The sequence below is a fragment of the Python bivittatus genome, unplaced genomic scaffold (assembly GCF_059951505.1).
Source record: "Python bivittatus isolate LINGU-HERP-01145 unplaced genomic scaffold, Pbiv_v1 ctg000840_np1212, whole genome shotgun sequence".
NCBI classification, from domain to species: domain Eukaryota; kingdom Metazoa; phylum Chordata; class Lepidosauria; order Squamata; family Pythonidae; genus Python; species Python bivittatus.
The window spans coordinates 14,017,259-14,305,616 of record NW_028277113.1 but is presented as its reverse complement, the minus strand read 5'-3'; the positions used below and the strand labels follow the sequence as shown (position 1 = coordinate 14,305,616).

At 38.1% G+C, this 288,358-nt stretch overlaps 5 protein-coding genes and 2 long non-coding RNA genes across 12 annotated transcripts; 4 read left to right on the top strand and 3 right to left on the bottom strand.

The window, feature by feature from the left end:
* Window positions 1–13,202: 13,202 nt before the first annotated feature.
* Window positions 13,203–18,918, top strand: EEF1E1 (eukaryotic translation elongation factor 1 epsilon 1). Its single transcript, XM_007428042.4, has 4 exons — window positions 13,203–13,360; window positions 14,813–15,013; window positions 17,133–17,228; window positions 18,239–18,918. The coding sequence occupies exons 1-4, from the start codon at window positions 13,253–13,255 to the stop codon at window positions 18,374–18,376; spliced, it is 543 nt and encodes a 180-aa protein (XP_007428104.1). The 5' UTR covers window positions 13,203–13,252; the 3' UTR covers window positions 18,377–18,918.
* An 11,034-nt stretch (window positions 18,919–29,952) lies between these two features.
* On the top strand, window positions 29,953–40,615 carry BLOC1S5 (biogenesis of lysosomal organelles complex 1 subunit 5). Its single transcript, XM_007428041.4, has 5 exons — window positions 29,953–30,150; window positions 31,826–31,908; window positions 32,656–32,785; window positions 35,290–35,348; window positions 39,104–40,615. The coding sequence occupies exons 1-5, from the start codon at window positions 30,030–30,032 to the stop codon at window positions 39,278–39,280; spliced, it is 570 nt and encodes a 189-aa protein (XP_007428103.1). The 5' UTR covers window positions 29,953–30,029; the 3' UTR covers window positions 39,281–40,615.
* Window positions 40,616–72,160: 31,545 nt separating this feature from the next.
* Window positions 72,161–98,407, top strand: TXNDC5 (thioredoxin domain containing 5). The gene is made up of 10 exons (XM_007422142.4): window positions 72,161–72,506; window positions 81,464–81,613; window positions 83,026–83,131; window positions 84,063–84,159; window positions 86,901–87,016; window positions 90,992–91,078; window positions 91,662–91,805; window positions 92,574–92,656; window positions 96,198–96,327; window positions 97,039–98,407. The coding sequence occupies exons 1-10, from the start codon at window positions 72,292–72,294 to the stop codon at window positions 97,159–97,161; spliced, it is 1,251 nt and encodes a 416-aa protein (XP_007422204.2). The 5' UTR covers window positions 72,161–72,291; the 3' UTR covers window positions 97,162–98,407.
* A 531-nt stretch (window positions 98,408–98,938) lies between these two features.
* On the bottom strand, window positions 98,939–185,898 carry BMP6 (bone morphogenetic protein 6). Its single transcript, XM_025176419.2, has 7 exons — window positions 184,330–185,898; window positions 119,769–119,961; window positions 108,207–108,355; window positions 106,949–107,146; window positions 102,608–102,684; window positions 100,408–100,518; window positions 98,939–99,950 (listed from the first exon to the last, which is right to left on the bottom strand). Exons 1-7 carry the CDS (start codon window positions 184,946–184,948, stop codon window positions 99,801–99,803), a joined length of 1,497 nt encoding a protein of 498 aa, XP_025032187.1. The 5' UTR covers window positions 184,949–185,898; the 3' UTR covers window positions 98,939–99,800.
* Window positions 185,899–209,612: 23,714 nt separating this feature from the next.
* LOC112542775 (uncharacterized) lies at window positions 209,613–216,714 on the bottom strand. Its single transcript, XR_015794058.1, has 4 exons — window positions 216,651–216,714; window positions 216,137–216,410; window positions 211,759–211,901; window positions 209,613–210,141 (listed from the first exon to the last, which is right to left on the bottom strand). It is a non-coding gene; the product is annotated as an uncharacterized LOC112542775 (long non-coding RNA).
* An 8,947-nt stretch (window positions 216,715–225,661) lies between these two features.
* On the bottom strand, window positions 225,662–277,553 carry DSP (desmoplakin). 5 transcript variants are annotated; one of them, XM_088130607.1, is made up of 25 exons: window positions 277,418–277,553; window positions 276,563–276,787; window positions 263,079–263,181; window positions 259,718–259,866; window positions 258,834–259,005; window positions 254,266–254,394; window positions 253,751–253,801; window positions 252,392–252,553; window positions 251,417–251,521; window positions 250,710–250,805; window positions 249,941–250,066; window positions 248,354–248,506; window positions 247,390–247,544; window positions 245,302–245,428; window positions 242,973–243,171; window positions 242,038–242,231; window positions 241,436–241,602; window positions 240,319–240,457; window positions 238,828–239,021; window positions 237,944–238,106; window positions 237,516–237,599; window positions 236,127–236,234; window positions 235,691–235,789; window positions 231,520–233,814; window positions 225,662–229,481 (listed from the first exon to the last, which is right to left on the bottom strand). In XM_088130607.1, exons 2-25 carry the CDS (start codon window positions 276,757–276,759, stop codon window positions 226,281–226,283), a joined length of 8,568 nt encoding a protein of 2,855 aa, XP_087986733.1. In that variant the 5' UTR covers window positions 276,760–276,787; window positions 277,418–277,553; the 3' UTR covers window positions 225,662–226,280. The 5 variants fall into 5 exon arrangements, with proteins under 5 accessions (XP_087986733.1, XP_087986734.1, XP_087986735.1 ...); XM_088130608.1 differs by having other exon boundaries at window positions 276,563–276,781; window positions 277,418–277,540; XM_088130609.1 differs by lacking the exon at window positions 277,418–277,553 and adding an exon at window positions 277,270–277,382 and having other exon boundaries at window positions 276,563–276,781.
* Window positions 277,554–277,596: 43 nt separating this feature from the next.
* On the top strand, window positions 277,597–287,103 carry LOC112542771 (uncharacterized). Of its 2 annotated transcripts, XR_015793917.1 has the most exons (5): window positions 277,597–277,723; window positions 281,319–281,360; window positions 281,439–281,497; window positions 283,054–283,110; window positions 287,049–287,103. It is a non-coding gene; the product is annotated as an uncharacterized LOC112542771 (long non-coding RNA). The 2 variants fall into 2 exon arrangements; XR_003086368.2 differs by lacking the exon at window positions 281,439–281,497.
* Window positions 287,104–288,358: the final 1,255 nt, after the last annotated feature.

The window sequence follows — 288,358 nt, the reverse complement described above, 5'->3', positions numbered from 1 at the left end:
CTTCGAATAAGCAATTAGCTGAGTACAAGCTGTTTGTTGTACCAAGTTTGCAACAGTTGTAGGGCCCTACATTCTAGAGAGAGATAAGAAAAATCTTGTATGCCATTCCCTTGGTAACCAACCAGAAGAAAAAGTTACATTTAAGTTTACCTTCCTAAGAACCACCTTTCACTTGCTCAGACCGTCCCAAAAATCCCTTGTATGGGTATGAGGGGATGTACTATCTGATTACAGATTTAAATGTCTATAAAGCCTCTGATGTTTGTTTTGTGAGGTGTGGTTCCATCAACATCTCTTGTTAATGTGTTGATTGGGGTCACCCAGCTGTGTCTTGATCAAAATACATCTGCTATTCATCAGAAGTCTCATCTCAAGTCTTCTTATTGGCATTTTATTGAAACTTGGGAAATAAAAGTGCCATACAGTTCTGTGACCAACCCTTCATCTTTCAAGTATAAAAGCAAAATGCTCATGAAATGGGGCACCTCTAGATGATGTTACGGACAAATCCATACAAGGAAGTCTTATCACCAATAAGCCCAATTCATGCACTACCAGAGCAGGATAGTTGTTGCTTCCTTTAGTTTGGTTTTCATGCTATGCAGATAGCTCATTCACAAAGATAGCCATCACCCCAGGCTGCTGACACTTTTTATATGGCCTCAATCTGGTTTCTTTTAATTTTAATGGAATGTTAGTTGTTTACCTTGTTTGCTCCCCCAGAGTTTCTTTGGATAGATGGGTGGTCATATAAATTGGATTAATAATTAAATAAATAAATCCTTATTTTGCTGTCTTTGCAAACCATCATTGCTTCAACTGCATCCTTATATTGCTTCATACATTGCCTTTAGTTCTTTAAACTTCTAATCTCTCACCTCTCTCTTCTCAAAGATTTCATCAACTCCATCCAACAACCACGTTCTTATTTGTCTGTTTTATTTGCAAGTGCTTTTATACTGCTTCAATCAAAACAAACCTAAGCAGCTTACAAAGCAATACACTGCAGGTAACCCTTCAAAAATACATTTAAATATGAACAATTCCATTTCAGCAGCAGAAGCGATAACAGAATCCACACACATCCAGGTAAATACATAATCCTCCCTTTCATCTCCTGTATTGGCACACCTTAGGTGGGCAGACTTTTTGTTACAAATCTGGTAACTGGAAAAACACTGAGCATTTCCAGCAGCTGGATTACTACAAAGGCAATGCAAACTTTATGTGAAGCCAATGGCCAGCCTTCTTAGGAAGGAGCCTGCAAATTGCTTAGTGTATGACAAGTTTTTCTACTCCAACCTAGCAGCAAAGCCTGCTGTCCCCAAAAGCATCTGAATGCTGTTCTTCACTGCTTCAGTACTCATCTGAGCACAGTCCTGTTACACCCATACACCCATTCAGAATAACCAGGTTGGACTTTTTGTACATTAGCATAAAAGCATCAGTGTTTCCATGCATACTTCTGAGAGCTGAAAGAGTGGGAGGATGAAGTATTTTATTTACTGAAATATATAAACCTTGCTTTTCAGTTGGAAGCTCCTTGAGCAGAGAACTGATTGGTAAAAACCATCCTTAAGTTCTGCTATGAAGTCATGGGCAGAGTTGTAGATTTAGAGAAGACAGAAGAATGTTTAAATCTCTGCCTAACCATGATGCTCACTGGGGAATTTTAGGCCAATCCTTTCTTCTTAACCTGACCTCCCTCTCAGGGTTATTGTTGTAATAAAATAAGAAGACCCATTTGTACATCATGCTGAACTCCTTAAAGGAAGGGTAAGGAGGTAAGTGTGTTGTAAATTAATTCTTTCTTATAAACTGGAAAAAAAACCCTGTCAGTCTCACCTGGCTAAATTCACATGAGTGAATTCCAGCAAGACCTATTCTATATTCTTGTGTGCAGTTTTCTAGGAACAGCTGAACTCAAAAGGGCTTGTTCTTCAGGGGACACTACATTACACTCTTATTTGTAATTAAATCAATTGACATCAGTGGAAGAACTAGATACATTCCATTTGCAACCAATGGGATTCAAAGGTGGCTAATTTTTGTTTGGATTTTTCTCCCTCCCACTTAATACTGACATGACTGATATTTAAAGGAACAAGGGATATTTGTTTCTGAGATGAGTAGCTATTAGCACCAAGCTATTCAAACGAACAGATCATTGTGATCACTGTCTTTGATAATTCTTTCTGTTTCTGCTTCACTGTAATGCCAGTGTCATATTGTAGGCATTCTACTTTCTAGGGAAGGCTAGAATAAGGAGGCCTCCCACAAATGAGATAATCTATTTAGAGACAGCTGACCTAAGACAGAGATAACAGAGATGAAAATTTCTTGACATTTTTATGAACTCATCATTTCTGCCATTTAATATATATACAGAGAAAATCCTATTTTGTAATGATTGATTACTTTAATGAATAAATGTAATGTACTCTCAGTGATTTGGTGGGTCAAGTGGATTAAAGCCCTTTGCCGGCAGAAAATGGACTTGTGTGAAAAGGATTTGAAGACAGATTCATTTTCTAGACACAATCCGTCCAAACCCGAAATTACTTGGATTTGGATTCTAAACGATTAATTAATGCCTCCTGAATTTGGTGCATCAGATAACATACTTATGATCATACTTATTATTGCAACAGCCTTTTCTTTCTACAGATGTTAAATAAAGCAACCTTACACGTAACCGTTCAGAAGTTAGGCCCATGAGTCTAAAGTAGGATTAATCTCAGCTAAAGCTCTATGTGATTAGAGGCTCATTCCAGATTAGGCATAGAATTGCAAATCATTATGCTATCATTCAAAGCACACTCACTTCACAATAAAAGTAAGTTCTCCAGCAAGTCAACCTTGCCCACATAGCCATGTCTATATTGTTTTCCTTGTAGCAATATGGAAGTTGCCTTATTCTAAGAATTTTTTTTTTTTTTTCAATTTCCCAGTCTGGTCCCAGCCCTGAGGTTTCCTAGGGGTCTCCTACCCCTGTATTAACCAATTCCAACTCTACTTAGCTTTTCTGAGCTCAAGTTAGTTAGTGAGCTAGTGAGTACTTGGGAATTAGCACCTTTATATTCCCCCGAAGGTGGGATTTAATTATAAATAAGCCCACATAGGATCAAGCTGAAAGTTATACCGGTTCCAGTCTGTTGCTATATTTCCTTTCATATAATGCATAGTAAAGATAAAAGATGGATGCTTGAAAACTTCATCTTGTTTCTTGAAGGGCTTGCTTTTGAATACAGCTCTTTAGGAATTACAGTTTTTACCTCTGAATTCCTAATCACCATGGACAGTTTCCTCCCTTGTTCCTAAGACATTATTTTTATGAGTTGCTAAGCCATTATTTTATGGTAAGGAAACCATGTTATAATGGGGAAAAAAATACAGAAGATTCTTTAGCTAATCTTTCTTCCCAACTGCTGTACCTACTGAATGTCAAACCATGCTATGTAGGTTTAGGGCCATGTTTCCAACCCTGTGCACTCTCCTCCCCCCCCACCCCCCGCAGCCCTTTACAGTGACTATGATGCCCAGAAATGTGGAACTAGTAGCTTCAAGATATCTGGGCGTGCTGGTTTGGAGTAGGCTTGTATATGATTTATGCAATAATGGATTTTTCTTAGCCTCAGTACTGTAGACTACCATATTCTGTCCCAGAAATCTCTCATACGGCATACATATGTTGATGTCAGTAGAAATGTTTTCCTTGAATGGCATTAATGTCACCTCAGCAGAGGAATCCTGACAAATGAGCATACATTTCACTTCATCTAGAGCACTTGTTTCTCAACCTTGACAACTTTAAGATGTGTGGACCAACTCCCAGAATTCCCCAGCCAGCAGCTTAAAGTTGCCAAGCAGCTTAAAGTTGCCAAGATTAAGAAACACTGCTCTGGAGAGATACAAATAAGGATGTCCTAATGCAAACTGAAAAATTAAGAGCTTTTGTAGGCATAAAACCTCATCTAAAAATGAAAATGTTGATGGCATCTTTCACACCATAGTGCTTAAGGTATTGGACTGGGGCCAGGGAGACTAACCTGAAGCTCAGTGAATGACTCTTGGCCAATTGGTATATCTCAGCTCCAACCCACCTCACATTTTATAGGAGAAAATTAGGAGCCGTCCCTAAATGAGCTGCTACAGGAAAGGTAGGAAAGCAATATCATAGTAAATATATAATGATATAAAAATGATTGGTCTCACATAATATTATCCCTGCTAAAACTATAATATCTATGAATGATGTCATAGGGGAGATAAGCTTTAAATGGGGGGTGGATCATATACAATGCTGTATCACAAGGTGTAGTTCATGGTGCAATTTTATACATATCCATCAGTGGAACTTGTTCCCAGGTAAGCATGTATCAGAAAGAAGTCTCCTTGTGCAAAGTCCAAAATACTCTCTCTGCTCCAGATGATCATACTTATTTTTTAAGATCATGACAAGATGCTTTTCTTAATCCATCAGTATGGAAACTAAGGCTGGAATTCAGAACAAGGCACCTATTTTGTTAATTAAGAAAGGGAAAGAAAAAAATAATAAAAGCATTTCCTTTTAATAAGCCAATACTAGATAACTTGCAGATCAGTTCTAATTTAAATGGTTCTTACTGTAGCCTGAACATTACTTTAGTGTCACCACCGAGAAAACTCTCCCAAGTCACTGCCTGCCTCACTTCTGGTGACAGGGAAACCAGCATTCTGACAAATTCATGTTGGGGTAAGCCAAGAGTGGGCAATATGTCACCCTTCTTCACACGTTGCTGGATTAAAAATAACACTATCCATGTCCATTGCCAGACTGGCTGTAGCTAATGGGAGTTGGAATATGACATCTGGAGACTTACAGACTGGTTTCCCAAATCTGGTGTCCCCAGTTTCCAAGCTGAGCCCAAAGTCCCAACCAGTATAAAATAAGGGACAGCACATTGAATTGGGCTTAGAAATTGAGGTAATCTTGTTGTAATGCTTCCTGGTAATTATGACATGAACAAGAGGAAAACCAATGCAAGTTGAAAGCTTGATCACATGCACTAAAACTGCCTGCTTATATTTCAAAACCCAATGAATCACAAACAGTACTGAATCATAACACTAAATTATAATGTGATTTGCTTTGGGTTTAGTATAATCCATTCCTTGTGACTCAGCATTGTGTGTAAACCAAGCCTACTTACACAGATAGATTAGTGGGTAGGTAGGTAGATAGACTGAATGACAGAATGAAAAATGGAGTCTGGCATTGCCTCTTCCAGCAATCTAACTAAAGCCCTGAGTTTAAGGGCAGTCTTGAAGTCATCTCTCTTTCTGGGGTAAATTCAAAGTATCAGGAAGATGGCTGGTGTGGGTCTTCCGGGCTGTGTGGCCATGTTCTTGAAGTTTTGTTTCCTAACGTTTCGCCAGCACCTGTGACCGGCATCTTCAGAGTGCAGGAGCACAGACAGGAGCAGTTCTCTCTGTGCCCAGGGTGATGAGACCCTTTTGTGGGTATTTATAGAGATCTGGAGGGGGGATTGGGGGGGGGTGTGGGGGATCGAGTTACTGAGTGGCTGCTTGTTTTGGTGTCAGCATCTGTGTGTATCTTCCTGGGGATTAGGCAGGGTATTTCTTCTATTGAATTGTTAATGAGGGGCTGCTGGGGGTGATTAGCAAGTTCATTGTGTGAACTGTTCACATGTCCTGGTGGTTGAGCTGAGTTCGTTGACCTTTTGCAGGCTGTATTTTTCAGGATTGGTAGCCAGGTTTTGTTGATTTTTAGACTCTCCTCTTTTTTATTGAAACTGTGCTGGTGTTTGTGAATCTCAATGGCTTCCCGGTATAGCCTGGTATAGTGGCTGTTGGTGTTGTCCAGTATCTCTGTGTTTTCAAATAGGATTTTGTGTCCAGTGTGCTTGAGAGCATGTTCAGCTACTCCAGATTTTTCTGGTTGCTGTAGTCTGCAGTGCCTTTCATGTTCTTTTATCCTGGTATGGATGCTGCGTTTTGTGGTCCCGATGTATACTTGCCCGCAACTGCATGGTATGCGGTATACTCCTGCGGCGGTGAGGGTATCCCTTTTGTCTTTTGCTGATTTTAGCACTTGTACTTTTCTGGTGGGTCTGAAGATTGTTTGGAAATTGTGTTTTTCCATCATCTGCAGTAGCTGAACATGCTCTCAAGCACACTGGACACAAAATCCTATTTGAAAACACAGAGATACTGGACAACACCAACAGCCACTATACCAGGCTATACCAGGAAGCCATTGAGATTCACAAACACCAGCACAATTTCAATAAAAAAGAGGAGAGTCTAAAAATCAACAAAACCTGGCTACCAATCCTGAAAAATACAGCCTGCAAAAGGTCAACGAACTCAGCTCAACCACCAGGACATGTGAACAGTTCACACAATGAACTTGCTAATCACCCCCAGCAGCCCCTCGTTAACAATTCAATAGAAGAAAAAACCCTGCCTAATCCCCAGGAAGATACACACAGATGCTGACACCAAAACAAGCAGCCACTCAGTAACTCAACCCCCCACACACACACACCCAATCCCCCCTTCCCCCCCCCAGATCTCCATAAATACTCACAAAAGGGTCACATCACCCTGGGCACAGAGAGAACTGCTCCTGTCTGTGCTCCTGCACTCTGAAGATGCCGGTCACAGGTGCTGGCGAAACATTAGGAAACAAAACTTCAAGAACACGGCCACACAGCCCGGAAGACCCACACCAGCCATTGTATGCCGGCCGTGAAAGCCTTCGACAATATATCAGGAAGATGTTACAAAAATTTCATGACAAGCTGCCGTCACCTCACATGGGGCAAATCCAAGAGCCTACTGCTGAAAATGTGCCAGTGGAACCCAGCCTCAGGTACCGACAACACTTCCTTAACCCATTCACTTCTCTAACACAAGTCTTATTCACAACAGCTGTTACCAATCAAGCTGCTACTGATCATATAGATACCTTTCTCTCTCTCTCTCTCAACACACACACACACACAAACACAAACACACTTACAACAATACTTTCTCCTCACTAAAAGACAAAAATGAAGTGTTGGGAAGCAATACAGCCCCTGGTTTACTCTGTGACTTGCTATGCAATCCAAAAAGACTAAAGTGAAACTTGCGAAGAAAATACAAAGGTTCCATTCTAATCTGACAAAACTTTTCTTTTAAGCTTTTTAGGTTAGATCAGACTTTATCAGAGACTGACTTTCGAGAGTGGAAATCAGGTTCAAGGCAATTCACACTCTATATTATAAATAATCAGTCTTAACAACCAGACATTAAGAATAGTCCATACATGTTTTAATAGCATCAACAGTATGTTTCAAAATACACTGTCACATTTTAGTAACATTAACAACAAGGTGGCATAAATTCCTAAATAAAATGTCAAGTAATACATTTGTGTTCTAGAGTAGGCTACCCAGGGCTGTGTGATGGAATGGAATTATGAAGGCCAGGCTCAGGGAGATAAGCGTTTTCTTAGTTCACCGAAAGAGCGTGGGAACTACAAGAGGATGAGGCTGGCACCTCCCTGAGGAATTTACGGTGTTGTGGCTGGCTGGCTTGGGAGCTGGGGTTTCAGTCTGGAAAGATTCTTGCTAGAGGTTGTAGCTAATAAACATAGCTGAACTGATTTTGCATTGTCTCTTGGAGTTCCTTGGGCTAAACCTGACAGGCTGGCTTCAAATTTTGAGCAACCCTTCACCAAAATGCTTTCAGTAACTAATTGTAACTACAGCCATCCAGCTGTCTTCCTTCTGCATTTGAGTGCAGTCCCCATAACTGAGAAAGGGCAGACACATGTGCTCTCCTCAAGACCTTTTTGCTGGCTAAGATGTAAGAAGGTAGCATCCCCTTCCTATTCCATGTATAAAAACTGCCCTGCAGCTGGACCTTTCTTCAGTGCTATCTATGGGATAGCCACCTGTAGGCCAATTAGTTTAGGCAAGGGATACCTGTAGGCAAGGTAGCTTTGTAACAGATAGCTCTCCTGTAATCTCTCTGCCTCAGCTTTGTCTAACATTAGGGCTGGCCCTAGTGAACAAAATCACAGCAGCTTTTTTTCCCATCTTTTTCCCAGGGCATGCTGGATATCTCCCTCTTGACCACAAAGATGGTCTGATGAAAATACGTCAAAGACAAAGAGAACAGCAAGAGGGTGTGATGTTCATTAGCAAACATCTTTTTGAGGTATTGGCCTCAACAGGTACCCAGGGATGCTGAACCATAATACTGGTCCTCAGACTACATGGAGCTGTTTCGCATGTAACCTATTATATTGTTAAAAGAAAAGATGGAACAGAACTTATGTGGCCACTTATGCATTACCAAAAAAGAGGATGAAATGGGTAGAAATTTACATAAAATACTTACGTTATTATTTGCATATTTAAATAATTTAAATAGTACAGTGTTGACAATACTCTTGACTGTCACCTGCATGCCAGACAGACTATAGATAATTCTGAGCACCCATTCGTTGCAGACATGGAGCCTACACAAGGGAGAGTTGCATGCTCTGGGTCATGTACACAGTCAGATTACCTGAACTCTGTCCCCTTTTGCTAAATAGGAGATTGGAGCTTCTTTTGAAACAAAGCAGCAACTACTGGACCAAGGCAGGAAACCATGGGATTTAACACCCTCAGAATTAACTGACTGGAATGTATTATTATTCATTTATTACTGCAATTAATATGTTGCTCAATTCTAAAAGGATCTGAGCTGTTTACCAATGATATAAAATTAAACAGAAAGAAAAGTGACGGTCAAATTCCTAGCCATTGATACATCAAAGAAAACAGTTTTTGATGCAACAATTGTGTATTATAGGGAGAAGATCTACTATATCATATCACATCCTATCCAAAGGCTTTCTGGAAGAGTCAGGTCTTGGCGACTTTCCTCAATGCAACAGGTTGGTGGTTACCTGACCTCAGGTAGAGCAACTTCCAGGAAAAAGAGGAATTTGAGTAAAGGGAAAGCAGAGAGAACCCCATTTATAACAATCTTGTTTATTTCTTAAGAAATAGGGAAATGTTTAGCATAGAATCTGTAATTAGACCTTTTATTTTGTTGTGGTATGCTTTATTATCACTTGTGTATATGTATCTGTATAAACTGGGAACAGGGTATAATTCCCACAGTTATATTTTGGATCATGTTCATGAATCTAGTTTTACAGACTTTAAATTATTTTTCTTTGATAAGCTGAAGTTCTGTAAAATCTGGAGTTGAACAGTGAAACAAACAATTTGTACTGAATCATCACCATCTTGCGATATGAATAAAACATTACACTCTATTTTATATTTTCCATTTGTTTCTTTAACCAAGTTTATTAGGTGTCATTTCCCTGTCAGGTGGACAACCCTGGATGTCTTTTTTAACCTTGAGTATTTGCATTTTGTTCTTTAAAATTAAATAAAGGTTTTACATTTGATTTGTTTCTGTTTATTTTCATAAAGTTTCTCGTGTGAGATTGGTCTATTTTCCAAAGGAGGGAGAGGAATGCTAAAAGGGCAGAAAGTGGTGTTATAGAATTTATTTCATTTTTTCTTCACATTTTTTCTTTTCATTTGCCAGAAAGGCAATACAGTTTATGGGAGCTCTATCTCTCACATGCCAGGGTTATATAGAGTCAGCCCCCAGGAATATAGATGATGGCAGGATGGACTACCAAGCTGCCACACCAAGGCAAGTGGCAGAACTTGTGTACATCGGCTTTTGAGAAAGGAGGTTTCAGACCTCCCATCTTTCATTCAACGGGCACAACCATGCCACTACAATACTTCTAAGTACAGTTGCTTTACCACATTATATTGAACAGCTTTTCTTATATTTGCCATGTACTAAAATCACAGAATTATTATTCAGATGTTTTTTAGGAATTTCTAATTGGGAAGGTAGATGGCACTGTTCATGCACATCTCTCTAAGGATATTGCAGTGTTGAGAGGAGTATAAAATCTTAAAAGTTAAATAACCGTAACAGAAAGAGAAGAGGGCTTCAGCTTCTTCAAAAACTAAAGTTCAAGCATCTTATTAATAGAAAAGATTTATCCTAACATATTTGTCCTTCAAGACTTTCTTTTTGCATACAGTCCAACTTGGTGTCCTCTATTTATAATTAAAACTCCATTCCAAACAGAAAGGGCATGCAGATCCTTTTTCATTATATTATTTAGCTTTGGCCTTAACTAACTAAGGCTTCTGCCATTTTAAAACTCTGTGTTTCCACATAGAGAGCCTTAGGGCTGCAAACTGAAAGGCATTATTGGCTATTTGATGATTGCTTCCTTTTCTGGAAAGAAAAAAAAAGTTGGAGTAAGGAGTGGGGAAACATGGGAAGTTACAGATGGAAGATGTCACTCCCATCACATCCTCCCAAGAAATCCCATCAGTAAGACATAGTAACTGTACAATAAGAACCTTCTCTGGAAGTACCCGAAGCAGCAAAGAGAAAACGTTATGGTGCTCCTAAGAGGAATATGACACACTCAAATTCTTTGGCATGCAAAGCTCATTTTAAGTGATCCCAAAATGACATCCATAAAGCTGTCAGGCTTCCTCCAAAGGACAGTTGTCTGCTTCATATTTCAAGCACCAAATTAATTGTTTCTGACATTTAACTTATAACCTAAGGAATTTTCTAGTTAAAACTTGACTATGATAACAGTAGATTAGAATTGGGTGTCTTTTGACAGAATAGATTTTTCAACTTCTTTTCACTGACAGTTCTTGACAAGGACTTTGTATATGTGTCTGTGTCTCAAGCATGCTTATGGATTACATACCTCTCAGCAAAGTACAGCCACACCATCAGCCTCCTTATCCGTGCCTTCTTGACTTTGAACAGTTTCATACTGTATTTGAAAGGTGAACAACTAGACCAAGCATGAAGCTCCACCTACTGGAATAATGGGGAAAATGGACTCTGGAAAAAAGCCAAACAAAACAATAAATGAAAGAGAACTACTATTTTACAATGAATTCATTATGATGAATTCACAGATTCAGGAAATTGGAAAGATGGGAGTTATAGTCCAGGACAACTGGTATACACCAGGCGAAGGACAAAAACTCTTAGTGTTGTTCTGTATTCTTTATTCTATAGAAACCAATTTCGTTTCAGCCTAAGACTGAAACCTTTTTATCTCTTCACAAATATCCTTATTTTCCTGTTTGCATCTTTTTTCTCCTTACCACTTTCTGGCATTTATATGGAAATGTCTCCTTCAAACCCCAGCTCAGTTCCAGCAATGATGGAATCTCCTAATGTGAAGCAACGTTGGTCTAAGTCCTGCTGGGTCCTGAGAACTATCCACAGTGGTTATTGGGAGTCCCAACTTCTTTAAAATAATGTAATTTTTCAGGAACCATGATCCTCCTGGGAAATCTTTGTGCCATACAGTGCTACAGAATCTGGTGAAAACTGCTTCAAATTAAACAGACCATTGGAGAGAGGTGTCCACAGGAAGGGGCGGAGCTTGGGTTGTGATGACACAGTGCTGCTGTCATGCTGATGAAAGCCTTTGACCCTGTAGATACCTATGCAGTCTTGCCAATCCAAAGCCTTTGAGCATGTTGGAATGCCCACAGATCTTGGGAACACCAAGGAGGCAGCAGGACAGATAAGGGAGGATACAGGGCTGTTACAGAAGAAATTCTTGAGGTGTAAGTTGTGCAGTATTACTTTGGTAGGCTCTGAAGATTCTGTTACATTACGCTACTAGTAATAAAATCTTTCCTTGCCAGCCTCACAAGAATTGATGCTGAGTGCCAAAGGTCAGCACCAACAAGAAAGTAACTGTATTGATGCCCATTTATCAGCTTTTGAGTGGCACAAGGCTGCCTGCCCTCAGTTAGAAACAGGATGCTGGAAATGGATCTTCATTAAGGCCCAACACCACATTCACCACAACACCAATCTCTCTTTGTGAAATAACAAAGATCAGCTGGCGATGCATGGCTTTTTGAATGGAAGCATTTCTGTATGGGTGTGTAAAGTACAAACGTATTTTCACAACACATCCCTGTTTATAATATGCTAAACACTTGGAACAGAAATATCATACTATGGAGAGATTAAAATACTTAGATAAAGCATTTTTATCTGGATAAAAGCATTTCTCAAATATATCATCTTTTGCAGTCAGATCTCTTAGCTATTTAACCAGGAAAAACATCTTAGTTCTGAATACAAACATACATGCATGCACTGTTCAAAGGACTGGTGGGCATATTTCTCTTTTCCATCCTTATTAAACAATTAGAATTGGAAAAACTGAAAATGTGCTCAAGAAAATTGGCCAGATTGCCGGTTCTTTGGGGAGTTTGAAAGGACATTTGATACAGAATGTAATGGTATGTGGGAATGACCTTGGGAGACAGGAGGGAGAGCTGCAGACTGGAGAACCTGCATGTAAAAGATGTCTCAGCACAGAGAAGGGGGGAGGGCGTGGGAAACATTTCAGGAGGGACCCTCCCTAGTTTTCCGGAGAGTAACAGGAAAGGAGAGGAGAAATACTTTCAGTCTTACAAGATTCTATTAACATAACCTTACAATAAAGGTAGAACTAGTACTCCTGGTTGTCCTTCTTCTCTAGACTACCTCACAGGGCTAACGGGGGGGGGGGATCCAGAGATTCTCTGCCCCAATTCGTTTTCGCAGCAGCTTCAGAGGCACATTTATTGAGAATCCAAACCTATTAAGCATCCTAGTCAATTCTCTTATTAAGATACAATTTTTACAAGATTAATCCTGCTAATTTCCACTCTGATGGCCCCCAGCCAGGCGGGCCAGCCTAGCCCACTAGCGACCCCTTCGGGACGATCCCAAGTTGGAGAAAGCTGATGGTTGTGCACCTGTGCATCTTCCTCCTCGGCACGCAGCCCAAGAGGGAAGCGCATTCAGTATTGCAGCCAGACAGCCCTTAACGTCCGCACGCGGTTCAAACAAAACAAGCACAAATCAGGTAACTCTTCGAAGAATCTCACTTCCAAAAGCCCGCGCTCGTCCCTCGGCGCGCACCAAGGCGAACGTGGGAAAAACGCCTCCGATTGGCGGTCTCACTCGTCCCGCCCCTTTTTCCAAGACAGCCCCGCCTACCAACGGCGGGAGGGGAGGATTGCGGAGGGCGGGACTTTTGGGTGTCGTCATCCTCCAATCACCGCGGGATTTGTTGAGAGTTTTAAAACCGTTTTCCGGGGCTCCTTCGTTGCCGCCGAAAATGGCGGGTGTAATAGGCCCTGGGCTGGGCGTGGAGGAGTTGAGCTTGTTGGAGAAGTCTCTGGGCTTGAAGAAGGGGAACAAGTACAGCAGTCAAGGCGAGCGGAAGGTGAAGGCACTGGGGAAGCGCGGGAGGCGGGGACCGGAGTCGACGCGGTGCTGGCAAAGGGTGGCTCGCGCCTGGACCTTGTTGCTGACGGTTTTGAGGGGTGTTAGTCGAAGTCTTATGAGCTCTGAGGCGCGCTTTTTTTTTATGATGAATGGGACTAGCCATCCGTAATCCTCTCTCCGCCAGCAGCCGCAGTGACGCACAGTATTCATTCATAAAATCTTCAAGCTTTTCCACAACGTAATACGAAGAGTGGCGCTTACAAATATGCATATTGCTGGTTAAGAACCACTCAGATATTTCCGTTGCAGCAGGGAGGTAAGGCTGTGCAATGCATTTAAAAGAGGTGCTTCACCAAGTGTGTTGAAGGACCGCTTTAAAGCAGCCTTGTCCTTTGCAAGGCTCAGCATGCTTTGAGAGCTGTCCCTGACAGCGATGACAGCTCCAGCAGAAGTACTGCCCTTTCAGATGCTTTCTGTGGCCCTAATATTTTGTTGGCATCTAAGGAAAATACGTGTCTTCTCTCAGGGGTGCTAATTTATGTTTTTCTAGTGGGACATTTCAAACGTGCAGATAGTGTGAGATGGTATCAGTCGGACAACCTGCTAAAGACATGTACACAAAAAGTAACTTGTTACTTTAAAAAAAGCAGCTCACTTAAGCAGCAGAGAAGAACTGTCTTCTTGGGAAGAAGAGATTTCTTGTAGTAGCCACCTGCTCAAATTCTTACTTTGCATGCAGAGGATGGGGTGCCATCCCTCTTCTACCAGACTACTCATTTACCTTTGTCTAAGCTCTGGTCACCTATGGAAAGCAAAGCTAGTACTTAAATACAGAACTGTAGTCAGAAGCTTAACTTGTGAGAACCAGCACAATATACTGGTTAAGGTGCTGGACTAAGAGCAGGAAGGTTCAGGTTCTAGTCCTTCCTTAGGCACAAAACCCAGTTTGGTGACCTGGGATAGTCAACTCCCTCTTAACCCTAATCAATGCCAGGCTCTATAACAAGCTGACTGAAAAACAAAACCCTTTGCCACATCATGCATTTACTATAAGAATTAGGTGAGCACAGTGCAGAACAAGCAGACCCTGCAACTAAGTGGAACAAATGCTAAGAACAACAACTCTAGAAGCATAACTTGATTCTGCTAAATGGATGCATAAACAGTAAATTGAACCTGTTCTTGTTGAGACCTATCATAGAGTTGTGATTCACTTTGTAGGAATCAAAGCTGAAAGTTGAAATCCCTTGGTGGGGCAACTTGGATTTAATATATTGAGAAGCAAGGTTGCCATGCTACGTTTGTGAGCGATTTGAATTCTATCATTTGTTTTTCAAATAGTATTAGTTTTTTTAAAAATAACTTTTAATAAAATCAAATTTGCTAAATTGTTTTATACTTTAAATAACTTTAAATCTTGTTTTATTAAATCACTTTGAATTCTCTCCAGACTCCTGTACTTCAGGCAAATGATGGCCCTAGTCTGACAGGCCTCACCAGTATAGCCATCCATCTAGTCAAACAAGCAAAGAAGGAACAGCTGCTTGGGAACACAGCTGAAGAAAAAGCAATAGTACAGCAGTGGTTAGAATACAGAGTGACGCAAGTAGATAAACTGTCCACTAAAGAAGATATCAGAACAATTCTGAAGGTAAGGGTAATTAACACAATTTATTTTGGAATATTATCGCACTATAATTATCAGTCATTGCTGACTCAGCAGTATGATTTCAGCTTCTTCCCCTGATGATTTGCATGAAATCTGTTTATCACCACATTAGGATTTATAGGAAGTAAACAGATTTCTGGCCTGATCAAACAAATCAGTTATTCTGTTCTTAATGAGTTGTCTTGCTTAGAAAAGTGTGTGTCTGTTTTCTATTTTAGGGGGGAAAACATCCTTTTTCTATTTTTAAGATCTGTTTTACCTTTAACTTGCTGTCATTAATGGATAAAACAATGTCTTGTTTGAAAGAGAAATAAACTTTCCACGTGCATATATTCTTGAATGAATTTAACAAATGACTTTTTATAGGCTTAATGCCATTTTAGGCACACTTTGTCTGTGTTTGGGCATCAAAATAAACCAGGATTAATTTGCTTACTTGTAACAGAGTAGCTGAGTTGCTTCCACTTGGCTGCTCCTACCAGGAAACAAATGCAATAACTTTTGACTCTGGTTTGTTAGAGAGCCCAGTTAGGGCTGACCTTGGCTGCTGTCAAAAAAGCTAAGTAGTGTCAGATCTGGTTACTACTTGGATGGGAAGCCATCAGAAAATCATGAGGCTGTGGACCAGATCAGGAAGTTTGAAAAAAAATCCTGAAGAAAGCAATGGCAAATCACTTCTATATTATTACCAAGAAAACTACATGGGCATGCCCATGGACTGAGCCCTACTTAAGAAGTTTTAACCGTTCAACTGCTAGGACGCATAATGCAGAGCAAACAGCACACTTGTCAATAGGGGGAATGAACCAGGAACAACTTTGGCCTATGCACAAATTAGGCCCAGATTATTTTACAAGCTAGTTTACTTCAGTGTCCTAACATAATCATTGAGCTTTGGAATTAATATCAGGTTTTTATTTAGGCAAGAGTCTTCTGAGGTGGGAAAGAGGACAATGGACACTTTGTGTCATTCTAAGCATTTGAATTTAGATGTGCTTATTTCTGACTATCTCGTGTCATGAATACTTGGTAAAGCTTTCAGTGTAAAGCCTCTGACATATTGAAGGGTTTTGTATCTATATGAAAATGAAATGTATATTTTACATTTAATTAAATAAAATTGAGTTCAGTGATTATTGTATACAAGCAGACAAGTATTGGGTTGCACATCTCAGTCGTTTTGCCTTCTATATTTTGGTACAGTTATACTTTTAATAGAATAATTTACATTAAATGTGTAATGTAACATTTTCAATACTGTTTTATTTTAAAGAAGACATATATAGTCTAAATCAGGGGGTAGAAATGCAGCCGGGGAAACATCTGGCATGTTAGTACCCATTTTTGGGGCCAGAGTTGTATGGGACTAAACTTGCATTTTTCAGGGAGGAAATAGAATGCCTTCATCCTTGCAGATGTTTAAGGCACCCATTTTATCCCTGACAGTTTCTGAACTCACATCCCAAAATGGGCCCTAAGGTTCAGAAAAGTAAGTTTAAGAAAAAAGTAATAGCAATGTCTTTTTGAGCTTGCCTCTTTATGAATTCAGATGAAGAGTGCCACTCTTCTACTTAATTAAGTTGTATAGATTTTTTTTAATGTAGCTTTGAAAAATCTGTTTCTAGAGTGTAATTTGAAGTATAAAAGTATACACTTTAAATCATTTATACATCTCCAGAAATTAGGAAAAATTTTGTACACAAATTGAAATTTTTATTTTAATCACTATTACAAGAGATAAGTGTTTTAAAAAGTTGTAAAGATTATGTGTCTTGTAGTAAAATGTAATTTCTCCCTTGACAAAGAATGCCTGGATACTTAAAAGAGCTGCTGCTGGTATATGGAACAAGCATGGAAGACTTGTTACTGCACAGACTGTGCAGGAAGCTATTATGGGAAACAAAAGGCTCATCTCTGCCTCTCAAATAGTCATCTGCCAAGCCACTTTCTCCTGTGTAAACTCTGGTACTCTCATACCTTGAATAAATAGGCTTGGGAGATACATACTGAACTCTTCTGGTGGGTTGCCTGCAAGCATTTTGATTTGACAGAAAGAAGTCTATAAATTGAAAGTATATTTAATTTCTTCTGTTTCTTCTAGGACCTCAATTCATACCTCGAAGATAAAGTTTACATTACAGGAAACAATTTTACTTTAGCTGATATTTTATTATACTATGGACTGCACCACATCATAGTGAGTAAAAACCTATCACACTTATAAAATATATACCTTTTAAGATCTCCTTTCCATGTACATGACAACTGTAATTTGAAAAAAGAAAGGTCATAATACAGGTAGTCCTTGCTTAACGATGGTAATTGGGATTGGCAACTCCATTGCTAAGTGGCATGGTTGTAAAGCGCAACATCATGTGACCATGCCAACATATGATGGCAGCTGCAGTGGTCACAGCATCCCGCAGTCACGTGATCACCATTTGCAACCTCCTGCCAGCTTCCCCATTGACTTCGCTTGTCAGAAGCCAGCAGTGAAGGTCGCAAATGGCAATCACATGACTGCAGGATGCTGCAACTGTTGTAAGTGCAAGCCAGTTGCCAAGCGCTCTAATCACAATCACATGACTGTGGGGATACTGAGTTGGCTGCAACTATGAGGAACAGTTGTAAGTCCCCCTTGTTCAGCACTGACATAACTTCAAACGGTAGCTGAGCGAATGAATGGCTGTTCAGTGAGGACTACCTGTAAATGCTTTGTTATAACTAGTACAGAGTGGGAAAATTGTCATATTCCTACTAATTTTTCATAAAAAGAATGACATTTTGTATTTCATACATTTAGTTTAGGACAGAAAAGTAAAGCATAGAAACAAGGAATTGGAGGCAGGTAATTGTTAGCTATCTGGTAATGGTTTTATTAAGCTTTGAAAATGTTACTGTTTTCATAGTCTGCAGCGATCACATCAGAATATGCAAGAAACAAAGCAAGAAATATGGCATAGATCACTGTGTTTGAATCTATTGCATGAATTTAATGTAGGAGAAAAATATTGGCTTACTTTAAATAGCAAAAAGAGAGCAGAGCAATGAATCCTGATTTTATGAATATTGTATGGGGAGAGAAATGGATCATGTGGAAAAATAGCATATAATTTTCTTATTTAGGAAGAAATTAATATTTTTAGATTTGAGAACTAATTTATTAAATTAAAATGTTTACAGACAGCTTTTTCTTTCATTCTTTAGGCTGACCTTACAGTGCAGGAGAAGGAGAAATACCTTAACGTGTCTCGTTGGTTTAATCATATACAGCACTATCCAGATATCCGGCAGCATCTGTCTAGCATAGTCTTCATCAAAAACAGGCTCTACAATACACATTAAACACTATATTAGGAATTCATGAGAAATGAGAATAATTTTTGAACCCTTTAATGTGCAAGCATGGAGTTTTGTCATTTCCGTATGTGAAGCTGAACAGTTGGTGCCTAAAGTAATAAACTTGCATTAAGTAGCTATTTAGAAATGTAGGTGTAATTAAAACAATTGTTTGGTCTATTTCAACCAAACAAAATGTGAATCAAGCTTCTTTAATTAGAACATTAAATCATACAGATACATAGCTTAACCTATATGGTATGAAAGACATAGACCTTAACTGCCATGATGTCACCTATGCTCTTTGCCTGAACTGTATCATGCATAGTATGCTGTTGTATTTTTCTCTTATGAGTGTTCACGCTAGTTTTGTAAAAGTTACTCTGAAGATTTTATTGTGCCAAGTATTTTGAAAGAGAACAGTCAAATATATGAGAAGCAAATCCTATTTAGTGTATAAATTATGTTAAATCTCATACTTAGATTATGGCTTACTTCCTCTGTGGAAAGTACAAATTGTTAAAAAACAGCAAAAAAAAAAACCAGAGTATTTATTGAAAATGGGATGAAGAATATTATGTTGTTTTATTTTAAAAAAATAAAATTGTCTGCATCTCAAATGACCAAATAGTCTGTCTTTTTTACTACTCTGAGTCCTATTTTAAAAAGTGGTTCTTTTTTTTCTCTTACTTTATGCCTGGTATCATTTGCAAGCCATGCAGATATGTAAATGAGTGCCATCAGCAATTTAGGAAAATTCCTGGATGATGTGCTTAATAATTTGCATTTATTTTTGCACACATTTCATTAGTTTATGTATTAATTAATACATGTGTGGAGTTTCTGGGTACCTTCTGTCCAGGTCAGTCTGAACTTCCTGAGGAAGTCCAACTTTCAAACCTTTCTAAAAATGTACTCTTAATGCTTGGTTAGGGGATATCAATTTTATTATTTTACATGAATAAAATTGCTTCTCCAGTAGCATGATAGTGGGAAGTTTTTAAAGCTATCACTAAGGTACTGCTTTAAATAACTTTTGCAGTTGCCAAATGGCAAAATTCATTCATAAGCTTCAATTTCTAATTTAGTTATTCATTATACTGATATTCTACCTTTTGATCAGCATCTGAAGACAATGTCCATTGTATCTATCACTACCACCACCACCAATTTATCCTCACAGCAACAACCCTTTGGGGGATGCTAAGGCTGAGAGAGAACAACTGGCCCAAAGTCATCCAGTGAGCTCCTTGATACCAGTAGGGACTTGAACCTTCCCTAGTCTTAGTACAAAATTGTAACCACTGCATTATATTGCTTCTCAGTGTTCACTCTTACACTGTATCCCATTTTAATTCTGACTTAATACAAAATACTAAAATGGAAATAACTTGCTGGATATCCCTTAGCAAAAGATTTTAAATTGGTTCTAAAATGAAGTCTTTCAGGACTCAACTTAGTAAAGTTAACATGACCCTTAAAACCAGTTGATTTTTTATTTATTTGTTTATTGCTTTGTTTATTTATTGGTTTATGATCCAACAGCTGACTCATCTGTTTTTCCAGGCTTGCACAGAAGCCTGGGGAAAAAAAAGATGGGCTGCTCAGTGATTAACAGATGCTGAGTTCATGTGGGGTTCAAAGCCCTGATTTTTAATCAGTTCTGAACCATGCACAGTCCTAGTGTTTAAGTTGTTAAAAACAAATGTACATACATCCATAATTAAATATTTTAATTGAGTAATTTATATTCCATCCATCATAAGTATTTCTTTCAGGATGTCTCACAGTGTAAAAATAATATTCACTTTCACTTGCTTGAGAACTGGTAATACAAGTGGAAAGAACTACAACAGACTGTTTTTTAATACCTTCAAAAATGATCTGTTAGTGGAAAAAAAATCTTTGTTATCTGTTAATGCTCTGTGTCCTTTCCCACTATTTTAAGATTTACATTTCGATAAATATTTTGGATATCTTGCTTTCATGGTTCACTTTTATGGATGCATATCTCAGAGGTATAATTGTTTTTTTACCTGTGCTTTGTTTCTTCACAAATATATATCGGTGTTGATAAGGGAGCAAGAGATCCAGCCCGCAGCCCCTACTTTGTGGGGTGCTCTCACCTCTTCTATTTAACATCCACACGAAACCGCTGGGTGAGATCATCCAGCACCATGGGCTGAGGTATCATCAGTATGCTGATAATACTCAACTATGTATCTCCATCCCAGGTGACCTAAGTGATGCTGTGGCTACCCTTTTGCAGTGCCTGAAGGCTGTAGGGACCTGGATGGGGGACAACGGGCTTCAACTGAACCCTGGTAAGATGGAGTGGCTGTGGATACGAGGAGCCTCAAGATCTAGGAGCTTATTATCTCTGGTTCTAGGTGGGGTTGCACTACCTCAGACCTGGTACGTAATCTGGGGGTCCTCCTAGACTCACGACTCCTGTTCAAAGAGCAGGTGGCAGTTGTGGCTAGGAGGGCCTTTGCGCAGCTTCATGTTGTGTGTTAGTTACACCCCTTCTTGGATCAGGAGGCCCTCTGCATGGTGACTCATGCCCTGGTCACCTCCCGTTTGGATTACTGCAATGCACTCTACATGGGGCTATCCTTGAAGAGTATTTGAAAGCTACAGCTGGCACAAAATGCAGCGGTGCAGACAGTTTTGAATGCCCCCAAGGGGCACATATAACTCCTCTGTTACATGAGCTGCATTGGTCGCCAGTTTGCTTCCAGGTCCAATTCAAGATGTTGGTTATCACCTTTAAAGCCCTTCATGGCACAGGACCAGGTTATCTGAGGAGCCGTCTCACCCCCGTTATATCTGCCCACCCCACTCGGTCCGGCAGAAGGGGCATATTACGGACCCCGCCAGTCAAGGAATCTCAGCTGGCGGGGTCTAGGAAGACATCCTTTTCTGCCGTGGCCCCCACCCTGTGGAAGAGCTTGCCAGTAGAGGTGCGGGCTGCCCCCACTCTCCTGGCCTTCCACAAAGGTGTAAAAACACGGCTATGCTGGATGGCCTGGGGGCCTGAGGGGGGCTCGCATTGCTGGAACTGACTCGTGGGATGTTTGATACTGCTTCCCCCATCCTCTTGATTTGTATATTGCTTTTATAGATTTGTTATTTGTGTTTTAATTGGGGGGTATTTATATTTTTATTGTTTCCATTGTCTTGGTTTTTAATTCTGAGTCACCCTCTGGGGGAGATGGGTAGCATATAAATTTAATAATAAATAAAATATAGACATTGTTATGAACACGGGAAATTATATTGTCCTAGTACTGAAAATGAACATTGGTGCTCATTTAATATTCTGCATAACTGCTGCATTGAAATTCACTGAAGAGTCTCATGTTCTTAAGTATGTGCCTCTGGAAGTGACACTCTGCCATATGGGGTGATTAAGACTGCACAAAAAAAAATATTCAAGAGTAGGATAAAATATATCAGTGTGCAAATAAACAGCCAGTTGTCATTCCTGCTGATCTTAGCTCTTTTAGTGATTTAACAGAGCCTTCCTGACCATTATCAGGACAGCAAGATGATGCTGCAAAAAGGTACACAGCTCCGCTGAAATTTGTTTCCTTGGCTTCATGTTTATTTTAATATGCATAACCATCTGAACCCGGCTCATCTGAAAACAATATGGCCATAAATAGACTAGTTTCACACTTGAGAGAGACTGTACAGAAAGGAAACAATTTTCCAATATGATGAGTGCGCACACCTTGTACCATTGCGGTGCCAACATATATATGAAAATAATTATGCCCATGCCATTTTCATTTGCTCTTTTATTTATAAGAATGTGTTAAGTCATACAACAGAAACAAAGTGTCTGCTCTATGAACTAGGGCAGTGTTTCTCAACCTTGGCAGCTTGGAGATGTGTGGACTGCAACTCCCAGAATTCCCCAGCCAGCCAAAGGTTGGCTCCAAGCTGCCAAGGTTGAGAAACATTGAATTATGGAATAAATAATTATGGATGCCATTTCCTTGTGTCAGTTTCAACTTACTTCACAGCCAATTAGGATTCTTTGGGGAAAAGTGGAGGGGTACCCATAATTTTGGCCGCATCCGTATACCCTTCTTTGAGATTGCGTTTCCATTTCCCGTGAGTATTGGGTAGAATAAAGGAGTCTTTAAAATTCCCGGCTCATCTTTTAATATCTGATGAGGGAAATATTTCAATTCTTAATTTCTTTCAAGTACAGAATGAATGTTTTTTTTTTAAATCTGTCATCAACTGACACTTTCCAGTTTTTATGATTGGAAGATGTCATTTACCTGGGGCACCTTTGGTTATTATTTTGTTAGGTTTTAATCTTTGTACACTGCCCAGAGTCATTGTTGTGAGATGGGCATCCATATAAATCATTTAAATAAATAAATGACTTAAATTTTTGCAATTTGCATAGGTATCTTACTTCTTGACAAAGAAGCAGGAGGTCTGTGGATCAACAAATGTCTGAATTATCTGATAAACTTTTACCGTGTTTGAATATTTGTTCTCTTTCTGGAGAACAATCTTTTCTGCATTTTGAGCAGAATATAGATCCTGGTCCATTGCCAGAGCTTTGGACAATTTGCAGTAGAACTGCAAGGATTTTTGATTCCCAAGATCAAAAGGGCTTTTTCTCTCTCTGTATTAGAGCAGGTAATTATAGTAAAGAGAACTGAGAACTATATCATTATGTCTTTCTCATTGAGATAATGGATTTGTACACGGAAGGACTAGAACCAACTTTGGGAGCTCAAGACTAGAACCAAGTCCTACATTGTGGACTAGCATGGGCTTAGGAGACATCCTGTTTATTTCTAAGCCTGTATCTCTTTCCCAGAATTTCACACCAGCACTGCTTTGCCTTAGCGAATAATAATAATAATAATAATTTTTTTTTTTTTAAATCATGCAATGCTGAAAGTCCACTCACTGTGTTATATGATTGTGTGAAATGCAAGTATGTTGGTTCTCCTCTCCTGCAGTTACAAAGCCTTGATTTTCCATTTCTGCATCCATTGTGATGAATTTATAATGCTATAGCCCCATGGATTTAGAGTAATGTAGATGGATCTCAAACTTGGAGAGTAAGTTTGATTTTGCAGTAGCGATTACTTGTTACATTCCTGCAGATATACACTTTTATTTCCTGTAATGGTAATAGCTGCCATAATTTCAGCTGCTATTTGGATCATAATCTTCACTGCCGAGAGAAGAGGAAAGATGATATTTTAATAAGCATTACATCTTAAAGAGCCCCCTTTTTCCCTTCTGATGTTACCTTGGCCCCCTTTAAGAAGATTTGGAGCCATTAAACTTTTCCTTTTATTGGAAGAACTAAATCACTCTCCGCTTTTTCCAGCCTCGTGATCTAATGTGACAGCTCACGGGCTACATCTATTCTACTTCAAAGAGGCAGGTAGCCTAGGGCCAGAGCTGCATTGCAGATTCCCCAGATTTGGCTTACTGTTCCTGCTGGGTGTCATTTGTCTTCTTAGTCTTGCAGTGGGTAGTTTCTGTCCTCGCCTAACATCATCTGTCTGAGCGGTTCTTGCCTGGCAGGCCTGTCTGTCCAGGTTGAGCATCAAATACCATAACCATATGATTAATCTGATAAGGCAACTATTCCGAAACCATTCAGCCCCAGGCTTGCTTTAACCAGGATCAGCATCACGGCCTGCAAACTTCTAACAATCATGACCATGGTCTTAGTCTTCCACAGATGCTGCCCACGGATGTATTATGCTCATGCAAAGTATCTCCTCTCCTCCACAACTCCCCTCTTAAAGAATGTCATTCTGATTGTTGCTGTTTCCTGAAAAGTCTGCCTCAACAGGTTTGGATTTCCCTGCCTGTTGTCAGCATTCAACTCACGCACCGCCATTTGGATGAAACAATCCTTTAGTGGAATATCATTGCTAGACAGCCCGTGGGAAAAACGGCAGGACTCTGCATGTTAATCTGAAACTTCTGCAATACCAAATGCCCCTAACACTAATTGCAAATGGCAAGATAATCCCTAAAACAGAACACAGCGTCTATTGCAAGGCAAAAGTGACACAATTTATTTAGTAAATCTTCCCCAAGATTCTATATGATGATTACATATGTTGATTTTCAGACTCAGAGCTAACCCATTCCCAAATTTTATGACTTGATTGTTTTATCTTACAAAACAAAATAGTTTTTACTTTTAATATTTTCTTAGCCCGTTTTTATTTTTTATTTTGGAGGGCATTTATTTATTCTTACCAACTAGGTATTACAATTTTCAAGAAAGTAAAGGAGTATAATATTAATACAAATACAAGTTTAAAGAATATAGAAAAACAGACAACTGAGATAATGATAGGGATTATAGTAGTTGAAAAAAAGTAAGTTTAAACAGTAAAATAAGGGTGGATAGCTAATAATTCTCAGATAAACCATTATGGACTTAGAATACTATGAAACATTTCATGGCCAATTTGTAGTTACAACATGTCTATTAAACTTTTAAAATATTTTGTTAACCCCATTCGAATTAGTAAAAGGAAGAAAAAGAAATTATAAATGGTGAACAATACATTAAGAAAATAAAGTAATAGACCAAATGTCAAATTTAAATATAAACTGTAAAGCCCAAATTTTAGCTATGGCACAATTCTATGTGTAAAACTGTAATCTAAAAATACTTCTTTGCATGACTTTCTATTTGATGCTAGAGAAACAGTCCTCTCAGAATTGCTTTACTAGCTTCTCATATTGTAGTTAAGGACATTTCAAGAGATAGGTTGTTATCTGGAAGACATTTTTCTGTTAATACTTCATTTTCTCCACCTGTTCAATCTAGGATGCTCTACTCCTTTTTTTTTTTGTTTCTCCAAGACTAGAATTTTTATTTTTATTTTTGCCTTGAAAACCAGTTCTTAGAATATCTGGGGGAGCATCTGGTAGAACCTCAATTATATTATCTCCCACTTTTAAAGGGGTTTCATTTCTTTTTAGTTCCAAAATTGCCTCTTTAATTTTGAAATATGCAAATTTTATAAGCAGGAGCTGTCTTTCTCATGCCTTCCATAAACTCCCCAAATTTCCAAAGATTCATCCACATGAAGATCAAAGTAGACTTTATGTAAAACTTCTATATCTCTTTCTTCCTTAACTAATTCTTCTAGTATGCCTCTAAATTTCAGATTGTTTTTATACAGCTCTGTTTCTAACAGTTCTGGCTTAGCTTTGAATTTGTTTAGTTCCACCTCATGAGATTTTTGAACTAGAGGTATTTCTGGATATTCAGTCTTTACTTCCTTAATCTCTGTATTCTGAGACTCAACTTGGGTCACCAGTCTGTCATATCTGTCATCTATTTTTGCCTGGAGAGTACTGAATATTGCTTGCATTTCATGGTGTGATTGCTGATTATTTCCAATAGACACATCTTCCATAAAAAGAACTTTAGGGATTGTGGAGAAGAAGCCAAGGGGTCTTGCTGGGATTCTTCCATTTTTGGTCTTTACTTTGTTGTTGTTGTCGTTTATTCATTTTTGAAAAATAATATGTAAAGCAAATCAAACCAATAAGAGTAAATGGTCAAAAAAGGATAATTAAGATTTGATATGTAACACAAAAATAGTAAACAATTACTACAGTATGAGAAACATACGCAAGGAAAGCTCTAATTGAATTGGCTAAATGATTTTGATAATAAGGTATTAAATTTGTAGGCTGCCCAACTCTTTAACAATTAAAAAAATAACATTTTTATTTTTTATATTTCTCAAGTACTAAAATATTTTATTTATTGTTGCCTGACAAATAGGCAATCTGCTGCTTTTCTATAACCATTTGTTTCCACCCCTTCCATTAAAAAAAACTTTATAACAAAATTTAATTGAATTATGACTAATTTCTACGAGCATGCAAAAAAGAAAAAATGCTCAGTGCAACGCACTTTATTAAAAGAGAAGGGGATTTTGGCTATGAATCCTACATCCTAAAATACATTTTCATGCAGTTCTGATTAATGTTTCAATTTTTTCTTATATGAAAGTAATCTTTTTAGAGGAAAATATTTTTTTGACATGTATGGAACACATATTTTTGTACTTGCACAAAACATTGTTGCATATCTGTATAGACACATGAAGTCTTCTGCATCTAACTGCTGAAAGTTAGAAATCCTATTTTCAGAAACATCATTACTTGTTGTAATTGGTGATTGAAATAGTTAGAAAACAAATTATCAAATTGTCAAGCATTAATTTAAAAATTGTCAATGATCCTAGCAATTGTGACTTGTTGGCAGATAATGAGTGGCAATTGTACTCGCCAACCTTCGCCATCTACCCATTTTTGCTGCTGCAACTGTACTTTTATCTTGCTTGTTTATTTATAGATTTATATGTGGCAATTCTCTGAGAAGATCAAGACAGCATACTTTTCCCCACAACAAACCTGTGAGGTAGGCTGTTCTGAGAAATAGTGACTGACCCAGAAGACTCACCCAACGGACTTCCATGGATAAGGATGCACTTCCTAGGAAATCCCAAGGCCTAGTCCAACAGGCTCTAGCCTTGTGTGGCCCTTTAAAGTGGACCCACCATTGTTTTTGATTTTACTATTTCTACATAAAATGTATGCACCCATTTAGAAAATATCTATAGCAACAGAAATGGAATGGAATGGGGGAATCAGAATTCTCTGGCAGAGTTGGAAAACCCAAAAGGAACATCTGATATTGTGAAAATGTATGTGAAATGGACAGCTATATAAACTGAATGAATGAATGAATGAATGAATGAATGAATGAATGAATGAATGAATGATCCCTGCATTAGAAGCAGCGGAGGAAAGACAATGAGGCTGTGCAGTACCTTCACACATAGGAATGCAATGGACATGGTGTACATTGACTTCAGCAAGGTCTCCATGAGATCCTAGTAAAGAATATGGAAAAATATGGGCTGGACCATTAGATGGATTCAGAGCTGGTTGAAGAATAAATACCCAATGAGTGCACGTCAAGCTAGTGCCAAGCTGAAAGGAAGTGTCAACTGGCACACCCCAGGCCTCCATTCTCAGAAACTACCAACATTCTCAGAAACTACCAACAGACGATTACAACCACATGGCATCTCTGTAGCACACAAACCAACTAAAGCCCTCCAAAACATCTTAAGTAAACCAAAAGAAAAGACCCAGTACCTCAAGAAGAAAAAACAGGAGTCATCTACAACATACAGTGTAAGGACTGTAACAACCACTATGTACAGCCAGCCAGAAGGCTTGCAGAGCGCATCCATGAACACCAACTAGCAGTCAGAAGACATGATGAAAACTCCTTATTCTCACAACATGTGGACAGACTTAACCATACTTTTAACTGGGAAACTGTCAGCATCTTAGACCAAGATAAATCCAAAAATGCAAGAGAATTTCTGGAAGCTTGGTATTCAGACAAGGCAACCATCAACAGGCACATAGAGATAAACAACATCTACGCACTATTCAAAAGAGACAATAAAAAGGAAACAAAAGACCAAAACAGCTCCTCACCAGCAATCATCACCCAGATAAGCAGAGATTAACACCAAGATCATCACCAGACATACAATCAAGCAGTAGACAATTCCCTAATCAAGGAACTACCGGGGGAGGGGGGGAGGGAAACAAAACAAAACCCCCACCCCCACCAACACTTGCAGGGCATGCCACTGTATATAAACAGAGAGCAAACCCCATTCCATTCTAGCACTGAAGATGTTACCTAGCTAGGTAACGAAACGTTTGCAAGAAAACAACCAAGCTCAGAGAACCCCAAGGACTCCACAACATACTTCTACATGACTTCAATACAGAGTTGGAAAATATGGTTATCAAATTTGCAGGCAACAAAAAGATAGGAGGAGTAGGAAACACCTTAAAGGACAGCATCAAGCTTCAGAAGGATCTTGATAAAGTAGAACAGTGGGCAGAAACCACTAGATAGACAAATTTCAGCAATAGATGCAAGTGAGAAAGCAAAAATCCGAGTAAAAGGAGAAACCATACTAGGCACCAATACTTGTGACAAACATCTGGACCTCTTGGTGGATTACAACCTGAATATACACCAAAAGTGTGATGCTGCTGCAGAATAACAACAACAACAACTTGGAACAGCTTACATCCTGCAACGATACCTTTAACACCATCAAACAACATCTGCCTATCCCAGGTCCTTTGGAAGGATGTGATAGATGGATAAAAATGCCAAATCCAGTCTAAACACCTGGCTGACTGTGCAACCAACAATAATAATTATCTACATCAACAGAAGCATAGTTCAAAATTATTATTCCTCTCTGTTCTACATTATGTTGGGCAGACCACACCTAGAATATTGCATCCAGGTTTTGACACTGCATTTTAGCAAGTCTCCAGATGTTAACAATCAAGATAATAAGGGCCTGGAAGGAAAAACTTACGAGGAATGGTTAGAGGTGTTGGGTATATTTAGCCTGGAGAAAGTTGCAGGGAGACATGGTAGCTATCTCAAAGTAGCTGTAGTACTGCCACGTGGACAGTTCCTGAAGATCAAAGAAACAATGGATTTAAATGAGAAAGAAGCAGATTTTGGTTGACATCAGGAAAAACTTCCTAATGGGAAAAGCTGTTTAACAATAGAACAGATTGCCTCAAGAGAGGGCGATCTCACCTTCACTCCAGTGTTTAAGCAAAGGCCAAATGGGCATCTGTTGGGGATGCTACGATAATGCATTCCTGCACTTCACAGGGGGTTGGATTAAATCAGTGTTTCTCAACCTTGGCACCTTTCAGATGGGTGGACTTCAACTCCCAGAATTCCTCAGCCAGCCTTGCTGGCTGGGGAATTCTGGGAGTTGAAGTCCACCCATCTGAAAGCTGCCAAGGTTGAGAAACACCGGACTAGATGATCTCGAAGATCGTTTGACCCTTACATGCTATGATTCTGTGAGTATCTTCTGAGATCTCTCAACCGGGAAAGAGTTAGCAAGCTTCAGGAAGGTTTCTCACAAACATCGGTAAGATTTCACAAATACTCAGATTTGCTTGTAGGTTAAACCAGGTAACAGGCGAGCTTCTCTGCCCTTAATCCTGCAGGACTGAGCATGACATCAACGTCGTAAAAAGCATGAAATACTATCTTGCTGGAGTGCAGCTGATTTGCTTCGTTTAAAGCGTGTTGCTCCTGGTGCAATATTTGTTGCGCGCTATACTGAAACTGCAGTTAGAAAGCCAGCTCTTTTTAAATAGATGGAAATAGTCTCCACCATCGACCTGTAGATCTAGATCTCTCTAGAGTTCTTCAAAAAGATGGAGACGGAGCTTGCTGGCCACTTCGTACTCCCAATGCATGCTGAGCAAATGCCTTTCCTCTTGGCTGCCGGTCTCTACCCTTTGACGTTGACTCTAAGTAAACGAGCTCCAAGAATCCTTCAATGAGACTTCAATTGTTGACGTCATAGAGAACGGTCTCTCCCCGTCGGTTGTTTCGGGAACTGCTTCACAAAGTGAAAGCCTCCCTGCTCATGCGCAGTACTCACATCTTGCCCCGTTCAGATAGTCTTATGACAGTTGCGCATGCGCCTTCGCAGGGAGGCACTCCAAAGCACCCCCAGCTGCAGTCCTGCTGGGGAGTCTGAGTGAAATGAGTAGTGGGGCTCCCGGGACCGTAAGCGGCAGTAAAATTGCGGAGTCGCCTGCTTCTGGAAGCGGTAATAAAAGGAGCGATTCACTGGGGTCCGCATCCTCCTGCCCTATTTTTAAAGGTAGGAAGCGCCAGTCCTTCCTTGGGCTTTCCTCCGTTAAGTTTTCATTCTCTTGCTCGCTGATACGGTAACTGTAAATACGTTACAGAGTGTCCAGAGAGTAGCGAGGGAGTAGTTTTCGCTGGAAGCTGAGCGTGCAAGGTAGTGCTGTGTGGTGTTCTCCGCCTTCCTTGCGACTTATTGCCCAATAAGTGAGTCATATTGGAAGGAAGGAGAAGCGAAGGTCCATAGGCAACAATCAGCAATGGCATTTGGAGGAAATTAATGCAAGCTATTTCCATCCCTTTATGAATAAAGCACCAATGGATTCTGAAAGGAAGTAGAACGGATGTCGATGATGATGATGGTGTCACCTGTGTCCTAGCTAAGAGACTGGAGTGGCCACTGGAATCTGACATGGGCTAGGCTGACTCAGTTGAACTTGGTTAGAGTTGGCTTGGGCAGATTATGGAAGAATGGTTCAAGAAGGCTTTTATTGTCTGAATGCATGCTTCTTTCTTGCTGTTTCTGTCTATTCTTGTTAGAACTTTTATTTCTGATGTTATTTTGTGATTTGGACCCTGCCAAGCTCAGTTACAGTGGTGATGAGTACACCATTGGGAGACTTGAAAGAGCAGGTTAGGGATAGGTCATCATGAAGAAAATCTATCTGTGTGGTCGCTACAAGCCAAAAATCACGATGGCACATAATCAGTCAATCAATGAATCAAACCTGCCAAGAATGAACAGCTCTTGCACGGTCCAAGGCATCTTTTTGCCTTTAAATCCAAAGCATTGCACACCTCTAAGGCATTCTGTTATCTAAAATGGGAACCTTCCAGAAGACCATTAAGATCAGTCTAAAAACTGCTATCTCTGAGGATGGAATAGTTCTGTCTCTGTGGAGTCCTTGGGTTCTCTGAGCTTGCTTCTTTTCTTGCAAACGTTTCATTACCTGGCTAGGTAACATCTTCTGTCTCTGCTTTATCCTTCCCACTTGGGCTCAGGCACGCAGAAAGCAAAAGAGGATGTAGTTCCAGTGGCTAGTTCAGAGAGCAAAAGATGGCATCTTGATCAGCTGGTTGAACACCTCACAGTATTAAACCCACCTCCCCACCCCCATTTTGGAGGCATCAAAACAACTGACTAATAACAGTAGAATTAGCATTATTTCTTTTATTTTTAAAATGTTCTATTTACTTGTTTTATCCTTCAACCCAAGTAGTACAATGAAATGTGTGGGTTTCATATATAGAACCAGTATCTGCTCTCAATATACTAGCAAGAAAAGCTCTTTGACAAAGTTATTCTTTAAAATGTTCAATCTATAGATCTAATTCTGTGTATTTCCTTTAACAATTGTATTTGTATGTCATTGTATTGCATGCAACGTTGGTAGGCAGAAGGAGCTTAACTTTACATTTCCTAAACTTTATGAAATTAGAATGGCTTTGTAATGGCAGCACAGACTTGGATACTGATTCTTCTATAAAGCAACAGAGAAAACTTTCTGCTACTATTTGGAAGGAATTTCCCTCCCTGTAGCTGCTGAGGACTGGAAGGGAGAAAGAGGTAAAAGAGAAAAGTGGAAGTGGATTACAAAAGGAAGAAAAAAAGAAAACCTGTTGACCTACCCAGATTTTTATGTATCCCTAGTAATATATAAATAGGTTATAATTCATTATTTTTCTTATAGATGTTGGCGAAATATATTCCCGACTTTTGGATCACAGACCAGTTATTCAAGGAGAAGTTCGTTATTTCATCAAAGAATTTGAAGTAGGTTCGATATTAGTTATTTCAAAATGAAGTATGATGGCAATGTGGAAGAAGGTGGTTTTGAACTATAAAGCATGGTTGCACAAACAATTTATATAAATGATATTATGGGAGAGACTGGCTTTTCATTTTTTAAAGAAAGGATGTGAAATAAATATGCAGAAAAGTACTTTTAAATGTTAAATAAATGTCCTTTTATGCAAGCATAATATTGAATATAATTGCCACAAGATGGCAGCAAAACTTTAATAAGAATAAAAAGACATGTACTGTATGTTATTTTAGTCGTTTTATGTCTCAGGCTGATTTTCTTTCAAGACTGGATGATAAAATGAACAAAATCAAAACTAATTGTAAAAACGCTTACTATTTAAACATGGGATGTTTAAATGAAGAAAAGCAGGGATGTATTAACATACAATGTTTGGAAACATTAATTGTGCAGTTACTGTACAAGCATATTTAATCAGTAATAAGTCCCACTGAGTAGAGCTGAGTTATTCCCAAGTAGTTATGTCATCAACTGGAGTCTAAGGATTAAAAATCTAGATATTATAGTCATTTAACAGTGAAAATGTATGCATGTCTGATTAGTTGTACGTCTCACTGAGTTCAATGAATTTTACTTCCTGATAAGGGCAACTAGTTAATCGAGTTCTTTTTAAGTGAAATTGGATTGGGTATTAATTAAATGTCAGCTTTTTAAATAAAATATTTAGAATTATCCTTTTTTATTTTTTCCAACAGGAAAAAAGGGGTCTCCGAGAAATGCGGGTTCTTGAAAAATTAAAGAACACGACCTTTGAGGCAAATGACAAGATTTTGCCAAAGTGTGAAGAAGTAATGCATGGAAATCTGAATGAAGTATTAAGGAGGTGTAAGCTGGAGTTTATTTTCTTCAATGACTTTTGCATTTAAAGAATACTGTCAAAATGTGTAGGTTCTCAAAACACCAATGAGCTCACTCGCCCTTTTAAAATTGGAAAAATGTACTTCCATAGCCAGCTTTGTTGACTTGTTGTGTAATGACTGACCTGAGTTTAGGAGCCATGAAGTGGGGCAAGGCCTGCGGTGGGAACGCAGACCATCTCTGTGCAGAATTGCAGCAAGAGCTTGCTGGTAGCATTCCAATTAAAAGAAAAATAAATGGACTTTCTTTCCATTTGGAAAAATGATGGGAGAGGGAGGCATATAAACTGCATCTGGTATACAACCACTTTGGCATCATGAGAACTGCCCGCAGGCAACACAGCTTCCTGATGGATTTTGGAACTCCCTTAAGTTGGGCCTGAGTGCTAACAGTATAATTTGGCCGCTATAAAACTATCACAAAATTGGCATATTTCTGTCCTATGTACTGAGATCAGATCTGTCCAATAATAGGCCTCATGTTTCAGTGAACTGTTTGACATTTATTCAGTTGTCACATTTATAATCCACCAAATCAAGCAGAGACTCCTGTTTACACTAATAAAAGCCTTATAATGCATAACAAAATAGCAGAAATTAAAGCATCATTAAAAACTCAGCTAAAGTAATAGCAAATCCAATTCTGATGGAGCTATAATCTAATATAAATCATAGTAAAGATAAAAGAAATTCATCCTAGATACAATAGCTACGATTTAAACATAAAATGTTTGTCCAAGATCTGCAAGAAAAAGAATGAAAAAGTTCTCTTTTTAGAATCTTCTGAAATGCCATTAAGGAGGAAGCAGATCTAATTTCTGGGGGACGCCCATTCCATAAGGCAAGGGCTTCAACTGAAAAATAATGCCTCCCAGCCTTAGTTTCCCTCACTTCACAAAACTGGGAAACAATTAATAGCCTTTTCCAGGAAGAACATACTATACAGGTCAACATAGTAGGGAGAGGTAGTCTTGTAAATACCTAGCAAAGCCATACAGGGCTTTATAATCAAAAACAGCACTTTGCAGGGCCCAAAATAGAGATGTTACATGTTTTTTAGAGCTAGTGCCATTGCATTCTGCATTAGTTGCAATTTCTGAGTAGTCTTCAGAGGCAGTCCCGTGTATTGTATTGATTACATCATGTGTTACTGTAGCAAGATCCTCATGTTCTCAATAAGGCCACAACTGTTTCAAAAGACAAAGACCCTCCAAGTCATGACCTCCGCCTGGAAGACCCCAGGTTGGGGACCTGCTCCCTCCTTAGTGGATGCAGAACTGCTGTAGAACAATTACCTTTCTTTTGTCTGTACATGTATGCAGTAGTATTACAGGCACAAGGGAAAACATCAGTGTAGTAACTACTGAAAAGTTCAATCAGAAGATGTTGGCTAATCTCTTCCCTGCTTGTTATGTTCTTCCTTCTGTTACTGTGATTGTTGTCTTTAAATAAGTTAAATTTGCCTAGAAAACAGAGAATCTGATCTCATGACATCTGTTTGTTATATATCTGTCCCAAGTCTGCCATCTAAGATTAGCTGCTATTTGTTTTCCCATGATGATAAATTTTATTTGGCAAATGGTGGGCTGTGACTTTTTTCCACCAGGTGTTGAAACCAATCAGTAGCTATCAATTAAGGACAGCTGTAAAAAGCATGGTCTCCTTTGGGTCAAGCTTGACTCTCTTTATCTTTATGACATATCCATGTAATTTTCTTGGCCATAAGTTATATGTGGCTTGTCCTTTTTTTTTTTTTTTTTTTTTTTATGTTTTTCAACTTCCTGGTCTAGCCTGCAGCCCTGGAATTCCTTGGTGGCCTCCTATCTAAGGACTAATAAGGCCTTGCCAGCTTAGTTACCAAGTTCAGATCAGGTTAGCCAGGTACCTTTGTTTTGTTTCAAACACAAAGGCAAATTGCCTGTCAATGGCAGTTTCTGGAGTACACGATTGAGAGAGTGCAGTTTCTGACTGACATCCGACTGGCTCTCTTGAATGAGGATGTTTGATTAAGGTAGGATTTTGCTCTGATTCATGGTGGTACTTCTGCTTTTAAAGGTGTTGTGCTACCTTCACTCTATTATTTCTCAATTTAAAAATAAGATCATAGATGTGTGCTGCTTCCAGATAATGCGTATTCATATTTTCCTGTTTTTCCTTTCATAGAGTGAAAATATCTAATCAGGTTCAATTAATGTTAGGGATTATTTTTAACATAAAGTAGCTACCACCTTCTACTTGGGCTGTATTATTATACACCACTTTCTGAAGAGTTTAGAAATGTCATTGTGGGACAGTTAAACCATGCTTAAGACATCACAGAGATCTGTTTTTCTTATATTAGAAAGACCTAATGAGTATATGGCACATTTTGATTTAGTGTTGTGTGAGCAAAGCCAGTGTAGTTTGTCACATGAAAAAGAGGTCCATTAAAAATAAGAATGATGAGTTTTACAACTGTAAACTTTATTTCAGTGCAGGTAGCCAACCAGACGTTCAACGCATTCCAGCAGAGAGAACAGGAAGAAAGACAGGTAAATACTAATATTTTACATTCATAAACTAGCAAAGTCTAGCTTATAAGGTAGGCAACTTGGTGGCAGGAGGCACTAAGAGCTTTAAATGGATTATTTCAGCCACAAGGGATTTGTCCAATGTTGTGAGGGGAGACTAGTTGACAGCCCTTCAAGGTAGACCAGACTAGGAAACCAAAGTCATGAATGCTAATACTATTTTTATTATAAGGTCACAGTAACAGAATCTTGCAAATCTGAATGTGCTTCCCCCACTCCCACCCCCTTTATCTTTGTGAGAACCAGGAAGGGTCCTATCCGAGACACTTTCTCAAACTACATTTCTGCTCCAGATTCAGATTTCTTTTATCTCACTGTTGTCTTGGTTGTAGTTCTTCCTCCTGTTCCTCAAGGTTATTCCTTCTTCCCATTACACTAGTTCAGCATTTATAAATGGGTATATTAAGTTTACCATTGTGAGTATAGGTAGTCCTCGCTTAATAATGCTAATTGGGACCAGAAACTCTGTTGTTAAGCGACACAGTTGTAAATAAAAAAACCACGTGACTGCACTGCTTAGTGACAGCAGTTCCAGCAGTACTAGTTGCCATCATTAAGCAAGGACCTCACATGACCGCAACTTGCGACTTCCTGCTGGCTTCCTCATTGACTTTGCTTGTCAGAAGCTGGCAGGAATGGTCACAAATCACGATCACATGTCCAAGGGGACACTGCACTGGCCATAAGTAAAAGGAACAGTTGTAACTACCACTCGTTCAGCACTGTTGTAAGTTCGAAGAGTCACTGAATGAGTGGTCATTAAGTGAGTACCACCTGTAATATTCCACTAATAATTGTGCGAATGACAATTCTCCATTTTATCTTAAAATTTCAGCAGTGCTAATTGAATGAGCACTGAGTTGTTTTATGCTCACAACTAGTTGCCCAATCCAGATTACCATTTTAATATATTTTTACTTCACACCAAAGACTCTCTGGATTTATCTTGTGCCTGTTGCTCTTTCTTCTTGGTTGATATTTTCTTGTAAATGTGACTGAGTGTTTTTGTTTCTTAAATATCTGCTGTTATATCTTTAGATTGCCCACCATGTCATTTAAACACTAAACCAGTCAAAGATGCTTCAGGCTATGCTGAATGTGCAAAGGCTTTGTGCCTTTCAGCTGATGTCCAGCTTCTGTCCAGATGCACACTGTTAAGCTTTACACTGAAGCAATCTGTGATCTGGTAACTTCTTAACCTGCTTTGGCTTTCGACAGAGCTACTTAGGAAGATATCAGTCGAAAGATTTACATGTTTCACTGGCAAAATGAAGATTTAATTCCCATCAGATTAAAACTGCGTGTAAGAATGTGAATTAAATAATCCTGAGATTCACCAATTGCTCTGAAACAAATCTATATGTTATTAAAAAGTCTTCAGGAAGGTGAAAAGCATACCTTCTTCTGGAAAAACTACACCAAATGTAAGACAGACTTAGGTAAACCTGCCGTTTTAATTAGTCTTTCAGAGTTGCTATAAAAACAACAAAGTTACTAGATCTTCTCAGCTTCTGTATGGGTGGAAAGTTTTTCTAAGAATTTCGTTCACAGCCAGAGAAAAGGGAAATCCCTGTTTTGCATGGAACAAAAAATACCCAACAGAATGGAAATGTAAATCTTTCCCGGTCAGTCGAAAACACTGAACATATTATGAGTACAGCTTTCTGAAATGGAAGCATTTCATACCTGTGGATCTTATTTCGTGAAAGGCCATATTATAAGAACATGCGACTTGCTGGAATCTCTTACATGGCTGCACACTGCTAGTTTGTAATACATATATTCTAAAACCTCAGCATTAGGAAAAACTGTGCAAGAAGTTAATTCTATATTTTTCTTCTATACTTCACTTATTATGAGCAGGCAGCCCATTTAACTTTTTCAGCCCTAATAGAGGAGCACTGTAAGCAGACTGAAGCAACATTTCATATTTGTTTTATTTCTATAAGGCTGTAATTGGTAAGGGCAAAATGCTGTCAGATGGAGTGTGAATATCACATTCCTAATTGCTAAGAGAGAGGGCGTACTGCAGGTTCGCACATCCCTCCTCCCCCAGTCCATATATTTTCCCTCTTCTGATTTTGAAGCTAAATATGACACAGCCTTGTTCAGCCTGATACCTTCCAGCTCTCTTGTACATCAACAGGTGAACATTAAAATAAATTATCTCCATATATTTGAGAAAAGAGCAGATGTCCTGGGAAAGGCTGGTTTGCTTTTTTAACCAATGCTGAAAACTAGAATGCATTGGGAGACCTTGGTCTTCTCTGTGATACTCACTCAGAAAGCCGTGGGGCATGGTCCCCAGCCTCCTTTGCTGCAGGACACATTCTGTAGATTAAAAGAGTGTCAGACAGTCCTATGGCGAGTATCCATCCAGAGTAGTCTTCTAATGCTTTGAGAACTACCTTGAGAAAGATAGTATTCCATGCAACCTGTCCATTGATTGCTCTCAGCTGTTTTCCTTTATGTAAAGAGTCTAAGACAATTTTATCTCCTTTTAGCCTACTGTTAGACTATCAGACAGTTTTACTCATGCCTTGGTCACCTCACGCTTGGATTTCTGTAATGTGCTCTACGTGGGGCTGCCCTTGAAGACCACCTGGAAGCTGCAGCTGGCCTAGAATGCGGCGGCATGGATAGTGATGAGTGTATCATAGTATGTTCACATGTCTCCACTGCTTCCTGAGCTGCACTGGTTACCAGTTGGCTTCCAGGTGCAATCAAGGTCCTGGTTATCACCTATAAAGCCCTTCTTGACATAAGGCCTGGCTACTTTAGGGACTGCTTGTCTCCATGTTTCCACCTGTCTGCTGAGGTCAGGCTGACAAGCACGCTATGGATCCCATCAAACTCTCATGAATAGGTACTTGAAAATATAATTTCAAACAGTAAAAGATAGGACAGCCATCTATCCAAACAAGTATAATGAGTGAACATGTAGATAAGGAAACATTTCACAGACCGCTGTTTTGTTTCTTCTCAAATGGGCGTGTGCCATCATCATCATCTCTCTCCTCAATTCTAATTCTGAAATTTTGTCGGACCTTTGCTTTGGCCAGGTTGGATGCACTACCCTCTGCAGTTCTCTGGGAACAGTATAAAAACATCCCTTTTCAGCAGTGCTTATGTCCATGTGGAGATGGCTCTGTGGAATCCCTAAGCCATGTGCTCCTTTGTTGCTCTCTCTATAGGGAATCAAGGAAGATATATATTTATCCCATTTTAAAGAACTACCCTGATAGAGAGCACAATGTGAATCTCTCACTGCTTCTACCTGACTAGGAACCTGACATCATTTTTCCAGGTTGCCCCATTGTGTGCTAACATTTGTTGTATCCACCCTACCTATTGTTGAAGTTTAGCACAAATTTTGGTGATTGCCATTGCTATTTGTACTACGGTTACTATAATAATGTATTTTATGTAATTTTATTGCATTTTTTAAAAGTTTTACAGTAATACAGTTATGTGTGTTTTATTGTTGTGCTTTCTGGCCCAAAGGCCATAATAAGAGTTTGACTGATTGATCTCTTTTTCCTTTCTTTTTGTGAGTTTATTTATTTGTTTGTTTTTATGAGCTACATATTCTCAAAGAATAAAGGGGAAAAAAAACTTTTTTTAAACTCCCCTCCCACGGACACCCTTGCTGCAAGGTACAGTAAACTCTCTTCATTGTCTAGATTCAAGATTTATAACCTGCTTTTTCTTCTCAGCTTCAGACTGAGAAACTAACTGCTGGCGAAGCCCAACGTATGGCTCTCTGGGACGAATTCGCAAAGGAGCAGTGCCATCTAAAAGCAATGGTGAATGAAGAGCACACAAAAGCTATGGAGCGTCTTAAAGAACAATATGCTGCAATGGAGAAGGACCTCACAAAACCGGCTCTCTAAGAAACTCTCTTCTGTCATTTTCACGCAGTTTTCAAATTTCCAGATTTCCAATGCAGTATTAGAATTTAGCAAGTCTCTAAACAAAAAGAGCTAAGTTGCAGCTGAAATTGGTTCCTTGCACTGAATAATTGTTTCGTTTTCATTTAAACGTGCACACACACACACACACACACGCACAAGGTTTGTGCAGCAGCAGTAACAGTATTATACCTCAACAAACCAGATTAGTGCCCAATTAAAATCTATTTCCAAAATGAATAATTACATACTTTTTGTTTGGGTCCTTTCAATGAACTTTCCTGTTACTTTCCCAAAGAACTAGCTTCTGTTGAAGGCAAGGAGGGGCTGTAATTACGTGCAGACACGTAGAGCAATATTAACTGCAAAAGGCCACATAACTTGGGAGTATAATAGTCTGAAGTTTATGAATGAATTCTTTATGTTAGTGAGGTTATCAGGATAACTTCAAAAAAACTTGAGAAAGAAGTGCTTATTGTACTGAATTTGTTCTGACTAGAGAGAATGGGAGGGTATTAGGTTGGCTGTCTTTGTAGTATGTGTTTGTCCTGTTGGTTTTTCTGTGTGTCATAGAAAAAATACTCTCATATGCTGAATGGCCTAAAGTCTCTGGAATAGGGCTGTGCAGCAGTGTGGATTCAAAGGCAAAATGCATGGATGCGCCCGTAATACGTTCAGGATCATCTCAAACTAGATTCATCTTTCTCAGGATCATTCCACAGTTGCAGAGGACAGTCACATGAGCCTAGGAAAGATCACTGCTGCTTTAAGATGTTCCTCACAGATGCTACTTGTGGGTCCAAATGCACTCTGAGGCCTGGGTTGGCTTTGAATCCTACAGAGCCCTACTCTGGAAATGTTTAACATTATAGGGGGATGAGATCTTTTTGTGAGTACTGCAAATGAACAGGTCTTACAGATTAAATTCTGTTTTACAAATAAATGGTATTCTGGAGCATAATTAACTCTTGTGAGTGAACTCCATGATTTAATCTGTATCAAATATTTGCACACTGTAGGCAAAGTTCATGATTTAGTTCTTTGTCATTTAACTTGTAAAAAAAAAAAAAGCAATAAGAGGATGAAAGTTGAAGCACGTTAGGCAATGGGCAGGGAAATCAAGTGTTATTTTAACAAGCAGTGTGTAAAATAGAAATATGTAAAACAAAATTGCCCATTATCTGTGTTGCGGTTGCAATAAACCAACAATAGGTTGCCTGTATGAATGTATGGCTTAGTGTCAAGACTCCATCCTGACAGTCTGTTGACAATGTGATTAAAGTGCACAGAGGAGATGGAATAAGTATTTGTGATTTCTTTCAATAACACGGAACCTCTGCCAAGCTGTTCTATCCACTACTGTATGGCTGACGGCTTCATCAATCATCATCAGGTAGCTAGACTAAAACTCCACTTGCCAACATTGAGGTATGCTGGAATGTTGTTAACTCTCTTGTGAATTGTGGGGGAAGGGGGCAATAAATGACTTTAAAATATTTCTCCACTAGGGAAAGAAGAACTTCTAATGAAATTCCTGTTCAGGGGAAAACAGTTTTTCATATCTGTGTGGCTCTGTCTTGCTCAGTAGAAGAGTAAATTAACAGAGTACATGGTTTATTACAAAAATGTCTTTAAGACCTTTTTCTTGGTTTTAATAGTTCAGCATGCATTAATCCTCAAAGGACGCATCAGTGTTCTTGCTACAATAGCATTTTGCCTCAGATATTGAATTTGATTTTTACATTGCAACAGAATAAATTAAAGACGTGGGGCCCCTAGGGCAGCTCTTCCATAAGTTTAGAGCCCTGAAAAAAGGATGCCTGGTTTATATCATGCCTATTGGACCTAGTAAGGGTATCTTCGTTTGTCAGAAGACAGGAATGCCAGTTCTCGCTTGGCATGGCAGAGTTAAGTCTTCTTGCCTTTCCACTTCATGAGTCTTTTTTTTTCCCCCATCCATTCCCTGTTTAGCAGTAGCTCACAGCTTCATCTGTATCTGTCCTATGAGTTTCTCTGCTTGCATTTTCTTGTTGACCTCTTCAATCTTCAGCTTCACTCCTTACCCACTTACTCAGTTCCATAGCCCATTTCATATTCTGACTTCCCTGCTAGCTAGGAACATACTTTTCTATTTGTTGTTCCTGTTAAGATTTTTTACCCACCTCCTTCCTGATCTTCATTTTCTTCTCTTTTCCTTATTTCTCTCTGCCTTCATTGTAGGGTTTCAATTTCTTTTACCTACTTGTCTCTTTGGTTTTTGATATTAGGGGCATACAAAAATAAACATTATTTCATCCATCATTATTATCTAATAGCCTATTTTGATTTCTTTTATTTACAGTTCTGTTTGTTCTTAATTTACTCTTTCTTTTCATCCATCTTGTTTCCCATTGTTCTTAACAAGAGACAAAGCTCCCTTGTTTGCTATTGTAATTTCTGTTATCCATCCAGTTGGCATAGCATTTTTCAGACATTCTGCTCCCCCTTGAAGGTACAGATCTGTCAATTTTTCAGACAATAGAGGGGAAAAACCCTGCTTTTTATGGGGAATTTCAAAAGCCACACATATAACCTAACTATTAAACAGCATTTACATTTATCAAAATCCTGGATTTGCATAGTTGTTCACACAGAGCAAACAAAAACTTCAACATAATATTTAAAAGATTAGGAATGAATGGACTAGAGTAGATCAGTTTCATTTAGCTGCCTACTTCCAGTGATCTAATATGTTTTACTTCCAATTTTTTTCATTACTAATCTGTAGGAAAAATTACCAGATTTTGTTTCATTTTTAAAATGCCAGTCTCCTGTTCAGTCCAATCCTTCCATTTCCATTATGTGTGCCTTTCTAATCATATTAAAGAAGTTAACGGGTCTATACTTAGCAGGGTCTACATTGCAATGGAATAACCACACTCCCATCAGGATTTATCATAGAAATCTTTTTAATCTCTACCGAAGACCAGTGGCTCTGTAAACTTTGATGGGCAGAAGCTACCCAGGCATAGAATTTGAGATTGTGACAAAATCCTTCCTAACAACTTGAGTAAACAACTTCTACTTTTTTAAAAAAATCTCAAAATAATTCCTTATTGCTCAGACAATTTCTGGAATTTTTCCTCCTAGAGTTTGGGATCATCTACTAGACTTATTGATTGGTTCCTAGAATCCTCAAAGAATCACTTGGGCTTTTAATATAGTCCATTTGAACACCAATAAATGCCCAACCCTTGGTCTTAAAAGTGTATTTAACAAATACATTTGTTCACTCTTTCCTCCACCACCCTCATTACTTACTTAGTTACATAATCATTCATTCAATTTGTATAGCCGCCCATCTCACATATATGACTCTGGGCAGCTTACAACAATTAAAAAACAATAAACAAATGCAAATAAAAAACATACAAACCGCACTAAAACCATTATTAAAAACTGTTGTTGTTGTTGTTTAGTCGTTAAGTCGTGTCCGACTCTTCGTGACCCCATGAACCATATTGCGCCAGGCCTTCCTGTCCTTCACTGCCTCCCTGAGTTTGCTCAGTTTCATGCTCATTGCTTCAGTGATGCTATCTAACCATCTCATCCTCTGCCGTCCTCTTCTCCTTTTGCCTTCAATCTTTCCCAGCATCAGGGTCTTCTCCAAAGAGATCTCTCTTCGCATTAGGTGGCCAAAATATCTGAGCTTGAGCTTCATTATCGATCCTTCCAATGAGCAATCAGGGTTGATTTCCTTTAAGATTGACTGGTTTGACCTCCTAGCAGTCCAGGGGACTCTCAAGAGTCTTCTCCAGCACCACAGTTCAAAGGCATCAATTCTTCGGCGCTCGGCCTTTTTTATGGTCCAGCTCTCACAGCCATACATTACTACTGGAAAAACCATAGCTTTGACTATGCGGATCTTTGTCGGCAAGGTGACGTCTCTGCTTTTTAATATGCTATCTAGGCTTGCCATAGCTTTCCTCCCAAGGAGCAAGCGTCTTTTAATTTCATGGCTGCAGTCTCCGTCTGCGGTGATCTTGGAGCCCAAATAAATGAAGTCTGTTACTGCTTCCATTTCTACCCCTTCTATTTGCCAGGAATTGATGGGTCCAGATGCCATGATCTTAGTTTTTTTAATGTTGAGTTTCAAGCCAGCTTTTGCACTCTCCTCTTTCACCCTCATCAAGAGGCTCTTTAGTTCTTCTTCACTTTCTGCCATTAGGGTGGTATCGTCCGCATATCTGAGGTTGTTGATGATTCTCCCTGCAATCTTAATTCCGGCTTGTGATTCTTCCAGCCTGGCATTTCTCATGATGTACTCTGCATATAGGTTAAATAAGCAGGGTGACAGTATACAGCCTTGTCGTACACCTTTCCCTATTTTGAACCAATCGGTTGTTCCATGACCGGTTCTAACTGTTGCTTCTTGGCCCGCATACAGATTTCTCAGGAGACAGGTAAGGTGGTCTGGTATTCCCATCTTTTTAAGAATTTGCCACAGTTTGTTGTGATCCACACAATCAAAGGCTTTTGCATAGTCAATGAAGCAGAAGTAGATATTTTTCTGGAACTCTCGTGCTTTCTCCATGATCCAGCGAATGTTGGCGATTTGATCTCTAGTTCCTCTGCCTCTTCGAAACCCAGCTTGTACATCCGGTAGTTCTCGGTTCATGTATTGCTGAAGCCTAGCTTGTAGGATTTTGAGCATAACCTTGCTAGCATGTGAAATGAGTGCAATTGTGCGATAGTTTGAGCATTCTTTGGCGTTGCCCTTCTTTGGAACTGGAACGTAAACTGACCTTTTCCAATCCCGTGGCCACTGTTGTGTTTTCCAAACTTGCTGGCATATTGAGTGCAGCACTTTAACACCATCATCTTTTAGTATTTTAAATAACTCAGCTGGAATACTGTCATCTCCACTAGCTTTGTTGTTAGCAATGCTTCCTAAGGCCCACTTGACTTCACTCTCTAGGATGTCTGGCTCAAGGTCAGTGATCACACCAGCGTGGACATCAGGGACATTAAGATCTTTCTTGTAGAGTTCTTCTGTGTATTCTTGCCACCTCTTCTTAATCTCTTCTGCTTCTGTTAGGTCCCTGCCTTTTTTGTCCTTTATCATGCCCATCTTTGCACTAAACGTTCCTTTCATATCTCCAATTTTCTTGTAGAGATCTCTAGTCTTCCCCATTCTATTGTTTTCCTCAATTTCTTTGCATTGTTCATTTAAGAAGGCCTTCTTATCTCTCCTGGCTATTCTCTGGAAATCTGCATTCAGTTGCTTATATCTTTCCCTTTCACCCTTGCTTTTCGCATTCCTTCTTTCCACAGCTATTTGTAAAGCCTCATCAGACAGCCATTTTGCTTTCTTGCATTTCTTTTTCTTTGGGATGGTTTTAGTTGCTGCCTCCTGTACAATGTTACGGACCTCCGTCCATAGTTCTTCAGGCACTCTGTCTACCAAATCTAATCCTCTAAATCTATTCATCACCTTCACTGTGTACTCACAAGGAATATGATCTAAGTCATACCTGAGTGGTCTAGTGGTTTTCCCTACATTCTTCAATTTAAGCCTAAATTTTGCAGTAAGCAGCTCATGATCTGAGCCACAGTCAGCTCCTGGTCTTGTTTTTGCTGCCTGTATAGAGCTTCTCCATCTTTGGCTGCAAAGTATATAATCAATCTGGTTTCGGTATTGACCATCTGGTGATGTCCATGTGTAGAGTCGTCTCTTGTGTTGTTGGAAAAGAGTGTTTGCTATGACTAGCTTGTTCTCTTGACAGAACTCTATTAGCCTTTGCCCTGCTTCATTTTGTACTCCAAGGCCAAATTTGCCTGTTATTCCGATTACTCCTTGACTTCCTACTTTAGCATTCCAATCCCCTATGATGAAAAGGACATCTTTTTTTGGTGCTAGTTCTAGAAGGTGTTGTAGGTCTTCATAGAAGCGGTCAACTTCAGCTTCTTCAGCATCAGTGGTTGGGGCATAGACTTGGATGACTGTGATTTTGAATGGTTTGCCTTGGATACGCACTGAGATCATTCTGTCGTTTTTGAGGTTGTACCCCATTACTGCCTTTCCCACTCTCTTATTCACTATGAGTGCAACTCCATTTCTTCTAAGGGTTTCTTGCCCACAGTAGTAGATATAATGGTCACCCGAATTAAATTCACCCATTCCCGTCCATTTCAGTTCGCTGATTCCCAAGATGTCGACGTTCAATCTTGTCATCTCATGTTTGACCACATCCAGCTTGCCTTGGTTCATAGATCTTACATTCCAGGTACCTATACAATATTGTTCTTTACAGCATTGGACCTTCTTTTCGCTTCCAGATACATCCACAGCTGAACGTCCTTTCGGCTTTGGCCCAGCCGCTTCACTCTTTCTGGAGCTACTTGGAAATGCCCTCCGCTCTTCCCCAGTAGCATATTGGACACCTTCCGACCTGAGGGGCTCATCTTCCGGCATCATATCTTTTAGCCTTTTAACATTGTCCATGGGGTTTTCTTGGCAAGGATACCGGAGTGGGTTGCCATTTCCTTCTCCAGTGGACCACATTTTGTCAGAACTCTCTGTCATGACCTGTCCGTCTTGGGTGGCCCTGCACGGTATAGCTCATGGCTTCACTGAGTTACGCAAGCCCCTTCGCCACGACAAGGCAGTGATCCATGAAGGGGTTAAAAACTGTATTAAGACATAAATATAGTTGTCGTCAATGGCAGAGTAAAATCCATGGTAGTTTCTATTTGACTTACTCCAATTACTGAGGAAAATGGGGGTGGGTGATAATAACTATACAGCCGTTTAAAACTTGTTACTCTAGTTCAGTGTTTCTCAACCTTGGCAACTTCAAACTGTGTGGACTTCAACTCCCAGAATTCCCCAGCCAGCATGGCTGGCTGGGGAACTCTGGGAGTTGAAGTCCACACAGCTTGAAGTTGCCAAGGTTGAGAAACACTGCTCTAGTTTGTAAGAAATGTTAATGTAAGAAATGTTAACAAGCAACCCCCACAACGCATACGTGGGGAAGGGAGAACAAGTAGCTTTTAGTTGCTTGTTGCCTGCCCATCGAGCATGTTTCAACCTTAATTGATTTGGTGTTTTATTTTACCCCCACTTGAGCCAGGAGGCAGGCGAGCTCTGCTGGAGGTGTGGTTTTTTATCTGATAAGTTGTTGTTTTAACTAGAGCGTCATGGGTATTGTGGTGGTTTTAATCTTTGTACACTGCCCAGTGTCTACGCTGCTGTGAGATGGGCAGCTCTACAAATCATACATACATAAACAAATAAAGCTCTTTTTTATCACCCTAAAACATTGGAGGTTCTCTGAGGGTTCCAGCTTTCTTTCCTCTCATCTCTCAAAAGAACTGATCAGATTACCAACTTGCTGGTACTCACCAGCTGAGTTAATTATTGGACGGAAATTAATGCTTGTACAGAGATTTCAAAATGGTATTCATTGATTATGTAAAATAAATTCCTGGCCCATTACTGTTTATTCAACACTTTACAAGAAAGAAGTATGAGATGACTTGGCTGATCTCAGAAAGCTAAGCTGGGTCAGCCCTGATTAATTCTTGGAAAACTATCAGGAAATACCAGGGCTGTAGGCTAGACTGGAACATTTTTTAAAAGATCCTGCAATAAGGCAGTGGAAAACCACTTCCATGTTGTAAGCAAAAAAACCCTACATGGGCACATCCAAGAAATCTCCAGGAAGTGTGTTTGATTCAAGGCTTGACTTTTTTGAGGAAGCAAATATGGATGGAACTGCTGCAGTGTGTTTCTCACCAGCAGGTGGCAGTAGAAGAATTTAACTTACCTTCAAAATTAGAGTGATTTTCATTGCCACCAGATTTTAACATCCTATCTTCAAATACTATTTATATGTTAATCGGATTGCCTACACCATCTTTTCAAAAATATTCTCACACCAACACATTTTTTGGTTGCAACAATCCAGTGCAGTGCCAAGGTTGTTTATAATGCTCAAAAAACTGAAGAGAATGGTAGAGGCCCAGAGGAAGAGATCATAAGGCAAACAGAAGATTTGTCCATCAATTCTGAGCAATAAAATCAGTATAAAGATTAATGTTCTTTGAATGCATGGACTGCAGTGAAGAGAATGACCATTCTGAAGTGCTAAGACTTCTAATTTTCATATTTTTAAGCTATAGCTGTGATGGTAGCAGAATAGTATTTCCCAAACAGAACTCACTTTCTATGTAGTAAATGAAAGGAGAGCTATAGTCAATCCTTCTCCCTTATGTGCTCATTTTTTACATCCAGGGAAACATTTCACATGCATAGCAGTCCATTATGAGCAGCCTGAAGTGGCCCAACTCACTTTCCAAGGAATTATCTGTCTGGTTTCTGTCTATTTGGGAGGAAAGGAGGCCAGAAGAATATCTGTTGGTCCACAGTGAAGAGCTTGAGTGCATCTGGAGGACAAAATTGCTCTGATATCAGATCTGCTACCTGGGCAGATCCAGTTGAGGTGAGCCAGACTTTATCTGGCATGGTTACCTAGGGTGAGTTTAAGTCTCTTGCTCCTGAGGAATCGAGAGTCCTTTGATATCAACTTTACTTCCTGTAGGTTAGATCACTCCCCCCATTATGGAGGTGACAGAGGCTGGGTGACAGCAGTAGTAAATGTATTCTGGGGGGAGGCCACCAGCCTTGAAAGAGGTGGTGATGCACCCCTGCTCAAGAAGTCATTGCTCAACCCAGGTAGTTTGGAGAATTATCAACCAGTCTCTAAGCTTTCCTTTTTAATTAAGCTTGTTGAGAAAGTGGTTATGGAGTACACCAGAATAAATAGATTATCTGGAACTTTCTCAGTCAAGCTAATATGTTATACCATGACCACACTGATCACTCTCGACTACTTGTGGTGAGACCACAATAGGGGATGTGTGACCTCCTTGATCTATCAGATGTCTTCAATACCATTGATTGTAGTATCCTTCTGGACTGTCTCCAGGGATTGGGAGTAGAAGATATGGTGTTACAGAGGTTCTACACCTTCCTCTGGGGCTGGTTGTGGGAGTCACTGATGGTGGGAGGGGAGAGGTCAAGTCAGAAAGCCTTCCATTATGAAGTTCCTAAGGGCTCAACCCTCTTTCCTCTAATATCTACATATAGCCACTGGGAGAATTCATCCTTTGCTATGGGTTCAGATCTCAATAATATGTTCAAAAGTTGAACATCTCAGCCCTGGGTTGAACTGGATGCCTGGAGACTGTTAGGATCTGGATGGGAAGAAAGTTACTCAATTCCCAAAAGATGGAGTAGCTGTGGGTTCAGCTACAGCTTCTGATGCATGGTCACAATGTCCAGGAATATTCCATCATTGGTTCTGGACAGGGTTGTGCTCCATCATTTAAAACAGATTTGCAATCCTAGGGTCCTTCTGGACTCAACGTTCCCACTCAATGGACAGATGGCAGCTATGGCCCAAAATGGCCTTTGTACAACTCCATTGTCAAGACCCTCACAACTGGGAAGGATCAAGGAAGAAAGAACTACACAGATTCCAATAAGGTGTCTTTATTGTTAGTCAGGGTTATTACAGAACCTCAGAAACTATAAGAGACATTTCCACCTCTCATTCATAATTAATTAAGAAGGAATCTCTTTGACTGATTTGAAACATCAGTTTCTTGCCAGCTGGACTATTTGTTATTTATGAATGTGTTGTCAACTGACTTTCCTGCTATCTCTTATGTCTATCTTCCACTCCTTTCCCAGCCTCCCCACAATGTCTCCCACCCATTTTGTGCACTGGTTGCACCTTTCATGGACCAGTAAGCCCTGTGCACAATCACATACGCTCTGGTGACTTCTGGGCTGAAAAAGTGCAATGTGCTCTCCATGTGTCTGCCCTGGAAGATCACTTGGAAGCTAAGCTGGTCCAGAACACAGCAGAACAAGTAGTTATTCTGTCCACATAATGCCACTACTTTCAGAGCTGTGCTGCTTAATAGGTACAATTCAAAGTGTTGGTTATCATTTGTAAAGCCCTGCCTGGTTATCTGTAAGATTGCCTGCTCCCAGGGGTATCTGCCCTCACAGAGATTGGGGGAAGAGGTCCCTATTATAGAAGAATGTCATTGTCAGGGCTCCCAAACTTTCTGGTTGATCCCCTTCCTCCCCCACCCCCCAACAGAGAGGCCCTTACCATTATGGAATGCAGGTAAGCTATGAAAACCTGGCTGATCAAGGAAGGAAACTTTGGGGAGTGAAATGTAAATGTCCCCACCCCACAGGGTTTTGCAGGTACATCAATATCCAGATTAATAATTTTGAATTTTTATACTATTTTAATCTGTGTTACAAAGGTGGAGTGTTCACCACTTAAAACTAAGATTAGAATGGCCTACAAAAGGAAGGAGGGAGGGAGGGAGGGAGGGAGGGAAGCAGAAGCACAGTAAAATTCTAGTGTGGCTGTGCATGTCATTTTCTATCACTAGACAGTTCAACTCATCCAGCATTCTCCATTTTTTTTTAACTGTTTGCTCATATTACATTATACTGAACTGAATAATGTTTTTGTTTTAACTGAGCAGCCCAGGAACCAGCTCTCTCTCAAAAAATAATGTTTTTAAATGGGTAGAGGTGCTGGGTGGAATCTATTCTAGAATCTTCTGTGCTTCTGAGATAACTATGGGTCTCCCCCCCCCCCCCCCAAACACTCTGGCTGCTCTTTGGGGCATGTTAATGACTGTATTATCTGTCATGCTCTAATGGCACACTAGTAATTCATATTCTCCTCATTGTAGAAGTGGGTAATGCTGGAAAAGTGTATTTATGATTTGCATTTTTAGCATGACAGTATGCCATGAAGTCACCTATATATAGCAGCAGAATTGCAGAAGTGAGGACACACTACCATTCATCAGCAGAAGAACAGGTTTGGAAATGCAGTATGTACTACTTGAGATAACAGATAATACAGAACCATAATAAAAAGTATTGTTGTTAGTTCCATTTATTCAGCATAAATGGTTGGCATCCTAAGCAAAGTTATCTAACAAAAATTGGGTAGTTGAAGTGTAGTGTTACTATTGCTACTAAACTCCAACTCCAACAACTCGAGTGTTATTATTGCTACTAAACAGAGTTTCCTTTGAACTACCAATGTTAACAAAAATACTATAAATTTGCATTCTTATAATTGTCATTCAAATATTCTTAATTATCCAAATTGTTATTCTTAAATTTCAGAATCTTTGGTGGGGATCACAAAGAAATAATCTATTATGTCCCAGCAGCATTTTCTGATTGTAGATAATCTTGCCTTATATAAATAACTTTTTCAATTGGATATCATAATAGGTTTTGTTCGGGAGTCCTTTTTTCCCCTTTTTCTCTTCCTGAAAACAGTGTTGCTTACATCCCGTTAAAGAATGCTTTTAGTCACGTGAACTATTTGTCTGAGCCAAAGTCTTATCTACACAAAGTCTGATTTAGCTTCAGGGACTTAGACTAAATGTCCTCGTGGTTCTTGTTTCTTTTGAAATCACATATATATGTGCTTGTTTAAAAACCTTGCTGACCCCATCTAGGAACAATCCAACACTCACATCATTTCCTGAAAAAAAATATAGTGCTGGAAAGCAATTATCTATTCACCAAGTAAGTTAAAACAACAGTTCCTGATGTTCTTCAGAAATATTTTAACTTCCCCAAGAATCCGGAAAAAATAGTTTCATGAGAAGGTGCTATGAGTGAAAGTATGACATTTTGGTTTGTTCATCAAGGGCTAATAAATTACTACAGATTTGGCACCAGTGAAGAAATGTTGAGTTGGATGTGGATAAGAAACAGCTAAATGCACATTTCTTTTAGTATATGGACAATAACTTTGGCATATGCTAGTCCCTTAAGGGGAGAAAAGTGGATTGGCCAGGAACAATATAAACTATCTTCCATTTTATCTTAATAATATAAAATTATCCATTAAAGTAACATTATAATTCAAAGGAAAATTACTAAAGAAAACTCCAAATCAGAAGACAAATGCTTTTGTTGTTCTTTTCTAACAGTACAATAGTACAACTGTGTTATTGTTTTTAAGTAGTTTATTCCAAAAACAACTTTTTCAAACATCCCACACTAAGCTCAGATATGGTTAGATTTTGGCTTAGCACGCTGTTTCAGTCTTGCCACTGTGGTTTGTAATCTGTATTTTAGGATTTAGGCTAATGGGTGAACTATGTCACTAGAGCCTATTCAACAAACCATGGTTTTATGTGGTGGGAACCCAGGTAAAATTGCATGTTGGTTATGAGTTTTTAGAATTCATCTTTTATTTATAATCTAAGCAAACATTGTCTTGAGCGGAATTCAACATTGCAATTGTGCTGATAGCATGGACATTTACAGATAGAGATAAGTTGCAATAAGTGTAGTTCTGAATGAGCTGCTCTGTTTCCCTATTATCAGTTCTGTATATTCTATTTATATTTATAGGGCATTGTATATATTGACCTGTATTGTTCTTTGATCATTTGTTAGCACTAGTCTTCTGCTGAGTTTGAATAAAGAAGTACTTTTTATTGCATTATCCAATGATCATTCCCCCAGCCAGAAGCAATTACATTTTAAATCTATTGCTGTAACCAGAATATTAAAACAAATTATTAAAGCATTTTGCTACTCATCACTTTGATCGTGATTGTGTTGTTTTCCAAATACTTTCAATGTCTTCCAGTCCTCAAATGTCTTCTTCCAAACTAATGAAATATTTTTGTTGTTGCTTACCCAAATAGTTATGCACTTCACCATTCTAATCTCATGCAAAATCTATTAGTAAACACTGGAAACACTGTAAACTTTACTTTAGACTAGTGGTTTCAGACTATCTAATGCAGTGTTTCTCAACCTTGGCAACTTTAAGATGGGTGGACTTCAGCTCCCAGAATTCCATGCTGGCTTAAAGTTGCTAAGGTTGAGAAACACTGATCTACCCTGTTCTACAAGAATATTTTGCACAGCTGTCATAATTTCTTACTCCATGATCATACTATAAAGGAATAATTGTAGAGGGAAGAGGGAGTAGCCTTGAAGAACAGGAGGAAGAGCTGCTACCAAGGCAACAGTCAGATAAGAAGGGCCTGAGTCTGAGCCAAGAAAATAACATGAGAAAATGTCTCAGACAAGCCTCTCCCTAGTTCACACAAAGTTAAAGTGAGGGAGGGGTAAAACACATTCTGATTGACAAGATTCTGTTCCTATAGCTGTTACAATAAAAGTAGACCTGACTTATATGGCGTTGGTTTCTTAGTCTGGTCTACCTTGTTGGGCTGATAATTATATTGTGGCAGAGGATTCTAGGAAGCATTTAGAGGCATTAGAACCCTTGTGAGATTTGGGAGAGTGTAACTTTCAAGTGCACCCTATTTTCAGTGGGATTACAATCCCTATCCTCCCTCACCATTAACTATGCCATCTGGGCAGGATGGAAGCTATAGTCCACACTGGACTCCTGAAGTTGAGAAAGTATGGTTGGCTGGAGAATTCTGGGAGTTAGTCCACCCCTCTTAAAGTTGCTGAGGTTGAGGAACCCTGTTTTAGAGCATTACTTATACCACTGGGCAAGGGAAGTTGGTCCACCATTGCTCATCTTCTCGCTGATGTTAGTCCATGTATTCTAGAATCTCAAAAGGCAGTTTAAAAACCGTACTATAGTGTACGGTTAGCACAGACGGGAACGCTTCTCAGTTCCCTGTGCTGAAATTTAATCTTTTTCATTTCTTTTTAAAGAATCCAGCCTCATGATTTAGGACATGTTGAAAGAAACTACAGTTTGAGGTCGTCAAGGTAAATAAGGAATGTCAAAACTCAGAAGGCTATGTTGTTTAACCTGAAGGCAGTCGAGAACAGAAATGAATGGAGCAAGGTAAAGGCCTAGATCAGTAAGTGCTTACAGGGAGATGTCTCAAGGGTGAAGACACAAAGACAGCTGTAATCCTCCCTGCCATTTTCTCCATCATACTACAATCACACTTTCTGGTGAAAGAGGAGCCCAACCACAGTCATGAACCAATAGAGTCCCTAAAGGAGGTTTCATATTCTCAGGGCAAAGGCTGCAGCTTGTAACCACTGTCAACAGTTCGTGTTCAAACTAAGTCATACAGAAAAAGAGGGGGGGGGGAGAAAGAAGCTCAAGAACACCCCAACCTACCCAAGCATAATTAAGCATAGTAACTGAAAAAAGCTGGCTCCTGGCATTTTTGGTGCCCCGAGGAGTTTTCTGTTTTTGAGACTCCTTTGCAGGAATGCGTAGGACACACAAGACAGTGAACCAAGCCAACCGAATGGGTTTGCTGTCCGCTAATTGGACTAGGCCTGCTCTCATATCCGGCCACCGGATGACAGATATTACAGCTGCTGCCTTTTCAAAACTGCCACCTCCAAATGAACCCCTGGCTTGAACTGAAGAGCCATATATATCTTCAAAAACCCTTAAAAAAAAGTGTAGTTATCTTTCTTGTTTTTCTCCATCATTCCAGAATATATAATTCTATCCCACCTATTAGCAGCGTTGGTCTTATGCATTTTAGCAGCTTCTATTACTAGCCACCCACCCATCCCTACAAAAAAAGTTACATATAGCCCAGCTGCCTATTTCTAAAGTAGCCATTCTCTTTCACCTGCAAAAATTCCTAAAAACCGAGCTAATTAAACATAGAAGTGAAGCTGAAAAAATATAAACCCAGAGCCCACAGACACTCCAAACATTCTGCCAGATTGGTGAGAAGCAGAGTCCCATGGTTAAGGAAAGGTGTATTATGTACAGGTGCTGTGAGAAGAGACTCAGAAGTTTAACAGAGTAGAGAAGTAAGGATAGAAAATATATTAATATTCATGGTCCATCTTCTTATTTCTTGCTGCTCTCCTTAAGTAAAGTTCCACTTAGAACTTAAGTGGAAATTTGCCTGAAAAAGAATTCCATTCTATATTTACACAGTCTGGGAAAGCATAATCCTAATGATCTAGACCAGTGTTTTTCAACCTTGGCAGCTTGGAGATGTGTGAACTTCAACCCCCAGAATTCCCCAGCCAGCAAGAATTCTGGGAGTTGAAGTCCACACATCTCCAAGCTGCCAAGGTTGAGAAACACTGATCTAGACATATGAAGGAGTGCACCAAAGTACATGTACATGAAATAGACTAATTGACAACAAACTCTTTCATCAGCTAAACAGATATAACTATTGAGAAGATTCTGAAAAAATAAGGCAAAAACACAGAACACTTGAAAGGGTACATTATTTTAGAGAGGTAAATACCTCTTCTCTCATACTTGAGAAATGCTGTTCAATCACTTCATAGTGATTGAATTAGTACATCATCTAAAATCAAAGGGCTCTCTTGTTTCAGGAATATTAGCTTATTTAACTAGATGTAACTGAGTAATACATTAATCAACAAATTTGCATGTCCATTATTAAGTATTAGTTAGCTTAGTGGCAGCCTTACCTCTTGGGGGAAATGCTTAAAAATTATATGAGAAAATAAAGTATGGAGGACATTTACAACCCAATAAATCCAAAGAATGGCCAGCAACCAGAGAACCATAAACTTCTGAGAGCTCAAGGAGATTTAAAACTTGTTTTTTCTTGAAAAGCAGCCCATTCACCTCTGCAGGATGGCAAATGTCACCCAGACATGCCATGCAGTTTTTAGTTTTCTTATTTCTAAAATATCTATACTTATTTACCTGAAAATCCATAGATGTTTTAAAAGAAAAAAAAAAAAGCCTATTACCTAAACAGCCAAATCTATGACTGTCATCATCTCTCAAGAAGTGAGCATGTTGAGTTAATGTAAGAAAAAAACATTTTTCTCTTCCATATCAGATTTACACAAATCAGAAGTTTTTGTATTTCCTTAAATTTATTTTATTGGATGTATCTATTTCCCGCCATTTATGCAGGGGGAAAGTGGCTTCCCTGCAATTTTATCGTCACAACAATCCTGTCAGAAGATGGCTATGGGTGCAATTTCATTCTGAATCTCCCTAAATCCTAGGGTAACACTAATACATTCACCACAAAAAAAAAAAAAAAAGACTCTCTGGTCCTTCTTAGCTCAACGTGTCATTGACACGTTGTTAGTGACAGATACCTGTCATTCCTGTACTGTATAACCATATTCCTTAAAGCAGTGTTGTCAAAACTTGGCCACTTTAAGATGAGTGGACTTCATGGCTGGCTGGGGAATTCTGGGAGTTGAAGTCCACTCATCTTAAAGTGGCCATGTCTGGACAACACTGCCTTAAAGCAACTGAAATACTGGCACCATGAGGAAGAATCATGCACACCTCCTCAAAATCCTCCAAATGCTGAAAAAGATATAACATCCCTCTAAAGACAGTGTTACCTTGACAGAAAATGTCAACAAATTATTAACAACAAATATTTCTTACATGGGGCAGAATTTGTTTTAAGACTTTGAGATAATCCAGGTGTCTGCTTTTCCTAATTGTAAAAAGAATCTTTCACAAGTGCATGTAGAAATAATCCAGAATTTTACACGTATGAAATATTCTTGCAGGAATAAAGTTACAGTACTTTCTCCTTAAGCCTGATGTTACTTTCTCTTTAAGCCAGGTGTAAGGAGTCACCAATCGAAGTTAGGGTTTGCAGGAAATGTTGCAAAGAGAGGGTGTTTATATATTGAAGCAGCTTGATTTTTGACAGCAGGCTGCCTATCTGAGGTTTTAAAGTGTTGGACTTTAGAAATCAGCACTATTTGCCTCATTTTTTTTTGAACACTCTATGTAGCATATATTTAGAAACAAATCTGTCAAAACAGCTGTTTTCTTGTGTAGTGCTTGGGAAAAGAATCCTGATGGTATGCAGAAAGGGAGAAAGTTTCCAAGTCAGATTGATGTACGTCAACCGAACATACTGCAGACATTCTAGACAGTATTCAGTAGATCTTTCAAAATTTTACATATTGATAATGTAGATGATACAACTAGAGGTTAAATTCGTATGAAGAATTGGAAATATTATCTAATTTTATTGGTTGTCAGTTCAGCCTAAAATCTCTAATGATAGTCAACACAAGAGTCCAATCAAGGACAAAAATGGCTTCTTGTCAATTCACTTTGGAATAGGGTCAAGTACATTCCAAACTGCGGTTGGAAAACATCAAGGTATCACCATGCACAGCAAAGAATTCTTGAACTTGAAAAGGAACCTAGAGTAATGTTTCTCTCTCTTACCTTTCTTACCTTTGTAAGACTGAAGGATTCAGTTTGCAGCTTTCCAATCCTTCAGGGAATGGAGAAGATAAAGAAAAATCTCACATTATCAAATAAGAAAGTATTTTTCCAATTGACAGTTGTTTAAGAGTCACTGTTCTGAATTTTGTATCTGTGTAGTCCTCAGGAATCAACCTTGACTCAAGGGAAGTCTTGCCTTGCCTTATATTCACTCTCATAGGAATAGGTCTCCTTGAACTCAGCAGAATACAGAATAGAAATGTGTGTTATTGTACAATTCTTTACAGCAACTATCTAACTAAAGAGTAAATCCCAATGACTTTAATGGGACTTGTTTCCATTTTTCTCCACTTTGGAAGGAACAAAATTAATATATGACACACATATGAACAACGTGATTCTCCCCATCTCCAAGAAATTGCTACTTATATATAAATATTTAATATGTAAATGTAGCAACCAAGTGTTTAAAGACTCATGTTTCATGTAGGTACATTGCCAGAGAGCTGATATGACCTTTGTCCCCCTATTAAGATTCTATTCATGAGGCAGATACATTACTGTATTTTAGGTGTTTTGAAACAGTACTTCATTTATTAACATTACATTTTTAACATTATACTTTTACTGGCAGGTAAGGGGGGAGGCATTTATGGTTGTTGTTTTTTGTTTACCTCATGATGTAAAATAACAGCAGGACTTGAATACCATCTGCTTGCAAAATATTTGGAGCATAAATATACTACCCAATAAAAGATATTTTCAGTTTTGTGCTTTCCAGGGGTTAATTCTGCATGCTATTGCTATATTAAGTCCCATGGAAATATAATACTGTTTCATGTGTGTAAATGTTTTTAAGTTCAGAAACAGACTACTATAATTTCCAAGCTATAGTAGGGGATTGGGAGGAAACAAAAAGACCAGAACACCTCCTTGCCAGCAATCAACACCCAGATTAGCAGGGATTAACACCAGGAACAACACCAGACAAACAATCAAGCAGTAAACAACAGCCTAATCTAGGAACTACCAAGGAGAAAACAACACTCCTTCCAACACTGACAGGGCAAGTTGCTATATGTAAACACAGAGCAAACCCCACTCCCTTCTACCACTGAAGATGTAACCTAGCCAGATAATGAAATGTCTGCAAGGAAACAACCAAGCTCAGAGAACCCCAAGGACTCCACAGAAACTAGCCTCTTTCACAAGTTGTTGGGCTCTTTGAAGAAGATGCCATTATAAGTATTAAGATCCTTGCACAGAGAGGGGGTGGTGGGAGAGAATGAATACACCAAAAGAGAGATGTAACATTAAAGATGGCTTTTCATTATGAGAAAACTGCTGATAAATGTTACAATAGTCCTTGATTAAATTTAATAAAGCTATCATCTTAAGAGGTTTCAGTCTGATACCCAGGTATATCCAATAGTTGTTACCTCTCTTTACTCATATATTCAGGACATTTTTCAAAAAGAATAATATGGTTCATGTAAACTCCAAAATAAAATAAGCTAGTTGCTACAAAAAAGAAAAGATAAATGGCACGCAGTGATAGGATTAAAATTGTATTAGAAGCTTCAAAAGAAAGGTAATTGCCTGGGGCCAAGTGCACAATGAGAGCTACATCAATGAAGGATATATGTTTGAGAGAAAGAGACAATAAAATGTGGGACAATGTATATTTTGTCATTGAAAAATCTTCCAAAAAAAGAAAAAGAAAAAGTCAGCACCAACAATGCTTCTTACAGGAAGCACATTTATTATTTGTGTCTCCCTACATGTGATAACCTATCATCATGATCAAGGGTCCATCCTTATGATGGCTTTATTGGTAGTGATATAAACTTTATTATAAAGCATAAAGTGTGAGTGGGTTAGGCAGTCTTCAGTACCCTCAATATCATATTGAACTTTAACTCCCATAATCCCTACCCAGCACAGTCAATGCAAGGTCAACATACATAGATAGCACTAGACTGGATGAGGCTGGTCTAGCTTGTTAACTAGAATAGGGTTAGGGTTAGACCAATGACTGGGATTAGGCAACAGTAAAGGATAGAAAATGGTAATTTCTAAGACCAGCACATCTGTCAGTGAAAATGCTTAAAATATTTTCTGTGCTATGTAATACATCAAAACTGAACCTGATTACATTTTGATAACCATTGACCTCCCCATTCCTTTATTAGGAAGACTGTGGAGCAAGATAAAAACCATGTCATAATGCTGAGGACAAACATCACAACATCTCTGCTATGTGCATATTTTGTTAAGACTGGTTCCTATTTCCTTGTTTGTTAATGAGTTGACTTATCCAGATATTCAAGTCAGGTTTCCAACACCGGCAAGCTAGATCTGAATTTCTGCCAAGTAGGGTTGGAGGCAGAGATAACAGTCAACTATGACAATAGCTTTCCTTAGCCCATTTGCCAAAAGCAACTGGCAAAAAGCACTTGGAGTAAAACTTATCACTTGGTATGGGGAGAATTCTGAAGTTCTGGAAGAACACAGCCAACAGTTGCTTGTTACAGATAAACTGCAGGATGCGAGAAAGAGCCATGCTTCTGCAAGAGACTTTTACCTGACTTACCACGTTTCCGTATTTCAAAAGTTATAACAACACTTCATAGAATCACTGCAACTATCTTTGTCCATAGTAGGTAATGTGTAAGTGCATGGATGGCATCTGGACTGCTAAAGATCTTCTCATAGACAGGATCTTCCCTTTGACTTAGCACCCTAGGAGTGAACAGCTGCATGGTGGAACCTCAGCCAGACAAAACCCCGAGTGAGCAGGATGAGGCCCTACTGACTGGCTGCCCCACTTCTTAGTAAACAGTAACAATAATAAAACACTTTAAAGAATAAAGCAAAAGTCTCCCTATTTTTATTGTCTAGGAGCTTATTTCAGTCTGGGCTGTCTGTTTGATGTTTCTACCTGTTTTTTATGGTTTTTCTAGTTCTGTACATCACCCAGAGTCCATTGCAGTTGAGCGGCTAATAAATTCAAATAAATAAATAATATAGAGGGGAAAAATTAACTCCTTTCTACACATATGTTGTTTTAGCTCTGTCTCCCCCATCCCTATCTTATTGTCCTTGTCTACCACTTCTTGTCCTTTGAAGGTGCTTTTCTCAGTCGGAGCAATCCAGTAGTAGAGAGACTATCCCTGGCACTCAAAAGGGGTTTTCCAATGTCATAGCAAGTTTATATGAATAAAGGGGAAGATGAAAGAGTGGTAATTTTCCTACTGCTCACCTTGAGTTTTGTTTCCTTTACCTTTTCCTTTAGTTTTTTTTCTTTACAAAGGTTTTGGTCCCAGCTCAAGCTTCCCTAATATTTCTCCAAAATACCTCTGAAGAACCAATACAGTGGACCTTCAGTAGCACAGGAGATTTCTGCTTCTCTTAGCAATCACAGGACTTTGACCTTACTGTGACATTTGCTTCCATTGAGAGTGAGGATTATCTGGCCCTGGTCCAGATGTGGCCTGCACAACTTTTGCATCCAGCCTACAGGCTCCCTTCCTCAGCATGAAGGTAAGACTTAAACATCTGGTGCATGAAAAAATTAGTAACAATCTTTTTACTTTCAGAAAACAGATTAAAATGTACAAGAGAAGCCTATAGGGTGGGCAGAACCTGTTTCCCAAAATGCTGGCATTTAGCTATAGGGTTTGTTTTCCAAGTTTGAAAAAAAAAAAGGTATTTTTGAAGTAATGTTCCTTTTGCAAACTATTTTGATTTGACCTTTTAAGGCAAAAACGATGGGTTATAAATGGAAAAGAATAAATTTAGCACTGGCAGTTAGAAATGTTGGTGGAATGATGGGCCATCTGATTTTAAAAAAATAACTTCTTATTATGTTCTTGTCAGGGTCCTGCTATACAGCCCTACGAGTTTTGAAAGTTTTTATTTTAATTTAATACTGAAAAAGTTGTTGACTTCAGAATGAGTATGATGTTTTTAAATGTTAATCCCTGGGGCTTCAGGCACTATTATTGTCACTTATTTTTGTCTGCATAGTAACTTTAAATTACAGATTGAAAACATGTTGTCTCTGTCCATGAACACTTACACTGTAATTCTAAAAGAAGCATTATGGGTAGAAGAAAAAACAGCAGATAAGGATGGTAGACATAGCAAACACAAAGTTAACTAAATGGATTATCCATAATTTGATAACATTTGACAAATTTTACTAAAAAAAAAAGTATTAACTGTTCAACCATGCATTGACAACTCAAAAAATACAACAGCCAATAATCTTATTTTGATATGCAATCTTTAAATATCAAAAGATCTATAGACAACTGGAGTATTATTCATTTGTTCATTCATTTTCCAGTTGTTAATTTGCAGTGTGCCATACAGTGCAACCTGGAATGCCTAATTTAAAACTTAACTTACAATCCAAACAAATGTTAAAGGCTATGTCGTGAGCATGCAGGCTGCAGGCCATTATTCACAGATGGCCAACCTGCTGACCTAGACAGGCCTAATCCACATCTTCACAAGAGAGCATCTCACTGTCATGTACACAAAGGAATTACCCCAGCCTCTCCCTTTTGGTTACAAAAAGGCTTGGTCATTTTAGGACAGAGGTCAAAATAACCACTGAGGCTGGAAGAGTAGGGTTTACCATTTCCTCAAATATTCTCTGATAAATTCTTGGGATCTCCAGGAATCTAAGGGGTAAATCCAGGCAATTTGAAGCAGAAGCAAATATCTGCTTCAGAAAACTTCAATTTTTGAAGTAATGGGTAACAGTCTAGCCAGGAACCTGCACTAGAATTAATTTCTGTTTTATTGCACTTATGATTGAGTCTGTTGTCTTCTGTTTCTCTGTACCATTTAGGAATCTGTGTGTATATTCAGCCTTTTAATTCTTCAGACTTTGCATGGGGATATTATTTTTTTGCACAGAATCTTTTCTGATCTCGAATATTCTCCAGTACCTGGGTAGATTCTAGCTCTATATTTATATTAGACCAGAATTATCTTGTGGTCTGCCAGAGCACTACATTTTCCTTTTTAATTTTTAAATCAAGCTTCCATTTTTCCATAATCTGAACAGTTTTGTAATTGATTCCTTCACTCTTGCATGTTTTTTTGGTATTTCAAGTCATAAACAGGCTTTTACCGTTAGTCTTTGCTTAAAAAAAGTTTGTTACTCTTTTGTAAGATTGGTCTATCTCCCAAATGAGGAAGTGAGAAGGGCTGAATAACCACACACCCTGAAGCTATATGGTCAGATGTCACTATATAGAACTCTTCACTTTTTTACCTTTTTATCACCAGAAAGACAGCACAGGGTGTGAATGCCTTATCTCTGTCTCAAACTGTGGTTAGGGGAGGACATCAGGTGAGATGCACCCAGCCTGGCAGCAGGAACTATCAACTTGGTATCCAAATCAGAAGGTGGGGCTGGGATGTGAAAACACAGAGAGCTTTTGGGAGAGAAAGTTTGAGACCCCCAACCATTTAGCCTAAAAGCCCAGCTGGGGTCTGCTCCAGTAACCTGCACTGAATTCCATGGGAATTACTTCTGATTGGACAAATATCCAACTGCACATTTGCATATGTACACATATACCATGCCCACTCTATATTCAGGGTTATAGCTTGGCAACCTGATGGAAGTGCTGTAAAGGAGGTTGGGTATGGGGAGGTAGGGGGAGAATGAAGTAAGAATACTATAAATCCTTATAACAATATTTTTGGATATTCCTTTTTTGTTCCCTATGAAAAGAGTAAAAACGATAATTAGCCTCCTCAAAATCCATTTTTTGTGTGTTTTAAATTTATGAGTCAAAATGCAGAGAATCTGCTTCTTTCCAAATATTTGCCAAACGACAGTTCTCATTTGTCCCAGTCAGTATGGCCAATCATCAGGGATACTGGGAGTTTAGCTAAGCAGTATCTCCAAGCCTGCTGTGGGATACACAGTATATTTCTCTAAAACTTTCTTAGTTGCAGTTAATCAAAAGTCAGTCTGAAAAGGTTTTATTTTAACTACAGCCTGATTGAGGTATCTTGCAAAATGGAGACTCCCCATTCCCAGAAGTTATTCATCATCTCTCTCTGTCCCATTTATTTCTCACTGACTTCAGCCTATTTCCCTTCCCCTATCTTCCAGTTACTCATCCTATGCTAGAATGCTTTCTAACAGGGGCATCTGCAAAAAATCAAGGAGATGGCTAAGACAGCACATTTAAGTCCCACCTGTTTTTTACATGTAAAGAACATGTGATGGATGTAAAAAAGGGACCTGGTTTTGACTGTGTGGTCATAGCCATCTTGACTACTGTGTTTAGAACTGTGTCCAACTTTTCAGAAAAAAAAAATACAAAAAGCAGTTAAAATAATGGAGACCACCAAGAGATTGTTGAGAACAACTTTCCAATTTGCCCTCTAGTAAATGAGTATTTTTTATCTGACCATATCATGGTGACCATTTTGTGGGATTGCCCATAAGCATGCTCTTGAAATTCCAGATGTGGCCATCAATCAAAGGTGGAGATTCTTGCTTTAACGTTATTGCTCTCATCTCTTCCTCCCCTTTCAATTTTATTGACTATTTTATTATCCTTTTACATGAGCCCATAGTTCATGCTATTTTTAGTCCAATAAGTTATTTTCAGAAAACTAAGGTAGATGTTAGTCTTTATCTTATCACTTCATTAAATTATTTTGTTAGTCCATTTAGTTGATTTATAAAGAGCATTTTTGCCTGTTACAGACATTACATTCCAGTTACTTCATCATTTAAGGGAGCTGATCCTGAAACTCATCTCTCACTGCTTATAACAGATTTGTGGCTCATTGTTCAGACTCGACTCCCATTAAATCAAAATACTCAGATTTAAAATGATAGTAATTCATGAATGGGCTAAATGTCACAAATATGCATTTCACATAATGGCTGAAGTAACACTGCATACCCAAGCTTCTTTATTTATAGACCAAAGTCTTTTGTTATTCAAAAGATAAATCTTATCAAATGTCAATGAAGTTTATTTAGTGTTTGGAAGAGAACATTTGTTCCAGTATAGCTCCCATTAATTTCAATAAGAATTGTGCAAGAAAATGTGACATTTCTCAGCAAGTGTTATTGGTTTCAAACATCATGGTAAGCCATCTAGAGAAACAATCACTTCCAAGGATTTGTGGTGCTCAGCTGCCCTTCTGATGGGGAAAAAAATGTTTTACTGTATTTACTCCCACAGAGAGTATACTAGGTGACCTCCTGAAGGATTTTACTATCTTTACCATTTAATTTCCTAATTTTAAATCAGGGGGTTGTCCCAGAAAACTAAAGTACAAGCAGGATGTATTTGATAAATTATCTGGATAAGCCTTAAATTCTACTAAACACTGTTAAAATGTGTTGGCTTCCCTTCAGCACTTTGTAGAAGTACATCAAGTGCCTAGAAAATGCTATTGTCTGTCATTTTCCACCATTACTTATATTTGAAGGAAAGTGAATAGGTTGATATGAAAGGGTACATTTGTGTCTCATTTTAAGCCAAAACTGTAAGATTTTGACTTAATCACGAATGAGCCACATATTAGTGTGCATAGTTCTTCTACGTGGCTGCTTTTACAAACAGGAACAAATGAATGTGCATACAGTATGTGGTGTCCAAATCCAGACCTCTGTTCTTTGACTTGGAAGGAGAATAAGCCTGATGAACTGAGTAGCACTTTCTTCTGCATTAATATAGTCGTCGACTGACAACCATTCGTTTAGCAACCATTCAAAGTTACGATGGCACTGAAAAAAGTGACTCATGTCTGGTCCTCACATTTACCACCATCACAGCATCCCCACAGTGACATGATCATGATTTATGTGCTTGGCAACCATTGCACATTTACGACAGTTGCAGTGTCCTGCAGTCATGTGATCACCATTTGCAACCTTCCCAGCCAGCTTCCAACAAGCAAAGTCAATGGGGAAGCCAGCAGGGAAAGTCGCAAGTCGTGGTCATGTGATGTATAACTTAACTACTGTGGTGATTCACTTAACGACCGCAGCAAAAAGGGTCATAAAATTGGGTGTGATCATGTGATGCCTCAATTAACAACCATACCACTTAACAACAAATTTTCCAGTCCCTATGGTGGTCGTATGTCAAGGATTACCTGTATGGGCTGCCCAACAGTAACCTATAAATGATTCTCTTATCAGATTTGAGACTCTTAATTTTGAAATGAAATGGTTGGTATTAACTAAGGATGTCCAAGACATTCAATGTGTGAACCGTTACATACACAGAAAAGCTCTTTTTGAGCTGCTTTACATATTTTAGTCCTGATACAGAACAAAACAAAGCTCACTTCTGTACACAGGCCAAAATACATTGTTCTGGGAAGAGTGAGGAGCAGGGAGTAACAGAAAAAAGCTGAGAGGTATTCTTGGCAGCAGGGTGTGGGGGAGAAGATTTTTGTTTGTTTGTTTGTTTGAGCCAAACCCTGGAAACCAAAATGTTTCAGATTTCGTTTCTGCCGAGCCACAGTCAATTCAAAATAGTTCAGCAGGTTTCTTCCAGATTCAAAAGGAAACGTATTTTCTACTTCATGCACCCCCTGGTCTTAAAAAATATGGCTTGTTATGACCAGAACAAGCCAGATTCCTGGCTCAGGTATCATGATAAAGAAGTCATGGAAAGGTCTTGCAGAATGCACATGCTCTCTCCTTATCTATATACTAAAAATCTCAACTCTGTAACCTTTAACTGGGCAAAATGGTGTTTCATAGGGCAACAATTTTTGAATCAAGGTACTTCAAATGAGCTAACTTACAGAAGGTGTCCAAAATCCAGGACCCATGACTCCCATGGGATTGAAATTTGGGAAATTTGTGGCCAGTTCAGCACTATGCTACAATGCCACCACAGTCAGCCCAAGTCACATAATCATCATGGGCATATCCCCAACCTCTTTCCCACCTCCCTCTGGCCCCTGCACCCCATTGGCAAGGCCTGATGGGTGAGCAGCAATTGGCTGCTTTGGAACTGAGGCCAAAATTTTAAATCTCTTAATGGCAGTTGGCATTGAGGGAAGGATGAGGGGGTGACTTGGATGCCTGCTGGTGAGGTAGGACTGGCGGGGGGGGGGACTGGTGGTTGACGGGTGAGCCCTCTTCCTCGAGGGAAGGGGCCCTTGGGGACACACCAGAATGAGTGGGGGTGCAGTTTTCCTTGCGGTCTGTGGCTCCCTATGTTCCACCTCCACCCAGCAAAGTGGCAGGCAGTTCCATGGGTCAACAGAGGAGGAGGAAGACTCACCAGGGCTCTCCTGAGGGTTGTGAGGGGAGGGCAAATGACGTAAGCCTATATGATATGTAGGAAGGGAGGGATTCTGAGGCTCCTTGCCTGCTTCCCATAAGCAAAGTCAATGGGGAAGCCAGCAGCAAGTCGGAAGTCACTCCTGCTCCCACTGCCTTTTTGCCTGCCCAGGTCATTGTTTTTCTGTTTAGGTAAGGAAATATCTCTGAAACTATGACCCAAAGGGTCACAGGTTATCTAGTTCCTCACTAAATCTGAATTCCTAGAATCCTGGCTGAATGTGTAATGCGAATTCAACTTTGAAGGACCATCCCTTCTTAAATCCTGAAAGCAATCTTATGGCACTTTAGGTTGCCCTAAAAATGTGCACTAGAGTGTGATCTTCCCTTATCCCAAGGTCTCAAGCTATGAAACGAACAGAGCAAAACCCTAAACTGATTCCTTCCAAGAACCAATGGAAGGAAACTCTGAATCTGGTTTCTAAAACAGCACTTAAGAGCTGTTAATCACCTGGGTACCTGGGGGTCTATTACTGCGATGGTATGTGGGAAAGACCTTGGGAGACTTGGCCAAGAGACATCTCCAAGAAAACAGTCAGATAAGAGACAGCAGAGCCCACAACTGGATAGCAGGTGGGGCAAGAGGATCAGAAGAGACCCTCGCTCATTTCTCAGGCTGTAAAGGATGGGGTTGGAGGGAGGATTGTACTTTTAGACTTGCAAGATTTTGTCAGTGTAGCTTTACAATAAAGTAAAATTAGCTCATCTGGTTGTGATTCCTATCTGGTTTACCCCATGAGGCCGACAATTACTGAGAGTAGTATTGTGAAAGCTGCAGGTGCAGGGCAAGATATATTTTGTCCGCAATACTTTGTTTGCTTACCTGAAAGTAATGCTTATTAGAAAGTGAATAGGCCAAGCCTTGTGACATGACTCATCAGACTGTTTCAATATATCTGATGTCCATGGCAAACACACACCAGATCTCTTAGTGCTCCTTCACTTATCATCCACTGTTTGTCAGGAACAAAATGCCAGGGAATGTTCTGGATCTTCCTGAAAACCTCTATGGTACATTTGGTTGTTGAAGACCAAGAACCAGCATGGTATATTGCTTAAGACCTCAGTACAAATACCATTCAACTGCAAAGTTCACTGGGTGATTTGGGGCCAGTCACTCTCAGCCTAACCTACCTTACAGGACTGTTATTGCAGGGAGATAATTAGGGGAGATTCTTTGTACAATATATTACCTTGAGCTCTCAGGGAATAGGTAGGATATAAATATAGTAGGGAAACAAATATTAGCACTATACTGACACTTTTGAAATGTGGTGTTGGAGAAAAAGCCTGAGAATACCATGGACAGCCAAGATTACAAGCAAATGGATCACTGAACAAATCAACCCAGAGTTCTCACTCGAGGCACAAATAAGCAGGCTGAAATGATCATACTTCAGACATATTATGAGAAAACATAGCTCTCTGGAAAAGGCTCTAACGCTGGGAAAGATGGAAGGAAAGAGAAGAAGAGGATGTCAGCAACAAGGTGCATGGCCGCAGTTAAAGTAGCAATGGGTGCATAATTGGAAGACCTGAAGGACCAGATTAGGGACAGGCTGTCATGAAGAAAATCTATCTATGCATAGCTTAATATGATATAGGAACCACATATTTGCTACATCACAAGAAAACAGTATTATAGTTTAGAGCAATGTGTGAATTCAATTTATCCCTGTAATTGTTCTGGGAGAAACATCCAGCATAGAAAGCAACGAAGAATATGCTGCAAAGAGGAAGCTACTTTTGGGGTATGTGAGGTGGTATTCTTGAAGAACCACCACACTGAGGTGGTATTCCTGAAGAATTAAAACTTATGGCAAAGAACAAGCAGGAAAGAAGCCAGGAAGGCAGGAGGAGTGGGGTGGGGTGGGGAAGGCTACATTTCCATCCATCTACATAGCTGGTGAAAAAAGTTATATCCCCGCACCCAACAATGAGCTAAAGTACTATGCTTGGAGCATGAAATGATGTGTCTTCATTGACATATCCTGGAAAGGGCAAATGTATCATTTAATTCTGAAATTGTACTTTCTGACCTATAACTGCTTCTTAACTGTCAATGATCTATTCTGTAGGTGGTAACATTAGGTCATTTCATTCAATAATTTTTAGTAGTTTCCACTCCCATCCCTACATGAGAGATCTGAAATGCAAATTATTGAAGTAATTGAGAGAGAAGCTTATAGATGATAGAAAATCCCTTTCACACACACATTCTAAAATTACAATATTCTTCCCAACTAATGACAATTAGGTTGTCATGAAAATTATATCATCTCTCTGGAGAGACTAGGTTTTCAATTAAAGGACAGTTGTCAAAATAAAACATACTCAGTATGATATCTGAAAGGCTCATAACAGCATACAATGAATGTGTGTTCTTTCAAAAGCCTGAGTTTGGAGACAAATGAAGAGCAAAGTGTAAATTTCAACTGGCAGTTCCTATCACAGTTATCACATTAAATCAATCTTTCTTTCTTTCTTTGCGTCTTTCCTTCCTCAAAGCATTTATACTCAACTCTCCAGCTTCCATTTTTCCATAGTGGTTTACAGAATAATAAAAAAGATAGTTCCAGCCTAAAAAGATGTAACAAGTAAGGAAAATGGGACAGTGCTTTTAAAAAAGCCTGAAAATTCAGAAAGCAGTTCTCAAATGTATGGTTTGTGTAATGGCAACAGTGATGGATGTGTTTTGTTTAGGAGGCCCTGATGATACTATCATCTCCCAGAGCCAATGCTCTTCCTCACAGGAGAATTAGTCCAAAGGAGCTTCAGAAAGGGCCCTCAGCTTAAATTTGCAGGGGCTTATGAAAAACAGAACAATGAATGCATAAAACAAGAGGGGAAACATGATTAGGACAGAAATACAATGTGCAAAAACTAGATAGCAGTCACTAAATATGCAAAGCATAGCTTGACAGCAGCAGAGAACAATTTGCTAAAAGACCCAAAGGATCAAATGTAGGCTTCTGAGAATTAGCACCATTTTATGATTTAACAGAGCTGCAAAAAATATATACATATTTTTTCCCTAATTCAGAATCTGTTTTGGTTACAGGTTTTCTCTAGTTCAGTTTTCCCCAACCATCCAACCATCCAGTGTGTGTATATGTGTGTGTGTGTGAACTTCAACTTGTAGAAATTCTCAACTAGTATAGCCATTGCAAAAGATCTTGGGGCTTTAAAGCCTCACATATGGAGGATGCTCATGTTGACAAAGCATGGTCTAGGTACTTAAAAATGAAGTTTAGTACAGAATAAATGAAACTATCATATGTCTTCTTCAGCTTTGGGAAGTGGAACAGAGCAACACAAAATCCCCTTTTGGCAACTATTACATCTGACGTGAACTGATTCTATAATCTATACTTCCCAGATTTATATTCTTTTGGATCAGCTACTGAAGATCTTTGTGACGTCTTTTAAGCCTCTTGCACCATTCAGCTAACATCATCTGAAGAATAACCTAATAACAAAATTCATTTGGGTTTTACTTAAAAAAAAAAAAAGTTTTTAAATATGGTCAAAAGGTTAGACTGCTGTTTTTTTAGCAGTGTCAGATACTGATCCAAACTCAGGGGTATCACCTTTTTTAGTCATATGGTTCAGATGTAAGTCCTAGCATTCAAAGGTTTCCAGACTGAGTTCTTGTTCAGGTAAGACATGCTTGGTGGCTTTTAATCCCCATATTAATGTGCACTTAAGGCACCCCTCTCCCAAGAGAAATAATTATGGAAAATCTCTCTTGAAATCTGCAGATGGCTTTATTCCCAAGTGACTCCTTATACATTTGATCAACACTTCACCTGGGAAAAAATCTTCTACAACTGGAAAAGGTGTTGAAAAGAACAAACACAATGATTGAGGGACTAGGAGGAGCTCCCCAAGGGGGAAGGACCGCAATAATTGGGGCTTCTGAACTTAATCAAAAGTAAACGAAGATATAATACAAGTATTTAAACTCACAAATGATGTGAACAATGTGGACAGAGAGAAATTCTTCTTTCTCACAGACATAATGTTCACATTTTTAAAATCCCACTGAAACTAAATGTAAGGAGATTTAGGATAGATAATATTTTTACACAATAGTTAACCTATGGAATTTGCTCCCATCAGATGTAAGGATGGGCATCAATTTATATAGTTATAAAAGTGAATGGATAAGTTCACACAGGTCATCAGTTATTGTTTTGGCGGCTTATATTTTCTTTACTACTGTAAAAATGGGCTCAGCTGCATGAGCAAACTCTTGTCTTACCCTGTTTCCACCAATAATCCATAGCTCCTCCAAGAAAAGTTAAATAAACTCTTTGATCTCATCCCTCAGCTTTGCCAAGCATAATTATTTTTCTAGTTGAACATTTGTTCATATCACATGTCCAAAGTATGTGAGGTATTGCCTGCTGCTATTGCTTCAAGGGAACAGTAAATCTTTACTTGGTCCAGGACTGTTTAATCCATCTGTGGTCTCTGGTACTCTAAGTAACCACCACAGTTTATAAATCAAAGGTTTCTATTTTCTTTCCCTCTTTCTCAATATCCAGCTTTCATAATCATACTGGAAAGATCAATGCTTTATCTATTCTAATCTTTATTATTACTGAAGTAGTCTTACTAACCAGATGTGGTGGGAGGGTTCAGCAGTTTTAATAATCCTACCAGGTAGGAGTGTGAACTGCTGGCAGGGAGGCCAATCTTGTTGGTAAAGCTAAAAGGAGAACCTTCTATAATCTATAGCAGGGGTGAGAACAAGTAGGGCTTTCCAAACTTGAAGGAAGCCCATCTAAGAAAAGAAATTCCAGAGTCAAACTTAGAAGAAAGCAATGGCAAATTATTTCTGTACTGTTGTCTAGAAAACTGTATGGATATGGTGCAGTGCTCAGTCCACATGTTGCACTAGTCATGTGTTGCACTAGTCCAACACATACTTTCCAAGTAAAAGGTCTCTAGTGAGGTCTGGCAAAACCTCTTCCTTGCAACTCTACAGCACAACTGTAGAAACATGAGATTTAGCTAGATGGATCAATGGTGGTATTAATTAAATGTGAATGAATACCATCTTTTCAATCATAGGGAGCATATCTGAATAAATTAAATGCTGGGCAGCAGGAAAAAAGGGCTACTCCCCTGAACTTCCTAATTATACCTGGTTGACCACTCTTTAGGCTTTACAGTTATAAATTTTAAATAAGGGCCGTGTTCAGAGCAATGAATCATTCTGATAATAATTTACTGAAAGCAATTAATGAAACTTCAGTATATGTAGTACAATCCTATGTAAATTTACTCAAAAGTGAATCTGATTATCTTGAATGGGGCTTAAGCCTAGGTCAGCATGCAGTCTTACACTCAGGCTCCAGGGATTTGTTAATTTATTTATAAGATTCATATCTCAAGAGTTCCAGGCACACAAGATAACCATTCTCCCCATTCTATCTTCCAAACCCTTTTGAGATACACTTGGCTGAAGAGCGGAACCAATGGCCCAAGTTCACCCAAATGAATTTCATAGATGAGTGGGATTTTGAACTCTGTCTCCTTGATTCTACAACCTGTTAGGTTTTCCAGAGGAAGCTGGAAGAATGGATTCCTCTGTTCAGTTGGGATACTAATACATAAATTCATTCCTGTAAGCTCTTTTCCAGCACACACAGTTCAGCGTTTTCTAATGGCCATTTAGCGTGATTTGCAAAAAAATAAATAAATCCCACCTTGTGGGTATGTTATCTCCATTGTTCTCTCTCTGCGTTAGCACCATACAAATAAATTATTATACTTATATTACTATACTATACTATACTATACTATACTATACTATACTATACTATACTATACTATACTATACTATACTATACTATACTATACTATACTATACTAATTTCTCTTTCCCATAGCAGGTAGCCCAACTCCTTAATAGCAAGCTGCAGATAGTGGAATTAGACTGACGCCGCTTCGCTCGCAGTGGGAAAAGGTGCCTACCGGCTTCCTGGCACTGAATTAAAGCTGTTCAAAGCCTCGGCTCGTCTCAGAAAGAAGCCGGGGGGTGACCCCCGGTGGAGGCTGCGATCCTCCACAGCGTACTCGGGGAGGCTTGCTCAAGGCCAACCTATGGGTAATTTCCTATCCGACCTGAACTCCGGAGCCCTTGGTCCTTCAAACAAAACAATGGGCGCTTCCTCCTTCCGAGCCCTTCTCGGCCCGGGCCGATCCGCGGGAAGAGAGCGAGATAAGACGCGCCTCGTCGTCGCCGGCCCTTTCCTTCCAGCCCCTCCCCTGATCGCCCTTTGACTCTCTGCCGAGGCGGGCTAAGGGCGGAGGCTGGTGCTGGAGGGAGGACGGGGCGGGCGGAAGAAGGGGCGTCGTTGCCCGGGCCGGTGTCTTTCTCCTCCTGCCTCCGCAGCGCCGTCATGGCTACAGCTCTCCGTCCCGGCGCCTCCTCTCCCGCCGCCTGCCTAGCTCTGCTGCTCGGCTGCCTCGTCTTGCGCGGGGCGCCCACGCGGGCTGAGGAGACGGGGGCGGCCAGCGACGAGACGGACCCCCACGCGCGGCACCTCTACAGCGCCGAGATGCTGCGCCATGGCGCCCAGAGCGCACCGCACTTCGTCATGTTCTTCGCCCCGTGGTGAGCGGCGGCGGCGGCCTGGACAGGGAGAAAGGGCGCGCTGCCGTCCTCTCTCCGGCTCTCGCTGACGTGGCAGCGCGGGGGGAGATTCGGTGAGGGCGGGGTGGGAAAGGAGCCGCCGGGAAAGCCAAGGGCGGGAGGGGGCTCCCTTTTCCTCCGCGCCCCGCCTCCATTAGCTCTCCCCCGTATCCTGTGCCCGCCTACTCCCCCGCTTCCAACAACTCCAGACCGTGCCAGGAAGCGGCTGGGGCTTGCTGAGACTTGGAGAAATCACGTCCTCGCCAGCAAATCCCTTCATCTTTTATTGGCAGAAGCTGGTGAGCTAGCTAAAGTTACTGCTATCTCCCAAAAGGCATAAAGTGAACTTCTTCCTGGGTCGCTGGCGTGAATGGATGAGAGCAAAAGCAGAGAAACTTGCAAAAAGTGCCCCTGTTGTGTACATAAACATTGGGGGGGGGCGCGCACTGTGATGTTCCTAATAGAAGCAGACTGCCGCAGTCCATCTTTTCAGACCTTGTCTTGTTTGCAAGCTTCCCCTTGGAAATGTTGGTGGAACTGCTGTACAGGTGGGACAGGGCCAGGAGAAACGATACAACAAAGGAAACCCATCCTAATGATTTTCTGAAGCTAAGCTGGCAGTAATGACTGCAGTAGCTCAACGGTTCTCTGCACACATATAGTATTAGTCCCTGTAGAATTAAAGTGTGTGCCAACCATCCTACATCAATGCCATATGCAAAGGGACATAGAAAGCTCAGTAGCTTTAACAGGTGAAGCAGAGACAGGCAAGGTCACAAACGCAAGATCACATACGCTACTTCAAATAGCAACATCAGTTCCAAAGGCAAATAGATATTGAAATGACAAAGGAAGTTAAGTGACTGGCACTGTAGATTGATATTCATGGAGCAAAAAACCCCAGGGCAAGATGATGATGATGATTTTTTGCAGGGAGGGGGGCCCTTCAAGTCAGTTTTTGATTCCTGGTGACTGCCTGGACTTGTCCCTGCAGTTTTCTGGGCAAGGTTTTTGCCATTGCCTCCTTCTTAGGGTTGAGAGAAAGTGATTGGCCCAAGGTCACCCAGCTGGTTTCATGCCTAAGGCAGAACTAGAACTCAGAGTCTCCCTTACTGAAGTTAAAATGGTGGAATTCAACAGGTTTAAAAAGATACATGTTGAGTCCCATCCTAGACTGCAGTAAGGAGAGCACTTACTTCAACTCCAGTAACTTGGGCTTCACAATGGAGAAAGCTGAGTTACACTGATGTCAGGCATCCTTGGAGGGACCACAAAAGGTGTCCTACTGATGATCTAAGTGTGGGACACACTATATGGGAGCAGTTAGTCCTGTAGCTTAGGCCTAAACCATGTAAAGCTTCATATGCCAGCATGAACATGTTTAACTGAATTCAGGAGGTTAAAACTGGGATGGTGCTGAATGGCATGACAAAAGCTTTGACTCACTATGTGGCTGTTGTGAAATAGGCAGGTTCATATTGATAAACATTATTTGGAAAGTGATCCAAAGTAAAACTGGCAGAACTTTATACAGTCCTGCTCACACTCAGAAAATGATGCAGAGCTGCAAAAATGCAGAAAACACTAGACAAAATTATCAGTGACAGCTCCTCTATGAGCAAAGGTTACAACATTTGGTATACTTTCTGTAGAAATAAAATAAATACACAAGAGGTTGCTAATTGTGTGGAGCACGTGGTATGGTGTTCTTCCTTCTTGATATTAGAACCTGTTTTCATATATACTAAAACTTAGCAGAGAGAGATTCAGAATTGAATAAAAAGCATGTTTTTGGAACAATATATAGAAACTAGAATTTCTTACATAAGATACAGTGATTGCAACAAAACTCTTAAAGATGATTAGACCAAAATCTACTAGTCATGATTACTACATGTTATCCTGAGTATTAAATTCCTGTCAGTACAGTTTGTGGGAAGCATGAGGATGTAATTGCATTTGCATTTTGCTTGTAGACACCCAGTTGGCCATTTTGGGAACAGAATACTAGGATGATTAAGCTTTTGGTTTATCCAGCAGGCTGTTATATCATTAGGCTTCAACAGTGTGAGTGACATACGTCCTTGCTTAATGATGGTAATTGGGACCAGCAGCTCCATTGCTAAGAGATGCGGTCATAAAGCTCCATGTCACATGACAACACCAACTTATGACAGCAGTTGTGGCAGTCCCAGTTGCTGTCATTAGGTGAATCCCATGCAGTCACAGCATCCTGCAGTCATATGATCACCATTTGTGACCTCCTCCCAGCTTCCCCATTGACTTTGCTTGTTGGAAGCCGACAGTGAAGGTTGCAAATGGTGATCATGTGACTGCAGGACGCTGCAACCATAGTAATTGCAAGCTGGTTGCCAAGTACCCAAATTGCAATCACATCAGTGCGGAGACACTGCAACAGCTACAACTAGGAACAGTTGCAAGTCCCCCTTGTTCAGCGCCATTGTAACTTTGAATGGTCACTGAACGAGTAGTTGTTCAACTAAGACTACCTGTATAGGGATTAAGATGCTTTCCCATCATTTTGAAGAGGTGATAATGCCATTGTTGCAAAAAAATCTTCAATGGATGTATTCCCTGAAAGCAGAAACATTAATCTCTCCCTCCCCTGCCCCCAAAATCTGGAATCTGTTTTCAAGAGTAATGTGTAGGTTGAAGCATATGTGACCATATGTCTCTCTCCCCACCTCCCTGCCTTAAATTTGAGTTGGTGTTTGATAGAACTTCATTTCCCGATCAATACGTGGAATTACTTGTTTAGGAATATAACCAAAATTATTTTTAGTTTCTTGAGAATGCCATAACCAGGAGATTACCATGTAAAAGTCATTTGCATGCTATTTTCTCTGAAGACAGCTGTAACTTTTTCAAGTATGTGCAGACAACTAATTATGTGTTCATATATTTTCCTAGATTTGTCTTAGAGCAAAATAGACAGTACAGTATATACAAAGTGATTTGCTGACTTTGAGTTGCAATTGTAATTTAAATATTGATCTAAGAAACTTCTAGGAACCAATTTTTAGTAGCCAGCATTGATTTTGTAACCTGTTTAATGAGAACTGTTTGTAAGTTGCAATTCTTTTATTAGTTTAAATAGATTTTATATGATACCTTTATGTTTCCACTTCAAAGTTAATTTAAAGATGGAAAAACAGATGGAAAATCTTACTAAATAAAACATCCAGCCAGTCCTATGTTCCCCATCAGTTTGTTCTTGGCTTCTTTTTCTGACTTTTTCCAAGGGGAACAAGCCAGACTCTATGGCTCAGACAACACACTAAATGAACTATGGACAGAACCAACCATATTTTTCAGCTGTGCCTGTTTGTAGGAGGAGTCAACAGATGTGACTCAGAGCACACTGCTCATTTGCTTGTTTTTATTTCCAAGGACTGCTGGGGAAATAGGAGGTGACATGGAGATGCAATTTGTTGAGGCACATGGTAAATATTTGCAAATGGGGCTTTGGGGACAGTACTTGTTCTAATGGGGTGACCATAATGTGAGCTCTGCCCTATCCAAAATTACTTTGAGGTGAACAAAAGAAACTTGGGAAAGGAAAGAGTCAATAGTATATAAATACTACTTAGCTTGGATAGTACAGTGTTTCTTGGTTTGGAAGTGAGTCAGGCTGCCCTAAAATTTAAAAAAAGTATATTGAAATATATCAGTTTGTCAACTAAAAGGGGGAAAATAGAAAAAGTCTGACAAATATATTTTCTTGGTGACTTCCTGGGACCTACAAATTGAAGGGGTCAGTTGCAAAAATGAAAATGGAATAGGTTGAATTGATTGGCTTGCACTTCTAACAGTTGATAGGAATGCAAGTGTTATATAGGTTCTCCTTTATATAAGCCTGGATAGGAGATTGAGGTCTGAAATACAGATGCTTGTGAGGTTGGGGGTGGGGGCAATCCTCACAATCCTTCCCCCATAATATTGGGAAGATTTCAGAAGTGAGAAACAGGAAGAACATAGGGGTTTCAGGATGGAGGAGAAAGAAGTGAAACTTTTTGCCTGTGGGATTATCCAGTTTGCAAATTTCTGTTCTATCAGCTCTGGTTCTTGCAAAGTTGCTATAAGTTAATACAAGTTTTATGAATTGCATGGCTAGCATTTTATTTTGAAAGTGTAAAATCCATCCACAGGAATCCCTAGAAACAGAATCTTCATATTTCCTAATCTTCTAAACTTACATCAGCACAGTATTCTGTTTGTGGTTTTTGTTAGATTTTCATAGGTCAGTTAGGAAAGTGGATAGAAATAGCTAGAGAAACATTTATTTGTAATGTCATTGATACAGACACAAGTATGAATTCAAAGAGCTGGCCCAAAGTATTTTGGCATATGAGACATAACATTTCAATGACAGCCTTTCCCATAACTATCTAATTGCTACTCTTAAAGAGTGTCCTAGATTTTCTTCTTGATACAACTAAGTCATTCTAATGGCAAGAACAGCTCTCTGAGATCTACACTTTGCAAGAGTTCCAGGATTCTACCATTTATAAGGCTATTGTATTTGCATAGAATAAAACAGAGCGGTAGAGAGGTGGTATGTATAAATTTAGTTTGACAATATTTCCACCCAGTTCCCAGCACTGATGACCTTGCCTATAAAGTAGTCTAAAGTATCAATGTTGCCTTTCAGGAATTGAGAACGGTGAATGAAATAATTCAAGACTTAGGTGGATAAAATGTGCAGATGAAAACAATTTTTAGATCCTATCAAAGAAATAACCTATTCAAGACTTGGTCAAATTTCCACATCAATAAAATGGAAACTTGAGTTAGGCTAGGATGAGTGTGTATGTGTGCACTTTACTTAACATGTTGTAATTGTATGATGCATATTCCTACAAAGGAGAAATTTCTGCCATATAGGCTGAATTCCATTCTGTGCAAACAGAAATCAGCTAGGCTTTCTTCTGCTTTTGTGCCCCCCTGCAACCCCTCTGCATGACTTCAAAAGCTGCTGTGGAAATTGGGAGGACCCTCTAGAGCAGATTTTGGAATTCATGGCAGATCACAGTGGAAGACGAAATCATTGTCTCCCCTGCAATTCTACTAGCAGAAATTGCTTCCACTGAATGAAGCATAGCATATTATTCCAATTAGACCTTGCTCTGCTAAGTTTCACTTTTCCCATGTGAAATCACAGTCTTTTTGTATCAACCCTGAAGTTTTGATTTGATTCCATTCCTTAACTCGGTTACTATTAAAACTGCTTTTTAAACAAATATCATATATTAGTGATGGGAGGATTTAATCTTCCCAACATCTGTTGTAAGATCAAGTTTGCAAACTTCCAGTGAATTCTGACCTGTCCTGTGGACAACTTTCTCTTTCATGCTTGTGAGGAAGGTGCAATAAGAGCAGTTCTTTGTGTCTTGATCATAATCAGTAGAGAAGACTTGGCTAATGATGTGGGGATAGAATTTTTGGCAAAAATAAATAAGTCATGCTGGAATTCTTGATTTCAACTAAACCTGGATAGTTAAACATGCATCTTAGACTTCAAGAAAGTAGATTTTAATAAACTTCAATTAATAAGTAGAATTCCATAGTAAGAGATCACTGATAGAAAAGAAGCTCAACATTGATCAGTGTTTCAAAAAAAAAAAGAGAGAGAAAGAGTACAAGTGCAATTACAGATAGCTCCAGTGAGGGGAAAAAATGAAAAGCAAAAGCTGACAATGTTCTGAGATCAATAGGGAAGTTAAAATAAAGTCTCTCTCCAATTGAGTTGGACTTTTTATGTCTTATATAGACAGACCCATGCAAAATATTGTTTAGAGAAATGTGAAGAAAATAATCAAATTAAATTTAGCAGAGACAAGTGGAGAATTCTCTTTGGAAACAAAAAGCAAATGCTCAGGTACAAGACAGATACCTATCTTGGCAATATTACTTGTGGAAAAGGGTGTTCAACAGTAATTGATTACAAACTCAGTATGAGTCAACCGCCCAGAGTCCCTCCTTGTGGGGAAGTTGGGTGGTGATATAAATTTGACATATAAATAATTAAATAAAAACAGTATGATGTGGTTGAAATAATAAATAAATGCAATTTTGGGTTCCAACAGATATATTGTTGCCAAATCATGGAAAGTAATAATTTCACTATTCTGCGTTTGTATCAGGCCTAGCCCAAAGAACTCCTGGAGACCATGCAGGTTCAATCAGCAAGGTTTATTTGCCAGCACCTGTTTACAGAAATCTTCTCAGACTGACCAGCAGTTCCCATGCACAAGTCTCTACTATCTTCTGGAATGTTTAGGGATGCACCAGCTTTCTCCGCTTATCTCCAGAGCGTTGCTCTGGAGACGAGAGCACCGTTTTCACCCCCCTTCCTCCATTCCAGTCCATCACAGTTTGTCAGATTACACCTTGAATATTGTGTCTGGTTCTGGGGACATTTTAAGAAGGATTCAAAGCAACTACAACAGGTTCAGAGAAGGACGGCAAGGGTGAACAGAGGATTAAAAATTAAGTCCTGTGAAGGAACTGGGAATGCTTATCCTAGAGAAGAGTCTGTGATACGATAGCAGTCCTCAAGTACTTGAAAAGGAGGGAGGATGTATGTATGTGCATTCATGAGTTTGTATGCCACTCTTCAAAACAAGAGTTCTGTACACAGAAGAAAGTCAGCACTTGATTTCTGTTGTTCCAAAGGGCAGGAAATAGAATTGTGGATTTAAGTTTCCAGGAAAGCCGATTCCTCTTGAGTTTTAGGGAACATTTTCCAACACTAAGGGCAGTTCAACAGTGGAATCAGTTTCCCAGAGGTAGGTTCCTCATACAAGCTAGATAGCTATCAGTTACAGATGCTTTACTCTGGATCCATTCATGGAACAGAGGATTGGGTTTGATGGCCTAACTAGGTCTTTCCAGTTTTGTAATTCTATGAAATACTAAGGCTATATTCTTTACAGAGTTGTATGGGAGCACATCCCCCTGAATTCAGTGAAACTTGCTGTGTGTAACTTGGAAATGTGCCTAGCCTTGAAAAAGTTCTAGAAATTGTACTTCACGGTTTCCATTGTGAACATAGCTATTTCTCCATTTCTTAAAATGTTGATTTTTAAATTATGTTTTAAGAATTTTATAGCAAACACTGTGATACAGCATTTATTTTCAAATAGTACCATGTTCACCAACCAAAATACCCAGATTCTATTTCCTTTGTAGGATTTTCTTTGTTTTCATTGTTACTATCATCCTTCAGTTCTGTTCCAGAATAATTAATCTAATGAAGTCTTTTTTTCTCATTTGATATCTGTGCCCCCCCCAACTTATAAGGTTTATTTCTTCATGTTAGTTTGCTAAGAAAGGCATAGACTGAACTAGAATAAAAAGGGCAAGCCTATTTCATGTATCTTATAAAGAGTACAGAAAGTTCAAAATAACATACTAAAGTGCTTATTTAGCTATTAAATTGAAATGTGAGGTTCTAGGAATTTCAAAGAATGGGGATGGACCTGTGACTTTTCATAAGATCTGCTGCTGAGTTGTACTTAAAGTTCTACCAGACTTGTAGAATTCCAGAACTGTTCCTGGATTTTCATTGGTTTAACAGGAATGCCATATTGAACCAGAATAGCTATTGTCCGGTTGCCATTGCCCAAAGTCATTGACTTTAGACAGTCAACATGGAGGTTTTTGTAAATGGGAAGAGAGCTGCTGATTCCTTCATATGTGTCCCATATTCAAGTCACTCTTTTAAACATTTCTCTGGGATTCTGAAAGGCCTTGCCCCATGTAAAGGAGGTTGGGACTCCTGTTGGTCAGTCAACACAATAACTCTCTGAAAATTAAATAGAATAGAACCAAACTTGATGTGAGGGGATAAGCCAGCAAAATAAAGATTGAGCTTGGAAATGGGATGGATCAAACTGGGGACTGTGGAGAAAAAAAAATAACAATGATCCCAAGCTTCTCTATGGGAGAGGCAATTTGGAAGTGGCTCAGAATCTTGCTGACTTCTCCATTCTAACGGAGCTTTCAACTCACAATAAATATACCTTGTGATGAAATGGTTTGTTGCTCTGGTAGAACCCAAAGAGTTAACGGCTATTTCTTTATAAGTCAAAATGTTCAGAGAACTGTTGGGGGGAAGCGGGAGACAAAATAAAAAGAGGAAAAGAAACAGAGTAACTGATACATAGACAACACAAGATACCAGTAACTCCTTAGGACAAACGAAACACATGTTTTGTAATTAAAGATGGAGGACTTTTACTAAAGTGTTTGATTAAAGGGAAACAACTTATCATATGCTTTCTGTTCAGGCAACGTTATTGTTAAGTGAAATGCTAACTGTTCAAAACCAAATGATCCTGGGACTAAATGAGAGGCAGAATATAGTATGCTCCTCCCCAGTGTCTAAGATATGTACTACCAAGAAAAGAGCTGAAGAGAAGAGAGAATCCTAAAGAAGTTTATCATTTTTTTTTTATGATGGCAATGAGATTTTAAAGTACAGACATTCGATCGATGATCAGTACAGTAAGACTTTACACTATATTTACCCCAGAAATAGATATGAAAGAAACTATGTCACTTTTATCCTAATAAACTGGTTAGTCACATCTAGTTTATCAACTAATGTAACATTAGCAATAAAAGAAAAGCTGTAATCTAGAGAATCTTCTGTGCCTTTATTGTCATATTAAAAAACTCCTGCTAAACTTCAGAGGAACCAAAGGATTTTAAAAAACACTGTTTTAAAAATACAGGCTGAAAATGAACTTGGGCAAAGACCTGCCTTCCAGCTGTATATAAAATACAAGGTATGGGAGAGAAAATATAACTCAAATATATATAGAATTCCTCACGTTGCTAATTTCAATGATATAGAATAGTAGGTTAAGAATCATTAATAACTTTTTCACCAGAATATTTTTTTTTAATTCCAGGTGTGGGCATTGCCAGCGTCTCCAGCCAACTTGGAATGATCTTGCAGACAAGTACAACAACATGGATAATCCACAGGTCTATGTTGTAAAGGTGGATTGCACTACAGATACTCCATTGTGTTCTGAATTTGGTGTCAGGGGATACCCAACGTATGTGTAAAGGAATAATAATGACTTTATGTGTTTTCCCTCAACTCTTATCAGTTTGAAGAGAGTTTTTGAATATTTGTTTTGTAAATACATTACATTCTATATTTGTATTAATTCCTTCCCCTTCTGTGAATATGCCATTTGAGTAGCAATAGCTTATGCAACAGTGAAACAAGAGTAGCTTTTAAAAGTCCATAATATCTGTTGCTTTAATTATTTGCTCATGGGAGTAAAAGCAGTATGGCAATATAAGATGAGTGTGCAATATTTTCATTACTGGCCCTAGATTATATTGCAGAGTATTGTAAACAAATGTGTTTCTATCTGGGTAGGCACAGCTGTGCAAATATACCACAACAGTTTTATGGCTAACAGAAAGTAGATGAATTGCTCTAATAGACTAGGATAAAAAAGTTTTAACCATTTTCTTACATTAAGATATTGTTTACTGCTAAATTAAGAACAAAATAGTGGGAAGCCAGGAAGTTTAGGGTGTAATTCCAAAGATCAGTCTAAGGGTCTTAGCAGGGACTGACTGTTAGAATCAGCAGAGGATAGTTCCTCTCTGAAGAGCCCCCCTCTTTCGTGGGACTTTCATAAGCTCATCCTGGCCAGACTGCATTTAGTGACCTCAGATGTTTTCCATTCTGCATTTATAGTTAATTATCCACTATTTTATTAGCAAACCACAGGTACAAGGATTTAACTTGACATGTAGTTGCAGAGCACACTTAGTTCTTGAGATCTGTTTTTTAATCTATTATTTTTATAATCGTTAATATAAGAATGATGGCATATAATTTCCTAATTGTGGTAGTAGTTTTTCACCTAGGGAGTTAACAGCTTAACTTCCAGTTTGGCTACCTTGCAAGCCAAATACCAGAGCAGATCTGGTTTGTCTCTGCCATGTTTCTTGGGGCACTTTATTCCCAATTTTTTACATTTTCTGAGAAAGAAAGAAACACTTTAAAGGGAGCTGCAAAACTGATCCAAAGTCTGGGAAGAAAGGGGAAAGCAGGTACTTTAATAACATCATAGGCACCCATCATTTTCCCTACAAACTAGAAGCCTGAATAATTGGGTCATTTAATAGCTTTGTTAAGAACAGAAGAATATATACTGTATGTTTTAGGGGCAAAGAAAGTTTACTGATAGTGCCTCCATGAGAATTAACTTGGCCTTTGTCTTCACTTTAAAAGAGCTTTTGAAAATCTACAGAACAATGGCAGAAGTTTAAATTTGGAAACTCAAAGACTATGCTATTAAAATCAATGGAAATTTTAAAATTAATATTAAGAAACCATTGTGAGCAATGTTTTTTGAGATCTGATATAATGTGATGATTGTTTTAAAAATGTTTCAAGTTTAAATGACTGTGAACCTATTTCCTTATTGTCGTCTTGCATTTGCAGTCTAAAACTACTTAGACCAGGCCAAGAAGCTGCAAAATTTCAGGGACCCAGAGACTTTCAGTCACTAGAGAACTGGATGTTGCAGACATTAAAAGAGGCATCTGCTGTAAGTAATCAGAAACAGTCCTTATTCAGGAGACAATATACATTTGAATTGTTAAGCCAGCAGAGCAGTGTTTAGGTTTCTGTAGCAGAATTTTATGAGCCCAGGAATCTTGTCTTTTTGGAGGTGTGAGAAGAATATTGAAGGAGAAATTAGTTTGGCTAAAATTCAGGGGAAACGAAACACAGGGTTTGTTGTCTTTATGACAACCCTGTAAATATTGATAATATTTATTATATCTGGAATTTTAAAAAGAAAAATACAATGCTGCTAAAACTGAAGGAAAACAATTAGGGGACCACAAATAGCATTTTGTTTTGAGCCACTGGTGGCAGGAGGGGCTTAGAAATTGAAATAAATAAAATTTGACCCATTGTTTTCTTTATTGGACCAACGAGAAATTACTTTTATGTATGCATGAAGAAACTACTCCTCAGAGGAGCTTCTTCTACTTTCAGCCTTTCTTCATTTTTCTTGAAATATGGCTGTTTCTGAATTTTAACTTAGGAAGATTTCCCCAACCTCACTGCCTGTAGCTGTGCTTGTCCAAGCTGGTCAGGGAATTCTGGGTGATGTGGTCCCAGGACATCCATTTGTGGATTGATGCTGTAGGGGAGGGGATTTCTTCACTTACAATCATGCCAAAATGTTTGTGTTTTTGTTGGGGGAGATACATACACACAAACACATATATATATACTACATACACATAAAGAAGTTAAATTTGGTTAGCTAGTATGAATTAATATGTTTATAGTAAGATAATTTACTAAAATAAGACTTAACCAAAAAATTGAATAATTGTCATGTTTGTAGTTAACACGGATAGCTGTTACAATTTTACTACGTAGATATAAATATAATTAACTCTTTTTGAGGCTTAATCGTGCTTTTCTGTGTGTTTGTTCTTTTGCTTGGTGTTGCTATATATAAGGAGCAAGAACCTGAATTGGAGCCACCGAAAGCATCTGATGCAAAGCAAGGCCTTTATGAGCTCTCAGCAGCTAATTTCAAGCAGCATGTAGCGGAAGGTAATGTGATCACTGATACTGAACATTCTTTTCAACGTTTCATGTTAAAGAAGTTTTGATTTATAGCATCTCATAATGAAAAAATTTGGACCAGCCAGCAGTTCAACGTAGGCTTTCCACAATCTGATTAACACCCTGATTGTAGCAGCTGTTCCATTATTTTCTGCCAAAGACTATTACATTCCATGAGTTGTGCTGACCTTTGGTTTAGTTTAAGCTCAACACGGTAGTGATGAGGAATCCTACTCATTTCTCAGCTTTAGGCTGGAGTGGAAAATTCTGCAGTGAGAGTGGCAGAGGTATTCTGGAGGGGTTTTCTACTTTATTAAATGCATGCTGCTCAACTCCCAGCAATTCTGGGCAGCTCACAACAATCAAAACGAAGAAACTGCAATAAAACCAAGAAAAGGAGGATAAAAGATGGCAAGAATGATGGACCGGATGGAATGAACAGGGGGTCTCACTCTCCCTGCCTCAAACTCAGAAAGCACCCAGAACAGCAGGAGGGCAAGGGATGTATTGCAGTGCAAGTTCCATCCCTTTCTGTGTGCATCTCAATGTAAAACACCCCCCAAAAGAGCTGGACTTTCAGCAGGAGAGCCTGCAGACATCACTGACCCAGTCTTTGCTCTCCAAGAACAAGGGTGGAAGTTCTCTGGGCACGGGAAGTGAAGACAGTTCAACAGCACCAAGAATGAGCTTCTGATTGATCTTCTGGTATTATAAACACATGTCTCTAATGATACCCATGGCGTATGATGGGGATGAGCTCAGGCTGCTAATGATTGTGAGGAAGAGATCAGAAGTGTCCAAATTCAATTAACATGTTTTGCCACAAGCTTAGCCTACCCTGGCACGAGAGTTTACATAATCCCAGTTCGCTTAAGAGAGCCAGTGTAGTGCAGTGGTTAAGGTGTTAGGCTAGGCCTGAGGAGACCGAGGTTCTAGTCCACCCACAGTCATGGGAACTCACTGGGTTATTTGGGGCAGTCTCTCTCTCTCAGCCCAGTCTACCTCATAGGATGGTACTCTGGGAAAAAATAGGAGGAGGGAACATTCTGTATGCCATTTTGAGCTTCCAAATAAAAGGTGAGATAAAAATCTGATAAATGAATAACTCCTAAACAGCACGGCCAATGGAGGGCATCAGGTTGGAGAAAGCTGCTTTAACAAGTTGCCTGAGCCATAAAAGGCTAATGTTAATTGTGGCTGTTTAAACAAGGGAGCCTCAAGGCCCCTCAGGGAACTGGCTTTACTTTTGGTAAGATAAAATGCACTTTTTCTAAGCTGGCAATGAGAATTTGAGAACTAAGTTTTTTTCACGAGGAGGAGGAGAATGGCAAGATATGAAAGCTCCAGGCACACTACAATTTAATTTTTGTTCAGTCTGATACATTCCTAATATCATATATTATCTGAAGCCAGGTATTCAGTATACCGTATTTTTCTGTCTATAAGACGATACTTTTTTCTAAAATCGTTACACTAAAAATTGAAGGGCATCTTATGCAAGGAAGTAAGCTGAAGAGAGAACCATGCGGCTGTGAAACTGCCCATACTTTGTTTCTGCAAACAGGCTTCCTCCGATCACTAGCCTCCAATCACGAGTGAAATAGCTTGTCTCCCAAACAGACTTCCTCCAATCACGAGCCTTATGTAACTCATGTCAGCTGATGCTGAACAAACCAATTGGAGGAAGTCTATTTGCAGAGACAAGCTATTGGCAGTTTCACTCATGATTGAATGTAATCAGTTATGCAAAAGAGCATGGAAATATTGCTACAGAGAGACAGTTTGGACCTCCTCCCACTGAGTGTATCATGTAAATGTTACCTAATTACTAAATAAAAATGTGTTCTGCTTTATCTTTAAAATATTGATTTCTTAATTTGGGGTTGAAAAGTGGGGGTCGCCTTATACATGGGGGCATCTTATAGATGGAAAAATACAGTAGATAGTCCTAATTTAGTGACTGCCTCATTTAATGACTGTTCACAATTACAACAATGATGAAAAAGTAACTTTGCAACCAATCTTCACATTTACAACCTTCACAGGTCTGTAAAGCAAAGGAAAGTTAAAGTGAGATGGTAAGCACAGTTGTGGTTTCACTTAGCAACCACTTCACTTAATAACCAAGTTGCTGGTCCCAATTGTGGTCACTAACTAATGAACATTGAAGGCAGAGAGTACTATCCTATGGTCCAATGAAAGCCTGATGAGATAATAGTTGCAACAAGGTTGGAAAAGATTTTACCTCCAGAATCTTCCTCCATTGAGAATTCACCAGCAATTAGTGCTGTCATCTACCCAAGCAGATCTATAAGATTTCAAGAAGAATGTAATTGGAAGTCTGATGAAAAGTTTTAGAATTAAGCTACATTAGGAAGTGTTAATTCCTGCTATTTGAGGAAACGTGACTGAGAACTTTGAAAAGATATAGAACATTATATGCTGCTGATCTGGCAAGGTTACTTTCAAACAAATAATCTGCTTTTAGTGAATTATTAGGATGGAGAAATCCAGAGTAAACGGTTAGGAGTATTAAGTATAAAGCTACAAGAATGCTGTGTAATACAGGAAATAAAAGTGCCATTCTTTGGGAATGGAAATCTAAATATGGTATAAGGCAAAGATTTGCCTCCTTCTGAAGCTTTGCTGCCTAAAGATAGATACCTAATAACTAAATTGATGAGTAAACTGTTGTGTGTGTTTACTGCAGCACTTGTTTTCTTTTAAAGGCAATCACTTCATCAAATTCTATGCCCCTTGGTGTGGCCACTGCAAGGCATTGGCACCTACTTGGGAACAGTTGGCTCTGTTCCTTGAACATTCAGAGCCCATCAAGATTGGGAAGGTAAGTTTGATTGGCATGGTAGTTCAGTTTTCATAAGTTGAAAATGACTTACTTTGGCAATAGCACTCACAAAAAAGAACACTGTTTGCTTCATAAACCACAATTGATGTTATCAATTCCTGTTTTGGAATCTTTCTTGCAAGCTATACACCTACTGTAATTCCTGAATTTACTGGAGCCTTGTGTGTTAGTGAAAGCCCTGTCACTTGTCCAGAGGACACATTGAGATTGATTCCTGGGTGTCCTGAGAAGTAGCTTTAGCAAGTAGCTTATCTTGGAAGAATTCTTACCCTTTGTGAGCAAGCTCATGAGTAGTCAATAGGCATACCATAGGCTCTGTTGTTTTAAAGGGGGAAAAGGCCAGCCCCTGCAGCTTACTTTTATGATGCAGCTCTCGTTTTCATCTTAGGCATGTGCATGTAGGTATTGGGACAGCTTCATCTAACTGTAAAAACAGGAGGGTAGTCATATTGTTGGCTTTCTGATGAGAGAAAAAAACTGTTCTGCCGGTCTGAGTCTTCAATTGGATGCACTGTTAAAGTTGAGAAAAAAATCCTCAAGCATATGTAAGGAAGCCCCTTTAAAAAAATGATGTTTACCTTTTTAAAAAAAATAATAAAACGCAATTTGGGGCTGGTGTTTGCTTAAACTTTTCTCTGCTGGCCATTTTTTCTTATTTCATATTGCTCCCCACCTATTTTCCTTCTCACTGAGTCACTCTTTAGGCCATGCTGCTTGGGAGTTATAGTCCCAAAACACTAGTCTGGGGAAAGCTGCTTTAAAATTATTGAAATCAATGGAATTTAAATTAGACTTGTTCCACTGAGTTCAGTGGGATTAAAAGTATTAACTTGCTTGATCTGACTATCCCATTTGCCCTTTTCATCAGTAGCATTAGGAGTAGAGAAGTAATTGCCTTTAAAAGAAATGAATTAATTTCTTTCTCCTCCCTGTTTTGCTTAGACAGAAACCATAATTCCTATGGTTAATAATTTTAGCTGCCCAGAGTTAGCTGGAGTTGGGCAGCATCCCAATTTAAATAAACAAACAAACAAACAAATACTGCAGCTGGCAATTCAACAATTCTGTTTCTGCTTTCTGAAATGGGGTGGATCATTTCATTTCACTTTTATGAAAGTTATTGGTTATTTATCCTCTTTTCCCATTTTTCTCTAATTTTAGGATTCTTTTTATTTTAATACATAAATTGCTACCATTTCTTTTTCCTACTCATTTTTCTGACTTTGTATCCTGATTTATCTTTTTCTGTTTTTCTAGCTCTTATTCTTAATTATTTCCCTACATATGATTCTTTGCTTAACCTTTTCCTTGTCTTCAAGATTTGCTCTCATCATCCCTTTTCTTAATCTGATTAATTCTACTATTCACATTTTAAATCCTATTGTTTTGTTGTTCATATCTTAACCTTGATAGTTGTTCTACTAACTTTTCTGTTCCATTCTTATCACTAAGATGCCATTGTTAGATGCCATTAATGCCGTAGGAGGCTGACAAAATATACAATAAGCTGGCCAGTCACCTGTCTGCTCAGCCCTTGTCCCTCATCACTCATTACAGTGGGCTCCAAGCAGTTAGACATTCTCCTTATAAGGAGTGTTGATTCTCCTGGACCTCTTCAGCAGTTTTTTTTATACCCTCTGCAGAAGAATTACATGGTTGATACCTCAGTTGGGCAATGCTCTTGAAGACTGTCTGAAAACCTTAGGCAGTATAGAATATGGCAGCTACAGAAATAACTAAAACTGGGCATTATGAACATATCATTCCCAATATTTCACTCTCTCTCAGTTCATTTCTGGACCCATTTCAGGTAGAAACCTGTTAAGCCTTTAATGGTTTGAGATCACATTATCTCATTTTGTATATTTCTACTGAGCCCTGCAATCATCTTTGGAGATTCTTCTCTGCATACTCCCCAGGTTGAGGTGTGGTGGGTAGCTGCGAAGATGCATGCATTCTCAGAGCTGTCTTGCTCAGAAAGGCATACTTGGTACCTTTTTTTTTTTACTTTCTAGCCCCAAGCAAAGATGTTTTTTTTTATAGCTTTAAATTAAAATTTTAACATTGAACTACTCTTCTAGCTAATCTTAGTTTTTATGTTTCAATTTCTGCTATTAGTTTTGTTTCCTCTAATAGTTTAAGTTGTTGTTCTTAGTTTAAGCATTTAGACACCAGTTTTTATCATGATTTTTATGTATTGATTGTAACTTGTCTTGAGAAAGTTTTTGCACTGTGTAATGTCTCTGATGATCTTAATTGTGTCACATCAGAAGAACTATTGCCAGCTCTTATCCTCCTTGATGGTTCCTTAGCATTTGACATAGTTTTCCGTTTTTTATTCTTTTTCTTCATTTTCTGGAGTTTATTAGCATTGGGCTTTCTTGGTTACCCTCCTTTCATGAGTTTTTTAAACAAATACTGTATTTCCTTTAATGGGATTTCAGCTTCCTCTCAGTGTCCTTGGATGTTGTTCTTAGCTCTTTATAATTACTGTATGTTTGCTTTTGGTAATCTCATTTCCTTACCTGCTGTCGTTAGACAATGCTTTCCAGGTGTATATCCCAGCTTCTGTATTACAGAAAACCACTATAAATGTCTGCTGAATTCCGCTAAATGCCCATTAGAATCCAGAATTCTGTTTCCAACTGTGGCTAGCTAGATTTTCTGAAAAATTAAACTTTTGCATGAAGGCAAGATCCCCAAGCATGATTTTTAGTGATATGCTACCTCTGAACACAAAAGTTGTCTAATGTTTTCCATTAAATTAGGTCTATTTCTGCTTTGAAGATGGCTCATTCATTATCTCAAACTCAGTGTACAAAAGACAGGACTTATTTTGTTTCCCCTTAAATTGTCACTTTCATCTTCTTTTTCTCTTTCAGTCCCAACTTCATTCTTCAGTCTTCTCTGCAAGTTGAGTTTTGGGCATATTCTCTCTGATTCTTCTTTGCCTTGCTTGGTTCACATTACTGCTCTAGCTGAGGTCTGTCTATTCTCTCTTTATAATGCTTTAAAAATGTGTGCTTCCTTTTCAAAAACCATTCTTCATGCCGTGCTGATTACACTGTTTGTTTTCCAGACTGCTTGATTCTCAGCTTAAACTTATGTCTTTCTTAACTCTTCGCTCATTTAATTTTTCTACTGGCACGTTTAACTGTTACACTTCCTTGTTTCTCTTTAGTAGCTTCCTGTTTGACCATGTTCAGGTTTTAAAAAGATCTAGTTGATATGTTTGAAAAAGGTAAAGAACGTAGGTAAAGAGGTAGATGGCTCCATTTAATATATAGCCTCGTGCTCATAGTTTTGTTTCTTTACTCTGTTTGGACATAATATCTGAAAGAAGCAGTTTCTTTTCACAATCTTTTACCTTCTTTTGATTGTTTTTTTCCCTATTTCATTCCATTCGTCAAATATTAAATTGCTTAGTAAATTTCTACTCGTTTGCTATTTTCATTTCCCCTTTCTCTCTTTCTTTCCTGGCCTTCTATGCATGAAACTCTTTTTTGTTAGGTATCTGGCAAGTCTTTTTATGACCCTTACAGAAATTATTAAAAAGTTATCCATGCCTTTATGCTTTCTTCAGCATCGAGTCTCATGTTTATTCTTTGATTCTGTTTTCAGTTTAATTATTGTATTGGTTTTACATATATCCTTTTACTTCATTTTAGTCTTAGCCAGCAATTTCTCTTTCTCCCCTTATGTAGTTTAAAGATGTGAGCCTATAGGTATAGAAATATGTATTTTATTTAAACGCCATTCCTAATAGGTTTAGGTCCATACATAATCAATTAGCCTGATACACTTCCGTTTACATCAGTTCAACAGCTGTTCCTTTTGTGCAGTTGAGTGTTTGGGCTTAAACATTTTAAAATATCAATTAAGAATATACTTACTGTGTATATTTACACTATGATCTTGGACTTTGTGGATTTAAAAAAAAATCTTGGATCCTAGGTGGACTGCACACAGCATTATGAAATCTGCTCAGAAAATCAAGTGCGAGGTTATCCAACTTTGCTTTGGTTCAGAGGTGGAAAAAAGGTAAGAATATTATGAATTGGACTTGTTTGTGAAATTAGAGATTTACCTTCACATGATTGCTTGGACTAGAATATCTTCAGGCCTATCTCTTTAGGCCACTTGCTTTATTTTCTGGCATTGTTTCTCCTTCTGCCACTTCAAATTCCTTTTCCTTCTTTCCTTTTCTTAGAAGTACAAGACTCTTCCTTTTGCCCATGTATTACTGCAGTCAAAATACTGTTCTTTTAAAACTCTGCCCTTGAGTTGCCTAATGTCTGTACAGGCCTAATTAAACCAAATTCTGATTTCAGTATGACTCCCTCAAGTGTTATTCAGCAGGGAATCATAGTCTAAACATATTCAGTTTTTTAAGGTTTTTTTTTTAAAATAATTAAACTGGGGGCTTCAGCTAAATCAAAGCTGTTGGTAAAATAATATATTTATTATATTATTATATAATAATACAATTATTTATATAATTAAATATATAAATAATATATTTATTGGCTATTTGTATCCTGCAGTAACTATTTAACATAATCATATTCAAATGGGAGATTAGGAAATGTTTGCTAAACTAGTAATAATTGTGGTTTGATTTTAGGTTGACCAATACAAAGGAAAGAGAGATTTAGATTCTTTGAAAGAGTATATCGAATCTCAGTTAAAAGACTCCAAGGAAGCCATAAATGATATTAAACCCACTGAAGCACCTTTACCACCTAGAGAAATAACTCCTGAGGAAGAGGTAGGTCTTTAGAAGTTCTTTTATTAAAGGGATTTTTCTCTCTCGCTAAACATTATTTTCTAAACCAGGGTTGTGGCCAGATTCCAATTATGTGCCTGTATTTACAAAACTAAATTGGTTCCTTATTGTTCACACTTTCTTTGGCTATTCATATATTGTATTTAGATATTTGTATAGTTAAATGTAGGATGTTTACATCCTGTTAGTTGGCAGCAAATTAAATTTCCTGCTTTTTTTTTACTCAGTCATTATCCTTGTGACATCATATTTTGTTGCCAGGTTGAGATACTGAGAAGTATTTTCTGTCTTACCATGTGACCCAGCAAGGTGACAGGGTACAAATGGACAGGGCAGACGGGATTACAATAAACAAGAAGGTGCTAAAAGAAGAACCATGAGTTAGATGAATTAGTATTATATTAAACTGGATTTTCAAGGGATAATAACACAGAGATTGCTGCAGAAAAGACAGTAAAAAGTTCATTAGCATTTCCATAACTTTAAACTCAGTTCATTTCAACATCTGTTTACCTGTCACATAGTTTAACGGCAGTGGGTATGAAGCAGGAAAGAATTTGCATCTCTTTGACAAGCAATAAAGAGTTTGTCATTCTGGGATCAGAAGGTTCCAGAGAACTCCAGAACATTCCATTTCTCTTTGGATTATGCTGTTCCTGGAGCTACCAATTTTGCATATCCACAATAAAGAGCTTATAGTTAAGATACTGTGTAAGGTGATTTGACTCTGACCTTTATTTCTTTTGACAGGGCAAAGTTCTTTCCCTCTCTGAAAAAGATTTTGATAAAGAAATTGCAAATGGGATCACTTTCATCAAGTTCTATGCTCCATGGTACGCTTTCAGAGAAAATGTATATTACAAGTATTTAACTTATTTATCTTTTTGTTGTGGAGTGTATTCTACCAACCATTCTACCTACTTCATATCCTGGAGTTGGAAAATGTATCGTTTATCCAGAATAAATGACCAGTTTTATATGCGGGTAATTGTTCCTTGTTCTTGTGACATCAGTAGAATCTTTGAGATGAACTGAAGTTACCCATAGTCAGCTTTTAATTTGATAGCTATGAATAATTTGTGGCTACAGTTCAATGTTAGATATCAGGCAGACCTGTTTAATTTTCATTAAAAGTGTAATGTAGCCTTCTCCGAACTGATGTCACTGCATTGTTTGTAGGTGGTCCTCAGCCAGCACTCCTTTTCTCATTTATTATTCTTAGTATTTAAGATGCTTTATATCTACTCAAATAGTGCTGTGCTACTCCTTCCATCTCCATTCATAAACCTCACTGTTGAAATGTTTACTTCCTGAGTGTTGAAGTAGCATTAAGAATGTTTTCTTATGTTATCCAGCTACCTGGAACCCAAAGAATTGTTTGTTGCAAGTATCAGATTTGATTTAGTCTATCTCAGTGTTAGAGAGTGTAGAGTTATGTAGTCTGTACTATGAGCATTTAGAAGGCTAATTTGCATGTACATTTGTACATTTTGATTGCTTGATAATGGGTACAGATAGATGTTTAATTAACTCTGCTAAAAAATGATTGAATCGAATCCAGACTTAGTCTTACCTAGAGTAACAGTAGGAGTTAAATTAATCATAATCGCCTCTGATTATGTCTGGATTCAGCATATTACTTTGATAGACTTGAACTTTATTGGTAGTTCTATAATAATCACATATACTTGAATCCTCAAGTGATTAAATTTGAATCTGTAAACTGGTCTGAGATTTGTTCAAGGTTCAGTGACTTCATGGCTAATTATAATGGGATCTGAGTTCTTAACCTGTTAAAATTGCTTGAATCTTACTCTAATGCAGAGTTGACCATTGTGCACATTTGTAATATTTGTGCTCATATTCATCTTGTCTGAAACTTCCCATCTGACCCTTCATAGTAGCATGACTCACAGTAGGTGGAGAAATAAATACTGGACTTTGGGGAGTAGGCGGGGATATCTTTCACCTATAAAGCTACAATGGCATGAAATTGGACCAGATTTTTTTATTTCTAGATGATGGTCACGCTTGAGAGGAAAATAAGATGTAATTCGTTAAATGCTTATGGCAGTTTAGGAGAAAGATATATTCTAAATATAGCTCCATTCCCTCCTAACTGGTATAAAAACAGAATGCCACAAAAAATAATAAGCTCCCAGTATAAGAGGTGTGTTAAAGATACTCTAAATATCAGTCAACTGATGCACTTTCTTTGAAAGCAGTTTTCCATGAAAAGCTGCAATTTACACTAATGTGTTCTACACAAAAACTGGTATCCTATTCCTGGCCATGTAAATTGTGTATATAAATATACTTGATTGTATATAGATTGACTTTTTTTTCTCTTCCATATGAACTGTTACATGTTTGCTTAAGTTGCCAAGAGTGTATGGAGGTCTACTTTTGCCATTTATTTTAAGTAAATATTAACACTAAGCTGAATAACAAGAAGTTCATCTTATCTTAGTAGCTTTCAGTATGTACAATCCATGCCTTCTAATGCACACTCTGTATATATAGTAAGCATATTTAAAAGGACAATTTTATTATCTGAAATAGGGATAGAGAACAGATGTCAGTATACACATGTACATTATGGAACAGCAGAATAAACACTTTTCAAGTTAGATATCATGAGAGTTTAATAATGTACATGTTAAATTCAGCTTCAAAACTGCCAGTTTGTGGACATCTGTTTTTTAAGAATTATATTAATTTTATATGCTTATTCCAGTGCTGTTCATTGTAGACGTGATCGATTCAGAATTTATACAGCTTAGATTTTGTTGTAATTCAGCTCAAGGTACATAAAAGTGTTTAACATTTACTGGATTGTGTTTATGATGTAACAGTTCAAATGGGAAAATGTATAGAAAATAAATCAGACTTACAGTACCATTCTCAATAAACTATTTGCAAAATAAGATTAGAAGGTATATAGCATAGATTGAAGTATTTCTAATAAAGTTTAGTCCTAACAGTAGACAGTTCCTCTTAAAGGAAATTCTGTTGCTTACACCTATAACTTAGGGGAATACTGGAAAGAAATGAAGAAATCCATGTTACAAACATGACTTCACAAAAAAATGACCTTAGTTTATGGATGCAATCTTTTATTTATCAAGCTAGTAAAGGCAAGCCAGCAGCTTAAAAGAAAATCTCCCTAGAAGTTTCTGTATTTATGCTTTGATTTTGAAATAAAACTAAATGTACAAAAGATCAAATATACACAGAGTACAGTGGTGCTTAAAAATTTGTGAACCCTTTTGAATTTTCAATATTTTTGCATAAATATGACCTAAAATATGACCTGTTCTCCACACAAGTTCTAAAATTAGATAAAGAGAACCCAATTGAACAAATGAGTCAAAAACATTATACTTGGCCATTTATTTATTGAGGAAAATGATCCAAAGCTACATATTTAGCTTTCTTCACCAACTTTTAAGCACCACTGTATACTCTTTTCATTTTTAATTGCTTTTTGAGCTGCTGAGAGGGTATGTATAGTATTACATTATAACTTTTAGTTATGCAGTTGTATATATAGCATTTTACATATAGAATGATAGCTTTATTTCTGCATTTTAAAATTTAGAGTTATGTAAGAGTCATTGGTGAGAGTAATGCCTTTTTCATCCCATTTAGCAACACTTCTTTTAAAGTGGCTTAGAAATGTTTATGTTTAAATGGTACATTCCTTTCATATTTAGTGATTTGACAATCCTTAACTCAGATATTTTATGACAGTATCTGAAAGAACACAAGCATTATTAAAGAAGCTTACTTTTTACATTGCAACAGAATGCAACAGAAAATGATGAAATACAGGTTTCCAAATAGTTTGGCTCGTTATTGATTTTCCCCCTCCCCAAACATGAAGAGGGGATAGGATCTTGTCTTAGACCTTGAGTTTCAGAAGCATTTTGAAACTCTCCAAACTTCTCCTTTCCAAGACACATTGCAAAATTAAGGTGATTGTGCCATATTCTCCTAAGTCTGGAGAAAGGCAGTACTTCTCCTTAATCCTTCATAATGAACTTATCAGATTCAAAATGAGTGTTTGAATGTATTTATGAACCTCTGGTGGGCTGATACATATTTCTACTCAAGAAAAATGGGTGGAGATTCTTGCAAGAACTAATAATGAAGTAGATGTGATTTAAGTTGATTTTCTATCATCAGATATGAATTGGATTTTCTGAAAGGCTTCATATTTATACCTGTGATTAACGTTCCTGTGTGACTACTAACAGAGGCCATATTGTGATATCCCCAAGTTGGTTTTATTTTGGTTTTCTTTCCGTTTTTTTTAAAAGTATTACTTACATTAGCCATCAAAACAGAAATAAAATTTACTCATTATTTCAGGTGTGGTCACTGTAAAAACCTGGCTCCCACATGGGAGAACCTCTCAAAAAAGAACTTTCCAGGACCATTGGATGTGAAGATAGCAGAAGTAGACTGCACTACTGAACGCGATGTCTGCAACAGATTTTCTGTAAGCACAAGGCTAGATATTATTCCAGAGTTTGCACTAAATGTCGAAATTGCTAGTGGCTGCTGGTTTATTCCTACTGGTTTACTGTTAAGGCCATAAGCTGGAATTTAAAGGACTTTCACACACTTGTTATATAAGGTCAACATACTGGAGAGCTTGAAAAACCTAAACAAGGGCAGACCTAGTTAGTACTTGGATGGGAGATTCCTAGGAAATCTCTAGGACTATAGAGAACACTAGGAAATTAAAAAAAAAAAAAAAAGTCGGCCACGACAAACAACTTCCATATTGTTGCCAAAGAAAACAACAGAGGTTGAGCTTGACTTAAATGTACTTTAGATATGTATAGGATCACACTTAATGCAACTGAGGTGGGGGGTTTCTCTGCTAATGAACAGGTCGTTATATAGTATATGCTGATATACAGGTAGTCCCTGGGTTAAGAACGCCCAGTTTAAGGACGACCCATAGTTAAGAACGGAGCTTACTATAGCAAAATTCAAGTTAAATACATAACAATTCAAGTTAATTACAATACTACTAATATGGTATTATACAATAATACTGTTCTGGCTTACATATAAATTTGACTTAAGGACAGACCTTGGGAACGGAACTTGTTTTTCAACTGGGGACTACCTGTAATAGCTATAGGGATTAGATTAAAATGATGGTGTTACTTTCTGATTCCCCCCCCCCCTCTTTCTGAAGGTCCGTGGCTACCCAACACTCATGCTTTTCCGTGGTGGTGAGAAAGTAAGCGAACACACAGGAGCCAGAGATCTCGAAACACTGCATAACTTTGTTCTGGGACAAGCAAAGGATGAACTGTAAAAATGTGGCTGCTTGGTTACTGCTTCTTTAGCTGGGTCCAGTAAACATGGAAGTTGAATCATGGTAATGTTATTGGATTTCCAATAGTGGTCATGCGGGAAACTGGATGTTCTAAAGTGTGGTATCGTTTGTGCATATGTTTGTGTTTCCTATTACCTACTCTGCTAACCTTGAGAGAAGATTACAACAAACAGTCACTGTTCAAACTGGGAACCAATATTTATGGTACTGGTTGCATTAATGAATTTCCACTTGTCCTATGATGAAAAAGTAAATTGCATTTTGAAACAAAAATAAGAGAAGAAAGGCTACCATCAGGGCAGATTAGTTTCACTGCAGGTAAAACTAATTAGAACATTATCAACTGCATAAAACTTGCAAACTTTAACCCCAATTTGTTAACCTGTTCCATCATTATCTTTAAATGTCACCTTCAGAAGCCAAATTAAAATAAATTCTAAAGGAAAACACACAGAAACACTTTAGGAAGCTACCCCTGGCTGCTTTCTGTTGTTGACTCCTCTCACAAGGATGTGCAATGAAAATTAATGGTACTGCCTATGCCTGGATATTAGACCATGATACTTCTCAGCTAAGCCCAACATTCACTTAATTAAATTGCATGACTTGGCTCTCTACACATATATTTGATGTTCATTTCAATTCCAAACAGTACTTTACAACTCAGATTTTATTGGATGGGGCTTAACTCCTATTTATAACTTATCAAATTCAGATTAGCTAGGATTCATGCTTACATATGAATAAGTAAAACTTTAAAAGTCTATGAAATTCCTTCTCTTTTCCCAGGTCAACAGTAACAAAGAAACCAAACTTTCCTATAGAATTTTTCCAGATGATCTGTAGGTTTGAATAGATTCTCCAGCCCCATCCAATCCTATTTCCAATTTAGTATGCCCTAAGAGAGAGAATTAAAGCCAAAGAATTTCTAGTGCAAGTAATGATACAAGATCAAACTACAGCAGCTAACTCTTGATCTAATTTGCATATGAACATTTATTGCCATTTTTTCTGGGGCAGAGTTACGGGTCTGTACATACAGTTCTATACAGAAGGACTCTATTGCCATTACTGTGAATGAAGATACACAATTTCCATAGCCATATCTACATGCTCTGTGTTTGTACTCTAGTTTGTCCTTCCTTCGTTCCTTCTTTGAAGGCCAGAGAATTTGTCCAGAACAAAGCAGGGAAAAACCCTCATGAAACATGGAAGTTAACTGAAAGGGCTAATCACATATGGCAGAGAAATCAACACATATTTCTGCCTTAAAGGGAGCCTTTATTCATTTTAAAAACCTAAAGAAGCACAATCTCATGAGCTGGCTAAGTTGTAACTCATGAGTTTCTTGTACAAAATCAAGTGGTACAATTGTTTACACAACCAATTTCTGAATAAATTTTTTTTAAAAAAGCATCATGGTCTTACTAAATAATACATCGAAGTTAATATATCTGAAGACTGCAATAAATTATACCTTTAGTTATTTACAAAAGCCTCTTAAAATGCAAAGTAGTCAAAGGGAAGTGCACTTTGTTGAAATCTTGCTGGAGAATTTCTTTGGAATCTGATCTCAGAAATAAGTATCATATACCATTTAAATGTATTTTTCTCAAACTAAGAATATGCCCTGTTATTACCAGTAAATGTGAAGCAGTTCATCTACTGCTCTGACTGCAGCTTTGCCTCATTTCCACCTTGTCATCTTACATTATTCCGAAGAGCAATCAGGTAAGTGTCTCTTCTTTAGTAAATATGGTGTGGTCCGTTTTTCCCCCCAATTTTAGGAAACCAAAGATTAAAAAAACATGTAGCTTAGAACTCCTCAGTTCCTGCATATGTCCACTGGAGTTACATGTCTTTTGTCTAAGGAATAGACTGTGGGTGCATGTGCATACTTGGTCATGATGCCGCCGAGACATTAGGAAATTTGATTGGAATTAGCAACAGGAAGTAACTGTAGAAAATGCCTTTGAAATTAACACAGAAGCATCTTCCTACCTGCCTGATAATTTTGCCTCCAAAATACTCCCCTCCCCTCAAAAATGGTAGCTGACCCAAGGTTGTCCTTATCTGATCATTAAGGCATATGACCACCAGTTCTTCATTTGAAGGGACAATGTATAAAAGCTGTCTTTAGTTTCTAAAGGAAGCAATTTAAGTGAAACATTTCATCCAAATAGAAGACATTTTCTTGCAGTAGTTTCCAGGATCTCACATATTCAGTTTCTATGCCTTAAAAGTAAGCAAGGACAGCTTGGTTAACCTCTGTGTGGCTGGAATTTCAACTTAAATTGTGCATTTTACTCCTTAGCAGAGATCCCTGTTTTCTTCTTGTGATATTAATGAAGATTTGAGAGATGCTTGCTTAGTAAGACTGAAATGTAGTTCAAACAGCAGGCAGACTTTCCTCAGATCACTCATTGTATTAACAGGATCCACATTTTATAACTTGCTCTGGCTTACTTAAAACTGTAAGATCAAAAAGCCATTAATGTGCAAATACTTAACAAGTAGTAACAGAAGTCTTTGCTTTTCATTACTTCTTCTTAAGGCACAAATGCTGTTCCAGAAGCATTAGATTTTCTTTCTGAGGCATCTTGTAAAGAAACTTTCTGTCAGTGACACCCACAAGCTCTTACCACCATATTCCTGTATTTTTTCAAAATGACATTGGAATTGTCATCAAAGTAAAGAACAGAAATTGCATTAAGTTTTGTAGGAGCACAACATGGTTTAGGGACGTTCTCTGGATTCATTAGGTGAACCTGTTTAAAGAAATTAATAGTATTGCCTGTAATTTCAACTCAGTCCTTTTCAAACTGCAGTTTTATCTGAGCCTTCTTCTGAGACTGGGGCATGTGCTCTCAGACTGTTATTCAATTTTGCAAGTGGGGGAGCCTATACCATTATTCTTAGCTCCTTCAAGTTAGGTACAGTTGTACATTTTCATACAAAGTTAATGAAATCAGAACTTGCCCATCTAAGACTCAGGCCTCCCTCTGCTTTCTATCATCCCACAAGCCTTTCCACCTGTTAACACTGATGGATTATTTTATTAATGCCAAAATTATCTTCCTATCTATCATGCAAGTTTAAGTCTTAGCCACCAGACATACTGGAGAAATCAATTGTGCAATAACTTCAGTGGCAAGAGGCAAGCTTAAATCCTTCATGATAATTATAATTATGAGCCATGCAATATATATATACACATATACTCACCAAAGTTTGCACAATGGCATGATTGGTGGCATTCATATGAGCATTGAGAGGAAAAGAGCATTCTCCATCACAGTAGTTTGCAGCATAACCCTTTGGTGCAATTATCCAGTCCTTAACAATAAGCATATTACATGTGTTAGAACCTGGGTTAATCAATACACACATGGTGTCAAATTACAATATATATTAAGGGTAGAGGGATCCAGTTAATACCTTATATCTGAGAAATCATCTTGTCATTTTGTTGTCTTTATGTAATATAAAAGGCAAATGCAGGAGTTACTAACCATTCTTTATAAAATCCTACACATTCATAGAGCAACACTTTTTTCAGGAAAATCTTGGTTGTTGCTTGTAACACTGGCTTTCATGCATTATTAAAGTAATGCTGAAACTTCCCTGCCAGTCCTATGAATAGTATTCTCATATACAGGTAGTCCTCATTTAGCAACTACAATTGGGTCCAGCAACTTGGTCATTAAGCAAAGCGGTTGCTAAGTGAAACCATGACTGTGCTTATGATCTTACTTTGGCTTTCCTTTGCTTTACAGACCTGGTCACAGAATTTTTCATCACTGTAGCAACTACTAACAGTCACTAAACGAGGCAGTTGCTAAATGAGGTCTACCTGTAATATAAATCTCATGTGCGGAAACTGCCACCCCCATATACAGAAAATCTAGCGTGCCCAGCATCACACACAAAGGATAATGCTCTAAGCATTACCTAACATTCATTTTTATGGTACGTGTAACATATCCATAGTAACATCATTACTGTGGTGGTTTGTGCTTGCTTAAATAATAATGCAATGTGTGTTACTGTTTAATCTATTTCTCAAAAGGTGCTTCAAGGCATTCATTTTGAACTGAAGTGCACTACATTTATAGCAAATGCTTCTGTTTAAATCCACAAAATATTACCTAAGCATTTTAGGGCATATTGAACTGGAATTATTTAATATGTAACTATACAGTTAGTATGTAACAATTAGCCATTAACTGAATTCAGCACGTAAAAATGGAGCTGTCTTACTGAGAATTTATACAATTTAAAACTGGATTAGCCAACACACACCTGATGGAAAGCTACAGACTTACTAGACGTTATAAAAAGGGTGTCCCAAGAATCATGCACACAATATTGGCCTTAAACATGGTGAATGTCTATAGCAAGGCTACACAGTTTCTATCACCTCAGCTTTGTGGGTCATGTCAAAGGATCCATTTCTAAAGTGGGACAGGGTGTGTTTTGGAAGGGGGTTTCGGGATTTTTAAGGGATTAAAAGAGTGATTTAAGAATCTCCAGCTTAAGGCCCTCATTTCAAAATCTACCCAAACCCAGAATATGCAAAAAAAAAAAAACCCTCACATTTTTGGTTCTACCTACTATGAGGCTCTACAGACTACAAAAGGGTGCATTTGTTTCTATAATTGTACAATACATATACACAGAACCTCACACAAGTACAAGCTACTTCCTTATATGGAAGCCCCTACAGCTAGAAGCACAAAGCTTCCTTCCCTAGAACCATTTTTCTACACACAATTACATGTACCAGTAAGATAAGATTCAGCCAAGCTCACAGAACCCCAAGGACTCCACAGTTCAACCCTGAGCTACATATATTCTCTTCTAAAGGTAAGATTCAATTACAGAAATACAGAGAATTTAATCCAAAAGGATGGAGACCACTTTTAGCAAGGTCTATGCAAGGCTTAAGACACTCAGAGCCCAAATTCAGAGGGCTTTACAAGAGAATGGACAACTTATAACAGGAATTTTTAAAATTTAAAAACTGACAAACCAAAATGACCTTGTCCAAAATCCACCAGGAATGGGGTGGACTATAAATATTGTAAAATAAACCAAAAAAAGGTAAGTATTAGGTATATTCTAGAAAAACAGTTGAAAAAGCATTTTTATTTGTTTGTTTATATTTCAGATTTGTCACTGCCCATCTCACTGCAGAGCGAGTCTGGATGACTTTTATTGTAGTCTGTACACTAAAAGTTGCTCTTCAATCCAAGTTAAGATTATGACAAATATATTACTGAGCAGAATAATCAAGGAGCTCTTCTTTCTCCCTGCATCTACTTCTGTAGAACACATACACACAAAACTGCTAAAAAGAGAACTAGCATCAATATTCCAGATACTGTTTTAGGAGTATATTTATTGAGACAGAAACACTACATACCTGCCATCCCAAGTCTTGGAAGCTAACATAAAGTTCATGTTTTCTGCAAGCTGTTTTTAGGTCACTGCTGTTGTAATCTGTTAGGAAGTATTTAAAAAAAACAGTTGGAAACTAATTGTAGGTTGATGGAAGACACTTTATGGTTCTAAAGCAAGGGTGGGCAACTTGATAGGCAAAGGTGCGCTTAGCATATGGGAGACAAAAACTACAATGGCTACTACATGAGTGGGGTATTATCACACACACTTTTTTCCTGCAGGGAATTTTCTAAAATAAAAAGTAAACATTGTTTTTAACTGTGAACCCAGTTTTAAAACCCACAGTCACAGCATTGATAAGTTGCACTCCTCAAGATGTAATACATTGCTGATTTTCAGCATTCAAGGTGCAAAATTAAGCAGGAGAGTAGAGATGCTGCACGGACCATAGGCTACCCACACCTGCTTTAAAACAGGTTAAAATTTTGCAAGTTGTTGATTTGAAATTACCTGAAAGCATAACTTCAGCACCTGATAGGGCCTGTTTTGGATTTTGGAAATCTGGGATGTAGAACTTCACTTATCATGGCTTAAGTCACAAGAAAAACCATAACCTTTCTTACTTCAGTTGTGTTTCACTATTTGCGGGGGGTGGGGTGCCTGAGTCACTTTCTGACTCCTGGAGACTGCTTGGACTAGTCCCTGCAATTTTCTTGGCAAGGTTTTTCAGAAATGGTTTGCCATTGCCGCTTCCTAGGACTGAGGGAGAATGACTGGCCCCAAGATCACCCAGCTGGGTTTGTGCCTAAAGCAGGACTAGAACTCAGTCTCCCAGTTTCTAGCCTGATGCCTTAACCACTACACCAAACTGTCTCCCTTTCAATTATATACCAATGTCTTAATATTTGCCATCTGCAGGCTAATGGATATGAATGTCCTCCACTGTATCTCAAATATCAGTTGACTAAATGCTATCAGAGTTGTTCAGATTGCAATGGCCTTTGCAATCCTTTTCTGATATCTCACCAAACTGCATATTAGTGGGCTCATAGGAATCCACTTGGATTAAAAAGAATGCATCAGAGTCTTCTTTCAGTGTTCTCTTCTTCAACACAGTTAAGATTACCAGGAAGGAAACAAGATTAAAGTCAATATCCAGTGTTCTTATGGAACTCAGATTTCTGGGAGAAGGGAAGCTTTAAGTTTGCTTCCTTTGTGACAATGATGAGATTGCAATTCCCACTCAGTTTATCACTTTATCATCTAGTTCTGACTTAGATCATAAAGGGGTCTGAGAACCAAACTGGGAGAGGAAACTACTTTGGCCAAATCCTTCCGGATCCTAATATTGGTGGCACAGTGCTATCAAAAGGTTACACCAAAGAGGACAGTCTTAGGGTTCTTTCTCCAAAACAAAGACAAGGGCCCATCATTTTTAGTTCTGGTGCTAATGGTCAGGGGATTAATTATTTGAAGAAGTGCTAGACTAACAGCAGGTTTAGGTTATTTTCTGCAAGTTAGGGTTGTTTGTTCCTGTTTAATACATGCCTGTGAAAATGTGTGCAAGCAAAAGAATCTGGCATTCTTATTAGCAATGTTTTAGGAAGGCCAGAGAAAAGAGTTAGAGATCAGGTCATCAGAGGAATAGTGAAGTGTTATGAGTAGTCCTTTTCTCACCCTATCCTGCACTCCCCATCCGCAAGTCTTTAACTGCTTTGCTGTTCTCCCCTTCTAACTGGATGAAAGGGCTGATTTGCTTTTCATTACTGAGTTCTGGTAGGGTGACCTACTCAGATCAGTCCTCCCAAATAATCAACATAGCACCAGCACAAGTTAAAAGGGAGAGGCTATAATTATTTATCAGAAATCTGTCTCTCCAGAGTAGGCATTGTAGGAGGAAAACTCTGCTATTCTATGGTAGGACTTTTTCAAACTAACCAATTTTATTAAAAGGTATCAGCTTTTGTGAAATACATTCACTTCTAATGCTACTGGGCTCTGATTCCTCTCTCACCAGAAAATGGAGATGTCTAGGGGAGTTCTGCTTGGAGTTGGGTTGCAAATAATCATCTTGTTGGTATTCTGCTGCCCAAATATCTTTCTTCTTTTCTACCCCAGAAAACACCTCCACTAGCTCAAACAAATGGTTTATGGAGAAAGCAAGATAATTTAAGAAGGAAAGTTTATTACTTTATTGACTACAGCAAAGCCTTTGTCTGGATCAGGCCAGAATGTGGAATGTATTAAAGCTAATAAATTTGCCAGAACGCTTGATTATTGTTATGAGGAACCTTTAAAATGAACAAAAAGCTACTGTAAGACATGAATGTGGAGAAACAAAGTGGTTCTGAATACGGAAAGTAGTAGGACAAAGATATATTGTCTCCATACCTTTTTAATATATTTTAAGAATGGCAGAGGTGACAGCTGAAATCAAAACTGGAGGTTGAAACACTAATAATTTGAGACATATACATGATATTATTTCTTTAACTGAAAGTCAGGAAACTTAGAAGAGCTCATTATGAAAATAAAAATGAAAAATCTGGGTTAATGTGAAATATTAAGCTGACAAAGGTAATGCCATCATGCTTAGTGAATTCAGAGTTGACCAGGAAAAAGTAAACATGGTATTTAATTTTTGGGGGCTCAAGAATAGATAATGATGGACAATGCTGGAGGAAAAAAATAATAATAAGCTCATGAAGAAAAAGGATACTTCTATGACAACAAAGATCACAATAACTATAGCATTTTTTTCCCCGTAGTAACATATTAATATGAAAAACCAACGTTCATTAAGAGCAAGAGAAAGAAAGTAGACTCCTCCAAATTAAGGATTTGGAGACAATTAAGATTACTATGGACTACAAGAATGAAATTAATGAAGACAAGACTGACTGCTCCCTTGAGGTAATGATCAGGAAGCAGACACTCACATTCTTTGCAAAGATGATTCAAGCAGATGATAAATTAGAAAAAAATGAGTGTGCTTGGCAACACTGAGGAATGCAGAAGAAATGGAAGATAGCAAATAAGGTGGATCGTCAGAGACAGGTTGAGATGTCAGCATTTGTCCATAAAGTCACCAATGGCAGGCCTGACTTGAAGATACATAACAAACAGTAACTCTGGAAGAAAATAACCCAGTTTCTAGTGAATGTAAATTCACTCAGTCCTCTGTTGAATGTAAGATTTAGTCCTTACATCTCCAATTCTTTAAAAAACAAGAATTAGGTAGTTGTGTGGGTTTATCTCTATGAAAGCCAGTATGGTATAATGGTGAAGGTGCTGAGACTAGGAACAGGGAGATCCAGGTTCTGGCCTTCTCTTAGGCATGGAAGCCTGGGTGATTCTGGCTCAGTCACTCACTCTAGAGCCCTAGAATGGGACGCTGAAAACATCTATCTACCAAACCACACTGGATTAGTGTGTAGATTACAGTCCATAACTTTCAACGAAGAGGCTTTCGTCCTGCAATGGGTTGATCTGGGCTGATTATTATACACACACACATATACACACGCATGCATGTCTGAGTCTTGAATGACTACTAGGTGAACAAATTGTTCAATATACATAAGCTTGCTATGTTTCAATTGTATTATCTGAAGTCCATTAGTTTTTTAAACTATAGCAAAACACAACTTGCTGAAAATGTTCCAGCAAGCCATGTTGAATATTTTATTTGAACTAACACAAATTCCTTTCATTACTACAATTCCAATGTTCCTTTGTTGATTACATTAATTTTAAGATTATGATCTGAAATAGTAAACCAGGCTTTGAGTGAAAAAGAAACTCTCTTTTTAAGCCTAAAAACCGTATCACCTTTAAAAATTATTAATCAGATTTTGCCCAGAAATATTGTAATCTAAAAATGATGACTCTGTGTCTGCATTACAGCTTTGAGGTTACTATTCCTACTTTTGCTATTGTAACTTTTCTGTTTAACCAAAATAACATTATGATCACAAGACATCACCAATACAAGATGTCAGCCAAGTTAAAATTCTGTCATAACTGGGTTGGTACATACATTAAATGTTCATCTTTTACACCAAAAACAATCTGAGACTGGTAGGCTTCAAAACTGGCTGTGAATCAATGGCTCTAAGGACAGTATATGGAAGATAACTTGTACTTAACAAATAAATATTGCAAAAGTATATTAAACTTGATTTCATGTGCATAAAGTTGAAGGGCCAATTAAAATGTTTGGACTACTCTTTTATTTAACATAAATAACTACAGAAGAGAAAGGAAAGGAATTAGATATGAATTAAAAGCAATTCATAAATGTAAAGTGTTCAGAATGATGTGTAATGAATAAACATGGCTCAGCAGGTATGTAAGAGGTTACCTGTGATACTGGATGTCCTGGAAACATCTTGAGGTTGTGTGGAGCGGTTTCTGCTCTGGTCCCTGCGTCTGCTGGGAGCTGACCTAACAGTTCGAACATGAACTTCACTCACTTTGAAAAAAGCCACCATGAAAGGCTGTTTATCATAAGGGCCATCTCGACCTATTAATCCTGCTTCTCTAGGGTTTATACTGAGACCTATAAATTAACCAAGAAAGGTAGTATGTCATATAAAGAGCACAGTGTTTCTGAATAGCTCTTTTGAGCCAAGCAGCTGTTTTCATGCATGTAACATTTTGCTCCTTAATTTCCTCCTGCTTGTTCTTTCTGTTCAATAGCTAATATCATAGATTTAGGAATTATAACATGAGACATGTATGAATACTGCAGTTGAATCAAATTTATTTCTCATAATTCTTTTGTCTTGCATAACATTTCCCGCAATCATCATTATTCTTCAAAAAGTCTTTTTGAACAACAAATGGGAAGCAATTAAATCATCTAGTAACTGCATCATATGAGCCTTGATCGCTGGATTTGCACAAGGTGGTAATCTATAAATCAGAGTTTACAAACATGAATGGCTGGATTGGCATAGCACACTAAGTCAAAACCAACTAAGCCATATTGTGGCTTAGTGCAATATTTGAATCTGGTTAAACAGCTAAAAATGGTATGCTCCCCCATCAGCTGAAGCTGAAGGGTATTCTACCAACCTGTTTAACTACAAAAGATATGTGGCCTATTGCAAAAGTGAAATGTAACATGAGGACCTCCACCAGCATTACACAAGTTAAGTTCTATAGCTTCATCAGATGTACAGCCTGATAGACTGATGCAGTATTTTGCATTATGACATTACATCACCATTGTCAATCTACAGAGAAAAGTAAGCAGTATGATTTCTGATCCAGTCAAGAGAACACATTAAAGCTCCTGTCTTTCTCCTAGGCAATGGTTTAATTACCCTATATGTAGTAGTCATTCCTACAAAAAAGTACTTTCAGTGAGTTTTTCAACAACCGCCACCAATATCCACAAGCCAGGAATTCTCAGTATTTCATAGCTACAGACATGGGATAAAATAGACAAGGAGAAGCTTTCAATCTGTGCTGTTGGATTCAGAACCCAGCTATCATATCACAGCTGTGTGACTACATGAGCCAGATCACATCACAGCTGAATGCTATAAACATAGCTTCCAATTAATGACAAGGTCATTGGCCAGATGTTTAAAATATGTTGGTCTAATACCTACCGTCTCTAGTCACCACACTCATCTGGAGTCCCAAATTATGCTGAGGGTTTATCACCCACATGTTGCTAGTAGCAGTGATGTCAAATTCTAGCCAGCCTTCTTCTGAGGCCCATACTATTCTGGTGTCCAGCATAAACAAGTCTGAATCTCTGAAGGTGGAAAAGAAATGGGGGGAAAACAACAGCTTAGGAGTATGAAAAGAACTGCACTGAATATTGAAATCATTAAAGCAATGGTAAAAATAATTCCATTGTGTATCACTGTTATTTTATCAGGGCCTTTAATCCTACTTTTATAAAGGTGGAACCATTATTTAGAGGACTATCATATCTAGGCTGCAAAGATTCAGAAGGCCAATAGATGTAAGCTCAAATTGTTTTCTGCCATCTAGTGGTCACCCAGAATTTGCAACTAAGATATGGCAGCCCTAAATTATCCTTACTGTAATGGCTTTTCCCAATTGGGTCTCTACTTAGTGTGTAGGATTAGAATTCTTTTAATTCCACAGTATTGGTTATGTTATTATGGAACTATGGGAGCTGTAGTACAATACACCAGGTTAGAGAAGGTTGAGATATAATTAGATACATATTTTTACAAATTATGGGAATGGGAGTAGTGTTTGAAGCAACTGTACACAGCTGGAACAAGACATCTGCTTTCATGATTCAAAAAGAGATGTTTCATATGTTCTCCTGCATATTGCAAAGCATCTCCTTCAAAGGATTTGTACAACTCAACAAATTCGTATAACTCAGGATGCAGCTTCTTCACATTCTGGTATATATGCATGAAATATTTTATGGGAATTCTTCAAATGCCTAAAACTCATTTCTTATTCTGAAGAGACAGAGTCTAGAATTCTACTACCGCCTCATTTCATGTAATGTGGAGAGCTAGGTGTATACACATACACCAATAGGTTAATGAAATAAAAGAAATCAAATGGTAGAATGGAATTATCAGTCTTGTAAGTGGGTGACCACATTTTTGTAAGAAAAATGGGGGGAGGGGAAATGGACTAGAGACAAATGTTCTTCCTGCAAAGATTTTTTCTTTAAAATGAGGAAATTAAAAAGAGTATCTCCCATTTGCACACAGAGATAGCATATCACACCCTATTATCCAGAAGCAATCACTTCAAGCCCTGAGGAGCTCTAACTGTTGCCCTCCCAATCTGGTACCTGAAGTCATTGTTTCATTGCACCAGAGTACATGATGCTTCTGAGTGGCTCGTTGCCATTAGAAAATTACTGTGGGTAATTTCCGATTTAGTTTGCACCCAGTACCCACCTAGTCAATCCCTATATCCAGATCACAGCAAGCACGCACATCACTCAATACAGCTAGCAAACAATATAGCTTAATTTTATTTAGCAAGCATAAAAAACAGCTAACAAGCAGGAACTGGGATAAAAAGAAGGCAATAGCAGGGAAAGAGTGACATGAAGACCAGGCCGGGAATAAAAGGGCACAGAGTTTAATAATAGTCTATATTATCTATATCTCTGTATCAAAAGGTAGAGAAGTTTCCAGAGCTGCTGGAAACAATACTGTGGGTAATTAGTATGGACAGTCCCAAAGGGAATGGCCTTTGTCATTCCAGCCTTAACCCTTTTATGTACATAACAGCAGCAGAACAGAAATAGAAAGCAGGACATCTCCTCTAATCTGCACCATTAAAGAAACAATTCGGTCAACAGGAAAGATATATCTAACACTTGTTATACAGACTTTTTTCTAAGGGGGGTTCTTCAAGGTGGCAGCAGGCTGCATGATTCCATTCCTCATTCTGACCTCACTTAACCTTTCCTGATAACTTTATGCCAGTGTTTCTCAAACTCAGCAATTTTAAGATGTGTGGACTTCAACTCCCAGAATTCCCCAGCCAGCCAGCAGAACAGAAATAGAAAGCAGGACATCTCCTCTAATCTGCACCATTAAAGAAGCAATTCGGTCAACAGGAAAGATATATCTAACACTTGTTATACAGACTTTGTTCTAAGGGGAGTTCTCAGCCAAGGTTGAGAAACAGTACTTTACAGAACAGAAAAGACTGGCCCTCTTATAAACTAATGAAAATCTAGAGGGATTGTTAATGACTTAGTAGGATTTAAATTACTAACATTTAAATAAAGAGTGTATTTACCATACTAAAGTAAAAAAATTGAAAAAGTACTTTGTTCATTTTAATGCAGATTTAATCAATTTATCATTTCTGAACCAGTACACAAAATGAGCCATAGTATTCACTTTTCTACAAACTGGGCAATACACTCCCCTTGAGGGTTTTTTTTAAAAAATCAATTAACGTGTGTTTATTTTACATTAGAAAAAGGAACATATCAAATATACTGGCAAATACATTTTTATATTAAGGGCAATTGCAAAAAAAAAAATCACATAGTAAAAAAATGGTTACAAAAATGTATATGTGGAGAGAAAGAGAGAGAGAGAATCAGGATGACCATGCCTCCCAGTTTGACTGGGATTGCCCCAGGTTTACATTCCAATCTGGGTGTTCCACCTAGTTTATTAAAAGCATTCTGGAAAGTAGGGCCATATAGTCCCACAAAAGAGGACTGAAGTCATCAGCACAATGAGCAGGTTTAAATGACTAAATTTGATCTCTCCATTTGGTAGAAAGAACATGGCTCCAACCATCTATCAGAACTTGCCCCCTTTTGTCTGAACTTGCCTTTGTCCCAATTTAACTGCTTGCAAATATAGTAAGTATAAGGAGACATATACACATATGCAGTTGTAGCTTTTTTAAAAATTACAAAACAAAATGAGTCTAAAATTGCAAAGAAAAGAAAAGAAAAGAAAAGAAAAGAAAAGAAAAGAAAAGAAAAGAAAAGAAAAGAAAAGAAAAGAAAAGAAAAGAAAAGAAAAGAAAAGATGCAAAATTGACAAATCTGTTTTTCTGTAGACCTGGTGTTCTTTTGAGCTTCACACTAGCTTTCACTTCAGCATTTCAGCAGTATATAAGCAAAGCATGTTTCACGGATAAAGCCTCTAAATGTGAAAACAGAGCTCTGTGGGATCCTGGTATAACTCCTCAAATATCATATATGTATGAGAACAAGAAGAAATCTGATTTGCTGTCATTTTCTGTGACCGAAAGATGAGGATCAATTACTGACAGCAGTATTTGTTATTTATGTATTACTTGATTTATATACCCCACCCTTTATTTTTTACAACATAAGGCAGCATTCATAATGCTCCCTTCTCCTATTCTCCCTATGAGGTCGGCTGGATTATGAGTGACTGGCCTGAAGTTCCCAAGCTGGCTTCCAAGCCATAAGGAAAGACTAGAATTCATGACCACCCAGTTTTTAGTCCAGCACCTGAACAACTGGCTCTCACTATTTATTAGCAGTTGAGTCTGTAACAAGTCACAATGATGTTAAAATGAAATGCATCATGATGTCATTGTGCAAATGACACAAATTATATAATGATGTTATGATTTCTGGCACAGGTATGGATGTTGCATCATTTGCATGATGATGTCACAATACATGTCATCTTCTCCCTGTACCCCCAGCCTTCCCTGGGGACATCTACTTTTTTGTCAGATCTCAGCAAGTTTTGAAAATAGTTTGGACTGAAGTAAGCATAGCACCTTTCTTCATTAAAGCAGCATCAATTTTTCAAATTCCATGTCAACCTGAAAAAGATCTGGCTGCTTTTAAGGAGTTAGCTATACCTTTTGGGGGGGGGGGCTCACATTGAACCCTGAGAAAAGGCACTGTTTAATTAATAGTAGAGAGGTGCTGTGCTCACATAAGGTCCAAAACACTTTTCCCGAAAACATTTTCAATGAGTGCATAGCCAATTGTTTATGTTTTTACTGTGTTATTGTATTGATTGTGACTGTAAATTACTTTAACAAAATTTTTAAAAAATGCAATAAACATGTTACATTTATATTCCAACCTTTCTTCTGTGATAAGTAATGTGGTCCAGTCCGCCATATTTAATCTTCACCATATGAGGTAGATTAGGATGAAAGTCACCCACTAAATTTCCAAATTGATTGGGATCTGATTGGTTCTCTTCAGTCCTGCCATTTGAACTGCTGTACTACGCACACTTAGAAGATCCTCAAACGCAGTCTTTAGCTAGCTAGAGAAGTCAATAGGTTCTATAGATTTTTTTTTTTTGGCCATACAAGGTGGTTTTGTGAATGTGTGTGTGCATGTGTACGTGCATGTCTGTAAACACAATTTTTACTGCAGCAAACCTCTGCAAGAGTAAATAAGGTCAGCAAACAGATGATCTAGAAAGAACAGCGCCCAGTCTACCTAAGCAAGATAGATGTGCTGCTCACACAGAAATCATTTATTTCTGGAATTTCCATCCCACATTTCTAGACCACAAGGCTCTCAAGAAAGGAAAAATTAGCTCCAGCTTTGAAAGAAGAGTGTTCATTTGCTATTTTATAAATATCAACTCTACATGCTATTTTTAACCAATATATCCTGACTTCGTATTTACAGCATTCATGGGACAAGTACTCTGCAACTGATTACAATATTTCCAATGCAATCTGAAATTTCTTTTTCCAAAAATTCTATCTAAGGCTATAGGAAAGAATCCTGAAGCTTTTGATTTTTCTAGCACTAACTGTATTATAAAGTTTAATGTAATTAGTAAAACAGTTGGTTTTGCTGCTTTAATAAGTAAACAGTCAAATAAAAATAATTTTCCTCTTTCTCTTAAGCATACATCATATCAAGCAATAAAAAAACTTTAGGTATACACCAGAAAAAGTCTCTTTTCCTACAGTTACTGCCCAACTCTTCAGTTGTTTTTTTCCAACTAGTCAGATATATTTCTTTAAATTCAGGGAGGATAAACAGAGACCATTTTCTCTCAATCTGTTGAGTTTCAAACAGGGGCCTTCTTATTTTAATTACATTTTAAGAACTGCAGGTTTTGGCCTGTCTTCAAAGGTCACTGTTACCCAGGTGCTTAACAGGACCATTGCACATCAACAGCAATTTATGGAGCTATTAATTATCCTTACTCAATAAAACTTTCCTCATGCTCAACTTTTTTTGGATGTTTACTATTCTTCAATGACACATTGACATAACAGTCTAGACTCTGCATATTGGTAACCTCAAACTTTTTTTTTAAACTGAAGTTGTGACAGTTATGTATGTATGTATCTTTCCTAATGTGGTTACATTTGATGACTTGATTAATTCTGTAGCTGTTTTGCGCATACGTCACTGATATTTTCCCCCAATCCAATGCTATTTTATGAGTAACCTTTCATTTCAGGCAGGCATCTGATGATTAAGTGAAATGAAGCTATCCTCAAATAATAAATTTTCAGAAGTAGCATATTTACTTCCATCTTCCACTTCTGAGCCGTTTCTGAGTTAGGATCACAGGAAATGGCCTTCCAGAGCTGTACAGTGATTCAGATATGAAAGCAAAACAGTTCTTTGAAGCAGAGGAGCACAAACACGGCATCTGTCCATAACTCATGAAAGCAACTGTGTCTTTTTCTGGGATTGCATGGCTTCCTTCTGCAGCTGCTGTTTCCTGTGAATTAAATGAAATGCTCGTGCCCATGCGTACTCTGAAGAACCTTTCTGCCTTCAAATCCAACACCTTGCACAGACCTACTGCTGTATATCAAGTCAGACCACTGATCTTGTGCTGTCATCACAGACAATCCAGGGACTAAGACTGGAATCTTTTCCATGCAAAAACATGCATTACCAGTAAGCAACAGTAAGCTGGTATATGACCTAGTAATGCAAACATGCTATACTACTAGGGCTAAAGCAGAGAGACAAGGATTGATGAGGAACAGAAGGAAGAATAGGAAAAAATGCTTACAATACTTCATTTGGTTGGAGAAATCTATAATACCCAGAAAGAGTTGTATAATTTCCTTGGTAATATCAAGAAGAAAAGCTAATTTCTGGCTATTTCGTTGTTATGCCAGAAGCTTTTGTTCTAACCATCTTCTAGATGAAGCCCTGCATCATATGTACAATAAAACCTGCATATGGAACAGGTAGATGCTGTTGCTTGTTAGCACAGATCTGGAAGCACTGGGGACAGAATTCAAATCCCTCATTTTTTTTACCAAGTGATAGATACTGCCCAAGATTAATACCAGTAATAAAACTGGTGAATGATATAACTTTTTGAAATCCATATTCACATGCAATCCATGAAAATACAGTTTGCAAATGTCTTTTAAAGATATGTTTTTCATATTTAAGTATTTGAACAATATATTATAAATAAATAATTTATAACAATAAATTATATATAATAATAAACAATATTATAACAATAAAGCAAGTGAAATGAATGCATCTCTCTTTCAACTCCTTTGAGGAAACTATGCATTTTCTTAAGGGTAAATCCTACTTGCAAACTGCACAAGGATATCCTAGACTTAAAACTGAACCCCAGCAATATCTGTTCGCTACCCCTTAAAAAGTCTCTGCTTTATCCTTTTTTATCACTACCCTGAGAATAATTCTGTAAAACAAGACATATCATAAACTGCAAAGTGAGTTAACCACTACCTTGTTTTTTCAATTAGACATTCATAGAACTAGGAGTTCTATTATTTGAGAACATGGGAGAAAAGATGGGGGAGGAGAGAAGTCCCAAACCTGCTATCCTTTAGGCAGGCTATAAAGGAAGCTCTGGACCATGGGGTTTTGTGAACCCATTAGTGTGCTATGAACGTTTAATTTTTGTATTCTCTGGGTGGTTGTTGCTATTTGGTTTTTCTTTTTCTGTTATATTGGGGATGTTTTAATACTTTTGAAAGCCACCTTGAGTGGTTTGATGGTTAGGGAGACAATAAACAAACCAACAAATACAGTAAATCAGTGCTGAAAATACTGACATATGTTAAGTCTTGTTATTATACACTATACTGCAACACAGCAAAAGAATATTAGTAGCGGCAATAGACTGCCACGCTTTCATATTATTATTATTCCCTAAACTAATTCATACATAGGTTCCAGGCCACTTTTTATTAATCAGTTTTGGTGCAAAAGAGGCAACCATACAGTACAGTCTTTCTCTGACCACTGCCCTATAATCTGAATAAATTAGTTGATTAGTGCAGTATAGGAGGAAGGAGTACTGAGGTCTGAATTAACAGGGTATTTAGATACTATGAAAAATAAACGGTCCTGGAGTAACTTGGTTTGTATTACCCACCATTTTTTCTCTGCACTTCTTATCTATCACCTCAAAAAAAAAAAAAAAAACAACACCACCAGAGGAATCATACGTTATAAGAAACATTTTAAAATAACATCCATTTCCTTTTTTTTAATAGTTTCCTTCAAAATGAAGAGAAATTTCCAGGAAGGTCTAGATTTAGCAAGGTTCAAAGAGGATCAAACCTCCAGGATTCAAGCTTCATGTAAAAGAAAGTTAAAAACCAATATTCTGCCCATTGTTAGGAAATGATCTGAAGATGTCTGTTCTATATTTATTTCTAAAGTGCTTGGATGGATGGATGGATGGATGGATGGATGGATGGATGGATGGATGGATGGAGTCCTCGACTTACAACCATTCATTTACCAACCATTCAAAGTTACGATGGTGCTGAAAAAAGTGACCTACAACCAGTCCTTGCACTTAGGACCATCGCAGCATCCCTGTGGTCACGTGATCACAATTCGTGCACTTGACAACCATTGCACATTTATGACGGTTGCAGCATCCTGCAGTCACATGATCCTAGCCAGCTTCCAACAAGCAAAATCAGTGGGGAAAAACCACAGGGAAGGTCACAAATCACGGTCATGTAATGTCTCAGTTAACAACTGTGGCAAAAAAGGTTGTAAAATCATGTCTGGTCATGTGATGCCTCACTTAACAAATGCACTGCTTAACAATAAATTTTCTGGTCCCTATTGTGGTCATAAGTTGATGACTACCTGTAGATTGATAAGATAGATGATGGATACCTCAGGGCAGGCCAGAGTCAGAATGGAGCATGTTCAGATTCATCTACTTTATCCTGTATAAATGAAAAACTGTTTCCAAATTACTTTGCTCTGGCTCAGAATTCAGGTCTTGGTTGAATCAGATATTCATGCCTGAAGATGCAGGAAAAGGGATTGCTGAAAATTACCTATTTCTTTCCTCCACTGGAAGCTTTTGTGAGTTGCTGGTATCTTTCAGAGTCTGTTCATTCAGAATACAGTATGGCCAATGTAGATCCAATCCAATATTAATAATAGCAATAATGCAGAAATATTATTTGTGCTGAAAGTCCCTTACAGTTCTTCAGTACACTGTCTCTTAAATTCTTATAACAAACTAGGGTGGGATTTAGAATGGAGCCCATTCCACCCAGAAGATATTTCAATGGCAATATTTATTCATGATGTAATTTCTGTTCAGTGGGCACATGACAATGACTGCAGTGCTTGCTTACAATATGAGCGCGAGCAACAAAAACAATGTATAATATTTTGAATGAAGAAGAAACGTAAGATATCTGAACAGAAATGTGTTTGTTGCCTTCTATAGCACTGCTCCCATTTCCGTTTGTTTTCTTTTCCATGTTCCTTAATGGCACACAAGGCTCTGCATAAACAAGACTGTATACACAATAAGCTGAATGGCTACACAGTCATCTGACTCATTCTAAACTGAAACATTTTTCCTTGTGGAAGCAAGAGGCAACTCTCCTCTTTATACCTTCCCAAGATGCCTTCTATTTATTTTTCCTCATCCCATCCCTCTTCCTTCCTTTGTTTTTTCTACAGGTTACCCTTGGGAGAGACATAACCATGATTGCCATACTAAGTCAAGCTTGAAACTTCTGCCAAATTTTGGTTTGTCATTAGTGCTACCTTTACAACTTACAGCGTATTTGAACAATGATGATTCTGTGCCCTTCATTTGTAAGGGAAAGTGGACTTGACAAAAGAAGGCACTGTTATTGCTGTTACTGTACTGTTTAGCATCACCAGAGAAGAAATGGAGAAAATAGCTCCTCTACCCTCTCTCCGAAAGGAATAATAAGGTTTGGATACTCGTATGAGTTCTTACAGGGTGAAGCTTGAGCAATCTGCATTATTTTTACAGCGTTCTTGTTATAATAATTTCACAGTAGCCCCGCAGAAATGATAAAATCTGTCTTATGGCACATTTTTCCAAAAAGAGGGAGGAAAGAAAGGGCAGCATACCTAATCTCACTTCCCAAGGCATTGGTGCCATCCCAAGGAATTGGTCCCCTTTCATGAATTCATCCCACTTTCACTCCATCCACTTTATTTCTTCTCCCCATTTTCCAATCATATATTAATATATCCACAAGTACAATCCTAATCAAAAATTATTTTAACTTCAATACGATTGTGTAAATCAACCTTGGTTAACAAAAGTCAGTGCCCAGAGTACATATTTAAATCAAAGATTAACTAACATAGAGGAACAGATGAGTGAATAGTATGGTTTCAAGTGAGATGATACCACCAGAAAACAGGTAAAATTTTATCGTAACTTTACTGTTACTAGCTTGTTACTTTTACAAACAATTGGAGAAAAACTGTAATTCCCTCAGACTTGTTAAGATCAGCCTGATCTACTGTAGAATAATACAATTAATCTTTTCAGTTGTTTTATATAATGACAAAGTGCAGCCTGCAGTGATATGAGTAAAAATTAGCAAGCATAACAATCCCCCCCAAATTTATTTTTAAGAGATAAAGTAGAAAGGCCCATTGTGGCTATTAAGTATTTTTAAATCTCTTATCAAATAGAAAAAATATGCATAAGTCACATTAGGCTAATTATACTATTTCTCAATTAGTACCATTTTTACCTTTATGACAAACAGTAACAGTAAAAAAGTACCCTTAATATGCATTGTTAAATTAAATAATAATCTGGTGCAAATTTAAATGATGATATATTCAAAACTATAGTCATATAGTATAATGGTATGTGGGAGTGACCTTGGGAGACAGGAGGAAGAGCTGCAGACTAGGCAATGGTCAGATAAGAGGCAGCTGAGCCCACAGAAGGAATGGGGATGTGGCAAATGTCTCAAAAGGAACCCTCTCTAGTTTCTTGGACTGTAAAGGCGAGGGGAGAGAGATGTACTTTCAGACTTGCAAGATTCTGTTAATGTAACCTTATAATAAAGATTGAGCAAGTACTCTTGGATGTGCTTCTTGTCTGGACTACCTCTCAAAGCTGACATCAATCTTGCAAGTCTAAGGACATCAGAGGAAAGTTCATCATAAGGTAAGGACTTAATATAGCCATATTATTTCTAAAATGAGATTGTTCTACCTCTAATATAGCATCATCCATCAGTGTTGGTATCTCATTATGAGAGCTACAGTATCTCCCCATATGGGTAAAAGTCACCATTATTAACATGTTCCAAAATATTCTGGTAGAAATCTAACCTCAAGTAAATGATTATGTATAAATATCCAGTTTGAAGATGCTTGTGTGTAGCAAACTAGTATATCAGAAAAAAAACTATAGTCATATAGTATAATGGTATGTGGGAGTGACCTTGGGAGACAGGAGGAAGGCAAATGTGTGTTTTTTTTTGCTAGATGCAAAGGATTGAGTTCATCTAAAATTCTATCACTTCAGCCTACCTGTGCCACTTCATTTTTCAAAATCTGGCTTTAGGTTCAATTTAAGTTCATAAGTCCTAACTATTAAGACTATATTAGAATTGAGATAATAGAAGCTAGATTTCACTGAATCAATTTTCAATTAAGCTTAATCCACTAAATTAAAATACATACCTGCCCCTAGCACTGATAGCACAGCAACTACTCTTTGGCTTAACTTCAGCTTAGATCATCATAATTTAAAACCTTTTCACCAATGTCTTGAAAATTTAGCTACATTAATAACATTAAAGATTTAAAGACTATTTTAAGTAAAAAAAGTTTTTTTGCTTTTTGCTTATACAAAGCATTTGCTAGAATTTTCTTAGACATTTCTTAAAAGTAACACTGACTTACTTTTTGAAATGTCACTTCTCTACTGTCACGCTATAAGTGTTTGATTCCAACAGAAAAGGAAAACAATATATTTCAAATATATCATAATGTCCCCCCCCCCCCTTATATGTTAGCCATAATTTTTGCAGAGTTTTTCATTTTAAATTAAGTGAGGGGAGAAACCAACAAACAGAATAAAAGTATTTCTAACCAAACTTGTCTTTAAAATATCAAAGTAAAAATACGTAACTCGTGCATGTTCATATATCTATTTATATAATGGCTTTTTGGGATGTAGTCACTAGAATTGCACGGTACAAGAACAAGTTCTTAAGATTCTAGAATCTTTGCAGTGAAAAACAAGTTTCCTACTAATTTTTGAAAAGTCTTTAAGTCTTTTCTATGTATAAAATTCAAACAGTACAAACTGAAATAATGATCTTTTTAAAAAAAAAATGGCTTTAATCCCACAGAATTAAAACAAAATGGTTTGTGAAGTAGGAGTTGACAGAATCTGAATTTTTATGCCTAAATTGGTTTCACAGTTTTAGCAGCAAGCACAAACCTGTTCTGATATTCTTGCAAAACTTGATAGATGCTAATCAGAAAGGTTTGGTTTTTAAAGCCTCCAAAAACACAGTCCTTGTAGATTCGGAATTCAGCAGCAGTAACAGCCTCTCCTTCTGGAATCTGAGACAAATTAAATTTGAACTCCTTGTGGTGATGCTGATAAGGCATGAATTCCTTGTCATATTCAACTGTATAAAAAACAAGAAGATGACAATTATAATTTAACCACAGATTCTGTGCTTTCCCTCCCCATTCTAATTTTCAGAAATAAAGAAAGCATTTGTTTTTGTTTTTTAATGACAAAATTGCCTCAGAAAAACTGAAATAGGATCAAGCTTATAACTGGGAAATCTAGGAAGATTATACAGAAGGAAGGAAGGAAGGAAGGAAGGAAGGAAGGAAGGAAGGAAGGAAGGAAGGAAGGAAGGAAGGAAGGAAGGAAGGAAGGAAGGAGCCAGAAGGGCAATTTCAAGTTAACAAAAATGGAAACAATATTTGTTCTATTTGCTTCTTGGCTTTTCTCCAAAGAATTTGCATACGGTATATATAGATCTACTTATGTTTCAGATGCAGTGTCATATTGGAAACACCAAACTGCAAGACCATTACCACAAATCCTGCCATTTCTTCTAACACTGAGAATGACACTATCCTATCACTGAGCAAAAAGAAATAAGATAGTACGGTGGCTTATACAGGTAGTCTTCGCTTACCAACTGCCTCATTTAGTGACCAAAATGAAAAACAGTTAAAAGAAACAGCTTTGTGACCAATCCTTGCATTTACGACAGTCATGTGATCACCATTTGGGCATTTCACAACTGGCGCACATTCATGATGGTCACAGCGTCCACGGTCACGTGATTGCCATTTGCATGCTTCCCTACCGGCTTGTGACAAGCAGAGTTAATGGAGAATGCGGAAGTAAAATTGTAAGTTTCAGTCTTTGAAACATGGCTCGCTTAACGACTGAATGGAAAGTGACATCATAAGTCTGTCACAGTCACATGATCTTCCACTTAGCCACTGTGGCGCTTAGCGATGGAGTTGCTGGTCCCAATTGTGGTCACTAAGTGAGGACTACCTGTACATAATGTTAAACCATGAACTGATTCTATGTAGACAGGCCTAAATGACTCCAAGCAATGCATTAAGGTCAATCATTCCCTTCTCCTCTCCTTTTCTTCCCCTATATGACCAGCACTTTTACTGAATTCTGGCATAGCATTATGTCTGAACCAGAAACTTGGAGTTCTATACATGGCACCTTCAACCATGGTTTCAGAAACTGGTATCTTAAGCTAACCAAAGTTAACTTTAAATTAGGATCCCAGACTTGAAAATGATGCAAAGCCAGGATACAGTAAGACTAAAACTCTGTTCCTGTTGTCCTCTCAGCTGCATGAGTGTGATTCACCATTATGTGCAAATGAAGCCAGGACTTCACTTATTTTAGTAAAAAAATGTTGACATTATCTACACTGCAGACATTTAAACAAACATTTGCTTCTTTCATGTTTAAGTACTATGGTCTAATCTCCTCCCTGCAACTTTTAAAAGTGTATCAAAGCTATATGTTATTCCTTAAAAAAAGCCATTTCTTTCACTGCTAATTTTAAATTCAATCAGGTCTCTAATGAGAATATAAGTTCTCCAATATACAGTACTTGCTGCCCCTGAATATATGAGTAGGAACCAGGCTTAATGTTTCTTTTTTCTTTTTTTAATTAATTACCCATCAAATAAAACCAAGCACAGAGTTCATTAATTATTATTTTCCCCAGCCTGATTTTCATACAACACATTTTTTCTTTATTCTGGGTGTGCTTTACATTCCACCCGTCATGTATTTAAATATTTGTAAGATTTTTCATTAGAAATATATTTCAGAATTTAACATTAAAGCTGCAATCATGTGCCTACAAATATGTGTACAACAATAAAGTTATATTTCCAAAGCATTTGTTTTACCCATGGTTCTTGGGTCTTTGGTTTTATTGTGAGCCGCCCAGAGTCACCCATTGGGGGAGATGGGCAGCATGCAAATTTAATAAATAAATAATAAATAGTTATTAAAGATCCAGATTTTTAGAAATATGAACAGATAATCCTGCTACAAACCGGTATTTAGTATTTCTACTATTACTGTATTACATTGTGATAAATGGCATCATCATCATTGTTGTTGTTGTTGAAATAACATAAAGTCTACTCCAAAAAGAAAACTATCCATGTAAAGGTTTAACACTGTTTCAGGACCCCATCTTCCCATTCTATCATGATATGGTATAGACTGCCAAGTAGGATCTAATGGAAATTTAAAGTAATTTACAAATTAATGCATCTACGTATACCTTCTAATTTTATAAATCAGTAACAAAGTATAAGTTGTGTAAGTTATGCTTTCTTGGACATATTTGACTGATATTATAACTCCCCACTCTCTATGGAAACATTATAGAAAGTAGGAAACCATCCTATTTACATTTCTTTATGACTTACTCTTTTCAAGCTGAAACTTTAACTGAAAATGTACTTAGCAGATTTAAACATTTTCAGTAATATCACAATAAAAATAAAAAATATAGCAATGACATACCTCATTCTCACTTTGTCAGCACATAGCACTGGGCAACTTTAATTAGTGGGAGAGAAAAAATAACAAAGACCATGAATATTCTAACACTCTCTGCATCTTGCTTCTACTACAATACAGTATCACTCACCTAAAAAACCATACAAATTGTTATTTTCAACTATTTATAATTCTCTTATTTCCAGGAAGAATATTATGGTAAAAAAATCTAGTGGCCAAAGAAGGAGCAGTTGCGGAGAGGTCACCCTGTCCTTCTCTGCCAGCTACAATATTCAGCTGCTACTAACAATTAACCTGGGATGTAACTTAGGAGCAACTTAAACTCTGCCACTGAGACTTTTTGATTCAGATATTGTTACTACTGAAATTCCACATTTGTTAAGCGTTTCTCAGTTATGCTCTGATGTTCATTCATATAAACAAATATATAAAATCAATATTAGCTACTGATAAGACTTTGAATATTCTGTTCTTGCATGTCAATTATAGGTTAGTTGAAAAATTGTGAAACGACCCTTTTTGATTTTAAAATGCAGTTAATACCATACACCTATTACGTATTTATAGGACACCTCAGAGAACACCAAATAAGATTACTTCCATGGTTGATAGAAGTTTGAACATTAGTTCATATGGCTTGGACTTGACTTATTATCAATACAGTAACAGGGTGAACTTAATTTTTTCCCTGATCACATCCTATTCCTCCTTTGGGTTTCCTTGTACCTAACCTTTCTCTCTGGCTGGGTGCCACTCAGGAGCTCCAAGGAATGCCTTCCTGATACAGCAGTTTTCTGTTCAGTTGGCACACTGCCACTATCCATTCTATTTTGGTATTATTTTTCTCCATATCCCTGTTTCTCATCTAAAACAAGAAATCTTTCTAGCCACCACCACCACACATCTTCAGTTGTGTGTATTACCCCGAAAGAAGATAACCCTGAATTTAAGACAATCCCTCCCAAGGAAATTTAGAGAGATTTAGAGAAGAAAAAAATATAAATACATAAAAAATTTGTACAGTGCCCAACTGCCATATCTTGTCAAGTGGAGTTACTGATTCTACTGAAACTAATCTTAGAGGTTGTATTCTCCAAGAAATGTATGCATGTCATATACATGCATGTGTATATGTGTAAACATATGGGTTATATTCATATACTCATTCAGCAGAGGCCACACTCCAAAAAGTCTGTTCTCAGGACTAAAAAATTAATAATAATTAATTACTGTTTAAATTATTTCCTTGTAAAATAAGGTAACCCACTTCCAAAATTATTGATCCACATCTGTATATATACCAAAAAAAAAAAAAATCCCCCATGTGTAAACCACTCTCCTCTATGCATGCATGTACATTAGTGTTCACATCCTCATATACAAAAAAGGACTATGGAAATCTGGGCTCTGGCAGCATAAACGTATCCATTCTTACTCTGTAGTAAGTCCCATTGGCTTTTACTTTCAGATAACTAGGCATAGCCTACTACTTCCTTACCAATGGATCTGTTAAACCTGGATTAATACATCATAAATTGAGGTGGAAATGAAGGAGGATATCCCTGGTGTGCTAAACTGTTGGGTTTTTTTCCTGCTTCTGTTTGCAAAAGGGAAATAGATGAATAGAGTACTTTGTGTTACCCTGCAAGGGATTCTATGAATGTTCAACCTGTGGTATGTTACTAAGTTCCACTGGGTTCTGTGGCTCTTATTCTTAGATAGGTGTACAGAGGCTGCTGCTATATGGAATGGATATGTTTAGCCCAGCTTACTCCATGTAAGATAGGGATGGAGTTGTTGGGGTATTGGGCTGATCTTTTTGCAAAAAGGAAATGAGTGGGGTTATTGTACTGGGCTGTAAGCACAATTAAATCTATATACACTTTCTTTGCAGTAAGTCCCACTGAGTTCAGTGACTCTTCCTCCTAGGGAGGCACACATAGGACCTAGTTCCTTTAGCCAATCTGCTAGTTTCATTTTCCTCTCACAGAGGTTCCTAATTTTTCACAGTTCTCATCTGTGTGGAGGTTTCATTGGCAGAGGAGACTTATCTACTGCAGACACATATCTTCCACATTTTAAGAGCAGGCATCAAGAGGAGCTCATGTTCTCATCCTCCTTGAAGGACTGCATCTAATTCTTTCCTGCCTTGTTTTAGCCACTTGTTTCATCTCCTGCCCACTGAACTGCTTTCAACTGCATCTTCCTCTATTTCCTCTATTACCAACCACATTTCCAGGAAATGTAAGATGACACACACACACACACACCGCCATTCTCTACTATTTATTTGGAGGAAAAAACTCATATGTATTTCAAGTAAATACAAAATACCAGTGCCTAAACCATACCTGGAGATGGTGAACCAATTAGTCAGGATACTCAATGTTGCTTTAATTAACATAAAAGCTGGCACTTATTCAAACTAGTTATAGAGAATCGGAACACATTATGGAAAATCTTATTACAAAAGAAAAAGATCCAACTGTGCAAGCAAAAGAAATATAAAACTAGTAAGATTGTCTCATCACAGTCTTATTTAAAATAGTTTCTTATATTAATTAACACATACAGTGAATATATTATAAAAATGATCACACTGGAAAAGATAGCTGAAATCAAAATTGGAGGTCCAAACAACAGCAACAGGCAGACATCTAGACAATATCACTTCATTAGCTGGAAGCATTAAAGACTTTAAAAGGCACATTATGAAAATAAAAATAGAAAGTGAAAAATATAGGATAATGTGAAACATAAGGATGATAAAGGTAATATCAACCTATACACTCAGTGAACTTACAGTGGATAGCAAAGACATGAGAGTAATAGATATTTTTGTTTCTTAGGCTTAAACACAGATGATGCAGATTGATGGTCTGCTGGCAAAGTAAAAAGGCAATTAATTGTAGGGAGGAAGGCAATGACAAACATAAACAAGATAAGGCTATATCTGTAACAATAAATATCAGAACACTTAAATCAATAGTCTTTCCAGTGGTAATACATGGCTGTGAAAGCTGGAGAGATAAAGAGAAAAAGAGAGAGAGAGAAAGGCCTTTAAATTATGGACTAGAAGAAGAACCATGATTAATCTCATGAGAAATGCTTGGTATGGCTGAGGGAAGTAAAAGGAGGAGGAAACAACAGATGAAATAGATGGATAAGACTGATATGATTGCAAGGCTGTTTTCAGAACAGCTACAAGATACTATTTCAGACAGATCAAGATGATGAACATTTATCCATGCAGTCACCAAGATCTCAGTCTCATTCAATGGCACCCAACTAACTATATTTCCCAAATTCTTTCTTACATGGGGTGACTCTGCTCCCATTTCTTCTCAAACTCTAAACGTTGAGCCTCAGCTGCCACATGCTTATTACTTAAAACTTTCCCACACCTCTTCTGCAAGAAAAAGGAAATTAATTCCTTATTGGCTGTAAGCAACTGGGCATAAATTCTTCACTATATTTTTCTCTGAAATTCTGAGAACTACAGTGGGGCAAAAAAGTATTTAGTCAGCCACCTATTGTGCAAGTTCTCCCACTTAAAAAGATGAGAGAGGCCTGTAATTTTCATCATAGGTATACCTCAACTATGAGAGACAAAATGAGAAAAAAAATCCAGAAAATCACACTGTCTGATTTTTAAAGAATTTATTTGCAAATCATGGTGGAAAATAAGTATTTGGTCACCTACGAACAAGCAAGATGTCTGGCTCTCACAGACCGGTAACTACTTCTTTAAGAGGTTCCTCTGTCCTCCACTTGTTACCTGTAGTAATGGCACCTGTTTGACCTTGTTATCAGTATAAAAGACACCTGTCCACAACCTCAAACAGTCACACTCCAAACTCCACTATGGCCAAGACCAAAGAGCTGTTGAAGGACACCAGAAACAAAATTGTAGACCTGCACCAGGCTGCGAAGACTGAATCTGCAATAGGCAAGCAGCTTGGTGTGAAGAAATCAACTGTGGGAGCAATAATTAGAAAATGGAAGACATACAAGACCACTGATAATCTCCCTTGATCTGGGGCTCCATGCAAGATCTCACCCTGTGGGGTCAAAATGATCACAAGAACGGTGAGCAAAAATCCCAGAACCACACGGGGGGAACTAGTGAATGACCTGCAGAGAGCTGGGACTAAAGTAACAAAGGCTACCATCAGTAACACACTACGCTGCCAGAGACTCAAATCCTGCAGTGCCAGACGTGTCCCCCTGCTTAAGCCAGTACATGTCCGGGCCTGTCTGAAATTTGCTAGAGAGCATTTGGATGATCCAGAAGAGGATTGGGAGAATGTCATATGGTCAGATGAAACTAAAGTAGAACGTTTTGGTCTAAACTCAATTCGTCATGTTTGGAGGAAAGAGAATGCTGAGTTGCATCCAAAGAACACCATACCTACTGTGAAGCATGGGGGTGGAAACATCATGCTTTGGGGCTGTTTTTCTGCAAAGGGACCAGGACAACTGATCCGTGTAAAGGAAAGAATTAATGGGACCATGTATCGTGAGATTTTGAGTGAACACCTCCTTCCATCAGCAAGGGCATTGAAGATGAAACATGGCTGGGTCTTTCAGCATGACAATGATCTGAAACACACCGGCCGGGCAACGAAGGAGTGGCTTCGTAAGAAGCATTTCAAGGTCCTGGAGTGGCCTAGCCAGTCTCCAGATCTCAACCCCATGGAAAACCTTTGGAGGGAGTTGAAAGTCCAGGTTGCCCAGCGACAGCTCCAAAACATCACTGCTCTAGAGGAGATCTGCATGGAGGAATGGGCCAAAATACCAGCAACAGTGTGTGAAAACCTTGTGAAGACTTACAGAAAACGTTTGACCTCTGTCATTGCCAACAAAGGATATATAACAAAGTATTGAGATGAACTTTTGATATTGACCAAATACTTATTTTCCACCATGATTTGCAAATAAATTCTTTAAAAATCAGACAATGTGATTTTCTGGATTTTTTCCCCCATTTTGTCTCTCATAGTTGAGGTATACCTATGATGAAAATTATAGGCCTCTCTCATCTTTTTAAGTGGGAGAACTTGCACAATTGGTGGCTGATTAAATACTTTTTTGCCCCACTGTATTAACATGACTATAGCAATTGCTGCTTCTCAGATGCATATACTGTAGGTAGACAGACAGACAGACAGATCTGCTGATAAATATTTAGTGAATGGAGGAGTAGTGGTTGCCAAAAGAACTATTACTATTATACTTTTTGATTTGGGTTCTAAAATGTCAGCTGCTGTTGTGATGGGAGTATGTAAACCATTGATAACTATACAAATGGTAACTAGAATTAGCATCCACATCTTTTTCATTTCGTGAAAATTAAACTCATGGCAGAGATTGTCTTATTTTTATTGACTGTGTGTAGGTTCCACCAAGAGCTTAACAAACAGAACTAAAAAAAAAACCACAGGAACAAAACAAGGGGGAAAAAACCAAGAACATATTATCTTACATATAGAGAAAGACACTCAGCCCAATTTTTAAACACATAATTAAACCATAACCACAGGATAATATTGATCAATCTTTCCATTACACCAATACAGAGCCAGTTCATAGGCAGAAAGTGAACATATTATCCAGGTTGTAAACCTGGGGTTGCCCCGTTTTTCCACCATGAACTAGTCATCTTTTTAGCTGCACTCCATGCTTAGTCAATCCAGAGTTCTTGATTTTGTGATAAATTTTAAACATTTGGTATATAATTCAAAAGTATATTCACATCTTTAAACCACACTGATCTTTGTTACAGCATATCAACTAATGTATGAATAGTAAAGCAAAACAGAGTAATAATGGAATAAGTCCATATCACTTGAATATTTAAAAAATATTCAATTTATTTAAAAAACTCCAAAGCAGGGTGCTTAAAATGGCACAGACTGAGCATTCACAAAGAAAAGACGGGTGCTTCATTTTCTACTTTGTATATAATTAAGAAATGAGGCTGTGAGAAAAATGCTTTTACCTACCTCTCCTATATTAATTAAAAATCAAAACTAGGTGCTTTTTGCAATCTTGTTTAATCACTTCTAAAAAACAGGAAAGCTGCTATATTACATATATATATGTTGCTTTCTTCTTTTTCTACTGATAAAGCTTACATTGTCTCTTATATTGTTCAATGATAAGCTGAATGCAGCTTCAAAACAGCATGTTGATGCACTGATCATCAAAGCTGCACTTTTCAGTAAAATTTCTATCTACCCTGTAATTGTCTTGTCAGAAAAAAAAGATTGTATGTAGCAATATATTTTTGGGAATATTTTTTTAAGAAAAAAAGGCACAAACTGCTAATTTTACAGTGGCATTTCACCACAAGTCATTTTTAATACATATTTACTCTGCAGGTGAAAATATCAGTCCAATATAAAACATAATACAGTCTCAATATAAGAAATACTAAACTTGCTGTACTTCCCATTATTCAGTGGCATAACCAATAATTATTCCAGGTTAGCAAGTCTATAGTAAGTGGTCATGACTTTGCAGATGTGGCATAAACTCTGGCTATCTGAAAAGAGATTAAAAGCTCCCAGATTCTCTTTCTACACATAGGGTTTTTAAATTAATATCCCTGATGATTTAGAACATATTTGGAATGCCTCAGTCCATCTGATAAAGAGATTGGACACTGCAGTCCAGCTCCACATAGTCTTACTCTAAAATATGCAGTTAAAATTTCTTCATGAAAACTCACTTCTCTGTAAATTAAAATAGGAATGCACAAAAGTCAGGAAAATAATGCACTGTGATTATAAAGCACAAACTATAGGCAAGCATTTTTTCTCATATGAAAAAAGGAAACAAATATTATTACATGCAACCCTAAAAGTAAAAATAGTTTACTTAATTCTGACACAGGAGTACAATTCAGTTGAACACATCAAAAAGAGCTGCTTATTCTAATATGGGAAACCAAAAGATATTCATAGCTAACATTATAAAAACACTAGATTGTTATGATATATAATTTATGTGAATCCTGTTGAGTGTTTTAAGTAGTCCTAAAATGCTCTGGAAATAGAAATATGATTAATACTGGAGGACCATGATAAGTTATCTATATCATTATTGAATTGTCCCAGAGACTCACACATATGAGATACATCACATTACAATGTTTTTCATTCAGGGCAAAATATTCATTTTGTGGTTTTATATTCACAAGATGTGAAATGAAGAACAAAATTTCAAAATCTTCAGTGAGTAGGTGTACTGGCAAACAGCCATTTCTGAACATTCCCCATCCTTGTGGTTTTTTAATACCCAAGGAAAAATTAGCAGAACAAACTAGTCTAGACCACATATTTTTTTGGCTATTTTATGTTACTTTATTATAATCAAAAGGAATGAACTTCATGTTTGGCTTTAAAAAAATAAACCATGAATGTCTCTCACTCAACTTGCATGCACTTTAAATGGAATTTTATAAAACTGCCTTCCAGAATAGTAACTGCTGTGAAAGAAAATTTTGCTTTCAGAATACCAACATTATTCCTTCTTGTTATACTATTTTAGTCTAACCATTGTGCCTTAAAGTGGTTCCTGGATACTGTACTGTATATTATTGGTGCTGTCCATCAGACTTCTCCTCTTTTCCATCTTTTTAAAGTATTTTCCACCCATGGCTTGCAATAGAAAGATCAAATATCACACAAATGCGGGTGTATGGAGAAAAGCTGGGGAGGCCCATTTGACCAGCCCTTTCTCCAACTCTGCTTCACTACTGTTTGGAAAACTGATTTCAGAAAAATCCAGCCTTACGAATACACAGTCACTTAAAAGCATGCAGGGATTTCTGGCCACTAAATAACTGCTTGAACAAAAGCCATTTGTCCTGACTCAGATTTTGGCAACTCTCCAGAAGAATTCTAGTGATGGAAAGTGGCAAAGTCAAGAATGTTCTTTTTCATATATATAATAATTTTATTAAAGATTACATTCTACGGATAAAACTAATACAAGTATAAAAAAGAAAAAGAAAAAAGAAAAAAATCAAGAATGTTCTTGATAACCAACATCTGGCACAATCAAGTGACCAACTCTCACAGGTCAAAAAGAGTGTGATGAGATGAACGTACTGCATCGTATTTTATCCAATTTCCTTAGTGCTTCTGTAGACTTCAGTACTTACAGTAAATGCATAAAACATGGTTTTAGGGGGGTTAAGGTATCCTACCTATAACTGAAATCCCAATGAGACACAAACTGCCATCAAAGTTAGTGGCTACCCTGGTAATAATCTGTGCAGTATAAGTGAAAGAAGTCTTCTGTCTCATACCTACAGGACAATGGATACAGTAATAATCCCCAAAGATATTACTGCTATACCCTGATAGTATCAGTCAAAAGTACAATAAATCCACTTGTGATACTCAGCATACCAAAAGAGTAGAAAACCCACACACAGGGTTCATTATTTTGTCTTACTGGCTGCTGAAACGCACTGTTGAAAGAACAGGTTAGGGAGAGATCATCATGGATAAAATCTATCAATGTGGTTGCTAATGACTTGATGACACATAATCAGTCAATCAATCAATCAAACAAACAAACAAAAGAGAGCTGAAATTTTTGAAGAATCCATTCATGGTGTTATTTCCTTATCCAATCCCATATATTGGTTATATAAACATAGATGTAAGCAACCATTTCCAGTTCATTTCAGTCACAGAAAATGCTATGTACATGTAATGAGTACATTAGAAGTATTTCCTTGACACAAATGTACACTAATAAGGTATGGCCTTTACATATGATGTCAGTTTCCTCCACTAACATGGTCTGCTAGTGTCTTCTTAAGAAATATATGCAAAACAAGCATCCTAGACACAAGAATGGCAGTGAGAGCTAGGGCTTTATTAGCTTCATCATCTTTTCTTTTACATTATTTACATCTAATTAGCTTACATCCAATAATAGGCAGCTTGATCTAACTATTAGTTCCTCTGGGACCGTAAAAAAACAGCACTCACATCACTTGTTATAATGCAGAAATCTATTTCAGATTTTGTATTTGATAATAAGCAAAGACCAAGAGGAAAGTTCAGCTACTGCAGCAGCAGCAATGATGTCTCAGGAAATGCCGTGATGCAGAAGCAGCAGAAATGCCCTCTAACCAGCAACAGTGAAGCAAAGAAACTTGAACCCATGTTTTGGTAATGCTTCTTTTCATAAGAACTTCTAATAACATTCACTCACAGTCTCCTTGCCACCATCTTTACTTGCCTAAAACTCAGGGGCCTCAAGGGGCCTCCAAACAATGGAGACCATTCACTATACTTATCTTCCTGCCAGGGGATTCAAATACAGCCAATCAATAACTACGGTGCAGCAGCATCCTAGTATAAATTCAACCTTTGATTACACTGGAGAGGACATTTCCAGTGGAGGACATCCAAGGGGTCCTTACTTGCTCCCCTTGGACAAAGACTACATTATTACAGTCTTTCTGTCTCTGCTTTCTCTGTTGTATGTGGGTCTGTTTTGGGGCTTCCCTTAAACCAAAACTGGCTTCTTCTTCCCTATTTCCATAGAAAGGGAAACTACAGTTTGTTTGTTTTGCTCAATTTAAAGAATAGGAGAGAATTGAGACTTAAAGCCAGAAAACCCAGATTCAAAGAACTTACCTACAATCTGCTCATATAGCCAATCAGCTAAAGGGAAGATAGGAAAAGCAGCTGCTGCCTGAAGGTGGAGTGTGACAGCTGTATATGTTCAGTCACAAAGTTCTTTCTTGTCTATTGAGTAGGTCCAGGGAAAGAGAAAATTATTAAATATTCTTTTTTTTGTGGGTATGTGTGGGTATGACCCAAGCACTCTGCTCCCTCATTTCCTCTAATTTTTTAAAATTATTGTCCTGATACTTTCTTTAGGTACAAGTTACAGGTAAGCATGGTCTTAGTGATTCTTTAAACCATGACCCCCCACCCCCACCCAACCGTAGGAATATGTGTGTGTTAGAAATAAAATAAAAATATGAATAACAGCTACTGTTTCCGGACAGAGTATGAGAGCTGCAGACTTTCCTGGTAGACTCACAAGAGAGAAGGGGATGGATCACACAAAGGCCATATTAGGCACTTGAACATGGCATAAGGACAAACTCTAATTGCTACTGATGGTACATGAAGATCTCTTGGAAAGGGAATGAAATGGAATGACAATTGCTGGAACAGAAACAATGAGACCACGTAGTGAAATTATATCCATTTTATGTTGTTTCAAACAGCACAAAATGAACATTAAGTCCCAGGATCACGTTACCTGAGAAATTATAAGTCAAGGAGACCAGGCAGGGCTATACTGAAGTTCCATAAATCTACAAATGCAAAATAGAAAAGTAGTAACAGGAACATATGACTTAAGTATCTATAGTGCTTTGCAAAACAGAAGGATGGGGATAAACACCCAAAGCAGTTGCCTCCACCTGCCATCTTCCTCACTCTGTTATTTGTCACCCTGTCTTCTGCCCCATCAGCCACCAATGTTTAAATCTTGCTGAATTCTGTAGTTTTTGTGTTGAATGTGCTGAATTAAAAGTACCACTACTTTTAATTTTTTCTTGTATATTTTTGTATACAAGAAATATTTTTCTTGTATATATTAAAAGTCATCCTATTATTTATTTCTTTACAAAAATTTATATGAAGCCCGAGTCAAAAACTCTGGGCAGCTCAGAGTTACATAAACCCAAAATCCACAGTCATTAATAACAATTCATAACAAAAAGTAAAAATCACAAAACTAAAAACCAGCATGAGAAACAACTGCCTTAATATAGTCCCTTGCCCCCGATGGCTTAAACCTCAGTAGAACAGCAGCATCTTAACTGACTTCTAGAATATTTAAAAAAAGAAGGCCAACTTGTTCTTCAGGGCAAGCTGTTCCATGGAATGAGGAAGCCACTGAAAAGGTGTGTTTCTGAACTCCTACCCCTACTTCGCATGTGGAGAATCTTCAACATGTTGGCTCACATGTACAGAATGCACAGATTCCACATGGAGGAGATAGCCCTGCAGTTGTTAAAATGTATATGCTACCCAAGTCCCAGCAACTCTTGGAGCTTACAAGGACCCAAGACATAAATTGCTTGATGTTGGTTGTTTATAACCAACACTGAATTGTACTAGGAAAGGTACTGGTTGTCAATCCAGTGCCAGTGATACAGGTGTCATATGGCTTAAGTGGCTCTCACTCAACAACAAACAGAGGGCTGCATCCTGCACCAACTACAGTGTCTGAGTAGATTTCAGAGGGAGCCCAAGTAGAGCACATTATAGTAAACCAATCACGAGGTCATAAGACTAGCAATTCCCTATGCATTTCACTCCAAAAGGGTTGCAACTGGGCCTTCCACCAATGCTAGATAAACCTGACCACAGCTTCTACCTGTGGCTCAAACAGTAGCTGTGAGTCCAAACAAACACCCAGAGATCATAGACTTGATACTTCAGAAAAAGTGTGACTCCCTCCACAACTAAAATTGAAATCACCATGGAGGCAGGTAGGTTTTGGATGAACAAATGGATTATCACATCCACCCCCCACATATCAGGTCTGAATTTCAAAAGTTGACTTAGTGTGTAGTCAAATTGCCTGCCAGATCATTGGGAAATCCTGCTACTTTTTCCCCTCTAACATATTGCATACAGACTTTAGAGAGACCACGCAATCCTGGAGAGACAAATTCATCAGAGTGCCCATTCTTCCTCTGTGAAACACTCAGATTAGAAACACTGCAAAAGTACACAAAGGGGTTTCATTTTAACAGCATACGAGCAATGGTGGGGTGCTTAAATGTTAACAAAAATATGTTTTGCCCATTTTATTTAGCAACTATTCAGCTTTCAAAAGAAAGTACAATTCACAACAGAGTTGGCTCAGAGAAAGAGTAATAACCTTTTTTGATCCCCATCAACCTCTATTAATGTTATTAGATGTAAAACAATCTGATTAGTTTGTAGGGAGTGGATATTTTAGATTCACTCTTCATCTTTACATTGATACAGTTGATGGGTTCTTCTTCAGGGCTCTTCTGCTGTTTGATCTGGGGAAGGGGGCAGCCTCTGCCTCTTCAATAGAAGCAAGCACTTCACATTTGCACAGAAGAGGTAAGCCTCTGCAATCCCTGCCAGCTGGTTTTGGTAGACTTTTGTAAATGCATCAGATGCCAGCTTTAGAGTGTCCACCCTTCCATTTACTTCCGACAATTGTCGAAAGACAGAAATAACTGCCTGTGCAGTCAATAAGCACTATCTCAATGTCAGTCATAGTCCTGCTCTTTGAATCCATGTTCCCATCGCCTTCCAGAGAAAGTGCACCTGCAGAACAAACTGTGGTTCCCCCACATGGGGAAGAGGTTAAAGCAGCAGACCCATCCAGGCAATTGAATTCCTCCCCTAAAGAGGAGAGTTCTAAAGGTTGTTGGCTATCGCCTCTGCTTGCAGATCTGATGCCAGGGTTTCATAATGATTTGAGGTAACTGTAGGGCTTTTACTACTTACAGTCGATGCTTTCTTGTGTTCTGAATATTCTTTAGTTTTTGGCTGTTTAGTCCATGTGATCCAAAGACTTGCTCCTGAGTTCACTTGCCCTCTCTTCTTTCTTTCCCCATTCTCTCTTCTCTGTTGTGAAGACAGTTGTCTCCTCTTAACACCAGCTGACACAGAACAGAGTCAGGGCAAAAGAAAAAGCTCAACCTGAGGCTCTCTGGTGAAGAGTCATAAGGTCATAAAAAGAGCCATAAAAAGCAAGAGTAGGGATAATAAAATAATAAAAATGCTTAAAAATTGTTTAAAAAATCAAAAATTTAAAAATGTAAAAGGAAATTAACTTAATATTGATTCTAAAGTGAGTTGTAAGGAGCTCACTAAAGAGACTTCTGTTCCTGTGCCATCTTCAGCTCTACCTCCCCACCACCACCACCGACAATTTTTGGGGAAATCTTGAAGCACCTGTAGGGAGCCATACTGACCCAAAGGGCTCCTGGGGAAGCTCATTTGATTGATCTTCCCTCAATATCATATCACATTCTGCAACACAATAAGATAACTTCTCTATCCAAAACCAGATTTTAATGTAAATGTACATTAATTTAATACTGCGGATAGTGCATAATATTTGACATTTACAAGATATCACATTTTGAGTGTTGAAAGCACATTTGTACATAGTACAGACTTATAACAGCCTTAAATACATGCATCTTGCACTTTTTTAAAATCCTCTATATGTCATATATATTAACTTAATATTATATAATTACATCTTCATATGTGTTTACTGAGATGGTAACTATGTAGTTTTTAATAACAAAGGATTGTTTCAGTTTAGCAAATGTAGATGTACATTTTCAAATGGTTTCTTCACATTACCAGATTGCTTTCATTAGTATGAGCTACTTTTTCATCAATAGTTAGTCATGTTTATTAAAATGACTCAACAAAATATGATTCTAAAGCCTTCATGTACTATAAACCTTTTAGCTGGCTTTGCAAATATATTGAAAAAATGCTGTTTATTTTACAGTTGTTAATCATGTTTCTCATATGCTGTTATATTCCTATATAATAAAATAAATTCTTCATCAGCCACAAAGCAGGCATGACTACTTCATCTTCCTAGATTAAAATTTCTTAGGGTTTTGTGCATATCAGCAACAATTTTTCTCATCTATATTTACAAACTACAGCATATTAACTTTCCAATTGAACACTGACTGACAAGAATGGTTTGCATTCAACACTCCTATACAGCTTTTTAATTTGCCAATAGCATAACCATTTGTCAACAAACAGGCTACATAATCCTATAATTAGTTATACACATGACATTTAGAAAAGGCATATTGGATAATAATGTTCATTTGCTCAAAACCCACCTGCACAGGCATCCACTATCTTTTGAGGCTGGATGGTAATGGTGAAGATGCTACCCAACTAGCCTACCAAGAGATTTGTCTACCACTTCAGCTTCTATCTTTATTCTGGACAGATGGACACATTCCAAACAAAATCCTTAGCTGCAGTGGCAATTTTTATTTTTTAACTATTTCTAGGAATTCTAGAATCATTACTGGAAATATGCAGTCACATTGGCACCCATGGGCACTACACTGAGAGCCCAGGCAATACAATGTTCCCCTAAGGTCCCATAATTATAAAATGCTTCCTATCTGCCTGTTCAACAGTAAGATATGTGTTCCATCCATGAACCAACTCTGAGGCTAAATATATTTGTTAGAGATGTATTTAGCAACACGGTGAAATGATACATTCAGCAAAGAATTCAATAGTGATGACATATCTTCATGGACAGCAATAAACCATGGTTTTGCAATTCCTATATAACCTGAAATGAACTCAAGAAAAATAATATTTTACATGTGCACCATTGAGAACTTGTTTGTTTTAAGGAATTTACATTGACTGTTTGATTTTAAAATCTCTGAAGGTGACTTATAAACCAATATTAACACATTTTAAAGGTAAAATTGTTAATAACTATAAAGAAAAACTAGTCAACAGGTAAAAACAACATTTAACATAATTTTAAATACCACTAGAAATTCATAAAACACTGTGACTTTTTAATCAATTTTTTATTTATTTTTATTTATCGTATTTATATAGCCGCCCATGTCACATAAAAGTGACTATTAAATTCAATATAAGATAACAATGTCAGCAAATGTACTACCAAAAAAAGTCAATTCACCTATCTTCAGAGAATGGCTGTGAATATAGTATTAATGAGAAAAGGAGGAGAAGGTGCAGGATTAGAAATTGATTATGATTTCCTGTTCACAACAATCAGTATTCATTAACAGACTTGTCAAGGTATTCCACTGCATCTGAATGTTCTGAATAATTTTCAGGCACAGATTTATATACAGTACAACTCATTTCAGGGTACATAACTATGGCCAAGGGCAACAAATCCAGCCATTCCTTCTCTGAAAATATTTATTTCTGATATACTAGTTCATGGCTAGAAATACACAAACCAAAATCTTGACTTGTACAGGAATAAGGTTGACTTTTCTAGAACTCAACATTATAACCACTGCAATCCATACTACTTAAATTGCTCTATAAAGCACAAATATGCTCAAGGAATATCCTATCAAGGAATCTAGGGAGGCATATGTTATTCCATAACAAGAATCCAGTGGCCTAAATTAGGACAAGAAATAGCAACAGGACCAGGATTACTGAGTGAACCTAATTTCTGAGTGGGTCTTTGAACCAGGACTCTCTGGCCACAATCTATCAAACTAATCACTACTTTCTTGCTGACATCCTGCCAGATTTAAAATTCTGGCCTTCAAAATATTTTATTAAGAGCAAGCAGTTCTTCCTACCAATAGCTGTTCCAATAGCTATCATTCCATCCATTCATAATTATCCAAGATGACTTTAACTTTGTCTCACTGACATGCAGTTCCTAATGGAGTTACAGAAAAGTGAATTATGTGCCTGTCATTTTTCACAGGGCTCCACATGAGGAGATTTCTTTTGATAACTGCCAAGCAGGTGCAAAGGCACACATGAAGACAATTTAATACTGAAGCTCCTCTGAGATATTTTTTCCAGATTACTTCTGATGTTTTGGTAGAAACTGCTTCATTTACTTCAGCAAGCATTTTAAGAAAAACACCCCATTTTGATGCTGCTTCTCAAGTATTTCTAGAAATCAGATGAGAACATGAAAATAAACCAATCCTGTGAGCTCCCACCAGCTATTTGTCCTCCATCTAGCAGCAATCTTAAGCAATGAAGCCAAATTCTTTACTATAGATATATATACACACACACACACACATGCATACATACATACATACACACACATATACATACATACACACACATACACACACAACTCATTCTTGGTTCCAGGAGTCACCAGCACAAAGAAAAGGGTATAATTTATTCCAAAAAATATATTATCCTTGTTCACTGAAATTTGTTTCTAATTAAGATTCATGTGGATATGGATAGGCGTGGTCCTAAGCTACAACATCACTGCTTGCTGGGGTGCCTCTATCAGATTTCAGTGAGTCAGCCATAAGCTATGAAGAAATTGATTTAAATGCAGAAATTGTCACAGTTCAAAAAGGGAAAGGAAGAAGAGAAATAATAATGGGATTATTACAACTCTTAGAAAAAGAGAAACCAATATTTCTCTCACAAACAAACCATTTGCAAGACTGAAATGGAAACTCTTGTCTTTCAGTCACTGCTTATAATTCAAACAACAGTAGGACTTATTCCCAGAATAATATCAAATCTGAGTAACAAAAAGTGTACTATTTCAATCAACTGAGAAAAAGGCCCCATTCAGAAGAGACCATCCCTTGACCTGGAAGTTTTAGACAACTATCATCCCTTTCTGGGAAAGGTTGTTGAGATTGTGGTGGTAGAACAGCTATGAAGCACCCCAGAAGATGTTGACATCCTCTCATCTTTCCTCCTGAACCACCTGCTGGGATTAGGAACTAGAGGCAGTGTTCTGCAGTTCTCTGCTCCTTCCTCAGTGGGCAGTTTCAGTCAGCAGGGGTGATAGGAGAGAAGTAGTCAGCTCACTGGCCTGTATCTTGTGGAGTGCACAAGAGTCTGTCCTCTCCCCTACTTATAACATCTATATGAAGTTTCTGGAAGAGTTCATCTAACCATTCAAGCTACGGTATCATCAGTGAGCTGATGATATCCAACTTACACCATCACCACCCTGGCTGTAAGGAAGAAGCACTGGGTATCCATTAGTTTCCAGGTAAAATTTAAAGTGCTGTTTTTGACCTATGAAGACCTTTATAGCTTGGCACCTGGGTATTTGCAGGACCAGAGAGTGTTCTAACTAGCTAAGGATCTTTTCCCTTTATTTTTTACCTTACTGTTATCTCTTACTGTTATTTTTAATCTTGGTTTACTTGGACTTGACAGTTTACTTTGTCCTAAATTGTTTACAGTATTTTACTGTACTTACCATGGATGTTTTTATATTTCTATATCATGTAAACTACCAACAGTCACTTGGATTGCAACAGGATAGAAATGGTATGAACAAATAAATAAATAGCAGGATGATATATAATCCAGCTGAGTAGCACATATAGTAGATTGCAGGAGTTTAAGCATTTCTAGAATGGAGCAGGATGGACTGTGGCCTGGTCTATGGCATGAAGTTAAATCTTCATCTCTAATTGCCCATGCACTGCTATATTATAATTTCTGTATGGACTTATGGAATTCTCTCGTTTCGTCTGTCCTGTGATGTATCCAAGGATGAATAGACCTTTACTACATAAAGTTTCTACTTTCCAATTCCAGTGCTCGTATTACCAGTACTGTGACTAAGATCTATATTGCTGCGGTTAAAATATGCCATCCAATATTGTATCCCTGATATTTATGGATTATTTAAATATTTTGGTGGATCATTGATTGTAATAATAAAATAAGCAAACCCCCGCTTAGATGGACCACTGGCTCCCAATTCAGCAGGTCAATGGTTATGATTTGTTACAATACTGAATTCATTATCAATAGCCAGATTCATCATGACACAATCAACAGACTTGTGAATAGAACCACTTTTCCATGGTGGTGCCTCCATCTGAAATGCACTGTGGTATTTCTTTACATTAACATTTTTTCTACTTGAGACTGAACAGAGATAATTAATTCCACAACATTACCAACTTCAAAAATATATGGACAAATGCAACATTTAAAATGGCTGTGATAGTGGTTTCCTGGCTAATAAAGATGCAAGGAACTGTTATATAAACAGCCAGCTGCAAGCTTTTCCATTATCAGTGAACAGACCCATCCCCCCTCCCCCAAATTTCATAGCAAGTCTGTTAAAATGAAAATCAGAAAGTCTCTTAAAGTACATGGGGATATACGTACTGGTTCAGTTGCTGGAATTCTTGTAACGCCATCCCATTTCTCTCAATAAATCTTGCTAAAAAGAACACCGTGGAAATTATGCATGGAAAAGAATCACTCTCATTTTTAGACAGGTGCCAAAGAGACTGACAACTGCATAGAACTAGGCACAGATCAACAGAAATGAATTAATATTTAATAAGAGTAATATTTAATTAATATTTAAATATTTAAATTTATATTTAATAAGATTAATTTTTGTCAGAAGGATTTCCCATGCATCCTTTTCTTGCAACTACAGTGAACCATCACTTTAAAAAAAAAACTTACAAATTCCATTCCAATAATTCAGTTGGTCCATATAATTCTAGCATACACATTTAGAGATGATAATTTTGATTATTGCAATAATATAAACTTCTGGAATAGCACTGACACCCAGAAAAATATATAGTTTTGTGTGCCAGGACAGCAGCAGACACAGCCCCTTTTAAATCTGTGTTAAGGTTCACTGTGTTTGTCTAGTAGGCCTCCAGCTACTATAGATATAATTTAAATGTGATGAGCTACCATTCAGTAAAGTTGGAGGAACAAATTCATCCTGCCTCCCCCATACTTTATATCACATGCAATTTGTTAGGAAGACCTATTTTTATGAGCAGCCCTTTAATTCTAGAAATTAGGTGTGTGTTCATTATTCTTTAAATTGGCCAGCTGTTCTCCAAAAACATGGCAAAGGTACGTATCATTTAACAACCAGTAAATCTAATAGTTCAGTGGGAATTTGAACACTGATGCTGCTCTAAGGTATAAAACATTTATTAATAGAAACTATTTTAATACTATAAATGTGCTAATTTAATGCTGAATATATTCAAGAAAAAAATCTTTTATTTTAAAATTATTTATTGAAGAATCTTGTCTTTTATACTGAAATAGCACCTCCACATCAGTAAGAGAAATGGTGTCCAAACAGCTCTATGGAGTTCTTGGTGTTCTCTCACACTGAGGTTAACTAGTTGGGTAATGTAACGTCTGCAAGCAAACAACCAAGCTCAGAGAGCACCAAGAACTCCACAGTTCAACCCTGCGCTACAGATATTCTCTTCTATTGCAACATCTCTATCTATGCTTGTTTGTTTTCATTCTATAGCTTGAAGGCCTGATCATGTTTCCCTTTTCCCTTCTCTTATACCAAAGAGAATCAAGGTTGAGCATCTTTTAAGCTTTTTTTCCCACACTGTCTTGTTTTCCTGAACTGAACTCATGTTTTGATAATAATCTCTGCATATCTTCTCCAAGGTTATCTTTGTTATCCTTTACACTTACTCATCAAAAGCATTTTCATAGGCAATTTTATGCTTCATAAAACACTAGTTATTCTGTAATATTTGAGCATTTAGAAGTGGTAGTTTATATGATGAGTTCATTTATAATTAACACTTGGGTTGTGCCTATGCTAATTACTATAAAATGTTTCACAAAAAGCTATTAAACTATATATCTAATCTTAATGCAATCCTGGAGTAAAACTGTTTGGAAGAGGATCTTCCAAGCTGGTATTTAACAAGACACAGTGAGTTCAAGCAGAAATAATATTTTTCTGTTCATATATACAGAGAGAGAAAGATACTGGAAGTTCTGATATATTCATATTTTCATATTCAGTATTCTCAGACTGATTCTGTTTTGGTTTCAGGCTTATCCAAAGAACTCCAAATTGAAGTAAAATTAAATTGTAAGTTTACATGTGGTAATATTTTTTAAAATTCATTAAAAGCAAATATTGAGGGTAATGAGATGAGGCTGTCAATATGGAGTACTTAGCCACCAACAGCTGTCAGCTTGGGGGAAATCCATAAGCAGAACATTGAAAGCATTCTGTTTTCCAAAACAGGACTATGTGTTTCTTTCCTCTTTGTTTGTAATGACTCAATTTCTTTAAATCTGCCAAAATTAAAAGGAAAAATTTTCTACTTCTTAATTGCCATTGAATCAAACATTCCAAGGATTTAGGCATTTGATTATCTTTGCAAGCTGTACAAGTTTAGTCAAACTGTGAAAGTTCAAGAAGTGTTAAGTATTTGGAGCACTGGCTGAATAACAAAACTGGAAAACTGAAATAAACAAACTTCATCTCTTTGAATTAGTGTCAATGGAAACAGGTGTTTGACATTTTGTCCATTTACTCATAATTCATTCTCTTGTACTATTACTTTGCTACAACATCTTAACAAATACATTGTTCTAATGAGTACTGAAAATGGAAACAGTTTCCTAAAGAAATTATATGATATTTGCTAACTGTGATTAGCAGCAGAAACTAGATGGGCCGAAAATTAGTATATTTAGGTATTCAATCTAAGCACCTTACAGTCAAAACCAACAGACATTTAAAATAAGCATAAAACATTATTAGCAATGCTAACACCAATCAGATCCCCAAAGCTGCCATCTATCTTATGAGAGGCTCTTCTGCCGGAAGTTTTTACTGTTTCCCTGAATGATAATAAGAAAGCACTGTCATGACCTTGGGGGTGGGGTGGGGCTGTAAGTTGTCCCAAACCAAAGGGAATACAACCAAGAAAGTCATCTGTTAAGCCCCTACCCCCTACCTTCCTTGGGGGCCTTGCATGTATTTGGTGGGCAGACTCTGCTTGAGTTACATGTTCCAAATGCAGGCAGAACCTGAGACATAGAGGGCTTCATAGATTATCATCATCTCCTTGAATTGGCCCAGAAGTCAACCAGCAACCAGTGCAGTTCCCATAGCACAATGTCATTCTGCTCCATTAGCTTCCACTTGCTATAGTGGCTGAGTCAACTTCAAGGGTAACCCCTGTAGAATAAATTGCAGTAACCTAACTGGGAGACTTCTGAAAACGTACTCAAAATGCAATACTGTTCCTTCATATGGTGTGGTCTTATGCCATAGGGGTTCCATTTTGGCTAGAAGTTATCTTACATATTAATTTTGTGTCAAGAAAATTCATATTATTTTGAACTATGTACAAATTTAGTCAAAATTATCAAAAGGACAAATGTAGCACACTCTGCATGGTGTTATGATTGCAAAAAGATTGATTTTACAAGAATGGAAAAACCATAAATAAACCATGCTCTATCACAAGAAGTCTCAACTGGAGGATTATTTCAAAATTTGGACTGTCTATGCTACTCTATATGCTTCCATATTTTCCCTTTTTTAAAGATTGATAAACTGACTTGAACATAAACAAAATAATGGGACAGTATGTTAAAAAAAATATGTAAGACAAATTAAATAATCCCACAAATAATACAACAAAATGAAACAAAATGAAACCCTGATTGATCCCCCACAAACGAAACACAGTTTCCAGAAATACCAAACTTGCTATTTGTCTTCTTCATAATCAAAGATCCACAATCTCTAGTCTCAAAAGCAACACACAGTTAAAAAATGTGGGCCCTTACCACCCAAAGTTATCTGATGTTGATCAAAAATAGTATGACCACTCACAACTCAGATATGCAGCTATCTACAGATCACATGCTGGAAACGTATGTTAAGAAAGAGAGTATATTGCTATATCACTATGGTATAGTGATAAAAGTGTTGCATGAGACTAGGGAAACTATAATTCATGTCTATTTTCAGCCAAGCAAGTTCATCAGCACTGTACTCTCTCTCAAGCATACACAGCTGGCTTAAAAATGGCACCCAAAGTGCTCATCCCCACAGCATTAGGCATCTGTCCATTCCTTCAGATGGGAGGAAAGTATGTGGTGAAGAGGTTAAGATACCAGGCTAGAAACCGGGAGACCGTGAGTTCTAGTCCTGCTTTAGGCACAAAGCCAGCTGGGTGACCTTGGACCAGACGCTCTCTTTCAGCCCTAGGAAAGGAGACCATGCCAAACCACTTCCAAAATCTTGCCAAGAAAACTGCAGGGACTAGTCTAGGCAGTTGTCAGGATTCAACGATGACTCAAAAGCACCAAAAAGAAAAAGGAAAAAAAAGTCAATATAAAAAGCACTGCCCCCACAGCCTACCTTTTACTGAGACTCAGCAATGGGGCTGCCAATGTTGTTGCTTTCCGTACTAAAGAAAGGATAGCCACAGGTTACTTCCAGGGCAGCTATGGTGGATTATAATGAAATAGAGTTTTGCTATCTCTGATCAGGGGAAACAATCAGTAGTAGTTTACAGATACTATAAACTCTAGTAGGATAAAAAGGGTTTAATATCCTTTGTAAGGCAATATTTACTCATTGGAGTTCATACTGCATTTTAAGCCAATGTCATTGCTGATAGGCACACTGTAAAGATTCAAAAACTATTATACCATTTCATCTTATTCTAAACTAATTGGGCAAACTGATAAGATCCTGCAAAAACTAAGAACTGGCAGCTCTGAGTAGTCACACAGCATTTAGGTCACAATTCAGAGAAAAAAAATATCAGACTGAACACAGCTGCTTTTCTGGAATTCTGAGCAGTAAGCTTTCCTGTTTACTGCATGTTCCTGCTCAAAAAAAACAAGGACAGTTGTTACGTACGTGTTGCAAACAACAAATACAGACTTCAGAAATAAAATCTCAAAAAAATGTTTACTTGTTTCATTGTCACCTAAATTCTACACTTTCTATCTAGAGGCAGTAATTATCAGTGGGGGGCAGGGGGGAGGAAGAGAGCACTGGAGGAAGGAAAAGAAAGAGTACTGGCGTTTCCTGCTTTATTGGCAAGATAATAATTAAATAATTTAGAGAGGACTTAAAACAAGATCAATTCACACCATCATTTTTGCGGGGGGGGGGGTTCTTTTTTGGTTCTGGGGATGTTTCAGGCAGAAAAACAGTAGCAATGACAATCTGCTCTATCATGTAACACAATGCATACCTCATAAGTATTTCCAATGCAAAACTGCTTTGGCACTTTAAACAAGGGTGTAACATGGCATTTAAAAATTACATTTTGAAAGTGGATTTAGTGGAAGATACAGGGATGCTACTGATGAAACATAAATACAAGAATCCATTGCATGAATGGATAAGCTATAACTTCCAACAACAAAACTATGGTATTAATATATTGTTACAGTATCTCAATCAGGTAATTTTATATGCCCTTATTAAACTAGCATTTTAATATAGGTATGTATTTAAATACTGTAATTGTATAACTTCAATGCCTTTTTTCCATTAGAGATCCAAAGCAACTAACAACAGAAAGTGAGGGGAAGAAAGAGGCCAGCTAGGACCTATCTACTGGCCAGAAAAGTGCAGGTGTGAGTAGCTTAAGGGCTTCTACCATTTCACTCAGCCAACAGACTCATTCCGACAACTAGGTGGTCTGGCATTGCAGGGCTGAAGACTGGCATGGGCTTTCACTTCTACCAGCCAGGAAAGCAAGAGAAAAGGCAAAGAGGAAATGAGTTTATTTCATTTATTGTTTTATTTAGCCAATTTATAGAAATATGATCTGAGAGCACATGATGAATGATATACCACTTAAAAACCTGATGTGTTCATTCGTGAACGGCATGATGAAAGAAAAATGGAATACATACACAAAGATTATAGATATAAAGGAGAGCCAGTTTAGTCCAGTGGTTAAAGATGCTGGACTAGAAGTAGAAACCTGAGTTTTAGTCCTTACTTAGGCACAGAAGCCAGCTGGATAACTTTTAGCCAATCATTCTCCCTCAGCCCTAGCAAGAAGGAAGCTACTTCTCAAAATGTTGCTAAGAAAACTCTGTGGGCCTGTCCTTGTAGTCACCAGAAGTCAAGATTAACTCAAGGGGGTGTGTATATGTGTGTATGCATATATGTATATGTATGCATGTGTATATCTATCTATCTATCCACACACACACACACAAATAAATAAAATAAATAAAATGAACATTAAAAAGAAAGTATTTGTACCTGGGTTCAGCACATTTTATAAGGCCATTTTTTTATAAGCCACAAATGGCTGAATTCACAAAATATGCTAACTTGAAACCACAGTTTACACACCAAAATAGCTTGGTTCACACAATACACCAAACCAAACAAAGCAAATTTGTGCCTTTACCATGGCCAACCAAGTATCTTGGGCCAGCTGGGAACATAAAGGTACTTCACAAATAAACAATAAATACACATCATATGCACAAAGCTCAGTTTTAAAAAATCCAATAAAAATTGACTCTAACACTACCTAAGCAAAAATTAAATCTGTAAAGCTAAACAGAAAAGTTTTTGCCTGCCAGCAAGAAGCTACCACGGAAAGGGAATTAGGAACAGAGTGCCAGAAACTTGGCACACACTAATAAGACATGCTCCTAAATCCCTACTAAACAGATTTTGGTGAGAAACACAGAGGACACGTATGTAGATGTATCCTCTAGAGGAAAACTTGGTATAAGAGAATGTTTCTTCTCTCTGATATATGTATTTCCTTTGGCTTATCTCAGCAGAAGAAAAAAGAAAGAGATCTTCTCTGGCCAATTACAGCAAGGAAAATGAAGTAGTCCAGAATTACTCTTTCTGGCCAGCTTGTAGGAAGACTTGAGCATCTGGTTCTTATCTGTGGAAGACACAGGTAGCTGTAGCCAAGGTGAGGTTGTCAAAAGTTGAGTAATAAGAGCTATTTAAGGTTGAAGGTAAAGGACACACTCCCAATGGGTAGGGTATATGATAGGATGTCTCAGTGCATTCTTGTCTCTGTCTTATCACCTTGTTAAAGCATAAGATTCAAACTGGAAGGAGAATAACCACATAAACAAGGAAACGTGGATACCAAAACAGGTCACGTATACTTCCTGGACCCTGTAGAGGAGAACTAGCAATAGTTCTTTTCAGTGTACCTAAAACTTGAGACTTCCTACTTAGGCTTGCCATGTATTTAAAAAGAAAGGAGCAAGGTACAATGGGCAAAACCTCTGTACTCTAAAGAAAGAAATCAGGAAGATAACATGGAAAACACTTCGCTGTACTATCACTAAGTCACAAATGCACCAAGTGTTTGAGCAGTGCAAGATTTGTGCTTGATTAAGACTCTTGAAGTCAGGCTTTGGGTCAAAACTTTCTTTTCTTTTCCTCTCCACAAGAATTATGCCAACAGTGTAGTGACAGCAAGTCACAAGCAGAAGCTTAAAGATGATACAAGAAAAACATTTCAGGAGGTGCCAGGAGCATTATTTATTGAAGGATAGCAAGGGTTATGTCAGGAGCTTTTCAACTCCAAACAAAGCCTGTCTTTGGTTAGTGCGATCAGTTTACAGTCTTCATTTTCAAGGGCTGCATAGATATTTGACTCCAAAACAGGAATTCAACAAAATTCCAGAGAAAAGTTCAGCTTAGCAAAACAGCTTTTCTCAGCAACATAGCAAAAGTTAAAAGGCAACCCTAAAAATCTACTGTCCTCTATTTATTTTAGACAGATCAAAACAACACAATAATGAACAAGGAACATGTCAAGTAGCAAACAAGAATCTTTTTCAAAAATGATCATCTGAAAGAAGAGGACATGATGCTCCCGTCCTTCATTTTAAGTGTGGACATGGTTGAATTAGTCATTCCACTTTTTTTTTCTCAAGTGTTTTTCTAATTATAAATTAAATACATTAGGGAGCTCAACTGAAATTGGTTCCCAATCTTTGAGATAGTAATTGGTACAAGGCCACTCAGTAAATCTCTCATACAGGGTTCCTACATTTTTAAAGAGCCAAAGTAAATAAGCTAACTGCCCTCTCCTTTGCTCCCCAGCTATACTGAAGTTATTGGGTAAAACAATGCTATTAGTGCTTCCTCTTCACATGAAGAGGATAGAATTTATATTCCCGAACTATTTTTAATTGACTACTATGTCAACCTATTTTCAAACTCAAAATTTCTTGGCTTGTCCAACCACTCAGAAAGTTGATGGTAGTTTTATCTACATATCAGGTATAAACTTCATACAATACAGGAGAACTGTGATTAGACCTATCATACTTTTTTTTTTCCTACTTAAGGGGCTATGGACAGGATTTGAGTTGCAGTGCTAAAAGAAAATATTAACTATTTCCCCTCACAGCATTCCCCCAATTTAGGTATCTTTCTCCTGAAGGTGCTAACTCAGGTTTGGATTTTTAAAGATAGATTACTTGAAGCTTATAGGATTTATATAATATTTTTGTTTATGTGCTTATATAAACATTGTGTTAGGTGAAAATAAACATTATAGCAAACTCAGACCCTCTTTAGAGAATCAAGTACTAATCCAACAACAATATAATACATGTACCTGCGTCACCAATCTCCATTCTGAGGGACAGGGAAACGTTATACTAGAATTTGTGCTTAGGAGTCCAGGAGCAGCATTGTTGTTGAAAAAACCACCTTTTTCCTGCATCCTGATCAACTAGACAGCAGTTGAAAGTAATACATACATGTTTCAGAGGCAAGGTAAAATGTGATTACAATCTGTAATTTAGAAACAAACATTTGGGAAACAATAAAAATAAATCACCTAATTAAAGGCTTTAAATTGGTGTGCCTTAGATGCCCAGATGGGGGCTAGGCTTCAGCCTTTGATGAAAAAAACAAGAAGCATTTTTCTCCATGTTTTTCTACTTCTTTCCACTTTGTTTTATGGAATGCTAGATATGTCAGGTGTGACACTGGGGGCTGACAGCTTTCTGAATTAGATGCAATTTGTGAAACATTCCTACATATACTTTCTCCTTCTCTCACACATATGGGTGCATACATTAATCCCTGATGCTCCTGACAACAACCTGTTAAATCTATAAACCTACTTAGCAACAGGTGCTACTTATGAAGCATTCTTTCTGTGCAGCTTTCAAATATTTTCACTGAGAAAGCAACTGCCAAAGTTTCAAGCAGACAGACTTCCCGTGGGATTTGATAAATAAGGAAAAACAGACTAAAGAAAGGGAAGGCAGCTGTTTGGAAATGAACTATAAAACATCTGTACTGCACTCCTGAGAAACTTTAAAGGGATATAGCTTTAAAAGAATGTTCAGCCTACTGGAAAGCACACACTCAGACATGAACCAAACCTTTAGGAAAGTGGTATGTCACAGAAGAGCCCCTGTGGTGTGTGTGTGCTAAATCAGGCATCAAAATATACAAATGGAAGTTGAGGAAACTATTATTAAAAATTCAACTGGAACACTGCAGTGCATTTGTGCAAAGCTACGGATGTGGCTACAGCAACTGCAGAACATGCCATGAGGACAGTTAATGAAGGTACAAATGTGTTATTGGCAGCACCATGCCTGTAAATGCAGATCTCCCCAGTTACAGATAAAATGGAAAGTATGCAAGTGCTACAAGGTGATACAAAGAAAAACCAGTTTCCCACCCTTCTATATAAATGATTGCCCCAAAGTGAGTTCTCACCAAGGAAAGGAAAAAAAGAAAAACCTCTGGGTCTTTTGGTTATTACATTACATTACAAAAAGAGCTGAAGAAGAAGCTCCAGGAAGATAAATTTACTCCTTTGGCTCTGAAAGTTAGATCTGTACACAGATGGACAGACAAACATTTGAACAGGTAGGAATGCTGTAGTGCATTAACATTCATAGTGCAATCATAACCAAATTTCTTCAGAAATAAATTAGTTTCAGTACAGTTAAGCGTTATAAACTGATGTCAAATACATGAGTTAATCATATACAATTAAAGACAATAGAGTTGCTAGTAAGATTTGACTTGGAGGATATATTCATTTAGAATATGATATCAGTGTAAGGAACAAACTCAGCATGTGTAAATTAACTGAAGGAGAACCTCACTTGCTATAGAATACATATTTTTTAAAAATCCCCTCTCACCCCTATGGGTGGTATGTGTCTTCCTCAATCTCGGATCCTCTACTAGAGGCATGAGAGTTTGAGGGTTCTGCGCAGTATTTTAGCTGTTCCTAGCACTGCACTCTTCTGGACAGAGAGCTCTGATTTTGTTCCTGGGACTGTAGGAGTCATTCTCCCAGCTTAGGAGTCACAACCCCGAGTGCTTCTACCACCACTGGAACCACTTTGGCCTTTACTTTCCACATCCTCTCTAGTTCCTCCTTCAGGCCTTGGTACTTCTCCAGCTGCTCATACTCCTTCTTCCTGATGTTGCTGTCACTTGGCACTGCTACATCTATCACTACCACTGTCTTCTGGTCTTTGTCTACTACCACAACGTGTGGTTGATTGGCCAGTACCTGCCTGTCTGTCTGGGTCTGGAAGTCCCACAGGATCTTAACCCTGTTATTCTCCATGACCTTCTGTGGAATCTCCCATATCGATTTGGGAGGGTCTAGCCCACAACTATAAACTACACACACACACACATACATGTATGTGTGTGTATATGTGTACACGCACATACCTGGGGGTGGCTAGCACCTTGAAAATGCTCCCATATGTTAACATCTTACTGACCATCAACATCTTGGAAGATATTAATGGTGTATGTGTTTGGTTTTTATTCTATTTTTATTCTATTTTATATTGTTTTATTGTGTTTTAATATTTACTGCTGTTTTATTGTGAACCGCCCAGTCACTTTTTGTGAGATGGGTGGTATCTAAATTTGAAATATAAATATATAAATATATATATATATACACACACATACACACACACACATACATACATATTTTACAGTGAAGTAGGAAGATTAATATAATAGGGTCAGAAGACAGAAAGTATAGGAAATGACAGAAATATTTGTAGACAGCATTTTCAGGAAACAACTCCACTAAACATGAGGTAATGATCAATTATCAACAGGGCAATAGAAATACTTATTGAGCTATTTAAAGCTGCAAGAGGAAAGACAAAGTGTTAACCAGTCTGTTCCAATAAAAATGGAACAATAATGTGTGACCTAGAAATTGGAAAAGATGGCACATATGCCCATACCACACAAAGGGAGATGTAAGAGAATATGCAGATTAACAAACCATTATAACCTCATGCAAGGAAGTTTTCCTTAAGACTTTATAAAAATAGAGCCATATGTGGAGAGAGAAACAGGCAGAAAAGGCAGGATGACATGATATAAGACAGTTAATGTAAGATGGATAATGGAGATAAAAAAACAATTTAAGAAACACATTTACCTTTCTTTACTTACTACTGCAATAGTATATCATGTCAGAATATGAAATATATTAACTTTAACAAGTATGACAGAACACATGGTTCTTATTTTAAGGGATCTTTACAATGAACAACAAACTATTGTAAGAACTGAATTTGGAGTAGTTCAGATTGAGGAGGGGAGTGAGACAAAGATGTTTATCATCCCTATGTCTGTTTAACTTATAGAGCCAATATATTATAAGAATGGCAGGACTGGAGAAGAGCTCATCATGAAAATGAAAAATGGAAAAAAATCTGAGTTAATGTTAAATATTAAGAGAAAAATAAAGTTAACTAGCATGCTTATTAAACCACAGTTGACAGTGTAGAACTGCAGCTGGTAAACAGGTTTTCTTTCCTCAGGCTCAAAAATAAATAAAGATGGACAAGGTGCTGGAAAAATTAAGAGATTAATCCTATGAAGGAATATAACGACAAACCTGGACAAGTTCAAGAAGGATGACATTCCTATGACAACAAAGATCAGAATAGTTATAGCAGTGGCTTCTCCTGTAGTAATTTACACCTGTGAAACACTGAGAAAAGCAAGAGAAAGATAGATACCATCACATTACAGATTTTGATACAGGTAGTAAAAGTACCATAGACTAAAAGAAGAATAAATAAATCATTCCTGACAAAATAGTGACCGACTGCTCCCCGGAGGCACTCATTGGCCAACAAAAATTCACATACTTGGGGCATGTATGCAAGCGAATGATGGACTAAAGAAATTATTATGCTTGGCAATATCAAGGGCAATAGAAGAAACACAAGACAATAAATAAGATGAATGAATGGGATCAAGGAGATCACTGAAACATCTTGGGAAGAGCTATGGATTATCACCAGGGATAGGTCAACAGGTCAGTATTTGTTCCTAGAGTTGCCAGGGGACAAATTTATTTGATGGCAACTAACTCACTCATAGATTAGTATACAGCAGTATACTAGTACTGGAGGGCAGTTACAGCAGCATTTCATTACAAGGCATGTTTAATATGCATTTACTTTGAAGGTGAAAATATATTACAAATCCATTTGAGAACAGATATTTAACACTTTCACTACATACAACATTAGATATGCTACACTTCCTGTTATAATGTAGCTTGATCAACTCAGTGGCACTTAACTATTGTAAAATAACAACCCTTAATAAATTATGTAAATAAATTAAAAGCAGTAACAATTAATTGGACAAGCAGCATTAAAATGTTTTCTTGTTAAAAATAAACACTCCCAATGATAAGCACTAGCTGAAAAAGTTTTCATCACTTGCACATAAGAAGAAATGGCTTTTCTTAGATACACGTTTATCATAGCCAATTTCATCATCTAAAGGCAAAGCAATGAGAATCTTGCTTCAGAGACATTTTTTCTCATACACAAATTTAATAGATTAAATTGATTACACAGCTAAGTCTTCATATCATGTAAAATTTCTTTAATTGAGTGACAACCTTAGTTTGCTGACATCATGTTTAGTCTGTCAAAAGATTACAATTTTCCTTTCTGAGTTTTAATATTGTGAAGTGAACCCTACAACATCCCCTCCTGATGTCTAGACAGACCTTGCTAATCAGCCAGCAGTTCTTTGAATTTGCAGGCTTGGATAATTATGCATTATTAGATGTTACAGCCTACCATTTCCAGTGATAAGGTGACTGGATTGTTCCCTACCAATGAATCTCCTTGAAAAGGAAGTTTCTACCTTGCTATTTCAAAGTAGTACCTTTTTGAATAGAGTTACTTCCAGTCTCAAAAAAATGAGCTTCTTATTGAGAGTAAAAATGACTAGATATAGACTGCAACTTTCAAAGATAACAAAAATGATATATCAGGCTGGGTCCCTCCCTATCAGAGCATCAGTTCTCCACCCAGTTTGTTGGTAGAAAAGATGCATGCTAGAGAAACTTACTCAGAAATAATTTCTAAGCTATTTTTCCTATACGTAGACATTAAAAGAAGGAGCACAGGTAAAATAATTTTGTGGGTTTTGTCCCTAATTTAAAAGAAAAAAAAAACAGTTGTATTTATTAGTCTTCTATTACAATTTTCTTCTGTGGACCTCAAGGCAGCACATATAAAAGTTTTCACAGGTTCTCTATGCAGATGTTGACCACACTTAACAACTTCTGTAAGAGTGTGTCATGATACACTTTCAGAATCATGACCTGGGCTACCAATATTTTATTTGTTTGTTTGTTGAATTGATATGCCACCGGCTCCATACTAATTCATGGTACCTTACATTAAGATTAAAATTTTAAAGGTGTAACTTAAATATATAAGTAATAAAGCATGCACAATAAGACCAAAACAGTATCACCACAAAATTAAAACGCTCACAGTAAGCACAAAAACAACCCCATATCATTAAAATACAATTAAATTATAATCAACATCATTATACCTGTCACACCCAATACCATAAAAGAAAACCAGCAAGATCATATCAAGGACCAGACTCTCTGGAACAATTCAGTTTTTAAGGTTTTCAGAAATGCAAGCCTGATATTCAAAGGGTTACACAATATAGCAGAAAAGGTCTTCCTTGTAATTAATCTATGTGCATATTATATCACTTTATTACTTGCAGTAACCTAGTTTGATCCTCCTAAGCCATATCATAAGTTTGGTCATTGGTAAGGGCTATAAAATGTGGAGCCAGGTTTAAATATAAACCCATATTTCACCACACCCCCAAAATATAATCAATCAGCAGAGGGAAATTTAAGAACCTCTCCCCCACCACTACCCAGCGCTGCTTGTTAGAACACTCACAATCACATTCCATGATTACTAGCAAAATGCATATTTTCCACTCAGCTCTACGCATGAGCTTAAGTTTTTGGATATTTGGAGGGAGTACTAGCTTCTAAAGACTAAGTAGCTCAATTTATTTTTCAGTAACTAAGTTACCCAAAAGTTGTAATGGTATTTATTTTCTGAATGAGAATCCAAGTTGGCAGAGAGGTGTTTGGAAGTACATATTTCTTCATATTCTCTTGATCTCAGTGTGTGGAGATTAATTTAACAGCTGTTTTATGTACAACTGTTTTTTCAGGCACATACTCATGCACCATAAACATACTAAAAGGGAAAAGAAAAAAATTCTGAAAAATCAAAATGAAATTAGCAAGTTGTGGTAGCTCTTGCTAATTCTACATCTGCCCTTGTAGAAAATACAGACTATACAGACATTAAAATGTTTTCCCTAATAATGTTGTCTAATTAATTACTGTTGTATAAACAGTTGCCTAAAAGCTATGGAAATTTACACACACATTCACAAATATATTAATCTTGTGCTACTTTAATTATTTTGTTTAAAAAATTTGTATGGTTGACAAAGCAAGCTTCAGAATATCATGCTCTTACATGGTAAGATAGCATAAGTTATAAGGGAATAGTATTTTCATTGATAATTTTCTAAAGTTTGTCTTTTTACAAAGGCAAATTCTATCTTCAAAAGCACCTTAAAGAGCAGGGATGAAAAAATCCATCTATAAAGAAGAGGCCAGCAGCTCATACTTATTTATTATAATTAACTGGTGATATACATAAAAAATGAGATCGAGTTTGGTGTAGTGGTTAAGGGCACTGGACTAGAAACCAGGAGACTGGGAGTTCTAGTCCTGCCTTAGGGATGAAACTACCTGGTGACTTTAGGCCAGTCACATTCTCTCAACCCTAAGGTGAAGGCAATGGCAAACCACTTCAAAAACTGCTGCCAAGAAAATTGCATGGACTTGTCCATGTAGTTGCCAGGAATCAAGACTGCCTTGAAGGAACCCCCCTCACGCACACACAAACATAAAAATATTAAAATCATAAAATATTTTAAAATACAAAAATAAATTAAAAGCAAGCTATCATCGCATTGTGACATAACTTGCATACCATCTCTATGAACTTGGTACATGTATATGCCAAGACATCTGTTTTTTCCCATTGTACTTACTGTGTTATTCTTGTCCAAAAAAGAATGAAAAATCCTCCAGCTGCCACTTAATTTTTTTTTTAAACAAAATCCCAACATTATGGAAGTGGAATAAAACCCTGCATATTTTTGTCTGATTGTTTGCTTAAACCATTCTAAGAATTTGTGATTGACAAACTTTATTTGCCATAGACCTCCAGAATATTTTGAATTTAGTTAATATGTGAGTTCAACAATTTCTTGCTCAAATTTGCACACATGAAAGGTTTCAGGCAATCTCCAAAGGTCTCAAGAAAGACAATGGATTTTTAACACATTACAATTGTTAACTGATAAGGTACTTGTAATCCATCTCACAGGTAACCTACATCTGCATAACCCACCTGTCTGTTTCCCCCACTTTTCTGCCCACCTCACCCCAATGAAAATCCAACATCAATCTAGCCAGTCTACGCATTGATGAAATGAGCTGCAGCTCATGAAAGCTTATGCCTTTTAATATAAATTTTTGTTTGGAAAAGATGTTATCAGACTCCTTATTTTTCACTCTTAGTGATATTAGACTGCTTCAGAGACAATGTATTAGCATTATATGAAAGAATCTTATTCCTACCTTCAAACTTCCCTTTTCATTTCCAGTATAGCATTACAATGAACTAGGCAAATAATATTTGAGTCAAACCTCAGTTAAACCAGAATGGAGAAATTTAGCAGCAAGGGAAACAGAGATACACCAAGCTTATTCAGCTAGCCAAAAACACGGTTTGACATTTTATCTGATTTCTCTTCAGGGAGCCATAAAATTCTCTGCAGCAAACACTGAAAATCATGGAGGTCGTGATTGCAGAACTAATTATTCAAACATAGATATAAAAGAAGAGTCAGTAGTCTATAGTCAAACTGAAGAGGTACTAAGCCCTAGAAACAAATCGTACCCAAGCTGGAAATCCCCAACTCTAACACTCAGATTGAGTGCCCCTTGGACCTAGTATTATTTAAAGGGTGTCATTTGAAATTTCTACAAAGATGGGAGGGGTTGAATTGGAGAGGAATAGTGAGGTCTAGAAAACAATAATAGGTTCAGATGAGATTGCATTCTGACTAGAACAATTCATCCATTCCTAGATTCTGACTTGGGTCCTAAAATACTACTTTTGATGGCTCTGGATACAAGAAAGTTGATGTGACTAAATCCTACATTTCCTCTTCTCCACCTTCCCAGGCTGTTCGAAGGATTCACATCATCCCAGTTCATCTTTAGGCACTGCCTCATCAAGACTTGACCTTGGCACATGGTACTTTTGTCAAAATAGAGACTAAAGGCAAACCAAAGTACAGTATCTCAACCATTCTCATTATTGGGAATCGGAAAAGAGTATACAGTAAAACCAGAAACTTAAAGTATGCTCTTGGTATAAAATCATTATCATGAGTTGCAACTTGTCATACTTACATTCTTGTACATTTTAGCTGCTGCAGCCACAATTTCAGACTGAGTTTTCATACCCATGTTTTGATAATAGATTCTAAATATAAACTATATAAAATAAATTGTTTTCTTTAGTCTATCCTGAATTCAGACCCCTCAAAAGGAGAAAGAGAGAACTGAAAAACCACTACAATTACACTATATTACACTTGCACCTATTAAGGTATCCAAAAAGTAAACATTATCCTTTTTGTATGTCCTATACTTTTACGCACATGGCAGGAAGATGGAAATCCCATTATGGTCATCTACATACTTTTCTTGTATATTAGGACAGAGATTTCCAAACTGTAGTATATATGCAACAGTTCATTTCTTCTGCTGAACAGACAAAAGTATCTGTACTTGATCCTGTACATTATTTACTTTTTCTTACAATGAGGATTGAAAATATGCATAAGGGATGGATTACTAAACTAACTAACAAAGTCCTGGCCTTCATAATACAGTACTGACACGTTACTGTTTTCCTTAAAACTTTGCCTGTTAAAAATAGGTTTTTTTCAGAGTCTGATCTTGATGGTCAATTTTGACACTGAAGCCAGGACTAAAGAGGTAGAGAAAATGATAAGCCATGTCATTTTTATTTCCCAACTACTAGTTTTTTTTAAGTGACTTGCCAAGAAACCAGGTATTTTCCATCCCCAAATAATTCAGAAGGAAGTCTTATTAAATATGTTTATTTCTTGCTTAGCAAAACAAATCTCCCCAAACTTTTTCCCTTTAGAGGTAGTCTTTGTTTAGCGACCACAATTGGGACCGGCAACTTGATTGTTAAGCAAAGCGGTCACTAAGTGAAACCGTGACTGTGCTTACAAAGAATTACAATTGTAATTCTTTTCAATTTTATTAGGTTCTTCCCATAACTATCTGATTGCTTTTGCCCTTCATTACCACGTCTCCTATCTCTTCTATATTCTTCAGCTTTCCTTTGCTTTACAGACCTGCGAAGGTCGTAAATGCAAGGGTTGGTCTTAAAATTACTTTTTCATCACTGTGGTAACTGCAAATGGCAGTCGTCAAATGAGGACTACTGTATTTTTGCTGGTGACCTCTGATTTTGCTCCACCTTCTACAGTTTGTCTGTGCTAAATTTTCTCCTGCACTGTGCAATGCCTAGTAGATTCCTAAAGCTTTTTAATCTATACATTCAACCAGCATTGACTTTTTCTCAAATTTCTGCAACTGGGAAGAGAAGTACCTTTGGCAGTTGATAATTTCTAAGGTACAAGAACATGTGGCTCTGATGCTCTAGTACAAAAGATAACCTTCTGGTTCACAGAGGAAAAACATCTTCCTGTGTCATCAAGGAAGGATGATACTTGTGCTCCGGTCTCCTTTCCTCTTCTCTCTCATTTTCCAAGTCAACCAAAATGAGGAATATTTCTATTTGTAATTCTTTTCACTTGTATTAGTTTCCTCCCATAACTATCTGATTGCTTTTGCCCTTCCTTACCACATCTCCTATCTCTTCTATATTTGGACCAGATAAGTGAGTTCCATCTCTATACTATCCAGATGTGATATAAATAAAATATTTTGAAATAAATCCCATCTGATTTTTTTTCTTCTTCTATCTTCCTCAGATTTTATTTCTGCCCTGATTCAGTGTGAATCTTGTTTAAAGATTCCAGCATGTATTAACAAAGTGCACTTGTATATCAGAAAGCCCTGCATGACACAGGGCCAAATTAACGGCAGGGCCACCTCTGCCTGTTCCACCAGGTCAGATAGGGTGGGTGAACTCTAGATCCCTTCCCTTAAAGACTGTCATTTAGTGGGATCTAGGAAGTATGCCTTCTCAAGAGCAGACCTTGCCTTGTGGAGCACCATTCCCCCTTACATCTGACAGGCCCCCACCTTCTAGACTTCTGGAAGGGCTTGAAGAACTGGCTCTTCCCCCAAGCATTGGGATGGGGTGAAGCTGGAGCCAATAACTATTATTGTCATTATTGGGGAGTGTTGTTTTAGGGTGTCGGGCACTGCTTTTTGGATGATTTTTTAAATTGTTTCTTATATGCTTTTGTTGTTGTGTGAGCTATGGTATATGAGATGGGTGGCCATATAAGTTTCTTAAATAAATAAATAAATAAAATGCGTAAACTAATTATATCTACTCTTACTTACTAAAGATTCAGTTATAATCTTCATTCATAGGGAAGTTGTTCCAAATCCATGATTATTTTTGTTATTCTTCATACAACTGTTTCAGAGGATGTCTACCCATACCACTAGATTGGATAAGGTAGGCTAATTCCAGGTTACCTCTATTAAGTGTTGTCATCTGGTGGGACCTCAGAAGGAAGCTTTTCCCATAACTGCACCTACCCTATGGAACAGCCTCCACCCAAGATACACTGGGCCCCTACCCTCCTTGCCTTCCAGAAGACCATTAAACACAAAAATAGTGTTAAATGTTTCTAATGTTGGGAGCTGAAAAGTATGTGGACCTCTACTTTCTGAATCATTGTAAATTCTGAATATTCTTCAATGGCAGTCCTGTGAAAACCCCTTTTCACAGGACTGCCATTGAAGAATATTCAGATTTTACAATTGCAGTAAACCAATTGTATGGTGATGTGGGCATGAATCACCATAGCTATGTAGATATGGGAGTTATAGTTTGACTGGAACTCCATATTGAAACATAATATACCCTCAAATGTCAACATTCTCCTTTTAAGCATGATGAAAGCATATGAATCATCACTGTTAGAAGGAAATAACATGCTAAATGGATATTTATTGTAATCCAGCATAGAAATTCACAGAAAACAATGATGAGACACATCTGTTCAAATCTATAGAATTAGTGAGGTAACTTAATCCTATATATCTAACACTGAATTAATGCAATGGAAACAGTATAGTCAATAGGGAGGAACAAGGTAAGTAAAAATAGGAAAATAAATCTTTAAAAGTATTAATTATATCCAAATACCACACAGCTTCCATAGTTCCCCATGGTCTCTATCCACTTTAGAAGCTCTATAAAGCATGGTTGAAGTTTGATTTGCTTGAAGTTGTCCATCATCTTTCCTAATTCTTCCACATTGTTATTCACATAACTATGAGTTATGAATAAACTCAGCTATTTCATTCTGTAACACTTTTGTGTCTCCTACTCATTTTACTCATCTGTTTACTACTTCTGCCAACTCAAACACATGACATACAGAGAGATTTCCCAGTCACCCACCTGGACTCCAGATCCAAATCCTGAACACAATGATTCTCTGTCCTGGTTGTCAAGCTTTTCCCTTGTAGTTAGAGGGGCGAGAGTTACTGCTTGTGTTTTTAAAGGCAACATCTGAATGGCAATTTCCTGTGTGGGCAGTTCATCATTGTAGTGCACAATTGAAAGGACAGGAAGCATCTCTGAAAAGGTCAAATCATAATCCTTCCAGAGTAACTCTGAATTGGTACAAGGAATCTGGTTGTTTAAAAGGCAAATCTGAGCCACTGTTTTCCCTTTTCATTATATATACCAGGCAGAATTATGCAAGAAAACATTGTTCACAGGGCTGTATGGCAGGCCTAAATAAAGTGATATTGATTTCCTTTCCTAACCGAGAAAAGTAAACAATTCCCAAACCGTAAGGAAATACATTTTCCTAAAAGAGACAGCTAGATTAGAGAGCTAAAGCCATATCAAGATTCAGAGTTAACTGAAGTCTATATGTGACTTATTTAAAATCCCCCCATGCTCATGTGCAAAACTTATAGCAAGAAGCAAGAATTGAAACCACTTCCATGTCCATATTCCTTTTTATAAAAAAAACAGGACATGCAATACTTCTTTTCTGTATTTTCCTTAGATTTTTATTTTTGGCAGAAATTCATGTTCCATACCCCAGAGAGGAAACCCTAGAAGCAAATAAATGTACAGTACTTCTAGGTAGCACCATATTTTTTTTTCTTGAATTATCAAAGAAGCCAAAGCATTTTTGGCAGATATCATCAGGAAATCCGCGTTAATAGCATCTAAGATGTGCTTTTATGTGACTCTCATTAAATTGGCTCCTAGAAACACCACAAAGAAAGTATCATTCTATTATAGTACACAATAAAGTATCTCTCCCTTTCTCTGTCTGAAAATTTACAACTGTAAAGCCAGACAGGACATGTAGACTTGAAGAAGACAAGAAGGTTGTGAATGACATGTGATGAATTATTAGGCTGAGGTAACAAAATAAATACACATCAGCAGGAAAAAGGAAACCTATTTTTCAACTGAGCAGTTTTGAGATTTGTGTCTTTAAAGATAACTTCATTCATGGGGGGTGGGAGAAATGTTTTATTACAGTCCTTGTCTAGATTTTGACACTGGACCATATTCTTTACAAAACAAAAACAAGGAATAAGTCTGTAAATGACATGCCTTACATTTTTGTTCATTGTTTAGTCTCATCAGAATATTATCCATTTCAGCAGTAACCACTCCAAAAAATACTCCTCAACCCTAATTGTGTATCCTGATTGTAGCAAAAATATGTTGAATGCAGCATTCATATAGATCTCATTTAAACATTAGTTCTATTTCATGGATCCAAGAAAAAAACCAAAGGTAAAGTACACATGCTTCAAAGAGTAGGTACGATCCTCTGCCCAGATTTTGCAAGCCTTGAGACATACAAAAATAATATTATTGCATTTATTTGAGAAACATCTATTCAGGAACCATATTTTGTTTTCCTGCAACACTGCACTCCCTGCATTATTTCTTGTCAAGTTTATTCAAGAGAAAATTGAGGAGGGGGGGTTGTTTTTGTTTTTTTGCAATTTTTAAATGTTGTCAGTGCTTCTTAGATTTTATTCAGTAAATTTTATCAGTTCACTGGACTTTTATATTTCGTCTGTCCTATTTATGCAATTGAACCTATGAAGCTAACGAGAGTTTCATCTGGCCAAGGGAACTGGATGAATTCAAGAGAAAAGGGAGGGGAGAGGGAAAGCATTCTATTTGTGAGAGTTCTGTGGGCTAATTATCATTTGCTATCATAATCTATAGCAGTGTTTCTCAGTCTTGGCAGCTTGAAGACATGTGAACTTCAACTCCCAGAATTCCCCAGCCAGCAAGGTTGGCTGGGGAATTCTGGGAGTTGAAGTCCACACATCTTCAAGTTGCCAAGGTTGAGAAACACTGATCTATAGTATGGTAAAGACTTGTTAAGTCTGATAAGCAATATATCACAAATATCATGTGACAGTTGCAATTACATGTTGGCTAGAATCAGTCCTTTGAACCTGCTAGTGAAATAGGCTAATTTGTCTTATATTTTCAAGTCTGGAGCCTATGTAGTAACAGCACTGAACTTCATTAGCAGATACTTGTTTAGACTGTACAAACTGGCTTCATTCCTAATGCTATCTGCCTTAACATGCAAGTAGTGAGAAGGATATGTATGTCATTTGCTACAATCTTTCTTCTTTTTCTTCCTGCTTCTGTGAGAAATGCTTTCAAATAGGGATTTTATTGTTTCATGAATTTTTACAAAGGTAATTTTCCATATATAATCCATACATAATCTAATTTCTTTATCTTTTTCTTATTTTCCTCTCCTTAATGAATTCTCTGATAATCATTTAAACCATATATTTTCATTAAAACACCCTTATCCAATTTTGGTCTTTCCAGATGTTTTGGATTCCAGGTCTCATTAGACTAAACTAATATGGTCAATGGTCAGAGATTACTATAGAAGTTGTAGTTCAAAATACTCAGAGAGACCAAATTTGACAAGACTATATTAAAACTTCAGTTTCACTGCCAATGAAATGTGAAAAAATAAACTGGATACTTATGAAAAATAGTACAAATAACCTTCCTCCCCCCCCCTTCCCCCAAAAAACATCATTTTACATTTACACAAAGAAAATAAGACATTTGGTTGTCAACCATGCAGCCAGCCACATATACTAACACCACCAGTAAAAATTACAAAGTTATTTAAACTATTTCAGATGGAAGAAGTCACATGCTGCAATTGCCTTCTATAATGAATTTTATAAACTGTTCATGAACATTTGGCACTTTTCTTGGCAGAGTTCTTCTACTAGTTTGCCCTTCTTCTCAAAATTCAGCATTCTTCAGAAGGAATGCTAGAAGGCCAGTAAAATTTTCCCATCAATCTCAATGGACAAAATAGTTTCCTACAGTTACTAATTATATAGTGTTACTGATAGTTACTGAAGTGCTATGCTGTACTACATTACAGAGCTACTATTGTTTGAGATACTCTTTTTTTAGTCTATAGTCATATACACACATTTACCTGGGAGAAAATCCCATTGAACAGTTTTGAGTAATCATATACAAATTTCTACAGGCTGAAGAACTAAATTATCTGAAGGTTCAGTTCCTCCATTTACTAAATAATGCCACACCGTTTGGCTTAATCACATTTTAACCTAGCTACACAATCAAAATTACCTTCTGGCTTTGCTGATATAAAGCTTGTAATATTTCTGTTCTTTGACGGACGCCTGTTAGACTAATGGCATTTCTGTTTTCAAAGCTAAGCACCTACACCAAATAGGCAGACTATTATCCTGAGAGTGAAGACTACTAAGCAGAAACTCACGTATTATGGACTTGTAATGAGAGCAGATAATGGACTAGAAATAATTATTATATTTGGCAAGATTGAGAGAACTAGAATCAGGGGAAGGTAATGGATAAAGTGGAAGAATGGGATCAAAGAAATTACTGAAATGTCACTGGAAGAACTAAGAGTTTTTACAAAAGACAGGTCAAAATAGTAGTATTTGTCCAAAACGTCTGTAGATGTTGAACTCGACTCAGTGGTATATGACTAACTAACTACTTAACAACATGCTAAGGAAACTAACTTCATAGCCTATGGTTTGACATTGGGTTTTCAGCACCTGACTGGAGTTTATTTTAAACAATAATTCCTGGTTCACATTTACTGTAAATGAAGAACCAAAGTGAAACAGAACTCTGGTATATATCTCCTCTTGGTCATGCAGAAGAAAAAATGTTTTAAAAGTTGTAGAATTTACTCCAAATATTATTCACTATTTATTTTGTGTCTGTCACCATTTTATTGCCTAATGCTGTGGAATGAATACTTCAGAACACTGATGCTTTTTGAAGATAGGAAAACAATGGCCGGGTGGCTTACACAGTTGTTGCCACCCGTAATGGCAACAGCAAAAAAGGAAAAGCAGAAAACACACACCCACACCATTACAAAAAGAGAAAGAAATTGTTCTCTGCTACTGCTAATGATGTGCTCTACCCAAGAAAATTATTGGAGAATTCTTCCTCCCTCTGGAAAAATTATTGATCACTATTTATGTATTAACCAAGATATGGATATACACTACACTTACATTTGATCTTCCACAATTTAGAGGAATTTGGTCATGTAGTTTTCTTGGCAACAATATAGAAGTTGTTTACCACTGCCTTCTTGGTAGGAAATCAACTGTGAATTAATGCAGAGTGGTTTTTCTTCATCATCCAGCAATCACATCCAATAGTCTCTCTGGAGGAAGCATTCTCAAGACATAAGCTATTACCTCCCATCCTAAGTGCTGGTGCCTATAAATATGATTCTTAATATAGTTCTCTGAAAAATTATCTGACTCCTGGATATTCTGAATTTTTGCATTGGGAAAAGCAAGATAAATGGCCTGACACTTAAGAATCGTGAAAATAACCTGATATCAAACCTGTTTTCTAATTTTTCTTAATTATAAGAGAAATAACAAGAAAGTTTACCATTCATGATGAATTAATCAACGTATAACAGTTAATTATAACAATTTATGTTTAAAGTAGTATGTGAATTGCCAACTCCTTTATAAATTTTGTTTTAACAAGAAATGAAAATCATGCAAAATTTAAATTATCAGACAGATTTAAAACTGGATCTGAGTTTTGTCTGAATATCAGGTAATAATGGATTTTGCCCTAAACAACATCTGTCATGCTTCCCCTCAAAATGGATATTCATTGTTAACAGTAACACAGCTGTACAAATGTGGTTTTGGACTCAAAAAAATTTCATTCACCATTTAACAGACATTCAACTATAATGGGCACCCCTCTTCTCCCCATTAGTAGATTAAGTCAAGGGTTTGTTGCATATCTGAATCAGAAAACTATAGTTTATGGTTCCCAAACAAGCCAAAATACAGAGAGTGACTTGTTTGGAAGCTGTATACTATATTTTTCTGCTTCAAATGCAGCAGGTAACTGTGGTTAATTGAAGCTGGTTCACTTGCACACCTGGAAGAGCAACACAAGGGCCTGCAACCCCCTGAAATTTACCCATATTTTGGTTTGTGTGTTGAACAATGTCCCATTCATTGCTTAGGATTGCATTTAGTTCAATGAATCTTATTCACAGGTAAGTGAACATAGGATTGCAGTCTGAATTATCTTTTCATTTCTGAGAACCTGATATTTTTATTGGTCAAGAAATGAGTTAAGATTATTTAACTAGTGGCTTAATTTGCCCACTAAGCAAATATTTCATGACTGCAAATATAGTAACTGTTTTATTGATTTGTTTATATTCTAAATATTCTGCACAGCTAGAAAATGTAAGTTCTACATTAAATATTTATTTTATATATTTATTTATATATCACATTTATGTAGCCGCCTATCTCACACAAAGCGACTTTGGGCAGCATACAACAATTAAAATAAAATAACAAGTGAATAAAAACAGGCATATAAAAAAGATAAAAAGTTATTAAAATAAAAAACATTATCACAATTTTTTTAAAAATTAGGTTTTAAAATATACAAGCCCCACATAGACAGCAGAATATAAATTACAGTGGAGCCATCTAAGAATGTAGAAAGTTAGTATGCAATTTCACTATGGTACTGATGAACAACTTTCAAATTCTAAAAATATGTTATCATTCAATGCCAATTTTGCCTAATCTGAAACCCTCTTCCATAAAACAATACATTAGGAGGATTCTAACTAGAATATTGTATTGTTATAGCCAGCTGTTTAATATATTTAACAACAATGGCTATCAGATACAGTGGATACTCCCTTATCTGTACTCTGTTAATTTGTGAATAACCATTCCAGACCTAGTCTCTCTCAAGCTTTTAACACACATACTAAATACCATTTTTCTCCTTAAGAAGTTAAGAGAATAAGCAACATTTTGGTATTAGAAAAAGATAAGTCATAACAAGAGATTTATTGTTATGATTATTTATTTTCAGATAGTTCTGTCAGACTTCCTTCCAAGAACCTCAGAAGAGACTCTATTCATCAGATGTTCATGGAGCAGCCCAGAAAACATGAAGGGATACTACTGTTGAACTGGTTCACAGAGTACAGGCCCATTAGTCTAAATGAGGCAACTCTGGAAAAAAGAGCATAGCATACCTCCCACCCTCAAAATTTGATTCTCTAAAGGGGAAACTTTCTATCATGTAAATGTATTATTCAGTTATGCTGGTATATGTATGTCCACCTTGTCAGCTTACTGTGAGTAGAAAAGAGGGTCACATCATGAATTTTCAGGGGTTAATCAGAGTCAAAACACTGTCCCAAGGTATAATCTACTCTGTGAATGTGATGTATCATGTTCTTGATTTGGTGTCTTCATCAGGCCAAGATGATGACTCCATCATGGTCAGACCTTTTCCTAATGAAGTTTAGGCTTGTGGGGACAGTTTCCAAATCTCTGAGTTCACAATTGGCTGAATGTAATTTTGCATTGTGAAGACTTTTACATGGCAGCCAGGAAGTCAAGCCATGCAGCCCAATGCACCTGGATGGCCCCCATTCTGCTGTTATTCAGAAGAGCCATGGAGACCTGGCTCTTTACCTTGGCATTTGGTGAGGGTCATTCCATCTGGTCTGTTGTACTTGCCATCTTTTATCTTTTATTGATTTTATTGTAATTTCTTTCTTTTATTGTTGTGAGCTGTCTGCAATCATTGGGACACAGGTGGCATACAAGTTTAATAAATCATTATTACTTAATTACAATTCAAGAAAAGTATAGATTATAACAGGAAATATTAACATAGATCAAGACAGATGGCAAAAAATCAGCATCATATGGATGGTGGTTGGGGAGCAGGACTTAACCAGAGCATTGTGAGCATCTGTGAGTGCTGCAGACTGACTGGGACTACTGTCTATGCATCAGCTGAAGATATTTACTACTTCTCCCTAATAATTCTTCGTTGCAAGCCATATTGGTGACTTCATCTGAATGCACTAGAATGCAATTTTGGAACATTTCTTTGTCTACATTCAAAAATCAAATATTATCCATTGTTAACAGGAGAGACAGAAATCATTAGCAAAATTTCAACTACTCAAGAACGAGCATAAGCATAAGCATAAGCAGTAAAATATCTCTGAGCCCTAATTACACTATCATTAGGCTGATATTTCCACATTAGGAAAGTTTTGCTGGATCAGGCCATGAGTTGCAAGTGTCTGTTACTGTAACCCTATAAGAAAAGTAGTTTTAATATTCATGACTTTGGCATTCATGTTTGGTCTAGCTTGAAGGGCTGACATCAATCTTGCAACTCTGAATGTGCCTCCCCCCTCCCTTCTCCTAAAAAGAACTAGGGAGGGTCAAGTCTGAGATGCTTTCTCACAGTGGACAACTAGGAGTATCTCTGGGGTGCTCATATTCTCTCCCACCATTGCTTGCCTTCATTCTGATATCCTATTCTCTTTTTTTAAAGTCTAGGCTTTTATTTTCTTTACTTTTAAAAACTGAGGTGATGAATTATACCAATGCTCACAACCATTTAATATTTAAGAATGACAATAGTTTTGCTATAAACATAATATGAAGGAGTAGAAGTTCTATTATAAAATGTATAACTTATGGCAATCTAATTAACCCTATCCTCATATCCTTCTGTTGACCAATTAATCATCTCAATAATGTCGAAACATGCAAAATAACTGCTGTAAGACAAACTGACACTGAAGATATTTTAACAATGAGCTAAGAAACATAGCCCCCAGCTTGCTTAGTGTCTTCTGTGTCTCTTATTCAGGATACAGTGTGTTATTACAACTACACTGCAGTTAAGGTTTTAAAGAATCAACCAAGTATCCAATTAACATAAAGAAATCTTGAATCAATGACGTATTAAGAAAGCCTCCTCACCTCCCCAAAGAGATTACCAAAGACAATATGCATCATTTTAGAAACAGAAAATCTAAGACCTTTTCTCCAACTTTGGTATCATCAACTGAACAGAGCTAAATTTCTGGCTGCCTTCATGCATGAGCTGTTCAGGAATGAGAACAACTTGCTCATATTAACGGTACCCTATAGTGTCATAAATATGTGGACTTTATAAACAGAAAAGACCAATCTCGTTGAAGATAGTCTTCAGTCCTTACGCAGGTCTGTGCATTACATATTTTTCTGAAGTGATCTCACTACCAATGCATCACCATTTTTACCACTCTTATTCACTAATTCTACACTCAGCAGCTGTGTTTGTTTACAGAGCTAGGAACTGACTCAGGATAATGGAGTTCATCCAGCAGATTTTTGTGGCATTTTCCACTACACGTTACAATATATTGGTCCTCTTAGTCCAATTAACATTTGTCACTTGTGTTAATCAAAGACCTTGTTTAAGAAAAAGCTTTCCAAAATCTTATGGGAAAATCCTTCTTTATGACATTAGAACACAGAATGATAAAGTAGGGCCTATCTCATATATATTTAAAAAGGCTATTGTGGCATTTTCAGCACTTGCCTTTTTGTCATAGCCACGAAGAATGTCTCCATGTACACAACTGTAGTGTGCCACTCCAATAAAAGTGATGAAATCCAGTGTATTTTATAGTTGCAGAACTTGCCAGTAGACCCCATATATATTACAATCCATCTAAGGCAAGGTCAAAAGTGGACTACTGTGATGTGCTCTAGATGAGACTGCCCTTGATGAGTATCCAGAAACTTTAGTTGGTGCAAAATGCAGCGGCACAAGCAGTTTTGTGCAGTTATGTGTTACACCTCTGCTCCGCAAGCTGCATTGGCTGCCAGTTTGCTTTCAGGTCCAATTCAAGGTGCTGGTTCTGACCTTTAAAATCCTTCATGGCATGGGGCTGGGTTACTTGAGGGACCACCTCTTCCCAATTACTTCCACCCATCCCATCAGATCCAGCAGAAGAGACATGCTCTGGGTCCCATCTGCTAAGGAATATGTTTGGTGGGAACCAGGAGACAGGCCTTTTCTGCCGTGGCACCTGCCCTGTAGAACATCATCACCCCCGAGGTGAGACTGGCTGCCTCTTTGAGGTCCTTTTGGAAGTCCCTTAAAACCTGGTTATGTCAACAGGCTTGGAGGTCTTACAGAAATGGGGATTTAATGAGGTGGTTATATTCTGTGTAACATCTATGCTCTCCCTACCCTTTTTAGTTTTTTTGTATAATAATAATATTCATGTTTTAATTTTAGAGTATTTTTCTAATTATTGGTTTTTTTATGGTTTTACTGTGCACTGCCCAGAGTCACGTTTCTATGAGATGGACGGCATATAAATATGGTAAATAAATAAAATAAAAGACCATAAACCAAACTTTCACACTGTATCTTATCAGCTCTTAAAACAGCTTACCTTTCAAAATTTAAACATGCCCTTGGAGTAGAACCTATATAATAAAATATTCATACAGACAAATCCCTATTTCCTTCCACTCTATGTGGGAGTTTACATTATTGTCCACCACACAATCCAAGTATATTTATTTTCTCACACAATGTCCACCACTGCTTATGATACTCATAATAATGGAACATCTCAGAATTGCATCTGCTTATCTTATAGACTATGTGCAAATATATTTCATTCAGTAGTTTCTGAATATATAAAGAATTCCAAAGTGATAAAGAATACTAAAACCCACAATCATTTAATACAGCTATAGTGGCATATTCAAGACAGACAAAAAGAAGTACTTTTCATTCACAAGACAATTAAATTATGAAATTTGCTACAAGATATTGTACAGTGATAGCCTCCAAGCTGGTTGATGTTTAAAAGCAATCAGACACATTCATGGAGGGTAATGCTATTGATGGCTACAAAAGATTATATATTACCTGCACAATCTGAAGTAGCATGGTTTTACTCCAGCACCACTGAGGTAAATTTAGAAAATATCTTTTCTTAAGCTGTCTGCTTTCTACTTGATTAAATGGGTTAGTCTTTCATTTAACTTAAGATGGGAAGAACCGACAAATGTCAAGAGACTTGAGTGCTGTTGTAAGTTTGAGAATTGGCTAAAATCCTCAGAAGATCACTTTTCCCTCTGTAAATCTCGAATTTACATTTCTGTCAGTTGGCTATATAGGGTGCTGATAGCCAGTAATATTTGCAATAAGGACCAAGGTTGCTTGTTATGTTATCCTCACATTGTTATGAATCCTCACATCAGTGAAGTAATAATGATTTAGTAATTTATAAAACTTGCATGCTGCCCAACCCTCAACAACTCTGAGTGGCTCACAACAAGCAAAGAAATTACAATAAAATCAATAAAAAGTAAAAGATAAAGATAAAAGAAGGCAAGTGCAATAGACCAGATGGAATTAAGCAAGGGGTTTCATTCTTCTTCACCAAAGACCTGGGTGAAGAGTCTGGTCTTCATTGCTCTTCTAACCAATAGCAGACTGTAGAGGAAAAGTGTATGGATTGTAAAAAGAAGAAGCAACCTGGGAGAGAAGAAAACAGCTTTTGGCAAGAGTACTTTATGGTACTATGAAATCTGATGGAGAACAAAAAAATCTGTGTTTGTGCCAAAGTTGTGAACCTTCATATTGTGCTTAACGTGTATAATGTGTACATGCATTTATAGCACAAAAAAACCCCAACAACCTGTTGTCTCCCTTCCAAGGAAACTGAACCATGGATAACCACCACGTAATACTTGAGACTTCCCAAAGCTAAGTCACTGACTGCACATGACAGCAGACTAAACCAAGCGTAGCCAATGCAGCATCCTCCAGAAGTTCTGGATATGATAACTCCCTTTATGACTGGCTAAGGTACCTGAAGAAGATCAGAAACAAAGTCCAGAACATCCTGATGGCGCTAGGTCAGCTGCTCCTTAGCTAAACCGTGATAATACACTGCCTGATTGCATGTATTATCATTGTGAACCACATACATATTGCATCGAACTTCTATAGCAATTATTAATTGCATGACATTTTCTTTTACTTCATTTAATTATACCAAGCAGAAAAGAAGTTTATCTTTAGAAAATGGAATTCATCTATAAATCTACACGTCAGCTCTGCAGTCGTAAGTAGTGGTGAGATAATGTCAAAAAAATCACAATAAGGCACATGGAGAACTCTGTCAGGGTAATTTATTGCATTTTTTTCTGTGTAATTATGTTATGTTGGAGCACAGCACTGGAAAGTTAGTATAATCATTAGCAAAGTGGTGAATGTTTTGATTGTCAGGCAGGTTGTATATGATGCAAATATATGACTCAGAAATGATTTCACATAAACATTTTACTTAACAGTAATCTGACTCATAACCTCCAGCATAGAAAATAACAAGCCTCACAAAACATCTGTGCACTACAAGTATCTGAAATTTGTAATAACCCTTAAATATTGCGCAGAAAAATAGGAAGAAAATAGGATGGGGGAGACAAAAAAGTTTCAAAAAACTGTCGTTATACGGCTCAGTTGCTAGCAGTCTAAAACTTATTAATGGTATTTAAACATTTTTGCAGATACAGAATTTTTTGCAATGTTAGAGACACTAAGTTAAGAGTACTTGATGCACTCACGAACCAAACAGAGGCTGTACGACTTGAAGAACATCATAACCAAAGCACTGGTAAACTCCAGCAAAACATAATCCCATCAATAACTGGTAACTTTTCTAACTATACTTGCAGTTTAATTACACGGCATGAAATCATTTGATATTTGGAAAACTACCTCTCTGAACAGAATTGCTGTCTCTGAATGTAAAAAGCTTACAACATACTTTCAAAAACTCAAGCTGGCTACCCTCCCCAAAGAATATTTACCATCAATTTATCCACGTACCTGTTTTTATTATTTCTGGCCTGAAAGAAAGAATTACCTTTTGTAAATGGAGGTTATTCTTACTTATTAGCAATAAACAGAAGACCAACTGTTTTCAAATTTGGATTAATGACTTAACACTTAAACAATGCTTTGTGTAGATCACAATTAGTCAGGGGAAATTGCATAATTTTAACAAAGAATTTATTCCCAGAAAACAAGTGTTTCACTTATAATTCTCATATAAAAGCAAATATAGTGTTCCATTTGATATGAGTATACTTTTTCTAGAGAAGGGAGCTAATATTGTTTAAGAAGAACAATGCAGTGATACACCAGTTCAGAATTCAATAATACTGGCATTCACTGGTAAAAAAGGCACAGAAAGCAATGATATATTAAAATATAGCAAACAATAGAAAGACTTACGTTAGCTTCAAAAAAAAAACCATCACAAGATGAAACTATTCATGCAGTTAACAACAATGCAAATTACTTTCAAAAAGTAAACACCAAGCGGGGGAACTTGATCCAGATTGGGTCCTTAAGAAAGCAGGCAAAATCCTTAGCGAATTCAGCAACCCTTTGCCCCACATCTGCTACTTGGATGATAGCAATAAACTATCCCATAGGTGCTCATCTAAGTTTTTCTTTCAATGCACCTATCAGACGGAGAGAGATCAGTCCACCTAAGATTGAAATGGGGACAATTAATTAAAGCCTCTAACCGCAACCCAGATAAAAACCCAGTTTTTGTGCTACAATTTTTAACACATTTTCCTATTTGTATTAATTGTATTAATGGCATTTTTTCTAGTTTATAAAAAATATTTTGTTTTTATTACATATATTTTATCTTTTCGTTACTATTCATGTTTCAAATCATAAGGCAAACATTTCCAGCCATATGCTAGAGGTTGGTCTGTACATTAGATAGGAGAGTTACTATGTATCAATATAGACTTAACAGACTGGTCCCTGACTACCTGAGTAAATAAGAAATACTGCAAGAACATATTGTACCAAGGCATTCTGTATTACCATGCCAAAAGCAAATTGCTAGGTGTTTTATTTTTGAATTGGCAGCAGTTAAACTATGGCAATTAATTCTAAATTGGTTGTTATTAGTGTTACAGTTCATTGGCCAGAAGTCCAGCAACAGCTAAATGACAGGTAGGCAGAATTTTTGGCACTGGGACTTCTGGTCCTATTAAGAATACGTTACAGCTCATAGCTGTCAGTCCATTAGACCACCATATGCAATTAACAAAAACCAAACAATTTGTTAAAAATACAGCTTCTGGGTTTCAGGTGAAGTCTAGAATATAACTCTTGTTTTAAAAGCAGAGGCATAGGAAGACTGTAACAAGTAAACAAAAACCAGCTTTAATTCTGGCTTCCTTGCCTCAGCTGCTAATTTATTTCTGAACCTAATTCAAGATATTCCTGCTTACCTTTAAGTGCCTAAACTCTCAGAAAAACTACACTTAATCTTCTCCTATATGTCCTGTATATTTAGTAAGATCAGCTATCGGAATCAACTTTGCTTCCCTTCTTTTCCTTTTACGGGGTCTGATAAGGAGCAGATAAAGATTTTTATTGGACTGGCATCTTTTCAGCAGACAACTGCTTCGCTCCCCATATACTTGTATGCAGAAGTTTAGGCATTCTTGGGCAAAATTTCAATGAATCCCTAAGTGAATAGAAACAGATACAAGCTATGTATGAAATAAAGTTAAGCATAATATCCTCCTGCAAATTTCAGTGCATTTTTACTGTTCATGAGCAATTGTCTACAAATTCAACTTAAGGAAGTACAAAAGGCTGTGTGCCTTTCCAACCAGTACTCTGAAACATCTCTTATAACCAGAATCTTTCTATTTTTGCTGTTGGGATTTTTTTCTCTTCCTCACAGAATTCTTCTAACTCAGAAGAGTTCTTAGGACTCCTTCATGCACTGCACGTCTAAGATCTCTCTGCAGATTTTATATCATATTCAGATCTGAGATACAGGCCATTTCAAACTTTCTTATTCATTCCTGAAAGTATGTTCTTGGTTGATTTGAAGGCATGTTTCCAATCACTGCTTTGCTGAAATATCTAACTTCTTTTTAGCTTCAACTGTAAACATGTATTATTAATTTAGTAATTTTTTTGTTTGGGCTCTGCCATTTTTTGGCATGCGACCTTTGGCCAATGTGTATATCTCCATAATGCTTGTGTCATACTTGTTAGGTGAACAAAAATCTCCAGGATTGGTTTCTCTTGGAGTAGCAACTCTACTTGATAGGTAGGAAAATATAGTGCATAGGATTTCTGTATATATTTATAGCTTCTTTTTTGTCTAATATTTCTTTCTTTGAAATCTTAAATTCAGTGTTGTCTTTTCTTTAGATAAATACAATATGTTGCCTCTGCTGTAGGCAGCTGGAGGATCATCTTCATATTTGTGTGGGTATCCATAAAAATGGTGGGTGTCTTGCACTGCTGGGATGCCTTTCAAGGAAGAAACCTGCAATTGCAACAATAAAGGTATGCTATTAAGATTTAAAGAATTTAATCTGTTTCTGTGCAAGATTCCCAAACACCTAAACAGCAGCAGGGAAAGAATAGGAATGCTACTAAAAATCAAAGCGCTCTCACAGGAGGATGATACAACAATGTTACAGCATTGCAGCATACCCCTCCCACAGAAATATCTCAGCACTAGAATCCATATACAACATAAATTATATCATATAATTTCTAAAATCTCAAATTCTAAACTCCCTCTCCCAACTGTTCTCCCAATCACAATATATTAGGATCTGTCCTGGATCTTAGGTCACTGAGTTATTCTTATACTCATGACCTAGGTAGTATTTTTATGTAAGAAAAGAATAGAGCAGTCTTTCAACATGGACCATGTTGCTTGAGTATTCTGGATTCTGTTCTCTAATACATTTAGAAGATACAAGGTTAGAGAACACTGATTCAGAACATGTAAAAATAAGGAACTGTGAATGAATTGATAATTATAGCAATGTTTTTGAAGACGTAACTGTTGAACACATTGGCTATCAGACAAGGCCATAGCTAAGGAAAGAAGATGGGCAAAAGCCAGAAGAGATCTTGGGAATACAAGATAATTTAATACAAATTTTCAATGACAGGTGAAGAGAGATAAAGATATATATTTGAACTCAATAACTGAATAGGAAAAACAAAGATCTATTTAAGAAAATCAAGGAAACATGGGAACGTTCCGACCTCATATCAATATCATAAGGACCAAGTATGGAAAGGAGTTAATGATGGAACATAATGTAAAAAGAAGATAGAAGGGATACATGGAAAATCTGTATAAGAAGACCCATTCAATGACACAGTCTTTGAGAGAGAAGAATATGAGGAGGAACCAATGGTGTCTGAAGTTATAAAACAACTTGCAAATAGGAAACAGGTGGGTGAAATCCCCATACAGTGCTTAAAGGAGACTGGCATGGAAACAATAAAGATGCCAGCAAATATGAAAAAAAGCAGCATTGCCCCCAAATTAGAAATCCCTAAAAAGGGAGATTTAGAGGAACATTCTAATTACAAGACAACAGTCCTAATACCACATGTCAGCAAGATGCTGTTTAAAATTCTACAGCAAAGGTTAGATCCCCATATCAAGAGAGAAGTGGCAATTGAACAAGCAGGCTCCAGAAACAACACAAGTATACAATACTATATAGCTAATATTAGGTGGATGATGGAAACAGCAAGAATATATAAAAAAGAGGACTACTTCTATTTTATAGACTATTCAAAGCTTTTGAGAGATTGATCATTCAAGACTTTGAAAGTCTCTCAAAGCAATGGGTATACCCCAGTATCTGATTCTTCTCATAAGAAATCTCTACAATAACTAGGAAGCCACTATGAAAACAGAATATGATAAAACCAAATGGTTTACCATTGGAAAAGAGACAGACAGGGCTGCATTCTATTGACACACCTGTTCAATGTAAACACAAAAACATCATTTGGATCACAGGTCTGGAAGAACTAAAGGTTGGATCAAAATTGGTGGAACTAATTTCAATAACCAGAGATATGCAGATAATATTACCTTGGTTGCAGAAATTGAATAAGCCCTAAGAATGATCATTTTAAAAGTAAAACAGGACTGCAAAAAGGTAGGACTTTACTTGAACATCAAGAAAATTCAAGAGTATGCCAACTGGAAAACTAGAAGAATTTAAGATAAACAAGGAGACTATAGAAGTAGTTGATTGTTACCATTTCCTAGGCTCCAGAATTTATATAATCGAGAGGCTTCGAAATTCATGAAAGATTGAAACATCTCAATCAAGACAAAAGTTAAACGGTCAACTCATTGGTATTCCCTGTTATCATGTACAGATATGAGGGACAGACTCTGTGCAAGAGTGAGGAGAAGAAGGCTGATTCCTTTGAGCTATGTTGCTCTAGATTCCTTGGGTAGCCAAGAGAACAAACTGTTCAATAATACAGGAAAACAAGTCAAAATGCTCACTGGAAGCAAGGATCATGAAACAAAGACTATCATACTTTGAATTTTGCTATCTTTTTAGATGTTGCCCTAGCCAGCTCAGTAACTACAGTAATTATCATTAAATATTATTCCTAAATAATGTTAAATGCAAAGTTACAGCTTTAAATATTCACCTTCCATACAGTTTGTTGTCAAATATAGGTGCTTTATAATTACAGCACATGAAAGACACTTATAATTAACATTTTCCAAGTTAGAGAAAAAACACCCCATGAGCTGAATATAGAATGAAATGTTTTCTCTCAATAATTGATGCAATCTGTTCTCATCTACATGGGAATATAACCAAGTGAATTCAATCAACAGATTAGACTGTACTACTAAATATTTTTAATAAGTGAAGAAAGCAGCAATTAGAAATGCTTCTCCTTCTGTTAATCAACAAGAATATTTGTTTCCAAGAACTCCTTCAATGTGTAGGGGAAAACTCATTGTACATATGAAATTCTATTTCTCTTCCAATGTAAATGGAAGGGAAAAAAATAGAAGGGAATTATAGCCATATTGTTGACAAGCCACAGATGTATATTTTTTTGTTATACCCTTTAAATTATTTTAATAAACAAAACATTCCCTCTGTAGCCACTGCTTATTTCCTTTGATTTAACGTGAAAGTGTTTCTAATGCCTCAATAATTGAGCAATAGAGTTTCTGTCTAGCAATGTGAGGTACAGAATGTTTGCGGGTAAGAGAGGTCTTCATGCCTGCTACATGGCTAAGTTTGGGTGCTCTAGTTTCTCCCTTCCTAGAAAGGAGAGAAAGGCACAAAGAGCTAAAGATGTGTCCCAACCCAAAAATTCCAAGACAGATAATGGTGGAAGAAATTTACAGGGAAAAAAAACTGTTTTTCAATTATGGAAAAGCAAGTTAGTTCTCAAATATTACATTTTAGATAAATAATTCCAATTCTCGTACGTTCCACTTGGAATTTTTCAACATATTCAAAAATATTCATGTTCAATATATTCACCAATGAGAATAAACAACATTTTGAATTATTGATCATGATTACGGCTTCCAGAAAGATTCAGGAGGAACGTTTCAGACTTTATGTGAGCACTGAACTTCCAAACTATTTGTTAAAGAAGCCTGACCTTTTTCAGGCTTCAGCCCAGGCCTGGAAAACACACACACACATACACACACACACACACACACACACAGTGACACCTTTTTTTAGGATCATGCAAAAACCTGAAAAAGATAATTTAATGCATAGCTCAGAGGTGTTGCACTCATACAATATCTGAAGCACGTGTTCCAAATCATTTCTGAAGCTTTCAGAACTCAAGTAATTATAGCATAATTGCTATGCACCACTGCAAATTTAAAACAAACTGCTTGGTCAGTTTTACCACACTCTGGTTGACCAGAGGGAGCATTGACTGGCTTGTATTCTTCCCTGACTGTATTAAAACTTCCAAGAGTGAAGATGATTACACAACCAGCCCACAGTGTTTTAGAAGGAATAGAAATGGTGCCATGTGAAAGTGCCCTGCTTCTTTTGCAGTTGAAAAACTTGTGTTCAGTTGGAAACAGAGGGTGGGGAAGCACAAGGAAGGAACTATGATCACTGTGTGCAAAATGATTCACATCACTGTTTTGGGGTACAGATTCAAAGCAGCTATTTACATCCAAGGGACTCACAAGCCTAGAAAAAAGGTCTTTAGAAACCACAGACACACATTCCCCCAAACCCTCCCAGCTGAGAAAGGAAGACTACAGCATGTTGTCTATGCAACATGTGGCCCACATTCACCATTGCCAGTAAGACATTGTTTTAATTGATTAACTATTATCTATTTAATTTTTCATTCATGGAGTTCAAAATGGTACAATGGTACATGTGAAATATGGTAACAAATGGCCTAAGTTCACCCAACATAATTCATGTCTGAAACTCCCAAGTCTTAGACCCTTATTCTAAATACTTTCCCACATTAGTACTTGTTCAGAGATTTTCATAACTTTTTCAAGTCATGGAACCTATTAGTTGAAAAAAAAATCTTCCCATAAATCTCCATCCGCAAAATGGTGTTTTTCATGGGGGAACAAGCCCAACTGTTTCCATTATGGATGCCCTTGACTGTGTTCAAGTGAACTTTGTTCTCCCCTTAGTGCCTCATACAACCCCATCAGGTTCTCATGGAAATCTCAGATTCTAATGAACACAGTTTGAAAAACTCTGCTCTAGATAATCGGGACAATGGATTAGGTATAACCTGTGGATTTCAGACACTAGTAATTGCTAATTAAGCCCGATGTAGCTGTGTCTTCTGTAATGTTTAATTACTTTTATTTTGTTCTTGTGCTAAGGTGCAAGTATCCAATGCATATCAAAAGCCTTTCTCTATATTCACTTAAAACTTGGGTAGTGGGAGAGGTAACTTTGCTTGAATAGACCTGATGTCACTCTGTAGCCCTTGAGTAAATACAGCATTTAATCTTTTTATAACTAGGAAGATAAATAGTTTTGCATGTGCACCTGTATGGAAAATTTGCTAAAAACATCAGCTTAAATTATAAATGCTATACCAATAGAAAATTGCTATCCAATAATCAAATTCACAAAACTATTTTCATAGCCTTTTTAACTTATAAAGAATTAGAGAAATATAATACTAATTCCATAAGTACTACATTATAGAATTTGCATAAAGTCTCCCTGGCTGAATCATCATGCCTACTCAAACTGTCTAACATTTTGACTTAATGAATATATTTCTAATACAATTTTAGTATTCTGGAAATAATTCCCTATAAGGAGTACGCTGATAACAAATATTGCTGCGAAGGCTGTAAAATTCCAAAATCCTAAACAATTCTAAAGTATTTGCATATATAAACACCAGGAAGGATTGGAATTCAACCAGTAATTTTAAAAAATGATGCTGGTAAATTATGAAATGTAAAATACATGGTCAACAACCATTTGGAACTAAACATTGGAGTTTCTAGAATAGAACCAAGGACATTTTTATCCACTGGGTCCTATACGTTGCTCAGAACAGCTTAAATATGAAGAATAATATTCTTATCAAGTCATGTAACTAACACTTTGTTTTTTGCTTTTAATTTTAGTCTATATTGATAGACAGACAGACAGACAGATAGATACTGTTATGAGATATGGATATTCACGGTCAATATTTTGGAAGTTACTTGTATCTCTTTTACATTCTACTTATAAACTAGATATAATCTCTGATACAAGTAGTCCTTGCTTACTGACTGCCTCATTTAATAACCATTTAGTTACAGTGGTGTAAAAAAACCCAATCCTCACATTTATAACCATCGCAGCATCCCGTAGTCACGTGATCGCCATTTGTGTGCTTCTCAACCAGCTTCTGACAAGCAGCGTTAATGGAGAACGCAGAATTAAAATTGCAACTTGCGGTCACGTGATGTCTCACTTAATGACCACAGTGCTTAGCAACAGAGTTGCCAGTCTCAATTGTGGACACTAAGCAGGGCCTACCTATACTTAGTGATGTGAAAGAATATTCCAGTAGCATTTAGCTAGACTATATACTTGATTTTTTCAAATCAGGCTAAATAAACCCATCCTGATAAAAAAATAAAGTTCCATTTAAACTCAAATTTAACTCTTAGTTCTAAAAAATCCTATGCTTCTTAGTGCAATATTGTCATTTAAAACAAACAGTTTTAAGGAACAGGCAAAAAAAATACAAACATAATCTTACAGAAAACAAAAATGAAAGAAATGTCACACTTCTTGCTAAAACAACTTTAGTTACCTGTTTCCAAAGCTAGTAACCTGGATGGTACTGGAAAGTTTCTGATTCTGAAGTTAAGACAGTATTTCAAAGGCCCATACTTTTTTCTTAGATCACTTGCAAACACAGAACTTGCATTAGCTACTAGAGCTATAGCAACAGATTGCAAAGGGGGGGAAAGTCAAATGGTTTCCAGGTTTTATTTAGTCAAGAATCAGTTCTTAAGATCATACATGACTGGCTTCACCTACAAATGTCATAAACATACGTGCAAATCATCTTTCTTATTTATTTCCGCTTTTGCTATATCCTTTCTACTCAAGCTGCCTCTCTCCAAGTTATAATTTTCATTTTATCCAATGTGACCATGTACAATTTATTATTTATTTATTCAATTCATATAGCCGCCCATCTCATACCAGTGACTCTGGGCAGCTAACAATAATAAAAACAAACACTTAAAACAATACAGAAAATTAAATATGAATACAGCCAAGAGATCTTAAAAAACCATTGGTGTCAGCACAACCATGAAATGGGGCCCTTTGCACACTCGGGACCCCAGGCTGGGCATAAAGCCAGGTCTTCAAGGCCTTCCAAAAAGCCAAAAGCAGTGTTGTCCAAACTTGGCCACTTTAAGATGAGTGGACTTCAACTCCCAGAATTCCCCAGCCAGCCAGCCACTTTAACTCATCTTAAAGTGGCCAAGTTTGGACAACACTGGCCAAAAGGGTCGGGGCCATCCTAATCTCAGGAGGGAGGATGTTCCAGAGGGCTGGCGCCACAGCAGAAAAGGCACATCTCCTGGTCCCTGCCAGCTGACATTTCTTGGCTGACCGGACCCAAGCATGCCCATCGTGACAGACTGGATTGGACAGGTACAATTCCCACTGTAACTGAGAGATTGGGGTGGGGAAGGAGTGGTATCAAGAGATCAATGCATATACTTTGTCTTTTATAAATATGGCAAAATTAATCCAATCAATAACTGCATAATATATAAATGAACAGCAAAGAAAAATTTACTTCATTTGTGACAATGTTTTAAGACATGAAGATTTAAACTACATAAATCCCCTTTTGAGCCACATGCGTAAAAATCCTATACTACATATTACTGTGGAAAAGAACCACACGTTGCTGTTTTGCAGTTAAATCTCAAGTATATCAAGAAATGAGGTCTCCTACTTATTGAATTCTGAAGTGCTAACTAAGAAAGAGTTTGCTTAGTACAGGGAAAACACTAGGACATGGGTGTAATGCTATACTAGCACTGGTGTTGTTCTCTTCCCCACAGCAAAATGCTATCCAATATGTATAGTAATTCCTAGACTCTTGAAAATAAATTTACTACACAAGTTAATGAAACTCTAATTAACAGCCTTCTTTAAACATGTCTTAACACAACATTCCTTCTTTTCCTCCTATTTTGGCTGCCAGCTAAAGGTGTTTTGTTCATTGCTACAAACATATCATTGGACCATATTTGAAAGCATGAGCAACATTCAGAGAGTATTTCAACACTTCAACCATTAAAGAAACTATTTCCTGAATAGCTATCATTTTTTACTGAAATGTAATATCATGTATCAAAATATCTCTAAAAAAAGATATATCAAAAGTACTTTCAAAATTTACTGTTGAAGTAAATGTTAGTTCTCTTCCCTCCTCTTGAGCATCATAAATTACTCTTCAGATGATACAAAATGCAGACTGTATGATTATTCTACACTACTTTATGTTGACTAAGAAAGACAAATACTGGATGTGCACTAATGTTTCAATCACCCTGCACAGACAAGAAACACAGGGAGAGCATGCTCAGTGTTTATTACTGGAGCCGTCCGGACAAACTTTCTGAGTCTTTACATCAAGAACACAAGTATTCAAACTGCAGCTAGGGTCCTCTGAGATTACTATAACAGTGTTCAGTATCATCAAAGTTTCTCCCCAACTATTAGAGCAGATAATCTCTAATGCTTACAGGTGGAATCTATTGTAATATTTGTTTTTGCAAATAATTTGCACTTCTAGATTTTCTTTTATTATTATATACATAATTTTTAAGTCACTACAATATAACTTGGAGGTAGCAAAATAAATAGGTTCAAATGAATAAGCTGTAGCTCTTTTCTTGGAGAAAAAAAGTCTCCATTTGAAAAAGACAACCAACCACTATGACTTTATCTCTCTTAAACAATAGTGATGGGACACTCTACATGCACTCAATATGTGCTTCTTCATCTAATTTGCTTATATCATGCTTATATACCAAAAAACAACTGTAACAGTTCAAAGGAATCATCCACATTGGGAAAGCTGAGGAGGAAGTTACTAGTATGGGAACAAGTTACTTTCCTGCATCAGGAAAGATCAACCATGCTTTCCTAGAAAGTGTGCCAGGCCTTAATTGCACAGGGCAGTCACTGACATTTTAAATGTTTTTAACAATAAAGAGAACGTAAGGAACAATGCATTCTGGAATGTGGCAGGATATGTATTACAGAGGAAAATGGATGCCTAACACAAGATCATAGTTTAATGGCAGAGAATATATTTTGCATTCATAATTCTTAAATTTAGTTAATGGTTAGGAAGCATTTCAATTAGCAGATAATATTCAATAATCTGAGAAAGATTTCTACTTGAAAACTAGGACAGTAACTGTCAATCAAGTATTAGTCAAGTTGGACCAATAGTTTCACACTACTTTGTTTGTAAGTAGTGTCAAATACTTTTCACTTTGAAAAACACAGCGCTCACTGCTTTTTCAGAAGAATAATAAAGCATTCCTATTACATGTTGACTCAGAAGTAAGTCCCACAGTATTCAATGGGTCCTTTTCTCCAAGTTAGTGAGATACAGGTTCATTACTACACAGGTACTGATCTTGAAGAACAATCTAATACCATTATTAGATTTGAATCGTTCCTGTATTTGTTTTTGTTTGCACAACCACACAACTAGCACAAGAGATGTTGAGGAAAACAGCACCCATAACCGCTTCTCTCCCCAGCACTCTTAAACCAGTTATTTCTAAGCCAGCCCAAAGCAGCATGGAAGCAGTACCATGGTCAGTACCACAGAAGCATGGAATTGAATATCAGCAATTTACAATACAGACAGTGGATTCAGGTAACATATGTGTAATGACTACAAAATAATGCAGAGCATTTAATGATACTCAGAATCAGTATGAGCAGAACCCTAAATTAAGTATGTCATTTTTCCCAGATTACAAAATCAACTTCAATCCCAAAGGTATGGTTTCATATGAAGCCAACATATTAGCAAAACAAATCATTGACCATTTCTTATCACCTCCTCCAATAACTGCTACACTGCAACATCTGAAATCAAGATCTCACTGATTTAACTGGCAGGCACTATGAACTGAATTTAGGATACTGTGCATACACAAGAATTTCCAGTGTATCAGGAAAGTTTGAGAAATACTGAATAAGTCTTTCACTTTCTTTCATATGTTTCTACAAAAAGGAGTCTATAATAAAGATGAGAGAGAAGTAAGAACCAAAGGTTCTATTTCTGATGATAACAGTCTATCCAGAACAATTACAGAGGGTGCTTAGCCTGAATACAATATTGTGGGGCACTAGCCCAAGTGATAGATACTGCATAACCTTTGAAATAAGAGACATGTCTTCTTCCAGTAGGATCCACATCAAGCCTGAGATGCATAACTTTCTGTTTGCTTGGTCCCAGGCCAACTTCATAAAATAATATGCAGTTATACTAAGGAATGCAGTTCAACTATGTGATTTAGACCTCTGTTCTGCGCTGTGGAACTGGAGGTCATTAGCATGGGGGGGGGGTTGTAAGTAGTTTTGGCATAACTTGGCAACTGGAAGTGGGGGGGGGGGATTATGGTGGTCACTGGAGAAAAAGATAAAGCTTACAGCCAGTTAGTCTGTCTGTTAGTCTCCTGTAGTGCAACAGCATATATGGTAATAAATAACAATTTTTAGGGTGCCTCAACAAACTTCTAGTGGTTTTAACATTATTGCCTAGCTTGCACCTGTACTTAACAATAAGAGAGACCACATTTGGCAAGTCCACGGATGCTGATCAGCGCCCCCCCCCCCCCCCCGTTTTCAACCCATCTCACTCACCCAGGTTGACAAAGCTCATGATCATGTCAGCCTCATTGAGAAAGGCGCTGTCCTGCGAGCTAACCAGGTTAGTGTTGCCGGAGGATCCCAGGTTGTGGCTGAGGAGCGTTTTGCGCTGCAGGGGTCGCACAGTGGAGGAGTGCCGGGCGCTGCCGCGATGCTCGGCCTCTTCTTCCTCCGCCGCCGCTTCTTCCTCGCCGGACAGCGTGTTATAGAGGTCCAGCATGAAGAGAGGCGCAGAGTTAAGCTTGCCCGGCGGGGGCGCCGACTGCTGCCGCTGGGGGAGAGGTACTTCGGGCTCTCCGTGCTGCTGCAGCTGAAGCCCGTGCGCGGGCCGGGGCCGGTGAGGCAACCCCAGCACGGAGAGGATTTCCTTCTGCATCTCCCGTTTCTCGTGGGACTTAAGGCGACGGTAAAGGAAGCCCGCAGGGGAGGAAGAGGTGGAGACGGACGCCTGAGGCTGCTCCTTACCGCTCCCTGTGCCGAAGCCTGCGGCACTCCTGCTGCCCAGGAGAAGCGCCCCCGCGGCGGGCAGGAGAGGCAGCACAGGCGGGGGGCAGCAGCAATAGCTACTACACAGCACCGCCCACCACCAAAACCAGCGCAGCCTCAAAGGCATCGCTTTCCCGCTTCTCCTATCCGCCGCTCACGTTAACTTACAGCTAAATCTTGCCGTGGAACTTGCCGCTCGCTCGTCTTCTCTTTCCAACCCCCCTTCCCTCGGGGCGGCGGCGTTAATTCAGGGGAGAGGAGGATGAGGGCTTGGAGTTTCCCTCGTCGTCGATGACCCCATTCCCGCTTCCGCCCAGCCGCGGGGCCGGGGGGCACCGCCGCAAGGGGTCTCGTCTGCTGGCCCCTTCCTTGCAACTCAGGTGCAAACCCCACTCCCCTAGATCTCGTACCCAGCCCACGCTTCCCGCTATTCCTGCATGGGATGCTCAACCGACCCGACGCGCAGTGACCTAATTCTGCCCGGAGTCTCTTTTCCCCTCAGTCCGGGTAACCGGCGGCTTTTTGCGCCTCTTCCGCGCCAAGAGCAAGTGAGAGCAGCCCGCCCAGCCCCTTTCCCCTCACAGGAGTGAAGTTCGCAAGGGAAAAAAATAAGAGGAGGAAGCTCTTGACAGAGACTGGGCGGTGGAAGGAGCTGGAGAAGGAAAAACAAAACAAAATCCCAACACGAACTGCCTAACCCCTAATCATCCAACCCTTCCCTTTCTTTCTCCCTCCCCAGGCAAAAAGCGTGGCGAATTTAGGCGCTTTCCTGCGACGGTCTCCCCGCAGAAGTTTGCGCGAAGGATGAGGGAGCTTTCAAGACAACCCTAAATGCGCGCGCTCTCCTCGCGCCAGCCCGGGCAGCTTTGAGTCACTCCTGTGAGCGCGGCTACCGAGGCTCGCAGGTACCACGATCCAGCTGGCAGAAGCGCCCGCCTCTTTCTCTCTTGATGGGCGGCGGAGGCAACTATTAAAGAGGTTCCCGGTCCCTATCCGTCACTGCTGGATCCTCTCCGCCCCGAGAGGAGGCGTTGCCTCCTGCGAGCGCTTGTTTTTGCCCCGCACTGAGGACGAGCGTAGCTCCTTCCCAGGTTAAGATAGGTGGGTAGGGTTTAACACAGATTAGAGAGGGACTTTGCGGGAAAGGAAACGAGTGTGGATGAGGGCGGGGTCTCTTCTGATATTCAGGCGCTGGGAAGCTTGGCTTGGCTGGGTTTTTAAACCGGGAATAATTCCTCGCTTTCCGGCAATAAAATAATAATTTCCAATGGATATGATTTGTATCTCTATTTCACTATTTCACGCAGTTTTTTCAAAACAAATTTTTTGTTTCCTAGAGCAGAAAGCAGCAATATGGTCATGTTTTAAGCGCGGGGGGGGGGTTTATTTTTGAGGAAATAGCCAGTTGGTGAGTTAAAACCCACTGAACAGTCATGTGCAGTCGTCCAGGTTCTATGGTTAAGGAACTATAAAAACAACAAAGCATATGTAAAGAAACATGTTTCCCTCTACATGTTTCAGAAGAAAACAGTTTCAGCATAGCATAGAACCACCTATCCCTACAGATATCCCCAGCTCCTTTTAATGAAAATGAAAAAGCTTACACAAAATCATCTATGGATAACTTCTGAGTAACCAGAAGCTAGCTTGCTTTTTTCCATACGGATTGTCACATTGTTAGATGTTCTTGTGACATACAGTTTTTAAACTCTGAGGTGCATAACGCCAATCCAAAAATGTACAGACTTATTTCTTCAGCTGTCTTGTTATAATAACCTGGAAATTGCATCTGCGCTATTTGGTGATTTACCACCAAATTTTGGCAGCATAATCCTAGGGGACTTCTCACAGTTTCTTATCCTTTACTTAGATCAAGAGTATTTTTCTTGCCTTACCTGTGTAACATTCCTTGTTTCAGAACCAGGTGTCATCAAGAATTCTATACCATCTTTTATTACTTTTTTTCCTGCTAATTATAGAATGTCTTAACTTAAACTAGTTTTAATACAGTTCTTAAATAAACTCTATTTCATCCCCCCCAAAAAGAAGAGAGAAAGCATCTGTAGGAAGTGCAAATTTTCCTGGGATAGGTACACTCTTTGCCTGAGAATTGTATTTTAAAATTTTACAAAATTTTATTTTAAAATTTTACAAAAACAAACAATCAAGTTGCTCTGTAGAGCCCTAAGTGCTAAGAAAAATGCCTTCCATTCATCCACCCTCTTAATGTCTACTGGTTGAAATTATTTGTCTGGTCTAATATTTCACATGTAAAGTTTATTACCACTTGAAAATCATAATTTTTGGGACTGGGCTTCATCCTTCCAGTTTCTGTTATATTTTGTATCACTATTCTTATGGGAACTACTGTACAGATAGTCCACGGTTAATGACCATTCGTTCAGCGACTGTTCAAAGTTACCGGCAGGGCTGAATGAATGGTAGTTACACCCAGTCCCCGAAGTTAAGCCCATTACAGCACCCCCTCAGTCACGTACTCAAAATTTGGGTGCAACCCCCTGCACTTATAACCACAGGGGCACTTCAACTCCCACAACTTGCCTATCTCCCCATCTCTACCCTTTTGGCCATCCTGTACTCCGCCAGTCCTGCCACCCCCAACCTTCACCATCTTCTTCCTCCCACTGCTGATGAGGTATGCCCAGCCTGGCCCTTCGCAAGGCAGCTGGTATGGCCATGTCATACCTTCTTCCTGAGGCCATGCGTGCCCTCATCCAAATTGCGTGCGGCCTTCTCACAAGGCTTTGAAGCAGAGTGCAAGGCAGCCTTCTCACAAGGCCTTTCAGCGGAGTGCAGGGCAGCGGGGCCAACAGAAGTGGAGGAGTGCAGGGCAGCCAAAAAGGCAGAGTTGGAGTGGAGATAAGTAGGTGGGGAGAGATGAAGGGGAGGCAGTCCCTTACTTTACCAAGGCTCGAGGCTGGGAGGGAAAGAGCCAGGAATGGCTTGGATCAGGGTGGATCACTGCCTAACAACCAGTGGGATTCGGTTAACAATGGCAACTGGGACTGCCAAGATTGCCATCACTAAGCGATGCAGTCACGTGATGTGGTGCTTTACAACCGCGTCACTTAGCGATGGAAATTCCAGTCTCAATTACCATTGTTAACCAAGGACTACCTGTATTTCAGTGCAATTTAGATTGAGCTCTTCAGAATATACTTTTAGAACAGGGGCCTTATTTACAAAGTTCTCCATTAAATAGTCAACTGTAACTGACAAGGTAGGTCTACCTATAATTCAATATGGAAGTAAGAATTTGAATAGGTGCAGGCTGCTACGCAGTACTGTGTTAAACTACGGCCCTTGTTTAGTTATCATCCTAATCACAAACCACATCCCAGCTTTTTATGGATTTGTGCAGCTCTTTAGAAGGTCACAGAAAACTAAGCCAGGTCAGGTCTGTTTAGTATTTGGATGGCAGAACCGGGGAATATCAGGGCTGTAGGCTAGACTGGGAAAGAGAGGAGAGGGAAGGGAAGGGAAGGGAAGGGAAGGGAAGGGAAGGGAAGGGAAGGGAAGGGAAGGGAAGGGAAGGGAAGGGAAGGGAAGGGAAGGGAAGGGAAGGGAAGGGAAGGGAAGGGAAGGGAAGGGTTCTATTCTGTTGCCAAGAAAACTGCATGGATGAGCCCATTAAATTAGCAGAATCAAGCTTGACTGAAATGTGGTTTCAAAAACAGTAATCCCATATGAAAAGAAATCAGAAGAACAGATATGTAATAAGGAGAAATCCTTAGACAGATGATCCGATCAAAAATATTATGCAAATGTGTGTTCCTCCTCTTTTTCAATTGACTTATGGATGCTCTCATACTAAAAACAATGTATCTTATTTCACAAGTAGAGTAGTTAACAGGAAGCCTAATAGCTTGTAAATAACTTAAACAGGAAGTCCATGAACTCAGAACAGTTTTTTAAAATAAACTAAGTAATAAATCTTTGTTCATTCCAAAAGATCCCTCAAGATAACAGGCATATTTTCCTTTGCCTGACAAATAAACCAAAGGCAGAAGGCAGAGTAATTTAACTGTTATTAACTAAAAGTGTCAAAATAAAGTGTCATATATTCCAGAGCCATGTGGATCCTGTGAAACACTGGCTGTTTTATACATTGTGCTAATCTATGATCTGCTTAGCTTTGATTTAATAAGCCACAATTGGTTGGGTTCACACAGCAAACTAAACCAAAACCATCCAAACCACTTTATAGCTTGGTTCAATGTTTGAACTTAGCCACAGGTTTGTTTAAGTTTACCTTGTATGACTAGCTGAGACAAAAATCTCTTTTCCCCTCACCTTTTCTCCTATAAGCAGCTGGGATCTGAATTCAGACTTGAGATTCAAAGTGCTACACAGTTTATGCCAACGATGAAACAGAGATGATAAAATTATTATAAGAGGTATTAAAGCAGCCACATTCTAGTGATCAGCCATCTCCAGATGAATAGAAACAAATATTCTGTCTACAACACAGTAAACATTGTTATTATTCAAAACTGTTTATTACAAATAGACTTCAGTCAAAAAAAAAAATAAGGGAATGAGTGACAGGACAAAATTTGTCATTTCCTCCTTATGCTGACTTCTATCTCAGCCAAAATGTTCTGGTTCCATGACATCTTAAGCTATTCTCTACTGATGCATTGCAATCCTCCCCATCTTTCCGTAAGCCAGCAGAAAACAATACTGTACCAGCAAGACATTTGCTATCCTTATTGCTGACCCCTTTCCTAGCTCTACTGCCTCTGTTCCAAGTCAATGCAATCACCTGACTTCCCTCCAAGAAAATGGGTGACAAAGTCTAACAGATTTTATGTACTCTGAGATAGCCCTTAGACAGTCTCAGATTAAGGGGAAAATACTACTTTAGCCACCAGTACAGCTATGAAAGATTTAAGTCTGTCTCACTCATGGATTGGGGACATGATGAAGGCAACAACATAGGGACATGGCAGAAGACGCTGCCAGGACAAATATGAGCCATGGTTAGGTGCAAGTGAGGAAAGGCCTTTAATCATCTCTCTAGGAAGATCTCACTTAGAATTGAGAAGCTGAAGCAGTATTTTCTTATCCCATTACCATTTAGAAGAGGAGAGGTGTGAAGGGGATGTTCTTGCCTTGAGATTTGGAAAGCACTACAAGACAACAAACTTTGATTTAGTTGTGAGGTTCAGACAATGATCCCTTGTGCTGTAACATCCATGCTAAGATCTGGGCCCAAAGGATGGAGATTAGAAACTTGTTCTGTTTCTCCTTCAGCCAATGATCCAGGGATGAGGGAGAGGGGAAAAGTTATATTTAAGAAATAATTGGTTCCGAGAACAATCTCCCCTCATCCATAGTCATCTGAACTATAAGAATCAGCCGACAGTGTATTTCTATAGATCATCTGGTACCAAATTGGGGTCACTCATCTCTTTATTCAGTTGCCCAGGTATGTCCCTCTTCTTCCTATTCTAAAGTTACTTTGGAAAGATGGCACTGGGATTTTTACCTATACATTTCCAAATCTCCCTCCACTTTCTTAGCTTACTGTTTCTACTGAGTGGGAAACTGGTTTCCAAAATAAATGCTTGAAAATGTACATCCCAACAAACAATTCTCTCCCACCCAAATCTCCTAGATTCCTTGCTTCGCTTCAGTCTAACAGCCACCTAACTGTTGAAGGATTGCACCTGTACAAAGAAAATGCTGAGTGCACTCATTGTCTTAGGTGTCCATTAGTAACCACAATGATGTTGCATGTATCATGAAGTCACTGCATAAATGACATGAATTACATAAATTGCATCAGTCACATCATGGGATACAGTATGTAATTCATATCATTTGTATGATGACACCATGACATCACTTACCACCCTTCTCTTCTCTTGTAGGGCTATGCTCATTGTGCTAAACCAGGAAACAGTTCATTTCATTTGGTATATATATTCATTTGGAGAATATATGAACATATTGCAGTATGTTGTATAAAGTCAGACACTGTGATTTGTAAATCATGGCTTATGGCTTAGCATGATGTGGAAGTCCAGCCTCACTCCCTCTTGGCAGCTTGGTGGGTTGTGTTTTTTTAACAATTTTGCTGCCAAATTTGGGGGAGATCTTTCCATTCTCTTCATTGCAATTTGTTCCTTAATCCCATTTGTGAGGCAAAACTATATATTGAATCAGACTTTATTTATATTATACATTCTGAAGTTTCAGTGCTATTGGGGAATGATTTCATTTAGATTCAGATTAATTTAATTCAATTAAAAGTAATTTGGGTATTCTTCCCCATTGCTCAGGAATTGATGAAAAGGGACTTTGGGGACCTATTATAGCTTTTCATACAAAATTAAAGTTTTTGCTCATTTTAAATGCTTGATTTAATATCAATAATATTTTAAAATCTATTTTTTAAAAAGGGCATGAAACAGTTCCTTGGTGACCAAAAGATAAAGGTGTTTTGTGAGGTTTTAAGGATATACAATCACACATTAATACTATTAAAAGAATATTTTACCTCCTAATATTTGCTTGCGCATACTCGCGCTCTCTCTCTCTCTCTCTCTTTCTCAAACTTTCCTTTCACTCTCCCATCTTTAAAGATGTTATGAATGCTGAGTTCAGAATTGCTTTACAGAAATCATATTTTCCTACTCAGGGATGACATCTGGTGGTGAACCAGAATCAGCTTTTAAAAATCATCCTATAAAAGAAAAATGGCAGGTTGCTTCTTGAATTAGCTTCTTTAAATTCTTGCCCCAAGCCAGGGTACAGTCTGTTCTAATATTCCTATGGCATGTCATCTGTCTGTGGTGAAATGATGTGCTTAAATATAGCTATGAATACATCTCCTGTCATCATCTGAAAAGACTAATATATAAATGTATTTGTGAAAAAGCAAAGTATGCTTCATCTTTTTGGTCTTACATTTGTACCTGGCATTTTTTCCAGAGTAATATTCAAATTATTTCAGTTTGAACACATCATAACCCTGTGACATAGGTCAGATTGCAAACTGTCTTCTTCTGGTCTTTCTAGTATGTATTTAATGTTCAACCCCTTTCATATGAACATTTTAACACTGAGATCAAAATCAGCTAGAAATTTTGCTACCCTCTTCCTTCTTTAATACAGGAATATTCTAATCTTAAACACCATATCCACTCAAATAGGTATATAAATATGTAGACATAGATGTGTGACTATGTATATATACTCCTGCGTATACATGGCTCTCAATTTCAGTGGATAAGATTCTCCAACCTGCAGAAACAAGCAGAGCTGCCACTGTGTGAGAGATTGCATAGCAGAATGCCTGTTTCCATGGGACTGCTACACTAAGGCTGGAGATGCCAACAGAGCACCCGTTGCCACTACTATGCCCACTGACAACTTCCTTGAAGCTTGCCAGTCTGTCTGCCTCACCCTAGTTTATAATTTTTAGAAAGTTAATTTAAACGTAATTAAAAGGAAGCTGGCACATTTCAAAGCACCAACTTTTCCAAACCATCTTTGTTTTCAAGAAATGAGATTCTGCACAGACCTCCAGAGGCCCATAGGAATTCTTAGAAAATAAAAATGGTGAGAGGCAGCCTAATATTTTGTTTTTGTAAATATGCCCCAAACACAGAGGAGAAAATATGAAGATAAACTGGAGGTTATTGCAGACAGGTGGGATGGCTGACAGAACGTTGCAGGTGGCAACTTCACCAGTTTGTCTTCTTATAAACTTGTATTTTGCGACTCATGATAGTCATGAGCATCTGTGATATGCTCTCAAAATGTCAAATGGTGCCTACTGGCCTAAAATGTTTGAGGAACACTGAATTGAGGAGACTTCCCAGAATAACACTATACTTTGAAGAATGTCTGGGTTTACTCCAGATCTGTTAAGTGGGCATAGGATGGTGCACTGATGAACTGAACCTTTATATTACTTATTTCTCTATAAGCATTCTCAATTCTTGTTTTCTTGATAATTATATTTGACTACTAGATACAGGCAAAAATCTTTTCAATATAAATGAGCATAAAAAAATCTTTTCAATATAAATGAACATAAAAAAGTAGATACAGTACATTTTCTCAAACATCTTTAATCTAAATTCAGTTAGTATCCATTTTTTTAGCCTTCATTATACAGGCAGCTAGTAATTCTAAAGTGCATTCACAACTCAGAGACATTCAAAACATGTTATCAAATTTAAATTTTTAATGCAACAGAAGGGGAAACTATTAAATGTATGACTGAAGAGTCATTGCATTAAGTGTGTTTAATTCTTATTTAATTTAAATGCAAATGAAGCTTTTGTTCTGGTTCCATCCACTATTTTTTGGAGTAGCCTCCAGTATATCACTCAAAGTGGAACTGTAGACACAATTCTTCCCATACCTCCTTCCAACTAATCTCCTTCTAAAGAGGGATCATTTAGATTGTGTCTCACTGGACAAAGATTAATCCTTCAATGTAGCAGAATCATCCAATCTTACTGGAGATGGCCCATTCTGGTTTTGCTTTTCTGAATTTACTATCCATATAATTATTAATTCATGCAGCAGCCAGCATGTTCTTTTTAGAATATAATAAGAGTAAACCTTAAGGATAGTGATTAAAAAGAATTCCATCATGGATCCTAGTGGAGTAAATTCAGTGCAGCAAACACACAATCTGGAATGAAATGCAGCTAGCATTCACCTTTCACATTGTCATTCCACAAAACACTGGAAAATAATATTCTCCTGTTTATAAAAAATTTATAAAACAACATATCTTCACCCTGAGACTTACCAGCTGAATTCCCTATAGATTTTTTAAATTTAAAATGTCAACAATTTCCTGGAATAAAAATCTATTCCAAAAAGAAGACAATCAAATGGAATGGACCTATTCAGGCTCACTAATTTAAGAGTACAGCAGAACTCTCATTTTAACTCAGCAGCTTTGTATGTTTTGCCTGTCAGAAGCTTAGGAATCATTTATGGATTGCCTTTATTAATATGCACAGTTCATGAAATAGCCTAGTTACAGAGTAAAATAATGAAGAATATTCATGCTGCTGATGCAGCAGCAACCTCCATGAATGTAATCCCCCAAATTACTTCAATTTCTAATCCCTTGCTGGTACATAAACACTTTATTCAACCATGATGTCCTGTTTCATTCCATGTCATGTTCATCTTATTTTATTACAATGTTTCCTGTGTTTTTATTGCAATGTTTTTTATTGCAATGTTTTTATTTTATTGCAGTGTTTATTTTATTGCAATGTTTATTGCCATGTTTTATTGCACTGTTTCTTGTGTTTTTAATCTAGTAATTCTAAAACAGTGAGTCAAAAGCCACAGCTAGTTGTAGAAAACCTGTGGGTGGATCATCAGGTTTCCTACTCTGTAGACTAGAGATGATGCATCCAACTGCATGGTGAGGTGATTGTGAAGTTAGGCAGTAGAACAAATAGCTGGATTCTAAGTCAACCAGGTGCTGGGAATTTAGAATTGGGAAGGTTTCAGATCCATTACAAACTGAACTTGAAATGTAACAGTTCATCTTCAAAATATTTGTAATAGGAAGCCGACAGACCATCTGGTCCAGTCGCTTTCCCTATTTTCGTTTTTCTTATAACCTCACTATGATGGTATGTGGGAAAGACCTAAGGAGACTGGGCCAAGAGACGCTGCCAAGGGAACAGTCAGATAAGAGACAGCAGAGCCTGCAAATGGATAGTGGGCGGGGCAAGAGGCTCAGAAGGGACCCTCCCTAATTTCTCGTGCTGTAAAGGAGATGGGAGGGGGAGGATTGTACTTTCAGACTTGCAATATAATGGGGTAAACCAGATAAGAATCACAACCAGATGAGCTAATGCTACTATTGTAAAGCTACATTGACAGAATCTTGCAAGTCTGAAAGTACAATCCTCCCCCACCCCCCTGGTTTCTTGGCCCAGTCTCCCAAGGTCTTTCCCACATACCATCACACTCATAGACTTCCCTTATTGTTATAGGCCCATTTACAATTACATTGTGTTACAATCTGAGAGAGAACTTAACTCCAGGGAAATTATCAAAGATGCATAAAGGTACTTCTAATCAATGCTGAAAATGTGAAAAACATGAAGGGACATTTTATCATGCACAATGGACTTGCAAGAAAGCAAAAAACAAAAACAAAATTGGATACAAATACATACAATGATACAAAGAATATTATAGAACAATATTCAGATGAAACCAGAACTTTTCTTATTGGGACTTATGGACAGCCAATTAGATAAGACTTATGGAAGACTGATTTTGTATATGGTAACTGCAGCAAGACTATTATACAGATAGTTCTCACTTAACGACCACAATTTGGACTGGAAAATTTGTTGTTAAGTGGGGCGGTTGTTAAGCGCGTCATGTCCAATTTTACAATCTTTTTTGCAGTCATTAAGTGAATCATCGCAGCCGTTAAGCAAATCATGTGGTATGTAAGTGAATCATGTGGTTCCCCATTGATTTTGCTTGCCTGAAGCTGTCTGTGAAGGTCACAAATAGTGATCACATGACCCCAGGATGCTTCAACCATCATAAGTGCGAGCTGGCTGCCAAGCACCCAGGTCGCAATCACGAGACTGCGGGGGTGCTGCGATGGTTGTAAGTGCAAAGACTGGGTGTAAGTCCCTTTGTTCAGCACCACTGTCACTTTGAACGGTCACTAAACAAATGGTCCTTACATGAGGACTGTATGCACAAAGATGGAAAAATACTGAAATACCCACAACAGAGGAGTGGATTGTGAAGATGGCAGAACTTGAAGAAATGGAGAAATTGATCTGTGTGATCAGGGTAAGACAAGTACTTTTATAAAAGACTAGAAATCTCTTATGGGCTTTTTGCTGAAAATGGGAAAAAATGAACTGGTGATTTATGGATTTGCTGATTAAAAAGGGTTGAATATGGGAAGAAGAGAACCATGTTGTAACTTTAAAGGCGGAGGAGAGATAATGAATTTGTAACTGCTGTAAAGAAGATCAGAAGTCGCTTTTCTTTTTTTCTTTTCTACCTGCACTGTTTTTTCTACTACTTTTTCTACTACTTCTTTTATCTTTCTATTTCACTCTATATAATTTCATGTTTATCTTTTAGTTATGTGAAAATCTTTAATAAAAATTATATTTAAAAAACTGAACCTGAAATATACTAAAAGTCTGTGAATACCAGCGCTAATCATTCTCCATATATATATTTGGGTAGCATTTTCAGTGACAAGGAAACTTCTCTGCAAGGTGTATTTTTTTCTCAGCACTTAAAATGCTGGAATAGAAGTATTCAGGTGCCAGTAACCCTAGCCTGTAACGTGTAAAAGACATTGAAGTAATTTAGCATAGGTATACTTGAAAACGACATATTCCAGGGCTCCTTGAGCATAGAGTATTGCTGTTTCAGTATTTCAGATAGCAGGAAGTAATACAACTTTTTCCATGTCTTACCAGCAGATAATGAGGATGGAAAGGAAAAGTCACTAATTTATAGCTTAGAGATTCACAGGATAAGTGAGGTGGAGTGGGGTCATCTGGGTCCCATCGTGTTTCCAACAGTGTAATTGAGATCACAACAAAACGTGAATTTCAGAACAGACTCGGGGGGGAAAACCCACTATATTCCATGTTGAGCATTTCAGAAGGAACTCTCCCTAGTTTTCCAGAGACTAAAAAGAGAGGAGGGGAGAAATACTTTCAGTCTTGCAAGATTGTTAGCCCTTCTAGGTAGTCCAGACAAGAAGCACAACCAGGCACATCAGCACTATATTGTAAGATTGCATTAAACAGAATCTTGCAAGACTGAAAGTATTTCTCCTTTCCTCTCTTTTTAGTCTCCAGAAAACTGGGAAGGGTCCCTTCTTAAATGCTTCCCATTTTTTCCCCCCACCTGCGGACTAAGCTGCCTCTTATCAGACCGTTGCCTAGGCTGTGACTCTTCCTCCTGTCTTCCAAGGTCATTCCCACATACCGCCACAAGAATGAAGCTCAGAGCACATTTTGACACCATTCCTGCTTTACCTAATTGGGATTTAAAAAAAAAAAAAAAAACCTGAGAAACTCCTGCAGAAGACTCCTTAGAGGGGTCCTGACCCACTTTGAGAATCCATTTGCTAAGCCAAAGCCAAACAAATCATATTGTCATGACTTAGTTTGGTGGGTAAACCCAATCCTTGAATAACAGCTATCTCTATATCTCTATCTCTCTATATCTCTATCTATCTATCTAAAAATCCACAGAGAAAACTACCTTTATAAAACCAACTGTAATGTTTGTACCAAGTTATATTGTTGGAAGGAGTGATGGTGAGTTTCAAACATGAAAATCTGATTTCATCATATGGAATGGCTTTCCCAAAACTTATTGAAAATAAGTAAATAAATATTTGCAAAATTTTAACTTTTCAAAATACTGTATAAAATCAAAACCATTGGATGGTACCTGACAGTACACAGAACACTTGGCCAGTGGAAAACAAAAGTTTTTTTTAATTGCTTTTAGCACTGTAATACCATCTTTAAATTATTAATCATATCCTATACTCCATATAACTGGAAAGTATATAGGGAATCAAAGTAGGATCTGAATAACAGGCACGAAACAGATTATAGCACCTACGTGAGCTAAAATGCATTACAGCGTTCAGATAAAACATTCCGTATGCAACATTTTGAAATTACAGATATTTACAGCGGACCTAAATGGATGGAAACATACCACCATGCAAGCAGAATTCATTCCTGCTCATGCAAAGTAAGGGCTTTGGATCTAACCACTTTGCCTACAGGTTGCAAACTGTGTGATCATACTCTACAATGTATTGGAGTTTCCTCCAACTTTCAGAAGATCATTTATTTTATGATGCATGAGTGGAGAGGATTGGCAAAAATCAAAGATCTTGATTTGCATAAGCATGTATTTTCCACCTATATCTTTTAGATGTTTTAATTTCACAAGAAGAGTTTCTTAATAATAGAGATCATCCTTGACCTGACACTGACAATGAGGAAAGGGCAGAGGAAGGGGAAAAGGAAAGGACAGGACAGGAAGAAATACATGCTTTATAAACAGTTGCAAGGATTGAGAGAGATGAATGTCAGGAGAACTACTAAGGGACTAAACTTCTATAAATATACAAGCAAGTTCCTGTCTTCATCTACGGCATTTGGGGGAGCATGACTAACTATTCCAAACAAAACTCAAAAGCCAAGTTACAAATAAATATGAAGAAATAAATAACATGTAACTACCATAAACTACTTTATATGGTCCACGGACAGTATCTTATATTAATTCTTGCAGATCAAATTTCAGAAATGATTTTAAGACATAGGTTCACTTTTTAATCCAACCTCTTTCTTGCAAACTACAGAGATGTTTCTGAGTTGTTTTGCTTCAATCCAGATGCAAACAGAAACATCCATGACTAAATGTGTTCTTTTCCATGCCAGAAAGGTGGATACCATCAGGAAACTTCATTATCTTTTGGAAATCATATCAGATTTCAAGGTACAGGGAAAAGATCTTGTTTTCATACATGAAAATCTGGAATTTAGCTACCTAGGCTAGAGAATAAACCCCAAAGCAGTGCAGAAATAGATCTGCTGACAGCCAAATACACAAAGACCACAAAGTCCCATTTAACTAAATGGCGCTTGCTTTTACATTTAGTCAGCCAAGAAATAATTTGCATCCACAACCTTAGTGTAATTCAGATGATTACAAACCGCAAAAATGTATTTTGCTAATTGTTTTATAATATTTTCCAGAAGGGAGCTATGTTGTTTGCAGCAATGAACAACAAATCTTTCAGTGTTTGCCACAGAACTTTTCATTGTCTCACAATGTTATCATGCGTAGTAGTTCAAACAAATTCTACAGCCTTAGTGCTCAACCATTTTATGCACTATTATGCACTAAACGTATGCACTATTATCCACTAAGCTTATGATTCATCTATTCCCCCTTCCCAAAGAATAAGGGAATATGAACATCCAAGACAACTAACCAAATACTTTAACCAAGACTCCAATTGGCTCTCTTAAGTGTTCCAGCAAACTAATATATGCAAGGAACATTTGTCACAGAAAAATAATCCTACCTCTCTGCTAAAGAACACTTGAATATGGATGGAGTGTCTTGGATTTTAACTGTAAGCTGCCCAGAGTCACCCTCTGAGGGAGATGGGCAGCATATAAATTTAATAATAATAATAATAATAATAATAATAATAATAATAATAATAATGTCAACCATGGTAATATTAACACTGAACAGTTTTTCTTGATAGCTACTTGATTTCCAATACTGACTTACTCTTCTCTAACACATGCACAAATACTTCTAATAAAATAGTTGTCCTTAAGTTTTAAGTGCTTCACAGTGGTGCATTTTACTTCACTACATAACTAATCAAAAATAAAACTAATATTTAAAACAATCTGATATGTTGGATGGGATTACAATATTCAGAATACCAAGAATACCTATTTGGAAGTCACCATTTCTGATGGAAAATGCTTTAAAATATAGAGAATATCACAGTGCAATCCTATGCCTGTCTTCTAGGGGGAAAAAATCTTTACAAGCAGTTGACTTACTTCCCAATAAATTGCAATTCTGCACCTACCTATCTGGAGGTAAATCTGAGGAGCCATGCAGACACTTATACACGTGATTACTTTTTCACAGTTTCTTCTTTACTTCACCACAACTCTTTGGTCAGGCTCTTATGGGGACAGCCAAGGATGAGATGTATCTGGCCTACAGTGGGGCAAAAAAGTATTTAGTCAGCCACCAATTGTGCAAGTTCTCCCACTTAAAAAGATGAGAGAGGCCTGTAATTTTCATCATAGGTATACCTCAACTATGAGAGACAAAATGAGAAAAAAAATCCAGAAAATCACACTGTCTGATTTTTAAAGAATTTATTTGCAAATCATGGTGGAAAATAAGTATTTGGTCACCTACAAACAAGCACGATGTCTGGCTCTCACAGACCTGTAACTACTTCTTTAAGAGGCTCCTCTGTCCTCCACTCGTTACCTGTAGTAATGGCACCTGTTTGACCTTGTTATCAGTATAAAAGACACCTGTTCAGAACCTCAAACAGTCACACTCCAAACTCTACTATGGCCAAGACCAAAGAGCTGTCGAAGGACACCAGAAACAAAATTGTAGACCTGCACCAGGCTGGGAAGATTGAATCTGCAATAGGCAAGCAGCTTGGTGTGAAGAAATCAACTGTGGGAGCAATAATTAGAAAATGGAAGACATACAAGACCACTGATAATCTCCCTCGATCTGGGGCTCCATGCAAGATCTCACCCCGTGGGGTCAAAATGATCACAAGAATGGTGAGCAAAAATCCCAGAACCACACGGGGGGACCTAGTGAATGACCTGCAGAGAGCTGGGACTAAAGTAACAAAGGCTACCATCAGTAACACACTACGCCGCCAGGGACTCAAATCCTGGAGTGCCAGATGTGTCCCCCTGCTTAAGCCAGTACATGTCCGGGCCTGTCTGAAGTTTGCTAGAGAGCATTTGGATGATCCAGAAGAGGATTGGGAGAATGTCATATGGTCAGATGAAGCCAAAGTAGAACGTTTTGGTCTAAACTCAACTTGTCGTGTTTGGAGGAGAGAGAATGCTGAGTTGCATCCAAAGAACACCATACCTACTGTGAAGCATGGGGGTGGAAACATCATGCTTTGGGGCTGTTTTTCTGCAAAGGGACCAGGACGACTGATCTGTGTAAAGGAAAGAATGAATGGGGCCATGTATCGTGAGATTTTGAGTGAACACCTCCTTCCATCAGCAAGGGCATTGAAGATGAAACGTGGCTGGGTCTTTCAGCATGACAATGATCCCAAACACACCGGCCGGGCAACGAAGGAGTGGCTTCGTAAGAAGCATTTCAAGGTCCTGGAGTGGCCTAGCCAGTCTCCAGATCTCAACCCCATGGAAAACCTTTGGAGGGAGTTGAAAGTCCGTGTTGCCCAGCGACAGCCCCAAAACATCACTGCTCTAGAGGAGATCTGCATGGAGGAATGGGCCAAAATACAAGCAACAGTGTGTGAAAACCTTGTGAAGATTTACAGAAAACGTTTGACCTCTGTCATTGCCAACAAAGGATATATAACAAAGTATTGAGATGAACTTTTGATATTGACCAAATACTTATTTTCCACCATGATTTGCAAATAAATTCTTTAAAAATCAGACACTGTGATTTTCTGGATTTCCCCCCCCCTTTTTGTCTCTCATAGTTGAGGTATACCTATGATGAAAATTACAGGCCTCACTCATCTTTTTAAGTGGGAGAACTTGCACAATTGGTGGCTGACTAAATACTTTTTTGCCCCACTGTAGTATCACATAGCACTTTAGAGAATTTCAGAGCCATTGGATTGTCATGGGTAGGGTATTGAACAATGGCCATGGAGAACCAGGTTCAATGCCACACTCATTACCGCACATTGTGTGGTTTTGGCCTGGTCACAGTTTTTCAGCCTAATCTCTTTCACGGTGTGATTGTTTTGGGAATGCAGTGTTATGGGAATGGAAATACAACTGGAGAAGAGAGTGCTAGTTACATGGGCAAACAGTACATACTACAGTGATGAAACAGACGAAATATATATTGTGATGTTGCAACTTCAATTTTTTGTACTAGTGTCTTGATGTCAATATGTAAGTCATGTAGTTTACATTATAATGCACATTTTAACACTTCCCTCATTGCCTGCCAGGCCCTCCTTCCCCCAGATACCTATGGCTAGGTATGCTGATTTGATATCTTGGAGGAAACATAGATTATCAAACAGTGTGTTTCATCAGCCTGAAAGGGGGTGAAAGACCAAATCCCAGCTGAGTTGCACTTTCCAAAATTTATTTTGTGCAGTTTCCTGGGCAGTGCTTGCTGTCTGCTGCAAGGAAACAAACTGCCATTGTCAGGCTTGGTTTTCTGACTGTCTTTGTGTGTGTACAGAGGAAGCACACAGGCTGTTTCATTGCAAATTGAAGGTATCCCTCCTGCAACTAACAATTGCCCGCTCTTTATGAACACTTCTGTGTAGAAGGGAGAACCTTGGTTCTGTTTAATTTAGAGCAAGGGTTTGGCAAAATAGAAATACATTTCTTCCAGTAACATGGGTGTGGCACCCCATGAAACACATTCCTGCTGTTAACCTTTGACCAGTGAGCTTGAAAAACCTTTGTAAGGTTACTGTATATAACTACTTTGTGACCAATCTCTGGAGCTTCCTGGGGAGAGAGGGAAAATAAAAGGACCCCCCCTCCAAAAAAAAAGCATTGCTTCATTCTACATCAGCATGAAAACTGGTTCTCATGGATGGTAGCTAAGGCTTTGATTCAGCTGAATCTGGTATAATAGTAGTTTTCTTGTGACTTGTTAACAAAATTATGACATTCTTTACTTCAAATCTGAATGCAAGATAGGCTTTCGAAAATGGTGGATTGGATTTGTATTGCACCAGAGGATTTAAGCTGAGAACCCTAACTATTACAAAAAGCACACATACTAGATTTTCATTTCATAGACTTTCTGTGCATGTGGCTGTAATACGGTAATCTAATTTTCATTATGGGACTGTCATATGAGGGTGGGGGGTAGGGAAGACGGATACAATTTATAATACAGTACATTTATTCAATTCTCACCAAAGCTGCCACTATTTGTCAAGTCCAAGAAGTGACTAATGTCTCTAGACTTCAGTCCAGGTATTCTGTGCCATTTGATATCCAGATTCCATATATGTACATATGTATGTTTTGGTTGGCATTGGGAGAAATACTTTTGAAACAAACATGAATGAAACCTTATTTTGTTTATTCAAAGACAGCAGTGCTCAACTGGGTTCTCATATACAGTGGGGCAAAAAAGTATTTAGTCAGCCACCAATTGTGCAAGTTCTCCCACTTAAAAAGATGAGTGAGGCCTGTAATTTTCATCATAGGTATACCTCAACTATGAGAGACAAAATGGGGGGGGGGGAAATCCAGAAAATCACATTGTCTGATTTTTAAAGAATTTATTTGCAAATCATGGTGGAAAATAAGTATTTGGTCAATATCAAAAGTTCATCTCAATACTTTGTTATATATCCTTTGTTGGCAATGACAGAGGTCAAACATTTTCTGTAAATCTTCACAAGGTTTTCACACACTGTTGCTTGTATTTTGGCCCATTCCTCCATGCAGATCTCCTCTAGAGCAGTGATGTTTTGGGGCTGTCGCTGGGCAACACGGACTTTCAACTCCCTCCAAAGGTTTTCCATGGGGTTGAGATCTGGAGACTGGCTAGGCCACTCCAGGACCTTGAAATGCTTCTTACGAAGCCACTCCTTCGTTGCCCGGCCGGTGTGTTTGGGATCATTGTCATGCTAAAAGACCCAGCCACGTTTCATCTTCAATGCCCTTGCTGATGGAAGGAGGTGTTCACTCAAAATCTCACGATACATGGCCCCATTCATTCTTTCCTTTACACAGATCAGTCGTCCTGGTCCCTTTGCAGAAAAACAGCCCCAAAGCATGATGTTTCCACCCCCATGCTTCACAGTAGGTATGGTGTTCTTTGGATGCAACTCAGCATTCTCTTTCCTCCAAACACGACAAGTTGAGTTTAGACCAAAACGTTCTACTTTGGCTTCATCTGACCATATGACATTCTCCCAATCCTCTTCTGGATCATCCAAATGCTCTCTAGCAAACTTCAGACGGGCCCGGACATGTACTGGCTTAAGCAGGGGGACACATCTGGCACTCCAGGATTTGAGTCCCTGGCGGCGTAGTGTGTTACTGATGGTAGCCTTTGTTACTTTGGTCCCAGCTCTCTGCAGGTCATTCACTAGGTCCCCCCGTGTGGTTCTGGGATTTTTGCTCACCATTCTTGTGATCATTTTGACCCCACGGGGTGAGATCTTGCATGGAGCCCCAGATCGAGGGAGATTATCAGTGGTCTTGTATGTCTTCCATTTTCTAATTATTGCTCCCACAGTTGATTTCTTCACACCAAGCTGCTTGCCTATTGCAGATTCAGTCTTCCCAGCCTGGTACAGGTCTACAATTTTGTTTCTGGTGTCCTTCGACAGCTCTTTGGTCTTGGCCATAGTGGAGTTTGGAGTGTGACTGTTTGAGGTTCTGAACAGGTGTCTTTTATACTGATAACAAGGTCAAACAGGTGCCATTACTACAGGTAACGAGTGGAGGACAGAGGAGCCTCTTAAAGAAGTAGTTACAGGTCTGTGAGAGCCAGACATCGTGCTTGTTTGTAGGTGACCAAATACTTATTTTCCACCATGATTTGCAAATAAATTCTTTAAAAATCAGACAGTGTGATTTTCTGGATTTTTTTTCTCATTTTGTCTCTCATAGTTGAGGTATACCTATGATGAAAATTACAGGCCTCTCTCATCTTTTTAAGTGGGAGAACTTGCACAATTGGTGGCTGACTAAATACTTTTTTGCCCCACTGTAAGTCACTCTTTTTAGTCTCTAAATCACAACTGCTGAAGGTGTAGTCTTTGTTTGACATCAACCTACTGGTCCAGCCCTGGCCACAGGTCTTTCCTCCCTATTACTAAACAACAGGATTCCTATGACCGACTGCAAATAAATACTGAAATCCTTTATCCTAATTCTTTTGAATCCAGCCTAATATTTACAGAATTTGATTCTAGGTTTATTTTGCCTGATTTCCTATCTACCAGTTTTACAAATGAGCACAAAAATTAAAAATTATGAAAGAATTTTATAAAACTAATATACTTTTGCTAGGTACCACAAAGCCACATTCAATTTGTATATGCTAATATATATCTATATATTTATACATTTATGAATGTAAATAGTTGGCCAATAAATTTCTGTTCAAACCATAATCACCCCAGGAAATCAATTCTTTAATTTGATACACATCCTACATCAACATCAGGCTGAATAAGTAATTTTAATTTAATTCTTTAATTTCACTCTTTCATTTCAATTAATTTGCAAAGCTGTGGATATGAAGAAGATTCATAAAAAATATTTGCTGTGTTATTGTTCATGAGCCCCTTCACATATATCGAAAAAAGTTTCAAAATTTGCCAGTGCTGTAATCTAAGCAAGCAAGAAGTCAATCAAGGGGTCATCCCCAACTGACTTCCCAGTTTCCATTTAGATCATGTTCTGTTATTTCAATTAATTACTCCACTCAAGATCATTAACTCTTGAGTTAAACTTAGAATAAAATGTAGAGTTTTGTCCAATTGTGTTGGCAGTGGTAAAATTGAGGAGGGGAGGGGACCATTGGATAGCTGAACTGAGGAAAAAAATAATGGGGCAAGATAAGAGAAAAATGGGCCTAGAAAGATGGAGAAGAGGAGACAAAGATGATATGGGAGGATGGTTCTCTCATTTCTCTGCTTTTTAGTTTCTGGATTATCTATGTGAAGGGGACCTATCACTTCCACATAGAAAAACGTAAGCAGAGAAGGCTAGGAACCTAGACTTAGTGTTGCCAATTGATGTAGCACAACACAGAGTATGTAAGTACTTATTAGGAGTGTATAAAACATGATGTCATGGAATGCTTCAGTTCCTAGCACAAACATGCATATATACCCATTGATCAAGAGGAGCCATATACAGATGCATAAAAAGACTGGACCTGTGATATTAATTTGATGTGCTAGAATTACAGCTCCCGGAGTTTCTACCCAGCAAAACCCATGCTTCCTGGGAACACTGAGAGGCTCCAGCCAAGGTTGGAGAAGGCTCATCTAACTCATCAGGAATCTATAATTGCACCAGCTTTTTCCCTAGTAGACGTTTCTTTCTCTTTATGGATGCCATTCAACATCTCAAAAAACAATCCCCATTACACAGTTTCCTCTAGTTTTATCTTATAAAGGAATAGTTTTCAAGCAGAATATAACAATGCACATAGCTAGATTATACTGATGTTTTACAAACACAATGTCGTATTACAGTGTATTTTTATCTCTGAAAAGTATAGTGAATTTCATCAGCAAAAGTATGTATATTTCCATTCTAAAGAAATAAACAGGAATATTCAGCTGTTGAAGAATGTTTACCCACTTTTATCTACTCCGAGCCATGATTAATATAAAGAAGAATTCAGGAAGTAGATGCATGTTGAAATATGCATTTTCATAATTTTGTGATCTAGTTTGCAACTCAATACAGGAAAAAAAATTCACGAGGGGAAAATATGCCCAGTATGTATATGATCGAGAAATGGAAAGACCCATGAAATATATACTTTATTCATTCATACTTTTTGAGCCAAATTCATGTATACAGGGACAAAGCAAGAGCTTCCCATTGAGGAAATGAGAAATTCAGCAGAAAGGAAGTATAGGATTGTCCATCCTTAACTGCAAATCATCTCTCTCCTCTCTTCTGCAAACCCCAAAACATAAGAAATAATGTACATAATTTCAATATTTACTGGGAATGGGCATAAACCATTTACTGTAATGATTAATCCCATTTGGTTTTAGTTACTGCCAAAGGAGAGGAGATCTCTTCTCCTTACCTCTATCTTTCTCACATTAGCTAAAATGTGCTGCCCATTTTTACAGTGTAGTAATGCAACCATGGAAATGGACTTCAGTTTCAGACAACTCTTGGGATTTCTCTTCAAACTCTTTCCAAGAACATACCATGCTGAATGGGTCTTTGATGACATATTGTTCCACTTTGATTGAGGTTGGGTTGTGGGCAACTCCTTCAAATCATAACCAGGGCAGAAATTGCCTCCTACAAAAATACCACAAAGGATGGAGGGGAAAAAAGTTAGATTACAGAGAGTTTGGTGTCAGTTTTGCTGCTCTTTTAAGACTTAAAATCTGAACTGTTACAGATGTTTTAAAAAGGATACTTTTTTGAAATACTGAAATAACGTGTTTTGCTCTGCAACTCTAAACTGAAAAGAACTAGCTTATATCTATTGACAGTGCCCAATATCTTCCATATACAGAGGAACTGTACCCCAGCTGCTGGTGACAAACAAGGATAGCTATTACCATCAAACCTAATTTCGGAACTTCAGCATAAAGAGGCTTGCCAATGTTGGAAACACAGGATTATGCTTAAGGAACTTTAATTCCACCCAAAAAGCCAATTTATGTTCTTTTCTTACTACTCAACCTTCTATACAAGTCCAGTGTACACTTCTCAACATCTGTTGCCTGTTGTACCTTCTCCTGACAGCAACGTTCCACTTATTTTGGACAAAGACTGTGATATGTTTTGCTCTATTTTTCCCCTGGTTCTACCATTATTCAGCTCTGCAGGAGCTTCCAAGCAGATCATTCCTAGTACCACCAACAGAAAACATTATGCATCTTCTTAACTCTGAACTAAGAAAATGAGAGGGATGGAGCAATGGAAAAATATGGGAGAATCACAAGTGGAAAACAATAGGGTCTGGAAGCTCTCCTCTGAATACCTTTTCTGAATGGGGAAAAGCACTCGCATACAGTTGATTGGTATACTGTAAAAACTGGCCCATTATTTTTTCAGCTCAACGCATTCCAGCTCACAGTATTTTTGCTCAGAGCTGCCATAAATATGAAATGCCAGTTTGCAAATTGCTTTATGATCTCTGAGAGGTACTTTTCACAATCCTAAACCCAATGCAAAGTGGTTAGGGCTGTGCAAAGCATTTGAAAGAGATGCTTCACGAAGCATGTCCACTACCAGCAAAGCACCTCTTTTCAAAGTAATGAATACAGCCACAATATTGGCAAAGGCTGAAGGCTACCTTTGGCTGCCTGGGCACGTTTATGTGCATGCGCGTAGAACCTCCTGCTTCACTGGCAATTCCAGCGTTCTCTGTATTCTTCTATACATATACACATGCCAGGCACAGCCGTCCAAGCAATCTTCCAAAGGCTTAGAGTGCTTTAATGCTTTGGGAAGGAGTGCTTTGCTCGTGCTAACATAATTTCCAAAGTGCCATTTTCAGATGTTTTGCACAGCCCTTAAATTTAGCAAATATGTAGGCTACTAATGCATAAAGGGGGAAATCTGCTGTCAATGCATCACTGCATCTGTGGCGAACAAAAAAATAGGCCAAGGTTATGAATTTATTCAAATCCAGGCACGAATCTATTCCATGGCATTAGCAGACTTTATTTATTTTTATTTCTCAGACGTATAGCCCACTATTTCCCCAGAAGCTTAAGACTACAGCACTCTTCCTTCATTTCTTCCCATTATTCAGGGTGGTTAAATGAATTATTGGCTCAAAGACCCAGTAAGTTTCTGCAACTGAGAGTAAACCTGAAATAGGGCTTTAAGGTCATTAACACATTAACCACTGCACTGCACTGCACTATTTCAATCTTATCACGTGAAAAATAAAACCTAAATGAAATCGGTAGGTAGAAGTGAAAGATGCAGCCCATGTGACCCTTTGAGAATACCATTTTAATTATTTCAGATACAATGAAATAACGGGGACAAAATTCCTTTAAAGTATTTTAATCTCATCCAATACTTTCTTTCCCAACGGTATGTGCATGAACCAACATATCCTCCACATTATTCTTATCACCACAGCCATGTCTCCTTCCTCCTCCACTGCAGATGCAGCTAATTCCAGCCTTTTCTATTGTGGCAGAGGAATCATAACTTTTGTATGTATTGGAAGCAGAAAAAAGAACTGCTTTGGCTGCACCACCATGATGAAAACCAAAGGGCTGATGCCCACACTATTTACTTTAATAGCCAGCTCTGCAACGTGCTGAGTTTATTCACTGATTCTAATGCATCAAAGGCCGCAAAGCGGGCATCACCCAGATACAGTTTTAACAGACAGGATCTCCATTCCAGACTTCAGGCCCAATGCTGTAATTTTCAATCAAATCAGCATTCTATAAATAACCTCATGTATATACATCCTAAGGGGAAAAGCCATAAAGAATAAATATACATACATATTTTTGTGTACTAAGTTTCCAGTTGTAATCGCAATCCTTTTCTATGCAGCTGCTTTCAATTCCAAATGAATACTGTTTTTCAGTCTCCAAGTAAATATAGCAATTATAAAGCAGACCATCAATTGATGAGAGGAGGGGAAAAAAACCAGCTTTGTTTGTTTGCTTTCCCAAAAACTCTGTTATGTTCTCATTTTTAATAACTGCAACTGCAATGATCGTATTACTGAAACATGGAACTTAATCACAATCTAAATTTCACTGAGCTGTGATATCTATGTCATGCTCAAGTTACGCCAGGCTATCTTTCTGGGCCTATGTTTTCCATCAGTCCATTTTTCCCCTCTGCCTGCTTTGACAGGGCAGGTTGGTCATGGCACTCGTCTGAGATAAGGTAGAGTCCCCTTCAAATCAAGCTTGACTCTTGGTGATTTCATGGGCGTTCCATATACAGTCCTCGCTTAGCAACCACAATTGAGACTGGCAACTCCATCACTAAGTGAAACGTGATGCTAAGTGAAACATCACGTGACCGCAATGGGCTTATGACCTCACTTCTGTGGTCATTAAGTGAATCACCACAGGTCGTTAAGCGAGACATCATATGACCACAACGTATGATTTTACTGCTGTCTTCTCTATTGACTCTGCTTGTCAGAAGCCAGTTGTGAAGCGTGCAAATGGTGATCATGTGACCATGCAATGCCGGAAGTCATAAATGCCCACCAGTTGTGAAGTGCCTGAATGTTGATCATATGTCAAGTTCAGCCCAAGAAACTCAACGGGACAAATCAGGAACAGTTCAATTACTTTATTAGTTTACACCTACTAGACAGAATTACACCAGACTAACTCTAACCCCCAATGACAGCAACTCAACACTCTGAATTCCTTAGGGTGGTGCCAGTCTCCTTCTCTTCACTCACACGTTCTGGTTGAGGGCTGAGGAAATGCTTGGGATTCCTCTTCCCTTCCCTTTGGCCTTGGACCTCCTTGCTCATGTCTTCCATCACATCATGTGACCACAGGGATTCTGCGATGGCCGTAAGTGCAAGGACTAGTGGTAAAGTTACTTTTTCAGTGCCATCATAACTTCAAACAGTCGCTAAACAGGGCAGTCATTAAGCAAGGTTTATCTGTAGTTTCCTTAGCAGCAATGCTGATATGATTGCCACTGCCTTCTTCCAGGATTTTGCTTGTGACTTCACAATCTAGGCTGCGTTTTCTTGATGTCTCCCATCCAAATCTTAACCAAGTCCAACCCTGTTTGATTTTCCAGTCCAGACAAGGTCAGCCAGATGCTGCCAACTGCAGAGAGCCTAGAAATAATTTTTTATACGTATAGCTAAATTAGGTCATGTTCAGTTACCAGGGAAGGCAAACCAACTCCTTTTAGAATAGAGCTAATATTTGCCAGACAAGTCATATGAGGAAGGACCACAGCTGAATATCTTGCATGCAAACTTTGCAAGTTCAATCATAATAGGCTGGGATAAACCCTGCCAGTCAGCATCAGCTATACTGAGCAAGAAGGAGCAATGGTCTAACACAGTATGAGGCAGCTTCCTGTGTGTCAGATTTCACCCTACAGGCAGAATTATAACCAACTAGGCAAGCTCACAAGGATCCAAGAACTCCCAATAAATAACTCTTTATTGAAGAAAGGTTAGGGAGCTATAATCAAAGGAAGTATGAGCTGCTGTGTTTAAGAGCAAACCCTGTATATATAAACAATATCCAAATACATTTGTGTCTCTTACATCCCATGTAACAGACTATCTGGCTCCCTCTTTTGTGCATGGGGGCTGGTTTGCATCTGTCCCTTGTTTCCACAAGGTAAGGTTTGCTATCATGTTACTTTTCACCAACTGTGTAAGAACCCTCACGTTATGTTTCTATAGTCAACTCAGCTCATCAGGAATAGAAACTCCATTTTTCCTTACAAAACAATTCTCATAGTCCAGAAGTAAAAACTGCCCCTAAGTAGTATTCACCAATGGTTTAGTACAAATAGATCAGGGCAAGCAGAAGTGGGGGAAGAGTATTTTAAACAGGAAATTAGGGCAGGAATCAAGATCAGCCTAGCTCTCTTTTCTTCAAAATAAAAAATCAGTTTGAGTAAACTTTTTTTTCAAAAAGATGAAGTAGATTAAATTTGTTCCTTTGATTCAGTATCCTGACAATCAGCTTGGTACTAATCATGTTTTCTATCTCTGCAAAAGAATGTTTGACTGGAGCCACAGAACTACATCAAGAAGACCAGTATGATATATCCGCAAACCTTTGCTTATCCAGTGGTGAAACCAAAAGCATCAGATCATTAGGAATTATAATCAACATAGCAATTCCTATAACGTCCTCATTATGGTATACAACCCAACAATCACAATTAGTCGTATACCATAACTAGGACTTTATAGGAATTGCTATGTTGATTATAATTCCTAATGAGAATGACCACCTGCAGGGAGCCCTCTGACTTTCAATTGTAAAAGAAAGTTCAGAACAGCAGATATATTGAAGTGGATAAATCAGTAACTGATCATGGTTTCAAGTTTGGGTCAAGTTTGAAATTTGACCCTTTAGATCATTAGACCTATTAGATCTAGGTTCTAATAACATGCTAAGCCAAAAACACAACATACCATGTATATCTGATCACAGCCATGAACTGTAAAAGCAACTTGTTTAATATGCAGCCACCTACTGTACATTCCCTTCCTTTACAATATTCAAGGAATCTAGTGTACACCCCCATAACAAATGGGTTGTGATGGAAAAATTAGTCAGACATATCCCTTATCCCATAGGCAGAAGGGCAGAAACTGGCAACTACAGACCCACATTCCAAGTCTTCCCCCTCACAAGGTCATCTTTGGGGAACACGTTTCCATTGTTAGGCTTGCCCCTCTTCCATACCCACAAACACAGCTTACCAACTGAAATACTGTTCCTTGCATTACCAACTGTAGCATGGGAATGCAGGTTGTTTCTAGATTTCCCAGGCAGGATAGAAGTCCTGTGTAATTCACCTGCTTTATCACTTCAAAGGTATCACGTGACCTTCTGTTTGTTTTGCCTAAAAAATGCACATGTGGAAGGAAGGAAGGAAGGAAGGAAGGAAGGAAGGAAGGAAGGAAGGAAGGAAGGAAGGAAGGAAGGAAGGAAGGAAGGAAGGAAGGAAGGGGAAAAGGAAAAGGAAGGGGAAAAGGAAGGCGAAAAGGAAGGGGAAAAGGAAAAGGAAGGGGAAAAGGAAGGGGAAAAGGAAAAGGAAAAGGAAAAGGAAAAGGAAAAGGAAGAGAAAAGAGAAAAGAGAAAAGAGAAGAAAAGAGAAGAAAAGAGAAGAAAAGAGAAGAAAAGAGAAGATACAAGGAAAAATATATACAGGTTTGATATAAAAAATGTTTTGAGGCAGGGCAAATATACAATTCATTGTAAGCAACCAAACGTTCCATCTTCATAGTTGTTATACTTCTATAGCTTTGGGGGATTACTTCACTCTATACACCACATTGGGAACATTGTACCAGTTGTATGCATTCTTGTACAAGGCATATATATGGTGTTCTGTTGTAATTAGACAACAAGTGGTACTAGTCCTCCAATGTGGGGAAGCGAACGGAAGGAGGAAGCTGTTGAAGGTTCTGCATTGAGTTCAATGGCTTCCCACCTCACCCCCCTTTCCCTCTCTCACTAACATCACATTTGTTCAGGAGCCAGAGAAGAGCTCTTTGAGCAAGTTTAGGATTCTGAATAAGTTCATTCCTTCTCTACAACATTCCCGACTTCATTTGGTGTTTCCCCTTTGATGTCCAACTGAAAAAAAATATCTATTGGTGGCAGCTTGCCAATGACACAATAATGCTACAACGGTGTACAAATAAAATGTTCTGGCATTGTTCTGCTCCACTTGCCTTTCAGGAGCAATTCTCTTTCAACATGAGGATACAATTGTGTTGCTTTTATGAATGAATTTGACCAAACTTTTTATATGCATTTTCATTTTTTGAAATGTTCATCACTCTTGGATGTATGGGAGCTTTTTCTATATCTGTTTATCAACCTCCAACAAATGGGAGAGAAAAACTGACAGCTTTGTACCTATGCGTGTACGTAAACTGAATGCATCCTAAACTGTGGATTTTTTAAAAAGCTGGATTTCATTAAGCATTGTAAAACAAAAACAAGACAGTTTTTGTCTAGAAATAATTAACATTAGTCAAATCAACAGTGTATAATACTCTGTAAAGAAGTATTGAAATGTAATTCATGCCCAAACATATGGTCACATGCAAACTCCATTCTCAAGTTTCAAAGAGATTTTAGAGATTTCACCTCAATGATACTCCTTATTGTGTATGCTCAAGAACTCCCAAATCCTGGAGCCAGTCCTGCCCTCATGCCAATTTGTGATGGCATGTATCTATGAAGGGGGAGGTGATGGGATGGAATGCAATAGAGCACCTGGTTCTCAGGAAGAAGGGAGCACATTGGGGGGGGATGGAGGAAAGAGGCAGCATAGTCCAGAGCAGGAGCATGGGAAGAGGAAGAGATTTAGAACAGCAACTCCCTAGAATCTTCCAAGGTATGTCCACTAGGTTAGAGTAGTTCAGATTTAGTCTGACAATATTCTGTCTATATGGTGCAAGCAATAAAAGAACTGAACTTGGCTGGACTGTTTCACTGTTGTTCTTGGACTGGGCCTGACAGAATTTAAGCTGAAATCCACAGTGAAGCTGGCAACTTCTCCTTTCCATTTTTCCCTTCTTTGTTTTAATGCATTTGTTGGATCCTCCTACCATCCAACACATTCAAGAAAACTTTAGAAGCCAACAGGATCATAACCATGAATCATTCTTCCAGCCCCATACAAATAATGTGTGGAAAAGAAGGTGTAAGAAGCTCAGTTCTAAACTCTTCCATACCTAGAACTGGATGCTGACCTTAAACTTTAAGTAAAGGGAGCTTTAATATTCAACCTGATTGAACTGACTCTTTTCTGAAGCATATATCATGGGTAGACATTATCTCTTTCTTATATTTTCTTTTTCTTCATGCACAATATATGCATTCTCTTTTTTAAATGCAAATATATTTTTTATTTCTTTTTCCAGGTATATTTTATAAGACTAATGCATGAACGGACAGAGGAATAGCAACAGACTGAAATACACAGAGGCCAGAGACAATCCATGTAGTCTGACACATTCAGTTTCCCAGTTCTCAAGATTCCTGACTTTTAGTTTGGAATCAAATTGCTATCAATTGTCATAATAGAAGTAATTGTCATTATATTCATTGACTTCAATAATGATCTTATTTCTTTCTGAGATAACAGAATAAATGAGATAGGAATAATGATATGAAATTCCATTTAAAACACCCCAATCCATTAATATCATGAATTAAATGCAAAAGACATACTGAAAAAAATATGTGGTATTATGTTAGTAATGCATTTAAGCCAAGGAAAAATATTTTTCACAGATTAGTAAAACCTGTTTATATATATTCTACAGTCTCTGGTATTATGAGGGTTATAATAATGCATTGCTAATAATTATTGATGAGCAGAGGGCAATTTCTGAAAATTAAAAATATTGAAGAGCTTTTTTAAAATAGGCTGAGACAAAGAATGGATTCACTGATCAGAAAGAAAGTGTCTCAGAGTTTAAATTATTTTTGTACAATATTTTCAAAGAGTTGAATCCAGCTTTCCTTTTAACCTTTTAGCATGGGGGAAGAGACTGCTGGGCCTAGCTCCCAGAAGTTCACTCTCACCCTTCTCTTCTTGCTGTGGTTCACTCCTTGGTCCAAAACTAACTTTAGAAAAGTCCTTTCCAGCCTGATGGCCTCCAACTGCATTGGCTGGCGGACAGTAGTGGAATTGGCTAGAAAGTGCCAGGTTGAGTAAGGCTGTATTTAATATACTATTCATTTTGCTGAAAGGTGAAGTAATCATCGGCTTCACATCCACTGGCATTCCCTTTTAATGTTGAAGTGAGAAACGTCTTACACATCTCATCACAAAGAAAAGCATACATTCCAATTGCTACCACAAAGAATCATAGGTAAAGCAGAAGTAATTCACACTTTTTGTATAGGGAATGCTAATATTTAAAGCTAGAACTTCACATACAATTTGCCTAAGTTCACATATCAAACTAAGGCATAGTGTCATACAGTTTGAAAGAGTACAACCCCTTACTTATCACATCAATCCAAACTGAAGATTCCCAGGAAATGATTGTCTGGCCTCCACATGAAGATATCTAGTGAAAAACAGACTACCACCTCCCTGGCAGGTAGTTACACTGCTGAGTAGCTCTTACTAAGCTTTCTTAATATTCAACTGGAAACCGTATTTCTGTCACTTAATCCATTATCCCATGTTGTGTCTTGTCTTGCCTTGCCTTTCTTCCATGTGAATGCACTTAAATAACGCTATCAATTCTTCATACAGTATTCTCAACGCTAAATAGTCCTATTGCCTTCAATCTCTCTTCATAGGACTTAGTCCCAGTTGCCCAATCAACCTCACTGCCCTTTTCTGAATCTGTTGCAGTTTATCTGAATCTTCTCTAAAATATGATGGCCAAAACTGGCAATAATACTCAAGAGGAGGCCTGACCAGTACAGAATAAAGTTGAAGAGTTATTTCTGGGGATTTAAACACTATGCTTCTCTTGAGGTAGCCTAAAATTGTATCTGTCTTTTCCAAAGGCACGTAATACTGCTGACTCATACAGTACTCAGTTTGTAATCAACTACTATTCCAAGATCTTTTCCACAAGGATTATTGGCAGGCTAGATAGCCTCGATTCTATAACTGCATATTTGGTTTGTTGCTTCAGTACATAATTCTGGGTTTTCACTGGGCTTAAACATGATCGGCTGGTTTGCAGCTCAGCATATTACGTTCTCTGACAGACATATTCCATCCTCTACTTTTTCTAATACATTGTTACTGTCAGCCGGACTTCTATCCCCCTCCCCGCCCTTTTTTCAAACAAGCACGCTGATAACTTTTTCTTAACTAGGGCCTTGGTGGCAACCTTCAAGTATTTTCTACCATTGTGTCCGAAGGCTGGGAAGATTTGCATCTGTTCATCTCATTTGTCACACAGCGGTTCAAAGACACAAGGACCACAACAGGAAAAAACGGGCAATCTTAACCATGCCAGTAAATATATAGCCATTTGCTGCGAAGCACATTGCAAAGCCAGGATTTAACGTCAACGCTGCTTTTTAATGTTTTAACTGTTTGCCCGAGAAAGTAAAGCTTCCGGCTTTTTCTAGCGGTGAAGCTATTACCTCTGTGCTTCATACGAGCCCAAAGTCAGTGGGTGGAGCTTCTTCTAACTTCTTTAGCAACTCACAAAGGGCAGTTTGGCAGCTCCCCGCAGAGCTGTGTGACTCTGAAAGTGCCCTAGAAGCAGCCGGATTTCTGCATGCCTCTTTCCCTCCTTTTTGCATCGCGGACGTTTGGCCTGACGATGTCACTGTGAAGCTGCAAAAAATACGTCCACGTCCAGTCGGTCCAAAGCAAGCAACTGCCCTGATACTTATTGTTCCATGCAGTCTTGCACTGAAACAGAAAACAATGCCGCGTTGCTCACAGTTTGCACGCGCGCCCTGCAATACAAGGAGAAGCATCTCTACCCAGGCCAGCAGGGTCCCGGGAGCAAAGAGAATCGCAAGGCGACCTTTTCAAGTAGGAAAAAACGCCAGCAGAGCAGGGCTCCTCTTACCTGATGCTGGCGCTGATTTACAAAAGATACTCGGGAGCGCTTAGCTCCGACGACGCAATGCCCTCTGCAGCGCCTACCTGAAGTTTTCCGGTACCCAGTTTTGGAAGTTCAACAAGGCTCCAAGTAAGAATTCAATTCGGCCGCGCCTACTGTTGCTACTGCGCCTGCGTCGAGCTGAGCGCCCTCTTGTTGACGGAAGCGGCCGGCGAGCCTGTTTCGCGGAAAGCCGGCGCCCCCTTCAGTATGCCAAGCGACATGCGACTTCCCGTGGCTTAGCTGATAGATTTTACTTATCGTTTTCGTGTTTACTTTCTGTGTCTTTCTATAACTTAATATGACCATTATTATTTTGCATAAATGCGTGTGTAAGTAGCTGTCTCTGACAGGACAGTGTTTAGATTTGCTTCTTGAAACCCTTTGGGGTTGTAGGTCAAAGAGTTGGTTGTATAAACTGGCATGTGAAACCTTCCCACCCGGATCTACGGCTGGCTCGGCTCGGCTTTTCTGATCGGCACAGAATAAGCTGAAGGCTGTTTAAATGCATCGTGCATAGTCCAAGTAGCATCATCATAATCTGCAGTCTCATCAAGTATTTCTAAAATATTTCTAAAACAAAACAAGCATTCGTAAAGGCTATCCAGTGATAATATACCAGAAAATGGAAAAGGAGGAATTTGTGGTGAGATACTGAAAGAAATGGAATACATTTCCATTGAAAACCAGGTATTCCTCCTCACTGGGCTATCATTAAAAAACGCTATATTTCTGAGAGGTGAATGTGCCACTTGATGAAGGGAAGCATATAGTGGATGTGATGAAGTGAATGAATCAAAGGGGAGAATATTAAGTTCATCTACTAATGGAAGAAAGTAACATTAAGTAAAACTGAGTTACATTCTGTGCTACTATATGATTTGAAAAAAGTGACATGCTGGTGGTTGGAAACCATGGCACTTGATTTATTCATAGACTTGCTACATTTCAGGAATAAATTATTAATATTTCTTAAGAAATTCCTTCCACCAAACTGAACCTATGCCCTTTAACCAGTTTATGCTGTGTGCCCATAACTGATCATCACACTTCATAAGCATTTCATAATAAACATAACTATAAATGATTTATAGAGAATAGAATGCTTGAAAATGTGGAAATTTGCTTCACATCCTCCATCTTGTTGATTTAGTAGCATTAATACAGGCCGATCCAGTGCCAAATTAGGTCATTAAATTCCACTATAAACAATGAAGTAAAGATACATCTGACTTTGCATAGGATTTGGCTGTTAAAATTATTACTGTTTCTGCCAACAGGCAAAGATAAACCATTGCCCTATTGTAATTAAAAGTTTCACTTGGCCTACGGAGGCTTGAGTACAGATTCTCACTCAGCCTTCAATCTCATGGGTGAAAAATTTCTCAGCTGTGGTCACGGGATTGTACTAAACTATAAAAGCTATGCCCAGTGTATGTTGCCCTGAGCTCCTTTTAAACATCTGAAGTACCAATATTTTGTAAAGTCTTTAAGTCCTTGCCTTGTGTTTGGTGATTTTGTGATTTCTATATTCTGCAGAAAGGGATTTTGATTTTATTTTCTTACTCAGCTTTCACCTATAGCATTAAAAACTGCACAGTGGGTTTTTTTTTCCTATTGCTATGAAGCCTCATTGTAGTCTTGTTCAAGATCCTTATTACTGAGGGAAGGAAAGTCACCTTCAAGTTCAACTTCAGGGGACTGGGTGGGCACATCAATAGAGTTTTCTTTGCAACAGTACAAAAGTAATTTGTCATTGCCTTCTTCTGAAATTTTATTCAACTTCTGAGTGTAGTCAAATCAAATCAATCAAATCAGTTTATTACAGCCCTAAGACCAGATACAATAAATATCTAATAGTAGAAGTGTTACATACTTCTACATATATAACAGAAAAACAGTAAGTATAATAGGATCTAAAAATAATTAAGAACAGATATAATAAAATAAAACATTATTGTATCTGGCCTTAGGGCTGTAATAAACTGATTTGATTTGATCTGAGCATAGTCTATAATAGCCCTGGACTTTCATGGAGGAACTATATCTATGCTACCTTAAAAGCCATTTGGTTTGATTATACATGTCCATTCCATTAGTCATTGTGGTCTCTAGCTTCAAAAAGACAAGTACATTCTCAATTTAGGACTTAATCATGCAGGAATTCTCCTGTTCAAGTCACTTTGAATATTGGTAGATGGACATTGGGGTGGATTGTACCAATAGATCAACCTTCCTGAGCCCAGTTGTGGGAATCAGCAAGGAGGTCAAGTGATGTCATGCACATCATGACATCATCATACAAATGACACCACTTATGTAACTTGGGTCAGTTGCATGCTGTGGCTGAAGCAATTTATTTGATTTGTGTCAATACAGTACCTATAGAAGCTAGAGTTGGCTTCAGCACATCAGGATGGTTCGTGTCAATAAACTGAACTGTTTTTTAAAAAATCAGGATTCTATTGGAGCAGAAAGAGATAAAGGATAAGGAAAAACTTGTTATTTCTTTTTGCTAAAGTAAAAAAGTATTTCCTGAGAGCAGCCTTTCCCAGACTGTATATGTGTTAGACTCTCCTTCCCATCATACTTACTTAGAGATAATAAAAGTTGTAATCTACAACTGTAGACCTGACCAAAAACCTGAAAGCATAGAAAATGTTCGCCTAGAAAAACAAAATCATAATGGTTTTGCCATTAAATAGATGGTGCCAGCTAACACAGAGATTAAAGGAATGTGGTTTGGGAAAGAACCAAGAATTAGTGCTAACAAAAGTTTCCCCCTTAAAATAAAATACTTTAAAAAAACAACTTTGGTTTATATTGTGCTCCATTTCCAAAGACACTGAGCAGTTTGTAACACAAGTAGTCTTTAAAAAAATCAAAATTGATCAAACAACAACAAATGCATTTAACTTGTTATGCCACTATTCAGGGATGGTAAGATCTTCAATCATCCCTGAATGCCCTTCTGAAAAACCAGATTTTTACAGCTCTTCAGAAACATACCAGGGAGAGGTAGTCCACATATCCAGGGGGAGGCTGTTCCAAAGGAAGGAGGCCTCAACCAAGTGGTTCCTGCAGACACTCCAGCAATGAGAATCTATCCAAAAGGTACATTCAGTCTACCTTCCCTTAAGCATCCATAGAGAGAGAGAAAGAGAGATTCTCTCATGTTACATTATACCATGCCCCCATGGACAAGACTTTACATGACTTCCATACACCTGTTTTGTTTTTACACCGTGTACAATACGCCTTGTGTGGTGTTGGTAGTTGTATTGACCACTAGGAGGCAATATATGCCCGGTTTCATCCGTATTAAGAATCATCCGACTTTGGGTAGCAAAGGGTGTACATTTTAGAAAGCAAAGAAAGCCACTCTTCTTTAGCACTGCTTTATGCATCTAGTAAAATTGCATTGCCTGATTGTGAAGTTTAGATGTTAGTGCTGTATATTTGTAATTTCTGCACTGCCTTTTCAATTTGTGTGTGCAGTAAAAAAAGTTAACCACGATCCTCAGAGATGACTGAACAGTTTTGTAATCTGCATGGCCATCCCTGATTGCAGTGACCATATGTCCTTTATTATAAAGGACAGTCCTTTATTTCATAAAACTGTCCTTTAGATTTATTTTTCAGAAACTCACTTTCGCCCTTTATTTTGGTCATTTAACTTTTACCATACAAATGGTACCACTTAATGCAGTCTTTCACATTCATGTGAAAAATATTGAAACTGAATTGTCTTTTTAAAATAAATTTACATTTACTGATTGGTTTTAGATTTTTTAAATTAGAATATGCATTTTAGTAAAGTTTTTGCTCCTGAATTTCTCTTTGTAAAGCAAAGTTATAAACATAACCAATTTAATTTTTTTATCATTATGAATATCTTTCAGATTTGCCCATTTTTCAGGTTTGTCCTTTATTTTTTCCAAGAAAATATGGTCACTGTATCCTAGATTCAAGAATCTCAGATAGAAGAGTCTGTAAGTTGTGTCATGGTATGATCCTAGCTAATATAGCAGCTGGACATAGGCTGATATTATTAGTACTTTTCCAGTTGCCAAGCAGATTTTGATAAATATATATTCTATTCAAATTTTAACTTGTGTTGGCTTTAGAATTTGCACCACTATCAAATTCTGTTTGAAAAATATAAAATAACATAGTATTTCCTAAGAATCAATCACACAAATATTAGAAAGCAGGAATACTAAACTTCGGGCGACAGATTTGTGGTACTACACATTTTGCTTGTATGAAGTGCAAGGTTTAATCTCTGGCACATATGGGCACTGTGCATATAGTCACTGTGCTAAAACAAGATTTCCTTGATGGTTATTTTTTTTAATGAGAAGAACTTCAGTATACTTGTATACCGGTTTGTGGGAACACAGAAATTATCTATTTCAGCACATAGCTTTTTTATGTTGTTTGTTTTGTCTGATTTGTAACCTAAAGGAAAGGCACAGGAAGCTTAAAAATACAGTCCTGATGGACACAAGGATATACTGTATGAGGTAAATATCTAAAATTTTAATTCCTGTGTTAAATTCCAGTACTTCCAGAAAAATTGTTCATGTGTTTCAGAATAAAATTGCCAGTTAACTAGTGTTATGGAAGTGCACCTGGTGAGGAGAAGGAAGAGTCAATTTTTTAAAATTTTTTTATTTATTTTGTAAATTTATATGGCCGCCCAACTCCATAGCAATTCTCTAAAACATCTATGTGTATTTAATAACATGGATGAACATTTACAGGCCTGGCTTAGTCTTTCTCGATGGATAAATACATGTTTCGAGGAGCAGACAACAATTCATTCTGAGGTGATGAAAAGAATTTAACTCTGGGAAGATTTAAGCCAGATTTAATTAAATTGACCTCAAACAAAATGGGTCACATTCCATATTCTTCAAGCATCTGTATCTCAGTTGCACCAGAGAAGGCTTCATGTGACAAAATGTCATCCAGATATCTAGGCTGGGTTGGGTTACCTGACACACCAACAAATATAGATGTGAGGTTTAGACAGAACTGTATCAGCTCAGAGAAATGGAGTCCCATCTTTTACTTTCCCCATTTCTAAAGCACCAAGATTCACTGGTGAAAAAAGAGTTTAAATAGCTTAATGCTGCTTGAGACTTGGAATTTCTAGGAATTTCTGAAAAATTGCAAAACATACCTATCTGTCCATCCATCCATCCATCCATATCTATCTATCCATCTATCTATGTCTTTATCAATCAATGGATTGTTTGCACAAGAATACCATATTTCATTAATTCTCATAACAAGACTTTAAGATAGATAAATACTATTATCCTCTTATGACAAATTGACAGTCCTGGTATACAATGGCTTATCTAAACTCATTTATTAATATCAAATCTAAGAACCAGAGTTTTTAGGCATTTTCATTTTCCTATGCATAATCCTGGCAGTGTTTTAAATAGAATATTTGCATTTTGTTGAGACAAAATTTCACTGAAAAAGGAAACAGGTGTGTGCAAGTGTTCCAACCTCAGAACAGCTACCTGACTTTACCAGATGTGGCTTGAACATAAAACAAGCCACCCATAGAAATCAGAGCACTCTATTTTGAGATCAGGTCACTTCTGTCAATATGGAATGGTCCATTCCAATGATGGAACACTTCCAACAAGGTCAGGATGGCATTTCAAGGTGGGAACATTTCATCCTCAAAATCTAAAACTAAGTATTGAGTTGTTCAGCCTCTTTTTTTAAATCTTCCAAATGATCACACTTAAAAAAAATTTTTTTTTTAAACCATTTTAGTTCTACTAATAATCAGAAAATCCTGACTTATCCTTCAGTTTTTCCTAGCTATCCTGAAATTCCAGAAAGAACCACCAGTCCCCTCTAGGTTCCCTTGGATATACTGTATCAGTTCTTCATGATAACCAGGATCCTGCAGGTGTCCCTGGATTATGTGAAGCAGATTATTACGGCCTCTAGCCTCTGAAGCTGGTTGCTTCACAGGAACTTTTAATGCAACCATCTTCTTATAGACCAAAATGAGTATTCATCTGAAGAAAAGTGATTGGTGTGGTTAGAATTTTCAGGATGGTATGAGTAAAACCCAAATCTTTCTTTTCTGTTTTCAATTAAATATATATATTTCTCTCAGGTTGAACTTGATTCCTCTTGATGATCTACAGAATTAGTTTGACATTGCTTTTTTTTCCTCCTGGTCTAGCCAACAGCCAGGGAATTCTCAGTTGATTCCTCATCGAAGTGCTAAACAGGGCTGACCTATGTAACTAAAGATCAGCTACCACTAGACTGACAAGAATCCTTCTTTTCTCTCCCTTCCAATGATGTTTTGTTTTTCCTGACTTCTGCAACCGATGGATACAGAATATGCTTATACAATATTTTAATTACAAATATATTTATTTATTTAGTGGATTTATAGGGCCATCCAATTAAAAAAGAAATGTATGTTACCTGGGTGGTGTACAAATTATAAATAGAATATAAAATCTTACTATTTTCAAGTGGAATTTTTTTTACCTTTTCAAAGTAGATAAACATTTATTCTGATATTCTAATCCAGCTCCAGAATGTTTTTATGACACCTATTCATAAAAGGTTAAATCTTTTTTAGGGAAGGCCCATTTGTATGGAACTTAAGTGCCAATTAGAGCAGACAATACAGGGCTAGAAAATTATATCAGCTGATATAAAAATAGCTTCTTACAAAGCTGTGATCAGGAGAATTTAAAATAAATATCCATAAGCAATTTGAGAATACTTGGGCATTGTAAGGTATGAATCAATATTTTTGAACAGTGCTTGAGAATCAAAACATTGGGACATTAGGAAGTGGTTTAGCACATTCTTCAAAACTACTTCCCATCACCTCATGATACTAATCCCGCTTTGCTACTTGATATTCACTGCAAAATTAACACATTCTATGCAAATATGACCTATACACTCATGGATCAACCTATGCATCTCTATCGCAGGCTGACCAAGTAATGCTGTTGGGGTTCGTTCTTAGTGGCTAGAGGCTGTGGGGGTCTGGATGGGGAAGCTCAACCCTAGCAAGACTGAGTGGTTTTGGGTTTTAGGGGCCCACAGATCCTGTAATTTTTCCTTAGGTCTTGATGGGGTAGCACTGCCCCAGACAGAATCAGTGCATAATGTAGGAGTCCTCCCGGACTCTTATTTCCTTTTGAAGAACAAGGGCAGCCATGGCTTTTTCACAAATCCATCTTGTATACCAATTGTGCACTTCCTGAACCAGGAGACACTACTCATGATCACTCATGCTTTGATCACCTTCCAAATGGGAGCAAATGCAATATGCTGTACATGAGGCTGCCCTTGAAGATTACTCAGATGATGCAATTGTCCAGAATGCAGCAGCACAAGCAGTTATGTGCACATCTCAATACGCCCATGTTGTACCACTGCTCCACAAGCTGTACTGGCTCCCAGTAGGCTTCCAGGTGCAATTTAAGGTGCTGGTTATCACCTCTTAACCCCTTCATGGCATGGGAGATTATCTGCAGGACTGCCACTCCCCAATTGTTAATCCCCTTCCCATAAGGGTGGGCATGCTATTAAACAGTGCCATCTGGCAGGACCCAAGAAATGTCCCTATGTTATGAAACATACCCTCTGGAATACCATATCCCTAGTAATTCTCAAGACCCCACACTGAAAGTATTGAAGACCTGAATGTTCCCTCAGGCATGGAGACCAGAGGTTGGGTGAGCCCATTAATGTAATTGCATGCTCTTATGGTTTGAGTTGGGTTTGTCCTCAGGCACCATTTATATGTAGTTTAGAAGCATAAAAACGTTAACCTTGGCTTTTGAGAGCCTATTATGGTGCTACCAAACTCTGTTAGTGTTTTATATTTTATGCATATTATACATTCAAAAATGTTGGAAATTGGGACCCATCCTCTCATCCCTAGTTGATCTACATACTTCACCAACAGTGTAGTTAATGACATGGACAGCAGCTGGGATGGCAGCACTCCTACTGCCCACTTTACGCTGGGAAATGGAATGACTGCTGCCCTCTGGTCCCTCCACACCACAAACCATGGCCATTTTTGTTTGGCCAGCAGGAAAAAACAGACACCTGGCTTCTGCAGAGGCCGCTGCCCACATAATGTCTTGTACTTTCTAAAGCACTTGCCACATCTTTCTAGACTCCTTATAAAAATGGGTATGGCACACAGGTCAATTTAAACCAAGACAGACAGCCAGATTCTGGCAAGTACATGTTGCTGAGTTGGTCTCCATTCTGCCGACAAGGGGTTTCACACAGATGTTCTTATTTTGGTGGAGGTGAGGAAGCAGCACTTTTCTTCTTGTTGTTCCACTATCCTGAATGGGCTACTTCCAGGTGCTGCTAGTCACAGCTGCTTGCTGCTAGCACTGACACTCCCTTGCAGCAGTAGCTGAGAATGGAGCTTGCTCATTATCAGTTGCTCACTCGCGCTTTGATCCTCTGCATCTGTGACCTCAGAGCCAGGTATCTTGTGACCTGTTGCATCATTTGACAGATGGCTACCCCACCCACCCACTTCAATGCACCTGCCTACACTTCGCAGCCTTGTGTCTCATGTGTTAACGAGAGGGAATGGTGGTTATTTTTTCTACCAAAAATACATTTGGAGGGAGGGGAAACCAAGCCAGGGAAAGCCATCTGTCACTTTCTTTAATTTGTCCTTCATTACAACTGTAAGTCCAGTCCTTTTCTATAGGACTCAGCTGTCAGGTAGCTTGCATGTCTGTCCGCTGGCTCAGTGATGGTGAATTGCACATAGAAAGTCAAGGGTAGTTCCCAAGGCTGACAAGTTTCTGTGGTCAGTGAAGCAGGAGATAAGAATCTATAACTATTTCCCCAAACAAATGTATTTAGGTCTCTATTAATCCTAGTTACAAGCGAATTTTCAGGCAGGACCAAAGAAATCTCCAATACAAAATATTTACTATACAGAACAGCCAAGTAGCCCAGGAAAATGACCCATACCAAAAGTTAAAAGTAAACACGTTCATACAAATGAGTTAAAAATGGTTAAACTTTTATTGCAAGAATAATAAAGTTCATGTAGTCAGGCCTCTATAGTGTTGCACAGAAAACAAGTCACAGAAACAGAAAAGCAGTGTCCACTCTAAATAAACCTGAAGTAACTGAGAAAGTAACTCAATCTAATCAAGTATAACATCAGTTGGAAGCTATCATCATTATGCAGGGAAACATCTAAAGTGGCTTTAAAAAAACCTGACAAATGATACAAAAAACATGGGTGTTAGCCTAATATTCTGCAGACATGCATGAGTAATGGAATAACAATAAAGAGGCAAATTGCGACATGTTTTCAAAGAGGCAGGTGTTGCTTTCTTAACAGTTTACAAACCACGCTCATGTGCCAAAGTATTAGGCCATTTTTTTTTAAAAAAAGGAGAAATATAGCATCCCCTCCCAGGAAGCATTTTTTTGCAGCTTTGTATTTGGGTTTAAGCTTCTATGCTGTAGCTTAGCTATTTCACCCAAGCAACTACTGTACCAATATTACCACCAGCCTGTGTGTTTAGGTATGCATTGGATTTTTTTTCTGTTAGTTTTCTTTTGTTTAAACAAGCAGACATAGATAAAAGGGTAGGTACACTGATTAATGTCTAGCGCCCAAGAGTGCTGCTGCTGACTGTTGTGTAGGAGTAAGAATATGAAGAACTTGTGCCTGCATCAAAGCTTCCTCTCCTTGATCCACTGCGTGAGCCCGAACGTGAACCCGAACGTGAACCCGAACGGGAGCCTGAACGGGAGCCTGGTGCTGAAGAGACATTATATGGGCTGGATATGCCTTTGGATGACACAGAAGATGCTTCAAGCAATCTGAGCCCAGTCTGGTCTTCCACCATTGAGCGATTCATTGCCTCTCTATAGGAGATCTTCAGCTTTGTTTTGGGGCAGGTCAAAATCTTTGCATAGTTGCCTACATCTTGCAACCTTTGGGAAGTCCGGCCATCAATCAATCCTTTCCTAATAGCTTCTTCTGTACTTATTCTCCCATGTACTTCAGGGTCAACGAGGCCTCCTGTGATAAACTGAAATTCAAGGAAGCGCTGCCCAGCTTCATAAGGCAACCACTTCTCCTTCACTGCCTCTGCTGCCGACATTCTCTTTCGCCCCTTAATACCTTCAAACCCAATGAAGGCTTTCTGAGCTGGCTTCAGTCGTGTAGCCATCTCATGGTCAATGATGCCTTGGGCAACTGCATCCTGGAGGGAAACACGCTGGCCTGTGGTAGGGCATATGATGCCTCCAGTACAAGCCTGGGCTTCAAGCAAACGTTGGGCAGTGATGGTATCAACAATCCCCCGTTGTACAGCTTCTGAAATTGAGATCTTCTCCAAATTTTCTGTGTCAAATATGGCTGCAATGGGAGTGGTTTCTTCTGGGGAATCAGAAAAGGAGCCAGAACTGCTTTTTAGCAAGATGGAAGAACTCTTGACACTCACTACAGTGGGAGACCGAACAATGGATTCATGCTTGAAGACTTCATCACCCCCATTTCTGCTAGCAATCATGTCTGCAAACTGCGTGAGGCTTAGAGATCCAGAACGGTACTGATCAAAAAATTTTCTGTCAACAAGGCCTTTATCAATGGCATCTTGGATGTCATATTGGTGGCCTGTTTTCCTATCTACAAGCACAACTCTTGTGCTCCCATCTGATCCAGTAGTAGTTATTTCTTCCCATTCACATTCCTGGTCTGAAAGTTCCATGTAAGTGTCATAATCTATGAGGCCTTTATTATAAGCCTCCTGGACTGACATTTCTTTGCCTGTGTCAGGATCTACAATGACAACTCTGCGTTTCCGAAGTGTATTTTTCTGAGAAGTCTGCACCACCTTCTTCCTCTCTCTCAGTGGTAACAGGCAGAGCCCAGTTCCTTCATCTATTTTACATCTTTCTTTCAACTGCAAGTAGGTCAAATTTTCTTCTGTATTGGGGTCAAAAAATCCCTTGGTATCATCACTGGGATCAGACAGAATATCGTTCAGTTCTTCATTAAAGTAGCCCCGTTGATAAGCTGTGCGCACTGGCAAACGATGGCTTTCCTTAGGGTCAATGATCCCACCAGTGGCTATCTGGGCCTCCAGCAAACGAATACCGTGGCCTTTCTCAATGAGTTCCTTGTTCATTGCTTGGAACAAGGAGATGATATTTCCTGTTTCTGGATCTTTGTACCCAGTGACTGCTTTTTCGGCAGACAGAAGTTTCTCTTTAAATTCTATTCCAACGAGGCCTCTCTTGTAAGCTTCTTCCACAGTAAGCCTTGAATTACTTACAGGGTCCACAATGAATCCAGTAGCTGCCTGAGCTTCCAAAAGCTCAAGAGCTGTCCCTGGTCTAACCAAGCCTATTTTCATGGCCTGGTACACACCAAGCTTTTCTCTAGTGGCCTCATTATAAATACCAGCTATGCAGCTGGAACCCTGGAGGAAATCTTTGATTCGATCAGTGACTTCTTCAACAGTGATTACTCCAGTTTCCAGATCATTTGCTGTTGACTCCCGAATTATGCCAGACTCAACCAATTCAGAAACAGGGATAGGCTTCCTGATCCCTTGAAATGACATGCTTCTCTTCTGCACAGGAAGGAGAAGTAAACCTGTGTGTGGTTCAATTCTACATTTTTCTCGGAGTTTCATGTAACTTATGGCCTTCTTAGTAACAGGATCAATTAAGGGCTTTGATGGATTATTCAAAGCTCTATACAAATCTCGATCAATCACCCCACGGGATAAAGCAATATCTTTTGGCAAGAAGACACTATTGATAGGATCAACAATTCCTCCTGCAGCCAGCTGGGCTTCAAGTAGACGTATCCCAGTCTCTCTGTCAACAAAATTCTTCTTGATAGCTTCTGCAATAGGCACTGTTTTTCCTGAGAAGGGATCTTTAAACCCAGTGATAGCTTTCTCAGCTGTGTAGATTTGTTCCCTGTCATCAAAATCAATCAGGTCTCTAGCAATAGCACTGTCCACACTCAGTAATTCATTCCGATGGGGATCAATTACCCCTCCAGTGGCTGCCTGGGCCTCCAAAAGGAGGACTGTATTCTCTGGAGTAAGAAGCTGTTTACGTTTGGCCTCCACCAGAGAATACTTATCTTTGGGGTTAAGAGAAGCACCTGCTATAGCCCCAGCTCCTCTAAGGTAAGGTTCAAGTTCAGCAGCAACTTCCTCCACTGACTTCTGTCCTCTCAACAGCTTATCTAGGGTGCTTTTGTCTATCAGCTGACACTCATACAGCTGTACTGCTGTGATCTTTTTCCGCAGACCATTGAAAAGCAACTTAGAAGGATCAATCATGAAGTCTTCTTCTGTCTGGGTGCCTCTGTGTGCCACATATGGACGTTGCTTTAATTTCTCAATTTCCCTTTGCAATCTCAACCGTTCTGCCTCCATCTCTGACTGGCTCTTTCTGCTTGTCTCTTCTAAACGGCATCTATACCTTTCTTCAATCCTCTTGATCTCTGCCTGCAGCCTCTCAATTTCTACCAACAAGGAACTTTTCTCCCTCTCACTCTTCTCTCGCTCAGATTCAATTTTCCTGATTGTCTCTTCTTTCCGGGAATATTGGCTTTTCCACTGATTTAAGTCATTCAATATCTGCTGCTTCTCATTTTCTAGCCGTACTTTCAAGCGAGACTCTGAGTCCAGCGTACCTTTGGTACGATTCAGTTCTTCCTCTAACCTAAGCAATCTCGCTTTGTCTTGTTCCAGGTTCTTTATTTTCATTAGTAAGGCTTCTCGTTCTTGCATGATATGATTACACTGGTTTTTGGATTCTTGAATCCTATGGGATGTCTATGTTTTAAAAAAAAAAAACAGGAAAAAAATTAATGGTTCTGCTAACATCCAGTATTTATTATTTATTCTCTATAGTTCAACCACCACCTTATGAGCAGTGGATATGTGCAGTCTTGAGTAACTTAAAACTGTATTTTCACACAGTTTTAGGTCTGTTTTAGTATGGATTGGCATACTAATACAAATATTTTAATTTTTTCAAACAAAACAGCCTGGGCACAGTCATTTATAACTATTTATAAGTATATTAAGTCCCATTTCAGTACAAACTTGTACAGAAGTCTACCTCCTTGAGTTAATGAGACTTACTAACAAGTAACAGTGCATAGATTTGCAGCTGAACTTTCCTACAATTACTTTAAGAGAAAGCCTTGCTGCACTCAGTTGCATTGTTTCAAATAAACATCTTTAGAATTGTCAACCTCTTTTTTAAAATTAGTAAGAATTTAAAGTGCTTAATTTGGAATACAGCATTCTACTGGCATTTAGTGCTTCTTTTTTTACTTCTTACAATGTAAAATATAAATTGCATTGTCTTCATTTAGTGGTTTAGCAGTGCCTGAGTTACTTTTTTTCTTTGATAAAATTAGATTCACTGAAAGAGATAAGAAAATTCTTGAACAATGCATTTTTAATAAAATATTTCAACAAAATAGTGAACTGAATTTTCTTAATGCAGTACTGTTAGTATAAGAATGTTCCCATCAATTTCAGGGGAAGGGCGTTTTATGACTATGACTCAGGTATATTTAGTAACTTTACTTACTCTAATAAATTTACTCATAGAACACGTTTAGTGCAATCTTCATCATTTATCTACATTAATATAAATGAATAAATGTGAGAACATATAAAATGGATACACTTTATAAATGTGGATCCCTCCATTGTTTTGTTAGTGAAATACTGTAGTTCAAATGCTACTTATGAGCCTTTCTCTATTCTTTTCAAAATTTTATCAAACAAATTAAACTTGCATTTTAGCAATGCCTGGTGGATTGCTCCTAAAAATCTGTATATTGGCATAAATTACAATGTTGCAGCAATGTTACAGAAACAAAAGAGAGGTGGGGGGGTCATCTGATTTAAAAATTAAGACTTGATTGCAAAAGACAATAGACTGCAATCCAACATGAAGTACATTTAGGTCCTTTGAATTAGCAGGCTTAAGTCTGTGCCGGATTGTCAGTTAATATTATAATGTATGCATATTAATAATATTAATATACATACATGTTCATAAATATGTATATATATTTTTAAATAGAAGCATATATGCATATACATATAAGAAACAACGCATAAGCCACTCAGCAATATTAACTATAGGTTGTATGCATAAGCATACTTAAGATGTGTGCATGTGCATATATATTTTTATGTATGATCAGATGTGCACGCACACATACATGCTCTTGTAAAGAACAGAAAAGGAGATCAGGTCACACTTCAATATGTAACTGCATGAGTTATATATTGTGCATCTTATACCAAGTAGTTAAGAGAAGGTAAGACTCAAGAATCTATGGAGGTGAAGAAATTTGCATTTGGGGGATGAAATGGCAGAGCAACTGAACCATAGATATACTCTGTTGCAACAAGTTTTAAAAGTATAGGAATGTTCAGCAGAGGAACCTTTAGGATATTACTTCAAACAATGCCCAAAGTGTTTTAAAAAAACAGAACTGCTGAAATCAGTGGAAATGTAGACACAGTCTACACAGTCAGCAGATCGGGAAATATAACCAAGTCTGGATTCAATTAAAGTATGGTAGATGCTGCAACTTTCCTTCAGAATATCGAAATAGGGAAAGGAGGAGTTTCCTTTAAACTGAGGAATTCACTGCCATATCTCATTTGAACTTGTCCCTAGAAGGGACATTAATCTGATCCTAAGTCAAATTAAAAGGGGGGGGTGGAGATTGATCAAAATTAAGATGCACACGCATTTAGTATCCACTGACTGAATATACATTTGGTGTTAAATTATAGAATCTGAAGGTGAATAAAGTTGTGATCAAATATTTGTGAATACCTCCAGAGCCTGCTTTTGGAATTTTTCAATTTCCTGTCTCAAATTTTCCCTTTCTTTCTGTAAACCATTTATCACACCCTGAAGTTCCAGGGTATGCTTGTTGCTTGTTTGTAGTTGATTCTTTAGCTCAAGAATTGTGGCATTTTTTTCCTCATCAACTTCACTTCTGCCCCTTCTTAGATCATCATACTCCAACCTTAAATTTCGCAATTCTTCTTCTAGCATCAAGTGTTCTTTTGTTAGATTCTCAGTAAGAGACTGAAGTCTTTCAATTTCTATCTTGCACTCATTGAGGCTTTTGCTCTTATCTTCAATAGCTTTCTGCAAGTGCTCATTGCGAATATGTGCCTGTTTTAAATTCTCCTGCTCTTGAACCATCTGGCGACGCAAGGTTTCAACCTCAGACGTGTACTTTCTTATCTCCTCCATGTACCGCTGTTTATCTCTCATGTGACTATCTAGCACGTCTCTTTGGTGCCTCAAGTCATCTTCACTCCGTTTCTTTACAATAGAGATCTCCTCTATCTGTTGAGTGAGATTAGTGATTTTAACAGCTTGGTCTCTCAAGGTTCTCCTCATAGCTTCTAACTCTTCTTCCACATTTTTCCTTTTGGAAGTTTCATCTGCTACAATTCTAGACTGCCTATTAAGTTCCTCCTCCAGCATGTGCTTTTTATGTTGCATTTCTTTTATTGTGCTCTGGAGCCTTGTACTCTCTTGATCCTTCCCTTTCTTGTCTTGTGCAAGCCTTTCATATTCACTCTTTAGGCGTCCCAACTCCTGCTCTTGAACTTTTAATCTGCTGATGGTTTCTGTTGCATTGATGTTAGCCTTCTCCAGGTCATACTGGATCCTTTGCAAGCGAATATTTTCTTCCTCCATTGATTTCCTTTGGCTTATTTCTGCATCTAACAATTTTCTGATTTTTTCAATCTCTTTATTTTTCTCCTTAACTGTTCTTCCCGCATCATCGAGGGACTGTTTATAATGTGTGATCTCCTCTGTGAATGTCTGAACAGTCTGCTTTAACTCTTTTTCAAGCTGTTGTTTCTTTTGTGAGATTTCCGATCCAATAGCTTTTTGCTGGTGAGCACTTTCTTCTACTTGTCTAAGGTTCTCTGTTGTCTGACTTAGTGTGTTCTTCAGTCTCCTAATTTCCTCACACAAACTCCTATTTTCTCTTACAGCATTGTCCAGCTGGGCTCTGTAATTACTGGCCTCCTCTTCTTTTTTCACAGTCACCTGGTTTATCGTGGTCTTTGTGATATTAATCTCAGTTTCATACTTGTTCTTTAAACTAATAATTTCCTCATCATAACTGTTCCTTACCTTAGCCAACTCATTTTCAAGTTCCCATCGGCCTTTAGCCTCTTCTTGCAGCTGAATCTTTAACCTTTCAATCTCCTTGGCTTTTTCCTGGATGGTTGAAGCTGCATCTTCAAGGGCTTGCTTGTACCTTGTGTTGTCTTCATTACGCAGCTGGATGATCTGTTTCAATTCCAATTCTATCTGTTGTTTCTGCTGCATCACCTCTGAGCCACAAGCCTTCTGCTGAAGGACATTTTCTTCTGCCCTCCTTCGCTGTTCTGTAGTGTCCAAAATGGCATCATTGAGCCTGACGATCTCATCCTTCAGGTCTCTATTTTCTCTCTGTAATCGATCAATCTGAGCACGGAGGTTCTTGGCATCATCTTCTTTTTGTGCAGCTATCTGATGAATGGTGGTCTTCTTAATGTTAATCTCTGTTTCATACTTGTTCTTTATATTACTCATCTCCTCATTAAACTGGTTTCTTACCTTAGCCAACTCATTCTCATATTCCCTCTTCCGTGTCCCCTCGTCCTGGAGAAGAACCCTTAACCTTTCTATCTCATACTCCTTCTCTTTGACGATTTTCTCTGATTCTATCTTTTGCCAACCAAGGCTTTCTTTTTCATTTTGCCTTGTCTTCTGTAATTGATCAAAATCTGTCTTCTGCTGATCATATCTGTCTTCCAACAGCTTCCTTTTCCTCTTCTCATCTTCAATCTCATAAGTCAGCCTTGTTATCCTATCATTCAGATCTTTTATTTGAGCATAGCATTTGTCTAGGTTTTGCTTGGCTGTACTGCCATCCATCTCAACTTGTCTCTTCATTTCTTCCAAACTTATGAATTTAGCTTTCAGCTGAGAACATTCCACTTGATACTTCTGCAGGTTTTGCTCCAGGAACTTGTGCTTATTGCTGCTATCAGAATTGGCATCTTTGGCCAATCTCAGTTCTTCTTCCAGTAGTTCTATTCTGGTGCTTTTCATCTACGGAACCAGGAGAGACACAAACATTTGATCAACTTCATACAATACAGTGCACGATGTTGCAAAAGAAAAAAACAAAACCACGACGTTAAATTAAGAACATTCCTTTTCATGTTTGTTTCATTTATTTCAAAACTTATTTAGCATCCGTATAAAAATTATAAATAACATATATAGCAAAACTATATATAACATCCAAACAAACCTTAATGAAATAATAAATTAAAACAGTAGTTTTAATGCAGATTTTTTTTTAAAAGTCCACAAAGATGAAGAGTCTAAGAGAATTTTAAAAAGACTTGATCTGATGCTGAACAGATATCAGAATAGGAGGACAGCAGATTTCTTGGGGAATTGTTCGAGAGCTGGGGGCTACAGCTTAAAAGCTGATTCCCATGTAAGTATCTGACACACCATGCAATGCACAGATCCTGAGAGCGGGGCCTATAAAATGAATTTGGGGCTCAAATGGAATATATATATATATAAAGACATCTTTATGCAAAGTATCATGATCCTTTTAGTTTTCACATTAAGTATAACAAACAAGATCCCAACATTCTCACGGAAGATATTTAATAAAGCACCATTCTGAATACATCAGAATGATGATACATGGAGGGAAATGTACAATTCCGTGTATTAAGGAGTTGGTCCCCTACTCTTGGGGTACCAGACTTGGGGTTGAACACTTGAATTAATTAAATTCTAGTCTTTGTGGCAGTGATGATGGTGATGAGAATGGTTTTGAAACTAAGTCTTTGGGCTTGCTTTTTAACAAACACAAAAGACAAAAAATGCTTTTCTAAATAAAAATAAAAATAAAAATACAATTATATCCATAATATGTCACGTTAAAAAGTAGCAAAAAATAAAGCACAAAAATACTGTTTCTATGAATAAGTTAACTTCTATGCAATACAAAGCTATTACAAATTATACCTGCCTAGGAAAACTTATGCACCCTAATCAGATGTGTGGGGAAAGGTGAGTAAATGGTGAGTAAAATGCACTCTGAATATGCTTAGCCTTTTTGGTGTTACTGTTTCATATCTTCACTCCTAAGACTTGACATTCAAACAGATTTCTGAGTTGAACTCAAGTACATATTATGTCCTATGTAAACACTACTTTAAGTTTAGAAGATGGGGCCCTCTACCTATCAGAAAAAACCTACCTTGGAGTGACTGTTAAAATTTAAGCAAATATTCCATCTGTGGTAATTGGAATATCTAGAAACCTTCCACATATGCAGCAACAACATGACATAGCTTTTTCTGAATTACACAATTTCAAACTGAACATAAGGGAATCACTTTCTCAAAAGTTATCTTGCTGAAAAAAGTTTCCTGCACATATAAAATTATTATCTATTAATACAGATAATATAAAATTATTTAGGAGAAATTCCCTTAAAGTCTTTTCTTAACTTGCTAGACTTTTATTGTGCACAAGACAGGTATTATTTTATGAGAGCCATATGTACACACATGAAAAGTCTGTACTGATCTAGTCTATTTTTCCACAAACTGGTATCTTACAGATACAGTGGGACTACAACTTACAGAATATCAGAACTGTGGTTACAGCACATCTGCATGATGCCAGGTCAGGTGAAGCTGGCCTTGCCAAAAAATCTTTATCACATGGTTCTACTATTTGTCTAAATTAAATCTCAAGTCTAAATATGAAACATTAACTATAACAGCAACGAAAAATGTTTTAAATCACAGAAGTAACATTCTAAGTGTGCTAGGAAGTTTTTTTATCATTACATCAAGATACTACCTCTAATCTAAATATTATTTTTGAAGCACTTAATACTTCCAGATATTGTACAATTCACAAGTTGTCTATGAATAAGGAGAGAAGTTACCTTTATATCTTCCAAGCTCTTTAACATTTCACTCAAGAACTTGTAATAATCTCCTGATCTTGTAAGAAGCTCGATATATCGAGATTGAATCTCTGCAGCCTGAATAAGAAGGGAAGAGGAGAGAAAATAATATTGACAGCCTATCCCAAATATCTATCATTCATTCATTCATTCATTCATTCATTCATTCATTCATTCATTCATTCATTCAACTTGTATGCCTCCCATCTCTCCCAGAGACTTTTACTTATTTTAATAGATTTTTGATACTCATAAAACAAAACAGCCTAATCTTAAACTTGCGTAATCATTGTCCTAAATTAGGGATGGGAAAACCGTGACTCATATAATACATATGATCCCCCAGTTGGTGAATTCCAGGACCTTGAGATCACATTGCTGAAATAGCAAACAGCATGAAATGGGGGACATGTACCTCTTGTAGAATAAGGCCTGAAGGAGACTGGACCATGCTCCGCTTGACAGGAATGTTCAGTAAAGTTTCTAGTCCTGAACTATAAGCTGCAGCCTGGAGTTCATAATCCTGTTAAATGAGAAGAAAGTACAAAGCACTTTGTAAACAATATTGGTGTACAATATTTCCTGCTCTGAATTTCAGCATTACAGAAAAGCAATATATTCCAAAGCTTGTGGAAAAATAAATACAGTGAAGTGGATGAGGGTGAAGCTGGAAGAAACTAACCAAAATAAGGATTGTTCTTTAAATCAACAATATATGGTGATACTGAAGTGGAAATAGTTGGAATAATACAGGTCCTACGCTTTATATATGTGTTTAAATAGTCAAACTATTTTATGAAAAAGTTTCTGAAAATGTTTGATCTTACAATCATGTCAACAGGTATTAAAAAGCAAGTTTTCAGCTTTCCATAAGCCTGTCCTGAAATATACCAGGAAAGCATGAGGCAGACAGGGATGATTGATTTGACTGATTGCTTATGTCTCAATGTGGCTGAATCAACCCCATTGTGCTGAGCCATGCTTTGTGTCAACTACTGTTTTTTAAGCAAATCAACACAGCTAGACTCAGTCTTGCAGACAAGCAAAGTAATTGTGTTTTCTTCCTATTTTTTTCTTTTGTTTTTATAGTTTTGTTTTTGTTTTATTGCTCATGCACTGGTCCTACATGAGTTGGTTAAAGGCTTAGACAAAACACAAAAGCAAAGTGCAAATAAATGAAGAAATCACAAACAAATCATGCATGACCATTCATGAATCATGTTATGCCAAAGCCAAAATCAAATATTGTTTAAAACTGTTTTACCACCTTTAAACAGAAACAAGCCAAAATCAAATCATACAACAGCACAAAATGACATGTGAGCTCAACCATTTATTTAGATGGCCCATTGAAATTGCAATGGAACTTAGTTTTTATTTCTAGGGAGTAGTTATTATCAGATTAAAGGTGGAGACAATGGTGTCTGTCTGCTGATGAAATAAGATCTGATAGTAGTAGAAATGGGAGGAGAAAGCCATTCTGCTAACAATGAAGCAGATTTGGAGCACAGGCAGGGATAAGAAGGGGTAGAGAGCAAAGAGAAGTCTTAGCTCTTATTCTGTGTATTGGTTACAGGGATTTATCAATTTCAAAATGTGTACTAATGGCACTTGCCCAACCAGGCTTTTGAGGATTATAAATCAATATCATACTAGCAATGGCATCAACATTTTATGAACTTCATTTTGCTAGCAGTTGGATTCACTGTTTTAAAAATGGAGAGAGGGTTAAGAAAAAAAAGTGGCATGATTAAGCCATTGTTGTGAAAACATATTCTGAGAAGAACAGGTTGAATAACTTTACCTTGATTGCAAGTGAGCACACTTCTGCATTCTTGATCACTTCTTCCACTCTGTCACGCTTGCCTGTAATTTCACTGTGCAAGTTCTGACAAGAAGAGAAATGAATGAATGTTAATCAGATTCTTGGAACTCAAAGGGTGGGCAAGCATCTGTCCATTTATATAACTGGATCCCCAGGGATATAGTGACAGTGAGAATGTGTAGGATAGCCTATCCAGGATAGAGTAGTCTATCTTGTTGCCCTTCAGAATTATAGTGAGGAAGCCCAAGTTAGAGAAAGATTTGCCACAATTTTAGCTGAACTGAAGGTTGTATTTAAGATATTATCCTGAACTCTTACTGTCATGCCAATGCAGATTAGGATGGATTACAAACTGATTCCAAAATAGTTCTGAAGATCAGTTTGGTGCACTTAGTATAAAACAGTACCTTTTGCTCCTGCAAGTATCTCATGACAGTGCTAACATCTCCCAATTTCATGGCTTCAATAGTGTCCTGTCGGCGCTTGGCATCACAGATCCATTTATTCAAAGCCTGGTAAAGATCCCGATAGGTTCTCAGCTGCTTCACCTGTTTTTCTAAATCCCAAGATCTGCAAAACAAGCAACAAATATAAATTGATCCATTGAACCCAATGCTGATTTCTATGACAAGCAGCATCAGTGCAAGAAGTGAGATTAAGATCCTTTCTAACAGCTCTGCTATCTGAGAGCCGCTTTTGCACTGATGATGCCAGTGATTTTCTTTACGACCTTATACATAAAACGTGTTTCTTACCACTGAGCTATAGCCCCTTCTCTACGAATAAGAATATCCACTTTGCTCTTCATGAAACTCTACATCCACAGCCTTTGCTTAGCTTGTAACGCAACTTCTCAGTTATGCCACAGTTGCAAAGAATGCAATTATATATCAATATATTTACAAAGAATTTTCTGTTTTAAAAGCCTGCAGCAATATGTGAAACACTATTTCTAAGTTTAATATAGCTCCATAAATGCAGCTATCATTTGCAGAGCATGACCAACTGTCATGGAAGTGCATATTCAGCTACCATGAGGACAATCTTTATCTATCAACCAGAAAGGATTGTATTCAAATTCCACAGGATCAAATTTAGGTTAGACATTTAGACTTAAAGTAGCCTAAAAGGCACTTTTCCAGAAATCCTATTTGCAAGATATAGCACAATCTAATTAAGAAGAAAGTTCTTTGCTAGAACTTGCAGTGTTGGGTTTATAGTAAATGTAAAATTCACTGCAAAGCAATGATGCTATTATGAGAAAGCCAGAGACACTGCTTCAGAAACAAACCTGTCATCCAGCTGTTTCTCCACCCTTTGCCAGCGGTCTGTTAGCTGGCTGACTCTATCAGCAAATTTTCCAAGATCTAAGTCATAGAGAGGGTATATCTGAGAAGACTGGGAATGAATCTGGAGAGCTTTCTGCAGCTCTGCTTCCAAAGTTCCAAGCAGGGACTTCTTCATACTAAGGTCTGCTTTCATTTTCTGCAAAAACACAGGCAAAAAACCCCCAAAGAAAAATACGTTAATTATTTTAGCTTCTCCATTCTAAATTTCAACAGAATATTTTTTTAAAATCCTGACTAATTTAAAAACTGGTAGCATATATTGTCTATAATTAAGTTTCTACATTTGATGGTTTAGAGGAGGCGTGATAAAGATATAGACTAGATCTTATCCATGGAAAATGGCCTGCATTTTTATTATACTGTTCAATTATAATATATATAATATTTGACCTTTTTACGAGGTGAACATATCACATAAAACTATGGTATACTGAATAAACCATAATTAACTGGGTTCACTCATTATGCTAAGCCAATGTGAACAGTTAAGTCATAATTAGCTGTGCTCACATCAGTGATAAGTCAGAATTCCAGAGAATTCCAATTTAGTGTCCATGAGCAGAGTGAATTGGGCTTGATTTCTCAAGAAAAATGGCTACAGCAGCCAGACAATGACACCAAGAAAAAAATTAGCAAAAGTTGGGGAAACCAATTTCTGATTTCTGATTTGCTTGTGAAATGAAGAATTAATATCTTAATAATACTAAGCTTTCTTATACATGTAGTCCCCAGGTTAAGAACACCAAGTTTAAGGACAACCCATAATTAAGAACAGAGCCTATTGTAGCAAATTTCCAGTTAAATACACAATTATTCAAGTTAAACACACAATGGTTTGAGTTCATTACACAACACTACTTATACAGTATTATACAATACTACTGTTCCGGCTTACATACAAATTTGACTTAAGGACAGACCTTGGGAATGGAACTCGTTCTTAAACTGGGGACTACCTATACTGTTCTAAGCATATTTAGTATAATACTATAATGTCACAATAAGTAGTAATAGTAGTAGTTTTCTCCTATTGGTAAGTTAGTGGTTACTTTGGCTATACCCACTGATATCAAGGATCTTGCAAGAGTGATGATGTGGTAAATATGAGAAAGAAAAGAAAATAGCAAGGAACTGGGATCCTTGCTCACACCTACTAATGTTGTTTTCTAGTCTTCCTTCTGCCCTCCCTATCCCATTTTCCTTCTATGCTTTTTTAGACTGTACATCTGAAAGCAGGGGCTGTTTTGTTTTCATTATTCTGTCTTGTTTCATTATTCAGTAATAAATCTCCAGAGCTTTTCAAAGGTGGGATAGAATTGCTTTAAATAAATAAATATGTTCAATTCATAGCTCAATGTAACCAATTTGTAATCCAATTCCACATTTAAAAAAGAAAAGAAAAACAAAACAAACATTCTCTTTTTCTTTCTCACCTTTAGGCAAGCTCGATAGGCCTCTACTTTATCTGGATCCAAAGAAAGAGTGTCCTCTTCTGTAAGCCTAATTTCGAATACTCGAATCACATCATCTGTCTGGAGAATTGCCTGAAGCAGTGATCGCAGTGCTTTCAAGCTGCAACAACAGTGGCATAAAGAAAGTCAGGGACTAAAAATATTTAGCGTTACTAGTATTCGTATTTAGTATTACCAGTACCTAGTATTACTAGTATTACTTTAGTATTTTCTAGATTTACTAAAAAAGATCAAGGAACTACCAAGAATAAAACCATACCCACTCCAACACTGGCAGGGCAAGCTATTGTATATAAACAGGGAGCAAACCCCACACTCACTTGCACTGATGTTACCTAGATGGGTAATGAAACGTCTCCAAGCAAACAACCAAGCTCAGAGAGCACCAAGGATTCCACTAAAAAATATTATTTGCTTTTACCCACTCACCTTTCCCACCTGTCCCCAATTCAAGTATTCTTGCATTGCTAAATTTTCTTTTGATTGTGGGCATGTCCTATTCACACAAACTCTTGGTTTCTAAGTGTTGCAGAATAATTGTATTGTATGCTCCCTTAACTAGAAGGCTATATGCTTTGTTGTGTTGTTCTATTTTAATAAATAGTGTACCTTCAGCTTCTGAAAAATTTGGAAAGGATAAGGAACAGGAAACAAACATCCTGATCTGAGGCAGCATAAGGAAAAGTAAGTCCTTTGTTCCATATGCAAAACTATTTGATCCACATATGCATATAAGAAATGGACACCTTTTTTTGAAGAACTTGGGTCACCTCATTGCAAAACCTGTTATTTACTAGTAAGGCAGTTACATGTCTTTCCATCTCCCTATTTTAGCCACACTGTAACCTTATGAGGTAGGTAGGTTGATAATACAAGTCCCCCAATAAGCTACCTATCTTAGAGCAGACAACAGTAACCATCACACTTTGTTCTCTCTCTCCTCCTACAGAACGTTATCAATCTAGAACATATGAATGCTTTAAATCCTCATAAAAGATATGCTTGGCTAGATAGGAGTGCCAACTACTGAAAACAAAGCAGACGTCTAGAATATAGTTAACCTTTGCATTGTTCTTACCTGTCCAAATAGCCATCAGAAACCCCATTAATATTTTCCAACTTCTGAAACAAAGCATTAATTTCAGACTGCAAATAGAGATACTTCTCAGAGCCTCTAAAATTTGGAAGATAATCTTTCTGCCTGTTGAGAGCCTCTGCCATTGACTGGGATTCATTTTGTATACCCTGAAAAGAAAAGTAAGTATCATTTGCACATGCACACATTTCTTGTACTCAGAGAACCAATCTGAAACTTGTTCTTTGATTCTAACTGGAAATGCAAGGAACTGAATCTGGAATCCTCTAAGAAAACTGCAGGGACTTGTCCAGGCAGATCTAGCGCTGCTCCTCCCTGAACAATACTGTAATAACTGCTGTGATGTATATAAAACTGTGTTGCATTTACACGTAATAATAAATGAGACATTCCTCAAGTGATCATTCCTCAATTGATGTTATTCCTCAAGTGATCATTAATTCTTGCTAGCTAAACCAGTGCCACTAACTTCAGTAGTATCAGATTGAAAATGTGGGCCCTAAGAATATGTCAAATGTAAAGAAGAATGGTGTGGGTATAGGGAGAGGGGACACAGATAATTTATTCATAGCAAATATATGTACCTCTAATTCACTGATTCTGACAGACAAATTATGAGAGGCCCCTTGATCCAACTGGAGGGTGGTCCTCTGCACCATTCTGAGCTCACAGTTTTCAATTTGGCGACGAAGTTTCTGGAGTTCCATGAGTAGCCAGGCCTCCTGCTTTTCCTGTTCCCGGCCCTTTTCTAAACTTTGTTCAACTGTTACTGGAATAACTGGGGGGGGGGGGGGGGAATGGGAAAAAATGTGAAAAGAGAGTTTTAAACTGAAAAGGGCATTTTGAAACACATTTGAGGATGAGGATAGTAAGACAAGCATCACATTTTCATCAGCAGTATGGCTTGGAAAGGAAATCAGGTATAACATGAACACGATGCTGAATACTTTTGTCTTTCTCTACCACTCAAAAAATGCAATAGAAAGGATTGGGCTGGTGCCAGATGCCATTCTATGTAATTAAAATATATTTTCCTACAGTTGTCAGCATCCCATTATTGCAAATGCTCTAATTGATAAGTCTTGCTTTTCATATGGGGCCTTTTTGTGAAGCCCACACCAGCATAAGGTATGATGTCCCAAGCTGAATTCAGCTTTCCAATCATACACTATGGCCTAATGGATCCTTGGCAGTCTTACTCATTCTTATTTAATATGATTTAGAGGTCACCCAACTCCAGATGACTCTGGGCAGCTTATCTTTAAAAAGTACAGACTGTAAGAGTCCAAAAGGTAAACTGTATGTAACAACAAAACAACATACAGGGGCCAAACCCCCACTCTGCCCCAAGATCTCTGAGAATAGCAAAGTTTTCAATGACTTTCTCAACATTTTTCAGCCTCAAACAGAGGCAGCCTCAGGAAACCGCATGTCTAGCAGATGGGCTATGGCTGGCTTAGTGAGTCGCTAGCTGATGTGAAGAATGACAACAGTTACTAGTATTTACTAGGACACTAACTTGGAGTAGGATGTGAACCCGGAAGCTGGATGATCAATGTCTGGTAATGCTTCTGAGCATCAGTGAACTGAGTCTGGATCTTCCTCTTATCATCATCACCAAACATCTCTGAGCCTTGGCTGTTCCTGATAAATTCTTGGTAATGGATCTCCAAGTCAGCAATTATTCTTTGATAATCTTCTCTGCGCATTGTCTTCAGCTACAAAGAATAAATACAAACAATTTCAGGAAAAGCAGCCCAAGCAGGTTGATGGCAAATTTATCTCTACATAATGCATTGCTACAAGTGGTCCCCATAGATGAAAGGAAATGACTCAGGAGGGCAAGGTGGCTGGAGACTGGGGAGGATGAATAAAAATGACAAATGACTTAACATGTAAGTTTATGTTAGTATGAAGTGTCTAAGGCTAGAGACTGTGGAATGTGCAGATAAGAGAACCCAGAAAGTCTATGTCAGCAGATACAAGGATACTTACAAAATTAAGAGCTATGTTATCAGTAGAGACAAGGGCTGAGAAAAGGCAGACAGTCTTTCAAATGTCTGGAATGCCTGTCTTGTTAAGGCTGTTCCAAGCATTCAAAAAAAGTGTTTTTGCAAAGCATGCAAGCAATTTATTCGATACAGCAGTCCCAAGCCTACCACGCCAGATGGCACACTGGTTGCAGAAAATAAGATCTGTAATCTAATACATCCAGCACTCACCAGGTTAGGAAGAATTGGTGTATTCAATTACTTGAAATACTTCATTGGATCCTTACTGACAATTTCACCACAAATCAGACCAGAATGGTCTGGAGGGAAAGTCAAAAAAGTGAAGATGGTGGTTACGGAAATGCAATGGAAGCCCTGCAATACCAGTGCACGAATAAAAAGGAGCAGGGCTTCCATCACGCTGCCACAACAGCCATCCTGACTTTTTAAACCTCCTTCTGCCATAGACACCGCTGAATCAGACCCTACAAACTTCTTCTATCGACTTGGAAGGCCAATGGCTCGGACCTGTACTTTATATTGGGTGAACAGAGCAGAGTTCAACTTCAGATAGGGACTTGCCCATCTTCTTTCTTTTGCAACCCCTCAGCCCAACAGCCTGTTCCTGTTGCTTGGTGTCTCTTAAGAATGGGAGGCAACTTGGCCCAGGAGGTGCAGATAATATGGAGAACTGATGAACAGCACTCCAAGCTTACCTGAATGCAAGAGGAATTTACGTTCAAACTCAATTATTGCATTGTTCAAAAGCACTACCCAGTGATAAAAGGGTACGGAATGTATACAAGCTCTAATGAATATCAGGATATTAAGCATCAATTATTTTTCAGTCTACCACACTGAGCATATTGTTTGTCATCACATACAAACGTAATGCTATTTATTTTTACTTTGAAGTAAGCTCCAGTGCCTTTAGTGGCTTATCATTTGACAAGTATGTATGTGTGTGTGTGTGTGTATGTATATATATATGTATGTATATAATTAATAATAAATAATGTATATATATAATTTCAGACTTAATCTGGAATAATTAACATTACCAGCACAAGCCCAACTTTGGCAAGCACTGCCAGATGATATAATATCATTTACCTAAGCAAACTAGGATTGGAATTCCTGTATTACATTTCAAGAAACATCTCCTAAGATAAATAGAAGGATGATACTTTACTTCTGCATTACATCTTCTTATGTCAACCCCTATGCATAATTCCATATATTAACTATCTTTTCCCCACCCAAAAATCTTTATGAATGTGGCGTAGGAGCAGAATACCAGTCAAGCGAGTGATAAATATTTGGAATCAATTGCTACATCGCTTTTAAAAGAAACTCCTACTGAACTCCAAGATAATTGCTAGAAGCACTTATTTTGCCCATGATCGGCCTTAACAAGTTGTTTCATTCTATCCTGATGGCATAGCCCTTGGTGGGGAGTGCACTGCTTTGCCTCAATGAGGAGTCAAAATGGGGGTCTGTCTTGATTGGCTGTTCTAGTAACAGCAGCTTCTTCTGCAAATGTGCTGTGCATATGCAAAGCCATCAATACTAAACAAACCAAAGCAGTCACTTCACCTTAAGGAAGAGAAGCACAGCACCAACCAGAAGGACTACTTTGAAAGGAGTGTTAGATTGTTCAAGCGTTAAAGTGAAGTCTTTTTAAAGATCTGCACAGACTCAGCAATGGCACAGCTGAAACTTCAACCTATCAGTTCTTCAAAATTAGATACATATGCATGGATCCCCTGTCCAGAAAGAAAACTGGTAACTATGTGGATACCAAACTGATTCAGCTGTAGGGGAAACCCCATAGCACATAGCTTATATGATACCCACCTTGGCAATAGTCATAGCCTTGATTTTTTCAATATCAATGATACAATAATGCCAAGACACCAGGCTCTTCATGTTGATGTAAAGTTGATTCCAGAGAGCCATAATAGCTTCGTAGTACTGTTCAATTCTAAAAAGTAAATGAAAGGTTATTTACATTCAGAAATCAACATATCTCCTAATAACTGAGTGTCCTGGGAACCCCTACACAGAAAAGCCCAAATATTTCCAACATGGAATATTTTTCAGTTCAAAAAATCAAATGCTTCTCATATTTATATTTAGATTATATATTTATAATATAGGATGGATGGATGGATGGATGGATGGATGGATGGATGGATGGATATATATTATTCATTGCTAAAATTGTACTCTGCTCCAACTGTGATGATTTCTGAACTGTGTGCTAAGAGAAAGGCAGGAATGTGTCTGAAAAATGAAACACTCATGTTAGATTCATTCAAGATACCAGCCTCTTGGAGGAGGAAGAACCCACATTGTACTGACTTGCCAGTGGGCCAAAATTCTATTTTACATGTTATAGTATATACACCATATTTACACAGAGACTGAAGGCAGGGTTAGGGATGCACTAGGAGACCCATGCGTAAGAATCCCATAGACCACACTGCTGCCCAGATATCCCAACCTCAATCCCTGGTTACCTGGAATGCCAAGAGGCTACATTGCAAAACTTTGAAGGGGAGCTTTGCTTTGATGAAGGTTTGAATAAAGCACTCCCTCAAAACACTTCCAGAAGTATCATGGCATCCTCCTCGTGAGGAAAGCAACCATACTGCTTTGTTCATGCCAGGCAAGTGGTACATCATCTGGAATAACTTCTCCAACAGCACAAGCCTAACTTTGGCAAGCAATGCCAGATGACATGCCACTTACCTTCTCCAGCAGGGTCCTCCCAATGCTAGAAAGGGCTTCTGCTCAGGCAGAGGACTCACTGCAGATCTTCTTTTTTTGGTAAGTGACAGGCAGAACAAAGAGAAGTGTCAAGGCAATATGGCACTAGCTTTTGTGCCCAAGTCACCTTGCACAGTGGAGTCCTTGGAGTTCTCTGAGCTTGGTTCTTTTCCTGCAAACGTTTCATTACCCAGCTAGGTAACATCTTCAGTGCTGCAATGGGAGGGGTTTGCTCTCTGTTTATATACTCTTGCATGCCCTGCCAGTGTTGGTGGGGGTAGGGGTTTGGTTTTGTTCCTCTGGTAGTTCCTTGATTAGGGTATTGCTTGCTGCTTGCTTGTGTGCCCTGTGGTAACCTCTACTTATCTTGGTGATAATTGCTGGTGAGGAGCTGGTGAGGAGCTGCTCTGGTCTTTTGTCTCTTTTGAATAGTGTGTAGATGCTGTTTATCTCTATGTGTCTGTTAATTGCTACCTTGTCTGAATACCAAGCTTCCAAGAATGCAAGCTTCCCTTGCATTTTTGGATTTTGCTTGGTCTAAAATGCTGACAGTTTCCCAGTTAAAATGATATCTGTCCATGTGTTGTGAGATGAAGGAGTTTTCATCATGTCTTCTGACTGCTAGTTGGTATTAGGGTAAAGTAGGGTAACAATACTCCACAGTTCAACCCTGAGCTACACATACTCGCCTCCATTGGTAACTTTGCACAGGCCTTGTATTGATTCTGCATTTCTGTAACTGGAGTGAGAGTGCTTGCTCATAATTCAAGAACTACAAAGATGAATGAAGGTGTGTTGTACACACAACCCTTTATGAGAGACATTTAATCTGAATCCAGAAACAGTGCTCCAGATCACTCCAATCTGGGAAACACATGAAAATATTAAATTACTGTTTATTTTTTAGTAATTGAAAATGTCTGATACTTTCCCATTCTAACTGAAACACATCAAAAATTCTGAAAAGCCAACTTTCATTTAGAAAAACAACAGGCTCTTATGACTGCATAGGAAAAGTAAATTTCCAAAGTATATGTATACTATGAGCCCAAAGCAAACTTTTCCCACTCAAGACAAAATCACAAATTTTGCTCATTGGCTTTTGATGAGGAAAAGGTGGAATTTTCACTAGGGAGGCTTGCCTTATAGTTCAAGCAACAATTGGTAACTTACTTGGTCGCCAGATCCACAGCTAATGGATTAGGAGGCGGGATAATGAGACTAACAGATGGCACTAGCATATCTACCCCTCCTGGTCCAGTCACATGCCATTTGCTACGTTCGCTGTTGTCTTTTAAAATGCACTCATCTCCTTTGCGCATAGTTTTCTGTGAAAAAGAAAGAAACATTACTGCAGCTGGAAAAAAGCTATAGCACCCTATTTTTTCTGACTTCCATCATTTTGTTAAAAAAAAAAAAAGGATTTAGAAGGAGTAAGGCTCAGCTCCCCAAAGCTCGTCAATATGGCCAACAGTGACAGATGCTGGGAGCTGTAGCTCAAAAACATCTCAAAGATCATGGCTTTTTCAGCTCTGGGGTTAAGGTTTGAATATCTTCTCCTGGTACAGGATTATACAGGACTTGCAAAAATGTTTCCCATTCTGATATAGATCTGATAAAGCTGCATTACTAGAATATGTTCTACACTCCTTTATCATTTTCTAGAATCATAGTTAATGTAGAACACAATAATCTACTACTCAATGTATCATTGCTAACTCTAGAACAATTAGTTCATTCATACAAATGATTCTTCACTAGCCTCCAGAAGTTGCTAGGAGGGATCTATGAATTTATAGTTCTGAATAAAATCCACTTTTACAATTTTTGAAACATTTGACATGATGTTTATATGGACAGCAGTTGCATTTAAGACACATAGTAAACAGTTATCTTAGCATCCTACATACTTGTTTTAAAGCAGGCTCTAGCTGAATCTTCGACACAGGTTAATTTGTCCTAAGCCTTCAAAACTGAATTGTCTAAAATGAATTAGCCAATACGTGGATGGTATGGTTTGACTGTCTTTGTCCAGAGGAACACCTTCAGCCTGCAAGTTTTGCCACAAAAATACATTTATGCCACAGAACTCCCTGTGTGGCATTAACACAAGGAGCCATAATAATGGGACTCTTACCAAATCTTGTTTGTAGTCACACAAAGCCCTGAGAATGATGGGCTTATTGGTCTTATAATCAGGGTTACGGGGTTTCAACTGTACTATCTTCTTTGATTTATTCACCAAATTTTGCACCTGCCTCCTGTACTCCAGAATTTTCTCTCGCTCAGCCTAGAAGGAAAAAAAGTTGTGATTAATAACTTCATTTAAACACCAAACTGTCATTGATATTGGGTTAAATCTCAATCTTCTTGAAATTAAAGGCAGATACCTTAATCAATGTCAGCATTTCATTGAAAATACTGACCTAAAAAGCTGTGAATAAAACATATATTTTTATCGTTCCGTGACTATATTATCAATGTATAAGACAGCACCATTCTTTTTCAGTACCTGATTTCCTTACACAGTACTTTTCATACAATGACACTGAGGATGGGATGCAGAACACTACAGGTATTCCTTGTCTAGTGACCACAATTGGGACTGGCAACTTGTTTGTTTAAAAAAGTGGTCACTAAGTAAAACTGCAACTGTGCTTATGATCTTACTTCAGCTTTTTGTTGCTTTACAGACCTGTGAAGGTCATAAATGTGAGGATTGGTCACAAAGTTACTATATAATCACCATCATAACTGTGAACGAGGCAATCGCTAAACAAGGATTACCTGTATACAGGTAGTCCTTGACCTACGACCATTTGTTCAGCAACCATTCAATGTTACAACGGCACTGAATGGTGGTTACAAGTGGTCCTCAGAGTTCCAGCCACCCCAGCACCCCCATGGTCACATGATCATGTTCTGGGCACTTGGCAACCAGTTTACACTTACGACCAGTTGCAGCGCCCCGTGATCACGTGATCACCATTTGCAATCTTCCCTGCAGGCTTCCCCAGAAAGTCAGTGGGGAAGCCAGCAGGGAAGGTCACAAGTCGCTGGGGTAAGTCTCCCCCACACATGCACCCCCCCCAGTCCCTCTGCGCTCATGTCAGCCACTCAGACACTCCCCTGCACCATCCCTGAGCCTTGCACACCTCCCTTGCATCCTTGCGCACCCCCTTGCACCCTCCCCAAGCCTCGCCATGCCTCCCTCACACCCGTGCACCCGTGCCACACCTCCCACACACCCTGCTGTACCCTTGCTGACCCATGTTGCATCTCTCACACACCCCCTCACACCCTTGCACAACCTCCCAACCCACGCTGTGCCTCTCGCAGACTCCCTTGCACCGTCGCACATCCTCCCTCACACTCTCGTGCACTCTCCCCGACCCTCCCTCACACACCCTCTTGCTCCCTCCTCCACCTGACAGCAGCTACTTACCTGCCTGCTGGCCTAGGACTTGCAACTTCCGGCTGGCTTCCCCACTGACTTTGGTTATGGGAAGCCGGCAGGAAATTGCCTCACCTAACAACCATGGGATTTGGTTAATGACAGCAATTGGGACTGCAGGGATGGCAGTCACTGAGCAATGTGGTCATGCTTTACGACCGCATTGCTTAGTGATGTAAATCCCAATTGCTATTGTAAGCTGAAGACTACCTGTATAGCCTGCTGAGCCTAGGAGAACTTGTGGTACAGTAAGAGACGTTGCATCCATACCTCTAATTCTTTGATCTGTTCCAGCAGAACTTGCAAGGACATGTTTTTATCACAGATGAACTTTTTTCTGATGGCATCCTGTAAGTTCTTCAAGTAGTTTTCAGTAGACTGGGCTTCCTCAAAAAACTATACACAGAACAAGCAAGCACATTTAATAGTCACCTTCAAATATTGGCTTTTTATGGGATATATGGGATATACAGAATGTCCCAAAAGTCTTAGTGGAGTTTTAATTTCTAAAAGATTAAAACTGCACTACGACTTTTGGGATACCCTGTATAAAATGCAACAGATAAGAACATCAATGCACTGCCCTTTCTAGAATATAGATTTATAAGAAAAAATAGTGTTACTGAGGACAAACTATATATAACCTTTAAGAATTGAATCCAACTTTATTTATTTATTTATTTATTTATTAAATTTCTCACCCGCCTATCTCCCCCCAATGGGGGAACTCTGGGCGACTCACACCGAACATTAAAAACATAAATATATATAATACATAAAACATCAGTTTAAAAGCATTTCTAAAAAAGGGGAAGGAGAGTCCAAGAAAAAGAACTTTAGATTCTTTATTTCACAAGTCATCATTACTGCAAGCAAAATTAAGAATCCTTATTTTAAAACAGTAGGCATACACAATTATTGGCTGGAATCTAATCTATCTGGATTTTTTCCAACTATACAGAGTAAATGTAGGGTTAAATGATAAAAACTATTTGGTATACAACTGTATTAGTTATTGCTTCTATACATCAATATATACCTGAAAGTATGCTGCATTTTCCTTGAGATGAACATCAATGCACTTGGTGATCTGAAGAATCCAACTCCACTGAGTTTGCAGGGTATCCATATAGGCCTATACATTCAAACACATTGATTCTGATAATGTAATCTGATCTATTTTTCAGGTAACAACTCATTTTTTTAATCTCTAAAACTATCTACTGAAGCCTGGAGAATCCAAGAGACAAAAACCAAACCTATGTCAATGGCCAAACTTCTGTTTTGCCTACTAATAAAATCTAACTTGTCCTTCTCTCCTACTTTACTTACAGAAAACCCACTGAGGAAAGGTAATGAAGACCAGGATGCACAAGCAAGAGAAAACCTCTCTCTCCTTAGCATTCTTATGTTGGTCTCAGGTTTTTTAGTTGGCCATTAAGCGGAGAATGTAACCCTCCTCTACAAATACAAAGTGGCCCAGCATTAAAGCATTCCTCTTGACCATGATTTAGTGGGTTATTAATTTTATTAGAGCAGCCAATACTAAACTGTGCTTTTCAATACTAGCACTGGGCCCCTCATGTTTGCATATAACTCTGCATATTTTCAAGATTACTTGTTGATCAGGTTGTCTGATAGTACAGTTCCAGGTTCAGAACTTCATTACTAGTTTTCACTTCAATGAAATGTTATATTGTTCCAGAAATAATATCAGGACAAAAATGTAGGAAGTTGAAAAGATACCTCAATTTTGTCAGAAGCAGGGTGCTGGCTGAGTACCAACTGGTCACATTCTTGCTTAAGTTTGTTGAGTTCCTTTTCTTTAACTTCCAGCTGGCTCATGCGTTTCTGAAAATAGACAAGGACATGGATTTAAACTCAGTTTCAATAGGAAAAAAAGGACCACCACATTTAGTATTTATCGCTTTATATATTTGCATTAAGATCTGTTTGTTTGCAAACCCAGCAGATACAATTTGTGCTTTATGACCATAGGGACAGTTTTGTTGAAGTAAGCACTCAAAATATCACCCATATCACTCACCTATCAATCATGAAGTTCATTCAACTATAAGTTGCATCCTATCTGTCTCCAAACCTATGTTTGGGTGCCCATTCCTCTCTCCTCTCCCAGGTTAATTTCTTCCATTTCTTTCACTTGACTTTCTTTTTATTTCACTGTGGTGTTCCCTTCTATCTTGAGACTGAATGCCTGTGGTCAGTCTCTCCTAACCTTAGAGGGGAAGTTCCAAATGAAAACCAAAAAAAATCTAAAATAGTTTTTTTTTTAATTTAAAATCTATTTTAAAACCTCAACAAGATCACCTTGCTAACATGGACAATAAAGTTGAATGGATTTACACTGATTCCTACCTCAGCAATTTCCTCCTCTAAACTTGTTTGTCTTTCCCAAAAGAAAGAGAAGCATATCTCCCAATGAAAGCTTTGAAGTTCCCCAATGTTAGAAAGAACATATTATCCTGAGTAAAGAGGAAGCATAAATCATCACACTTCTCTTCTTGCAAACTCTCAGAATGGCTGAAGCAGTTTTCTATCTTGAAACCAGTGAAACTTTTCTAACTATTGCAGAATTTGAAACTTCTACTAATCCCAGCTTTTACATTCAGCATTTTAAAATACAAAATTGTTTGCAATCTTTAAAAAAAAATGACCAAACCATGAGTTCTCAGATGAGATTTGTTAATATCATTAACTCACAGAGAAGGCTTCCTGTTTCCTTGCAATATCAGTGTTCCTGTCACTCCAATCATAGAGAAGCTCTTCCTCCTCACAGTCATTGATCCACATGATTTCCCTGCTAGTGGCTTGGATGATGTTCTGCAACTGGCGCAGTTGATCCATTCTTTCAAAGGAGAACCTCTACAAAACAGTGTGAAGAAAGCAATAAATGTTTTCACTGAATGGTCAAAGCATAAGAGTACAAGCTGTAAAACAGAAAATTTGGTATGAGGGGGTCAGGTAGATATCACACACTGAAAAGCAAACAGCCAAGATGCTTAATATGCCCTGGCCACATTCAGACTGAATTTTCTGCACTTCAAAAGGAAATCAAAATTCTGTACCATCTCTGCAAGACAGGACAAGTTGCCATGCAGAAATTTCAACAAGTATTGCTACCAGACTTCAGACATAATTTAGAGTTCTGCTGCAGTGAGTTAAATGCAATTCCTTTTTTTCCCCCGAAAGATTTGTTTGCTGGTCAATAATCAAAAAACAAACAAATGACTGACTGGCTGACAGACTAGAGCTGTTAAGGACTACCATTTTTTTTAATTCTTTTTTTTAAGAAAAAGCTTTTAACAAACTTTTCTGGCACTTGAAAGCTCTAACAAAGGGCAGTTTTCTGTTAAAAAAGGTTACAGTCTACCATGAAATGCATTTACTTATTACATTTGCTTTCTGTTTTTCTCTAAGAAGCACAAGGTCATATAAATGTTGCCCTCCTCCATTTTTTCTCACAATATCCATGGAAGATTAGCTTTAGCTAAGAAATATAAATTATGGGCACAGGAATACAAGTTTTCCCGGTCTTACTCTAGCATTATGTTTGCTATACTACCACTTCGGAGGGCAAAAGGTAGCAAACAATGAATCAGAGCAAATCACTAAAAACATTTTAGATTGTTGCTGATGGGAAAGAGCAATTGTTATTTTTGTTTGTATACAGCTCTTCTTCCCAAAAGAGGATAAATAGGATATTTTCAGCAGATGTTGTCGTTCCCATCGCCAGGTTGCAGAGGAGGAAAAAAATATATCTATCATTATATTTCCATTCAACTCCAGTATTTCTGTGGAAATCAAATTATGTCCTGAATTTGGAATCACACATCACATGACTTAAGACAATCTATGAATTTTCCATCCTACTTAAATGGAATACAGCTATACAGCCGTCGAGAGTCACTCGTATAATGAGATGGGTGGCGTATAAATTTGATTAATAAAATAAAATAAAAATATCTAAATGAAAGCCTGATGCTATTTAACTTACCAAGCAGGCAAAACATGTATTATAAGACTTTTAAAAATGAAAAAATAAAACAAAAAATAGCTTACCAACAGATATTCATATTCTTCCTCCAGTTGGTGTACAGCAGCTTTCTCACGCTGTAAGTAAAGAATAAAGAAAGCATGTGTCCAACAAGAGAAAAAACAGATAAAGACAGGGGATCTCCACTACCTGTCTTAAAGTCAGGATAATCTGGGGCAGTAGTATTTGGGGACACTCTTTTTACCATATGAGAAAAGAAAGAACACAGTTCTGCAAGGAGAGACACATGGGTACTGGCAATTAAAAGCTAAACACAAGACACAAAGGAGGCCATGTCAGAACAAGGATTGGAAAACTGTGGCTATCCAGACATGATTATACCACAAGTCTTTTTAGTCACAGCCAACATATCCGATGGTCATCTGTAAATCCAACAAAGGTCTTTGTTAGAACACTATTGACATGGTCATTCAATTTACCCATCAAGGCAGTGAGAATCTAGTAGGGAATGGAATCAGGAAGAAAAGAGCACAGAATGGTGGGTATAAGTTGGTAGGATACCAGAAGTAGAATCTCCTACCAGATCAGTTTTCACTTTATCCAAGTGCCAGCGATAGTCTCCAATAGAATTATGGAATCTTCTATGCTCAGCGATTTGTTGTTCAACAGCTGCAGCGTCAAATCCCCATTTTACTAACTCCATGTCAGTCTGAGGGACAAAGAAAAGAAAGAAAGAATGGGTGTCGTCATTTGTAGCTTATTCATAATGCACCAAAAAAAAATAAATAAATCCAAATTGCTTTCCAAATTGAATTTGGTTCCCTAACTTCCTGCTGACTGTGCTTGGCAAGCAGAGTTGCTAGTTACAATTTGCTCTTTAAAAGTAAAGTGGTGTAAACTCACAGGACTTCAAGCTTTCTCCACAGCCTCTTTTGTTTCACAGAGCAGGAGAGAATTTAACCTGACAATGCTACTTGGGTACAATAACAGAGTAGACAGACCTAGATCATACCTTGTTTCCTTGCAACAACATGATATAAGCACTGTTATATTACTAAAGTAAGGATATTCAGTTTCAGATGCTTGCTTATTCTATAAACACTTATCTATTTCTTGGTAGCATAATTTCTTTTTACCCCATTTGTTAAGCTGCTCAGCCAATACTTCATTGCTGGTAATGTGTAAGTATATTACAATCTCATTCCTTTTTATGCCAACTCTTGCATATGGCAATTTTTTGGAAGTATAGTTCTTGCCAGCTGGCAGAACTCAGTACATTCCCAATAAACATCTCCTTGTGCTGACTGCAGACTTAGAATCCACATCTTTGCAAGGGAGAGGTGTTCTGTCATATACTCACCGAGAGATATTCCACTCCCGCCCAACTAGAAATGGAAAGTTTTATTCCTTTTAAGAACAGATGCAAGACCGAAGGAGGGAACAAAAGAAGTTGGGAAAAGCACAGGACAAAGATCTGCCTGAAGCCTCAGATTAAAGTCTGGAATTTTCACTAAAAGGGGAAATCCAGGAAGGGAAGCAGAGAATTATTTTGCTTCAGAAAACTTGCTTCTGTGGATACTTGCATGATCAAGATTCACTGTGTTTGTGTGTGTGTGTGTGTGTAGATATATAATTTATAGAAATACATTTATAGATATTTTTATATATATATATACACATATATATAGAAATCCTCTAGCCACATGCCTCCAAGTTATATAGCCAGGAAGTTACATTATAGGAACTATATTTGTTAACCTTTTAATCGCCAGATAGGCAGCACAGAATGCAAGAGCCTTATCTCTTTCATTCACCTGGGTGAAGCCAGGTAAGGTGCCCTTAGAAGACAAGAAGTGGCAGCAGGAACTATCTCGCTACTACCCCTAATCAGAGGGCAGTGTATGAGAACTCGGAGGGCTTCTGAGTAAGGTGATTTGAGACCTCTACCCTTTCACCCTTCAGGTTCAGTCATTGAACAGGAATTGAACAGATGCTTCCGTCTCCAATGCCATCCAACAAATCAAAGATCTGAACTAGTTTGAGAATAATCCCCAGTCATCAGTTATTTTGACCTTGTTCCCAAGAACAAAAAATGCAGTTCTGTGAAAACAAATATTTACCCCTTTGCATTTTTGAATGTTTGCATAACTTTGCTGCCAAATGTTATCAGAATTTCATGAGGATCCTACTCATATATAAAGTGAGTGTGGCTGAACAAATAACACCAGAGTTTGGGGATTCCTTATTTTATAAACAAAATAATCCAACATACAATGTATCAGTGTGAAAAAATAATCCCCCTTAGACTCAATAACTAGTTGTATCACCTTTAGCTGCAGTAATTGCAATCAAACAATTCCTATCACTTATACCCAGTGTTTCACATTGCTGTGAGAATTTTGGCCCATTCCTCCATGGCAAACTGTTTCAGTTTGCTGCACTAATATTTAGAGGGTTCTATAGTATTAATTGCTTTTTTCAGATCTTCAGATTCTTTCATATTTTTAGGCAGTATAGGTTAGATTTTGATTCAGCCATTCCAAAATATTGAATTTGTTTTTCATCCATTCTCTTACAGAATTGCTTGTATGTTTGGGCTCATTATCTTGCTGCATGACTCACACTTCAACTTCAGCTGACAGACAGATGTCCCAATAATCTACAGAAGTCTCTGATAAAAGCAGAATGACAGCAGATCGTGCAAGTCCTATGGCCACAAAGCATTCCCAAACCATGGCACTATCAGCTCAGGCTTGACAGTTATTTTGGAATGCAGTGGCTTCTGCCATACACTCATATAGCCCTAAAAGTTCCACTTGTCCCATCTGCCCACAAGACATTGGTCTGAAGTTTGAAGGGTCTTCCAGATGTTCTTTGTCAAGTTTGAGATGGGCACCAATGTTCTTCTTAGTGAGCAATGGCTTCTGCCTTGCCACACTCTCACGATTATCATTTTATTAGTGAGAGGCTTTCTGATAGCAGAATCATTAACACTGGCTTTAGCAAAGGTAAGAGATGTCTGCAGATTCTTGGATTTTTGGGGGGGGGGGTGACTCCCTGGATGATTTTATCCTGTGCTCTTGATCTGAAGGAACAGCTAACCTTGAAAAGATTCGCTACTGCCCTAATTTTCTCCATTTCAAGACTATGTCCCTGACTGTAGATCTGTGGTGCCCCAAAGCTTTAAAAACTGTTTTATAAGTTTTTCTACACTGATAGACATCAATTCATTTTTTTACAGAGGTATTCTGACATTTCTTTTGAGCAGGGCATTATGTGCCTCTAGAAAATATCTGTGATAAGGGGAGCCAAAGCCTGAGAGATTTTTTAGGGCAGGGCTGACCCAAATCAACCCTGTTTGTTTAATAGGGTACTCACACCCTAGTTATCCCTTATTTGAAATTATGGAAGTAGGGGATGATAACTTTCTTCTATTGGCATATCACACATTTGATTATTTTATTTATTAAACAAATGAAACAAAACACCAAACGTTGGTGCCATTGCCAGACTCTTTTAATATATCACTATGACCACAGGAAGTTTTGATAACATGGCAAAGATATGCAAACATAAAAAAAAAAAAAGTGAATTTTTTTTTCACAAATTGCATCTGGAGGGCATCTGGGAGATGCTGTTCTAGAGTGATACAATAACTTTTATGTTTTAAAAAAATCTGTATGACATAATGCTACAATATTCACCCTCTTGAGCCACACCTGAGCTTAACTCATGTGGGAACAGCTCCAACAAGCAATGCCAATTTAGGCTGTTAGCCCTCTGAAAGTTACACAGGACTTTCACCTCCTTTTCAGCTTCGTTTTAGCCATACCAGCAGCAAGTTAAAACGTGCAGAGGTACAAAAGGGTGGCTCTGTTCCAGCTTCCATTCCTTCCAGAAAAACCTGATCCAGGTGCTTAGCTCAAAGGTCTCCATCTGCAAACCAACTGCAAAATAAAACTAAACACTGGCAAGCAAGCTGAAGCTCCTGGGAAGAATTTCCCATGTATCGCATTACAAGAGAAGGCATTACTTTGGCCCATGGGAGCCCGAGCTTTGCAGACAGAATACAAAGCCAGAGAAGGTCAGCTCAAGATAAGATAAAGAAGCTGCAACCAACTGGCTCAAACTGCCTATTTATAACAAGCTTCCAAACACTAGATAAAGGGGCTTAATCTCCTTTCGCTCCAAAATTTGAAATACTACAAGTAAAAACATTGTCCCAGTTTTTCTTAAAATTTGTAGAGGAGGAGGAGGAGGATTTCTTTCTCATGTATCAAATTAACATTTTCCTCCCTCATTAAATGCCAAATGAAAATCCTCACATACACTAAGTTGAAACTGTTTTTTTTTCCTTCACCAAGAGTATCTTTATAAAAATATAAGAACAAGAGATAATAGAGTTTTATAAAGATGGATTAATGCAAGCATCCTTTCATTGAAGATACTTTAGACTAGGGTAGGAACACCTATTTCCTTATCTCCAGCCATTATATTACTGTAGAAGACCCCAAGTTCAGCAGAAATGTAATTAGATCAGAACCATAGGGCTGAATTTACAGAATCTAACAAAGCAGCAACAACAAAAACAAATAATTTTGTCACTATTTTACTACCACCTCTCCAGTACAGTCTATTCAGATTTCAAAATCATCACATAAGCTTTATTCAACCTGACATTTTCTTTCAGCAGATCTCTAGCTTGGGTGGGCGAAGCAGTTCCCAAGCAATGATCATAGCATCTTTTAGAAAATCACTATGAACTAACATCTAAGTCTCCTTTTCTTTGCACCTTTTTGGATTCTTTACTTCTACCACTGTTTTCTAATCATTCCAGAAGAGTTTCTTTAGTTCCTCTCTTATCAGAAGCCGCCCCTCCTCCTCTGCAGCTTCTCAACATACACACTAACTTCCTTTCTTTGTATCACCTACCTTGTCTACATCCTCCCCTCATCCCCTGGTTGTCCTTGACTAGAGATTCCATATCCAGCTACTTCTATATCTTGCCTAGAGAGACGGTAGAGGATTGGCAGGAGTGAAGGAATGAACAACGAATTTTAATTTGCTCCTCACACACACACTGTGAAAAGCAAGCTATAATGCATCCAGACGTTCCTACAACCCTTTCTGATATTCACTCAAGTTTACCTTCTGCTGTCTCATCCAGTTCAGACATTCACTGGTGACCCGCCTAGTGTATTCATCCCAACCTGAAGCACTCTGAGAGCTGTAGCCACCACCTTTGGAACTAGCCCTTCGGACACGGGGTACACTGATGGCCTTGTAGAGGGCACGCATCTGCTCTTGAAGCTGAAGCAGTCTAAAGGAAAAATGTAAGAGTAAAAGAGAAGAATATTAAAGATCAAGAAGCCAGACTGTTGGAAGGGAGAGGTGAACTTTCAGGCTCTGAGCCACCTTTAGCAAGAAACTTGAAATAATCAGAAAATTCATTACTGAAGAATTGGGTGAAGTATATTGGGTGGGATAGAGGCTTCTCCATGGTGCCTACCTGAAAAAATGCACTAATTACCAACTTTATTAACATGTTGATTCCTAGCTAAGACAACTGTTCTAGCAACATTTATGAATGCTTAAGGGCTCTTGTAAGAAATACAGTTTGTTTATCTCTGTCACTGATTATTTTCCTATTTTTATTTTACTGATATTTCTAGTGGTTTTACATATGGGTTATGCCTCCTGTTATAGTTTTATGAAGGTGGAAATAAACAGATACAATATTAGAAGTGAATTTGAGGCACAGCTTCATGAAATGTATAACACTCCTGAAAGATTTTGCATCATGTCTTACTCAAGTACTGATGTTCACATAAATGAGACCTCAATAATTTACTGTTCGTCTAGCAAAATAAAGGCTGGATCACATGACTCTAAATGTACATAACCTAGAATAACTCACATCATCTATACGTCTCTACTTGTTTATTCAATGTGAGGACCATGCCAGTCCTTGACAGAGCTTACTACTTCAGTACCCTAGATACACTACTTAGGTACAAATAGAATGGCAATACCTTTTCTGGTAGAGTTCACATGGCTGACCCATTTGTCTCATTTCTCTGATCAGCCCATCAAGGATGTCCATGTGTTCATTTGCCTGAGCAAAGCAATCCTCCAGCTCTCGGTTCCTGCTAATCTGGATTCCATCTCCATACTTTAGTTCCTAAAACAGACAAAATAAAGCATAAACCACCATATTAACACACAGACACAGACACAGACACACACAATAAATTCATGTATAGTATTTGAAAACTTAAGATTTCTATGGCATCCTTTATATGTGTCTGTCTTTGAACAGCATTTGAAAATTGCAGCTAGTGCAAAATGCAATAGACTATTTTCTAAAATATACAGCTAAGATCAGAAACTAAGAGATAACAAAGGGCTCCAAATGGGGTTTTTTTCCAAAATGGCAAATGCAATTCAGTACAAGCAAGCGTAAGGCTATGTACATTTTTGTCCCATTCTTTTTTCTTTTCAATTGTTTATCATATATTTTAAAAGAATGTGAGAAATAAGCAATACAATAAAGAAAATCAGGCATAGATACCAAAATATAGGTAAAGAACAAGTCCGAAATGTCATGAAACTAATATCTTCTAATACATCATTAGGAACTTATAATATTATGAGGTACTTCATATGCATTTCCTAGTCTAAAGCCACATATTTCTGTTGACCTTTAAACTAAAACACTTAGTTAACATTGTTCAAATCATTAAGAGAAAGTATAAGTAATACAGTAATGGATTCCACTAATACAATAAATTATGTGGCAAGTTAAAATATGAACTCTAGAAATCAAATTTTGGGTGCAATACAATTCCACGTACAAGATTATAATCCAAGAACAGTTTTCAATTCCAATTGAATTCTGCATCAGATTTACTTTTTAAAAAACAAAGCTACTTAGACACTGAGGCACACTCCCAGAGTTTAATTAACCATTCTTCCAAAGAAGGAATCAACTGTCTTTTCCAATAAAATCCTTGCATCCATTAACATCTATAATGCTATTTCAGTATGTTTTGAAGCAGTGTACGGTTTGGTAAAATTTAATAAAAATATCTCTGCTTGGAAAGGGATTGCAACTTTCAAAATGTGTTCCATTCCAGAGTGAACCAGTTTCCAATGTCAGACTTTGCAGCATTGCAACCACATCTGAAAGAAGGATCCAACTTTCTTGTTACTTTTCCAATATTTTTTTAAGGAAAAGAATTATTCATTTCAGCAATCAAGACTAGAATGATTTGCCAGTGGTAAAACATCTTATACCAATTCTAAGTGTAATATTCAAAGTAAATTTAACATTTTTTCAATTGAAATTCCCACCATTGCATCTCTGTAACTGTATTCATGTTCTGTATCCATTTAATTATACAATCTTTAACTTGTTCAGACTCTGAGACATACTTCATGAATAATTTATAAATCATGCCTAGCAATCAATCAGTAGTTTGTGTTGTAAGTTTTTCAAATTCAATCAAGCTTATCGATACTTGTTTCTGCAATTCTTTTACTGCTGCACTGGTTATTTGAAGGTACTGAAACCAATTGAGGGTAGAACACCGTACAGTAACAAACATTGCTCCAATATTAACTTCACAAATATACAGATGGGCTCAAAGCTAGCACCAACTAATTAGGAAAGTGATCTTGGGTTTGTGCGGATAGAATGAAAATGTCAAGCCAGTATGTGGCTAACATGAAAATTTCTATGTTGTGAATCAGTAGTAAATACAGTAGGAGACTGCAAATATAATAATGTTTTTGTACAAAATTGTAGAGCTGGAAAAGGTGAAAAAGGCTACCAAATGATCAGAGTTTTCTCCTGTGAGAAAAGCTTACATTTGGAGCATTTTAGATGAAGTGAAGCCCCCGCTTTCCTGGCCTTCTGAAAAGGTGTAAAAACATGGCTATGCTGGATGGCCTGGGCGCCTGATGGGGCTTGCATTGTTGGAACTGGCTTGTGGGATGATTGATACTGCTTCCCCCATCTTCTTGATTTGTATATTGCTTTTATAGATTTGTTATTTGTGTTTTAATCGGGGGATATTTATATTTTCATTGTTATTGTCTTGGTTTTTAATTGTAAGCCGCCCAGAGTTACCCTCTGGGGGAGATGGGCAGCATATAAATTTAATAAAATAAAATAAAATAATAAAATAAAATAAAATAAAATAAAATAAAATAAAATAAAATAAAATAAAATAAAATAAAGGGGAGACTGAGACATAAATCAGGAATGGAAGTACATAGGGAAATCCATAATACTAGAAACCAGGATATCTCAATGAAAGTGAATTAGCCATGATGGCCATACATTCCCCCCAGTATCATGTGCATTTTGTATCTGGTTTTTGGAATGCAAGAATGGGTAGGTATTACTGCACTTATGTTCTGTTTCCCATAGGGATCTGGCAGGCCACTGTGACATCCTAACACTAGTCTTGATAGGATTTTGGTCTCGTCCAGATCATCTCATTAACTCCAAGACTGCCTTTTCCACTGGACAACCAGACCATATTTAGCTTTTTTAGAGATTTTTTTCTTGATTCTCTTTCTCTAAGCAGTCTCTTGAAGAAGTAGATTGTCAGAACAATGAAGCCAGGGGACAAAAAAAAGAGAAAATGGGACACCAAAAGGGGTGCTGCATACAATGAAGCAGATCTCAAAAAGAAACCACATCCTACATTTATATAGATGGCGCACATCTATGGGAATAAACAGGTTTTGAATAAAATTACTCTTCTATCTTAAGAGCAACTAGCAAAAAATAAATACCTGTATATGGAATAAAAAATTAACATTGACATTTAATGTAGGAAGCAGCCTGATAGATCAATTTGTGACTGAGTTCACACATTGTGCCAAGTAATACAAGTGTTATCATTTTGTGTGTTATGTGAAGCTACCCAACTCATTTTTATTCAGTAATAGATGGTACACAGGCACGACACACAACCAATATATGAACCTGGCCTATTTCTCTATTTGTGGTCCGTTTGACTGGCAATAACATTCCAAGGTACCTCCCAAATGGATATTGTTCCTGATCCATTTTAAACCAGAAATAAGCAGGGAAAGATCTTACTAGTACTTGGATGGGGGCTGACTCAGAAGATGGAAGAAAGCAACAGCGAGCCACTTTCATAATGTTTCCAAAGAAATAACATGGATGCAATCACCAGCTTGACTCCTGGTATCTTTACCTTTTTTCTCTCTATTGGAAAATGAACCCTAAACTCCTTCCATATAAAGCCGGTGTTCTACCACTTTATACATTCTTTTTAACACGCCGATTTGCTTTCTGCAATATGTGCCATTGTTCATTTATTCAAAGTAGTGAAGCAACGCCATCTTCCAACTTACAGGTTGCACTATGAGTTCGGCACGCATGAGGCAATCTGAGCAATTTTGCAGAAGGTCCTGAATGGTGTTCTGACGGCGGGATACTGTAGCAGTTCCATTTTGACTGAAAGAGCAAAAGTGAGAGAGAGAATACCAATTACACTGTTGAAATCAACCATTAATTATAAATGTATTTTCCAGAAGAACGTAACACACCTTATTCAAATTAAAGTGTTGTAACCTGCCCAACTTCAGAGAGATCCTGATGATACTTCTATCATTCCTTTTTGTGGTATTACAATGCTGAGTCTGCAGCTCTGTAAAACTACTGTGGGAACATGCTGTAACTCCTAACCTGCTGTGAACTGGATTCCACCAATAGATCAAATCCATATAAATGATGTATGAAAGAGAAAATTCTTAAAACAGCTTTCACCAAATTGGCACCTTTTAGATGTGCTGAACTCTACTTCCCACCAGGCCAGTCAGCACAACCACTGAGTTGCAAGGAATTAGAATCTAAATGATGCTAGATTGAAGAAGACTGTTTTAAGCATTAGCTAGGGGGACACAGAGAGTGTAATAGCACAGCTAAAGCACCAGTATAAAATTCAGTTTTCCTTACACCTCTTTCTAAGCCTCATTTTGTAAATTTTTCCCAGAATATTTCCAGCTGTCAATACTATCTCAAAAATCATATTTTTGTGAACTTTTTGGCTAGAGGTCTTGCTCCTCATTTCAAATGAAGCTGAAGTACATATAACGAGTGGTACACTCCCCTTGTTACCCTTGACAATTGCTTCCTTCCCTCTTCTTACTCATTCCCAATTAGCCCAATTAAAGCTATCCATAAAACTTAATGTGTACAGTACTGTAATTAACAATCAACAGATGGAGCATATTCAAACTTCACGGTCACATCATCTAAGGCATACATTTGACACCAGGCCCAGATGGAAGATCCCTGAATAATTTGCAGTTTATCAACACAAAGGTTTCTTACTCCCATTTGTCCAAAGATTTCTCCTGAAAGTACATTACTGAAATGAAAAAGGTAAGGTGGGGAACCAGGAGCAAAGGTTCCATTTGTTCCATTACTGCAAATGAATTCTTAGTTTGGCCATGTGTTCAGATAAGATACTCTCTTTTGGGTATGTATGTGCCCTAAATGTCAAGGACAAAATAGATACAGTACTCCAATTTGTGAACCCTGAGGTCATAGGATGGAAGATCAGATTAGATCTCTGAAGTCTCCTCACCTTTTTTTAATATTCATTATGAATCTCAGCTGGAAAGTTGTCTTAAGCATTCTCCAAAATCAGACTGCATTCCAGACTGATAATTGACATTTTGGTGATGGTACTTTGTATAATGGAGACTAAGGCTCTATACAATGTTTGATTATAAGGAAAGAGCCAAGAGAAATCTACTTTTGCCAATACTGAACACACCCCTGTAAGCTCTCAAAGTCAGCTGATTGTGGACCATCTATAGACTGTTTACAGTCAGTCTGAAAATTTGGATTTGTTAGTGAAATAGTCATGTGGTGGAAATCCTTTCATGAGGAATTTTTCTTTCATTCATTCTTTTCTGAAAATGAAAACCTTGTCTATTCAGCAAGTAAAGGTGTAATAGATATGCCAGCGGTCTCTCTTCCCAGAATTTCTCACCACTGCCTATGCAAGCTAGGGAATTCTGACAACTGAAGCCGAGACATCTCGAGGAACTCCAATTAAGAAAAGCTATATTAGGAGACCAAAGCACCATCCAGCAAGTTGTGATATGAAGGAAACTCTGAAGGGCACAACATTAATTTAAAATGTTATTGAGGGCAATTTATATATTCATACAAATTAAAATAACATGGAAAGTATTTTACTGTACCCTGTTTTCCAGGTAAACTGACTCTGACTGCAAAGTGACAGTCAAATTTGCAAACTTCGTAGTTGTAAACCTGTATCTGAAATTCATCTATCTGTGGATCCTATCTTAGATTCATTTTACCATACAGTACAGTTATTGTAAATGCAAATGCCGGAGTAATATTAATCTCTTTCTTAGCCCTTAAGAAGCAAAGGAGATGAAATAGCAGTAGCGAATTTACAAGAGTATCGTCCTTTGGAAATGTTCGCTAGAATATTATTCCTAGCTATGAAGCTTAAAAACATACTTTGGATGCCATATGGAAATAGCTTAGTGATCTGATTTATTTAGGAAAGCTGAATAAAGTAAAAAGTTGTCTACTACAGTAATAGTGGCATAGAGACAACTCATTTTCACTAGCTTTATTGTTTAAAATATATATTTTATTGTGTGCAATGAATAAAGAACACTTGCGCAGGCTGCTTTTCCACGATACAGTCATCCTGGGATTAAGACCTTGTTGCAAGTCAGCACTAGTTAAATATAGGCGAGGTGCTCCAAACTAGGAACCATACCTCCCTGGTAGGATCAGAGCTCTCAAACATGTTTAGGCATCTCCCAAATGGAAGGCTTTGTTATGAAAACATTTACCATAGGAAAGTCCCCCAAAACTGGCAAAGAAGCATATGGCAATTCTCTTACATGCAGATGATGTAGTTCTGCTCTCCCAAATCTATATTAGCCTAAAAAGAGCATTGCAGGCCCTGGCTTAATATTGCCATTCAGAAGCCCTAGAAATTCACTATAATAAAACCAAGATGCTGGTGTGTGCTAAACACCCTAAAACATATGTTTGGAAATTAAACAATCATCCAATTGAGCAGATATTTTAGTCATTAAAGTATCACAGTATTGTATTTCATGCCACAACCACATGTAGGATGTATATGGAATACATAATGCAAAAAGCACAAAGCTCTGTTACAATCCTGCAAACATTCTTTCACACTAAAAAGAGCATTGTATATTCCTGCTACACTTCAAATACATTCAGCCCAAGTTTGGGTACAATTATTATTTGGTGTCCAGTTAGGTCCATATATTTCTTTTTCCCCCTTGGAAAGGGTTCAGATTAAGTTCAGATTAAGAACAACTTTCCAAGTCTCATGTTGCATTTCAAATACAGTCCTACACCACCAGGCTGCTATCAGTAAGATCAATTCCAGTGCCTGGATACACATTTTCACATATTGGACTAAACTGTTCTTCTCCCTGGCAGATCTAACTCCTCAGGTCCTTTCTGATAATTTTGTTTCCTTTGAGCTAAGGCAGTACATAAAAAACTGCAACCCTTCTTTAATTCAAATATACATGCTAGGGCATAAGTGTAAGTAGAGGCAATCAGACAACACCTTAAGGACACTGATATCCACTCAGACCTGATGTCCGTCCCTAAAGACATATTTCTATGTAGCTTCCATACTCCTTTCAGATCTTCTAGCTATCTAAACCAAATTTCTAAGGAGGGCCTTTACTTAGGCATGGTTCTATGAACTCCCACCAGTGATTTTAGAGGGGATTCAAATCAAGGCTATGCCATTCAAATCAAGACTATGCCCATGCAGAAGAACCACTGAAAACATAAAACATGTTTTCTTATAGTGTTGTTTTACACTGACACTCATTGTGAGCTCTTAACCTTACATTCAACTAAACTCCCTAGTCATTCTGAACAGTTTTATTTCAACCTCTTATTTTCAGACTCAAATGACTATTTCTTTAAGTGTAGCCAAATTTTGTCATATAATGTGCAAGATATGCAGCAGTTTGATTGATATGTTTACCTAATTAATGAATATTAGTTTTATGTATGCAAAGTGTTTTATGAACTGGTCATTGACTATAATAAATAATCATAGGAAAGTACTGTAATTTTCAAGAAAGTAGCTAGTTTCCAATTCTAATTCAGCCTGTTATCCACCATATTCATTTGTACTATATTTCTGCTGCTTAAAAATAAAGGTCCACTTCTACTATATGAATGACAGAAGTTGGGGATTCTGGTAGTGTTAAGACCCAAACAACTGGAAAGCAGTGGATTAGGAAAGGCTGGATTTTTTCAAAAAAATATATTGAATGAATCTTCTGCCTTTCAGTCAATAAGAACAATTTTATCCAGGGATTTCAAAGCACTTGAACTCACAAATACAGTGGTACCTCTACTTATGAACTTAATCTGTTCCGTGACTCTGATCGCAAGTCGAGTTGGTCGCAAGTTGAAGTAAATTTTCCCATAAGGTTCAATGTAATTACCGTTAATCCGTTCCAGCGTCCGTGGACCACGCGGCAGGGGCGGAAAAACGGCCGCTGACCACGCGGCAGGGCGGAAAAAATGGCCGCGGACCACGTGTCAGGGGCGGAAAAACGGCCGCGGACCACGTGGAACGGGTGGAAAATGGCCGCGGACCACATGGAACGGGCGGAAAAATGGCCACAGACCATGTGGAACGGGCGGGAAATGGCCGTGGACCATGTGGCACGGGTGGAAAAATGGCCGCAGACCACGTGGAACGGGCAGAAAAATGGCCACGGACCACGTGGCACGGGCGGAAAAATGGCCGCGGACCATGTGGCACGGGCGCAAAATGGCTCGTAAGTCGAGGCGAATTCATAAGTAGAGGTAAATTTTTGGGGCCGGAGCTGATCGTATCTCGAAAATTTCGTAAGTAAGGGCATTTGTAAGTAGAGGTACCACTGTACATGTTGCATTTATTAAGGAACAGACATTAAGTGATAAGTGGTGCAGGTATAACACCTGTTGCAGATCCACTATCACTTCACTGGAGTGCAAAAACCTTTAACATATTTTTTAATCTAATATTTAACTTTTACATCATATTTTGCAAATGATACAGCAGCCCTCTCATTAAGAGTACAAGCTGTTCTTCTGAATTTCATTATCATCTACAACACTAAGCAAAAGAATAAGAAGAGGCATCAAGAAGAACAAATGGATAGAGGTGAACTTGTAACTAACTACTCAAACACCTGAAGGCAAAACATTATTTGGGAAGTGCCACTGGTTGGCTATAGAAAAGTCTCTTCTGCACAGTTCCCTAACATATACTGTACTTGACTATCATTTCAGTGCCAGGCAAGGACCTTCCTCACCCCATTCCCTGCAAGACTTTATCATAGCTTTTAAGGAGTTTTCTTATGCTTATTCCTGGCTTGGTTTTTTTTAGTGTATTTCAGGGTTTGTTACCATGCAGATGCACACTTAAAAAAAAAAAAAACAGCCTCAAATCTGGAGTCATTCAATATTGTACTTATTTTCATAGTTCACATACATTATTTTTCTCAAGATATGAATTCCCCTTACATTAATTTTGCATAAATAATTCTACCAATGTGTCCTCACACTGGAGGAGTTTTAATAGTTTCCAAGTAAGGGATTATGCTAACTTTCATCAAGTTATCCTCCATGGTAAACTTCAACTTTCAATGCAAATTCAAACAGTATGTCAAATGGACAGGTAAAACCACCATGTCAAAAATTAACACGAAAAGAAGCTCTAATGAAGCAGAGCTGTATTCAAACTGAATGACTTTGACAACAGGCCATTCAATGCGTTTTGATGGAATTTTAAGCTACCGTTTTTCGTTATGAAATTAGGTCTCAAATTCACAGAGATCCTTTTGCTTCTGGCATGAGATGGCTCAGCTAAATGTAGCAAAGTTCCCCAATGCACACAACCAAATACATGTATATACTGTACTGATGTAATGGGTGGAGTCTGGAAATACATGAGATTAGAGTTCCTCCCCCCCACCAAAAAAGATTTCCCCCTAAATAGTTACTGTAGATTTGGGGAGAATTAAATAATTATCCATGCATTTGTACATTTCCTGAGAAGAATAACGGGCACTGTTGAAAAATTGATGGGAGGAACAAGTGACTGCAAACCTACTTTAACCATTTTCCAATGTGAAAAACAAAAATCTTGTTTCTTATTTTCAGCCCCAAGAAATTTCTCTGAACAAGACAGAGACCACCGTGAAAGGAACATAGAATATAAGTACTTAAAGGCAAAGGGAATGCACTATTTGCCAAGAGTTAAATACTGAAGGATACTGTACTATTATTGAGATAATGCTAACTTCTACTATTAGAATAAGTGCAGCATATACATGGTAATCATTACATAAATACACAGCCAACGTGAAGGGGAAGATATAGAAAAAGATAGCAGAGGGCATAGAATGTATGATTTCTTTACATCAATCATATTATTATCCTGGAATAAGTGTAAAACTAATGGAGGGAGATCTGAGACAGAATGCTCTAGAATTATAATCCTGAGCAAAATATTATAGGTGATTTATGCCAGGTTTCTTTATTCTATAAAGAGTAACAATTTTCAGCATCATCTTAAATGCATTCTGTCCCCCAGCTAGGGACTACAACATCCTATATTTAATTTTAACAATGCCTGTGCATTTATTCTCTCAACGATGTTTTTAATGATACAAAAGCAATTAATAACCAGTGATCATTCCTTATTCCTTATTAAGTTGCCTACATTGCCATCCATCCCATTAATCTCTAAAACATCACTGAAATCACATCCTTTCCTGGTACAGTGTCCCAATGATCAATTGCTCATAACCCCTCATGCAGTTATTTCCAGCAAATATTTAGTCTACTCATGTATTTATCACTGTTATACACATTTCAGAAAAACTAAGTATAGAAATGCATCAAAAATAGTTATTTTGAAATATTTTTCATTACACTGCTATTGATTAGAATTCTTTTTCCCTCTTCACTTTCAAATAAGTGGTACACACTTACAAAACAATTTGAGAACTATATCAACCATTTTAGCGTAGAATGGATGGGAAATCATTTGATGACTCTTTCTGGAAAAACAGAAACCTTTTGTTACAATAGCAAATTATTAAATAGGTTGTTCAATGTTATCACAAATAGAAATCTGTATTTGCAATCACAAGGACTAGAACCTTGCTTCCTTTTAAAAATGCAAGATTGAATTATCCAGGCACCTGAGATTACAAAAACAGGGTCTAATAGCACCATTCCCAATCAATTTTTCATGGTAAGGACCTACAAGAAATACTCATAGAAGCAACTGTTAGTCTTTTTGCAGGAAAAAAAAGACTAATAATAATATGCTAATGAAAGTGGTGGGGTGATTAGTTATGCTGAGACATAATTACTATTCTAAAGACATATAAGCTATATTTTCTAGTTAGCTGAAGCTTGAAGCAATGCACAGTCTGCATTCAGATAACATACTAACAGCAATTGCTAGCTGAAGCACTCAGTAGGGGTAAAAAAAGGGCAGATGCAAACGGATTCATTCAGTATTAAGCTATGACTTGGCTCAGAATGACATGCAAACAGACCCAGAACCTTCTAATATTAGCCAAGGTTAGCACAGAACTAATACTGAACCAGTATCATTTTGGAAATTTGGGAGAATTTATGCCATGGTGATCATTTCTGACCCATTAACCATGGTCTAAACTCAGCAGACTAATATCTGGGCATGACTTCTTTGCCTAGCAACCTATTAGCTATAGCACATTTGGTTCAACTCTTTTTGTACTGTGCCAGATACACAATTCAGTTTATGAAGGATCAGCACAGCTATTGGGGTAAGACATCTGTACCTGCTCAGATGTGCCGAATCTGCACACCAAACTGTACAAAACCTCACTTATCTCCTCTCTCAGAGAGGGGTAAAGAAGCTTTACCACTTTTCTAATGAAAGGCTGAAATATCTTACTTCTCTAATTATTTACAGTGCTGAAGATTAATTGCTTTTAGCCTCCCCCACCTGAACAAACCCATGTAAAATTATTAGCTCTTTATATCTGATTATGCTTGGCAATCAGATTGCACTCTCTGCTTTTTATCAAGTGATGTCTTCATTAGTCATGGTGTATATGGGACACTCCTTATTCTCAGGTTGGAACTGTGATGGGTAACAGCCATTTTCATTAACAAAGACACTGACTGCAATTGTTCACACAGCCTGCAATGCCCTGCCCTGCCCCAAGATGAAGCCTTTGGAAATAAGGGGGGGGGGGGACAGAAACAAGAATTCTTTTAAACAAAATGAAGTTGTAATTCTGGTCTTTCCATGACTATACAGACTGTTATTCTACTTGTCTCTGCAAGTCAGTTCGCTGCACAGATTTATATGTACAGTGTATAAAAGGCATTTAAAAGGCAGCCTTGCCCTGGAACAGTTCTTACCCTATTTTGTACTGGTACATTAAAGAGGTAGAAACTATGTTTTTGGAAATCAAATGCAACCCAACTTTAATCACAAGTTAAATCTTACCATCACTTCTCAGCACTTAATAAAAAATATGAAATTAATAACTTGACTTTACATACAGGTATAAGAATTTAAAAGAGCAAATCCAATATTGCTTGAGCAAATTCTACTCATATGATACTCGGGGGGGGGTCCCCTCTCTTTAAATGCTCTCAAAAACTGTTCCAGAGGCTTGGTTGATCACAGAAGATTTTTGAGGGCAAACACAAACTAGAGAAGAAGGAAGAATCTTCCTCCTGATTCTATCAATGGAAATGGTTTCCATTGGCAAATTCCATTGGATTTCATCCTGAGACAACACAAGCAAAATTTCTGAAAACTAAATTTTCCCCAGGATGGTTGCAAATTCTAGGACCTTCAGCTCAACACATCTGGCAGACAAAGTTAGGGAAAGATATTAACGTTTGCTTCTATGCAGGCTGTTTGGCAAAGGAAATAACTTTTTCTAAATGGGGAAGTTGACCATCCTACTATGAAGCATCACAAAATGCTTCATGCCAAACTCTGGCACCTCCATACTAGAGGACTATGATCTCTTTCGTATAAGGCATCATCCTATGACCAGTACAGTGTTAAAGCACAGGTGAGAAACATTCTGATGACCAGGACTGCAAAATAAATTAGCAGCCAAGGGCAATAGGTAGATCTGTGATGCAACAAACTCACAGCAAGTTGGCAAGGTTGAGAAATTATTTTTATGTCCTTATGTGTTCACATATTTATCTACTTTTATTTTGAAAAAAGAATAGGGAAATTGTGCCTTCACAATTTGCCAATTTGAGCAGCTAAATCTGTGGCTGAAAATGGTCCATCCCAGGGAATGGTTATACATTGTACTAGAAAAATCCAGGTTCAAATCATCATTCTAATATCCAGGACATTGGCTGAGTCATGTAGGTTTCAATCACCATCTCCCAACCCCAAAGAGAAATATATAAACTAACCATTGATTGACACTAGACCATGTCAATTAAACTACTGCAGAAACCAAATTGTTCCTAGATTCCCACAACTGAGACACTGAGGACAGACAGCTTACTCAACCCTTGGGGGAGGGAGAGGCTGGCACGGTTATTTCAGTAAAGTACAAGCTGGAAGCTGAACAAACAAAACTAAAATAAAAATAAAGTTTAACAAAACCAGAACCCAACCTCAAAGGCAAGTCTGCTGAAACTCTGATGAATAAATAGTAATTTTTGCATTTATAAATTTATATGCCAATACTTCTATACTTCAGTATGCAAAATTCCTCAAATGTTACAACTATCCCTAAATGCCTAATGTTGAAGAGTGAAACATTCCTAAAGAACTGAATAAATACTAAGTATGGGTAGCCAGAGAAGATCAAGATGATGCAGGCAAAAAGACACCTAGGAACAATGAAGAAAACAGCCGTTTTTCAAAAAAAGAAAAAGAAAAAATTGCATAACTGTTAACATCTGAAAAAAGGCTGTATACACCTAAGCAATTCCATTCATTTTTTGCATGAAAAGAAGTTGCTCTAATTGCCTTTTTAAAAAAACTGGTTATTGTTTTCAGATGTACTGCCTCCACTCTCTATTTCTGTCATTTAATTTAACTCACGCAATGAATTCATGAGAAGAACTAAATAAATTTGTTAAAAATTAAACCAAATATCTATAAGAGTCTATCTGGCAGCATTCATCAGCAAATCTCACAGTACAGAAATTCCTGATAACTTCTAAAATAAATGGAGTGAGATGACTTGTCATATTTATTTGATTCAATTTTGGCACCGCCCGATTCCAAACTGACATATAAATCATTTAGGTAAATAAAAATAAATGGTTTTAAATCTGTATACAATCATAAACCATTTTTTCCCAAATAAATTTAATAAGAGAATACTAAAAATATTAATCAAACTCAACCTGAATATTCTCTGTGCTTCTAACTTATCTCCTAAATTGCAACTGATCAGCAGTTCCTTTAAAGTAATGTACACGGTGATGTTTGTAAATGTTTAAATACCCAATTCTCTCAAATGAAATTCTTGAAGACGCTTTCTCTATTGGAACTAGATCTGTACACCACTAATACAGACTGAGAAAAGAGAATTACATGCATTTATAAAGAGTTTAAATCTATTAGACTTCAAAGTACATATCTACTCAACCAAGCCTAAGAACCAATATTTCCAAACAACCCAGAGCAATTACTGTTCCTGAAACTAAGAACTCCTATTGGAAGGATTAATCTAGAATGCACACATCTTGGAATAAATTTCTTTTTTAGTATTTGGACTTCTTTAGTGTTTTTCCAATCCTCACCCTTTTTTTTAACCTAACAATGAACAATGGCATGTTCAAACTAAGGCATGTTTGACTACATTTTTCAACATCTTGGCACTAAGTTCAAATACAAAGTTTTCCTAAATCCCATGTGGTATTACCAATTTTTATTTTTGTAAAGCTCCTATGGGTTCAACAGTTAAATAACAGAAATTCAGCAGAAAACATGTTTCTCCATTGTATCTGAAGCTGGAAGGATGTTAACTCTATTAAATTTCTACTTATTCTGAATCCATAGAGATGCATGTTCATAAAATGTACTGATTTTGCTGAATGTTTTTGCATAATAGTTACCAAACTAGGTTTGTTTAATACTCTGAAGACCATAAATATGCTTATTATACTAATGATGGGGCAACTAATCAACTAGAGTTAATTGTATGTGTATACCTTCAAGTCAGTTTTGACTACTGGCAACTGCCTGGACTAGTCCCTGCAGTTTTCTTGGCAAGGTTTTTCAGAAGTGGTTTGCCATTGCCTCTTTCCTGGAGCTAAAAGAGAGTGACTGGCCCAAGGTCACCCAGCTGGCTTTGTGCCTAAGATGGGACTAGAAAATCACAATCCTCCCAGTTTCTAGCCTGATGCCTTAACCACTACACCAAACTGACTCTCAGAGTTAATTAGTGTTGTTTGATTTTTGCTATTTCATCCACACACACACTTTACTAATATTTGGTATCAGGCAGTATAAAAATGCAGTAAATAACAAGTAAATAATTGACTCCATTGTTACCAGTGATAGGCAAGATTATGTAAAATTCCTCTAAAAATAGGGTACTTCTCATAATTTTTCCATAGGTGCTTTTAGGAAAATGCTGCATGATGCTCACTTCTTTCTGCGTGCACAGTGGGGGTTAGCAACAACTTAAGGCAAACTAGGATGTATGTTGCATCTTGATTGAGAGTTGAGCTTTAAATCTTAAGCATGCAGATTTGAAGGGTATACAAGAGAGACAAGAGTTTATCTGAAGCATTTATACAACCTCAGAGTATTAGTTCCTTTTGTTTTATGGCTTAGGCTTCTACAAGGTCTCAATATGCTCAAATAGAAGAAGAAGACAGCTTTTCAATGACCATACTATAAATGTATACCAAGGTTCATTGAAAGTTAATATATGATAGATTAACAATGAATATATAGTCTATATAAAGTTCTCAGTAAACTGTCTACACCCAGTCCCTCAGAGGAAAAAAACAACATGAGCCAAGAAATAAATTTTCCAAGGAAAAGCAGGGAGGGTTGAGAAAGGAATGACCCAAACATTAAGCCCAGTAGGAAGTTAAAAACAAGCATGATGTTTTACCAGCTGCCTTTGGATGTATGCCCATCCACAAAGGGGAATCTAAATTTTGAAATATAAACAGGTACCTTTTAACATGGACACTGTAAATTTGTGTTTTAATGGTTCACACAACTGGAGTAACATTCTTAATTTCCTTTAATAGTTTATCAACACTGCTAGAGCATTACACCATACAATGAACCACAGCAATACTATAAGGAGATAGGGTACAAAAATGGAAGAGCTATGAGAAACTTTCCAATTTTGCTATTCAGAGAAAGAACTCTACTGAGCCTCATCAAGCAAAAAAGATGGTCGCTCTAAAAAGAAAGGGAAGAAAAGAAACTTCCGCAAAATTTGATTACAAAATCAACTACTAATTTGGGAATGGGAGAAGCCAAGATTCACACCTCTCTAAAGGCTGTTGATTTTTAATCTGAAATATTATTTGCTGGTTCTACCAATGAGTCACACCAGTGAAAACAAGCCCTGGTAACCAAGTGAAATAAATAGTACAAAAACCAGTCAAAGGGACTACTCTTCATGCTACTTATTTTTTCTGCAGAAGCAATTTGTTGTTGGGAACAGACTGAATCTCATATACTTGTCATATATGACACTCCTTCATGCTTTACATGCACAGGCAAGCCACAGGTGCCTGCCCTCTCTCATTATATGCATGTGAATGGTTTGTGATCCTATAATATATAAAGAGAGCAGTTTGTACAAAGTATACAGTCAAGGAAGAGCCAAGATCAATAACTGCTCCCTGCTGAGTAGGATCTGATGGTTTGCAACACGTTTAATTTGTATTGCACTTTTCATATATACATATAAAAACGTAACATGTAAGGTGGCTCGTAGCACACAGCTTCCTAAACAACAGTGCTCCCCCTCAACAGGAAAAATAAGGCATAGGAAGTAGTGTTACACTTTTTTTCTCAAGGAAACAATAATTTAAAAAAAACCTTCTTAGTGGATCAACAAAAGCCAAACTATTCTTTTGTATGACTCTCTTGAAAGCACTAAACAGCTTTCCCACCTTAATCTTGATAAACTGTAAAGGAGTTGGAAGGGTGTTGATATAAAGAAACTCTACTATCCTTTTGATGCTGGAGTTACTGTAAACACAGCCATGCAAGCAATAAGGACATTAGTCATCAGAAAACTTTATGCTCTCCACAAAACTAAAGATACTGTACAGATGGGTGAATCATCCATCTGATCTCCCCCTTATTCTACAATTCAATAGCCATAACCCAAAACTACAGACTGCCAAAAGCCACTGTATCATCAAAAATTGCAACCAAAAGCTCTGAACTTTGCCCTAAGCTTTTTTTTTTTTTAAGGTCTCATAGGAAATAATTTCCCCATAGTCCAAATGCAGAGCAATTTTCTTCTCCACAAAGAAAACAGAGTGTGGAAACAGAGGACAAAATGAACTGCAACTAGCTCTTCTTTCTTCACCCAGAGGCAGAACTAAATCAGCACAGTATTTATATTCCAGAAGTCAATGATAAGCCATCATAGCTTTCAGCAACCAACTATAGCTGCCCGTGATGGGATGTGTCCGTTCCTCCTTAACAGGGCAACTTTATTTATTTGCGGGGGGGGGGAACCCTAGCCACACGTAAACACCAGGAGAGGTAGATACGTGAGATATGTGTTGCACTTACGTATATCCTTCTGAGTTGATGTCCCCGACGTAGCTTTTCTGGACGTAATACATTTTGTGAGTATGGCTGCTTCCCCCGCCGCCGCCGCCGCCCATCATGTGGGAGTTCATTTCGTAGCGCATATCCGGGCCGGACTCCGCTCTGATCATCCTGCCCAAGGTGTTGAGCCTGGGATGGGATCCGCCATTCATGCTCATCTTGAAAGCTGTGTTAGCTTAACTGTGCCTCGGATAAGAAAAGAAGAGCCAGATCAGAAGAAAAGCATGAGCTTGCACCGATGGAACTGAAGAGGGCTGTCCTGGAGAAGGGCTGTATTCTAGTTGCCCTTTTCTTTCTTTCTCTTTCTTTCTTTCTTTCTTTCTCCCCACCTCTGGCAAAAGCAAGTGAGCAAGCAGCGCGAAGACCAAAATTAGTCCCCCAAAGGAATGCAGAAAGTGAGGCAGGTGGTCTGTAGGGGGTCAGGCAGGGTGGGAAAGAGGGAGCCGGGAGAGGTGCACAAAAGGTGGGGGGAGAGGGGCTAAAGGCAAAGGAGGAGTAAGATGAAAACCAGGGTGTCTGGGGGAGAGAGAGAGAGGTAGGTCCAGTGGCGTTCAGCAGCAGCGTCCAGGTGAGAAGAAAACAAAGCAGCGGGTTACTGGTGGTGGTGGTGGAGGAGGAGGAGATCACCCAGTCTCCTCCCTGCGGGCACAGGAAGGACGAAGCCGCACCTTTTGGAATCTTTTTGAACTAACAAGTCTGGGCGTGGAACCGCCGCCCTCCGGTTCATTCCGGTCCGCGCCCCCCTCCCGCCGAGCCAGAGTCATAAAACCAGAGCCTGCCAGGAGGACTGCAGGGCCGCCGCCCCTCCGCCTCTACCTGGGCCCAGCCCAAAGGGCAGGAGGAAGCCGACGCCCGGCGCACGGTTACGTCCTCGCTTCATTTGCAGAAAGGCGAACTCCTCTAGTGGCCCTGCCCTTGACGACGACAAGGCGTCTGGCTGGGAGGGCCCGACTAAGGAGCGCTTGGCTCCCACGGGAGAAAACTCCCCTCCCACCTGTATGGTGGGACGCTTCCCAGCGTCGCCCGAGCGGCGAAGGGATTACTCGGCCCTGCTGAGCGCCTCGCAATAACTTTGACTTCCGGGCGGGTGGATCGCTCTGTGGCGCGCGCTCTTTTCCCGAGGCGAGTGTTTCACCAAAAGCCGGGTGGGGGGGCTCTGGAGGGGATTCCCGCCTGCTTTACCAGGAGGGAACAGGATTATGAACCCCAACAGTGTAATGACCCTGTTGATGTGATTTGGGGAACGGGGGGGCACGTCCACACAGCCTCCTTCCGTGAACGCGTGTCCGCGCGCTCCCGGCCGTATCTTGAGGTCAGCCAGAGGCAGCCGAGAGCCGGTGTAGAGGCTGCAGGACTCAAGGGGTGTTTTCCGTCTATCGCGACTTGAGTCGCTCCGCGCATATAAGTGGGGCGCATCGAGGCGACTGAGGGAAGCACCTCCTCGTCTCGTGTTCTGTGCCGGTAATCTGCTGGCTCTGGCTCCGGCCCTGGAGCTCCCCGTTCCCCCCATCACCCGGCGGGGGCTCGGCGGTGGAGTTGCGGCGGAGTTGCGGCGGAACACGGTTCTCTCAGGCTCCGTCGGCCGCCAGTTTTGATTAACCTCACCAGGCTCTCTCCCCCGCCCACAGTCAGGAGGGCCGTTGCTGTTCTGGTCAGTCCATTTGGGAGGGAGCTGGTGATGCAGAGCTCCCTTCCGACGGCCAAACTTCCTTCCCTGAACAATTTAGCTATCACAAGCGAGGGATCTGGCCAACTTCACCCTCCCCCCCCCAAAAAACAGCAGGGGCTGTTTGAACATGGCACTGTGTGCTCTGATCTAGCAACTTCACTGCAGGAGTACAATAAAAGCACTGCTCTAGGGATGGTGGTTTTGAAACTGATACACTTTCCTCCCATCTGTGGGCCAAGAGGAAAGCACATCAGCAGAGTAAGGGCACCCTAACCTCCACGAGCGAGCTATGGAGGGGTGCTAATAATGAGAAAATCCAGATCCAGACCCCGACTTTTAGGATGGGTACCTGGAGAATCCTCTCCGTGTAAGTCGGACAGATTCAACATGAAGAAGATGGTCCCAAAGATAACAAGGGCCCATGCCATAAAGGGCTTCATAGGTGGTCCCAGCACCGTGAGCAGAGCCTGGAAGTCAGCTGGCAATTAGTTCAGCTCTCCCAGAACAGATCTAATGCTAAAGAGAGCCAGTTTGGTCTAGTGCTTAAGGCATCAGGCTAGAAACCAGGAGACTGAGTTCTAGTCCTGCCTTAGGCATGAAAACCGGCTGGGTGACTTTGGGCCGGTCACTCTCTCTCAGCCCAACTCACCTCACAGGGTTATAGGGAAAATAGGAGGAAGAAGGAGTATTAGGTATGTTTGTCACCTTGAGTTATTTATAATAAAGGCGGGATTTTAAAAAATCTAAAACAAAATCTAAACTGGCTAATTCTTTCTAATAAGCAGGTCACCACATTTTGTGCCCACTGTAGCTTCTTTTCAGGAGAGCCTCACATAAAGCAAACTTCCATAGTCTGAGAGATGACAAAGGTATGAGTCACTGTTTTTGGTGCATCCTGGTTCAAGAAACTGGCAGGTCTGTTAATCTGACCAAGCTCTTCTGACCTTCCTCGGCTAAATCCAGAAGAATCGCTGGATTGTGCACCACCTCTGTCAGGGGAAGTGCTGCCTTTTCAAGAGTTACAGTTACATATGTGACACCAGAAGTTTTCTAAACAAAGAGCAGCCCTATCTTACTTGGGATTCAGTTGCAGACTGTACCATCCAGACCCTCACAGGCTCCAAGTGCAGGGTCAGAACTTCCGCTGCATCTCCTGTTAATACTGATTTATGAAGTGATCCAGTTACAAAAAAAACTGAGAAATGCTTCTTAAAGAGTTAGTGTTAGAGCTAGTTGTAAGGTCAATTGAGAATACTTTGTGCCACAAGTTGAAACAATAAAGGCACAAAAGAAAGCTTTTCCTGTGATCGTCCATAATTATAAAACAAGTTCCTCCTCCCAGAAGCTGTTTAGATTTTAAACATAAATTTATTCTGGATGAACTATAAGTGTTTCTTCTTTGAACTGGAAAAGTGTTATTTGGGGGTAACCAGGGATGAGGATGGGAGAGGGAGAGTAAAAAATGCTGGGATAGCGGCCATAACCACACAATAAAAAACCCTACTCCTTTTTTACATGTATCGCACACATGACATTTAAAAATGGGCAAAGTTTCAATCACTTGATTGCAGTCACAATCTTGCCTTTTTTAAATTCCCTCCTGTGGATGCCCTGCATCAAACATTAAATAACTGAGCTTGCATAGAGAGAACAAATCACCAGAGACCGTAAATCGGGCTACATAGTCCAGGAATAAACTGTAAGTCACTTCACTATACACACAATCACAGAATGCATAATTCCTGGTGTAGATTTCTAGCTAAACTTGTTTACCTATTCCTAGAGGCAAATAGATTTGCTGAAACAAAAGGGTCCTCTGCATTCCTGGATTTCCCAGATTTTTTTAGAGGTCAGGAATAATAGCACCTTTACCCATTTTCCGAGCTCCAATGCACTATGGTACTTCTAGTTTCTCTCCTTCCTGCCACAGAACTGACAACAGGTCCCCCCCTCCCCCCCAAGGAACAAAAGGTCTTCTGCCTTAATAGGAAGAGGATGGGGAAAATCTTGTGGTGTTACATGCTCTCCAGCCACGCCTCAATCAGAAGGATCCCATTTGAGGCAGAGGAACGTGGATTCCCTGTCCAGAAAGTAGCTGCTATCAATCTTTTATTGAGTGAGGGCTGGGTTTTATTTTTAATGGGTGATACCTACCCTTTCTCCTTGGGATATTCTGGAGATGAAACTGAGCTAAATAAAGGAATAGAACACAGGTGTTCCAGAACCTTTGCTTCATAATGAAAGGAAAATGGCTTCAGGGTCATTTGCCTGCAATTTACAACAGCCTGTGTGTGACTAAACAAAGACACTTCCAGATTAGAAATCTTTTTGGTTGTCCAGTTCTCATTCTTCTATTATAAACAACGTGCACAGCTATAATGAATTCTGCTGTTCAACCAAGGTACCACTTTCCACTTTGTTGAAGTATATCCATTCATACTAAGCAGCAAAACATTGCCATGTGGAATTATAAAACTAGCTGGGATTTTTGGTTAATTTTAACTTGTATAATTAAGTATTTTTTCCATATAAGAAGAGAATGATTGCTTTGCACTAGTACTCCTGAAGTGCTTTAAAGATCAGGAAAACCTTCTCTTGGAAGAGTGGCTTCTCATTGCTTTTTCCATAATCTAAATCAATGTTTCTCAACCTCCGCAGCTTTAAGCTGTGTGGACTTCAACTCCCAGAATTCCCCAGCCAGCCTTGTTGGCTGGGGAATTCTGGGAGTTGAAATCCATACAGCTTAATGTTGCCAAGGTTAAGAAACACTGACCTAAATTGTTCTCCCTTGAGATCTGCAAACAACATTAAAGGATAGGGAGAAAATCTGGGCTTAGGTCAATAATAAGTCTTAGTGATTGTTTAGAGGCAGAGTTCAATACATGGAAATTTTGCAGTACAGAAAGTTTATGCAAAATGCATTCCATATGATTATATTTCAAAGTAGCTCTGAACAAATCTTATTTTAGAAATTAAATGTATTACTGATATTTCTATGCCACTCCAAGCAGCATAGAAAAATTCTAAATCCCATTTTTGCTTTTCTAGATATCAAATGTCTGTACACTAATTCGATAAATAAATGAAAAGGTAAGTCTTTTAATTAGTTCACTAATTGCCAGCTATGAACAACACTTGCAACTGTCTAATTTCATTATTTCTTGACAGGCTTTTCTGTGCAGAACAAACAAGAGAGTCCAGCTGAAACAAGTTAGCTGAAACAAGAGGTGCTAGTAATGTAATGCAAATGTTGACATTATGAGCCACATTAGTGATGATGTGAGTGATCCATTAACCCACAGTTTTTAAAAACACTGTAGTAGAAACTTGCAGTATTCTGGAGATAGCAATTCTTTGTGGCTGACTTTTTCACCAATATCTGACTGCCTTCATACACAGTTTTGAGACTCACATTACCTCACATTATTCACCACGAGAGGGGATAATTGAAACAGGATGCTATAAGATAAATTGGATAATACTTCCTCCTTAAAAAATAAAAAAGGGATGTACAAGTAGAGATTCTGCACAGACATTTGCACAGATGTTACAGACTGCATGAGAAGCTATCTTTTTCTTGCTTCTGCTGGATCTATAAACTGCCCTACGCTCCAGGGAAAAGAACATTTTAAATGTTTTTATTAAAACTCCACAACTTTTAGCGTACTAATCCTCACTTACTGGCTGCAGTTGGGACTGGCAACTCTGTCACTAAGTGACACAGTTGTAAAGTGAAATGTCATGTGATCGCACTGATTCATGATGTCACTTCCAGCTGCAGTGAAGCAAATCACCCACAGACGTTAAGTGCAACCTCACATGACCGCGACTTGCGACTTCCTGTTGGCTTCCTTCCCTGGACTTAGCTTGTTGGAAGCTGGCAGGGAATGTCACAAATAGTGATCGTGACTGCGGGACGCTGTGACCATCGTAAATGCACACTGGTTGCCAAGCACCTGAATCATGATCATATGACCGTGGGGATGCTGTGATGGCCACAACTTTGAGGACCATATTCTCCTTTTTCAGTGTTGTCATAACTTTGAATGGTCGCTTAAAGAACAGTCAGTAAGCGAGGACCACCTGTATTTTAAAGTTCTGGGGGAAAATTCCATCATGTGCTTAAATCTCCTGTTGCAGGAAATGAGATTTAAATGTGCATATATTTAAAATTCATATGTTTCTTTTCATTTTATTTTTAAATATTAGAAGATGACTGTGAGGGTTTAAACCTATTTCATCCATAAAAGTTCACAGTATAAAAGCAGCTCATTTTTAGCATGATAAATCTTGAAATTGCAGTTATATTTTTTTTTAAATTACAGTAATACTAATCACAAATATCACCTCTTTTTTCAGTTCATAGCTCATTAAAAGCTGTAAACTCAAATGATAAAATTATAAATTATAGTCAGATGATATACACAGCAATCCAAAAAAATCCCCATTCAGCAGCAAGCAGCTGTAAACAATTATGCAACTATACATTTAGAGGTGACGTGAGTGGTTTCAATTATGAGGCATCATGGAATTCAGAAATCTATAGGGAAAGAGCTATACTACTGTGCCTTAAGCCCCCATGTCTTATCTCAAAGCATGGGCAAACCAGTGGATCTGAAGAAAGTCCTTCAAGGAACATGATCTAAAACTAGTTAGGGTTTTAAACTTTGAATTGGGCACCAAACAATGGAAGCTGTCTTATATATAGCCAAACCACTGGTTAGCTCTAACATTAATATAGCTACTAATTTTTGGTTTGATTTATATTCTGCTTCTCCTTCAGGAGCTCAGGATGGTGCGCAGTGTCTCCTCCCATTGTTCTCCACAACAATCCTGTGAGGTAGGTTGAGCTGAGATAGCCTGGGTAGCCCAAAGTCAGGGTGGACTTGAACCTGGGTTTTCCTAGTCTTAGTCCAACACCTCAGCCCATACCTCACACACTGTCTCACAGCAGCTCTCTAGGGATTTGAATAGAAGTCCTCCAGCTCTCTCTGGAGATGCTGGTAACTATACCTGGGGCATTTTTCTCAGAAACATAAGCCTTACCACTAAGTCACAGGTATCCCAAACAAATTAATAGCAGCCTATACAACTGGCATGATATAGGTGTCTTATGACCATTGCACTTTCCCACTTAATGTCTAGTCAGTATGCTGGATATTGGTTCCTTAGGAACCATACAATCTTATCTAAGATCAGCTACAAATCATTCAGAGTTGTCAGTTTCCCACCACCAGCAATTCTATCTTGTATGGATTAAACCTCAGCATGCTGCAACGAAACATCCAAAAATGTTTCTCACAGAGGGTGTGGCAAATAACACTTAAAGCCTGCCAGACCTGATTGACAGCTCAGCCGAAAAACTTGAAATGCTTGGCAATTTTGCTTTAGGTGTAGTATAGCAATGCACTTTTTCTCAAAGGTGTATGTGTTACTTATCTCACAACAGGGCCTTTCAAGCTGTGAGACAGGAAACATGACTATTTGCTGTTAAAGTACTTGCTTTTCTTGGTGTTTTCTTGAACTCCTCTCTGCTATTGATGATAGATTTAGGTACTTTTTCTAGATGCAAACAATGTATTAAACCACAAACAAGCAAACTGTACTGTGGCTTCACGCAGGCATGTGCAAGTTCTGTTGTGATGAGGGCTGCACAAAACTATGCACGATATGCTGAAGACTATGCTCCAAAAGTGTTTAGGGCTTTTAGGAGGGAGCTAAATAGAGTTTTTAAGGAACTGAACAGGTGCCTTTAAAACTCAAGTTACCAATGTTGCCCCTTAAAACTCACTAAAACATGCAGAACATGGCCCAATTATTAGTATTAACCATAAATCTAGTAGTACCTGGCACAAAATGGTGATTCACAATATAGTGCTAAGTATCTGAAGTCTAGAGCATGCTGCGGCATTTGACAAGAATTAAGGAGAAATTACAGGTTGGGACCGCCATTCCTCATAGTCTAAAACTATAAAACCTCAAACTCAAATAAATTTATATGTAACAATTTTAGTGTCAATACTGTTTACACTATTAGCAGCAGTACTAATAACAGCAGCTAAATTAAAACTTTTGACTGGCATTTTCACTGTAACTGAGTATGCATTAATTACTGTCTAATTGTTATTTTGATAAGGCCTTAGGGCTAATCAATAAACTTGGATTGATTGTTTGATTGTAACTGAGTATGCAGAGTTTAGTGATTAAATCGGTATAGAATGCTTTATGAAGGAAATTCCCCTTCTTTATAGGAACCAGCCATGCTATGTTTATATGACTAAGCTGAAGTCTCATACTTCTCGCTGCCTACATGATTTTTACCTGCCTGCTTTCTGAGGAACTTCTCTCTTTAGCAATCTGCAAGCACCTGATCGCGGGTATGAAAGAAAATAGAAAGAACCCAATATATGGATTCATGCAACACACTAATGCCAAACAAGCAATTGCATTCGTATAGGGTCTACATTATTTTAGGCCCTTGGGAACACTTTGCAAAATAAAACAAAACAAAGGCTCCTGAAATCTTGAGAGATTGCCAACATTTTTGTTTGCAAAGCACCAAACTTGTATTAAAACTATCTCTTTGAGGAACAACAGCTCACTTTCACTGTATTGGTTCTTCATACTTTCAGGTCTAGTCCATGAGCCTTACCACACCTCCACTCATTGGGTTCACAAGTTTTCCTCAGATGTCTCCTGCAGAACTGAGGATCACAAGCAGGGACTCCCCAGACAGAAAACAGAGTTCTAGAAACACACATTGAAATGCCCATTGCTCCTGGAGTGTGAGTGTGACACAACTCAAATACCTCATTTCCTGAACTTGCTGAGCAGCTGGATGTTTCCCTTCCTTTCAACAGGACACTACCAAATTACTGGTGGTGGCAGGAGAAACTAGCTATCTCTTCCTATATCTTTCAGCTATGTAACAATCACTTATTTGTTGGCCTTTCCCAACTTGCATCTAACCATGGAACAAACATGCTCTGGCCTCTTTTTCTGTTCCCATGACGTTACCTTCATTTAGTCCCTAACCTCAAATGATTCTTAGCTGTATTGGTATTGTTTTCCCTCTTCCATCGACAGCAATCCATGGCATTTTCAAGGTGTATAAAATCCCATGTGGTTCAGTGACCATTTCGTTGGTGGGGCAGTCAAGTATCTGTCTAGTGGCTACTTCAGACTGGTGGGCATGCCTCCTTCCCTCTGGTCCCTGGGCACTCTCCCCTGCCTTTTTTAATAAATTGATTAATTAAAGCATAGAAATAACAATTAACATCCATAAAAACAGTTGTCAAGAATTAGAGGAAAGCAGCATCTGAGTCAAAATAGCATTAAAAGAATGGGTTGGAAATTGCATGGTGTGCCCTGTAAATAAACCAGATATTGCTATTTTGAGGGGGGAAAATAATATAGTTTGGCTTGTAGACTGATTTACCTGTACCACCCACAAGCTCTTTCTAGTTGAAGGTGGGCACAGAAATTCTATTATTGCAGCTTGGAAAAACCCTAAATAAATTATTAGACAACAACTATTTGGTCCCCAAGACTTTTCTCTTTGAAGACTTAATTATTACCCTTGACTACAGGACTAGCAAGAAAACAAATATTGCAGAGTTTATAATACTATAAAGTGAGAGCAAAGAACAAAAAGCAAAGTGAATCTGAATGATATTTACAGAACAATCCAATGAAACAGAGGCATTGTCTAGAGGCAGTACTGTATGGCTTAGTTAGAAATTATAAAATATGTGAAAAGAATTGGGGAAGGGTGAAATAGAAAGTCAAGGTGGCAATCAATTTTGAACAATCACTCCCATAAGCTCATGTCATTAACATTATTGGCAGGAGCTGAGGAGAGGGAGTTATTCCTGAACTTGGATATGATCTATTTGCCAATAAATACATTGTGGAAAGCAATCCCTTTTATTTCATGTGTTTTTGAAAGGCTACAACTGTGAGGATGTCTGACAGTGTTGTGAAAGGAGCAAATATTTATCAGTCTTTCTTAATCAATAGAAAGCTTCAAGAAGATAGTTTCAAAGGATGTACCTGGGTACATTGTGAAAAAATGCTCCTTCAATAATAGAATCTCATCTCAAAGAGCAATTCTGGTGTTCCCCATAGGTAGAAGTTATGAAAAAAGAAAGATTGCCAGGCATATAATCTCAATTTCAGTAACAGCAAAGAGACATTTCTATATTCTTGTTCCTTGCGCAGCCTTAAGTAAAGCAGTATGTGTTTAGGATCATACACCTAACGAGAAGTTTGTGAACATTATGGCAGTCATAAAGAACAAGGTTGGGTAGCTTGTAGCTCATCTGCCTTTTAAACATTGTTTGACATATTCACTGGCAAACTAAATTGCTCCACAAGAATGTAAAACAATAGCTCACTATTGGTGCAGAATTACGTTTTCTTTTTCTGATTTAATGTACATTCACCATTAAGAAATACTCTCACAGAAATGAATGATTCAGGTAGGACTTCTCCACAGCCGTTTATGTTGAATCTGACAATATGTTCTTAAAGTATCCTGACATTATAAGTGAACAAAATTAAGATTTTTTTTTTTAAAAAGGGCCTAATACATTGAACCAGTAAAACCCTGCTCTATACAACACAGGCCAGGCAAATATTTCCAATGAATTTACATAAAGAACATTTGTTTAATTACAAGTTGTGGCCTGTATGTGAACAATCTGTGACAATGTAATTACATTAATCTTTCAGCGTTATTTGTATTCCTTTCCTGTTTCACATCTCCTTCGTTTGCAGTGACTGTAATGCTGAGGAATTCCAGAGAATATTTTGAAGACTTCTGGAGTATTGGTAATATTTTCTTTATTTACCAAAATGGAGCTAATGATGCAGTGAAATAATGTCAGCTCTTGATTTCAAGATCTTATATGGGTAGGGGTCCTGTAGATGGCAATGTGTATTCTTTCAGTAGCTTAAATGTGAGAACACACATCTGCTATATTTCTTTCTGCTCATCCTGCTGAGATGGGCATCAACAGAGCTATACTCAAATGGTGCTGCTGGAATTGAGACATATGAAGTAGGGAGTCATCATATGTTGTAGCCCAAGGGTTCTTTCTTCAGCCAACTCCCAGTTCTGGTCCCTTCCTTACTTTCTCATTCTAAAAGCAAAAACTGTGGTTTGTTCCAACCATACACCACCTCCCCTGTTCCAGTCCTGTAGGAGAGCTGCCCATTCAGGAAAGTCTGCTCCTCCCTTGCAGGTGAATGGTCCATTCAGGAAACAGCCACATGCACAAAGAAGCACTATTTCATCCAAGTTTCTGCTTCCTTATCAGGTGTCTTTTTCAGAACAAAACATAGTAACTCATTCATGGTAATCACTCTGTAAATGGTGTATATCCTTTACTGTCAGGAATCCATGGAGCTGCTAGTTGTAACATGAATTATATTTCTTTCACACAAGCAATTTTCTGTTTGGTATTCAGAGCTTGTTTCCAAGAGGTGTGGCTTTTTTTAAACAAAAAGTATTAATGAATCACACCTACTTGGATAGTCAAGCTATGGGTCCTGCCCTAAGGAGTGCCAGTGCTCCTGTTTTGTTTCTCCTCCTTGCTGCACATAAGTCTTAATTTTTTTTTTCTTTTTGCTAAAACGTCTTCATCCATAACTTAAATATATCCTAAGCAAACAGCACCAGCAGCTTCTACTGTAATGCATTCATATTTTGTCAATATTGTTGCTGTGGCTCAAAGATGGAAGATCAAAGAGCTGTGCTTTGAACTCATTTATAAAGTTAGGGTGAGATAACGCCCAGTCTTGAGTAACATCAGCTTGCCAGTTGATTCTGGCAACTTCCCAGTTTTAATTAGATGTCAGGTGTGTCTTTTTGTATTGGAATTTAAAGTTGGAAGCAGCTAACTTAGAAATGGAATATTTGTGCACCTCCAACCTGCAAAGTTTACTTCAAACCCAAGAAGTTGCAGATAGATATGATATTGTCTGCACTGAACTTTTATGTAGGCATGAACAGGTGTGGACAAAGAATCTGGGAAAGGCAGATGGAAAATGTGATATAAGCCATACAAAACCCTCACGGGTGCAAG

What these genes read in the sequence shown, in the direction of transcription:
- BLOC1S5 (XM_007428041.4), top strand. Translation starts at nt 30,030, where the DNA reads ATGAGTAGTGGGGCTCCCGGGACCGTAAGCGGCAGTAAAATTGCGGAG. An exon ending in CTCCTGCCCTATTTTTAAAG is followed by an intron (nt 30,151 to 31,825) that starts GTAGGAAGCGCC and finishes TTTTTCTTATAG; the next exon opens with ATGTTGGCGAAATATATTCC. An exon ending in ATTTCATCAAAGAATTTGAA is followed by an intron (nt 31,909 to 32,655) that starts GTAGGTTCGATA and finishes TTTTTCCAACAG; the next exon opens with GAAAAAAGGGGTCTCCGAGA.
- BMP6 (XM_025176419.2), bottom strand. Translation starts at nt 184,948, where the DNA reads ATGCCTTTGAGGCTGCGCTGGTTTTGGTGGTGGGCGGTGCTGTGTAGT. An exon ending in TTGCAAGAATATCAGAACAG is followed by an intron (nt 108,356 to 119,768) that starts GTTTGTGCTTGC and finishes TTCCACCTTCAG; the next exon opens with AGATTCAGACTTGTTTATGC. An exon ending in ATGCCATTGTGCAAACTTTG is followed by an intron (nt 99,951 to 100,407) that starts GTGAGTATATGT and finishes TTCTTTAAACAG; the next exon opens with GTTCACCTAATGAATCCAGA.
- EEF1E1 (XM_007428042.4), top strand. Translation starts at nt 13,253, where the DNA reads ATGGCGGGTGTAATAGGCCCTGGGCTGGGCGTGGAGGAGTTGAGCTTG. An exon ending in GCAGTCAAGGCGAGCGGAAG is followed by an intron (nt 13,361 to 14,812) that starts GTGAAGGCACTG and finishes AATTCTCTCCAG; the next exon opens with ACTCCTGTACTTCAGGCAAA. An exon ending in ATATCAGAACAATTCTGAAG is followed by an intron (nt 15,014 to 17,132) that starts GTAAGGGTAATT and finishes TGTTTCTTCTAG; the next exon opens with GACCTCAATTCATACCTCGA.
- DSP (XM_088130607.1), bottom strand. Translation starts at nt 276,759, where the DNA reads ATGAGCATGAATGGCGGATCCCATCCCAGGCTCAACACCTTGGGCAGG. An exon ending in ACTGGATGAGACAGCAGAAG is followed by an intron (nt 254,395 to 258,833) that starts GTAAACTTGAGT and finishes TTTGTCCCTCAG; the next exon opens with ACTGACATGGAGTTAGTAAA. An exon ending in AGAGCTTGGAAGATATAAAG is followed by an intron (nt 233,815 to 235,690) that starts GTAACTTCTCTC and finishes CTGGTTCCGTAG; the next exon opens with ATGAAAAGCACCAGAATAGA.
- TXNDC5 (XM_007422142.4), top strand. Translation starts at nt 72,292, where the DNA reads ATGGCTACAGCTCTCCGTCCCGGCGCCTCCTCTCCCGCCGCCTGCCTA. An exon ending in CATTAAAAGAGGCATCTGCT is followed by an intron (nt 83,132 to 84,062) that starts GTAAGTAATCAG and finishes GCTATATATAAG; the next exon opens with GAGCAAGAACCTGAATTGGA. An exon ending in ATGTCTGCAACAGATTTTCT is followed by an intron (nt 96,328 to 97,038) that starts GTAAGCACAAGG and finishes CTCTTTCTGAAG; the next exon opens with GTCCGTGGCTACCCAACACT.